The sequence below is a fragment of the Protomyctophum parallelum genome, assembly GCF_964188405.1.
Source record: "Protomyctophum parallelum genome assembly, chromosome: 10".
NCBI classification, from domain to species: Eukaryota; Metazoa; Chordata; class Actinopteri; order Myctophiformes; family Myctophidae; genus Protomyctophum; species Protomyctophum parallelum.
The window spans coordinates 28296145-28584502 of NC_139704.1; the positions used below are offsets into that span (position 1 = coordinate 28296145).

At 40.6% G+C, this 288358-nt stretch overlaps 7 protein-coding genes, 1 long non-coding RNA gene and 1 pseudogene across 13 annotated transcripts in view; 4 read left to right on the plus strand and 5 right to left on the minus strand.

The window, feature by feature from the left end:
• Positions 1-53181: 53181 nt before the first annotated feature.
• Positions 53182-55740, minus strand: LOC310865771 (transportin-2-like; the record flags this gene model as incomplete). The annotated part of the gene is made up of 1 exon (XM_083774979.1): positions 53182-55740. The coding sequence occupies one exon, from the start codon at positions 55738-55740 to the stop codon at positions 53182-53184; it is 2559 nt and encodes an 852-aa protein (XP_083631105.1).
• A 22596-nt stretch (positions 55741-78336) lies between these two features.
• Positions 78337-125806, minus strand: LOC310866043. Its single transcript, XR_014569870.1, has 3 exons — positions 125595-125806; positions 113798-113849; positions 78337-79479 (listed from the first exon to the last, which is right to left on the minus strand). It is a non-coding gene; the product is annotated as an uncharacterized lncRNA (long non-coding RNA).
• An 8289-nt stretch (positions 125807-134095) lies between these two features.
• anapc1 (anaphase promoting complex subunit 1) lies at positions 134096-185596 on the minus strand. 4 transcript variants are annotated; one of them, XM_083774176.1, is made up of 52 exons: positions 185432-185596; positions 183447-183686; positions 182085-182249; positions 181396-181438; positions 180999-181099; positions 180260-180342; positions 179934-180007; positions 179633-179778; positions 179366-179496; positions 178506-178652; positions 178175-178390; positions 177754-177849; positions 177189-177279; positions 175406-175471; positions 174127-174267; positions 173772-173927; positions 171287-171347; positions 168456-168511; positions 167478-167609; positions 167025-167099; positions 166414-166694; positions 165510-165601; positions 164142-164290; positions 162241-162319; positions 161250-161286; positions 161018-161091; positions 160571-160677; positions 160100-160186; positions 159876-160015; positions 159604-159722; positions 159346-159476; positions 159025-159165; positions 156898-157050; positions 155501-155582; positions 155091-155182; positions 153739-153873; positions 153462-153544; positions 152826-152904; positions 152487-152561; positions 152145-152206; positions 151153-151297; positions 150471-150664; positions 147534-147620; positions 147083-147200; positions 144117-144194; positions 142927-142994; positions 142432-142570; positions 140735-140821; positions 137883-137978; positions 137292-137499; positions 134997-135128; positions 134096-134275 (listed from the first exon to the last, which is right to left on the minus strand). In XM_083774176.1, the coding sequence occupies exons 2-52, from the start codon at positions 183660-183662 to the stop codon at positions 134133-134135; spliced, it is 5889 nt and encodes a 1962-aa protein (XP_083630302.1). In that variant the 5' UTR covers positions 183663-183686; positions 185432-185596; the 3' UTR covers positions 134096-134132. The 4 variants fall into 4 exon arrangements, with proteins under 4 accessions (XP_083630302.1, XP_083630301.1, XP_083630299.1 ...); XM_083774175.1 differs by having other exon boundaries at positions 160499-160677; XM_083774173.1 differs by having other exon boundaries at positions 160493-160677.
• A 7960-nt stretch (positions 185597-193556) lies between these two features.
• On the plus strand, positions 193557-198163 carry vip (vasoactive intestinal peptide; the record flags this gene model as incomplete). The annotated part of the gene is made up of 5 exons (XM_083774154.1): positions 193557-193651; positions 195957-196061; positions 196616-196741; positions 197696-197807; positions 197961-198163. The coding sequence occupies 5 exons, from the start codon at positions 193557-193559 to the stop codon at positions 197967-197969; spliced, it is 447 nt and encodes a 148-aa protein (XP_083630280.1). The 3' UTR covers positions 197970-198163.
• Positions 198164-205989: 7826 nt separating this feature from the next.
• fbxo5 (F-box protein 5) lies at positions 205990-210000 on the minus strand. Its single transcript, XM_083775848.1, has 5 exons — positions 209444-210000; positions 209153-209323; positions 208702-208792; positions 207000-207197; positions 205990-206620 (listed from the first exon to the last, which is right to left on the minus strand). The coding sequence occupies exons 1-5, from the start codon at positions 209953-209955 to the stop codon at positions 206360-206362; spliced, it is 1233 nt and encodes a 410-aa protein (XP_083631974.1). The 5' UTR covers positions 209956-210000; the 3' UTR covers positions 205990-206359.
• Positions 210001-211687: 1687 nt separating this feature from the next.
• Positions 211688-215388, minus strand: LOC310866041 (F-box only protein 5-like). The gene is made up of 6 exons (XM_083775333.1): positions 214753-215388; positions 214474-214644; positions 213806-213896; positions 212815-213012; positions 212249-212522; positions 211688-212091 (listed from the first exon to the last, which is right to left on the minus strand). Exons 1-5 carry the CDS (start codon positions 215379-215381, stop codon positions 212262-212264), a joined length of 1350 nt encoding a protein of 449 aa, XP_083631459.1. The 5' UTR covers positions 215382-215388; the 3' UTR covers positions 211688-212091; positions 212249-212261.
• Positions 215389-218725: 3337 nt separating this feature from the next.
• Positions 218726-229080, plus strand: mtrf1l (mitochondrial translational release factor 1-like). 2 transcript variants are annotated; one of them, XM_083774668.1, is made up of 8 exons: positions 218726-219127; positions 219331-219410; positions 221217-221321; positions 221642-221720; positions 223137-223300; positions 225376-225493; positions 227441-227577; positions 228526-229080. In XM_083774668.1, exons 1-8 carry the CDS (start codon positions 218728-218730, stop codon positions 228727-228729), a joined length of 1287 nt encoding a protein of 428 aa, XP_083630794.1. In that variant the 5' UTR covers positions 218726-218727; the 3' UTR covers positions 228730-229080. The 2 variants fall into 2 exon arrangements, with proteins under 2 accessions (XP_083630794.1, XP_083630795.1); XM_083774669.1 differs by lacking the exon at positions 221217-221321.
• Positions 229081-230555: 1475 nt separating this feature from the next.
• LOC310865146 (deubiquitinase DESI2-like) lies at positions 230556-261686 on the plus strand. The gene is made up of 5 exons (XM_083774157.1): positions 230556-231185; positions 247542-247614; positions 247702-247795; positions 250585-250726; positions 257762-261686. The coding sequence occupies exons 1-5, from the start codon at positions 231147-231149 to the stop codon at positions 258074-258076; spliced, it is 663 nt and encodes a 220-aa protein (XP_083630283.1). The 5' UTR covers positions 230556-231146; the 3' UTR covers positions 258077-261686.
• A 17153-nt stretch (positions 261687-278839) lies between these two features.
• The window catches only part of LOC310865772 (high affinity choline transporter 1-like), a 21252-nt pseudogene continuing 11733 nt past the window's right edge, over positions 278840-288358 (plus strand). Inside the window, exons 1-3 of the transcript XR_014571063.1 lie at positions 278840-279681; positions 281181-281294; positions 283547-283702. The product of XR_014571063.1 is annotated as a high affinity choline transporter 1-like (transcript). The remainder of the gene's footprint in view (positions 279682-281180; positions 281295-283546; positions 283703-288358) is intronic.

Consider the following 288358-nt stretch of genomic DNA (forward strand, 5'->3'; position numbering starts at 1 on the left):
CTAAAAATAGACGTGTTTTAGACGTCTATTTTTAGATGTTTTTTATCCCATTTTTAGACGCACGTCTAATAGCCGGCTATTGCTCAGTGAGATGGTCAAACATTATGAAAAACGAGGATAAAAAAATAATCTAAAGTTTCTTTTTTTTAATGATGAAAAACGGCGTGCTATAGTATGCCGTACGGTATGGGCTATAGCCCATGGTCAAAAATGATGAAAAACAAGGTTATTTTTTTTTTCAAAATTTCAAAAAACGATGGGCTATAACCCATGTTTTTTTTTTCTTTTTTTTTCTTTTTTCAAATCCTCAAAAATGATGAAAAACGGCGTGCTACAGTATGCCGTACGATATGGGCTATTAGACGAGCGGCTAAAAATGGGATAAAAATTGGCTAAAAATAGACGTCTAAAACACGTCTAAAAATAGACGTGTTTTAGACGTCTATTTTTAGACGTTTTTTATCCCATTTTTAGACGCACGTCTAATTGCCGGCTATTGCTCAGTGGGATGGTCAAAAATTATGAAAAACGAGGATAAAAAAAAATCTAAAATTCAAAAAACGATGGGCTATAACCCATGTTTTTTTCATTTTTTTCATTTTTTTCAAATCCTCAAAAATGATGAAAAACGGCGTGCTATAGTATGCCGTACGGTGTGGGCTATAGCCCATGGTCAAAAATGATGAAAAACGAGGTTAATTCTTTTTTCAAATTTTCAAAAAACGATGGGATATAACCCATGTTTTTTTTTTTTTTTTTTTTTTTTTAATGATGAAAAACGGCGTGCTATAGTATGCCGTACGGTATGGGCTATAGCCCATGGTCAAAAATGATGAAAAACAAGGTTATTTTTTTTTTCAAAATTTCAAAAAACGATGGGCTATAACCCATGTTTTTTTTTCTTTTTTTTTCTTTTTTCAAATCCTCAAAAATGATGAAAAACGGCGTGCTACAGTATGCCGTACGATATGGGCTATTAGACGAGCGGCTAAAAATGGGATAAAAATTGGCTAAAAATAGACGTCTAAAACACGTCTAAAAATAGACGTGTTTTAGACGTCTATTTTTAGACGTTTTTTATCCCATTTTTAGACGCACGTCTAATTGCCGGCTATTGCTCAGTGGGATGGTCAAAAATTATGAAAAACGAGGATAAAAAAAAAATCTAAAATTCAAAAAACGATGGGCTATAACCCATGTTTTTTTCATTTTTTTCATTTTTTTCAAATCCTCAAAAATGATGAAAAACGGCGTGCTATAGTATGCCGTACGGTGTGGGCTATAGCCCATGGTCAAAAATGATGAAAAACAAGGTAAATTTTTTTTTCAAAATTTCAAAAAACGATGGGCTATAACCCATGTTTATTTATTTTTTTGTTTGTTTTTTAAATCCTCAAAAATGATGAAAAACGGCGTGCTACAGTATGCCGTACGATATGGGCTATTAGACGAGCGGCTAAAAATGGGATAAAAATCGTCTAAGAATAGACGTCTAAAACACGTCTAAAAATAGACGTGTTTTAGACGTCTATTTTTAGATGTTTTTTATCCCATTTTTAGACGCACGTCTAATAGCCGGCTATTGCTCAGTGAGATGGTCAAACATTATGAAAAACGAGGATAAAAAAATAATCTAAAGTTCAAAAAACGATGGGCTATAACCCATGTTTTTTTATTTTATTTTTTATTTTTTATTTTTTTCAAATCCTCAAAAATGATGAAAAACGGCGTGCTATAGTATGCCGTACGGTATGGGCTATAGCCCATGGTCAAAAATGATGAAAAACGAGGTTAATTCTTTTTTCAAATTTTCAAAAAACGATGGGATATAACCCATGTTTTTTTTTTTTTTTTTTTTTTTTTTAATCCTCAAAAATGATGAAAAACGGCGTGCTATAGTATGCCGTACGGTATGGGCTATAGCCCATGGTCAAAAATGATGAAAAACAAGGTTATTTTTTTTTCCAAAATTTCAAAAAACGATGGGCTATAACCCATGTTTTTTTTTCTTTTTTTTTCTTTTTTCAAATCCTCAAAAATGATGAAAAACGGCGTGCTACAGTATGCCGTACGATATGGGCTATTAGACGAGCGGCTAAAAATGGGATAAAAATTGGCTAAAAATAGACGTCTAAAACACGTCTAAAAATAGACGTGTTTTAGACGTCTATTTTTAGACGTTTTTTATCCCATTTTTAGACGCACGTCTAATTGCCGGCTATTGCTCAGTGGGATGGTCAAAAATTATGAAAAACGAGGATAAAAAAAAAATCTAAAATTAAAAAAACGATGGGCTATAACCCATGTTTTTTTCATTTTTTTATAATCCTCAAAAATGATGAAAAACGGCGTGCTATAGTATGCCGTACGGTATGGGCTATAGCCCATGGTCAAAAATGATGAAAAACAAGGTTATTTTTTTTTCAAAATTTCAAAAAACGATGGGCTATAACCCATGTTTTTTTTTTTTTTTTTTTTTTTTTTAAATCCTCAAAAATGATGAAAAACGGCGTGCTACAGTATGCCGTACGATATGGGCTATTAGACGAGCGGCTAAAAATGGGATAAAAATCGTCTAAGAATAGACGTCTAAAACACGTCTAAAAATAGACGTGTTTTAGACGTCTATTTTTAGACGTTTTTTATCCCATTTTTAGACGCACGTCTAATTGCCGGCTATTGCTCAGTGGGATGGTCAAAAATTATGAAAAACGAGGATAAAAAAAAAATCTAAAATTCAAAAAACGATGGGCTATAACCCATGTTTTTTTCATTTTTTTCATTTTTTTCAAATCCTCAAAAATGATGAAAAACGGCGTGCTATAGTATGCCGTACGGTGTGGGCTATAGCCCATGGTCAAAAATGATGAAAAACAAGGTAAATTTTTTTTTCAAAATTTCAAAAAACGATGGGCTATAACCCATGTTTATTTATTTTTTTGTTTGTTTTTTAAATCCTCAAAAATGATGAAAAACGGCGTGCTACAGTATGCCGTACGATATGGGCTATTAGACGAGCGGCTAAAAATGGGATAAAAATCGTCTAAGAATAGACGTCTAAAACACGTCTAAAAATAGACGTGTTTTAGACGTCTATTTTTAGATGTTTTTTATCCCATTTTTAGACGCACGTCTAATAGCCGGCTATTGCTCAGTGAGATGGTCAAACATTATGAAAAACGAGGATAAAAAAATAATCTAAAGTTCAAAAAACGATGGGCTATAACCCATGTTTTTTTATTTTATTTTTTATTTTTTATTTTTTTCAAATCCTCAAAAATGATGAAAAACGGCGTGCTATAGTATGCCGTACGGTATGGGCTATAGCCCATGGTCAAAAATGATGAAAAACGAGGTTAATTCTTTTTTCAAATTTTCAAAAAACGATGGGATATAACCCATGTTTTTTTTTTTTTTTTTTTTTTTTTTAATCCTCAAAAATGATGAAAAACGGCGTGCTATAGTATGCCGTACGGTATGGGCTATAGCCCATGGTCAAAAATGATGAAAAACAAGGTTATTTTTTTTTCCAAAATTTCAAAAAACGATGGGCTATAACCCATGTTTTTTTTTCTTTTTTTTTCTTTTTTCAAATCCTCAAAAATGATGAAAAACGGCGTGCTACAGTATGCCGTACGATATGGGCTATTAGACGAGCGGCTAAAAATGGGATAAAAATTGGCTAAAAATAGACGTCTAAAACACGTCTAAAAATAGACGTGTTTTAGACGTCTATTTTTAGACGTTTTTTATCCCATTTTTAGACGCACGTCTAATTGCCGGCTATTGCTCAGTGGGATGGTCAAAAATTATGAAAAACGAGGATAAAAAAAAAATCTAAAATTAAAAAAACGATGGGCTATAACCCATGTTTTTTTCATTTTTTTATAATCCTCAAAAATGATGAAAAACGGCGTGCTATAGTATGCCGTACGGTATGGGCTATAGCCCATGGTCAAAAATGATGAAAAACAAGGTTATTTTTTTTTCAAAATTTCAAAAAACGATGGGCTATAACCCATGTTTTTTTTTTTTTTTTTTTTTTTTTTAAATCCTCAAAAATGATGAAAAACGGCGTGCTACAGTATGCCGTACGATATGGGCTATTAGACGAGCGGCTAAAAATGGGATAAAAATCGTCTAAGAATAGACGTCTAAAACACGTCTAAAAATAGACGTGTTTTAGACGTCTATTTTTAGACGTTTTTTATCCCATTTTTAGACGCACGTCTAATTGCCGGCTATTGCTCAGTGGGATGGTCAAAAATTATGAAAAACGAGGATAAAAAAAAAATCTAAAATTCAAAAAACGATGGGCTATAACCCATGTTTTTTTCATTTTTTTCATTTTTTTCATTTTTTTCAAATCCTCAAAAATGATGAAAAACGGCGTGCTATAGTGTGCCGTACGGTGTGGGCTATAGCCCATGGTCAAAAATGATGAAAAACAAGGTTAATTTTTTTTTCAAAATTTCAAAAAACGATGGGCTATAACCCATGTTTGTTTTTTTTTTTTTTTTTTTTTTTAATCCTCAAAAATGATGAAAAACTGCGTGCTACAGTATGCCGTACGATATGGGCTATTAGACGAGCGGCTAAAAATGGGATAAAAATTGGCTAAAAATAGACGTCTAAAACACGTCTAAAAATAGACGTGTTTTAGACGTCTATTTTTAGACGTTTTTTATCCCATTTTTAGACGCACGTCTAATTGCTGGCTATTGCTCAGTGGGATGGTCAAAAATTATGAAAAACGAGGATAAAAAAAAAATCTAAAATTCAAAAAACGATGGGCTATAACCCATGTTTTTTTCATTTTTTTCATTTTTTTCAAATCCTCAAAAATGATGAAAAACGGCGTGCTATAGTATGCCGTACGGTGTGGGCTATAGCCCATGGTCAAAAATGATGAAAAACAAGGTAATTTTTTTTTTCAAAATTTCAAAAAACGATGGGCTATAACCCATGTTTATTTATTTTTTTGTTTGTTTTTTAAATCCTCAAAAATGATGAAAAACGGCGTGCTACAGTATGCCGTACGATATGGGCTATTAGACGAGCGGCTAAAAATGGGATAAAAATCGTCTAAGAATAGACGTCTAAAACACGTCTAAAAATAGACGTGTTTTAGACGTCTATTTTTAGATGTTTTTTATCCCATTTTTAGACGCACGTCTAATAGCCGGCTATTGCTCAGTGAGATGGTCAAACATTATGAAAAACGAGGATAAAAAAATAATCTAAAGTTTCTTTTTTTTAATGATGAAAAACGGCGTGCTATAGTATGCCGTACGGTATGGGCTATAGCCCATGGTCAAAAATGATGAAAAACAAGGTTATTTTTTTTTTCAAAATTTCAAAAAACGATGGGCTATAACCCATGTTTTTTTTTTTTTTTTTTTCTTTTTTCAAATCCTCAAAAATGATGAAAAACGGCGTGCTACAGTATGCCGTACGATATGGGCTATTAGACGAGCAGCTAAAAATGGGATAAAAATTGGCTAAAAATAGACGTCTAAAACACGTCTAAAAATAGACGTGTTTTAGACGTCTATTTTTAGACGTTTTTTATCCCATTTTTAGACGCACGTCTAATTGCCGGCTATTGCTCAGTGGGATGGTCAAAAATTATGAAAAACGAGGATAAAAAAAAAATCTAAAATTCAAAAAACGATGGGCTATAACCCATGTTTTTTTCATTTTTTTCATTTTTTTCAAATCCTCAAAAATGATGAAAAACGGCGTGCTATAGTATGCCGTACGGTGTGGGCTATAGCCCATGGTCAAAAATGATGAAAAACAAGGTAAATTTTTTTTTCAAAATTTCAAAAAACGATGGGCTATAACCCATGTTTATTTATTTTTTTGTTTGTTTTTTAAATCCTCAAAAATGATGAAAAACGGCGTGCTACAGTATGCCGTACGATATGGGCTATTAGACGAGCGGCTAAAAATGGGATAAAAATCGTCTAAGAATAGACGTCTAAAACACGTCTAAAAATAGACGTGTTTTAGACGTCTATTTTTAGATGTTTTTTATCCCATTTTTAGACGCACGTCTAATAGCCGGCTATTGCTCAGTGAGATGGTCAAACATTATGAAAAACGAGGATAAAAAAATAATCTAAAGTTCAAAAAACGATGGGCTATAACCCATGTTTTTTTATTTTATTTTTTATTTTTTATTTTTTTCAAATCCTCAAAAATGATGAAAAACGGCGTGCTATAGTATGCCGTACGGTATGGGCTATAGCCCATGGTCAAAAATGATGAAAAACGAGGTTAATTCTTTTTTCAAATTTTCAAAAAACGATGGGATATAACCCATGTTTTTTTTTTTTTTTTTTTTTTTTTTAATCCTCAAAAATGATGAAAAACGGCGTGCTATAGTATGCCGTACGGTATGGGCTATAGCCCATGGTCAAAAATGATGAAAAACAAGGTTATTTTTTTTTCCAAAATTTCAAAAAACGATGGGCTATAACCCATGTTTTTTTTTCTTTTTTTTTCTTTTTTCAAATCCTCAAAAATGATGAAAAACGGCGTGCTACAGTATGCCGTACGATATGGGCTATTAGACGAGCGGCTAAAAATGGGATAAAAATTGGCTAAAAATAGACGTCTAAAACACGTCTAAAAATAGACGTGTTTTAGACGTCTATTTTTAGACGTTTTTTATCCCATTTTTAGACGCACGTCTAATTGCCGGCTATTGCTCAGTGGGATGGTCAAAAATTATGAAAAACGAGGATAAAAAAAAAATCTAAAATTAAAAAAACGATGGGCTATAACCCATGTTTTTTTCATTTTTTTCATTTTTTTATAATCCTCAAAAATGATGAAAAACGGCGTGCTATAGTATGCCGTACGGTATGGGCTATAGCCCATGGTCAAAAATGATGAAAAACAAGGTTATTTTTTTTTCAAAATTTCAAAAAACGATGGGCTATAACCCATGTTTTTTTTTTTTTTTTTTTTTTTTTTAAATCCTCAAAAATGATGAAAAACGGCGTGCTACAGTATGCCGTACGATATGGGCTATTAGACGAGCGGCTAAAAATGGGATAAAAATCGTCTAAGAATAGACGTCTAAAACACGTCTAAAAATAGACGTGTTTTAGACGTCTATTTTTAGACGTTTTTTATCCCATTTTTAGACGCACGTCTAATTGCCGGCTATTGCTCAGTGGGATGGTCAAAAATTATGAAAAACGAGGATAAAAAAAAAATCTAAAATTCAAAAAACGATGGGCTATAACCCATGTTTTTTTCATTTTTTTCATTTTTTTCATTTTTTTCAAATCCTCAAAAATGATGAAAAACGGCGTGCTATAGTGTGCCGTACGGTGTGGGCTATAGCCCATGGTCAAAAATGATGAAAAACAAGGTTAATTTTTTTTTCAAAATTTCAAAAAACGATGGGCTATAACCCATGTTTGTTTTTTGTTTTTTTTGTTTTTTTAATCCTCAAAAATGATGAAAAACGGCGTGCTACAGTATGCCGTACGATATGGGCTATTAGACGAGCGGCTAAAGATGGGATAAAAATCGTCTAAGAATAGACGTCTAAAACACGTCTAAAAATAGACGTGTTTTAGACGTCTATTTTTAGATGTTTTTTATCCCATTTTTAGACGCACGTCTAATAGCCGGCTATTGCTCAGTGAGATGGTCAAACATTATGAAAAACGAGGATAAAAAAATAATCTAAAGTTCAAAAAACGATGGGCTATAACCCATGTTTTTCTTTTTTTTTTTCATTTTTTTCAAATCCTCAAAAATGATGAAAAACGGCGTGCTATAGTATGCCGTACGGTATGGGCTATAGCCCATGGTCAAAAATGATGAAAAACGAGGTTAATTCTTTTTTCAAATTTTCAAAAAACGATGGGATATAACCCATGTTTTTTTTTTTTTTTTTTTTTTTTTTTAATCCTCAAAAATGATGAAAAACGGCGTGCTATAGTATGCCGTACGGTATGGGCTATAGCCCATGGTCAAAAATGATGAAAAACAAGGTTATTTTTTTTTTCACATTTTCAAAAAACGATGGGCTATAACCCATGTTTTTTTTTCTTTTTTCAAATCCTCAAAAATGATGAAAAACGGCGTGCTACAGTATGCCGTACGATATGGGCTATTAGACGAGCGGCTAAAAATGGGATAAAAATTGGCTAAAAATAGACGTCTAAAACACGTCTAAAAATAGACGTGTTTTAGACGTCTATTTTTAGACGTTTTTTATCCCATTTTTAGACGCACGTCTAATTGCCGGCTATTGCTCAGTGGGATGGTCAAAAATTATTAAAAACGAGGATAAAAAAGAAATCTAAAATTCAAAAAACGATGGGCTATAACCCATGTTTTTTTCATTTTTTTCAAATCCTCAAAAATGATGAAAAACGGCGTGCTATAGTATGCCGTACGGTGTGGGCTATAGCCCATGGTCAAAAATGATGAAAAACAAGGTTAATTTTTTTTTCAAAATTTCAAAAAACGATGGGCTATAACCCATGTTTTTTTTTTTTTTTTTAATCCTCAAAAATGATGAAAAACGGCGTGCTACAGTATGCCGTACGATATGGGCTATTAGACGAGCGGCTAAAAATGGGATAAAAATCGTCTAAAAATAGACGTCTAAAACACGTCTAAAAATAGACGTGTTTTAGACGTCTATTTTTAGATGTTTTTTATCCCATTTTTAGACGCACGTCTAATAGCCGGCTATTGCTCAGTGAGATGGTCAAACATTATGAAAAACGAGGATAAAAAAATAATCTAAAGTTCAAAAAACGATGGGCTAGCCTATAACCCATGTTTTTTTTTTTTTTTCAAATCCTCAAAAATGATGAAAAACGGCGTGCTATAGTATGCCGTACGGTATGGGCTATAGCCCATGGTCAAAAATGATGAAAAACGAGGTTATTTTTTTTCAAAATTTCAAAAAACGATGGGCTATAACCCATGTTTTTTTTGTTTTTTTACAAATCCTCAAAAATGATGAAAAACGGCGTGCTACAGTATGCCGTACGATATGGGCTATTAGACGAGCGGCTAAAAATGGGATAAAAATTGTCTAAAAATAGACGTCTAAAACACGTCTAAAAATAGACGTGTTTTAGACGTCTATTTTTAGATGTTTTTTATCCCATTTTTAGACGCACGTCTAATAGCCGGCTATTGCTCAGTGAGATGGTCAAACATTATGAAAAACGAGGATAAAAAAATAATCTAAAGTTCAAAAAACGATGGGCTATAACCCATGTTTTTCATTTTTTTTTCCATTTTTTTCAAATCCTCAAAAATGATGAAAAACGGCGTGCTATAGTATGCCGTACGGTATGGGCTATAGCCCATGGTCAAAAATGATGAAAAACAAGGTTAATTTTTTTTTCAAAATTTCAAAAAACGATGGGCTATAACCCATGTTTTTTTGTTTTTTTTTTAATCCTCAAAAATGATGAAAAACGGCGTGCTACAGTATGCAGTACGATACGGGCTATTAGACGAGCGGCTAAAAATGGGATAAAAATCGTCTAAAAATAGACGTCTAAAAATAGACGTGTTTTAGACGTCTATTTTTAGACGTTTTTTATCCCATTTTTAGACGCACGTCTAATAGCCGGCTATTGCTCAGTGAGATGGTCAAAAATTATGAAAAACGAGGATAAAAAAAAAATCTAAAGTTCAAAAAAGGATGGGCTATAACCCATGTTTTTTCATTTTTTTTAAATCCTCAAAAATGATGAAAAACGGCGTGCTATAGTATGCCATACGGTATGGGCTATAGCCCATGGTCAAAAATGATGAAAAACGAGGTAATTTTTTTTTTCAAAATTTCAAAAAACGATGGGCTATAACCCATGTTTTATTTTATTTTTATTTTTTTTTTCAAATCCTCAAAAATGATGAAAAACGGCGTGCTACAGTATGCCGTACGATATGGGCTATTAGACGAGTGGCTAAAAATTGGATAAAAATCGTCTAAAAATAGACGTCTAAAAACGGCGTGCTACAGCATGCCGTACTGTTATGGACCTTCGTCTAGGGTGAAGGGACATGACACAATTCGAGAGGAGACAGGGTGAAAAGAACTTCAATTTATTTGTAGCTTGTTCTTTTCTTTCAATAGCAGAGAGTTTACATTCTTTTAGTTTACAAACTTCTCACATTTTGGCTTCAAGGTGCTGGTGCTATCTAACAAAACGAATCTAACTGGAAATCAAAAGTTTACCCCTACCTAAAGGCCCTAACAGAATGTTAAACAAAATTACAATTCTAAATCCCTAACTACCCTAACTAACCAAAATTACAATACATTAACAAAAGAAAAGACCTGGCACCCCTACATGGTGGAAGTAGGAACCGGGCTCCTTATTTAACAAGGATAAATAATAAGTTACAGACTTACAAGAACAACAATGAAATAAACGAGACATATCTAAGGCAACTTACGGCAGAATGAACAGGACAACTAACAAAAGAACAAACTAAACAATAAGGCAGGCAAACGGGTGGAGGACTAGAGGGATCGAGTCTCTGCTGCAAACATGCTGTCGTCCCCTGGTGAAGTCAAGTTCAACTGAGCTTTTATAGAGCAACAGGAAGAGTGCCCAGCCAACAGGAAACTGGTGTTGTCGGGGAGAACCAATAAGGAACAGAGGGGGCAGGTCCAATCAGAGACCTGTCACTCACAGCCATGTCTGTATGCATTCCCTTGAGTACTGTAGCCAACAGTCTCATGTTCTCAGCACCTCATTCACAAACAGAAGAAACACAACTTGTCACATGCCATAAAACACAATACATTTCCCAAACTTATAATTATTATCCTAATTTAATAGTCACCATAAATAATAATTATACTTAAACAAATAACAAATAATCAAAAGGACCGTGGTCCGTAACACGTACGATATGGGCTATTAGACGAGCGGCAAAAAATGGGATAAAAATCGTCTAAAAATAGACGTCTAAAACACGTCTAAAAATAGACGTGTTTTAGACGTCTATTTTTAGACGTTTTTTATCCCATTTTTAGACGCACGTCTAATAGCCGGCTATTGCTCAGTGAGATGGTCAAAAATTATGAAAAACGAGGATAAAAAAAAATCTAAAGTTCAAAAAACGATGGGCTATAACCCATGTTTTTTGTTTTTTTTTCATTTTTTTCAAATCCTCAAAAATGATGAAAAACGGCGTGCTATAGTATGCCGTACGGTATGGGCTATAGCCCATGGTCAAAAATGATGAAAAACGAGGATAATCTTTTTTTCAAAATTTCAAAAAACGATGGGCTATAACCCATGTTTTTATTTTCTTTATCTTTCTTTTTTTTTTCAAATCCTCAAAAATGATGAAAAACGGCGTGCTATAGTATGCCGTACGGTATGGGCTATAGCCCATGGTCAAAAATGATGAAAAACAAGGTTAATCTTTTTTTCCAAAATTTCAAAAAACGATGGGCTATAACCCATGTTTTTTTTTTTTCTTTTTTTTTTATCCTCAAAAATGATGAAAAACGGCGTGTTATAGTATGCTGTACGGTATGGGCTATAGCCCATGGTCAAAAATGATGAAAAACGAGGATAATCTTTTTTTCAAAATTTCAAAAAACGATGGGCTATAACCCATGTTTTTTTTGTTTTGTTTTTTTCAAATCCTCAAAAACGATGAAAAACGGCGTGCTATAGTATGCCGTATGGCAGGGGTAGGCAACCTTAGGCACCAGTGCCAACATTGGCACAAAGGAGGGTGATCACTGGCACACTGGCAAGTGTGTGAGAGAGTATTTTTGGTTTTAAATAAACTTTTAAAAAAAATGCAGTAAAAAAGTCCATCACATTAGTCTGTAAATTACATCCTGCATTCTACATTCATTAAAACTGAACTCTGCCCTGAGTCTAATGATCATTATAACAACGTGAAAGAAAATATTTAAAAAGAAGGAAAAACTTTGTTGACAATCAAAATAAGTTGGAATTTTTCCTGTGGTGTCATTAAAATTAATTAATGTTGATATGGCACACTGACGATCTAGAAAATAAAAACATGGCACTTCATTTAAAAAAGGTTGCAGACCCCTGCCGTATGGTATGGGCTATAGCCCATGGTCAAAAATGATGAAAAACGAGGATAATCTTTTTTTCAAAATTTCAAAAAACGATGGGCTATAACCCATGTTTTTGTTTTTTTCCATTTTTTTCCAATCCTCAAAAATTATGAAAAACAGCGTGCTATAGTATGCCGTACGGTATGGGCTATAGCCCATGGTCAAAAATGATGAAAAAGGAGGTTAATATTTTTTTCCAAAATTTCAAAAAACGATGGGCTATAACCCATGTTTTTTTTTTTTTAATTTTTTCAAATCCTCAAAAATGATGAAAAACGGCGTGCTATAGTATGCCGTACGGTATGGGCTATAGCCCATGGTCAAAAATGATGAAAAACGAGGATAACTTTTTTCCCAAAATTTCAAAAAACGATGGGCTATAACCCATGTTTTTGTTTTTTTCCATTTTTTTCAAATCCTCAAAAATTATGAAAAACAGCGTGCTATAGTATGCCGTACGGTATGGGCTATAGCCCATGGTCAAAAATGATGAAAAACGAGGTTAATCTTTTTTTCCAAAATTTCAAAAAACGATGGGCTATAACCCATGTTTTTTTGTTTTTTTTTCAAATCCTCAAAAATGATGAAAAACGGCGTGCTATAGTATGCCGTACGGTATGGGCTATAGCCCATGGTCAAAAATGATGAAAAAGGAGGATAATCTTTTTTTCAAAATTTCAAAAAACGATGGGCTATAACCCATGTTTTTATTTTCTTTCATTTTTTTTCAAATCCTCAAAAATGATGAAAAACGGCGTGCTATAGTATGCCGTACGGTATGGGCTATAGCCCATGGTCAAAAATGATGAAAAACGAGGTTAATCTTTTTTTACAAAATTTCAAAAAACTATGGGCTATAACCCATGTTTTTTTTTCTTTCATTTTTTAAAAATCCTCAAAAATGATGAAAAACGGCGTGCTATAGTATGCCGTACGGTATGGGCTATAGCCCATGGTCAAAAATGATGAAAAACGAGGATAATCTTTTTTTCAAAATTTCAAAAAACGATGGGCTATAACCCATGTTTTTGTTTTTTTCCATTTCTTTCAAATCCTCAAAAATTATGAAAAACAGCGTGCTATAGTATGCCGTACGGTATGGGCTATAGCCCATGGTCAAAAATGATGAAAATGAGGTTAATTTGTTTTTCTCCAAAATTTCAAAAAACGATGGGCTATAACCCATGTTTTTTTGTTTGTTTTTTCAAATCCTCAAAAATGATGAAAAACGGCGTGCTAGAGTATGCCGTACGGTATGGGCTATAGCCCATGGTCAAAAATGATGAAAAACGAGGTTATTTTTTTTTCCAAACTTTTCAAAAAACGATGGGCTATAACCCATGTTTTTTTTTTTTTTTTTTTTTTTTTTTTAATCCTCAAAAATGATGAAAAACGGCGTGCTATAGTATGCTGTACGGTATGGGCTATAGCCCATGGTCAAATATGATGAAAAACGAGGATAATCTTTTTTTCAAAATTTCAAAAAACGATGGGCTATAACCCATGTTTTTGTTTTTTTCCATTTTTTTTCGAATCCTCAAAAATGATGAAAAACGGCGTGCTATAGTATGCCGTACGGTATGGGCTATAGCCCATGGTCAAAAATGATGAAAAACAAGGTTATTCTTTTTTTTCAAACTTTAAAAAAAACGATGGGCTATAACCCATGTTTTTTTTTGTTTTTTTTCAAATCCTCAAAAATGATGAAAAACGGCGTGCTATAGTATGCCGTACGGTATGGGCTATAGCCCATGGTCAAAAATGATAAAAAACGAGGTTAATTTTTTTTCTCCAAAATTTCAAAAAACTATGGGCTATAACCCATGTTTTTTTTGTTTTTTTTCCATTTTTTTTTCAATCCTCAAAAATTATGAAAAACGGCGTGCTATAGTATGCCGTACGGTATGGGCTATAGCCCATGGTCAAAAATGATGAAAAACGAGGATAATCTTTTTCCCAAAATTTCAAAAAACGATGGGCTATAACCCATGTTTTTTTTTTTTTTTTCATTTTTTTCAAATCCTCAAAAATGATGAAAAACGGCGTGCTATAGTATGCCGTACGGTATGGGCTATATATAGCCCATGGTCAAAAATGATGAAAAACGAGGTTAATTTTTTTTCTCCAAAATTTCAAAAAACGATGGGCTATAACCCATGTTTTGTTTTGTTTTTATCCTCAAAAATGATGAAAAACGGCGTGCTATAGTATGCCGTACGGTATGGGCTATAGCCCATGGTCAAATATGATGAAAAACGAGGATAATCTTTTTTTCAAAATTTCAAAAAACGATGGGCTATAACCCATGTTTTTGTTTTTTTCCATTTTTTTTCAAATCCTCAAAAATGATGAAAAACGGCGTGCTAGAGTATGCCGTACGGTATGGGCTATAGCCCATGGTCAAAAATGATGAAAAACGAGGTTATTTTCTTTTTCAAACTTTCAAAAAACGATGGGCTATAACCCATGTTTTTTTTTTTTTTTTTTCAAATCCTCAAAAATGATGAAAAACGGCGTGCTATAGTATGCTGTACGGTATGGGCTATAGCCCATGGTCAAATATGATGAAAAACGAGGCTAATCTTTTTTTCAAAATTAAAAAAAACGATGGGCTATAACCCATGTTTTTGTTTTTTTCCATTTTTTTTATCCTCAAAAATGATGAAAAACGGCGTGCTATAGTATGCCGTACGGTATGGGCTATAGCCCATGGTCAAAAATGATGAAAAACGAGGATAATCTTTTTTTCAAAATTTCAAAAAACGATGGGCTATAACCCATGTTTTTATTTTCTTTATCTTTCATTTTTTTTTCAAATCCTCAAAAATGATGAAAAACGGCGTGCTATAGTATGCCGTACGGTATGGGCTATAGCCCATGGTCAAAAATGATGAAAAACAAGGTTAATCTTTTTTTCCAAAATTTCAAAAAACGATGGGCTATAACCCATGTTTTTTTTTTTGTTTTTTTTTTATCCTCAAAAATGATGAAAAACGGCGTGTTATAGTATGCTGTACGGTATGGGCTATAGCCCATGGTCAAAAATGATGAAAAACGAGGATAATCTTTTTTTCAAATTTTCAAAAAACGATGGGCTATAACCCATGTTTTTTTTGTTTTGTTTTTTTCAAATCCTCAAAAACGATGAAAAACGGCGTGCTATAGTATGCCGTATGGCAGGGGTAGGCAACCTTAGGCACCAGTGCCAACATTGGCACAAAGGAGGGTGATCACTGGCACACTGGCAAGTGTGTGAGAGAGTATTTTTGGTTTTAAATAAACTTTAAAAAAAAATGCAGTAAAAAAGTCCATCACATTAGTCTGTAAATTACATCCTGCATTCTACATTCATTAAAACTGAACTCTGCCCTGAGTCTAATGATCATTATAACAACGTGAAAGAAAATATTTAAAAAGAAGGAAAAACTTTATATTTGTTGACAATCAAAATAAGTTGGAATTTTTCCTGTGGTGTCATTAAAATTAATTAATGTTGATATGGCACACTGACGATCTAGAAAATAAAAACATGGCACTTCATTTAAAAAAGGTTGCAGACCCCTGCCGTATGGTATGGGCTATAGCCCATGGTCAAAAATGATGAAAAACGAGGATAATCTTTTTTTCAAAATTTCAAAAAACGATGGGCTATAACCCATGTTTTTGTTTTTTTTCATTTTTTTCAAATCCTCAAAAATTATGAAAAACAGCGTGCTATAGTATGCCGTACGGTATGGGCTATAGCCCATGGTCAAAAATGATGAAAAAGGAGGTTAATATTTTTTTCCAAAATTTCAAAAAACGATGGGCTATAACCCATGTTTTTTTTTTTTTAATTTTTTCAAATCCTCAAAAATGATGAAAAACGGCGTGCTATAGTATGCCGTACGGTATGGGCTATAGCCCATGGTCAAAAATGATGAAAAACGAGGATAACATTTTTTCCCAAAATTTCAAAAAACGATGGGCTATAACCCATGTTTTTGTTTTTTTCCATTTTTTTCAAATCCTCAAAAATTATGAAAAACAGCGTGCTATAGTATGCCGTACGGTATGGGCTATAGCCCATGGTCAAAAATGATGAAAAACGAGGTTAATCTTTTTTTCCAAAATTTCAAAAAACGATGGGCTATAACCCATGTTTTTCTTTTTTTTTTTTTCAAATCCTCAAAAATGATGAAAAACGGCGTGCTATAGTATGCCGTACGGTATGGGCTATAGCCCATGGTCAAAAATGATGAAAAAGGAGGATAATCTTTTTTTCAAAATTTCAAAAAACGATGGGCTATAACCCATGTTTTTATTTTCTTTCATTTTTTTTCAAATCCTCAAAAATGATGAAAAACGGCGTGCTATAGTATGCCGTACGGTATGGGCTATAGCCCATGGTCAAAAATGATGAAAAACGAGGTTAATCTTTTTTTACAAAATTTCAAAAAACTATGGGCTATAACCCATGTTTTTTTTTCTTTCATTTTTTAAAAATCCTCAAAAATGATGAAAAACGGCGTGCTATAGTATGCCGTACGGTATGGGCTATAGCCCATGGTCAAAAATGATGAAAAACGAGGATAATCTTTTTTTCAAAATTTCAAAAAACGATGGGCTATAACCCATGTTTTTGTTTTTTTCCATTTCTTTCAAATCCTCAAAAATTATGAAAAACAGCGTGCTATAGTATGCCGTACGGTATGGGCTATAGCCCATGGTCAAAAATGATGAAAATGAGGTTAATTTGTTTTTCTCCAAAATTTCAAAAAACGATGGGCTATAACCCATGTTTTTTTGTTTGTTTTTTCAAATCCTCAAAAATGATGAAAAACGGCGTGCTAGAGTATGCCGTACGGTATGGGCTATAGCCCATGGTCAAAAATGATGAAAAACGAGGTTATTTTTTTTTTCAAACTTTTCAAAAAACGATGGGCTATAACCCATGTTTTTTTTTTGTTTTTTTTTTTTTTTCAAATCCTCAAAAATGATGAAAAACGGCGTGCTATAGTATGCTGTACGGTATGGGCTATAGCCCATGGTCAAATATGATGAAAAACGAGGATAATCTTTTTTTCAAAATTTCAAAAAACGATGGGCTATAACCCATGTTTTTGTTTTTTTCCTTTTTTTTTTCGAATCCTCAAAAATGATGAAAAACGGCGTGCTATAGTATGCCGTACGGTATGGGCTATAGCCCATGGTCAAAAATGATGAAAAACAAGGTTATTCTTTTTTTTCAAACTTAAAAAAAAACGATGGGCTATAACCCATGTTTTTTTTTGTTTTTTTTCAAATCCTCAAAAATGATGAAAAACGGCGTGCTATAGTATGCCGTACGGTATGGGCTATAGCCCATGGTCAAAAATGATAAAAAACGAGGTTAATTTTTTTTCTCCAAAATTTCAAAAAACTATGGGCTATAACCCATGTTTTTTTGTTTTTTTTCAAAAAAATTTTCAATCCTCAAAAATTATGAAAAACGGCGTGCTATAGTATGCCGTACGGTATGGGCTATAGCCCATGGTCAAAAATGATGAAAAACGAGGATAATCTTTTTCCCAAAATTTAAAAAAACGATGGGCTATAACCCATGTTTTTTTTTTTTTTTTTCATTTTTTTCAAATCCTCAAAAATGATGAAAAACGGCGTGCTATAGTATGCCGTACGGTATGGGCTATATATAGCCCATGGTCAAAAATGATGAAAAACGAGGTTAATTGTTTTTCTCCAAAATTTCAAAAAACGATGGGCTATAACCCATGTTTTGTTTTGTTTTTATCCTCAAAAATGATGAAAAACGGCGTGCTATAGTATGCCGTACGGTATGGGCTATAGCCCATGGTCAAATATGATGAAAAACGAGGATAATCTTTTTTTCAAAATTTCAAAAAACGATGGGCTATAACCCATGTTTTTGTTTTTTTCCATTTTTTTTCAAATCCTCAAAAATGATGAAAAACGGCGTGCTAGAGTATGCCGTACGGTATGGGCTATAGCCCATGGTCAAAAATGATGAAAAACGAGGTTATTTTCTTTTTCAAACTTTTCAAAAAACGATGGGCTATAACCCATGTTTTTTTTTTTTTTTTTTTTTTTTTCAAATCCTCAAAAATGATGAAAAACGGCGTGCTATAGTATGCTGTACGGTATGGGCTATAGCCCATGGTCAAATATGATGAAAAACGAGGCTAATCTTTTTTTCAAAATTAAAAAAAATGATGGGCTATAACCCATGTTTTTTTTTTTTTTTTTTCAAATCCTCAAAAATGATGAAAAACGGCGTGCTATAGTATGCCGTACGGTATGGGCTATAGCCCATGGTCAAAAATGATGAAAAACGAGGTAAATTTTTTTTCTCCAAAATTTCAAAAAACTATGGGCTATAACCCATGTTTTTTTCATTTTTTTCAAATCCTCAAAAATGATGAAAAACGGCGTGCTATAGTATGCCGTACGGCATGGTCAAAAATGATGAAAATGAGGTTAATTTGTTTTTCTCCAAAATTTCAAAAAACGATGGGCTATAACCCATGTTTTTGTTTTTTTCCATTTTTTTCAAATCCTCAAAAATGATGAAAAACTGCGTGCTATAGTATGCCGTACGGTATGGGCTATAGCCCATGGTCAAAAATGATGAAAATGAGGTTAATTTGTTTTTCTCCAAAATTTAAAAAAACGATGGGCTATAACCCATGTTTTGTTTTTTTTTTATCCTCAAAAATGATGAAAAACGGCGTGCTATAGTATGCCGTACGGTATGGGCTATAGCCCATGGTCAAAAATGATGAAAAACGAGGATAATCTTTTTTTCAAATTTTCAAAAAACGATGGGCTATAACCCATGTTTTTGTTTTTTTCCATTTTTTTTCGAATCCTCAAAAATGATGAAAAACGGCGTACTATAGTATGCCGTACGGTATGGGCTATAGCCCATGGTCAAAAATGATGAAAAACGAGGATAATCTTTTTCCCAAAATTTCAAAAAACGATGGGCTATAACCCATGTTTTTTTTTTTTTTTTTCATTTTTTTCAAATCCTCAAAAATGATGAAAAACGGCGTGCTATAGTATGCCGTACGGTATGGGCTATATATAGCCCATGGTCAAAAATGATGAAAAACGAGGTTAATCTTTTTTCTCCAAAATTTCAAAAAACGATGGGCTATAACCCATGTTTTGTTTTTGTTTTATCCTAAAAAATGATGAAAAACGGCGTGCTATAGTATGCTGTACGGTATGGGCTATAGCCCATGGTCAAAAATGATGAAAAACGAGGATAATCTTTTTTTCAAAATTTAAAAAAACGATGGGCTATAACCCATGTTTTTGTTTTTTTCCATTTTTTTTCGAATCCTCAAAAATGATGAAAAACGGCGTGCTATAGTATGCCGTACGGTATGGGCTATAGCCCATGGTCAAAAATGATGAAAAACAAGGTTATTTTTTTTTTCAAACTTTTCAAAAAACGATGGGCTATAACCCATGTTTTGTTTTTTTGTTTTTTTTTCTCCAAATCCTCAAAAATGATGAAAAACGGCGTGCTATAGTATGCCGTACGGTATGGGCTATAGCCCATGGTCAAAAATGATGAAAAACGAGGTTACTGTTTTTTCTCCAAAATTTCAAAAAACTATGGGCTATAACCCATGTTTTTTTGTTTTTTTTCAAAAAAAATTCAAATCCTCAAAAATTATGAAAAACAGCGTGCTATAGTATGCCGTACGGTATGGGCTATAGCCCATGGTCAAAAATGATGAAAAACGAGGATAACTTTTTTCCCAAAATTTCAAAAAACGATGGGCTATAACCCATGTTTGTTTTTTTTTTATCCTCAAAAATGATGAAAAACGGCGTGCTATAGTATGCTGTACGGTATGGGCTATAGCCCATGGTCAAAAATGATGAAAAACGAGGATAATCTTTTTTTCAAATTTTCAAAAAACGATGGGCTATAACCCATGTTTTTGTTTTTTTCCATTTTTTTTCGAATCCTCAAAAATGATGAAAAACGGCGTACTATAGTATGCCGTACGGTATGGGCTATAGCCCATGGTCAAAAATGATGAAAAACGAGGATAATCTTTTTCCCAAAATTTCAAAAAACGATGGGCTATAACCCATGTTTTTTTTTTTTTTTTTCATTTTTTTCAAATCCTCAAAAATGATGAAAAACGGCGTGCTATAGTATGCCGTACGGTATGGGCTATATATAGCCCATGGTCAAAAATGATGAAAAACGAGGTTAATCTTTTTTCTCCAAAATTTCAAAAAACGATGGGCTATAACCCATGTTTTGTTTTTGTTTTATCCTAAAAAATGATGAAAAACGGCGTGCTATAGTATGCTGTACGGTATGGGCTATAGCCCATGGTCAAAAATGATGAAAAACGAGGATAATCTTTTTTTCAAAATTTAAAAAAACGATGGGCTATAACCCATGTTTTTGTTTTTTTCCATTTTTTTTCGAATCCTCAAAAATGATGAAAAACGGCGTGCTATAGTATGCCGTACGGTATGGGCTATAGCCCATGGTCAAAAATGATGAAAAACAAGGTTATTTTTTTTTTCAAACTTTTCAAAAAACGATGGGCTATAACCCATGTTTTGTTTTTTTGTTTTTTTTTCTCCAAATCCTCAAAAATGATGAAAAACGGCGTGCTATAGTATGCCGTACGGTATGGGCTATAGCCCATGGTCAAAAATGATGAAAAACGAGGTTACTGTTTTTTCTCCAAAATTTCAAAAAACTATGGGCTATAACCCATGTTTTTTTGTTTTTTTTCAAAAAAAATTCAAATCCTCAAAAATTATGAAAAACAGCGTGCTATAGTATGCCGTACGGTATGGGCTATAGCCCATGGTCAAAAATGATGAAAAACGAGGATAACTTTTTTCCCAAAATTTCAAAAAACGATGGGCTATAACCCATGTTTGTTTTTTTTTTATCCTCAAAAATGATGAAAAACGGCGTGCTATAGTATGCTGTACGGTATGGGCTATAGCCCATGGTCAAAAATGATGAAAAACGAGGATAATCTTTTTTTCAAAATTTCAAAAAACGATGGGCTATAACCCATGTTTTTGTTTTTTTCCATTTTTTTTCGAATCCTCAAAAATGATGAAAAACGGCGTACTATAGTATGCCGTACGGTATGGGCTATAGCCCATGGTCAAAAATGATGAAAAACGAGGATAATCTTTTTCCCAAAATTTCAAAAAACGATGGGCTATAACCCATGTTTTTTTTTTTTTTTTTTCATTTTTTTCAAATCCTCAAAAATGATGAAAAACGGCGTGCTATAGTATGCCGTACGGTATGGGCTATATATAGCCCATGGTCAAAAATGATGAAAAACGAGGTTAATCTTTTTTCTCCAAAATTTCAAAAAACGATGGGCTATAACCCATGTTTTGTTTTTGTTTTATCCTAAAAAATGATGAAAAACGGCGTGCTATAGTATGCTGTACGGTATGGGCTATAGCCCATGGTCAAAAATGATGAAAAACGAGGATAATCTTTTTTTCAAAATTTAAAAAAACGATGGGCTATAACCCATGTTTTTGTTTTTTTCCATTTTTTTTCGAATCCTCAAAAATGATGAAAAACGGCGTGCTATAGTATGCCGTACGGTATGGGCTATAGCCCATGGTCAAAAATGATGAAAAACAAGGTTATTTTTTTTTTCAAACTTTTCAAAAAACGATGGGCTATAACCCATGTTTTTTTTTTTTGTTTTTTTTTTCCAAATCCTCAAAAATGATGAAAAACGGCGTGCTATAGTATGCCGTACGGTATGGGCTATAGCCCATGGTCAAAAATGATGAAAAACGAGGTTAATGTTTTTTCTCCAAAATTTCAAAAAACTATGGGCTATAACCCATGTTTTTTTGTTTTTTTTCAAAAAAAATTCAAATCCTCAAAAATTATGAAAAACAGCGTGCTATAGTATGCCGTACGGTATGGGCTATAGCCCATGGTCAAAAATGATGAAAAACGAGGATAACTTTTTTCCCAAAATTTCAAAAAACGATGGGCTATAACCCATGTTTGTTTGTTTTTTATCCTCAAAAATGATGAAAAACGGCGTGCTATAGTATGCTGTACGGTATGGGCTATATCCCATGGTCAAAAATGATGAAAAACGAGGATAATCTTTTTTTCAAAATTTCAAAAAACGATGGGCTATAACCCATGTTTTTGTTTTTTTCCATTTTTTTTCGAATCCTCAAAAATGATGAAAAACGGCGTGCTATAGTATGCTGTACGGTATGGGCTATAGCCCATGGTCAAATATGATGAAAAACGAGGCTAATCTTTTTTTCAAAATTTAAAAAAACGATGGGCTATAACCCATGTTTTTTTTTTCTTTTTTCAAATCCTCAAAAATGATGAAAAACGGCGTGCTATAGTATGCCGTACGGTATGGGCTATAGCCCATGGTCAAAAATGATGAAAAACGAGGTAAATTTTTTTTCTCCAAAATTTCAAAAAACTATGGGCTATAACCCATGTTTTTTTCATTTTTTTCAAATCCTCAAAAATGATGAAAAACGGCGTGCTATAGTATGCCGTACGGCATGGTCAAAAATGATGAAAATGAGGTTAATTTGTTTTTCTCCAAAATTTCAAAAAACGATGGGCTATAACCCATGTTTTTGTTTTTTTCCATTTTTTTCAAATCCTCAAAAATGATGAAAAACTGCGTGCTATAGTATGCCGTACGGTATGGGCTATAGCCCATGGTCAAAAATGATGAAAATGAGGTTAATTTGTTTTTCTCCAAAATTTAAAAAAACGATGGGCTATAACCCCTGTTTTGTTTTTTTTTTATCCTCAAAAATGATGAAAAACGGCGTGCTATAGTATGCCGTACGGTATGGGCTATAGCCCATGGTCAAAAATGATGAAAAACGAGGATAATCTTTTTTTCAAATTTTCAAAAAACGATGGGCTATAACCCATGTTTTTGTTTTTTTCCATTTTTTTTCGAATCCTCAAAAATGATGAAAAACGGCGTACTATAGTATGCCGTACGGTATGGGCTATAGCCCATGGTCAAAAATGATGAAAAACGAGGATAATCTTTTTCCCAAAATTTCAAAAAACGATGGGCTATAACCCATGTTTTTTTTTTTTTTTTTCATTTTTTTCAAATCCTCAAAAATGATGAAAAACGGCGTGCTATAGTATGCCGTACGGTATGGGCTATATATAGCCCATGGTCAAAAATGATGAAAAACGAGGTTAATCTTTTTTCTCCAAAATTTCAAAAAACGATGGGCTATAACCCATGTTTTGTTTTTGTTTTATCCTAAAAAATGATGAAAAACGGCGTGCTATAGTATGCTGTACGGTATGGGCTATAGCCCATGGTCAAAAATGATGAAAAACGAGGATAATCTTTTTTTCAAAATTTAAAAAAACGATGGGCTATAACCCATGTTTTTGTTTTTTTCCATTTTTTTTCGAATCCTCAAAAATGATGAAAAACGGCGTGCTATAGTATGCCGTACGGTATGGGCTATAGCCCATGGTCAAAAATGATGAAAAACAAGGTTATTTTTTTTTTCAAACTTTTCAAAAAACGATGGGCTATAACCCATGTTTTGTTTTTTTGTTTTTTTTTTCCAAATCCTCAAAAATGATGAAAAACGGCGTGCTATAGTATGCCGTACGGTATGGGCTATAGCCCATGGTCAAAAATGATGAAAAACGAGGTTAATGTTTTTTCTCCAAAATTTCAAAAAACTATGGGCTATAACCCATGTTTTTTTGTTTTTTTTCAAAAAAAATTCAAATCCTCAAAAATTATGAAAAACAGCGTGCTATAGTATGCCGTACGGTATGGGCTATAGCCCATGGTCAAAAATGATGAAAAACGAGGATAACTTTTTTCCCAAAATTTCAAAAAACGATGGGCTATAACCCATGTTTGTTTTTTTTTTATCCTCAAAAATGATGAAAAACGGCGTGCTATAGTATGCTGTACGGTATGGGCTATAGCCCATGGTCAAAAATGATGAAAAACGAGGATAATCTTTTTTTCAAAATTTCAAAAAACGATGGGCTATAACCCATGTTTTTGTTTTTTTCCATTTTTTTTCGAATCCTCAAAAATGATGAAAAACGGCGTACTATAGTATGCCGTACGGTATGGGCTATAGCCCATGGTCAAAAATGATGAAAAACGAGGATAATCTTTTTCCCAAAATTTCAAAAAACGATGGGCTATAACCCATGTTTTTTTGTTTTTTTTTCATTTTTTTCAAATCCTCAAAAATGATGAAAAACGGCGTGCTATAGTATGCCGTACGGTATGGGCTATATATAGCCCATGGTCAAAAATGATGAAAAACGAGGTTAATCTTTTTTCTCCAAAATTTCAAAAAACGATGGGCTATAACCCATGTTTTGTTTTTGTTTTATCCTAAAAAATGATGAAAAACGGCGTGCTATAGTATGCTGTACGGTATGGGCTATAGCCCATGGTCAAAAATGATGAAAAACGAGGATAATCTTTTTTTCAAAATTTAAAAAAACGATGGGCTATAACCCATGTTTTTGTTTTTTTCCATTTTTTTTCGAATCCTCAAAAATGATGAAAAACGGCGTGCTATAGTATGCCGTACGGTATGGGCTATAGCCCATGGTCAAAAATGATGAAAAACAAGGTTATTTTTTTTTTCAAACTTTTCAAAAAACGATGGGCTATAACCCATGTTTTGTTTTTTTGTTTTTTTTTTCCAAATCCTCAAAAATGATGAAAAACGGCGTGCTATAGTATGCCGTACGGTATGGGCTATAGCCCATGGTCAAAAATGATGAAAAACGAGGTTAATGTTTTTTCTCCAAAATTTCAAAAAACTATGGGCTATAACCCATGTTTTTTTGTTTTTTTTCAAAAAAAATTCAAATCCTCAAAAATTATGAAAAACAGCGTGCTATAGTATGCCGTACGGTATGGGCTATAGCCCATGGTCAAAAATGATGAAAAACGAGGATAACTTTTTTCCCAAAATTTCAAAAAACGATGGGCTATAACCCATGTTTGTTTTTTTTTTATCCTCAAAAATGATGAAAAACGGCGTGCTATAGTATGCTGTACGGTATGGGCTATAGCCCATGGTCAAAAATGATGAAAAACGAGGATAATCTTTTTTTCAAAATTTCAAAAAACGATGGGCTATAACCCATGTTTTTGTTTTTTTCCATTTTTTTTCGAATCCTCAAAAATGATGAAAAACGGCGTACTATAGTATGCCGTACGGTATGGGCTATAGCCCATGGTCAAAAATGATGAAAAACGAGGATAATCTTTTTCCCAAAATTTCAAAAAACGATGGGCTATAACCCATGTTTTTTTGTTTTTTTTTTCATTTTTTTCAAATCCTCAAAAATGATGAAAAACGGCGTGCTATAGTATGCCGTACGGTATGGGCTATATATAGCCCATGGTCAAAAATGATGAAAAACGAGGTTAATCTTTTTTCTCCAAAATTTCAAAAAACGATGGGCTATAACCCATGTTTTGTTTTTGTTTTATCCTAAAAAATGATGAAAAACGGCGTGCTATAGTATGCTGTACGGTATGGGCTATAGCCCATGGTCAAAAATGATGAAAAACGAGGATAATCTTTTTTTCAAAATTTAAAAAAACGATGGGCTATAACCCATGTTTTTGTTTTTTTCCATTTTTTTTCGAATCCTCAAAAATGATGAAAAACGGCGTGCTATAGTATGCCGTACGGTATGGGCTATAGCCCACGGTCAAAAATGATGAAAAACAAGGTTATTTTTTTTTTCAAACTTTTCAAAAAACGATGGGCTATAACCCATGTTTTGTTTTTTTGTTTTTTTTTTCCAAATCCTCAAAAATGATGAAAAACGGCGTGCTATAGTATGCCGTACGGTATGGGCTATAGCCCATGGTCAAAAATGATGAAAAACGAGGTTAATGTTTTTTCTCCAAAATTTCAAAAAACTATGGGCTATAACCCATGTTTTTTTGTTTTTTTTCAAAAAAAATTCAAATCCTCAAAAATTATGAAAAACAGCGTGCTATAGTATGCCGTACGGTATGGGCTATAGCCCATGGTCAAAAATGATGAAAAACGAGGATAACTTTTTTCCCAAAATTTCAAAAAACGATGGGCTATAACCCATGTTTGTTTTTTTTTTATCCTCAAAAATGATGAAAAACGGCGTGCTATAGTATGCTGTACGGTATGGGCTATAGCCCATGGTCAAAAATGATGAAAAACGAGGATAATCTTTTTTTCAAAATTTCAAAAAACGATGGGCTATAACCCATGTTTTTGTTTTTTTCCATTTTTTTTCGAATCCTCAAAAATGATGAAAAACGGCGTACTATAGTATGCCGTACGGTATGGGCTATAGCCCATGGTCAAAAATGATGAAAAACGAGGATAATCTTTTTCCCAAAATTTCAAAAAACGATGGGCTATAACCCATGTTTTTTTTTTTTTTTTTCATTTTTTTTAAATCCTCAAAAATGATGAAAAACGGCGTGCTATAGTATGCCGTACGGTATGGGCTATATATAGCCCATGGTCAAAAATGATGAAAAACGAGGTTAATTTTTTTTCTCCAAAATTTCAAAAAACGATGGGCTATAACCCATGTTTTGTTTTTGTTTTATCCTAAAAAATGATGAAAAACGGCGTGCTATAGTATGCTGTACGGTATGGGCTATAGCCCATGGTCAAAAATGATGAAAAACGAGGATAATCTTTTTTTCAAAATTTAAAAAAACGATGGGCTATAACCCATGTTTTTGTTTTTTTCCATTTTTTTTCGAATCCTCAAAAATGATGAAAAACGGCGTGCTATAGTATGGGCTATAACCCATGTTTTTGTTTTTTTCCATTTTTTTCAAATCCTCAAAAATGATGAAAAACTGCGTGCTATAGTATGCCGTACGGTATGGGCTATAGCCCATGGTCAAAAATGATGAAAATGAGGTTAATTTGTTTTTCTCCAAAATTTAAAAAAACGATGGGCTATAACCCATGTTTTTTTTTTTTTTTATCCTCAAAAATGATGAAAAACGGCGTGCTATAGTATGATGTACGGTATGGGCTATAGCCCATGGTCAAAAATGATGAAAAACGAGGATAATCTTTTTTTCAAAATTTCAAAAAACGATGGGCTATAACCCATGTTTTTGTTTTTTTTCATTTTTTTTCAAATCCTCAAAAATGATGAAAAACGGCGTGCTAGAGTATGCCGTACGGTATGGGCTATAGCCCATGGTCAAAAATGATGAAAAACGAGGTTATTTTCTTTTTCAAACTTTTCAAAAAACGATGGGCTATAACCCATGTTTTTTTTTTTTTTTTTTTTTTTTTTCAAATCCTCAAAAATGATGAAAAACGGCGTGCTATAGTATGCTGTACGGTATGGGCTATAGCCCATGGTCAAATATGATGAAAAACGAGGCTAATCTTTTTTTCAAAATTTAAAAAAACGATGGGCTATAACCCATGTTTTTGTTTTTTTCCATTTTTTTTATCCTCAAAAATGATGAAAAACGGCGTGCTATAGTATGCCGTACGGTATGGGCTATAGCCCATGGTCAAAAATGATGAAAAACAAGGTTTTTTTTTTTTTTCAAACTTTTCAAAAAACGATGGGCTATAACCCATGTTTTTTTTTTCTTTTTTCAAATCCTCAAAAATGATGAAAAACGGCGTGCTATAGTATGCCGTACGGTATGGGCTATAGCCCATGGTCAAAAATGATGAAAAACGAGGTAAATTTTTTTTCTCCAAAATTTCAAAAAACTATGGGCTATAACCCATGTTTTTTTCATTTTTTTCAAATCCTCAAAAATGATGAAAAACGGCGTGCTATAGTATGCCGTACGGCATGGTCAAAAATGATGAAAATGAGGTTAATTTGTTTTTCTCCAAAATTTCAAAAAACGATGGGCTATAACCCATGTTTTTGTTTTTTTCCATTTTTTTCAAATCCTCAAAAATGATGAAAAACTGCGTGCTATAGTATGCCGTACGGTATGGGCTATAGCCCATGGTCAAAAATGATGAAAATGAGGTTAATTTGTTTTTCTCCAAAATTTAAAAAAACGATGGGCTATAACCCATGTTTTGTTTTTTTTTTATCCTCAAAAATGATGAAAAACGGCGTGCTATAGTATGCCGTACGGTATGGGCTATAGCCCATGGTCAAAAATGATGAAAAACGAGGATAATCTTTTTTTCAAAATTTCAAAAAACGATGGGCTATAACCCATGTTTTTGTTTTTTTCCATATTTTTTCGAATCCTCAAAAATGATGAAAAACGGCGTACTATAGTATGCCGTACGGTATGGGCTATAGCCCATGGTCAAAAATGATGAAAAACGAGGATAATCTTTTTCCCAAAATTTCAAAAAGCGATGGGCTATAACCCATGTTTTTTTGTTTTTTTTTCATTTTTTTCAAATCCTCAAAAATGATGAAAAACGGCGTGCTATAGTATGCCGTACGGTATGGGCTATATATAGCCCATGGTCAAAAATGATGAAAAACGAGGTTAATTTTTTTTCTCCAAAATTTCAAAAAACGATGGGCTATAACCCATGTTTTGTTTTTGTTTTATCCTAAAAAATGATGAAAAACGGCGTACTATAGTATGCTGTACGGTATGGGCTATAGCCCATGGTCAAAAATGATGAAAAACGAGGATAATCTTTTTTTCAAAATTTAAAAAAACGATGGGCTATAACCCATGTTTTTGTTTTTTTCCATTTTTTTTCGAATCCTCAAAAATGATGAAAAACGGCGTGCTATAGTATGGGCTATAACCCATGTTTTTGTTTTTTTCCATTTTTTTCAAATCCTCAAAAATGATGAAAAACGGCGTGCTATAGTATGCCGTACGGTATGGGCTATAGCCCATGGTCAAAAATGATGAAAAACGAGGTTAATGTTTTTTCTCCAAAATTTCAAAAAACTATGTGCTATAACCCATGTTTTTTTGTTTTTTTTCAAAAAAAATTCAAATCCTCAAAAATTATGAAAAACAGCGTGCTATAGTATGCCGTACGGTATGGGCTATAGCCCATGGTCAAAAATGATGAAAAACGAGGATAACTTTTTTCCCAAAATTTCAAAAAACGATGGGCTATAACCCATGTTTGTTTTTTTTTTATCCTCAAAAATGATGAAAAACGGCGTGCTATAGTATGCTGTACGGTATGGGCTATAGCCCATGGTCAAAAATGATGAAAACGAGGATAATCTTTTTTTCAAAATTAAAAAAAACGATGGGCTATAACCCATGTTTTTGTTTTTTTCCATTTTTTTTCGAATCCTCAAAAATGATGAAAAACGGCGTGCTATAGTATGGGCTATAACCCATGTTTTTGTTTTTTTCCATTTTTTTCAAATCCTCAAAAATGATGAAAAACTGCGTGCTATAGTATGCCGTACGGTATGGGCTATAGCCCATGGTCAAAAATGATGAAAATGAGGTTAATTTGTTTTTCTCCAAAATTTAAAAAAACGATGGGCTATAACCCATGTTTTGTTTTTTTTTTATCCTCAAAAATGATGAAAAACGGCGTGCTATAGTATGCCGTACGGTATGGGCTATAGCCCATGGTCAAAAATGATGAAAAACGAGGATAATCTTTTTTTCAAAATTTCAAAAAACGATGGGCTATAACCCATGTTTTTGTTTTTTTCCATTTTTTTTCGAATCCTCAAAAATGATGAAAAACGGCGTACTATAGTATGCCGTACGGTATGGGCTATAGCCCATGGTCAAAAATGATGAAAAACGAGGATAATCTTTTTCCCAAAATTTCAAAAAACGATGGGCTATAACCCATGTTTTTTTTTTTTTTTTTCATTTTTTTCAAATCCTCAAAAATGATGAAAAACGGCGTGCTATAGTATGCCGTACGGTATGGGCTATATATAGCCCATGGTCAAAAATGATGAAAAACGAGGTAAATTTTTTTTCTCCAAAATTTCAAAAAACGATGGGCTATAACCCATGTTTTGTTTTTGTTTTATCCTAAAAAATGATGAAAAACGGCGTGCTATAGTATGCTGTACGGTATGGGCTATAGCCCATGGTCAAAAATGATGAAAAACGAGGATAATCTTTTTTTCAAAATTTAAAAAAACGATGGGCTATAACCCATGTTTTTGTTTTTTTCCATTTTTTTTCGAATCCTCAAAAATGATGAAAAACGGCGTGCTATAGTATGCCGTACGGTATGGGCTATAGCCCATGGTCAAAAATGATGAAAAACAAGGTTATTTTTTTTTTCAAACTTTTCAAAAAACGATGGGCTATAACCCATGTTTTTTTTTTTCTTTTTTTTTTTTTCAAATCCTCAAAAATGATGAAAAACGGCGTGCTATAGTATGCCGTACGGTATGGGCTATAGCCCATGGTCAAAAATGATGAAAAACGAGGTTAATGTTTTTTCCCAAAATTTCAAAAAACGATGGGCTATAACCCATGTTTGTTTTTTTTTTATCCTCAAAAATGATGAAAAACGGCGTGCTATAGTATGCTGTACGGTATGGGCTATAGCCCATGGTCAAAAATGATGAAAACGAGGATAATCTTTTTTTCAAAATTTAAAAAAACGATGGGCTATAACCCATGTTTTTGTTTTTTTCCATTTTTTTTCGAATCCTCAAAAATGATGAAAAACGGCGTGCTATAGTATGGGCTATAACCCATGTTTTTGTTTTTTTCCATTTTTTTCAAATCCTCAAAAATGATGAAAAACTGCGTGCTATAGTATGCCGTACGGTATGGGCTATAGCCCATGGTCAAAAATGATGAAAATGAGGTTAATTTGTTTTTCTCCAAAATTTAAAAAAACGATGGGCTATAACCCATGTTTTGTTTTTTTTTTATCCTCAAAAATGATGAAAAACGGCGTGCTATAGTATGCCGTACGGTATGGGCTATAGCCCATGGTCAAAAATGATGAAAAACGAGGATAATCTTTTTTTCAAAATTTCAAAAAACGATGGGCTATAACCCATGTTTTTGTTTTTTTCCATTTTTTTTCGAATCCTCAAAAATGATGAAAAACGGCGTACTATAGTATGCCGTACGGTATGGGCTATAGCCCATGGTCAAAAATGATGAAAAACGAGGATAATCTTTTTCCCAAAATTTCAAAAAACGATGGGCTATAACCCATGTTTTTTTTTTTTTTTTTCATTTTTTTCAAATCCTCAAAAATGATGAAAAACGGCGTGCTATAGTATGCCGTACGGTATGGGCTATATATAGCCCATGGTCAAAAATGATGAAAAACGAGGTTAATTTTTTTTCTCCAAAATTTCAAAAAACGATGGGCTATAACCCATGTTTTGTTTTTGTTTTATCCTAAAAAATGATGAAAAACGGCGTGCTATAGTATGCTGTACGGTATGGGCTATAGCCCATGGTCAAAAATGATGAAAAACGAGGATAATCTTTTTTTCAAAATTTAAAAAAACGATGGGCTATAACCCATGTTTTTGTTTTTTTCCATTTTTTTTCGAATCCTCAAAAATGATGAAAAACGGCGTGCTATAGTATGCCGTACGGTATGGGCTATAGCCCATGGTCAAAAATGATGAAAAACAAGGTTATTTTTTTTTTCAAACTTTTCAAAAAACGATGGGCTATAACCCATGTTTTTTTTTTTCTTTTCTTTTTTTTCAAATCCTCAAAAATGATGAAAAACGGCGTGCTATAGTATGCCGTACGGTATGGGCTATAGCCCATGGTCAAAAATGATGAAAAACGAGGTTAATGTTTTTTCTCCAAAATTTCAAAAAACTATGTGCTATAACCCATGTTTTTTTGTTTTTTTTCAAAAAAAATTCAAATCCTCAAAAATTATGAAAAACAGCGTGCTATAGTATGCCGTACGGTATGGGCTATAGCCCATGGTCAAAAATGATGAAAAACGAGGATAACTTTTTTCCCAAAATTTCAAAAAACGATGGGCTATAACCCATGTTTGTTTTTTTTTTATCCTCAAAAATGATGAAAAACGGCGTGCTATAGTATGCTGTACGGTATGGGCTATAGCCCATGGTCAAAAATGATGAAAACGAGGATAATCTTTTTTTCAAAATTTAAAAAAACGATGGGCTATAACCCATGTTTTTGTTTTTTTCCATTTTTTTTCGAATCCTCAAAAATGATGAAAAACGGCGTGCTATAGTATGGGCTATAACCCATGTTTTTGTTTTTTTCCATTTTTTTCAAATCCTCAAAAATGATGAAAAACTGCGTGCTATAGTATGCCGTACGGTATGGGCTATAGCCCATGGTCAAAAATGATGAAAATGAGGTTAATTTGTTTTTCTCCAAAATTTAAAAAAACGATGGGCTATAACCCATGTTTTGTTTTTTTTTTATCCTCAAAAATGATGAAAAACGGCGTGCTATAGTATGCCGTACGGTATGGGCTATAGCCCATGGTCAAAAATGATGAAAAACGAGGATAATCTTTTTTTCAAAATTTCAAAAAACGATGGGCTATAACCCATGTTTTTGTTTTTTTCCATTTTTTTTCGAATCCTCAAAAATGATGAAAAACGGCGTACTATAGTATGCCGTACGGTATGGGCTATAGCCCATGGTCAAAAATGATGAAAAACGAGGATAATCTTTTTCCCAAAATTTCAAAAAACGATGGGCTATAACCCATGTTTTTTTTTTTTTTTTTCATTTTTTTCAAATCCTCAAAAATGATGAAAAACGGCGTGCTATAGTATGCCGTACGGTATGGGCTATATATAGCCCATGGTCAAAAATGATGAAAAACGAGGTTAATTTTTTTTCTCCAAAATTTCAAAAAACGATGGGCTATAACCCATGTTTTGTTTTTGTTTTATCCTAAAAAATGATGAAAAACGGCGTGCTATAGTATGCTGTACGGTATGGGCTATAGCCCATGGTCAAAAATGATGAAAAACGAGGATAATCTTTTTTTCAAAATTTAAAAAAACGATGGGCTATAACCCATGTTTTTGTTTTTTTCCATTTTTTTTCGAATCCTCAAAAATGATGAAAAACGGCGTGCTATAGTATGCCGTACGGTATGGGCTATAGCCCATGGTCAAAAATGATGAAAAACAAGGTTATTTTTTTTTCAAACTTTTCAAAAAACGATGGGCTATAACCCATGTTTTTTTTTTTCTTTTTTTTTTTTTCAAATCCTCAAAAATGATGAAAAACGGCGTGCTATAGTATGCCGTACGGTATGGGCTATAGCCCATGGTCAAAAATGATGAAAAACGAGGTTAATGTTTTTTCTCCAAAATTTCAAAAAACTATGTGCTATAACCCATGTTTTTTTGTTTTTTTTCAAAAAAAATTCAAATCCTCAAAAATTATGAAAAACAGCGTGCTATAGTATGCCGTACGGTATGGGCTATAGCCCATGGTCAAAAATGATGAAAAACGAGGATAACTTTTTTCCCAAAATTTCAAAAAACGATGGGCTATAACCCATGTTTGTTTTTTTTTTATCCTCAAAAATGATGAAAAACGGCGTGCTATAGTATGCTGTACGGTATGGGCTATAGCCCATGGTCAAAAATGATGAAAACGAGGATAATCTTTTTTTCAAATTTTCAAAAAACGATGGGCTATAACCCATGTTTTTATTTTATTTCATTTTTTTCAAATCCTCAAAAATGATGAAAAACGGCGTGCTATAGTATGCCGTACGGTATGGGCTATAGCCCATGGTCAAAAATGATGAAAAATGAGGTAATTCTTTTTTTTTCAAAATTTCAAAAAACGATGGGCTATAACCCATGTTTTTTGTTTTTTTTTAATCCTCAAAAATGATGAAAAACGACGTGCTATAGTATAGTATACGTGTTTTAGACGTCTATTTTTAGACGGTTTTTAGACATATATTTTTATACGTTTTTTATCCCATTTTTAGACGCACGTCTAAAAGCCGGCTATTGCTCAGTGGGATGGTCAAAAATTATGAAAAACGAGGATAAAAAATAATAATCTAAAATTCAAAAAACGATGGGCTATAACCCATGTTTTTTCCTTTTTTCATTGTTTTCAAATCCTCAAAAATGATGAAAAACGGCGTGCTACAGTATGCCGTACGATATGGGCTATTAGACGAGCGGCTAAATATGTGATAAAAATCATCTAAAAATAAACGCCTAAAACACGTCTAAAAATAGACGTGTTTTAGACGTCTATTTTTAGACGTTTTTTATCCCATTTTTAGACGCACGTCTAATAGCCGGCTATTGCTCAGTGGGAGGGTCAAAAATTATGAAAAACGAGGACAAAAAAAATAATCTAAAATTCCAAAAACGATGGGCTATAACCCATGTTTTTTTTATTTTTTACATTTTTTTAAAATCCTCAAAAATGATGAAAAACGGCGTGCTATAGTATGCCGTACGGTATGGGCTATAGCCCATGGTCAAAAATGATGAAAATGAGGTTAATTTGTTTTTCTCCAAAATTTCAAAAAACGATGGGCTATAACCCATGTTTTTTTTTTTTTTTATCCTCAAAAATGATGAAAAATGGCATGCTATAGTATGCTGTACGGTATGGGCTATAGCCCATGGTCAAAAATGATGAAAAACGAGGATAATCTTTTTTTCAAAATTTCAAAAAACGATGGGCTATAACCCATGTTTTTATTTTCTTAAAATTTTTTCATGTTTTTGTTTTTTTCCATTTTTTTCAAATCCTCAAAAATGATGAAAAACGGCGTGCTACAGTATGCCGTACGATATGGGCTATTAGACGAGCGGCTAAATATGGGATAAAAATCGTCTAAAAATAGACGTCTAAAACACGTCTAAAAATAGACGTGTTTTAGACGTCTATTTTTAGACGTTTTTTATCCCATTTTTAGACGCACGTCTAATAGCCGGCTATTGCTCAGTGGGAGGGTCAAAAATTATGAAAAACTAGGACAAAAAAATAAATCTAAAATTCAAAAAACGATGGGCTATAACCCATGTTTTTGTTTTTTTCAATTTTTTCAAATCCTCAAAAATTATGAAAAACGGCGCGCTATAGTATGCCGTACGGTATGGGCTATAGCCCATGGTCAAAAATGATGAAAAACGAGGATAACTTTTTTCCCAAAATTTCAAAAAACGATGGGCTATAACCCATGTTTTTTTTTTTTTTTATCCTCAAAAATGATGAAAAACGGCGTGCTATAGTATGATGTACGGTATGGGCTATAGCCCATGGTCAAAAATGATGAAAAACGAGGATAATCTTTTTTTCAAAATTTCAAAAAACGATGGGCTATAACCCATGTTTTTATTTTCTTTCATTTTTTTTCAAATCCTCAAAAATGATGAAAAACGGCGTGCTATAGTATGCCGTACGGTATGGGCTATAGTCCATGGTCAAAAATGATGAAAAACTAGGTTAATTTTTATTCTCCAAAATTTCAAAAAACGATGGGCTATAACCCATGTTTTTATTTTCTTAAATTTTTTTCAAATCCTCAAAAATGATGAAAAACGGCGTGCTATAGTATGCCGTACGGTATGGGCTATAGCCCATGGTCAAAAATGATGAAAAACAAGGATAACTTTTTTCCCAAATTTTCAAAAAACGATGGGCTATAACCCATGTTTTTGTTTTTTTCCATTTTTTTCAAATCCTCAAAAATGATGAAAAACAGCGTGCTACAGTATGCCGTACGATATGGGCTATTAGACGAGCGGCTAAATATGGGATAAAAATCGTCTAAAAATAGACGTCTAAAACACGTCTAAAAATAGACGTGTTTTAGACGTCTATTTTTAGACGTTTTTTATCCCATTTTTAGACGCACGTCTAATAGCCGGCTATTGCTCAGTGGGAGGGTCAAAAATTATGAAAAACTAGGACAAAAAAATAAATCTAAAATTCAAAAAACGATGGGCTATAACCCATGTTTTTGTTTTTTTCAATTTTTTCAAATCCTCAAAAATTATGAAAAACGGCGCGCTATAGTATGCCGTACGGTATGGGCTATAGCCCATGGTCAAAAATGATGAAAAACGAGGATAACTTTTTTCCCAAAATTTCAAAAAACGATGGGCTATAACCCATGTTTTTTTTTTTTTTTATCCTCAAAAATGATGAAAAACGGCGTGCTATAGTATGATGTACGGTATGGGCTATAGCCCATGGTCAAAAATGATGAAAAACGAGGATAATCTTTTTTTCAAAATTTCAAAAAACGATGGGCTATAACCCATGTTTTTATTTTCTTTCATTTTTTTCAAATCCTCAAAAATGATGAAAAACGGCGTGCTATAGTATGCCGTACGGTATGGGCTATAGCCCATGGTCAAAAATGATGAAAAACGAGGTTAATCTTTTTTTCCAAAATTTCAAAAAACGATGGGCTATAACCCATGTTTTTTTTTTCTTAATTTTTTAAAAATCCTCAAAAATGATGAAAAACGGCGTGCTATAGTATGCCGTACGGTATGGGCTATAGCCCATGGTCAAAAATGATGAAAAACGAGAATAATCTTTTTTTCAAATTTTCAAAAAACGATGGGCTATAACCCATGTTTTTGTTTTTTTCCATTTTTTTCAAATCCTCAAAAATTATGAAAAACAGCGTGCTATAGTATGCCGTACGGTATGGGCTATAGCCCATGGTCAAAAATGATGAAAAACGAAGATAACTTTTTTCCCAAAATTTCAAAAAACGATGGGCTATAACCCATTTTTTTAATTTTCTTTCATTTTTTTCAAATCCTCAAAAATGATGAAAAACGGCGTGCTATAGTATGCCGTACGGTATGGGCTATAGCCCATGGTCAAAAATGATGAAAAATGAGGTAATTTTTTTTTTTGTTACTTGTTAAACAAAAAAACTCATATAGTTTTTCACCCAGTAGGAGTTTCTGTACCTCATTTAAACTGCCGAAAGCCAGGATTGAACCAGGGACCTTTAGATATTCAGTCTAATGCTCTACGCTATTTTGGCTTGTAAGTGTCACATCCAGAATATATTTTTCAATTGATTGTTAGTTCTTAAACAAATAAACGCATACAGTTTTCCCCCAGTGAGATCAGCCTGGGAGTCATACGGTTTTCTGTACCTCATTTGACCTGCTGAAAACCGGTTCCATTTGTACACTGTCAAAGTCACTAACTTAATACTATCAACATCTAGTATAGACCCTCTACAACAGTGGTTCCCAAACCTTTTCTTGTCAAGGACCCCCGAATTTACACTTTATTAGCCCGTGGAACCTAACCCTAACCCTAACCCGGCTATAATCCATGGTCAAAAACGATGAAAAACGAGGATTTGAAAAAAAGACAAAATCACTTCCAGACCATGGGCTATAGTCCATGGTGTCAGATTGATTTTCGTCATCAAAAATGATGAAAAACGGCATGCTACAACACCCTAACCCTAACCCTTGATCGTAGGAGATAGTAATGTAGGACTCTGCAGATCAAGTGCTATCCAGTCATAAAGTTTGAACACTTGAAGAAACTACTAAAGAAAACTGGAAACACCGCCAATGTGGCGCACTGCATCTTATCCGTAGGAATGAACAATCGGAAACAGGACGGAAGACAATGAGGGCGGACACAAGTGTGGCCTACATGGGTCACATATAATTCGCCCAGCTGGTACCCACTTAAGACCCAATCAGATCCCAGTTCAAACCCATATAGGCAAACACAGGTTCACACATGGTTCTGAAATAAAATGGCCCATTTGGATACCACCTAAGACCCAGTTAGAAACCCACGTAAACCCATATGGGCTAACACGGGTGGGCCCTTTGTGAAAACTGGGTGCACGGCCCACTTGGAACCCATGCCCATAGCCCATGTCAAAACCCAATTGGGCCCAGATGGACATGTTAGCTGGGTATGTATATCTAATGAGAAAGGAGGGTTGATGGGGGGTTGTTATTGTATACCGGTATACTGTACTGTATTGTCACTGTATATCTAATGAGAAAGGAGGGTTGTTACTGTATATTGTATAGGGCAATACATGACAAAAAGGGAGTCCACACACAAGGCAAACCTTTTATATTATATATTTATTATTCTAAATTAAAATAAGTTAAGCAATCAACTGGTATGAGATGTGACAATGTCAGTAATCAATCATGTATGCAGTGTATGGATGTATGGAGTGCGCTGTGTGTGAGTGTTGTAAAATGTGTGCAACTGCTTGAAAGGAAGGTAAGATAGCTGGCTTGAGAGCATGGAAGGAGAGGCCCTTATATACTCTCCCAAACCACACCCCACTCAGGTGTACACAGTTGGCCTGACAGCCTGCTCCACTCTGCCCTAATCACCGAGGCTGCCAGATAGCCTACTGTGCAGAGGCAGAGGGGGCAGGGCCGTCACAATATACTGTACTGTATTGTCACTGTATCTAATGAGAAAGGAGGGTTAATTGTATATCTACAGTAATGAGAAAGGAGGGTTGATGGGGGGTTGTTCCTTGTTACTCTTCAATACAAGTTTCCTGGGAGCAGATATACAGTGTGAGGACAACCCTCCTTTCTCATCAAAGAAGTTTGTACCATCAACTACCGAATACACTGTACTTGCATTTCCCTCTTCGGGACTGCCCAGTGGCCACAACTACAAGACTGTGGTTGTGCTGCATGGGCAGCTGTCAGGTGTGTAGTTGTTGCTGTAAAAAGAGCATGGAGGAAAGTTATAATGAAATATACAGTAAGCATGTGTATGAGTCATCGACAGAAAGTGAACTTGCTTCCCACAGAAAGAGAAAGAAAGATCCTTGTCAAAGCAGAGAACAAAGAGAGGAACAGGTATACAGTACTGTACCTTTCAATTACTGTACATTCCTTCTCTGATTCTCAAACTCTCTTTCACATGCACATGCACGTACGCACACACCCACACATTTGTCTTACTAGCTTTCTGGGGACATTTTTTTGTGATCTTTACATAATAACCTGCTGGTGATCTGCCATAACCTCTACTCCTCACCCTAATGCTAAACATTACCCCTAAAGGTCCTTTTTCTGGTTTTACTATATCCTTGTCGCACATTTGAAATCCTTTTATGCTCTTTAATTATGTTTCTCAGACAATGTTGTTTTTATATGCTGTTGCTGATGTGTAAAGTACAAAAACCGATATAGGCCTATGTCTTAATCGCTGTCTTAATAACACATAATTAATGTGTGGCATGTATTTTGTAAGTTTTTATGAGGTGTCCTACTCACCTACTGTATGCTAGACTGTCTAACAAAACATTTAGGGTTCATTTAGAGATGACCTTTAACCCAGAGCCTGGTAGTCGATAGTCACTGAGAGGGCGCTTGTTTTACAGGCAACCGGATAAAGGTTGGTGAGGGGTCCATTAAAACGACCGGATTAAGGTTGGTGAGGGGTCCATTAAAACGACCGGATTAAGGTTGGTGAGGGGTCCGTTAAAACGACCGGATTAAGGTTGGTGAGGGAGGGATGCGCTCCTCCGTCCGTGCTTGCAGTTATGGTTAGGTTAGGGTTTCAGGTAGGTTGTCGTGCAACACGCGTCTCATCAGCGTCCATCGAAACCGAGGCTCTGTGTAAAAGGTAGTGAAGAACATTTTCTCTGTCCTTCTAAATTCAAGGTGGGTAAAGTAAGACGATCTTGACTGTATTACCCATGCCAGCGTGTCTCAGGAGATCTAACTGGGGTTTATAAACATAACATTTAGGGTTCAAGTCTCCTGAAGAACATTTTCACTGTCCATCTTAAATTCGGAAAGGTGGGTGTTATGTATTATGTGCATGCCTGTGTGCCTCAAGAGTAAAGTCCATGGTTTGTACACCAAAAGTTGAGAGTTCTAACCTGTACTGAACATTTTCACTGTCCATCTAAATTCTGAACGGTGGGTTATGTAAGACGTTCTCAACTTTATTACCCATGCCAGTGTAGCTCATGCGATAAACCAGGGGTTTATATACAGAACATTCAGGGTTCAAGTCTCCTGAAGAACATTTTCAGTCCATCTAAATTCTGGAGGTGGGTTAAATATAACATTCCCAGTTGTACTTTACATGCCAATGCCAATGCATTCTCTATGGCAATAGCACAAACTTTGGCATGCTACTAGTCCTACATACAAAATGATGAAAAACGAGGATAAAACAAATAATAAAAATTCAAAAAACGATGGGCTATAACCCATCGTTTTTTTCATTTTTTCCAAATCCTCAAAAATGATGAAAAACGGCGTGCTACAGTATGCCGTACGATGGGCTATAGCCCATGGTCAAAATGATGAAAAACGAGGATATTTCTTTTTTCAAAAATTCAAAAAACGATGGGCTATAACCCATGTTTTGGGTTTTTTCCATTTTGTTCAAATCCTCAAAAATGATGAAAAACGGCGTGCTATAGTATGCCGTACGGTATGGGCTATAGCCCATGGTCAAAAATGATGAAAAACGAGGATAATTTTTTTTATCAAAAATTCAAAAAACGATGGGCTATAACCCATCGTTTTTTTATTTTTTTTTTATTTTTCAAATCCTCAAAAATGATGAAAAACGGCGTGCTACAGTATGCCGTACGATGGGCTATAGCCCATGGTCAAAAATGATGAAAAACGAGGATATTTCTTTTTTCAAAAATTCAAAAAACGATGGGCAATAACCCATGTTTACTTTTTTCTTTTCTTTTTTTTCAAATCCTCAAAAATGATGAAAAACGGCGTGCTATAGTATGCCGTACGGTATGGGCTATAGCCCATGGTCAAAAATGATGAAAAACGAGGATAAAAAAAAATCAAAAATTCAAAAAACGATGGGCTATAACCCATGTTTTGTTTTTTTTCCAATTTTTTTTTAAATCCTTAAAAATTATGAAAAATGGCGTGCTATAGTATGCCGTACGGTATGGGCCATAGCCCATGGTCAAAAATGATGAAAAAATAAAAAAAATCAAAAAACGATGGGCTATAACCCATGTTTGTTTTTTTTCCTTTTTTTTCAAATCCTTAAAAATGATGAAAAACGGCGTGCTATAGCATGCCGTACGGTATGGGCTATGGCTATAGCCCATGGTCAAAAATGATGAAAAACTAGGATAATTTTTTTTTCAAAAATTCAAAAAACGATGGGCTATAACCCATGTTTTTTTTTTCTTCATTTTTTTCAAATCCTCAAAAATTATGAAAAACGGCGTGCTATAGTATGCCGTACGGTATGGGCCATAGCCCATGGTCAAAAATGATGAAAAACAAGGATTTTTTTTTTCAAAAATTCTAAAAACGATGGGCTATAACCCATCGTTTTTTTCATTTTTTTCAAATCCTCAAAGCTAAGTGGCCCAGTGGATAAATCACAAGATATCTGTAGAGTTCCTTGTAGAATTGTGCTGGTTCAAACCCAACACACTCAGTAGGAAGGTGCTGGTTTTTGACCTGCCAGTCATTCTGATTGACAGATTCCTTGGCCAATCAGATCGGTCCGCCTTCAGCCAATCCTAGGGCTCCTTACATTGTCTCCTCCAATCAAACCCGGACCACTTCCTTGTTTACAACTGGATGAAATACTCTGACCTGTTTTAGATTTATAGTGATTCTTCAACTTATTTTCTTCATTTTCTCAGTTTTGGACGTTTTATTAATATAATTGATCATTCTAGATCACTGCTAGATCCGTAACAATCTTCTCTTATGGGGTTCGGGTTAGGGTTTAGGGTTAGGGTTAGGGTTAGGGTTAGGTTCAGGTTCCACAGGTTAATAAAGTGTAAATGTGGGGGTCCTTGACAAGAAAAGGTTTGGGAACCACTGTTGTAGAGGGACTATAGAATAGATAGATGTTGATAGTATTAAGTTAGTTACTTTGACAGTGTACAAATGGAACCGGTTTTCAGCAGGTCAAATGAGGTACAGACAAATGTATGACTCTCAAGCTGATCTCACTGGGGGATGAACTGTATGAGTTTATGTTTAACCCATTCAGGCCTAAGGCCGATTCTAAAAACGCCTCTAAATCCTGACCTAAGGTTTCTGAAAAACTTCAAATATTGATATAGCAGAATCAAAATTTTTACATTTTTGAATACTGTACATACTGTACAGAACCCAAATATGGGTTCCCGGCCTGAGGGGGTAAGGTACAAATAGGGAACCCCGCCCAGAATGGGTTAAGAACTAACAATACATTGAAAAATACATTCTGGATGTGTCACTTACAAGCAAACAAACAAAAAAGCAGTGAGAATTGAATGGAGCCAGTGGCTCAGTGTGTTAGAACACTGTCCACATGTTTGGGAGATGGTGAGTTCAAACCCCATTCAAGTCTTTATTTTCACGACCAATTTCAGAAGAAGAAAACAAACAAAAAAGCAGTTTGAATTGTCTGTACCCAGTGGCTCAGTGTGTTAGAACGCTGCCACATGATCGGGAGATGGTGAGTTCAAAACCCACTCATATCTTTACTTTCAAGACCGATTTCAGAAGAAGAAAACAAACAAAAAAGAAGTGTGAATTATCTGGACCCAGTGGCTCAGTGTGTTAGAAGGCTGCCACATGATCGGGAGATGGTGAGTTCAAACCCCACTCTTGTCTTTACTTTCAAGACTGATTTCAGAAGAACAAAACAAACAAAAAAGCAGTGTGAATTGTCTGGACCCAGTGGCTCAGTGGGTTAGAACGCTGCCACATGATCGGGAGATGGTGGGTTCAAACCCCGCTCAAGTTCAAACAAAAACAATAAACGTCCAGGGTACATCCAGGGTACATTGCAATGCATTGTGAGCTTGTAGATCGAGTATTCTTTTGGGCTAATGTTCCACCAGAATATGAATATATTACAAAACACAAATCTGAACAAAACACAAATGTGAGTTCACTCATATGAGTTACAAATCTGAACTTGTAAGCTACAAACCAGTAACCTTTGGATGATAAACCTCAGATTTATCTTTTGAGTAAAGTTGTAAAGTACAACCGGGAATGTTATTTTTGAACCACCTCCAGAATTTAGATGGACAGTGAAAATGTACCTCAGGCGACTTGAACTATGAATGTTCTGTTTATAAACCCCTGGTTTATCCCCTGAACCACACCGGCTTGGCTAATGAAATTGAGAACGTCTTACTTAGCCCACCATTCAGAATTTAGATGGACAGTGAAAATGTTCAGTACAGGTTAGAACTCTCAACTTTTGGTGTACAAACCCTGGATTTTACTCTTGAGCCACACAGGCAAGAGTAATGCAGTTGAGAACATATTACATAACCCACCTTTCCGAATTTAAGATGGACAGTGAAAATGTTCTTCAGGAGACTTGAACCCTAAATGTTATGTTTATAAACCCCAGGTTTATCTCCTGAGCCACACTGGCATGTTTAAAAAAGTCGAGAACGTCTTACCTAACCCACCTTTCAGAATTTAGAAGGACAGTGAAAATGTTTTTTAGGAGGTTCAAACACTGCATCCTTTCAGAATTTTGAAGGACAGTGAAAATGTTCTTCAGGAGACTTGAACCTTAAATGTTATGTTTATAAGCGCCATGTTTATCTCCTGAGCCACACTGGCATGGGTAATACAGTCGAGAACGTCTTACTTAAGTTAAGTAAGACTTTCTCAACTATACCCATGCCCATGTGGCTCAGGAGATAAACCTGGGGTTTATGTCTCACAGCTCGAGGTCAAGTTAGACACAGGAGTGGCCTCTGCCTGGGTGACCCTTGTTGGCACTAAGTTGTATGTGCCACTTGTTCTACTGCACATGTTTGAGAGTGGGCGACATCCATAGGATTGGCCCTGTAGCCATGCTAAACCGCAAGGCTGTCAGGGCTATGATTTACAATTATTGCCATGAATGCCCGTCTGTATCTCCAAGGAAGAATCGAGTTGGGGAGTCTGTTTAATTTGACTAATGAATATGGAAATTCAGACTCTTACTCATAAGTGCCCAGGAACGAAACCCTATTGGTCTGTGAACCTGAGTGGGCCGGTATAATGCCTACAGTATATTATAGTGTAAGTGAACGTTCAAATAAATTACCAAAACACAATTCATCTCTGTGATACTTTATTGCTACTTATTTTTAACATGACATAATTGCTAATTGCAGTTTAATTCGTTTTTGTCAATAATATCCTTAAAAATGCCTATTGATTGGTCAGAGTGGTCATTGTTTAATATTCATCCAGCTGAGGTTAGCTACACTTGCACACAGTCAAATCAGTATTAACTTAATGTAACTCTGAGAGGTTAAAGATTTAGCCATAAGGGCTTCCAATTTGTACAGTGCATAAACATAATTTACCCAAGAGAATTGTATCAGGATCCTGAGGAAGCAGGGGGGGGGGGGGATAATTTCTGATCTTGGTCATATAGGCACACCTTAAATGAGTATATGCTCCCAAACACACACACTCACACTCTCACACATTATATATATATATATATAATTTATTCACAAAGAACATTAAAATATACCTACTTTTCTAGCCTCTCCGAGTCATTTTGACCCAGAGAGAGGCATTCAGTTTGTATGTGTGTGTGTGTGTGTGTGTGTGTGTGTGTGTGTGTGTGTGTGTGTGTGTGTGTGTGTGTGTGTGTGTGTGTGTGTGTGCGTGCGTGCGTGCGTGCGTGCGTGACGTGGCCCGTTAAGCCACAAGAAACAGACTCATTAAAATTGTAGCCGAACAACGCCACCCTTGGATTAAAAGAGTAAAGGGAACCCCCGATTCGCAACTGTCTCCCGTCTAACACACCTCACTCTCTGCTGTCGTCTCGTCTCTTTTCTCTCTCTGTCTCTCTTCTCCTCTCGACCGCCCCCACAGGCTGGGCCGGGCCGGGTACACAGCAGCCGGGGGTCGTAGTCGTGGCACTTACAGAGCTTGTTGAAGGCCTGGCTCTCTCGGTGGTTACAGCCCATCGAATGTCAACCTTCTCACGGCTACCACTGGCCCCCAGCTGGAGTGTCCCGACCCCCCGTCTGGCCCCAGCCCATGGGCGCTATATGGTCTGCCCAGCTCAAACACACTCCAACTTCTATCTCCTCCAAACACTCTCCTCTGTCTTATAGGGCTGCTGATTGGTGGGCCACACCCAACCCAGGTGTAGGTCCTTGAAGTTGCAGGTCATTGATTAGCCAGGGTAGGTTGTGCCAGTCAGTGGAAAATTAAAGGCTATATAAAACATCATGCAACTCACACAAAATGAGCAAAACAATAAAGCAAAATAATAATAATATCACTCTATAACTCATAGCAAAAGAAAGAAAAACATTACAAACAAACATGCAAAAGTATAACACAGCAAAAGCACAAAAATTATAATAAAACAAACACATACATTTCCACCGGCTTACACGTGCATGTGTGAGTGTATGCACACTACACTGCATACACTTGAGTGTCTTCATGTGCAGCACATACATTACTGAGTTAGTACCCTCTATTGTCTTTATATCAAAGCATCTACAGCTGAGTAGTTCCAACTGTGTGCATCAGCAGCAGGCAGTCTCTCCGTTGCAGATATTGCCTCACTCTTACATCAGCCAGAATGAACTAGCCATAGAAGCAGTATTGGACTGCTCAAATTAATCTCAAAGTACTTCCGTATTTAGCTAATCAGTGCATTACAATTCACAGTAAAATATATTTTAAAAAGTGTTGCTCGAAAAGGCAGAATTGAAAGATGCAGGCCAGACGTTTTCCTTGGCCTGTAGGGAGTGTGCATACAAAGTTTTACGCAGATCGGTGCAGTTATACGTAAAGACGGGATTCGGCCTGTTATAGCGCCACCATGAGGCCGATTTGAAAAATGTCAAGTGGCATTTCCTTCCTCAGCTTAGTGGGAATATGTGTGCACAGTTTCACCGCAATCGGTCGCTGTGTTGATGATTTGCAGCATTTTGTACAAAACGGCACACTCCTGAAAACCTTGGAAGCCAATCTTAGCCAATCAGGATGGAATAGAAATCAAACAGGCCTGTCTTGATCACATGACTATAGAGATACAGAATATTTATATCCAGTACGATCGCTCCCCCGATCGCTGATAAACACGCAGGTTTTCTGTGTGCTTTAGGATTTTCTTTTGTCAAAGCGACCATCCTTTTCAATAGGGTCTGTTGAAAATAAGGCTGGCTGATGCGGAAGAGGAAAGACACATCAAGGCATTTTTAAAAGTGCATTATCTAGGGAGCGGATGGCAGCTGTTTTTAAATAAAAGATGGAATGCCGTGATCCCCTCCCCCTGAAACATGATCATCAGGTATTACGATAATACTAGGAGAAAGATTTATTTTTCTCCAAAAAGTGTACATGAAGTGTTTTATGTGGCCGCCGCCACACCCACCAGGTTTTCAGGTGGTGCACCCACAGCTGTTGTTGTATGGTAAAGGGGGAGGGGTTAGGAGAGGGGATGATATTGTGATTTCGATTGGGCCTTTTGACTCAAAGGCTTTCAGGAAGAAACCAAAAATACACAGAGAAAACATATTTCAATATTCTAACCATATTCTAATTGATTCCTGATGAAGACCCGAAGGGGTTGAAACGTATCCTCTTCTCCTTTCAAGAATATTCTAACCACAGCTAAGGGTCTATTAGAGAGCAATGCTAACTCCATAGACACATACAAAACAGAACACGTATGGCGAAGAGTGCCATCTAGCGCCGTAAACATTAATTAGTCAGGTGTATTTGGTGGTGTGGGCTTTGGATAAAAAAAATGTCAAAAGACGTCTTTGGCATTGAATGAGTTGAGATTGGGAGATAGAGAGACTTAAAGAGTACTCAGTAGCTTATTACTCACCAAGAAGAAGTCCCAGATCAGAAATGTAAAGATGATCAGGCATGATCAGTGAAGAAATTATTTGTCCAAGGATTATCATGATGACTTAATTGTGTTTTTTTTATGACACACCCAGCCTTTATTTGCGCTGTAGTGAGGGTGCTAAAAGGACAGAGAGGATGATAAGAGACATACGGTGCTGATAGCTGTTGTCATCACAAGCTAAAGTACTGAACTGAACTGCGCCTGAACTGTCACCACAAGTGACCTCGCTGCAGAAGGATGACAAACATGGACAAATCTCAGCTGTCAAAAGCGTGGTTGATGCGGATGGTGAGGTAGAATTCACAGATCAGGGCACACTTTATCCATGAGACACAAAATAACCAATACACAGATCAAAAGTTGCCAGTTGTCACGGTCCGCTCCTCCTCGGTCCGTGGTCCTTATTTTGGACCTTTAAAGATATGGTTCTGCCATTTCAGTATGTTCTGTATTTGTCATGTGTTCCTGTTCTGTTACTCTGTTGTTACCTTGGTTTTGTGTATTTTATTTTGTAGTATTGTTCCTATAGTGTTTCCTGTCTGCCTAGTTACTTTTCACCTGCCTTGTCTAACCTTGTGAGTTGTCAATGTTTCCACCTGTGTCCTATGACGTAAGAAATATGGTCATTTGTGGTCATTTGGTCCCAGCAAACCAGGCACAGATTTGCTGTTTTCTTGCATAAACATCAAATGGCGGAACAGCTGTCACGGTTTTTGGCGCAAAGTAACCACAGTATACCGCTAATCAACTTACAACTACACACTTTATACAGTATAGAGTATAGAGTATATGTATACGTATATAGTATATGCCTATATACTATATATATACTATATATATTTCTTACGTCATCATTTAGAGCTAGTCATACGTATACTATATACATAATCACTCAGTAAAAATAAAATAGCAAATTGTGCCTGATCTGCTGGGACCGGGGTGCGTGGTGTGTATATGTATGACTAGCTCTTAATGATGACGTAAGAAATATGGTCATTTGTGGTCATTTGGTCCCAGCAAACCAGGCACAGATTTGCTGTTTTCTTGCATAAACATCAAATGGCGGGACAGCTGTCACGGTTTTTGGCGCAAAGTAACCACAGTATACCGCTAATCAACTTACAACTACACACTTTATACAGTATAGAGTATAGAGTATATATGTATACGTATATAGTATATGCCTAGTATATACTATATATATACTATATATATTTCTTACGTCATCATTTAGAGCTAGTCATACGTATACTATATACATAATCAGTAAAAATAAAATAGCAAATTGTGCCTGATCTGCTGGGACCAGAGTACGTGGTGTGTATATGTATGACTAGCTCTTAATGATGACGTAAGAAATATGGTCATTTGTGGTCATTTGGTCCCAGCAAACCAGGCACAGATTTGCTGTTTTCTTGCATAAACATCAAATGGCGGAACAGCTGGGGGATATCAACACATATCAATGATTTATTTGTCTCTGAAAAACTAAAAAGGGATCCAGAATATATCTACAACGATAAAACAGTATTTCTTATATAGATAGAAACTTGAACCATACTTAATAATACTAGGTGTTTATATGCATAAAGTAGGTAGGTAGCAAATAGTTACATCTAAACATTAATCATTTCAAACGTTCCTTCACAGAGATACTGAGATTTGACAGTTTACAGCGGTCGAAAGGACTTGCGCGCTCTGCTTGCGCACTAGTTGGCCATTTATGGCCTACTAGTGTGCAACAAGCAAGTATGCACTCGACAGAGTGCAGTTCTAGTTCTGCCTATGTTTTGTCCATTAATGGAAGAACCTCTGTTTTTTGTGGCTTTCGCCTTTATTTTACATTTTTTATAGAGGGATAGACAGTAGGCTGGCAGGAAATGGGGAAAGAGATGAGGTCATGCACCCATCCACCAGTGACATCATCGTTAGGCAGATTCTTTTTACCAAAATGTTTAGATTTTTATTATCATGAGAACGATGGCTTCCATTTTCGCATTGCAACTTTTCAGTGCTAGAAAGCCTGCAGTTTCTATTAGCTTGGATTCCCCGTGATGATGTCACTGGTGGACGGGTTTCTGAACTACCCACAGCCCTCCCATGAGACACAGACCGAGTAGAAAATTTTTTTTGGTATTTTATCATGATTATTAGTGAGGACCTACAGTATTATATGAAGATAGGTTGAAAAGTGGTGAAGTGGTCCTTTAACACGAGTATGATTTTTTTAAGCATAGGCCTAAGTAATTTGGGGACAAATGTCGTCTATTTCAGCCTAAACATGCCTTAGGCCCTGCCTATATTCTCCAAATGTGTATCTTCATAAAAGAAAAACACCCACAACACAAAAATAGAAATTTTTCATTTTGATGTCACTCAAGCATGCAGTTGAGTTTTTTAAAGGCAATTAACAGTTTAAAATTTGACCTGAAGAGTACAGTATTGTGCACCCCGTAGTACAGAGCTCAGTTGGTTAATGATAGGTTTGCCCTGAACATCATAATCCTTGGGCAGTCGGCACTCCAAGCACGTGATTCAGTGACTCACTAGTCTACATGCTGTCTCATTATACTTCCCTCTTCAAAGGCATGTGCTCTTAATTGACCTGTTTTATACTTAAAAGATTCATGTTTGCTCTGGCTTAATTGTTTGATGTTGTTAGAATGGCCAGTACAGAGTAGACTACCTCACACCATTTGTGGTGTTTGCATTTCTGCTACTGGTTGTAGCCTCACAAGCCAGCCTCTCCTTCACTGTATAGTGGAGGCCCTTGATTTTTGGATTAGGGCTAGCTGGATTATTGGTTTCCAACTAAAAGATGGCTGTGTTGAAATCGTAGAAAGAAGGAAAGAGACGCTTTTGGCCATAATTTGCTATCACCACGAATATTCCTCATCATCACGCCACATTTCGTCAGCCATTTGACTTACAAATGGTAAAACAAGAGGGAGGACATTACAGAGGTAATCCAAGCGAAGCTGATGAAAGACCTTCTGAAAGCTTCCCAGATTAAAACCTCTGGACTTGTTACAGTAACTTCACCACAGGTTTCAGAATCATGTCTTCAAAACAAAATGTATGAGCAGCTGGTCCATCACCTTGGGCAACTAAAATGTTTTTTTTTTAAAAGATTTGTAAAGGGGAAATAATGTGAGACAGGCTTGTCTAAAAGTGAAAACTTGAGTGTGTGGATTGTCAAAATTAACACATTATTGTATGTATTTTGTATGTGTAATATATTTTTGTATTGTGCTTTGTTGTGGTGAGTTGATTGTGTTTGTGTTGTACTGTATGTTACTTGACTGTTACATTGCAATGTGCTGCATTGTGTTGTGTTATGCATAGCATACTTGCTCTAAACATTGTGCAAATCCTGCTGCCAATTGAGAAATTAATAAAGTAACAGAAAGGGGAACATAATTGATGATGCATCTGTGCTGGTTGACGTCAAAACTCAAAGCTTTGTTTTCCTGGATCATGAATAGGGATACGAAACAAAAGGTGAACTGATGTGGTGTTCTGCAGCTCAGCAAGCAAACGTGCAGAACATAGACACAGATCTAACAGTGATTTCACAGAAAGAGGCACAATTCTTCAAACTGGGAAGTTGTGTTTGTCATGTGTATATTCTGGGCAATGTTGCAATGTGGGCCTTTGATCCCTGAGTCATGCAGAAGAATGTCAACCAACATATATTGGTTTGTATTAGACCTACAATAGGCTATGTGAAAACAATTGATTTAATTAATTTAGAACTTTGACGCAGAGGTTGGTTGGTAATACAGAAATATAGAATCATGAACCTGGTTCACGATGATAAAAGTGTGATGAAGAACAGTAATAATATGCTATAAGTGATTATAGAGCCTTGAACAACACTAGCATAAATACTAGCATAAATAGTGCATAATGCTCATGTCTAGAAAGAGTTGCTCAGCTGATTGGCTGCAGCACGGAATGTGATGTATGATGATGTATTGTGTCCGAGCGAAGTGTGTGTGTGTGTGTGTGTGTGTGTGTGTGTGTGTGTGTGTGTGTGTGTGTGTGTGTGTGTGTGTGTGTGTGTGTGTGTGTGTGTGTGTGTGTGTGTGTGTGTGTGATTAGTGTGTTTCCTCAGATGCTACAATGATGTATTACGATAAGAGCGCCGCTTACGTCACACGAGTGTGATTTTCACATACAGTAGCAGCTGTTTCCATGAGGAGGCCAGTTAGTTAGAAACAGAAAGTAGAAGGATTAATCTCTTGTCTCAGGCCAACTTCATTTTGTGCAGTATGAAAAGAATGTGTGTGTGTGTGTGTGTGTGTGTGTGTGTGTGTGTGTGTGTGTGTGTGTGTGTGTGTGTGTGTGTGTGTGTGTGTGTGTGTGTGTGTGTGTGTGTGTGTGTGTGTGTGTGTGTGTGTGTGTGTGTGTGTGTGTGTGTGTCAGCATGTGACAGAGTCATCATGATTATTTTGTGGGAATCTATATAGGTGGTTGCTCACAGAAGTCACAGCTAAATTATTAAAAGCAAAAAGTGAAAAACGATAAATGAGGATTTAACTAGATTTTCAGGCCAATATGTGTCTTTCAAATGTAGTTCTTGCGCTGATCAGAGCAGCTAGCTAGTGGTCACCAAATTATGTTTGTGACGTCCTCTTACCGTCCACGGTGCACCCACAAGGCAATGGTAATATAATAACGAATAGGTCGGTGAGGGACGTCCTCTCTGTATATTGTACATATTCAAAAAGGAAAAAAAATGAGAAAAATGTCAAAGTTAGGCCTTGTTTTTGGCCTAGGGGCCACATCGTTAGCCATGTCTAAAATTGTGGGCAATTTGTGGGAGGGTCTATAATTGTAAAGTGAGACAACTTGTTGTGATTTGACACTTAAAAAAACACAAGACATGGTTAAGATATGTTGGTTAGTAAAAAAAAGAAGAAAAAATAGAAAAGAAAATAATACTGGAGGAAAAAATGACTATTAAGGAGGTTAATGTTTTTCTGGCATGTTACTTGCATGAGTTGATCCTATATATAAATCAACACACCTTATGTCCATACAGTATGACAACTTTGACCATTCATTTTTATTGTCTCTCCTGCATCACAAAAGGAGAAAGGAGTATGGTATCATCTCAAGGGAAAACAACTTTCCCCCTCAACATTTACCCAGCCTTTCCTTGCTCCCTGGAGTGCTCAGTGGAGAGCTGTAAGGGATTGGATTTAAGTGTCTTGCTGATGCTCAGGCACACTGACACATAGACTGGCTGCTGGGCCAGGGGGGACTTTCTGATTCCCAGAGCTATGGTCACGTATATCTTACAAAAACGGGCCTCCAAAAGCACTTTCTCTGCTGCCATATGGGGGTACCATACCATGATAAACGATAAATGGAGGCATTTTATCATTGGGTGGGCAGTCCTCTGAGCATGCATCTTTGCCTGGTTGAGTTGTCACGGCCCACGGGTAATAGGATTTTGTGATACCGTTCAATTTTTGTCATTTAATGCAAAAAACTTGAACCGTATATCATAGAAATCATATTACTAATATTATCCTAATCCTATTGCTTTTAATTTTGCTGTGCTATATTGCAAATTCCAGCAATGTTTCAGAATGTGGAATCACTCTAGTCCCTATAGTTAAGATACTATATATTCCTGACGAACCGATGCCAGGTGGTGAGAATGGGTTGTTGCCCATTCTCACCTCTCACCTCATTCTCACTCTCATTCTCATTTTTTATTTTGCAGAACAAAACCTTGCCTAATTCCATCCATGAATAAAAATAATGGGAACTTTCTTGGTCTGATTAAGGTGCTTTACCAAATTCGACCGGGTGATGATTGAGGGTCTTCTCAACTGTTACATTAAAATGCAAACATTTTAGAATCCTTCCTGGATAGTGAAGTAACACGCTTATTGTTCTACGCTGCTGACAAGTGGGTCTCTATTCTAAAGAGTTCACAATCACTAATCACTATTTCATGCAACCCATATAGTTAATTTTAATGAATGTATTTGAAAGGATGCAGAGGAGGGGCAGGTTATTGTGCTGGTACCTCCCAAAGATATACAAGTGATTGGGTGTCTTATATTTGCTTATTACTTAGTTGACTGGTTCAGGTGCGCTTTTATTTAGAAAAATAAAAGCGCAACTGAACCAGTCCCAGGTAATAAGCAAATGTAAAAGACACCCAATCACGTGTAGATCTACTGGCACATAAAGTCATGCACATTCGCATCACACCCACGCTGGATTGATGTGAGCCTCCTCCCTTCATCTCTGTCCGTCATTTGCTCCGGAATAATTCCATAAGTGCTGCCAGCTCTCCTCGCCCATGCGGTCCATGTAATCCTGCACCACTCCTCCAGGGTTGACCCCGATCATCATGGAGATGCCTCGGACTGCCAACTCCTTCTGCTCGTTGTCTGGGATATTCCTCAACGACGTGCACCATGGTCTGACAAACTGCTGCAGCTGCGGCGCCACCTCCTGTGGACAGACATAACCCAGCTTGCCGAGCGTGATGGCCGTGTTCACCAACAGGGACTTGGGGGTATTGGGCCGGTTGATGATCTCGACCAGGTGTGGCAGAACCATGCCCACATAGGGCTGCATCTCCGCGCCCATCTGCATGGAGATCTCACCGATGGCCCAGGTGGCGTTAGTACACACAGGAATAAACTCTGGGTTCAGGTTGCGTCCCAGGATGGGCATGAACTCGGTGATGCAGGACTTTACATGAGGGAAGCAGGCCTTGGTTAGATCTCCCAGCAATGCAAAGGAGCTCTGTCTCACCTCGGGCATGCTGTCCTGCATGCTCTGGAAGAGCAGGGTCATAATATTGGAGCGAGCCACCAGCTGCTGCACGTGGCCCCCGAGGCCCTCGGCCAAGCTGCTCAGCAGGTCCAAGGCTACAATCATATGGTCCTTCTCAAGGGCCTCATACTGGTCTGGGTGCTGGTTGTACATATGATTCTGGGTGAGTGCCTTATGGACTATGGTGATGCAGTGCTGGTACACAGGCTCACAGTAAGGTTGGAAGCCACTCTGCAGGGCTACGGCTACTGACGACAGACATTCCAGCAGAGGGATGATAGCCTTGTCTCCATCCTTCAGCTTGTTCCAGTTGGCGATGAGGGGTGGCATCAACTTCTGTATGTACTCTGGCTGGTTGAGATGATGTCCCACAGAGTCGGCCAGGGTATCTATGGTGTTATAGAGCATGAGCAGGTTCTTGTGCTGGTACTTCCCAAAGGCAAAGACCAGTGTGTCAAGGATGAAGCTCAGGTAGGGGACGAGCTCTGTGCGTGCCTTCTCCGCCACGGTGGAAAACGCACTACAGGCAGCCTCCTGCACCCTCTTGTTGCCGTCCAGGATGCATTTGAGCAGCTTGTTCATGAGGGGCTTGAGGTGGGAGTCTGGGGGCTGGGACACCGCCCAGTGTGCGTAGCGACCCAGGGTCCAGCAGGTGATGGAACGCACCAGGGCCTTCTTCTCACACAGACACTGGATGAGATGGGGCATAAGCTCAGGCAGGTAGGGAACCATGCCCTGCATGCAACCTTCAGCAATGGCTCCCAGCACCAGGACCCCAGACTCCTTGATGACCCAGTCGGTGTGGAAGAGTAGACCTTTGAGCAGGGGCAAGAGGTGGGGCAGTAGCTCGCCACGGAACACGATAGCCAGGGCATCCAGGGATGCAGCCGAACACTTTCGGAGGTTCCAGTCGGACACTGTGCTGTCATCTTCATCTATGTCATCAGCTTCCTCATCCTTCACATCCTCGTATTGGAGAGTGACTGTGCGCGAAGTATGGAACAGTGGCTTGATGTCCTGATCACTGTCCGGCACTGCCTCATCCTCTTCCATGTTGTCACCGTTTAGTATGATGTCAATCTCTGAATACTTCATCCCGTTGACCAGGACAGGAACCAGTTGCATCAGGTGTTCGGATAGCACCTCCTTACATATAGGTTGCTCTGCCAGGCTCAGCCAGAACTCACAGGCCTCCAGCGACACATTCTCATCAGGGTCCTGAGTCCGTTGCAGCATGTACTTTATGATGCTATGCATGTTGGGGATGAGGCGGTCGATGTGGACCTCCAGCAACATGACCAGGGCTTTGCACACATTCCTCCTCACCTCCGAGTCCTCATCTGCGGACAGCGCAAACAGACTCTCTATGAATAGCTCAATGTTGTTCATCAGCGCCTGGGCTCTGCCGGTGATGAAATGGTTCACACAGGATATGGCATGTGACCTGATCTTGGGGCTGCTGTTCTTGAAGAACTGAATGAACTGGGGGATCATGAAGTTGAGCGGTCTGTTCAGAGCGTCACTGTCCAGCAGCTCCGACGAGTCCTCACAGATCTTGTGCAGTGCACTGAACGAGCCCTCACAGGTGTTGTAGTACTCCGAGTTGAGCAGGTTGCAGAGTCGAGGCAGCAGTTCCGGCCACGCCTGCAGCCCCCCCTTGGAGGCTATTGTCGTGATCAGGATCCCGATGGTGGCGCGGATGAGGGGAGAGGGGTCGCCGATGTTGTTGAGACATTCCTGCTTGATGAAGTTAGCCACGGGCGGTGGGAAATTCTGGTAGTGGGCCTTCACGTTGTTCTTCAGGATCAGACCACTCAGAGAGCGGGTGGGGTCATCTTCTGTTTTCAGATGCGTGAGGACAAATATTAGATAGTTGTTAAAGTCAGGGAACTGGTGGAGCTGTTCAAGCTTTTCTTGGACGGCTCTCTGTACTGCTGTGTTAGGCGACTGAGCGGTCTTGAGAAGTTGAAGTACCTGCTGGAGTCCCTGCTCATCTGGTTGCCACTCCATCAACATATTCTTTGATTGGATCATATTCTTCTTCGACAGGGCCACGTTCTCTTATTGTGCTCTCAGTCATCTATGACATCAGTGTTATGATGACGGTGCTGTGATGTCAGGAATCTCCATATTTGTTTCCATGTAAAAAAATTACTTAGCTGGGAAGCCCAGACGATCAGGGATCTTTGCCTACCAATAGCTTTGGTGACATCCATGAACTGGGTTAAAACAATTATGAAATAAATATGCCGATGCTGTTGGGAATGACCCTCCTTGTGCCCACATACATTTTACAATATTGCATTTGCTATATTGTGTTTAATAAAATTGTCCAGGGAACAAAGACGGACAACTTACTGCATCATCAACTTATTTATTAGCACAATAAATAAGTTGATGATGCAGTAAGTTGTCCGTCTTGTTCCCTGGAGTGTGCAGTCCCTTCCTTGGAAGGTTTATCTCTCTTTTTGAAGTAGCCTGCTGACTAGACTTATATATATATATACACACACACACACACACACACACACTAAACATATCTTGTTTAGTTCATCTTTTTCTTGTGGTATATGCCAACCACATTTGAGTGTGCTGGGGACAGTCATGGGAAGCATGCGTCACTGAGCCAAACAACAGCACACAGTGTGGAGGGCTGAGATGTGAGCCCATCGTCTCTATCTCTCTAATTGTATACAGTCTCTCTGGCATTTCCCGCCAGTTTGCCATATGCACAGTTTGCCATATGCACGCACGAACGCACGCACGCACGCACACACACAAACACACACGTCGTGATGTGGCTCCCTTATTACACACACACACACACACACACACACACACACACACACACACACACACACACACACACACACACACACAGAGAGAGAGATTTCACCCTGTGCTGACCCAGCTGAAATCCTCAGGTACTTTCCATGGGGAGCAGTCATCATTAAGCAAGCATCATGCCATAACTTCAGCCCCACCCCCTTTGTCAAAAACACCAATCAGAGCACACTCTTTGTGTCCTGTGACTGTCCCTCATAGGCTGATAAGTATGTGCTGTCTGTGCTGGGGGGTGATGGTGTTCCTACATCTCACAGAAAATTACGGGAAGTGATGGTAAGGATGGTTAGAGGGTGTGTGCTGAAGTATTGTGTGTGTGTGTGTGTGTGTGTGTGTGTGTGTGTGTGTGTGTGTGTGTGTGTGTGTGTGTGTGTGTGTGTGTGTGTGTGTGTGTGTGTGTGTGTGTGTGTGCGTGTGTGCGTGTGCGTGTGCGTGTGTGCGTGTGTGTTCACCGATCCAATGGCCAGCAGCTCAAGAAGTTTTACTGTAGGCTACTGTATTAATTTATTCTTATTTATGTTGGTTTGGTTCGTGACTCTGTTTTTGCTATAGCATCTACATGTCCCCCTGTGAACAATAACGTTTTAATATATCTTATCTTAGCGTGTGTAACAATAAATAATGGTGGCCTTACTCGCCTTATTGTGAGGTGCAGCAAATCTCCCTTGGACCAGCACTACAGTATACTTTGACCAGAGGCATCTATACTTGGTCCCTCTACACCAAAGGTCAAGCTCTCAACTTTACTTTATTACAGTATAGCTAGCTCACCCACGTGTCATGCTGTGAGGCGTTGTGATCCTTTACATCTGATATTTGCACTACATGTTCTCCTTTTATGACATTCACAGAATAAGGATGCTAAGGTTCATGTGGTGGAGGATTGGCGTCCGTCCACAGCAACCTGAAGTGACACTGCTGCCAACAGACATGTATGTAACCACAGCCCGGGTTTCAATAAACACAACGAAGGCAATGTCTGCTTTGTTCTGTCACTGGTCCTGTATACTGTACACAGTTTTCGTACAAGAAATGTACTTGCTGGTACATGGTCTGCATGTGACCCTGACCCAGCATCAAACAATGAAGCAGTACAACAAAGTAGATGGATGACTCACACACCGACAGTGCACGTGGACATTACACAATAAAAGTGTTCCATTAACTGAGAGTGTACAAATGTAACCAACTGGACCTTATGGGTCATCATTTATATATGCAGTAAGTACACAGTGAATGTAATAGAAGTCAATTTGGTAATTAAAAAAAATATATAGGCTTGGTATACTTATTAACCACTTAAACCCTATACTCACAATGACCGCGGTCCCCCAGGGCACTTTATATTAGGTGCGCTAGCATTTCCTCGTACACCAAATCTCTTTGCCAAAAATAGCCAATCTTCACAACATGTTACAGTAGGCTACGGTTATCTGGTGCATTCATTGTGAGCTTGTAGGTCGGCTATTTACGCTGAATGTTAGCCCCAAACTGTGGTTAATGAAATTCAGTCTGTTCACAGCCCTTCACATCTTGCATCAGATCAGATTTCCCAATTTCCTTAAAATATAAATTAAGGCTTAAGTGCTAGGACCCACCAGTGTTTTTGCTCTCAAAGTGGATGCCAGGGTTCCATTAGTTTAGGGGGGTCTGCAACTGTGAGAGTGTATAAATGGAACCAAATTGACCCTTTACTACAGGTCTGCTCTTGAGAGTGTACAAATTGAACCAAATGAACCCCTTCCATTTGTACACTGTCAAAAGTTAAGAAGTTTGAAAGCCATTGGTAAAATGACTCTATGAGCCATTGGAATAATTCCACATTTCAGTGTCATTAATTCACAGACCAGTTCCCCAAACTCAATTATTTTAGAGTGAAAAGTTCAAGGTTAATGTTTAGTTACCTTGCTAGTGCAGTGTAGAGCTGAGTTTCAGAACTGAACCAAACCAAACACACTAATGTTGGTGGCTAGGAAGAAGACATCAGAATGCTGCTTCCAGCCAGCTTTATATACAGTGTTGAGCCCATAACTAGGAGCCACAGTGTTGAGCCCATAACTAGGAGCCAATCACCATAGTCAGGCTGGAAATTTCTGTTTCTAATACATTATTGTTCAGTTGGTGATAAAAGCATGACATTTGGCCCAGCTAGATGACCAACAGCAAAGAACACAAGTCATCTTTTACAATGCTCTTGTGAACCAGATTGGGAAACCCATGGAGCCAGATTGCTCATAATTATGCTGAGTTGCTTGTGCCTGCAATCAATCCCACCTTGTGGTTCAGAGACAAGAGCTCTTCTTACTGATCGATCGAGCTACCCAAACACAAGAAACAATGTAGATTAACATTCCATGAACGTGACATATTTACACTACAGATTATCACATCACCAAATTTGCACGGTCTGCTCTCCGATTTAATCCAAAGATCTAAACTGTGTGATGTATACAATTTGAGTTAAGACCATTAATATGAACCAATGTCCCTCTGCACTCTAGCAATTAGTACAGCTAGCATTTGACAGCTTTAGTTACTTGTTACTTTGAAGATTTTATTTTAAATACACAAATTAATACAAAGCCGATCTACAATGTGACGTGTTATGTGCTTTCTAGTATATTTTGATGCTAAAACATTGTTTCTGTAGGAACAATATTTTGTAGTGTGGAATATATTTCTGCTACAATTTGATTATTATGTTTTGGAAATGATCTGTAATTAATTTGTGTTAAGGGTAGGCACAGTTAGTGCAGTTAAAGCTGGTGTAAGTAATATTTCTTGTTACATAATGCATGTTGTCTTTTTTGTGGGGTTCTATACATTCTGGTGACAGTGGGAATTGTAATGATTAGATCCCCACCCCTGGAATCATGTCAAAGTGTACTCCAATGAGAAGCATCATACATTGCATACATTGTAAAACACTTTAGAGAAAGATGCTATGCAGGCCAATAATTTAGACATGATTTAGCTGGATTACAATTACATTACTGCACTGAGATCCCACATCCCTCTCAGGTAACCACGTACTTAATCATGTGTTCTCTGATCTCTGCTCACTTATTGTACAGTAATTCTCTCTGGCTGAGAGTCTGAGATACAGTAAAATACTGTGAAAAGCCACAATGTAAACATAAAATAAACCTGAGGGGAAATAAGTCAGAGGTTAATTTGGACTCCCTCAGTGACATGCTCTTATACGACATACACAGTGACCCACTTGTTTGTCATGAGATTAAATGGTCTCATTTGAGACCGATGGCTGAATTGCTATTGTTTGGCAATTAAAACGATTCTGAGCACTTCAGAGCACTGTTCATCATAAAGGCCATTATAATCTGTTTATTTGCACACCCAGAGCCACCACAAATGGCCTGTAGGATTTTCCACCGAAACTGGCAAGAGCACATGATGTTATCTGTGCTGTGAAGCATTTCCTGTCTAACCACAGACAGAATGAATGAAGAGGGACTTTGTTGGTCTTTCACGTTGCTTTGCAATCTTTAGAAAAGACATTTACCTTAACAGACCTGAGTCCAAATGTTCTTTTCATGGGTACCCGTACATCACTTACTGTGTGCTGTGTTAAGTGTTAGAATGGAAACAAGACTGCAAGGTCTGTTTTCGGTGCTATCCTTTTGGACCAATGTGCTGTTGACATTTTCTATTGTCTAATAAAATAATCAGATGGGTGCAGCAACATAGGACTTAAACTATATATATATATACTTTGATGATGATTTATATTTCTTGCCGATTGGATCATATATTAGTATTACATAAGTGACTATATTAATCTACTGTACATGGTTTCATATCAGCTTATAGATCAGCTACTGTATTTCCCTCTGTCACACTTTGACTTATACTGTAGTGTGGGTAGTGTTTGACGAAATAAAAGGCACAGGTACGAAAAACAGCCAAAAACTGGAGAAACTGCCAGACAGAGTCCTTGGATGCAGAGAAGTGGGTTCTTTATTCACCTTATCACGACCATCAAAATTGAAGAACAAAGGTTTTACACAGTAAACTAGGCAGATTGGCCATGGGTTCTCACACCTCTGAAGTCCTGCCAAGACTGAGAGAGAGCGAGGCAGTGGGAAGTCTCCCTACTTATAGGCTAAGCCCCTCCCACAGACCATACCAACCCTGAATTGATTCCACAATTACCCCAGTTACTTCTCAATGTTCAGAGACATCACATTTCACGTACACATTTAAAGTGTTACAATATTTAACCAATTATCCCCATAATAAACAATGTAAATCAGAGTACTCAACTAACAAACCCTCACACTGTTGGCATGTTCCGGCCCCACACCCTACAGCTGGTAGTTGCTCCATACAATGGAGTCAACAATCAATTATCAATCAACCATCAATCAGCAATCACACAATATATAAAGTCAAATAAATATAACTCTGCAACAAAGAATATTTCAAACTTTAACCCTGTTTGTGCAATTCAGTCTCAGTGTCAGGGTGATCGAACTGGCACATCGTCAAATGTTCAACACACACTGTAGGCCATGCCAGGTTTCAAGTGGTTAAAAAGCACCATAATTGTATGTAACCAGTTAAGAATAAAGAATACCGGTATATTTAATTAATCTCAGAACAAGAGTATATTGCCAACAAACAACAGTTACTGATAGGCTGATTAGAGTCACACTTCAAACTCCTATCCCTGTCTACTGGAACCCACAATATTATACTGCCTAAACATCCGTCAGATGGAGCTAAGGGAATTGCATGGTATTCATTAGCGTCACTCACCCACTCACATCTGGGCTCAGTGTCGCTAAAATACAACAGTAGGTCCAGTGTAATGTTTACTCAAGTAAAGCCCAAACCACAGGCGGTTAGTTAATGGAAACTACAGTTAAGAACACAAATCTCTGTTCTCTGCTGACAAGAAGCTGCAAAAATAATCACACATCCTTTTGGTGTTTGAGAAATGTACTGGCTCAGATTACTGAAAGTATATCATTGTTTGTCAGGTAGCCCACTGAAATGAACCAAAGTTTGAAAGGTTTGAACCCCCTTCCTCTCATGAAGGGTTTATTTCCTGGTAAATATTACATAACATCTCTGAAATTAAGTCACAATCTCTAGACCTACAGATGACTCAAATGGTTAAAACATTTAAACATTTAAATTATTTTATTTTATTTTCACTTACATTAACTACACAGTATAACCTTTTGAAAAGGTAATATTAGGCACTTTATTTCCACCAAAACATTTGTACGTAAGTGTTCTATCACTGGTCCTGTGCGGTCATATTGTCTAAATTAATGTAACACTTGACTCAACCATGCTTGAACTGAAGAACTGGTGAACAGAACAGAAGATCTTCCAGTCCATAGCCTGCCATTGGTCTGATGTCTCCTCCAATGAGAGGCTGTTGCCTGGTGACTTCGAACTCTTGCCGTGTTCCAATCAGCTTCAGCCATTATGATTCATTATACCTGGCAAAAGCTGACTGGCTGATTTTCGACACACCTGTTTGACTGGATTGAAGGCTATTAATGAAAAAATGCATATATATGGTATGAATTGTGCAGAAGCTTTGTGAGGGTATCTGGGGAGAGAAAGGACACAGACACAGACGGACTGTGAAAGTTAAAATGGAAGGTGAATTCTGTTATCTGTCACTTTGTTTAAAAAGGGGGGAGAAAGCTGTACACTCCCAGTGTACTTGACCCATACATGTGTTGATGCTCATAAATCAGAATTAAGTTGCTTACAAAAAATGGATATTGTGTATGCAAAATAAATAGTATCAATCAGCTTCCTGGATAACAGACATGCCTAAAGATTCAATCTCCAAAACTGTGACTGCATAAAGTAGCGCTATCAATAATGACTTGACTACATTTATCCATGTAGGGCAGGGGTTCTCAACGTTTTTTGATGGGGACCCCCGAAAATGCTTTGGCCATGTCTCGTGACCCCCGCCCCGCCCCACTCCCCACCACCAATACAAATTGACCGCGCCAATAACCTTAATAATAGAGAAAATGCATCATTAATAAATACAGAAACCACATATATCATTAAGGAAAGTTTATTCATGCACTATGTGTGCTATGTTTTTTCTTCTTTTATATATAATTTGGGGACCCCCCAAAATAATTTCAGGACCCCCCGAGGGGTCGCAACCCCCAGGTTGAGAACCCCTGATGTAGGGCATCCAAATCAGATTCAAAATAACTATATTCACCAGTAAATGCCAAGGAATATGACTTGAAGACAATGGCACAAATACCTGTACACAGTGTACAGTCACACATGTATCCTAATCTGATTATTGACTATTGCCAATTTAGGATAAGCACCAATGTGGGAAAAACTCCCACACACGCCTCTCCTATTCAGTGCTCCAATGTCACCCTGACATTGTGTTTCCATTTAAGCTTACACTTACTGTAGCACAAAACACCTAGCCTGTACATTAATCTTGGCAGCAGACTAACGAGACAGCTGGCCTTTCTAGCTCGAAATTACCTTCCCTCTTATGGCATTCAACTTTAAACAGTGACAACATATACTGTAGCTCTATATACACTGTGGCCATAGTGGCCAACTGTTCATTGTTGAGTTGTTTGTTTGTCTTACTCAAGGGAACCCAAATAACAACAAAATAATAGGCGTTAGACAATTTTGTTGATGACATACTGTAGTGGCACATTGTGGATATTATAGTTAAGCAACATTGCATGATTTTGTTTTCATGCCATGCTGTTGTATGTCATATTTTTGGTGTTAGACATGTTTTTTGATGACACATACCATAACCAATACCATAATAACCATATACAGTACAGTCGTTAAAATACTATTTTTTTTACTATTTTGCAAAACATCTTTGAATAGTTAGAATGGCCAGTCTACAAGCTCACAACGTGTCAATGTAGATTGGCTAGTCGAACTATTCAAAAATGTTTTTCATAATAGGCAAATAAGTTTAGGGATAAGGGGTTTAGCGGTGACGAAAATGGAGCCCTTAGTTTAGCACTGCCTCTGTCTTCAGTGTGCAGTCTGATCTGTGTCCAATTCGTATACATTTATGTATGTGAGCCTCTAAACCTGTAGATTTTATGTAGATATCTTTGGCGTTTTTTAAACTAAAGCCGAATATATTATATTGTGTAGTTGTGCATATATCTCTGTTGTCGGGAAGAAACCACCCAACTCCAAAATGTTAATTTTTCAGAAAATGAAAAATATAATTTTTTCAAGAAATGAAGAAAACCTTATATTTTGAAAACAAATAAATACTGCCTCATTAAATAATAATAATAATAAACTTTATTTGTATAGCACCTTTCATACATAAATGCAGCTCAAAGTGCTTCACAGGGCAGGACACAAAAATAGAATACAATAAAACACAAGTAGTTAAAATGATAGAACATAAAATAAAAACAAATAAAAACACCACATGCAGCAAATCAGTCAGGACAGGGTAGGAACGTGCATATTAAAACTCAACTAAAAGCAAGAGTGAAGAGGTGAGTCTTGAGTTGAGATTTAAAAATGTCTACAGAGGGTGCGTGTCTGAGCTCGAATGGAAGTTTATTCCAGGCTGTTGGGCCGTAGAAGCAAAAAGCTGCCTCACCATATGTTTTTGTGCACATTCTTTTAGGCACTTCAAGTAGGCCAGCATTGGAGGACCTGAGGGGGCGGTTAGGGATATATCTAGGTAGGCAGTCACGGAGGTACGGAGGTGCAAGACCATTTAGGGATTTAAAAACAAGTAAAATAATTTTAAAATCAATTCTAAAAACCACTGGGAGACAATGCAGTGATGATAGAACTGGGGTGATGTGTTCTCTCATTTTAGTTCTAGTTAATACTCTAGCAGCCGCATTTTGAATAAGTTGGAGTTTGTCCGTTGACTTCTTTGGCAGGCCTGAGAGGGCATTACAGTAGTCTAATCGAGAAAATACAAAAGCATGGACCAATGTTTTAGCATCATCTAAAGATAAATATGCTCTAATACGTGCAATGTTTCTAAGATGAAAGAAAGCTGTCTTGGTAGCTTGATTAATGTGCGCATTAAAATTCAGATCTGAATCGATAATAACCACTAGGTTCTTTACTTTCGACTTACTTCCTACATATAGGTTACCAAGTTTATTTTTTATCAATTATTTTTGCTCATTAGAGCCAATTATAAGAACTTCTGTCTTATCCTCGTTCAGTTGGAGAAAGTTCTTACTCATCCAGCATTTGATGTTGGACAGACAGGATAGCAGTGGGTCAAGGGCAGAGGGGTCATCAGGGGCTACGGAAAGATACAGCTGCGTATCGTCGGCATAGAAGTGGAGATTCACTCCGAGGGCGCTAATGAGTTCTCCCAACGGCAGTATATAGAGGGAGAACAATAGAGGACCAAGGATCGAGCCCTGTGGAATACCGGAATCAATATTGTGCGTGTCCGATACAAAGTCGGCTAGGCTGACAAAATAGCTTCTTCCTGACAGGTACGAGGAACACAAGAAACACATGTTTCTTGTAAAGTTGGTGTTGTGGCTTTATATACAGTATTGTCAATTACTTGCATGAGAGGGGGAGAGGTGGTGGAGTTGAGGGTCCAATGGAGTTAAGAGGTTTTGTCCGAAGCACTTTAATACTTTCCATTGGTTAGTTTTAACCAACACACAGACGTAAAGGCTATTCAATAGCACTGATTTATATAACAAATAAACCTAAAACCTCCAAAATGGAGTTAGGTGGTTTCCTCCCGACAGCAACAAAGTTAAACAGTATAGGCTACATATTATGCACATACAGTATGTACTGTTATGTATGTACTTTTGCAAATACACACACATATCCAGATATCTTTCTTATCTAAATAGGCTACTAATAACTGTGACTTCACACATAGCTGTGTGAGATGCTGATATCCCGATAAAGTTATGCATCATGTAATACATCTGAACTGTATTTTGTTCCAGTTGTCTCATTCTGAAAGATAATCTATATTTCTCCTATAAACTGTAGTTCTGGGGATATGTGTAGGATAAATCAATCCTCCAATGTTTGGTTAAATAAATATACCTTGGTCCATTTGGTCCTGCATGCTCCACTGTATCTGGTTCTGTTCTGTGTTTGTGAGCATGTGTAATGGGGTTCGTCAAAGAAATCACAACAGTACAATAATGAAACACTATTACACCTCACTTTAATTAGTAAACTTTATTTTACTTTAATACGATTTTAATAACCCCCATACAGTATAAAATGCTGTTATACAGTCACACATTTGAACAAAACGCAACATTTTACCAGTGGTATAATGGCTATTGTTAATACTGAGTATGACTTTGCAGTTTCACATTTCAACATGTCCGCCTGCCGTTCACTTTGTCTGAACAGGAAAGACAGCTTCCAATGAGTCACAGAAGTTATTACACTCTAGCTGTGTGTGTGCGTGTGTGTGTGCGTGCGTGTGTGCATGTATACCGATTTTATGACTTTGTGAAGTGTATGTGTACAGTATGTGTGTGTCATGGGTAACATTTTTATGACTTCGTGATGGTTATGTGTGTCTGTGTGGCAGAGTGTCTATGGGTCTGTGTGAGGGTGTTTGCGTGCGTGCATGCATGTGTTCCTCACATTGGCCACATTTGGGGACATATGTATGCGGATAAATAAATCAGCTGATTGTGAAACTGGGCACAAAATTGGTTTGTCCAATTTGTTTTTATTGCCCTTTCATAAGGTTTGGGTTAGAGTTGATGATAGGCACATATCTGATTGGATTATGGTTAGTCTGTCTGTCTGTCTGTCTGTCTGTCTGTCCGTCAACTAAACGTGCATGTGAATAGATATGCTAAAACACCATTATAACAGATCATTTAAAAGTGTCTTTTGAAAGTCAACGTCCCTGGTGTAAAGGTATACTGTACAATATAAAACTTTATATATACACCTTTCTTAACAATGTTACAAAGTGGTTCTACAGAAATACAATAAAATAAATTAAACAGAAAAGCAATGTAATAATTTACACTTAAAATGTAAGGTTATTAATCCCACATAGCAAAAGTAAAGTACCATCTTTTTGAAAAATATCTAATAATATAAAATCTTGTGACATATAAGTTCCTCGAGAGATTTTGTTGTGCGAATGGAAATGGCCCAATATTGGCGCTAGAGGAAAGGCTCACTAAAAGTGAGGGCCATCATCTGGGGAGCAGTAATTCCCTCCATGGCAATTAATCCAGCCAGCAGTTTTATTGTTTGGGACCAAAGTGGTTAACAGCCAGATCAACATTGTCATCCTCGGCCCAGGCCGTAGCGTAACGGTCTGGGCACCGGACTGGTGATCCAGTCGCGGTGTGCCGCGGGTTCGACTCCCGAACCCGACACGGCCTTTACCGCATGTCATCCCCCCATCTCTCTCCCGTTTCCTGTCAGCCTACTATCTGTCCCTTAAAAAATCAATAAAAAGGCGTAAGCCGCAAAAAAATATCTTAAAAAAAAAAAAACAAAAAAACATTGTCATCCTCACAATATCATGTGCGAAGAGATTATATTTTCTGTCTCGTGGCAGTGAATAATTATATTAATCGTAATACTTTTTAGCTGTGACTGTGCAATTTGTATGATCAGCCACTCAGTCGGTTGGTTGCCCTGTGTTTCCTACTGCAGTGCTACCATGACAACTGAATTTCACTCTTGGGATCAATAAAGGTCTATTACAGTAACACCCTGTTAAAGTGGAGCAGCCCATTGGCCAACGTACAGTACAATATACTGTAGCAGTGTTTACTGTAATGTACAGTATGTATGTAATGTACAGGCTGCTGAATTAATGTGTTCTTAGTCATCTGGTAAACTAAAGGCTACATTACCAACATCCAATCACTACGTTCATGCTTCATCCCTTATCTCCTCTCTCCTGTCCTCCCTCTCTCCCTCCACACCTCATGCCTTCCATCCCTCCTTCCCTCTCTCCTTCGTTACGTACCCTTCCCTCCCCGATTTCTGCCCTGCGGCTCTGAAGTTGAAATGGCACCTGCTCAACACTCACTTATCGTCTACAGTGGTTGGAAGGGTGTGGATCAGTGGTTTCACACACCTGGTCCCCAGGGCCCCCCCGGCAGTGCTGGTCTCCCCAACCCATGTGTATCTTAATGCCGGAAATCGGAAATGTACAATTTACATCTACAGCAAACAGTCAGATCTGTCAATCTTTACACAGCCAGGATGCTGTGCACTCACTGGGACCACGGCAACAGCAACAATGGAAATAAGTGAGTAATTTCATGTAGAAATGATTTTGATTTTACTGTTTTCAACCATATGAATACATGGTACAGTATTTGGAAATCTGTCGCATGAAATGTGTTGATTGTGATGATGAATGCCATGGCGTCTGTCTCAGCGGATGGTAGATAAACTTCTGAGTAAAGGGAATCACTGTCATTATACTGTCAGTATAAAGCTTATCTCAGAGAACTCCTTCACATATACCTGCATGGGAGGGTGGCGCTGAGTTCTCGGTTCACTTTGAATAGACACGCCTGTGTGTGCAGTGTGCTGCACACCTGCACGCACGCACGCACGCACGCACGCACGCACGCACGCACACACACACACACACACACACACACACACACACACACACACACACACACACACACACACACACACACACACACACACACACACACACACACACACACACACACACACACACACATTATGGCACAGATCACCACAATCAATGTTTGGTCCTAAGTTCAGAGATAAGCCCCACATCTGTGTGTATATTATAACACTATATCTCACAAGTACAATGTGTTGTTGCCAAGACAGAAACAATCAGGGTCTTATGTACACAAAAGCCTGCTACTGTAGCGGTTCCCAACCTCTCTCATGGTTTCATTTGACCTTGCTTTTCTTAACAATCGAGGAAAGGTTCTTGGCTCATCTGAGGATGGCACACTACTTACTTCATTGGTAACTATGGTAACAACAGAAGATGTTTTGAACTAGCCAGTAGTTCATGTGTTTTCTATCAGTTATGTATTGTAGGCATTACTGTTTTTGTTTTCCACCCTAAGCACGGATGATCTTTTTTGCAGCACCTTTCTGCATCAGATCCTTGCTTGTAAGCCTTTTATTGGCCTTCAAGCTAGGGACATAAAAACTGAAATCTGGTGTTTTTCGCAAATATTTTGCTATTTCTTAAATAGGACTTAAAGCTCCACTATGTAACTTTCCTCTTCTGACCTTCTACTATGGATTTTAATCTGGTTTCCTTTTTGTGGGAAATTCAGCTAATAGAGCCTGCCTGCTTGCTTCTACTATTCCACTCCATCTCAGATAAAGATATTGTACTTTTACCCAATTATGCAATTATGCAATTATTAGAAATTTAGATTATTATTACAAAACATACATTAACCACTTCAGCCCTATATGCATTTTGGCCATTTGAAAATAGCCAATCTACTGTACAAGCTCACAATGCATGTAGATCTGCTGTTTTATTAAGATTTTTTAAACATTTGAAAACTTGGGATATTCTGCATGATTGCTTTTGGTACTACATTTCGATGCATGGCAATACTTTTGTAGTAGCACATTTTGAATCCTAGAAGTAAGAAATGGGAGTACTTGTTCCACTACTGGACATGACTTTTGACATGAACTAAATAATAATAATAATAATAATATTATTATTATTAATAATAATAATGGATTTTATTTATAACGCACTTTACATTCGTTGGAATCTCAAAGTGCTACAGCAAATGAAATAAAAGCAGAAGAAACAACACACGATTAAAAAAAAATCTAATAAAACAGGAACATTTAAAACATAAGGGACATTTAAAACATAAGGGCAAGGCTATAAAAATGCTTTGGTAAAAAGGAAAGTTTTTAGTCCTCTCTTAGAAAGTGTCAACCGACTGTGGGGCTCTCAGATGGGCGGGGAGAGCGTTCCACAGTTCGGGGGGCGACCGAGCAGAAGGCCCGGTCACCCATGGTGACTCTCAAGAGCAGGGAGACAAAATGCAATTAACATATTCCACCATACAGATTATTTTTTACAAATTATATTTTATTCATAAAAAAGGTACATAGTGCCGCTTTAATAAGTGATTGACTCCCATTACCTTCAAGTGACATTTGAAGGTAATGGGAGGTAAGTAAAAACAAACAATTGCGACTGCTGTGTTTTCTTAAAATGATCACAATAATTGTTTTTGCAATCCAAAATCTTTTACTCCATATACGCCTATTAGCCTCATGTAGTCTAGCATGTTTGTATTGTGAAGTAAATCTCTTCTGCAACACAGACTCAGTAATATTATGACATAATTAATGTGAACATTGACTCGTGGATATTTTAGAAAGTCTATGTGTACACTTCAGTGCAATGTTTACACTTTCAGAGTTATACTAACACTCCAGATTTGACTGTGCACTTTTCCCGTGTCAAAGTTTGAGTAAGACTCTGAAACTCATCCTACTGTACCAAACTGCTCACTATAAGTCTGAATAAAATGCTCACTCATTTGACTGTCTGTGGATAAATGCTTTGGCTAAAATATGACTGGGATCTCTAGCTGATAGTGTTGGTACATACTGACATGATGTAAGAGAGAGGCAGAACACAACGCTCACCAGCACTGTCTTATCTGCCTGTTAAACAGCTGAACAGCTGGGTTTCACCACAGCACTGTGCGTGTGTGTGTGTGTGTGTGTGTGTGTGTGTGTGTGTGTGTGTGTGTGTGTGTGTGTGTGTGTGTGTGTGTGTGCGTGTGTGTGTGTGTACATACATACACATACGTTGTGCAGGCAGTGTACTGCTGCAGACCACAAAAGACTCAGTGACAAGGAATACGCCCAGGCATGTCAGAAAGCAGCCCTGTCTGTCTTTCTCTCGCGCTCTCTCTCACTCTCAGCCCTGTCTCTCTCAGCCCTGTCTCTCTCTCTCTCTCTCTCTCGGACGCACACACATGCACATGCACACGAACACGCACACGCACAAACACAGCTCCCTTGTTTAGGGAGATTGCTCACGGGGTAGTGCTGCGTTAAGGTCATCCCCAATGTAGCACCCCATGAGCAGGTCAGGGGTCAGAGTGCCTTCCCACTCTCCAGAGAGAGGTTAGAGGTCAGGGTGCCTTGCTCAAGGACCCGTGTTGGAAAGGTCAAACCTTGGACAGAGCAGTTCCTCTCTACACAGTAAGATCTTCAGCGTAAATGCAACTCTGAGTGTACAAATGTAACCAAGTGGACCCTTACAGGTCCATTTGGTTACGCATGTCCACTCTCAGAGTTAAAAATGGAAAGCTTAACACAGAAGATTTATCTGTGTATAGATGAGTCCACCAGGTAAACTGTATTAGTTGTTTATAGTAAGAGAAATCTATGAAAATCTGGGAACTAAATCGTTACCAAGAAATTTCTTCACCAATGTGTTTCTAAATGTGTCTAATAACATGTAAAAGTTTGAAATTCAACTCCTGTGGGAAATTTATTTATTAGCATAATATGTGACCATACCCATAACATCCTATATAAGGCCAAAAAGTCAAAATGTCATCATTCTTTAAGTAGCATGTGACATATGAAACTAGGGGTTTTTCATGATTCTGAATCCATTCCAAGCATTAGTTTTGCACAAAAAACACTCCTTGGGCTAAATTAGGCCATATCCACTTGACCAAATGTGCTGACCTCATCACGTTTGTGATAACGGCTATGGCCGTTTTCCTCCCAAGGAGTGTTTTTTTGTGCAAAACTAATGCTTGGAATGGATTCAGAATCATGAAAACCCCCTAGTTCCATATGTCACATGCTACTAAAAGAATGATGAAATTTGGACTTTTTTTCTTTATATAGGATGTTATGGGTATGGTCACATATTATGCTAATAACTCAATTTCCCCCGGGAGTTGAATTTCAAACTTTTAGTACATGTTATTAGACACCTTTAGAAACACATTGGTGAAGAAATGTCTTGGTAACGATTTAGTTCCCAGATTGGTCAAATACCTGATAAAATGCCCTTACTATTAGTTGGTCAGTACCTTAAATACAATAATTACTTGTATGTTTAACTTTAGAATGATAGGGGGCTGTACTGTACTTGGGTTCTGTTACACATATGTTCTGCACCGCATAGCTTAATGTTTGCTAATATCTGTGTACATTCTGGTTGATGTTATTAACCATGTACTCTAGTTGAACTCTTTAGAAAGTCAAATAGAAGCCAACCAGCTGAACTATATTGTGATAAGAGGGAGAGAGAAGTTTGTGTGCTGTGGCTAATGTGTGTCAAGGTCGACACTGTCAGAGAACGTGCGTATACAGTAAGTAGGCAGACACACAGACGCTACACAGACACAGGCACGCACGCTACACAGACACACACACACAAACATGCACGCACGCACACGCACGCACACACGCACACACAAGCACACGCACGCGCACACACACACTCACTCACACACACACACACACACACACACACACACACACACACAGAGAGAGAGATGTGGAAGAGCCAGAGTGTGCACGTGACCGAAGCACGTTTTGATGAATATCTGTTTACACCTGACTGACATCTGCGAGGCAGAGACTGTAGTGACTCACTGTTTTCAGAGTGACATTGAGATACAGTAGCTTCACCTGAGCAGACTGTCTGTCTGCTTGTCTGCCTGCCTGTCTGTCTTACTCTCACTGTTTTCTTGCCTGCCTGTCTGCGTGGGTGTCTATCTCCATCCATGTCTAACGTTGCCTACCATTTGGTTTATGTGTCTGTGTTCATGCCTATACCTCTCTTTGTCTCCTTGTTTGTTTTTGTTATCTATCTATCCTATCTGTCTGTCTTTCTGTCCAACAGCCTATGTCTATACTGTCTGTCACACAGCCCGGCTAACCATGTGTTAACCTAACCGCTACAGTGTTTATGTTTGCATGTCTGGGTCTGTCTCTCTCTCAGACCACCCGTCTGTCTCTCAGACCACCTGTCTGTCTCTCAGACCTCCCGTCTGTCTGACTTAATAACTGGCTGTGTTGCTTCAGATCCATCCGTGGTCTTCTGCGAAGAAGGTTTTTATATGTACTTAGTTTTTCACACACACACACACACACACACACACACACACACACACACACACACACACACACACACACACACACACACACACACACACACACACACACACACACACACACACACACACACACACACACACACACACAGTTTGACCTTGCTGGCTCTCTGTCCCTACAGACTGCCAAAGATAAACCATTTATAGACCACCTCCTGGAATATACCGATAACTCTATGATGACACTTGGGCAATACACGCGTGCGCGCGTGTGAGCATGTGTGCATGTGTGCGTGCCAATGTGGATAAAGAGTTTCATGTCCATGTGCGATGTGGTTTGCCTGTGACTATCTGTCTAGACGAATACAGCACTAACAGCCAACAAGCAAACACATAATGTTAAAAATGCGCCCCCCTTCACACACACACACACACACACACGTGCACACACACACACACACACACGGTCTGCTCGTGTGTGTGTGTCTGTGTGTGTGTGTGTGTGTGTGTGTGTGTGTGTGTGTGTGTGTGTGTGAAGGGGGGGGGGGCGCTTTTTTCACATTATGTGTCTGTCTGACCTCAACCTCATCAGAATGTCAAAAGTGTACTTTCCCTGTTGCCCCCTGCCTGACCTAATATTCTGACTAATGCTTATAGCTCACCATTTCAATTCAGACACATCAATAGAAGGTTGTGATGATATTAAAGGTTATGCAGGGGAAGTCGGGCAGTGTTTTCCCCTAGGCCGAGACATCACAAGGTGTCTTGGAACCGTAAATGAACGAACGAACATTGACCTTGATAGAACGAGGGCACTAATTTGTTATGAAACTCAGACAATTATTATAACTAAATAAAATCAATACTTTTACTGGGATTTCCTAAGCTGTGCTTTATTTTATTTCTTGGACTGGCTGTTTTATAATGTTGTTGGATTACGCTGCATTGTACTAGAGATACATTTTGTACCACTTTGAAAAATAAACATTTGAACAAACAAACAACTAAATAATAGGTGTTTTGCTAGAAATTCAGGGCAATACATGTTGTGCTGCACAGTGAAAATGCAATATGAATTGGGGCATGTGCAGTCTGTAAAAAACTAATCCCCCCAATCATTTCCAGTACTTCGCCTGATATGAATATAATGCTAAATGCAAATATTATGTTTTGAAAAGTCCAAACATTGTTAAACGCTTTACATATTGTACGTGGCACTGCTTTAATAGCCGAATTACTATATCTGTATATAAACCTACATGTTTTGTTGGTTCCAAACATTTCCACAAAGCCAACAAACCCACTGATGCACCCAGAGATTATGGATGTACGCAGTCGAAATAAATCAATGTCCACAGTTTGAATGTCGTTTTGGTTTGCGTTTACTTCCATTAAAGTGCAGTGACATTACATTACAAACAGCTCCTTCTGGCATTGTCTCTTCTGTGTCTGTCTGTCTGGTAAAAAAAAACGTTTGTCCACCAGGTGCATGCCGCTCCCCAATCACCCAGGCCTACTTATGCTCTCCATCAAGCAATCAGGCCTGGGGAGGCGTGCCCTTGGTGTCCAAACAACAATTCAATCAACTAATAACCCATTAAACAAATGCCCAAATAATGCTAATAATAACTACAACAATTGTGATAATATTAGACAAACAAAACAGTGATGATGGCTTCTACACTACTGTACATACACAAAGAAGAAAACATGCACGCACGCACACGCACATACACGCGAACACGCGCACACACACACACACACACACACACACACACACACACACACACACACACACACACACACACATAGAGATGTAGCTGTGGTTTCTTGACCCTTTGTGACAATAAACTCCCGCCCGTCAGGTGAAAATAAGCAGCTGGGACTCCTCATGCATAGAAGGAAGCATGAGGTCAGACCGCTGCCCTCCCAGGTTGGCAGAGGAAGTGTAGCGCCCAGGATTACATTAGATAATTGACACTGGGTGAAAAAATGGGTTGCAAAATCGTGGGATGAAAAAACTAAAAAAGTGAGCTAGCTGTTTGAAGGACCCATGCAGGGAAAATGTAGTAGACAACAGCACCCATCCTGTCCTTAGGAAACCCCTTCAGGGAAACCCCTTCGGGTGACCTCACTAATGTGTATGTATAGATAGCTATGTAAAGTATGCAGCCTATGGGTGTGTGTATGTGTGTGTATTTATGCGCTTATTTGTGTGTAAATTTGTGACCTCACTTAAACTTGTCAAGATGAGCCAGTGTGAGTCCTGACTTGCTCGATGATAACTCTTATCTCCAATGCAAAAGTCAAGGATCCAACTCCTTGCATATCACAATGTTTGTCATTGGTCTATGGGAAACCCCATACTGTATAGCAACTAATGTTTCCCCGAACAGTGGGTCAGGAGTCAGGACACAATGTTTTGGGTTGCGAGTAAATATATTTTCTTTTTCCTACAATTCTTTTAAAAAAAATTAACAATGCATTGTGAGTTTTTTCTTTTTTTTAGTTAAGGGTACCAGCTATGGAGACACCAAAGGTATCTTTAGTTAAGGGTACCAGCTATGGAGACACCAAAGGTATCTTTAGTTAAGGGTACCAGCTATGGAGACACCAAAGGTATCTTTAGTTAAGGGTACCAGCTAGGGAGACACCAAAGGTATCTTTAGTTAAGGGTACCAGCTATGGAGACACCAAAGGTATCTTTAGTTAAGGGTACCAGCTAGGGAGACACCAAAGGTATCTTTAGTTAAGGGTACCAGCTATGGAGACACCAAAGGTATCTTTAGTTAAGGGTACCAGCTATGGAGACACCAAAGGTATCTTTAGTTAAGGGTACCAGCTATGGAGACACCAAAGGTATCTTTAGTTAAGGGTACCAGCTATGGAGACACCAAAGGTATCTTTAGTTAAGGGTACCAGCTAGGGAGACACCAAAGGTATCTTTAGTTAAGGGTACCAGCTATGGAGACACCAAAGGTATCTTTAGTTAAGGGTACCAGCTAGGGAGACACCAAAGGTATCTTTAGTTAAGGGTACCAGCTATGGAGACACCAAAGGTATCTTTAGTTAAGGGTACCAGCTATGGAGACACCAAAGGTATCTTTAGTTAAGGGTACCAGCTAGGCAGACACCAAAGGTATCTTTAGTTAAGGGTACCAGCTATGGAGACACCAAAGGTATCTTTAGTTAAGGGTACCAGCTATGGAGACACCAAAGGTATCTTTAGTTAAGGGTACCAGCTAGGCAGACACCAAAGGTATCTTTAGTTAAGGGTACCAGCTATGGAGACACCAAAGGTATCTTTAGTTAAGGGTACCAGCTATGGAGACACCAAAGGTATCTTTAGTTAAGGGTACCAGCTAGGGAGACACCAAAGGTATCTTTAGTTAAGGGTACCAGCTATGGAGACACCAAAGGTATCTTTAGTTAAGGGTACCAGCTATGGAGACACCAAAGGTATCTTTAGTTAAGGGTACCAGCTAGGGAGACACCAAAGGTATCTTTAGTTAAGGGTACCAGCTATGGAGACACCAAAGGTATCTTTAGTTAAGGGTACCAGCTATGGAGACACCAAAGGTATCTTTAGTTAAGGGTACCAGCTATGGAGACACCAAAGGTATCTTTAGTTAAGGGTACCAGCTATGGAGACACCAAAGGTATCTTTAGTTAAGGGTACCAGCTATGGAGACACCAAAGGTATCTTTAGTTAAGGGTACCAGCTATGGAGACACCAAAGGTATCTTTTGAATCTCAAGCTAAAAGGTTTGGGAACCACTGCCTTACTATATAGCTTTATTCCCCTTTAAAACTCATCACTATAGTTTATGTGGTATGTACACTGTATCAGTTCATTTAACTCTGAGAGTATACATATGGAGTCCATTTAGTTACATTTCTACACTCCCAGAGTTACAAATAGATACATTAACAGTGAACATTTTACCGTGTACCAGGCTAATGAATATTTATCTCTACTTTTATTACGCTCAAGACATTTTGTCAACAACATGTGATTGATCCTGAGGTTTGCTGATAGTGTTACCTAATCATGAGTTTTACCTGGAACTTGGGGCTGATAAAGGTTTGTTTACATTTACATAACACATAAAATATGACCTATATTTGGAGCTACGAGAAAGTTCCACAAGCCTGATCTGTCATCTACAAAAAAAAAAGAAAGTCCTTGAGAGCAAAGGTGAGCACAAGTTGACACATTTACCGTGGTCAGATAAATAGCCGTTTGTATCTTTGAGAATTCAGGCCGTACTGCATCTAAACTGATTAACTGAACTCAACATTCTTCTTAATTCAACACAGATTGGCATGTTTAACTTCATTCATTCATTGATGTGAGAAACAAAATAACATTCCAGTGTGAAAAGTGAAACGTTTAACTGAACTCACTTAACCCTTGAGCTGCTAAAAATAAGTGAACTTTAAATGCACACTCTGGGGCCTCCAATAAATGTAAGAAAATATTTTTCTTTCTTAAAAAAAAGAAAATTATTAAATGATTATGAATGTTTTCGATTGATATGTTTTGTAAGCCCCCTTGTTTAACAGCTACAAACCCGGTTGACATTTTGAATTAGTAATTCAATTATTTCACTCCTTGTCACTTAATCGGTGACACAAATAACACAGATGTCCCATATATATGAGCAGGTGCTTCTTCTGCATTCATCCCCCAATACAACAATTCACTCTGGATAAGAGTTTTGCCTAAATCACTGTTTCTCAACCTGTGGGCTGGGGCACACTGGTGGGCTGTGAGGTTACTGCAAGTGGGCCCTCTCAAATATCGGCTTTCGGTTTTCATTGTGATACAGATAAATAGGAATTTAACGCATACTACGATAGTTCCATATATCCAAACTAGAACACAATAGATTGATTAACGGCTTATCCGTGTTGAAGATGGAGTGCTGTGATTTTTTTCCATGCTAAAACATGATCATCAGGTATTATTATTATTATATAAGGAGGAAGATTTTTTTTCCTGGTGGATGGTAATGGGTGGTGATTCACCTGAACTGAAGCCACACCCACAGCTGTTGTTGGAGGGTTGTATGATAAAGGGGGAGGGGTTAGGGGAGGGGAAGATATTGTGATGTCACTCACAGTTTTTTTTTCATTGGCACGTTTGACTGTCAAGGTTTCAGCCTCCAGGAAGAAACCTTATAGTCCGGCAGCTGGGGTTGTGGGGTGGGAAATTTGGTATATAGTTATATTTCTTTGGCAAAAATGTCAAAAATGTCAAAATTAATTTGCTTTAAGTAGCATGTGACATGTCAAAGGAGTGTTTTCTGTGCAAAACTAATGCTTGAAATGGATTCATAATCACGAAACCCCCCTAGTTTGACATGTCACATGCTACATAAAGCATAATGAAAATTTGAAACTCTTGTCTTACATAGGATGTTAATGGTATGGTCACATATAAACCCCTATTCAAAAAATTGCCCAATGCCGACAGCCAGTCAGCAAGTGGATTTATGAATGTATGTATATAGACAATATTTTAGGCCAATAAAAAAAGACTATATACCAAATTTCCCACTTTAAACAAAATAATTAAGCCTGTCGGCTGCCGGACTACTAAATAAAAGGGAAGACATCATTGCACATAATAACCACACCAAGGGGTCTAATGAAGTAGCCTACTGTCACCTCATAAACACATGAAAAACTGGAACAAAAACAAAACTCACAGCACTCCAACTTTAAGCTTTATAGATTTTCAAATGGGCCCTGATCTAGCCATGGCTGTTGTCACTTGCAACTAAGGCCAGAATTTCGCAGTCTCTCCTGTTATGGTGTGAAACGTCACAGCCAAGATTCACTTCTGCAGTGCTAACCTAGTCTGCACTCAACTACCAGGAATCTAAAAACGAGAAGCATACTCAGCTTTATAGGCTGCCACTTATAGTGTCCCTCCTCCTAATCTCTCTCTCTCTCACACAAGCATATGCATGCGCACACATACACACAAACACGCACGCATGCACGTACGCATACACACGCACGCACGCACGCACACACAGTCTCTGTCTGCCTTGTTCTGACACACTCTGACTCACCCACAGACTAGCTCTCTCTTATTCCCTCTCTATTACTCTCACAGTCTCCACAGTGTTGATTTCTCTACCCCATCTCTCTCTCTCTCTCTCTCTCTCTCTCTCTCTCTCTCTGGAGAAGTAATTAACCACAGGCTATAGTAGCGCCTGCAGGCAAGACCTTTAAAACTTGACAAAAAGGGGGGTTTGACTCGTCTACACAAAACAACTTCATCTCACAGATCCGTGTCTTCACGTTGACACTTAAAAGAGGCTTTGTTGAGAAAGAAAAGCAAATCCAGCCTTTAAAGAAATCCTCGCTACTTTAAGCCAGTAACTTTGAATGCGTGGGAATGAATAATGTACATTATGCCTGCCAGGCGTGGGTGATCAATCACAAAAAGAATAATACTAATAATAAAAACAATAAAGACAACAAAGTAACTAGTTCGCCTCAGGGCCAAACTTGTATAGACGCACTGTATATACTGTAACTGATTTAACTCCGTCTCTAAAGTTGTATAGTTTCACAGATAGTCATAATATTAATGAAACCATTAGATGCAAATGTAAGGTTCTATAGGAGGTCATTGCAATTATTATTATTATTATTACTATGTACTGACTCTGTGGTACTGCATTATCACACAGGCTGAAGAAAACTCCTCTCCATCATGTCCATGGAGACGTCTCACCTACTGTAGCTGTCCGTCACATTGAGACGTGTCACATCTGGCTCAGCATTGTTGCAGCTGAAACAAACAAGCAGAAACATAATATCTATTATTAGGATGCAGGACATGAGAAGCAGACAACCCGCAACACAGTTTAGAGAAAGAATCCTTCTAGGTGAATAATGATACATACATAATAGAAAGAAGAAAATGCCAGCACTCAATATGTTGTGAAAAGGACATATATTGACATGTATATTATCTTCTTTATCTTCTTATCTTCTTCCATACAGAAGTTCAGGTGTCATGTTATAACATATACATGTAATTAGGAACTATTCTTTCACATGTCATTATTTAATTGATTATTTAAGGTTATAATGTACAAGTCACGATATTTCACTGTTCTCCTGAGCTGCACATTCAAGTCTGGCGTTTTAATCTGGTCATCGAGTGTTAAAAAAAGGTTGAACACTTCGGTGGACACGCGTCCTAAGCGTAGTATTAAAACAAAACATATGGTTGTGGTTAGAGTGTCCTCCCTGACATTGGGAGGTCAGGGTTCAAATATCCCTGGCCAGGTCATACCAAGACTGGAACCAAATGCCTCTCTGCTTGGCACTCAGCATGAAGGGTTGGACTGGGGGCTCTGCGACACACTATAGTGTTGTGTTCAGCGGTTGTACGGTACTTGTACATTCATGTACAGCCATGGAGTGTACTGTATGTGTAGAAATGTAATCATGGGTCGAGTTTTTACATGCATACATTTGTTACATAAATGAACGAACACTGATGATATATAGCAATATTAAATTAAAAATTAAGAAATACATTTTTTGCTCATCTAAATACAAGAATATTCCACTATTTTGTTGAGCGATTTTATGGGACACTTAGGTAAACTTGAATATTTTATATCATTTACATAAAAAATAAGTAATCATTACATTTAAACGGTACTAAAAAGACTCACTTTACCGGAATCACGCTTATTTTGGAATCAACCAACCAGGCGAATACTACTGGTCAATTGTGCAATCAGAAATATGACCAGAATGCGTATTCACGGCATTACGGCATATAATAATAGAAAAATAAAGAGAAGGCTAACTTTTCAGATCATCATTGGGTAGGGAGGGACTCTTAAATTACTAACGGAGGCACAATAATACATAATTATGATTTATTGGAAATCTAAATAAATATGAAATTAATCGTTCTTGGTTTATTTTCCAGGCTTAGATACAGTAATGTTCAGATGCATTGTATTTACAGCTGCTCTCCCCATACAAAGATGGTGAATTCCCAGGACATTATTATAATTGTATAATTTTTACATTTGGTTTTATGCGATGCATAACAATGTGGTCAAATATGTCTCTAATTATAACCCAATAGGATGCATGTTAATGGCACGTGGTGACCTCTGTTAAGTCATGAGTTATTCTTGTTAGCGAGTATTAAAAACAGTGTCGTGGGGGTGGGGTGGGGGGCTCTAGTCTACAGACATCTACAGTACATGTTTGCCGCATGAAATAATGTGACTATCTGTCCTGAATCCTGCATGTATTTATGCGATGCACCACCAATACAAACAAAATCCCATAGGTTTACATATCGTGGTTTATTATGGAGTCCCTCAAGTCCAGGCAGATGTAAATGGTCGACCGCATGCATCCACAAACACGACAGAAAGACGCACACACACACACACACACACCCCCATATACACACACGCACGGCCTTACAGGACAAACACGCTGCTTTATAAAACCTCAGTCTGTTATTTGTGAGCCACAATGCCACTCTCTGACCCCACTCCTGTCAGTCACACAGAACAAGAAGTGGTACGAAAGCCACATGCTCACCGAGGTACTGTAAACACATGTAAATAAATAGACACAGCTGGCAAAACAGAACTCTGCTTAACTGCTTAACATGACCACTTTTTGATTAGCACAGCAGACTTTAATCCAACTTGCAAATAATTATATCAGTCTCTCCATGATTTGTAATCATGAACTCCCTCTTTGTCCGCTACGCAGTAGAATTGTAGTAACCGAAAGTGTAATAATAGTGTAATAATTGACCAGCAAGGGTTGACTTTTACTCTTTCCGAGCTAAATGAACACTCTGGGATTTTGCCTTGTATTCCTTTGTTTATTATTTGCTCACTGTAAATCCATACTGTAGCCCACTAATATTGTGTTGGCACACACAATTATTATTATTGTTGTAGAAGTTTATTGATAGAAATCACTTGAATAAAACATTCCTGGTGATATCTTTACCAGATGGGTGCAAATTGGCAACAAAGTTAACTTTCATGACCTAGATGTGGCTCAATGGTGCCCCTACTGGATGAAAGCTTTCCTCAGACCTTTGTCAGAGAAACAACCAGTATCCAAAATGCCATCATGTTGTTACATGTGTACACTCTCTGAGTTAAAGACGGTGTAAGTGATGTTTTTGATTTGAAAAATGTGTTAAAAAGTTAAAACTCCACATTCCAATAAGAGTAGATTTATATATAGAGTAAATATAGTCTTTGTTTAGTAAGGGGTCTCCCATCTCACATTTAGTAAACAGAAAATACAAGAACAAGCATGCAGATGGGGAACAGAATCCCTGTTTCAAATATCACAGGCAGCAGCACTACAACCAGAGTCAGGCCCTGTCTGATGTACAAGCTCATGGACACAATGACAATTAGTGTCAATCAATTCTAGTCAACCAACCAGGTGTTTCTGAGAGGTGGTATATTAGTATGATTATTATTGTAGTAACGTGTATGTTTGTGTGTCACACTCTAAAATAATCTAACCAACCTCCAAAAAACATCTTGTTGGGAAACTGGTTGCTGCCTACCCAGGCCTGTGAAGTTAGGAAGACAGTCAAAGCCAATTGGAATGGAATCCGACAAATCTGTAGTAGCAAAACATTTGTTTTGGGCGCTATATGGCCGGGCCTATATCGTGAGTTGATCCAAGGAATCCAAGGGAACAGAATTTTTATTGTACAACCTACAGTGCAAAAGGTATAGGTTTCACCAAAATGTGAAATGGGCTATTATAGCACAACCATTAAGCACATGTTTAGCTCTGCACCCAGTGAAATATATGTACAGGGTTCAGTTATCCATTTGTAACTTTGAGTGTGTATACATGTGTAATTATATTTAGACATGCTCAGACTGATGATTTCAGTATAGTACGTATAAGTACATTTACAGTACAGTACAGTACGTATGTCGTGCCACTCTCAGCCAGGCTCCACTGACATTGTGACACAGTGTTTCCTCGAGCAATTTCAACCCACTCATTGGATTAAACTGACACGCCGACCCACGGAGAAGAACACACTGCAATATGTCATCAAAGACAACAAAGGAAATTTAAGGCTATGATTTTTGACTAAAAATACACACTGATGCACATTCCAGCAGTGGATGTCCCCTTGGTTAACTTTTTGTTTTGTTTTGACATAAATGCTGTCAGACTTTGTTTTTGTTTGACATGCTGAGGGCTGGAGAGCAGCGGGAATAATCTCAGATAGCGTGTCACCCTACACTTAACAAGCATCTAAAGTTTAGATTCTAAACTATATTCCTCATTCAAATATGGACGACAATATGCAAATTATGAAAGACAAAGCTTTAATTAAATAAGATAAAATCTCCACACTCCTCATTATTTATTATTCGTTTTCATTAGTGGTAGTGGTAGGAGTATTTGCGACTGTAGGTCACAGTTTACTATGAAAACCTGCAAAACCTGTCAGTCAGACAGTCAGTCAGTCCCTCCGTCACGCCTCGTGACATGCTCCATATATGGTCAATACATAATTAATTCCGTATGTTGATCTGCCCTCATCTGACCTCATCAAACCCTCATGTACACTCAAAACACGCTCCATATATTATGGCCAGACCTCATCAAACCCTGTACACTCAAGACATTGCCCCCGCTGACACCCTTCAATCTCCATGTATGGGGCTGACCTGTTCTGACATGTTGATCTGACCTCATCAACCCATGTACACTCAAGACATGCTCCATATATGGCCAGTACAGAATTAATTCCATATGTTGATCTGACCCCCCATGGTAAAGCGCCAGCACTCGCTTAGCAGTCTGCCGTCACCCAGACGAATGCGTGCACACGACCTCGCCCTTTAGGCCGCTTCTAGCCCTAATAAAAGGCTTCTTACTGGTATTATAAGTAACACTTGAATCCAAAGCAGAATGTTGACTCGAACTAGGAAATCTCCTTTCAGATTAATAATGTACAGTAACAGTACAGAAGGCTTTAAAACCTTACACAATGTAGCTACTAGCTATGGCTTTGTATAATAAGTGGCTGGGTTAAACTAGCTTTTTGTTTAGACTAGCACATAAGTGTAATCAAAATTCTGAACTGCATAAAGCATAAATGAAGACTTCATGAACTTCTCCTGAACATGAAACCCTGCAGCGGTAACAAAGCCCTTCATATTTATGCCAATAAAAATATGAGCATTAGCCCAGGAGCTATTTTGGGTAAACATTGAGCTTATGTGGTTTCCAGCGACAGCGACACTTTTTTCACCCACTAAGTATAGAATATATCCATTACATCTGTTGACCTTTCTTTTCACAGGCATTTAAACTCAATTTTAGAAAAACAAATTGGCCAGTGCTGTATTTTGGCCAGTTGTGTCATAGCTTGGGCCCATAAACAGACGAAAAAGACAAGACAACAGATGTGGAATGGTGTGGCAGAGTGAATGCCCACTGTAGGGATGTGAGTTCTGGGCGTGAACCTGTCTTACCCCTCCTTCTGCCTCCACCTGTCTCACACACAGTAACATCCTCTGTGTTCATTTAACTCTGAGAGTGTAGAAATGGAATCCGTTTGTACACTCATTTATAATTTATGTGTACTGTCCTGTGGTGCAGTGCTAGGAAGTCAAAGAAGTTTTACCCAAAGCTCAAAATGCAGACCAGGTGGTGGTGGCACGGTACAAAAATGTCCTTAATCTGTTCAATAACGGAGGGACCATGTCTACTGCTTTCAAGAGGTTTGGCGTGGACCACAGAATTGGTCACAGTGGACACAGTCGTACAGGCCACAATCAAAGTACTTCTGGAAAGCTGCTGCCCATCTCAAGAAAGTGAGCATTGGCTTTTTCCTTTCTCCTACTCTTTCTCAGGGATGTACTTATTTCTTATTATTGCATTTATTTTTACCAGCTGCAAGCTGGTCTGTATCCTCTCGCCGAGACGATATAAACCACCGAGGCCTATGAGGACCTTTGCGCGACCTAGTCCCTTTGCGCGACCTAGTCCCTTTGCGCGACCTAGTCGTGATTGGCTGGCTCGTCTCTAGGCTACCAGACACTTCTTCAGGATTGGCTGCGCACCACAGTCAGAACACTACACTCCACAACACTCCGACACTAGGCATGTGGAAACAGCAAGCAACAACCCATTACATAGCAGCTGGTGATAATATGTAATAATTTCTTGTTTTCTCTTCAATAAAGAGGAAATTGGATTAGATACACTGTAGTCTTTCACAAAGATACACATACAGCCGTCATATCATTTAAATTAGACAATATTAAAATACCCTGATTGAAAAATAGCAACATTACTCTACAAGTCTACAACATAATACAGAACGAACATTGTCTTAATCAATGCCATGTTTCACACAAGCACAACTGTATCTTGCTTACAAACATATGCGCACGCGCGCACACGCACACGCACACACACACACACACACACACACACACACACACACACACACACACACACACAAGACAAATTCCCTGTCCATAACACACAGAGGTTGGCATAATGGAAAAAGTCTCCGCTAAATGGCAAAGATCCATTTACATCGCTGTCAGTCTCCTCACACCTCCACCATTACACCCACTGACAGTTTAAAATGCCTCCCGACTCCTCAGGGTGCTTCATCATTCTGCCACGACATAAACAGATGGATTACACAAGATTGGTTAAGATATTCTGATGTGGAATACCACTCAGAAATGTTGCTGTTGTAGAAAGAAAACCCACATTGAAAGACTGTGTGTAATGATAGCTACCTTAATATCTAGTGACATTTGCCTGTCATAATGGCCTTGACTGTAATTAAACTGGGTTTCCTGGAGCTACTGGGGGCAGAAAGATGCCTGGGGCTAACCAATGGCTTTGAGGATGAACTCGGGGAACAAAAGTACCGTCTGCATTAATGAAAACAAAAGCCATACTGAAGAATTGCCCTAACTAAGGGTGAAATGAAGGTCTTCACTCATTCCTGGTTTTCAGCAGGCTCGTATTGGCTCATACAGAGTCATTTTAGCCATTTCTATTTAACCCTGATAACCTGCATGTCAAATGTCAATCCAAGTAACTATGTATTCAAGTGTTAGTCCAACCGCAAAATTACAATGTGTGGTTTCTCTGTGAAAGTGCCACTACGGTTTTCCTCTGAACTTGACCCAGTAGCTTCTTCTAACTCCCTGATCTTAGCTCTCCCGTTGTTCTCCTAACAAGTTTGCATGTGTGGTGATTTGAAAGGCTCTGGAGTAGAGGTTTGACAACCACAAATTCACCCGCTAAGAGAAGCCCAAGGCAGGTGCAGGAACACTCGTCACACTGTTTAACACCACAAACACAGATCAAGTGTCTCCAGAGGCCTGTCGGCTGGAGAGTACTTACAAGTTGTTATGAGGACGTGCCAAAAGGTTTACAAAAGCACACACATCCAAACAATGAAATGTCTGGTGTTGGACAAGCAGAGAACACATGAACATATAAATATAGTCTGTATGCTGGATCATGCTCCGTACGGAGTTGTGTTAAATTACGATCAAAGTTGACGTTTCGAGCACCAAAATCCTCCTCGCCTGGTAAGAGCACATACCACGAATATAACTTAAGGTGATACTATAGTGACAGTATAGTCCTTCCTGCAGTTCCTACAAGAGGCTCTTTGTTGCATGTCATCCTGAATTTGCTGTCTCTCTCCAGTCTCCACTATCACTTTATTGGTACACAAGAACAAATCACACCAAGAGTTAGAGCATGCATGCCCAGATGCAAGTTATTTTATGTGCACGGCAGAGAGGGCCTTACAGTTGAATGTTGAAGGCATGGTGTATGTATTTGGACAACGGTGGAGGCATAGGTGTGTTATGCTTTCAATTATAATAGTAATTATAAATATATAATAATCAATGGTAATTGAAGAAATGTAAAATGTATGCTAATTAGGAGGCCATGAATGTCCTTCTAAACCATGACTGACTGGGATATATCAACATCTCCATGTGGATCTGACTGAAACTACTGTAAATGATGATGATGATATTACAAATGTGGTGGTGGTTGTTAATATGTTGTATAATTTATTAATTGTACAATGAAACATACAAACATTGACATATATTCATGAAATTATCGCCAAATAGACCCATGTCTTTAACCTGCCAGAGTTCAGACCATAACGGCATGAGAGACAGGCTATTGGGATAACAAATAGAGCTTTGTAATTCATCTGAGAAAGCACATCAACCAGTTTGACTAATGCCAAATCGCTTTGTCTTCGACGGGTGATAAAGTGTGCCTCGCCGTCAAACAGGTTTGGCTGTGTTTTTAACGCTGGCAGTATGTATTGGTTGTAGTTCAAGGGTTAAGACTGCACTTGACTCCAACTAGCCTTCGAGGCATACAAAAGACACAATGCTAAAGGAGAATGGACAGACAGACAATTTACAATTTAGGCATTTAGCAGACGCTCTTAATCCAGAGTGATTTAACAATGTAAACAGTAAGCAAGAACAATGTATGGTAATACATCAAGAATCATACATAAGCTAAGAACCTAACATCCGTATAACAATGGAATATCTATGAAAATATGTGTATACACTATATTATGTCTACATAATATGCTATCTAAATGACAGAAATTGAGTCTTTGCCTGTAAGGTTGTCGAGGTTAGGGCAAGTGCTACGGGCTAAGATGGAGTTCGAAGAGGTGGGTTTTCAGACTACGGCGGAAGACTGGGAGTGAGTCTGCAGTTATGATTGTAATGGGAAGTGGGTTCCATAGTTTTGGAGGAAAAGGGAGAAGAGTTTTGAACATGTGAAGCGTTGTCCGGACGGACGGACGGACGGACGGACGGACGGACGGACGGACAGACAGACAGACAGACAGACAGACAGACAGACAGACAGACAGACAGACAGACAGACAGACAGACAGACAGACAGACAGACAGACAGACAGACAGACAGACAGACAGACAGACAGACAGACAGACAGACAGACAGACAGACAGACAGACAGACAGACAGACAGACAGACAGACAGACAGACAGACAGACAGACAGACAGACAGACAGACAGACAGACAGACAGACAGACAGACAGACAGACAGACAGACAGACAGACAGACAGACAGACAGACAGACAGACAGACAGACAGACAGACAGACAGACAGACAGACAGACAGACAGACAGACGTCTGCCAAGAGGGTAAACAAATTAGAATATCAGAAGTGTTTATAACTAAGCTCAGACAACATTTTTATGTCAGTATTGTGAGACTCTCAATTAAAAGAATACTCTCAGATCTTGAAATAAAAATAAACCAGATAATAAATAACTGAGTAACTGAACAATTGATAAACTCCTTCCATTACTGGAGCTGCCTTTCAAAACCAAATTAGTCAAATATGAACTAATTAAAGTAAAGAAAAACAAAAAGGTAATGAAAAACTGCTCTCACGTCTTTTCTATTGTAACCAAACGTGAACGTTTCCCCCATGCAGGGCTTCATCAAGTTCACCACCATAAGAGTCCCTAACTTCATTACAACAGTGGAAATAAATAACCCTAATCCTGGTGCTGATGGCATTCTAAATACCATATATTTAATCACTACACTGGCAAATGTCAATTGGCAATTGTAAAATTACTTGACATATAACTCTTTGTATATGATATTTTTGCTTTGTGGAATTGTGGAATAAAGGACTGATTACCATACACATAGAAACACATTTGTATAATTTGTAAAATTACAGAGGTATCTGTGTAAGCAGCATTCTTGGCAACACAAATACCAAAAAATAATGTGTAAATAAATTTCCTTTCTGAACACAAAGTGCAGACACAATCACTGACCACACCACAACTGACTTAACCACGCTGATTGACAGGCATCAGGTGTGTACTCCAAAATAAGGTAGGCTACTATAGAAATGAACAGAAAGTGCTGTGGGTGGAAAAACATGGTGTACACAAATAAAAATTGGACAGAAAAGACCCATGGTTTAAAAGTGAAAAAGTGCATTCAGTGTCTTTCTTTGATGATTTCTCAATGTTCAGCCTTGGGACCATGACTGGCTGAAAGATTGGGAATTGCCTCTGTGCAAACTTCCAGTCAGCTGCCCCCCCCCCCCCCCCCCCCCACACACACACACACACACACACACTGCTTCCAGTAAATGAATACAAACATGTCGCTCCCACTCTCCTGACATGTACTCAACTGATTTGTCAGTCAATATGCCGACCCTCATTAAAATAGATCTTTTTTAAAGATGTTTGTAGCTAACATTTGGAATGCATGCATGCTGCACTCTTATTCCATCCTCAACAGGTAATATTTGGAAATGACTGCAGTGCTATAACTGCAGCAGTCATTAATCTGTGCTTTCACTGACTGCGGGTTGCAGCTGTGGTGTGTGACCGGGGGATATTGCCTCAGTTGCCAGAAAGTCTCTCTGCAGGGTAGTGTGATGACAAATGAGTAAAAATGGTACACGTCACGCACACACTCACAAGTACATCATGCACATGTACGATTAAACAGTACACACAGAAACACGCCTGCACATGTAAATGAACACGTGCATGGACATACTGTACATAAACACATATACTCTCACCTACACACACAGACACTCGTGCACATAGAAAGAGATACTGTATGAGGAGCTGGTGTTGACAGCAGTCTGACATATCATCTAGTGGGCAGCAAACCCCTGTGATGGATGCACTCCACTTTAGTTAATTAATGTGGCTGCACTTACTGTAAGTCACTCTGGTTGAGAACAATAGATAAATGACGCAAATTGTAAAGGAGAGGAGATTCTAGTGCTGCACGATTCTTGCTCAAATGTGAATCTAAAATTTGCCTCCACAAGAATATTTTCCATTAAAATAATCGTCTTTAGTCTGTAGTTGGAACATTCAACATCTTGGAACATTATATAGTACATTCAAAATGTGCCACATGGACTTAAACCTCTCTTAAAGTCTCTCTCGTAGCAAAAACATAAAATGTATTGGACAGCCAACTAGTCCTGCACGATTCTAACTCAAATTTAGAAATGAGATCACATAGGTGTATGAATCTAGTAGATCTCAATCTTTTTTTATGTGAAGCACTAGGAGATTACCATAAATCTGGAAATGAAAACTGATGTGCTTTGTTTATTCCCGAAACAGTACAATTTCTTGACCTTGCCATGTCTATTTACAAGAAATATGGAAGAAAAGAGGAAGTTGAGAGTGGAGTGGAGTAATGAAAGTCACTGTTTCAGCTTCTAATACTGTATGTTTCTTTTATTATTATTGATAATATTTGTATTTGCAAAGACCATCACATGTACTGTAGGGCGACATGGACACAACCAAAGCACCTTTCTGCCCACATGCACATGAATAGACATGCCTGCATGCACACTCACATGATTGCATGGTCAGACAGTCATGTAATGTATGCACAAAGTGCACAAACCGTCAGCTATGACTTACTGCCATATCTGCCTTGGAGTGTCATAATGTCCTTCATAGTCAGCCAGGGATGATCCATTAGTAAAACACAAACAGACGGTGGGGGGATAAAATATATAGTTCTAATATACTTAATTTCTTAAGTATAAAAGTGAAAAAGGCAAAATTATCCGGTCTGTGAGCTCAACGAGTAAAACCTTTACTTGTTTATTTTTTTGTAAATGTGAGAAATATTCATAGTTATACATTGACAGATTTAGACAGATTTGGGAAAATGTCCCAAGGGAGCGATGCCAGAGTTATTGTGGCTAAAATACATTTTTCATTAAATTGTTAAATAAATAAATTGTATCAGACATAAATATCAAACATATCAGACTATAATATTTATATATTCCCCATAAGGAAATGCATGCTTTTGTACTTGTTTATTGTAATTGGAGTATTTTTAACTATAGAGGTAGATATTTATAAAAAATAATAGAAAGGCCTATCCAGGGACAGAGGTCACATATTAGCCTTGGCTAGAAACCATACATTACATATAATGCAACGTTTTTATAATTTGTTTAAATTTAGATTGGTTTATTTGACTTTTTTTTCTTCTTCTTCTTTTCAAACTGCAAGCAGCCTCAGAAAAAAAATGTTTCTCCTAAGACAGCATAGATTCTTACAAGAATAAAATAAAAGTGCAAAACAATACTCTGAATTAAATAAATCGTAAAAACTAGAGGAATCCATATCATAAAAATAAGCATTGCCAGATAAAACCAGAATACATTTTGAATATAGAGTTCATGTCATCTATTTTTAATGCTATCTACTAGGCCAACTAGGGAGACTGTTCTGCATCCTTTCCGTCCTGGCACTGATGCTTCTGTATAATTTCCCGATTTTGTTGTACTGTCCCTGTCCCTGTCAATTGAAGTAAAAATCACAATTTTCCAATTGTCAAACAGTTTCAGACAGCCTCTTAAATGATATATTCTGCTGCTGTGTGGAATCCCTCGCCCTACAAATCCAACTTTGCATTTTCCTCATTTGCATCTCTTTGTATTTCCATTTTCCACCCTCATCTTTTCAGGTCCTGGAAGTAGAAATTGTGTGGCCACGTGTATTCCAAATATAATCACAAACACAGCATTTAGCCTTGGAACGGGTATATAATCCTTAAAGGACCACTTCACCACTTTTCAACCTATCTTCATATACAGTAGGTCCTCACTAATAATCATGGAAAAAATGGTGCAATTCTTTTTCTACTCGATCTGTCTCATAGGAGGGCTGTGGGCAGTTCAGAAACCGTCTTCCAGTGACATCATCGATGGGGAATACAAGCTAATAGAAACTGCAGGCTTTCTAGTCCTGAAAAGTTGCAATGTGAAAATGGAAGCCACAATAATGAAAATCTAAACATTTTTGTAAAAAGATCTTGTTTAAAAAAATATCTGCCTAATGATGATGTCACTGAAAGACGGTTTCTAAACTGCCCACAGCCCTCCTATGATAAAGAATCGTGCCATTTTATCATGATTATTAGTGATCATGTGGTCCTTTAATGTGGCTGCTTCATGTAAAACAAAATGTGCTATCTTTTCTTGCAACTAAGTAGGTGTCGCATGCACACGCACACGCACACGCACACGCACACGCACACGCACACGCACACGCACACGCACACACACACACACACACACACAGCATATTATGAATGCATGCACAAGCAAACCCGTACACAATTACGTAAAGTAGTTAATGCAAAACTTCAATATAATGACATCACAGATGCAAATAATGGTCGAAACCACTTGCATGTGTCCATACAGTTGTGGTGGCAGTTATTATATTTCTGTAATAAAAGGCCCACAAACTAGTCTGTACTGAAGTACTTTGCTGAAAAAATTGCCAATCTACAAACTCATAACGTGTCACATCCATGATGTGTTGTGAGCTTATAGATCATCTCTTTTACGCACACGATACCGCCGTGCGACGGAGCATGAATTAGGCATTGACCACACAAAACCGAGGGCAAACACTGGGCTAAAATAACAAATCTACAAGCTCACAACGTACCATATTTTGGTCAAAGATATTTGGTGTATAGGAAAAAAAGGAAGGTCCCTAGCAAGTATATTTTGGTTTAAGTGGTTAATGAGAAACTTTATATGCATTACATTATGGTTATAAGAGCATAGTGTGATGATTATGATATGAATAGTGCAGTGTCCAGGACACTAAAGCTTTGAAGTGTTGGACAGAAGGTTGAGCCAGGGTCAAGTTCAACAGAACATAGAACAAAGACAAAGATCAAAGCCAAGGATCAAGGTGTTGAAGCGGTAGGCTACTTTCCACCATGATACTCATGGAGTTGTAGTCGTGGTGACTTCAGGGAGAAATGCATGTTCTATGAATTCATCATTATTTCAGAATGGACTGAGGCCGATTCTAAAAATGCCTTCTAAATCATGACCTAAGTTTTCTGAAAAATGTCAGATATTTATATAGCAGCATCACATTTTTGTAAATTTTGAATACTGTACATACGGGTTAACTGGGACTGACACACACACACACACACACACACAACACACAAAACCATGTGCAAGGAGGACAGGAAGCCATATGTCCAGGCGCGAATACTTCTTATAACTGACCTCCCCCCCCCCCTCCCCCAACCGCAGGGGGAAATAAACACTGGTTACTTCATTGCAGATGGGTTGTTGGTGGTGTAATTACACCACCAACAACCTATTCACTTTTTCAGGTTTCATGCGTTTCTTTTTTCCTCCTTTTAATTTAATTTATGTAAAACATTGCATGTTTGTGTGTAAGACAGATGACCTCTTCGTTATTATATTACCATTGCCTTGTGGGTGCACCGTGGACTGTGGGAGGACTTCACAAACATATATGGACATCATTTGGTGACCACTGCTCTGATCAGCGCAAGAACTACATTTGAAAGACACATATTGGCCTGAAAATGTATCGTTGTTCACTTTTTGCTTTTAATAATTTAGCTGTGAGCAACCACCTAGATAGATTCCCACAAAATAATCATGAGGACTCTGTCACATGCTGACACACACATGCATGCATACACACATTATACATAATGCACAAAATCAAGTTGGCCTGAGACAAGAAATTCATCCTTCTACTTTCTGTTTCTCTTTGGAAGTTCTTCATTTGAAGTCACTAACTGGCCGCCTCATGGTAACAGCTGCTACTGTATGTGCACGTGCGCACACACACACACACACACACACACACACACACACACACACACACACACACACACACACACACACACACACACACACACACACACACACACACACACACACACACCCATCACCCATGTGCAAGGAGGACAGGAAGCCATAATGTCCAGGCTCACCCCCCCCCCCCCCCCCCTTCTCTCCAAACTCAACTCCTACATTTAGAATTGCTATAATATTAATTTGTTTTGGTCAGTATTGGGCAACAGGATATATTGTTGCTTTTGTACTGTTCAGAGTAAAGAGGCATATTAAATATGCAAAAAAGATCAAGTTGTATGACCCTAATGATATACTGCATAGCCTTGGAATGTGTTGTACAAAGTCCTTGTCAGGGTGGGGGGGGGGGGGGGGCAAGGTTCAAATATGATTTTGGGGGTCACGGCCTGAAAGGGTCGAGAACCAACGCTCTACAGTAACAGTAGTGTGAGGAGTATGCATCCCCCGGTTCGCTCCTCCCGACAAGGACCGAAAAGGAAGCGACAATAATAACAGCCATACATGCCACTGTATGCCTATGTTTGCAAGGCACAACACAGCCTGTACATTGCCACTCAGAAGTGTGAATTTGTGAAGTGCCGTTTCATCTTGGAGAGTCTCCCTGGCTAGAGATGGGTAGAACACAGCACTATTGCAAAGGTTCTGTTGTTAACGACACACTCACTATTGATACGACATATACTAGAGCTTCCTTAACATGACACCACATGCACACACAAAAACACACAGAGAAGTGTGTGTTGTCCCAAACTGATGTGAAAATGGCACATCCTTTCTCACAGTGTACATAACCAGGCCGTCAGTGAACAAACTGACTGCAGTAAAGAGAACGTAGTGGGTGGTAAACGATATTATGTCTGCTAAAAAGGAATTGAGAGGTTCAATATCATGCTGAAGACATGAGGCAGAGCTTGTGCATGGGAAAATCCAGTCTCACTGTGTTTCCGCTGTACTGATCCACATTCAGACCTTTATCTTCTCCATGACCACAACAGCAGAAAAAGCGCACATTTACAGAATCACCTCTGTTATGATCAGCTACTGTAACAGTCAAGCATAGCCGTAGTATGGTTTAAGTATAGTAATCCACACACCCATAGAAGCGTTTATCCTATCCAGGAAGACTTGCAATAACTGTGACAAGTGCAGCAGTAAAATAAGCTTAACATTCAAGCATTACAAACAGTGAGGAGAGAAGGAGTCAAAACAGACAAACAAGTGGTTCCACATCCGACTCTAAGTATCCAAGCTAAAGAAATTAAACCCAGCCCAAGTTAGACCATAGAGAACTGATCTATATATTATACAGTATATAGTCTGATTATAGTCTGTTTAGGTGAATCACAATGTGATTTTTCATTTCAATCAAATACTGTGAACCATGCAGATTGTCTCGTAAAATCTAAAATATGTTTATATATCTTGCTTTTGCTGTTGTTGTGGAGCACTAAGAAAAATTGTACAGAAGAAAGTCATAAGATATCCATTTTAGGAAAGAGGGCCTTTGCAAGAGTTTTTACAAAATGGTGGATTTTTGTTCTAGCATAGTAACCCATGACCAGGACGTGTAGTGGTGTCTAATTCAGAATATGGATAGCAAAACAATATATATCATAATAACTCTGTTTTCCAACACAGAAACCTTACAGTTATAAAATAGTCATTCATGTATTTACACAAATAGCCGAGAACAGCACATGAAGCTCATATCCTGCACTCACACCTCAGAGAAGGCCAGCATAGTCAAATTAATCCCAATATCACACATGTTGTAATGGTAACTGTGTTGTAATAGTCATCTGCATGTTGATGATGAGTAAAATGAAGAATATCACTTAGGTATGTTTTACGCAACTCTTGATATGACAGGCATGACGCACGTGCACACACAGTCACACAGTCACACAGTCACTCACTCACACACACACACACACACACACACACACACACACACACACACACACACACACACACACACACACACACACACACACACACACACACACACACACACACACACACTATTTTCTAAAGATTTTTATACATCTGAAAACTTGAAATGGGACATTCTGCATAATGAGTACTTTTACTTTTCGTACTTTAAGTACATTATTTCAATACTGTTGTACTTTTACTTAAGTACATTTTGAATTCCGGACTTTTACTTGTAACGGAGTACTTCTATATTGCACTATTGATACTTTTACTTAAGTAAAAAAATGGAGTACTTTTTCCATGCACCTCTGAATGTTTATTATATTAGATTATATGAGGATGTACATTACATTACAATACTATATACTATGTATGTGCAGAGCTCAATGTTAACATAAATAAGACTTTGTTTTCCAAGTGATGCACTGTATACAGTCAGTGTGTTAAATATTATTGTTACACCAATATGTACAACGTTAGTTTAGACTAGGCATGACGTGTTTGTGTTGCTATGTGACTTGCAGAATGATAAAGTCTCATTTGAATTTGAAAATGTCAGTTAGTTTAACTGATGAAGAATGAACAGGGACTGGCTTCGTGGACGCATTGTCAAAAGAGAACGGTGTGCTGTACAAAAAGTGCATGCAAATGTGCACACATGTGTGTTATGTGCACAGCACGCACGCACGCGCGCGCACACACACACACAAATACTGCATAAAACAACAGAATATGAAAATTCATGTATTGTGCATATTATGGTATACATAAACACACACACACAGCACAAATGGAATAATTTGCATGGCTGATTAGTCAGTAACCTCTAGATAGTAACACACATGCCACCCACATTCCTACCCACGGCAAACTAACAACCTAGCCAGTAGCCACATGACTACTGATCCTGGGACAGTCCTCACACAGCCAATTCCTCAGTAGTAAACAACAGTCTAAATACCATGCACGCACGCACACACCTACACCCACGCACACACACCTACACCCACAGCCGCGCACTCGCACACACACACACACACACACACACACACACACACACACACACACACACACACACACACACACACACACACACACACACACACACACACACACACAATATGTATAAATAAACAACAATAACTAAAGAGGAAAACTAAAGACAATGTAGCACTTCCACTGAAATGCTGCAATAATAAACCTACCACTACTACTACTTGTGTTTGGATGACAGAATGGTCCGAAATATTGTCATTCTCTCTCTGTAGACCATCTTCCACTTCATGAGTTGACTGCAGCAGCAAGGATGGTACAACAGCTTGAAAATAATTTAGCCATCATTTGAAGTCTTTTATATTTATTTCAAATAGGCATTTGTCATTGCCGAAAAGGTTACAGATTTTTCCTACCGAAACTGAGTGGGTTGTCAAAAAACTGAACATTTTCACAAGGCAAATGTCCCCCTTGTTGCTCGGGAAATATTAGAATCACGCTTGAGCATCAGAGTTTCAATATGAGTTTGGGATTTATTTATAAGAACAAAACATGTCTGACACCAATTAGTGTCACTATGTTTACAGGTTTAAATGTCATTGGTGAAGTGACATTTAGAGTTTCAGCATTACACAATTAAACAATTTGTGTATTTAAAACAAGAGATGTTTTGCACAAATGAAGATCGCTTAAAGATGAAATGACTACTAGAATAAATAATAACTAGGTTAATTCATATTACCCAAGTTCAAATGCTGAAGGTCCTAACATTAGGCTAACTGATCAAACAGTTGGACATTATGATTCATATTTTCAGTATGGGTTTATGGATTGCCTATTCATATTTACACATCTTTTTTTAAGTATAATTGAGTGCTGATAGTTTTAAAACTTCCAACAAACTTCATGGCCTCTGACACACAAATAAAATACCTCAAACTGCCACAAGCAATTCACGACTGAGTAGGACAATTTTTCCCCAGTTGGTGGACATTGGATGTGTCTTTGTGTGATGTGAAGAACCCTGCAGGCTGCGAGCCGGTCAACTGACCTATTTTAAGAAGACACAAAGAAGCGATGACATAACAGTCTGTGACTGCGCTCGCAAAGATAAGAGGAGACAAACTAACTTTACTCTGCATGTTTTACTATCTAAATTAGTCCGAAAGCTAAAAAGGTGAATAGTCGAGGGTGATCTTTGATGCGTTTGTCAGAAAATGAAAAGGAAGCTGGGCAGGAGAGCTGAACTCCTTGTTTCTGCGCTAGAGACATTTTTTATCAAGGAGGAAGAGAGACAAAGACAAACAATGATGTCTTTCTTTTAAGAAAACAGGTACAACGGGAAACAAAATAAATCTAAAAGTGAAGGATTTTTCTCTTTTATAAAACATGTAGGCCTCATGCAAATTACAACTCAGATGACCGAGTGGAACAAAGTGTGTCTCTTTTGAGACCAGAAAGGAGAGAGAGAGACAAATAAAAATGAGAAGGAGAGCGTAAGACAAACAGAGAGAGAGAGTCAGGGAGAGAGAGAACAGAAGTCTGTAGGAGATCTGTCGCCTACAAACACTCTCCGTGTTGCAGTGTGGGATAAACATGACTCTACCATCTGCTGAGTGTGTGTTAAATGTTAGGAAACAAAACCTTCTAAAGTAAGTCTCTGACTCTCTGTACACACTACCCACTCTAAAAAACTGATTTGATTCGAAGCCAACTAATCTCTCATGACATTTATTTCCATACAATTTTTAGCTTTTTGTCTTGGGTGGCGCAATGGCCCTGTGTGAGGTTGACACATGCTGCAATTTATTGTTTTTCAAGCAATAAAAACAAACTTGCAGAGATGTTGGAGTGTGTTTTGGATTACGACTGAATTGCATGATATTCACTGGATAGCAATTGAATGATTGATTGATTGATTGTTTGTATTAACATTTTACAGCAATACAATGTTAAAAACACCAAACTGAAGGCTTGTTGCCATTATGGTCCATTAAACATTTGACACTCACAATGTATAAAATATCAAAATGTACAGTTTAAAACATCATTATTATTACATAAAAATGAGGTGGGGGGGGGGGGGGGGGGGGGCAGGGATATGCCACTTAATAACGAGTCCAACATAGGCAATAGTACTGATAGGAAGGGTGAAGTTTATGTGTCCCTCAACGGTGCAGTGATTGAGTCACACAGCAGTGTTCCTCCTGTGCATCTCTGCTGTCAACCTTATCAGGTTTCAAGAAGAAATCCAGAGTGTTTGTTAACTCTGAGTTTTACTGTGGATCAAATGTCCAAGTGTCAAAATTGTTATGTGTTATGTTTACTCAAATGTCCGTTTTCCAGCCAAAACAATAGTTATGTATAGTAACAGCATCATTGTTAAGGGATCTGTTGCATTGGTGCTTCACTGTTAGCCAGAGCTGTCTGTATACTGCTGCCAGTATGTGTTGTGATTTATTCACTGTAAATAGCCAATTTACAATCTCACAATGAGTTGCAGCGCTTTGTGAGATTATATAGCTACTATTTGTCTTCCCCCCATCTCTCTCCCCATTTTACTGTCAGCCTACCGTCTGTCCCTCCATAAAAAATATATAAAATAAAGGCGAAAGCCGCAAAAAAAACAACTAACACTCAGCATCAAATGAGACCAGAACCTGAACACTTCAGCTTCTATGTACTGTAGAGCAGCAGTTCTCACAGTTTTAACAATGGGGCAAATGTTGTGTTGACTATATGATTTCAGGTGAAATATTCCTCTATTCAAATTGTTGTCTGTCCACAACCCTGATAATGTAGTGTAAACATTACACTGACCTTGACATGAATTCAGGCCATTGCAATGCCAAGCATTTGTGACAGAGAACGAAGTGTGTTATCAGACGCTACAGACTGTGTGTGTGTGTGTGTGTGTGTGTGTGTGTGTGTGTGTGTGTGTGTGTGTGTGTGTGTGTGTGTGTGTGCGTGCGTGCGTGCGTGCGTGGGTGCGTGCGTGCGTGCTAAATGTCTGCAAACCTCCCACAGTCTGGGAGAAACGCACAGATCGATGCACCCTACACACACACGCACGTGCAGCATGTGATCAAATGGAGGGCCTTTGTCGACCATATTCTACTGAACACTGCTGGTGTCTAATTTTAAACAACTACATATACTCAGATCATATTCGCTATCGTTTTCGAAAATGTAGCTCCCTTATGATGCTGACAGAAATAGGCATGACTAATGTGCGGGTCAAATCTCTAACCTTAAAGAGTAGTTCATCCAAAAAATAACTTTCTATCAATTACACACCCCATGAAGCCTTGAATTCATGGAGAGTTTTTGGTTTTTTTTTTCATTCCTAAGCCAATACTTTGACGACTCAACTGACCTGCATTTGAGTCTCCACCGATCATCAAATTATTGTCTTTAGGAATGCGACAAAAACAAAAACATTTCCATGAATTCAAGGCTTCAAGGCCAGTGTCAGCGGTGTGTGTAAATACTTTTTTTGGGTGAACTATTCTATTCCTTTAAAAGCACTCCAGTCTCCAGTGATCTTTCCTGTCACTAAGAACAGATTTCCTTGCATCTTAAATGTTATTTATTGTAAACATCAGCATTCTGGTGGTTTAGTATTCAATACAATGCTTATTTGACAAGAGTTCAACTATGACATCATCTCAAATATCAGATGAGAGGGAGGCAGTGAGTGGGAGGCAGAACTCTCACCGTAAACTCACTGAACTGTATCTTTGCTGCATTGGGTGACTAATATTGTATTTATCTTTGTTCTCTGTTTCTTTTCACGTGCTGGGAGCCTGGGACGTACAGTACAATAATACAGTGCAACGCTGAGGTTTTTTTTTTAACCTCGTCCAAACAAATTAAGCATTTTATTCCTTACCTTTTTTAGATTCACACTTGTATTTATAATGTGGACTATATGATCTACCATTGTGTCACTACACTAAACTGCAACTAAATCAAGATAAGCCTGACGGACAGAGACATGCTGATAAATCAGATGCGTCTACTGAAGAAGTAAGATATTAGGTGTGAAGTTCCAAGAATGTTTGAGTCTTGCAGACCGTCTTATGAACATCAATAATTATCAAATTCAACTTAAAACAACAGCCTTTTTTGTCTGAAAAACAAAACTGAAAAAGGGTTTGTGGGTTTCACGACAGGCCATGCCTTTTAGGGAGTGAGATTTATGTAGGGGAAGGTGGTATCACTGCCTGGTGAATTTGATCGCTGTGTGTGTGTGTGTGTGTGTGTGTGTGTGTGTGTGTGTGTGTGTGTGTGTGTGTGTGTGTGTGTGTGTGTGTGTGTGTGTGTGTGTGTGTGTGTGTGTGTCTGCCTGCCTGCCTGCGTCATGTGAGGAATCAAAACAAGAGCACTCACTCATATCACCTCAAGTAAACTATTGAAATGTAATGCCTGTGGCCTGTATTCTGTCTCTCTCACTTACACACGCATAGACTCTAAATTCAAAATATAGACTTATGTTGATATTTAAGTACACATCATGGTGTCATCACTCAGCCATATAAGTCACTGTTGTAGTGGAATAAAAAACTTCTTAATTCAACTCCATTTTAATACTATGACATATTTATTTAGTCATTTGTTAAAGTTTCAGCCCCAAGCAACAACTTCATACACTGCAAATAGTTTTATATGAAACATTGCCTGCTCTTATACTATATTAACTAATTACATTTTAAAACCGTGCACGCAGATATCAAACTACCGGTATACCTAAATATAGCCTAGGTGAATATGTTGGGACAATAAACATATTTGTATATCAGATAAATGTACATTTTTAGAATGTCTACATTTCCAGTCCACTCATTCCATGACATGTCCGTTCGTTCAAAACAGCAGACTAAGCATCTGTGTATAAATTTCAACATTGTTTTGTTGCCTTAATACTAAGGTCAAAGGTCACCATTTTAACCTCTAATGCCATATACAACATCCACTATACTGTACAAGGAAGTACATTAAAACACAGATAGGAAAATGTATATTTCTTAGATCATAAGATTTTTAGCCTGGCCTAATTACTGTACTAATCTATCTAATTATAATCTATTCTACATGAACTGTATATTGTATTTGAACAATATATATTTGATAGGTAGCTGCTAAATATTGACACAAGCTCACACTACCAAACCACAATAACACTATTCCAAGTGCGTCTGTAAGTGAAAGCAAGGAAAGGTTTGTAATTCATACCAACTGACTCATTTAAGCTGTTATACTGTAGATGTGTTGAGGTTTGACACCATGTGAATGTGAACATGATCATCCATTGGCATGTTCTGAAAACCAGGAAGCTCAAACAAGTCAAAAATGTAACCTTTATAAAAGTTCACCGCACTTAACTCCGACCTTGCACTATGTTGCACTGGATAAGAGTAAGAGTGTGTGTCTGTTACAGTGAAAACCTACACAGTAGCCGCAAGGTAAATTAACACGCAAGATTTTACTGTACAAATGCTGGAGGGCAGAGAGCAGGAAGACACAACACAGATCTCCAGCTGAAATCGAACCGGAGACGTTGCAATTATGTGGTTAATACACTATCCGGTCATCAACCGTCGAACGCCCACATTCAGGATCTGGTTGTTAAATTGCTGACACAAAACATTTTAACATCCTGGGTTCAAACTCAGCTCAAGGTCTGTGTGTTGCAAATCATCCCTTGTGTCGTTCCGGCCCGCTGTCTTCACTGTCCTGTCTCAATCAAGTCAAAATGCCTCATCTTTGTTATTCCTTGTGAGGAAACGGAGTTGTCGCCACAGCAAAAAATAGGACACAAATATGTTATAGACAAGAGATCAAAACGCAGAACAAAAGAGAGGAAGTGATTAAACGGACCATCACACAACAGTAAGGCTTTAAATTCCCACTCAATCCCCACTCCTCTTCACTAGTAGTAATAGTAAGCTACTTTAGGCATTTGCTAATTAAATGTCAAATATATTAACGTGTTTTCTGGAGGGATGCTTGCACAGCGACTGACACACATGAGTGTCACACACTCTGGTGGCTTAGAGTGACTGTCCCCTAGCGGAGAGGTGGCCAGTAACAGGTTCAACACCTTATAGTGACTGTCCCCTAGCAGAGAGGTGGCCGGTAACAGGTTCAATACCTTAGAGTGACTGTCCCCTAGCGGAGAGGTGGCCAGTAACAGGTTCAACACCTTATAGTGACTGTCCCCTAGCAGAGAGGTGGCCGGTAACAGGTTCAATACCTTATAGTGACTGTCCCCTAGCGGATAGGTGGCCAGTAACAGGTTCAATACCTTAGACGTGACTGTCCCCTAGCGGAGAGGTGGCCAGTAACAGGTTCAACACCTTATAGTGACTGTCCCCTAGCGGAGAGGTGGCCGGTAACAGGTTCAACACCTTATAGTGACTGTCCCCTAGCGGAGAGGTGGCCGGTAACAGGTTCAACACCTTATAGTGACTGTCCCCTAGCAGAGAGGTGGCCAGTAACAGGTTCAACACCTTATAGTGACTGTCCCCTAGCGGAGAGGTGGCCAGTAACAGGTTCAATACCTTAGAGTGACTGTCCCCTAGCGGAGAGGTGGCCGGTAACAGGTTCAATACCTTATAGTGACTGTCCCCTAGCGGAGAGGTGGCCAGTAACAGGTTCAATACCTTAGAGTGACTGTCCCCTAGCGGAGAGGTGGCCAGTAACAGGTTCAATACCTTATAGTGACTGTCCCCTAGCAGAGAGGTGGCCAGTAACAGGTTCAATACCTTATAGTGACTGTCCCCTAGCGGAGAGGTGGCCAGTAACAGGTTCAACACCTTATAGTGACTGTCCCCTAGCGGAGAGGTGGCCGGTAACAGGTTCAACACCTTATAGTGACTGTCCCCTAGCGGAGAGGTGGCCGGTAACAGGTTCAATACCTTATAGTGACTGTCCCCTAGCGGAGAGGTGGCCGGTAACAGGTTCAATACCTTAGAGTGACTGTCCCCTAGCAGAGAGGTGGCCGGTAACAGGTTCAATACCTTAGAGTGACTGTCCCCTAGCGGAGAGGTGGCCGGTAACAGGTTCAATACCTTAGAGTGACTGTCCCCTAGCAGAGAGGTGGCCGGTAACAGGTTCAATACCTTAGAGTGACTGTCCCCTAGCGGAGAGGTGGCCAGTAACAGGTTCAACACCTTATAGTGACTGTCCCCTAGCGGAGAGGTGGCCGGTAACAGGTTCAACACCTTATAGTGACTGTCCCCTAGCGGAGAGGTGGCCGGTAACAGGTTCAACACCTTATAGTGACTGTCCCCTAGCGGAGAGGTGGCCAGTAACAGGTTCAATACCGGCAGGAAGCAAGGTGTCTTTTTGAGCTAAGCCCGTAACTCCTTCCTGCTCACTCATTGTAAATTGCTCCAAGATTAAGATTAAATGAACAAAATGGACAGGTAAAATGAATGGGAGATTTGCGTAAAGGGATTACTGTGTGTGCAGAAACAAGTGGGGCAGTGCTCTGATCATCACAAAGCTAGAAAATTGCTCATGCCTAAATGTGAAAATGAGAAACATGTCCAGTTTCAGCGCACATGCATGCTGCTACCACTTAAAAGTTTCAGTTGCTCTGTAAATCATCCATCATGAGAATAATCCACAAGTATCATGGGCATGGCCTTTTATAAAGATATCATATTTGTTTGGCAAATAATATCAGCAGCTGAAAGGGCTAAAATGGTTTGTGAACATGAGTGTCTGTGTGGGAGATTATTGTGTGTGTGTGTGTGTGTGTGTGTGTGTGTGTGTGTGTGTGTGTGTGTGTGTGTGTGTGTGTGTGTGTGTGTGTGTGTGTGTGTGTGTGTGTGTGCGCGCGTGCGTGTGCATTTGCAGAAACATTGACTGATGGTGCCAACTGCTGTTTGATGTAAACACATGACTGACTGACTGACTGACTGACTGACTGACTGACTGACTGACTGACTGACTGACGCAGACTGACTGACGCAGACAGACAGACAGACAGACAGACAGACAGACAGACAGACAGACAGACAGACAGACAGCTTCCTTATCAGCTTCCTTATCCAGCCTCATCACAATAACATATACCATCAGAACTCATAAAGAGGTTATTTCCAATGTGAGAATTCTCACCACCATATATGAGAAGAAATAATACATGAAAAGCACATCATTTCAGCCCATGGTTGGATGACACAATGTGACTGCAAAAATAATACATGATCTGCCTGTATTTTAAAGAAGTTCACCCAAAAAATGACTTATTTTCTGTCAATTACACAACCCATGAAGCCTTGAATTCATGGAGATTGTTTTTGTCGCATTCCTAGGCCAATAATCTGATGAATGGGTCAGTAGCAACCTCTTTGAGTCTCATACAAAAAATTAATTCAAGGCTTCATGGGTGTGTAATTGATACAAAATATGTATAATGTTTTGGGTGAACTACTAAATTATACATTTCAGGCTGTGACATGATTTTTCCACAAACATTTAAACAGGCCTATAGGCTATCGAAAACTTGCAACCCAACATCAATCGATAATCATGTTAAGATAATAGACAATATAGACTGATAGACAATCAATCAATCAATCAATCAATCGTTTTAGTTTCCTGTCATAATGTAACCTATAGTAGGGCCTACTGTTTGAATGTGAATCTTATCTATACTCAGTAGGCCTATATGACAAATACCAAATGTAATAAGACCAATTATAATAGGCACAGCCGAATTCAGTAAATAAGCAATTCCTGCAAGGACTATAGCCTACATGGTAGCCTAATCTTAAGGCCTGGGCAAACATGGCACATTCATTTTTAAATTTCAATCACTTTGATCATGTTGTATTGTGGAACTGTCATGTGCGTGTTTTCACATAGCCTACCCCGTGAATCACTGAATGTGTTTGCACGTAGGCCTACTGCAGATTGCAAAATGAATTTCCCCATTGGGACAACAAGGAACTTGCTGATTCGACCCTAATAAAACGCAATAATTAAAAGTAAAACTGTTACTATTATACACAATGAGAAAATAGCGGACTATTGGGCATTTGTTTGGCTATTTGTGCAAGCAGCAAGCAGAGCGCTATAGCTACTCCGGACTTAATTGTGCAATGTGCAACCAGACAATTGTTTGACTCGTTATTTGGACAACGGTGTTACCGTGTTTAGCTCCATATTTCCTAAAGGGAATAGGTTCAGGTTGTAGCCTATATCCGAACCAAAAAACGATGATTAACGGCACCATACATATTAAGGCAATTAATTGCGTCAGTAGCTACCTATCCGTTTCTGCTAGTGGAATTTACGCGCAGGTGGTGCTTATAGTGTCGGTGTTGTTGAACTCGAAGGAGTGAAAATTCCACTCTGTTCTTTTCAGATAAAGAAAAATATGATTTGCAGGTGGCCTATGTTATAGAATTTGAGAGAAACTCGCCCATAATTTTACATGTAGCATATAGGCCTATATATGCTAGGCCTACTTGATAATTTATGAATGCCACAATACAGAAATTATTCAAATATATTTCTGAATTCTGACCTAGGCCTAGGCTACTGAGTTGCTAATAGTCATGGAGTGTACTATATACAGTATAACTTAACATCTTAATAGTATACATTTACAACGCAAAATAACGTATTAGCCTACAAACTTCTATAAAGACATTTAACAACATTGTGTTGAAGTTGCATTTTGTCTGGAGATGTGGTAGGCCTATATATGTTAAGTAATAGTAGTATACAACCGAAACTTTGTTTCAATAAAGTTTCTAGCATTGTGACTAAGAGGTGTGCGCTGTGCGGCCTCTTTTTCTCAAGTCAAAAATATACACAAATTAAAATAAATTGCTAAAATCAACTAAACAACTCGCCCCATTACCAACTCGCCCCGGGCATAGCCTACAGCCTGCGGAACTGCGCGGCATGGTATTCCTAAAGCAACCTATGTAAATTATGCTTTAACGGTTAAACCTAACCTTATTCCTAACCTTAACCCTGCAGTAAACCTATGCCTGAACCTAACCTTATAACTATAAACTTATTGCTAACCTTATTCTCAGTAAAACAAAATAAATAATATGAACTGCGCGGCACCGAGCGGTCGGCGTGAGGTCGGCGGAAAAGAATCGAGGGCGAGATGGATTATGGGCAACCGTTAACGCACCGTTACCTTACCGTAGTCCTATACCTATAGTAGGCTACCTAATATACCCTTAAGAAAATACTCTTTTATACGCCACAGAAAATGTGGCGAATAAAAGTACTATTTGGAGTCGATAAAATAGAGCATATTTATATGTAGGCGAAATCAATATTCTTGCTCATGGAATTTGGAATGATGGAAGTAGACTAATGCCTTCTCCTCGTATAACTCATAATTCCATGATCCACCATTGACCACTTATATAGTTCTCAAAGGAGCTCGGCACGAAAAATCAAACGTTTACACGCTCTAAGCTCACACGACCTGACTTTAATGTAAAAGAAAAATGATTCACATGACCGAAGTTCCTATAGCCTATACCATACCAAGGGAATAATAACAGCACCATGCAGAGCACCTCTTCATCTATCATTTAATTTAATTTTATGCTGTGGCCTATATAGCCGTATATAGTGTGCATTTAACCGTGGTCCGTGGCAGTGTGAGAACTAAGAGAAAAGATATGACAAATCGTCGGCGACTGCCGTCGCCCACACACACACGCGCGCACACACACACACACACACACACACACACACACACACACACACACACACACACACACACACACACACACACACACACACACACACACACACACACACACACACACACACACACACACACACACACACACACACACACACACACACACACACACAAATAGCTAGTGAGTCACAAACGGACATCAGATCACGTTACAAATTAGATTAAAGACGTGAAGCCTAAGATCTCCCATGAAGTTCAAGGCAAACGAAAATCAATTTAGGCTATTTTTAAACGTTTCCCATCAAAGGGATTTGTGTTTGTTGTTTTATGGCACCACTGGGCCATTAGCTGTTATATACAATATTCACATTTGCCTTTCATCATAGCCTATAATACTTTGGTTATTATCCAAAGCCCATACCTAATTTACAGATTTGCGAATAAACACATGGCCGTTTGAATTAATCTGATATTAATCTATCTGACTACAACCATAGCAGACAGTTTGAATTAATCTGATATTAATCTATCTGACTACAACCATAGCAGACTAAACCAGTTGCATTGTTATTTTCAACCATGAAGAAGCTGTTTCATTTGAGCATTATGGCCTATATACAGTTTTTAAATCTTGCTATAATAAAAGTAAATCAATCAATCAATAGGCTATAAATTGCCTATATCTATTTACATATTTTTACTATAGCCTGTGCTCATTACACTATTTTCTTTAATACGTTTGTATATTGGCCTATGCAATTTACCGTAATTCCTGTTTAGTGAATCAAATAAAAATAATTCTTGTTTCTGGCTTTGTGCATACATGTTCTGTACTTTAGCTACATAGAAATGTCTATTTGTATATCTCTAAATGTCTGTATGTCTTTAAATGTTTTGATGAATTGAACAATGTGGACCCTGTTGTAAACAAGTGTAATGCTTAATTGGGTCATCCACTCACAGTTGACAGTCTTTGTATTGAGTTTGTGCTTAAAATGTACTGTAAATTCTACAAACTGTTAATAAATATTTCAATCAATCAATCAATGTGAGTTTGATCAGGCGGGCGCGGGCGGTCGGACATGCCAATACAACTCTTGCGTGTCAACTGTCAACCACAAATGTCTATCTATTTTCACATCAGCCAGGAAGGGAACGGGGCTTTCTTTGACATTTTGGTTATCGATTGTTTGTTTAGAAAGCAACCAGCCAGCTGCCAGCCTATACAGCAGGATGTTTGTTCATATTTAACCTCATGTGTGTTGGTGGCTCGTGGTGCTCACCGCTGCTATACACCTGAATCGTTCTCCCACATTTTATTTCAAAACCTGTGTGTGGCAATATAGGCCTGACAAATTCATCAAGTCAAAACCCCAATATTTCAATAGTAGGCTACATTTTCTGATGGACAGAGACAGAGTTATTTCGGCCGGATACATGATAATAGCGCAGTGGTCTGTATATTGTTTTTTTTGTAGACTGCAAATATATAGCTATCCCGCAGTCTATAGAGACTAGAAAATTACACCATCAGCAATAATCATAGTTATTCATTTATTTTGTATTCACTATTATTTAGCCTTTATACTGTCAAATTATAACATCGATCGACATTCATAACAGAAGGCAAGTTATTGCATTCGTATAGTCAACTTTCTCTATAGGCGACACGCGTGTCACACGATGATACACCACAATCAACTATCAATTCCAAATGGGGGTGATAAATAATAGCCTATAGCTCACGTCTTTTACTTCAGATTATTTCCAGTGATTATAGGCGTCTGTTACTGTCAGACAAAGCCATCATTTCAACATATAATCATATCCAGCAAAAACAGGCCCACTCGTCAGTCGTCACATATGCAGCAGCAGTATAGTATAGGCCTAATAAAAGCCAAAGGCCGATTGAAGATAGCCTATAATATGTTGAAATAACGTGTAGGTCTATTTCGGAAGGCCAGATATGCCGAGAAAGAGGACGGTTCAACTTATGATATTATATAGGCTACCTTAAACTGTTCTTATAGCCTATAATATCCACAAGCATATATGCTATAGATTATTCAATGCTAAAACAATTTAATCGTCTTTAAAATTAAACATCGCGCCCTCGGCCGATGTTCACTTCGTCAAGTTCATGTCCGAGTAACCTGATGTGCAGATTTAAATAAAAAAGAACAACACGTGTAGCCTATAGTTTCCCCATGACCAGTTGACATGTAGCTTAAATAGACACAGGATGGAACTTTAAAATATATTTTCATTGGTTATAATTAGATTAAATTAGTTATAATATCTAGCTAAACGGGAAACGAGCAAAAGTAGCCAAAATGCAAAACACAGAGTCGAGATGGCTCTTTGTGCAGTAGACATTTTCTGTGTAACCATGTCGCCATCTACTGGCGAGAATTGGGAAGTGCTTTAAAAAAATGACAAGTAGATCTACTCTACTTTATGTATCCGTATATTGTCGAAGGTTATCCTGCCTCCTCTTTCTTTGGTGTTATTGACTCAAATCTACCTTTACAGTGTGCACTGTGCAGTCAACCAAGACCCCACACAGTCAGTCATTTCACAACGTAGGCCGTTCAACAGCAACTGTGAGCAACACCAACACCCCTGCGTAATTAATGCTGAGAAAGACACTTCCTCATGTGAAGTTTTGTGAACAAACTTAACCAATGTACAGATTCTGCTTTTCAGAGATGGAAGAAAACGAATGTTTTCGTTAAAAAGAAGAAGAAAAAGGAATAGGCTATATAAAGTGATTGTTGATTGTTCAATAACTGGGGTCTCTCGCATCTCTGCAGCCCTGTAGAAAATAGAACATACATTTTCAAGCGCATGGATGCCAATTTCATCCCGCTATATATATTTTTTTTCAAGCGCTATATAAATCGTATATATTATTATTATTATTATTATTATTATCCCAGCTACACAGAGTCGATGGGGAGAAAGGAAAGAGAGATAAATAGATGGGTATAGTGTCAGACTGGTGACAGCAATGACTGATGAGCGCGGTAGGGTGGCCAAGGAATTATGGTAACCTAGAAAGTCTCAGGAAAGTCTCATAAACATGAATGTGCATCTTACAAAAGACACACACGACACACATGCATGCTCGTGCATGTGCCAATGACAATGCCTGCCCAAATATTAATAATAATGTTCTGATACTGGTCAGTGTAGACTGAGACAGAGGAAGCCCAGGGCAGAGAGACAGTAGACAGAGAAGGTTTGAATACTTGAAGCCGGGTCCTTGTGCTCACAAGGATCATTATGGTCTATGCACTGTCTGAGCCATGTTCTTGGTTCTTCTTTAATAACAGCCGGAAGCCCGGTATAATGTTGTCGTAATATGTATGTTCTCTTAGCTCAAGCCGTAATTCACAAGGTGTTTCAGGACAGGACATATACTGTACACACATACACAGGTATGACACCATGAGGCCAAAATGTTGTGTTTTACCCCGCCTTGGTAAATAACGTTTTGAAAACGGTGTGCAGACTTATTCTTCCTTTTTCAGTCTGTTTCTAGTTTCAAGCACCCGTTGAATTGTGCGTGCACCTCCTGACCAATGAAACTAGAAACACACACACACACACACACACACACACGCACACACACACGCACACACACACACACACACACACACACACACACACACACACACACACACAGTTACAGAGCGTTACATGGCTTTAGGGACATTTCAGGCTTTAAAAAAAATGTGATAATGGAAGCCATCGTTCTCACGATAATACAAATCTTAAATTATCTGCCTAACGATGATGTCACTGGTGGACAGGTTTCTGAACTGCCCACAACCCTTCTATAAGACAAAGACTGAGTAGAAAATAATTGTGGTATTAATACCGTACTGCATCATGAACATTAGTGAGGACCAATTATATACGTTGAAAACTGAAAAGTGGTCCTTTAATAACCACCACATCACCACACAGTGAGAAGGTATTTTGATGCACTTACAGTGTCATGGTTTCACATCCAGATAGATTCAAAACAGTACTACTACCATTACACAGATACCATCCTTGACTTTCAGGTTTCAAGATAAGCCCAGGTAAATTGCGCCTCGAATTTAGTCCTTAGTTGTGTTGGCATCTTCAGCTGAAATCACACATGCCTAAGGGCCGATTCATACTCCTATTTTACCGCTGTTTCGGCGCTGTAGTGCCGAAATGATTTCGGCTCGTCAGATTTCGACTTTAGGACGGTACCCGCCCCTCCGAACCTCAAATGACGTCAAATTGTAGGCTCTACAGCGCCGAACCGACTTTTATTCGCCTCTAAAATAGGAGTATGAATCGGCCCTAACCCTGGGAGCCATAAGATATAGAAGACTACAAATGCAAACTGCTATCCCTGACTTAAACAGTAGAATCCTCAGTATTGACCAAACCACTTGTACAAGCTTTTATCGTTATCGTTATAGTGCTTTGAAAATAGTGAAAATAGGCGATCTACATGCAAAGAAATTGAAATATGGAGAATTGGAGATACAAGGTTTCTGCATGACAGCCCCAAAATGCATCTTTTGGGCCCTGTAACAACCTCAGGCTTCTGCAGGGGCCTTCAGCCGAGAGAAACAAACAAAAGAGATACTGTACAATTAACAATACATCAAATCCAGTGAATTGATAAAGAGACCGGGGGCGGGAGCCCACATGACCGTTGATCTCCCCGGCAACAGAACGCTGAGTCATCTCAGTCGTAACCCTCCCCCGCCTGCCTGCCTACACACACTGCACTTGGTGCAGCGTCTCTCCCTTGGTGGTGGGGATGTACAGGATAGTGCAGTGCCATACCAAAACTAAATACATCACTTCATTGATGCCCACAGAAAATAGATAAACAACAACACACCTTTACTGGACATGGAGGGCTGCTTTAACAGAACAGACAGGCCTGCAGTGTGTGTGTGTGTGTGTGTGTGTGTGTACACACACACACACACACACACACACACACACAAATGATCTGATTGCTCCACCGAATGGTCCTCTCAGGGGAGAGAGGGTCTGGTGGTTTGTTATGTTCCTTTAGTTCTGTCCATGTGTAATATGAAATCATCCCAGCCTGTAGCCAGGTCACTTCAACTTCTCTGGCAGATCTCAATTGTTCTGGGACGTTCGGTGCTGTGGGATATGACTTATGTGTTTTGCGGGAAGAATTTGGAAAAGGCCACAGAACTTTCGTGTGGACCGAGGACTGACTCTGGTGCTATCCACATGCTATAAAAGCTGGGGTAGAACCATGATGCGTGGCTAAAATGCCAGACTAAAAACCGAGGAATAAGTGCAACTCTCGGCTGCTTGCACAGCTATCCTTTTTCGACTCTTTCGTACTCTCGTACTTTTCTTTTTGGATTCATCGGTGTACTTTACTTTGAACTTATTATCTTGTATTAATCTCTTTTACTTTTGGACTTATCCTTTTTTTGTATTATCTTCAAATAAACCTTTTCGATTAGACCTAATTGTTTTTGCCTCATTATCTATACTGGAATATTGACAATCATCAATAATACTTTTTAATCAAGTGTTCATATCAACTCCGTTGATAGCAGTATAATTTGGTTCATTGTGAACATCAGTTCATTTGATGTTTATTTACCTACTGTATAATTACCAACTAAACAATTTCAGTCCAATCCTCAAAGACTGACTCATTAGTTCTCTACAGGGACATGCCAGAAAGGGTCCTGCAACCTCTCTGTGGACCTCACCCCTACAGTACTTTAGACATCATCTCCATTATTTCATACTATTCATAGGAAACTATGCTGTGCTATAATTCAAAGCCAACCAACCAATCAACGTAACCAAGCAAATGAACCAAAACAATGTCTGTTATTTACAGCAACAGTATAGGCCGGGGTTAGGTTGGGAGATGCTGTTCTTGGGAGAAATTCAATACTACCAAACACTGCACTTCACACCTGTTTCACTGGAGCAGGAGGATGTTTAATGCCCTGCCCTAGCTCTACCCAAGCGTGGGCCCATGTGACTGTAGTTGTCAAGGGAGGGGATTTGCACTGTAATATTATTACAGTGTAAACCTTTTTAGTTTATCTTTATGAACACAGAAATTTTACTAAATGAGCCTACACTACAGTACATACCTTTTCAACTAAAGCCATAACATCAACAAGTACATGACACCATTCGTAGGTGCGGCCAGTACACATCATGCCATGACTAACCTCTGGGCAGCTGTGCAAAGTGCCGAATATAGATGGTATGTTTTGCTACAACATGGACAAATCCGTCCAACAATCAATCACAAGCATCTATGACCAAAAGACAACTGCTCATCGTATGTTTGTTCTGAATGTTGGCTGAAAGCAATTCAACAAATCAAATCAGTGTGTGTGTGTGTGTGTGTGTGTGTGTGTGTGTGTGTGTGTGTGTGTGTGTGTGTGTGTGTGTGTGTGTGTGTGTGCTCGCGTGTGTGCGCGCGTGTGTGTGTTTTCAAACTGTCACAATGCTTTCGGAAGGTTGAAAACTAACTCAATGTAAAAGAGGACCTGAAACATTGTGCATAGTTTACACACCTATTGTACACAGTTTACACACCCAAATTCCAGAGCCCTGCCAAACCTGAGACGACACGACACCCCCACCTCCCCATTAAGTGAGTTGTCTTCACTCACCTGCTGGTCAAGGCTTGTCCTCCTCTTCATTTCATCATGTCTTTACTGAATACTAAGAGAGAAAGAAAGAGAGGCAGAGAGTTAGGCAAAGACAGAGAGAGAGAGAGAGAGAGAGAGAGAGAGAGAGAGAGAGAGATGGAAAAATAAGAGAAGAGAAACAGAATGTTTTAATCAGGTTGAAGGAAGCCAGTTATCTTCCCACACACATAGCTGAGTGTTCTAGTCACTCACTCACTCACTCACTCACTCACTCACTCACTCACTCACTCACTCACTCACTCACACGCACACGCACGAAGAACAGAAAAGGGAGGGAGACAAAAAAAAGAGATGAGAGAGAGCAGGAGAGAGAGTAGATAGATCAAAGAGAGACCAAAGAATGCTCGGAGAGAGAGGGAGAGAGAGAACATAGGGGAAAACACATCTGCTCTACCAGTCATGCCTTGGCTGAGTCATCTGTAGACACCACTTCCTGCTAGTTTGTACTGATGACTGGTCATCACACACACACACACACACACACACACACACACACACACACACACACACACACACACAGAGCTATGGGAAAGCTTGCCTGAGAAGTTGACCAATAGATCCTGATTGCTGACCCCTCTCTCTCTGTGTCATGAGAAAATAGCAGCAGTCTGAAAATAGCCTTCACTTTTTACTTCCAATTCCCCAGGGACATTTGTTGAATTTGGGAGTTAAGTTATTTTCTCGACTGGCACCTCAGCAGTACAAATACTAATGTTCAGTTTCTCCCAGTTAGATTGTCTCCCTTTGGGATTTGAACCATATTGAGGTAGTGAAATTGGGCATGGTGATGACACCACTAAGAGAGATACATTGTATTGAGTTTAGTGTAGGCCTATACTCACATCTTATCAACATGCCACATGCACTCCAAAACATTCTACTGTGGAAAACTGTTTTGGTTTTCACACACGCAATTGTTCATGATTATTAGTAGTAAATTAATAGTCTTATTATTATATTGTAACTAGGCCTACCGTAGATTATTCTGTAGTTGTAAATATACTGTATTTTTATTATATATAAATATATTTCCTGTAGTGAATATACTATTATGATACTATAACTATTTCTTATTATGGTTATCATATCATATTTTTGTACTGAATCACAGTAGCTCTGGAAGCACTATAGCAGTAATACTGCTAAACTCAGTACTATGGCAATGTATTGCAGTATTGCTGTTATTGTACTGCTATATTAACTGTAGTAGTGAATCTACTTGTAGCCTACTGCAGTAGTGGAGTGCTGCTGTTCCGTCCTGTCCAGTGAAAGGAAACCATGTGAACCCAGATGATTCCATAAATATACACTTCCTCTGCCGCCGTTCCCACGCTGGTCAAGTCGCAAGCACACGCACGCACGTACACATGCACACTCACACACACACACACACAAACATCCATCATCCATTAACCTTGTCATTCCTGTTTGCCGCGCACGCACGCATACACACAGTACTTCAGCTCGCTTGATTTAATTAGAATCAATCACTGTACTGTACTGTACAATGATGTATGACAAGATGTAATACCCTGCCCCAGTTCTACTGCTGCACTCAAGAGTAAGACCACATACAACACTGGAGCACAGAACATTCAGTATTCAGGAGTAGGACATGAACATGTAGCACGTGTAGAAATTGTATCTCACACTCATGCTCTTTCTTCCTCTTTCTCTGAAGAGGGCACGCACAAGTTTGCACAAATACAGCTGCATATTTCTGCATGAACGTGTTGCTCCTACTGCCATTCGGGGTGTGTGAGTGAACGAGAGTGAAAGCAGAGAGAAAAGATAGAGAAAGCGCAAAGATGAAAAGAAGTGAGAACAATGCAGAATGACAAAAAGAGAAACCAAGAAATCTATGCTGAGAAATGCTGGCTCTGCGTTGGTATCGGAGGATGCTGAGGGGAGGGCTCCAGGTAGCATTAATGCGCTCAGTATGTTTCATGGCAATCCGCCCATTCCATTTTGACATACTTGTGTGAAAGTGTGAATTTTGACCAAAGGGTTTTGCTGTTTTTGCACTGCAAAGGGACACTTGATTCAAAATACATCTGGGTTCCATCACTTTTGGAAAGAAATACCCTTTAAAGTGGCATTTTGATTTAGCAAAACCACTAATAGGTACCCATGGTGATGAAATCATTTCCACTTTTTAAATCCTTTGAAACCAAACCACATAATTTGATGATGGAGACTTTGATTCCACCCATGCTGCGGGTATTGGGTACACATGTATGCCCCCCATATTTTCTTTGAGCAAAGTGCCTTTGCTCAAAACAGCTAGAAGATCTACAAGCTCACGTGTTGCATTGCAAACTTGTAGATCTGATATTTCCACCAAACGTTTGCTTATTATGAGTTATAACATGCCCAGAAAAGGGACACTTTGAAGCGGTGCTAGCCCCTCCTATATTCAGCTATTAGTGTAGATTTTCATCTTACACAAATCAATTCACATTGACAATGAATGGAGAATGTACGTCGTACGTCATATGTCGACGAGCAAATCGACATGTCATGTCATGATGACGTACCAATTGATAAGAGCGCCCCTCACTTCACATACATAGCTTTTGTCCCCAAACGTCTCAAGGTTTGCCATTGACCACGGTAAGAGAATTCCGGTCAAATGAGCGCTAAATTTTGTCCCCGCCCGTCTCAGGTTTTGCCATTGCCGATGAACGGAGAAATGGCGTCAGAATTCCGCTAAATATTATGTAAATTAAACATCAAAACATTAAACGCCATTGACATTGAAGGGAAAATTTAAGTCAATCAGCTAACCAATCACAGGCAACAGGCATTCTGATTGGCCAATAGCCAATATGAGATGATGCATGATAATGTATGATGATAAGAGATGATAATTCCTCTAAATATGACGTAAATTAAAACATTAAACATACATAGGGACGCAGGGGCACAGCCAGGGACGGACAAAGCTGGGCATTGGAGTGGCTGCGCCCTATGGTTGCACCACTCAAAAAGACAAAACCCAGTGCATTGTACATGGGATGGGTGCAAAACATACGGTTGCACATTGTGAGCTTGTAGGTCTGCTACATGTTCACCCCACTGCTCTCATCACCATCCTCTCCCTCTCTATCACTCTCAACACTTCTTCTCTCACCTTCTTCTATCATCACCCCAGCACTCTCTCAATCACTGGCCGTTACCTCGCCCCTCAATCCTTCCCTCTCCACACCCCCTATGTCAGCGATTCCTAACCATGTGGACCAGGGGCCAAGAGGTGGGATGTGAGGATAATGCAAGTGGGCCACCAAATAATTGGCAAAACATTCAGATTTGAATTATAATATAACAATGGCCTAGCTGTTAAGCTCTAATGCACCCTGACAGTGAGTCGCCGTACTCCATCACCCACTCTCTCTTCCATCCCTTCCTCCCTCCATGACTCCCATGCCTCCAACTGTCTCAGACTCCTACCCATCTGGAGTTTTGGCCACTGTCCGTCTCTCTTCTATGGGGGTGGGGGGGGTCTGGTGTAAGCAGTGAGTCACGGTGACCAGAGGAACTGACTCAGACCTCTGTTAGCCAAAACACCATTAGTTGCAGGTCGCAGACAAGGCCCGCTATTGTGTTTCTGATTGCCATGCTGGGGTAGACGCACATGCTGGGGGGCAAGACGAGGCAAGCACTTTTTTCCCACAGAGAACGGTAGACAGAGATAAATGATTGTGTGTGTGTGTGTGTGTGTGTGTGTGTGTGTGTGTGTGTGTGTGTGTGTGTGTGTGTGTTTTCCATATTTTTTGTAAAGATACTTTTGGGGCATTTTTGCTAATTAAGTGCTGAAAAAGGAGCCTTGTGCACAAACTGGCTGAAGCCAGATTTTTACTTTGTTGTAAGACGTGTTGCATACCGAAAAGACCTGATATACAATCTCACAATGAATCAACGTCCACACGACGCATTGAGCTTGTAGATCTGCTACTTTCCACATGCAACACCATTGTACAAGGGAGCATACATTAAAGTAAGAGATACCAGGCCCTCTGAGTCATGTATGACCACCAGAGTTGATGCTTTGCAGGTGGGCCTCTGTGTCAGTCAGTCAGACTTGAATCCAAGACCTCACACAGTGCTTTCCCATCATTCATTTTAACCACAAAGTTAAGAGCTCATTTATTTAGGTAGCAACAGGGGGCTTTAAGTCAGGTCAATCAATATTTATGCATTCTGGGAACCCATTGGCAAATTCAAAGGAAAAACAAGTCTCGTGAGACTAATATCCATGTGACAGGTGCTGGATTTCTATCAATGTACAGTCAGACCTCTCATACAAACTCAGTCAGATAAAGAGGCAAAAGTAGCCTAGGCTACATAGATATACAGTATTTTTAGATATATTTTTTTTTGCGGCTTACGCCTTTTATTGATTTTTGAAGGGACAGACAGTAGGCTGACAGGAAACGGGAGAGAGATGGGGGGATGACATGCAGTAAAGGCCGTGTCGGGTCCGGGAGTCGAACCCGCGGCACACTGTGACTGGATTACCAGTCCGGTGCCCAGACCGTTACGCTACGGCCTGGGCCGATATACAGTATTTTACAGACAGACAGACGTCTAACTAGCCAAATTCAATTTACAGCTGTGTCCATGTCTTCAGAGTTAATAGTCTACTGTGTGAACTAAATTCTCCCTCTTTCCCACTGCAATCTTCCTCTGTCTCTCACATACACCAATCAATATGGCCAACTGACACCCAGCAACCAATCAATACCTCAACCCTCCCCAGGAGGTGTGGTTTCAGAGAAAGTGACAGCAGATTATTGGATAAGTCTTGCTGTTAAGTACTTGCTTGAGGGTAGAAACACAAGGAATATAAATAGGCTATACCAACGGATACTGTGTATACTCAAAATTCGACATTGTCTTTTCAACATCCTGTGTTTTGTTTCTTATTATAGTTACCGGTATGTTATATTTTAAAGATTAAAATATATACATATATTAATTTCATGTAGCTGAAATGATCCAATATAGTCCGGCAGCCGAGGTGGACGGGTGGGAAATTTGGTATATAGTCTTTTTTTCTAAAATATTGTCTACATACATTCATGAATCCACTTGCTGACCGGCTGTCAGTATTGAGCAATTATTACTTGCGCAAGCAGAGCGCGCAAGTAATAATTTCGCCCGGTCCGTATGCACCGTCCAAGCCAACCCGCCACTTTTGATGCATATGCAAATAAAACAGCAAATTTGTGCCTGATTTGCTGGGACCGGATTACATAAATGACCATATTTCTTACGTCATCATTGAGAGCTAGTCATACATATAATATATATATATAATCTGTAAAATAAAATAGCAAATTGTGCCTGATTAGCTGGGACCAGAGTACATGGTGTGTATGACTAGCTCTCAATGATGACGTAAGAAATATGGTCATTTATGTAATCTGGTCCCAGCAAATCAGGCACAAATTTTCTGTTTTATTTGCATACGCATCAAAAGTGGCGGGTTGGCTGGGACGGTTTTTGGCACAAAGTAACCACAGTATACCGCTAGTCAACTTACAAATTATATATATAGTATATGTATGACTAGCTCTCAATGATGACGTAAGAAATATGGTCATTTATGTAATCTGGTCCCAGCAAATCAAGCACAAATTTGCTGTTTTATTTGCATACGCATCAAAAGTGTATCCTTCACAGAGATACTGAGATTCCACAGTTTACAGCGGTCGAAAGTACTTGCGCGCTCTGCTTGCGCACTAGTTGGCCATTTATGGCCTACTAGTGTGCAACAAGCAAGTATGCACTCGACAGAGTGCAGTTCTAGTTTTAATAGGGGTTTCTTGTGACCCTCCCATTAACATCCTGTATGAGGCCAAAATGTCAAACTTTCTTTATGCTTTAAGTAGCATGTGACATGTCAAACTAGAGTCCATTCCAAGCATTAGTTTTGCACAAAAAACACTCCTTGGGCTAAAAACAGCCATAGCCACTTGCCAAAAATGTGCTGACCACATCACATTTGTGCTGACCTCATCACATTTGTCATGACAGCTATGGCCGTTTTTAGCCCAAGGAGTGTTTTTTGTCCAAACCTACCTTTGTCCAAAAGCTCTGAAGGGATTCAGAGCTAAACCCTCAGTTCTTTGACCAAACTTTTCTTCTTTGAGATCTCATTATGGCCTTAAAAGAGTCTCTCTTTAACAAACCACCAAACACGCTTTACCATCTAAAAAGGAATCCCTGGCCGTCTCACTTCAACCAAATTGTAACCAATATATTCCCTTTATCACCCAGTATGGTATGTTTCGTTTTCTTTCAATACTCATGCAAGGGCAGGAAATAAATTTCTTCACACATTTATGTGGCAGTGTCACAGGGTTGTTAGGTTGAATCCCTGTACTGGACTGGTGGGGAAATGAAATGACTTACAATGAAACTAATTACATGAATATGCCTTTATGTATTGTGCAACTATTTGCTGGGAAATGTGCAAGGTCGAAATAAGTGCAATGAATGAACCCTGGTTCAAGGAATTTCAGTGCTACAAAGAAAACAAATATGCTTCAGAGAAACTAGGATGACTGTCAGAAATCCATTCAGCAGAGCTCTTTCCAAGCTAAATATAGTTTATTTGAAACCACAAATAACACTGTACGTCTAACAAGAAATAATTAAGTAGACCTGCCTTTGGCTGCCTAGTAGGCCTACAGTGATTGAAAAACCTGATACTCCTGCTATAGCAATACAGGGGATGGCTAGTCATGCTTATACATCTCCACTAGGTGGCAGTATAAACTCGTACATTGCAGTGGTAACAAAATATGCTGCTGTGGCGGTGACAATCAATAGTGGCATTGATTGTATTTGTACCATTGTACCCCCTCCAACAGTACACTTTCCCCATTTTCAATTGTTTTTATTATATTTTGACACTTGCTTTGGCAATGTAAACGTATGTTTTCTCATGCCAATAAACTAAAGCTATATTGAATCGAATTGAAATTGTATTGCTGTGATGAAGGGAGTCAGTCTGTGTTAAACAGACTCACCAAAGTTAATGCATAATTGTGTAACTACTAGGCTACTCAAGTCAAGTAGGCTACCCTGGCTACGCAATATCAAACCTTGAAAAATGTTGCACCCAGCCAGCTGCAGTTTCTCAGAAAGGTGCTCCTCAAAAACGTTTCCACTTGGTGGCAGTGTAACCTCGTATATTGCAGCGGTGACGGCTATACAGTCTCCCTTGAACCCTTCACAATAATGATAAAGCTAAACATGACGCTTCACTCGTTAATGTTAGTAGCCTAATTGTTTTATTATCATCATTATTATTATTCTATTCCATTTGATTCATAATGCTCCTTCTAGTGCAAGGACTGTTTTAATCTGGTCTCAAAAATCTAAACATAATTTTACCATTATCTGAACCCCCCCCCCCCCCCCCCCCTTCCCCTCACTGTATAATGTATATGTATCTTTTCCCTTTTTGCTTCCTATATGATGAATTCCTGTTCTGTTCTTTAACTACATAGAAATGTCTATTTGTATGTCTCTAAATGTTTTGATGAATTGAACAATGTGGACCCTGTTGTAAACAAGTGTAATGCTTAATTGGGTCGTCCACTCACAGTTAACAGTCTTTGTATTGAGTTTGTGCTTGAAATGTACTGTAATTCTACAAACTGTTAATAAATATTTCAATCAATCAAAAAAGAAAATTGTAAAATGTTATGAAAGAGATTTGATGTGTGTGTGTGTGTGTGTGTGTGTGTGTGTGTGTGTGTGTGTGTGTGTGTGTGTGTGTGTGTGTGTGTGTGTGTGTGGTGCTTCCCTGAACGTGAGTTTCAGAGCCATCACCACCACATCCTCTGTTGTGATGGCAATGGTGGTAGTTTGGAAACAAGTATCTCAGACTAAGAACGAGGCAGTTCTACTGTAATCTCTCATAGAGACGAGTCGTTGCCCGTAGTTAATTGTTAGTTACCCAATTTGCTGCACAGTGAAACATTCTATACCAGGCTGTTCAAGCAACCCAGCTGCCATTCTGATAATCTTCCTCACATCCTCCATTGAGCCACTTGCTGCTACACAGTAAAAGCATCAAGGTACTATCCATTTGTAGCCAACTCTGAGACTGTACAAATGTGATATTATTATTACCTCTGCCATAGAATTAAACCTGCCTAGAAAACAGTGGTTTGGACATATCAAGTTTGTCTGACTAGAAAGTGTCTTGAATGGGAACACAGTTGGCAGGGTAGGCTACTATTACTGTGAGACAGAGAGAGAGTTAAGGGTGGTTAACTGGTGCCTAACTACAGAATACTTCTATCACAGCCACAGGCTTCAGAGAGAAAGCTTTGCAACATAAGTAAAGGCCTGGTTCTTGTCTATTCTTGGTGAAATGCCCACATTCCTTGCCTACATACTGTAAATTAGGTCCCCTTGGGTCATGTAAAAAATATTAATTTACTAAAATTACCTTTTTTAGCTGCAGCAACTTTTTGTGGCTTCATGCAACTTTAGGTGTGAAAGTGCCCTGAGTTTACTTTCTCACCAGTGCGCTAGCACAGTAGCGTTGACATAGAAAAATGCAGAATAAAATGAGCCAGCACACACACACACACACACACACACACACACACACACACACACACACACACACACACACACACACACACACACACACACACACACACACACACACAATGGATTTCTTTCTTTCCTCACAGTATTGTGTCACCATGTACTTCTCCAATGTCAAAAGGTTACAGCATACAAATTAATAGTAGTGTTTGTGAATCAGATGAGCTCCAGTCCAGCTCCAGTTCATCTGAATGAATACCTATGGCCTGTCCCTTTCTCTCTCTATTTATAGAATAGACTCTACTACACTACCCTCAGGCTGATTCGAGTAACACCTAACACCTAACACCTATAGAGTAACACCTAATGGTAGCGGTTTCTATAGACCAACGACTGAATAGACAAATGGTAAATAACCCTGAGGACATTGTCAAATCCGGATGGACCCACAATGCTCCATACTTTTCTGCGTACTTGCATAGAAACATCTACATATCTTAGAGTATACTCTAAGCTACATATGTATACCTCACTCCATTTGAGAGCCTGACCTCAGCTACTTCCTGGTTTGGTATCTGAGCTCATATCCTTTCTAAATTTACATTACAGCCACGTGACAAGTAGTCAAATTAAAATTGCCATCTACTTTGCACATCTAGGCCTACTGTATATGTATTCAAGCCATGCTGACCCTACCCTTTTGCCATCAGTTGGTGCCACACATAGTCAAAGCTTCCATGCAGAGGTGGTAGAGACTTTACTACCATTTTGGTGCTTTAGCTATTGCAAAATAGCAGATCTACAAGCTCATAGCGCGCCACCGAGTGGCCACCTAAGAGCTTCTAGGTCTGCTATTTTTGAAAAATCGAAGAACGACTGACATAGAAACATAGCTTTTTCAGAAAACTGTTGTAAAGGCAGTCTGTGGGACACATGCTCAAAAGACAATTCATAATAATGATAATGAGGCAACACAAGAATTCAGAGTTATGGAGTATAAGGATTTTACTCGAGTATTAAGGAGACAAGACTTACATGACCTGTCATGTATGGAATCCCAGTCTGACTCCCAGAGTGACAAAAAGGCGACAGCTTTTATAGCTCACTCCCACACAAACAACCCCAACATATAGCCTCAAGACATTCACCAAATGGGACAGTGACATCATAAAACAAACAGCACCGAACAGCACCAAACTGTAACTTCCACGACACTGTCAGGATGTAGACATTTTTAGAATCTGATCTCAGGTCAGAATGGGTTACATATACCGGTAGCTGCACTATATGTAACTTTCCTCTTCTGCTATATTTAGTTATGTGGTTCCAAACTATGGGTCGGGCCCCTCCAAAGTGACCAGGTACATTTCCATATTAGATGGAAAATTTGTATTCGCTGTGGTTAACAACTCAGACATCTAAAATGTGACCCCTACCAATGACTACCATTTTAAAAGCACTGCTATATTGTTCAATCATCATCTGAAAAGTGAATAGTAAAGCTCTCAAATGTAATAGTATAGGAAGTACAATAGCTCCCCGTTAAATGTAGTAGTGGCAGTAAAAAAAAAAGTAACACAAAATGGAAATAGCACAATCAAGTAGTAAAAAGTAAGGCTATTTACTTTTTATTTTTAAGTAGGCTAAAATGTAGTTGTATACTTTCCATATGATTTGGTTGAATTATGGTGAAGCAACATGGCAGGGTCCAACTCAGGGGTGGTTTGAGTGCTTTCTTTATGCATGTCAGTCTTGCACAAAGGTACAAGTCACAGAGTTCATACATAGTTCTCACTTCCTCTTAAAAGCGTTTGAAGTGTGGAAGCATTCACATACACATACTGTAGTTGTAGTTATGATAACAGATCTCAGTGGATATAACATCTGCAACTATAAGGATTAATAGATAAAAACACACATATTGCTGTATACTTAATTCCTTTCTCTCCCACTTCAAATGTTCTCTTTCTCTCTTTCACTTCAACACACATTCTCAATACAAGCCTATTCATCTCATATTTGTGTTAGTTGCTGTACAGTTCTCTCCCCACTGTCCTCAGCCACATGAATGGAGGAAATAGGGGCAGGGAAGTCCCAGGCCGCCCACTCAAATATGCATAAACCACACACACACACACACACACACACACACACAATGAAGTTCAGGCAGAATGTAGAGTAGGCATAGCCTACACAGTACACGTAGGTAGGCTACATCATTGGTCGAAAGAGCAAAGACATAGTGCTGAAGCAGATCATTTTGTAAAATCTCAGTTGCTCCAGTTAGCCTTTGGCTCTAAAATGACTTATTTTGTTATTTTCATCAGTAAACCTATGAATGAAATAAACCATAAACGCGCTAAAACAAGCCTAGGCTAGGGTTCCGAATTCAGTTTTTAATAAACTATGGTCATTTTTTTATACAGCCAAGGAGGCAAGGCTGTCTCCAGGATCAGGATGCAGTGAGTGAGTTATGATTGACATGACAGAACACGCCCATTGGCTATACAGAGATTCGGTTATTGCACTGCGGCTCCGCCCACACAGCGTTGCGTTAATGACTAATTTGAGGACAACTTCACTTCACATTCACTAAATGACCCGTACACAGTGCAGGAACGACACGGGTGGTTAATGTCAATAAATATATGAATAACGACTTGTCAAACTGTGTGCTTCTGCGCAAACGCGCTTTGCGTGCCGGGGTAGTAGGCTAAGTAAAGTAACGTCGGCCAGGTGCCTTGGAGTGTTGTGGTTCAAAGAACGCTGCTTTAACCATAGTCATTCAATAACACCAACAGAAAGGAAAAAAACTTTCAAATACAAAAAGGAAGAGGAAGACGAGGCTACTATCTCGCTGACTCCGCACACTTCCTTTTATCACTGAGCAAAGCGACCATTGCGCACGAATGCGCTCTAGTAGCATCTGTCTCCAAACTTCCAACGTCTCTTCGCAAAAAAAAACGCGCAAATGATGCTCTTTATCACGATTATTCCACCCGCACTGTGAAAGAAATGCAAAAGAATGTGTGACTCATGTTGCACATAATCTGCATAACCATCACATTTCTCAATGTCAAACACTGCGCTTCCTTATTTGGGCAAAGAGAGCACCTCTGTGAATCTGACTTGACTGACATAGTGTTTTATGTTCATTCACAAAATAAAACAAATGAACACTTACCACAAAAGTGAGACGGCGAGGCACAAACTTCAAGTTTTGTTTTTAAACTCACCCAGCCAGTTTGCATTGCAATACACAGTGCAGATGTCACCTAAAACATTACCCTAACAGGCTAACACTGTAAGTTTGCATTTCGACGAAAAAGTTATTTTAAAAGTTTTCTACCCATGACTTTCTGCAGATAGTTTGTCGCTGTGCAGTCTGCAGCTCCACCATTCATTACTGTGAGTGAATGTCGCTATGCAGAGTTGCAGAGTAATACATTTCATGTTCTTGGTCACACCCACCCAGCCAGCTGTCACTTTTTCCCTCCCTATAATGTGCAGGGAGTTGAATGAATGGGCCTTGGGGTCCTCCATAATATGCCCAGAATGAACCAGATCAAGGCCAAAGCCAAATGACATGCAGTGTGTGTCTCTCTCACACACAGTGAATAAATAATCATTGTGTGTGAGACAGGGATTTTCATATGTGAATATATTGCAGGCCTACACCGCAACATGAATCCATATGAACAATGGTTCAATTTGCATTAATAACTCTGAAAGTCTGACGCATTTCAATAGGCCTATCATGACAAATACTACCAAACATATATTACAAATTTGTATCTTGTAATATATATTTTATTCTACTTAACCAGAGTTGTGGTAGAAATATGGGACAGGAAAGTATTGTAACATTTGGCAATTGGTATTCATTTCTGGGATTTCCAACTAATCTGAAACTCTGGGTGGTCCTGGTGAAACAAACGTACCCACCACTCCAGGTACTACAGGTGTCGTGTAATCCGAGTTCCCAAAAGTTCTAAAATGCTGAACTGGTGTCCTTGCTCACTTAAGCAGAGCACTCACATTTCACACAAGATTTCACATAACAGTTTCCTGAATGCTGGTAAGTGTTTCAGTAATGTTGAGGAAACAAATGGCCTGAACTGACCCAAGTCAGTCAAGTAGAAATGTATCAGTTCCTGTCATAGTGTATACATTTACATTATATCTTTGTGCACATGCAGACTATAGCATGTTTTCAAATTTAGGTTATATCCCTGAGACAGGGAGGGGTCTCAGGGTGAGCAGGAATGCCAATGTGAGTGTCAAGTGTACATACGTAGGATGAAGGATGGAGAAGCAAGTTTATGACCAGACTGTCATACGTTTGGATCTGTATACCAACTTGGAAAATTCGGAACTAGGTAATGTACTACTGTGTGTCCTCACTCAAGGAAGTGGAATTTCCCCTTGAGTAACATAGCGTTTCTATCCAAGACTGCTCCAGTGCAGGTGCCTAGCCACAAACCATAGCCTCAGGAGGTAGAGCAGGTCATCCAATCACATAAAAATGCAATCCATTATTATATAAGATGATGGTTGTCTAAATGTATGTATGAGTACCTCTGCAATTCCCCAGCAATTACTCCCTAAACAAGAGATGCTCTTGTAGCCAACCGGTTTACGAAAAGCTTCTAGAAAACATGGGGTGCATTGTAATGTTCAGTGCGTCAGACCTGAGCCAGGATGTGAGAAAGCCTCAGCATTACAAAGGTGTGTTCAGACTGACATACTTAGAATGTCTCTTTTTATTGTGGAAACAAACAGTAAGGCTTCTCCCCAGAGGCCTCTGATCTTCTTCCCACAGGCTGAATGTATGCACACACGCCCGTGAATAATGTGAATAATGAAAATAAATGTAGGTCGGAAATAACAGCCACATAAAGTCTGAGATCCACATGAAGCCATTAGACCCTATTAGACCCTGTTTGTTTGTGTTCTATTAGTGTTTAACAAATTATGTGTATGTTAACTTGAGACCGAACGATGAAGACAGAAAATTTATAGATTCTTGGAGATGTCACTTCTCTACCCACAGTCATGTAAACGGCACATCGTGACTAGACACGATACTGTACCACCCCATCAAGACGGCAATGATCATTCAGATCATACAGTACAATTGTACGTAAAAGCCATGGTACAACACAGGGTTGAGTCTTGTGAAGATGGTATGGGCACCTTTATCACAGCCAACAACTCTGGGCTGTGCCTCATATTTATTGCATCAACGTAATTACAGTAACGGAAGCATGATTGCCATAATAATTGTTAGTGTTGGTTCCAACCTGCTGGTAGCACCAGATAGGTAGGATTTACTGCATTAGGATAATTGACACTGCACTGCAAAATCCTGAATGTTAAATCAACTCTTATGGGTCCATTTTTACACCCTCCAAGTTCAATGGACACTCAGGATTCTGCATGCGTAATGTTCCTGCTAAGGTAAGTAGGCCTATGAAGAAAACCCCAGCGATGTTGTAACACACACATTAATCCATATCCAATAATCCATTGGGTGGATGAAATTATTTGCTCTAATGGATGTGGCCCATTTCCCACTGCTCCACCCCCAAGCCCAGCAGGGCTTTCTTTACAAGACCAGCGTCTGAATACAGAACATTTCTTCACTGAGACCAATTTGACCCCTTAAGAGTCATGATACCGATGTTTACGTAGATATAGAGATAAGCGTATCCTGTAGTATAACTACCTTTAAAAAAAAAGGGAGGGGGGGGAGTTACCATGTGGGGGTCCCTCTACTGTACTGTACTGTCACTGTACTGTGACACCCGAAATCATCATATATACAGTACAGTTAATATGTGCGTGTGTTTGTGTGTGTTAGGTTGCGCACAGGTGGTAAAAAACAACCATGCTGTTTTCGTGCTCAGACGCACCCAGCCAGCCAGCCAGCCAGCTAGCTACACACATAGCTCCGTAAGGGAGTGGTTGCACCACTAAAAGAAAACTATATACCTTCTCTACCTCTTTAATACACAGGTTAAATTAAACTCCCGTTATGATCTCCAGCCGTTTTGATTGCACAGGCACAGTGGCTACCCAAAGGGCCAGATTAATGTTACTTAATATGTTAGAATGAAAGCACAATTTAGTTTATTTGAGAAAATGTCCCATCTGATAAGCAATAATGAGCTAGGAATAATCTTCAGACAAGTTTAGCTCTGGGGTTGAAGTGATTCTAAATTCTGCTAACATCAATACCGTAACATTATAACCTGGTCTGGTTATACTGTCATATTCTATTAAAATTGGCTTAAAGGAGGGCCGGTCGGCAGGCGGCCCTCTGACATTATGCTCATGTCACCATGACTCGGCCATAAGAAGTTCATGGGCATAAAAGGGACAAGGACTGACAGGTAGATATCTTCATATATTATGGTCAGACAAGTCGGATTGGCGGTGTGACATAGGTGGGGGCCGCATAGCGGCTCGAACCTCTAATACAGTATAATGCCATTCTGACATCTAGAGTCTAGACCAGACCCGTTGAGTATGACATTCTACTTTTCAGCAGCCTCTACTTGTCTACTGATAAACAAGGTGTTAGGTGAAAGAATGTGTTATTCCTATTTTTGAGAAAAGCCATATTCTTTGGCTCATGGAGACATTTTCTGACATGCTTTTCTTGAACCCTAACAGGAGACGCACAATTATTTTCTCTTTCTGTGTGGAAGTTGCTGCGTTCAAAGGACAGGCCATTAATCCCACTGGACTTTGAAGCCCCCAAACACAGACACTCCCAGTTCCTGTTGGCCCACGATGACTTGTGTGTTGGTCGATGTCCCGTGACATTTGCTCTGGAATGTGTGGGGTGTGCCACATCGGCCTGCGTGGGTAGCCAGGATATTGGACACACTCTGTCTAAGTTACATAACAGGAACCAGGTATACTGTTGCGCTTCACCTTGCTAAATTTACAGGATTTAATCCAGGGTGATTTACACCCATTAAGACCTGAAGTCAGTCAGCCTTCTAAATCAGTAGTTCTCAGGCTTTTTCGTAATTAAAAAAAAAGAAGAAAAGAAAAGCAGATGTACAAGCTCGCAGTACTAAAACGACACAGATGCTATTTTGAATGGGTTAAAATGAGCAGCTATAGGGTTTCAGTGCCTTGCTCAAGGACACATGGCTGATGATTGACCCACCAGATTGGCTACCAGATCCACCAGACCCACCAGATTGGCAGGGATCAAACTCAGGGGGCTTTTATTCTAGGCTGTACAAACCATCCACTGCCGCCAACACACAGAATGCCTTAGATTGTACCAAACTGGAGGGAACGATATGTGCTACCAAACTAAATGTCATATGACCCACATGCATACATGGTGGACCTGGATGCATTAAAAGCAATGATGCAGAATCAGAATGCATTATGCCTTGCTAAATAAACAGTGCGAGAGAGGACGTGTTACCCATCAGAATAAATATAAGCTATAAGAATTGTAATGTATTTTATGTGTGGACCCCAGGAAGAGTAGCTGCTACTAAGGTAGTACGGTAGCTAATGGGGATCCAAATAAACAAAAAAAATACAAATAACCCATATCTGGGGATGTTCACCCAAAGTGAACGCTTACTGTTCATCCTTAGCATGTGTTCCCGATGGGAATATGACCCCCAACCCTTTGGTCAGTGCAGTGTTCTATCCATTTTATATAGGGGATAAAACCCCTCAAACCAGCCATGTTATAGTCACGCTCTACCCATTGAATTACAGGAAGTACTGTACATAATACTATTACTGTCAGTGATATTTACTATCCATTCAGATAAATGGGATTAGACAGTTACTAGGCTACTAAATGTGCGCACGCACACACACACACACACACACACACACACACACACACACACACACACACACACACACACACACACACACACACACACACACACACACACACACTAAGTCAGCTGTTCATACTGAGGCATTGAAGGTGGAAATGAGACAACTCATAGTTTCTTAATCAGTGCAACATGGCATTCTCATGCTAAGGTTTTCAATATAAATATACACAGTATATACTGTATATATATTTTTTTTTTAAGTTTATTTTATTAAAGCACTCCGAATTAAACTCATCCACACCATATACCATAAGCTTGTGCTTTTAATTTTCCATATAAACATAAAACAGACTTCTCAAAGTGAATGGGAAAAGAGTGGGTGTGCTCAGAATCTTTCGCAACTTCAAAGTGCAGTTGATTCTTTACAGATCATACAATATCTGGGCCAGAAACTCCTGCAGCTAGGAAGGTTGTTTTGGGAGGAAAGCAACTCCAGTTATTAATACATTCAACAAACCTTTTAGTGTGTCCACCCTAACCAGGGGAATTGGGGCGGGAATTAGGAAGAGCATGGCAGCTATTAACCATGCTGGCAACAACAGACTACTTGAAAATGGGAGTTTGGGCATTAGTGGAAAGCCTTTCTATGTCTTCCAAGTTCCATTTCTAGGAAAAGGGTGTGGTGTTAGACAGAGCATGCAGCATTTGTTAGCATGTTTTTCATTTGCTCTGGAATTTTCATAGAGTTGCTAGTTAGCAACGTTCTAAGAACTCCACTAAAGCCCCAAGCGTTCCACTGGCTAACAATTAGCAGCCCCCAGACTGTACATCCTTCCACACATGTAGTGCACACACACTGTCCCTTCTCTCACACTCACAAAGCTCCATGAATGGATATATGGACTTTAGTTTGCAAATACACAAACAGCCTTGTTTAGTGTGCCTTGTGTATTCTAGGAAATGCAATCTTGCAGATAACTGGGGAGGGATTTGGATAGACAAGACAAAACGGTGGAAAAGTATTCAAATATGTAGTCTACACACACACACACACACACACGCATAGAACATTACTTACATTCTCTCTCTCTCTCACACACACACACACACACACACACACACGAGGACCAGTCGCCATCCTGTGCTAAAAGTCCTGAAAATTGAAAATTGTTCACAGGCTTCGCCAGTGTGCTGTTATGGTACAAAGTCAGATAGACAGGCAACACAGACACACACCACAGACCATAACCAAACAAATTTTTTACGACATGGCATTGAAGGCAGGGTTTTCTGCAATGTTATTGGCATGGCGCCGTGGGGGGGGGAGCTAGTGAATCATGGTGTGTGCGCGATATGAAATGTGCAGTGCCTCCCCAGTGCCACCCCAGTGCCTGCCCAGCGCCTCCCCAGTGTCTGCCCAGTGCCTCCCCAGTGTCTGCCCAGTGCCTCCCCAGTGTCTGCCCAGTGCCTCCCCAGTGTCTGCCAAGTGCCTCCCCAGTGTCTCCCCATGCAGTGCCTCCCCAGTGTCTCCCCAGCAATACAAGAGCAATAATACAAATTAATCCTAATTTATGAATCAAATTAATTAATGAATAAAAAATAAGGCCCCCCCCCCGTGCCCAGCACCACGCCAAAGCTTTTTCCAGGAAACACTGGAAGATCTAGACAAGGGTGTGCTTATATTTGTATGTCCCGACAAAAGTAGACCAATCACAGCGCAGGTTACACTGCCACACGGAAAGAACACCTTTCAACTGACACTTCTACGCCAATCTACAGCTCAGCAACTTAATCACTCAGCGACTGTAGGCTAGACAATTACAGCTTAGCAATATAGTACTAAGATGGTGGTGCAACACCAAACGTAGCTCAGCAACATTAGCACACAAAGCTCTCACTAGCGTTTGTGTAGTGAAAGTATTGTTGTATCACTGTAGCGAAATGTAAAAGGAAGAAGGAAAGCAATTCTCCCACTAAAAGTATGAGTGAAGAATTTACATTTTAAGATGTAGAATATAATATGTAGGGGAATTCAAGCCAGCTAGCCAGATAACTGACAGTTAATTTGCTAGCTGTCTGAAAGGCCTTGCAATTGCATTGCGAAGCCACAGCATTATTAGACTCTGTTTTATGATGGCCATTAGCTGCTGCGATGTTTGTTATTAAAACATTACTGTATGTTATATTGTGTTTCTCTTCCGCCATATGGACCATACTGTACATACTGTTGGTAAGACATTTAAGTACCGTAAATGGTCTAAACACAGTTGTAAAGTTCCAAAAAATGTAATATGATTGATAACACAATCATTTGAAATGACCTGAAACTCCAATTTCATTTATTTGAGAACACATTTTGAGTACAAAGTTAAGTACAACCATTTTACATATACAGTACAGTCTATTTGAACAATGGTTCTGCAATGATAGCAGACACCAGACACCATATTAACTTACATGGAGCTAAACTATGTCGTGACATCATAGAAGTCTGCAATTTTATGATTCCGACTGATTCTTGGTCTTGTGTTTTCAGCTCATAAACAAAAAGGAAACATTCTGGTGCTGAGGAACAGTTCTTATGCTATAACCCTGTCTTTGCTATGTGGTGACAGAACTGTTGGCCAGTCTACTGAGCAGCAGCGACTAAATAGTATTTTATTTAGTTTTTAATAACTTGGTTTGACGAGGGTCTGAATGCAACATGCCTCTGAAGATATTACTGTAGGTCTATCTGAGGATATGATCAGTAGGGGCAGGGCAGGAAGTGACTTTATTTTAGTCTTCCTCCTACGTCTCATGGGGTGCAAACGTCTGTTACTTTACTACAGCACTGATCTAAATAGGCTTTATGGTACCAAACAACTTCCATTCGTCAACCTTTTCCTGTCATTTAAAGTTCATTTCACTGGTGTCTGGTGGTACAATAACATACGACATGAATTACTTCACAATGGTTCTCAACCCTGGTCATCAGGGACCTCTGGTACAGCTGGTTTTCAATCCTACCAGGGAGGATATAACTGCATTTAGAATGATATTAATGTTTTAACATATCTTAATCTTATCTGTAATTTGACCACACGCGTCACTCACCCGATGGCAGGCTCCAATGATGACAGCATCCTGTCCTTTTTCCTGAGGCCTAAAACCCCCTGTGACAGTCCAGCATGTCTCTAGGTTTAGCTCCAAACATTGCTTGTCTGTGTCACAGTCAGTGCCTCTACTGACTGTGACAAGATCCTTAAGAGCTTACTCTTCCATAGAACATCAGTTGAATCGCTCTGTGTTTTGATATGGTCTCTCTCACAGCTGGCTTAGTCATGGCGGCACAAACCAAGCCGAGCGTTACCAGACCACAGCTAAACCCTGGGGTGAACAGCCCTCACAGAGTCAGGGCATTTAGGCCACAGGAGTTGATCACAGGACCAGAGTGGTCATGTCTTGTGTCAAATGCTGATATTATAAGAATCAGGGAAATGCAGATGTCGGTTTTCCGCAGGAAGAGAATCAGGTAAAGTTGTCTTGTTTAATGCAGTTTTACGAAGTTGTTTTTATCTTGTGGCAACCAAAGCAAAATCAGTTTAAGAATTCCTGGTCAGGACCACATGGATGCAACATTTTACCACCGGCATGTGACCACAGTTAGGCCAACATGGTGTGAGGTCTGCCTCAAAATGACTGCTGAGCAATTCCATGGCCCTTTTCTGATCGTAGTTTATATCAGCTGACCAAACACGGCCAGGTATACCATATATTCTATAAACGCCGTCTTTGAAGTATTAGTGAATAGGATTGATCCCATGTGTCCACGAGACACCGCTCTTTGGACCATTTTACATTTGAAAAGAAGAACGAAGAAATGAAGTCAGTGCAGTACAGGGAGGTTGGCTTTAGTATGCATACTGAGGGAAACATACGCCCGCCTGTGATCCAGATGTGGTGCCCAGCATCACTGGACCCAGTCTCAGGAGACCTCGGAGGGGAATGCCCAGCTGGCTGCAACTCAACAGCAGGTCGCCCAGGGAATGGCCACCTGGAGATAAAGGGTGGGGTGGTTGGTTGGAAAGAGGGAGAAAGCGAGGGGGGGGGGGGGGCAGGTAGGAGGGCAGAATGGAAAGAAAAGGAGAAGGAAGTGAAGGATAGAGGGAGAGAAATTGGCGAAGCAAGGTCAGGAGAATGGCACATAACCGCCGAGCGGCGCCGACACAGCAAAAATAGAAGGGAATACGGAACCTACGTGAATAATAATGCATTTGAGTAAAATCTGTAAGTCAATTAAAATCACACCTGTGTGAACTGAGTGGTGCAACTCCCCTCTCTCTCTCCCCCCGATCTCTCTCTCTCTCTCTCTCTCTCTCATTAGCAGGCAACAGTGCAGCACTATCTCTCTCTGTTTCTGGCACAACAGCGCCCCTACTGGTACTCATAGTCATATACTGGTGCTCATGGCCACATAGGTGAACACGGACATTGCTGTTCCTTGGAGTGGTTGCACCACTCAAAAATGTGTGTGTATTTGTGTGAACACACCATGCATTGACTGATTATACTTTTGTTGTGAACTGTACACATACAAGTTGTTTGTATACGGTACATAAATGCATGTTTGTATGCATGTATGTATGTGAAGGTACGTGGTATGTGTATTTTACAACTGACTATACTGTATATGTCCTGTTATCCAGCTGTGGTTGTGTATGCATGTGCGTGCACGTGTGTGTTTGTATGTTTCCATGCATGCATTATTGTCTCACCCGCCAGCTGAGTGTGTGTGTTCCTGAGGTAGGGGACAGAGTGGTAGACTAGGAAGCAGGCCAGCATGGTGGACTGGGTGTCTTCAGTGAAGTCCTCACCCTTCATGTAAGTCGTAAGCACGGAGCTGTTATCTAGGGGGCACACACACACAACACACCAAATACTGTTAAAAACTAAACAAAAGGACAAACACAGGGCTCATGTGGAAGAGAGACGGAGGGATTCCAGAAAAAGATGTTGGACACACTTGGCCTGTCTACCTCTAGTCTAGGAAGACACTGCCACTTCACACACACACACATACACACACATACACAGTTTCACAGGGTCACAGTGGTCCTTGATACTGATACCCTTAGCCAAGCTGAAGGCCGCAAGATAAGCACAAGATATGCATACAGCTGGAGGACGTGATTGAACAACTAGAAAGGTGTGCTCCTTGGGGTGCACGAGGAAGCTGAGGGGGTCAATATAATTTGTACGATAGACGGATGCAACGGTTTATTTTCGTGGCGCCACCTTTGGAGATAAGCGGAATAGGCCCCACCCAAAATATTGTGACGGCAATTACAGGCAAATAGTATGGAGTATCAAAACCGGTTATTTTCACATGACTCACATTTGGGCCTAGCCTGGCCCAGCCTGTGTGGTTTCTGGTCTAGAGGGGTGGGTGACGGTCCAAAATTGGTTCACCGATCTGAGGACTCGCCCCCGCTCCCATCCTCAGTAGAAAACAGCGGAGAACGATGCGCCTCTGCACTGTTATTGGTAAGCTTAATACAAGGAAGTGGGCTTCCTATGCCACATTTTCCAATTGGTTTTCCCAGGCTTTTCTTTTTGAGCCGAGTGTGAATGAAAATAAAAGCCTGGGTTACCACGGCTAATTTGGTAGAGAGAGAAAAGATCTGAAACAGTGATATTTGTAGCATCTGTATGCATCCCCCTATGGGTGGAATTTAAATTGCTTTGGCTCAGCAACGTTTAGAGGCCCCTCAATGTGCGATTCAAATTGTGTGCAGATTGGATGCTGATCTTTGGTATGTTTTGCAAAACGGGCCCCTACCCGGGCCAACTAGAATGAAAATATGAAAAATGTGACTGTTAGGACTTATAATCACATGACTCCACTCCAGAGAGTTGTGTACCGATTTGTGTGCGTTTTGGACAGTATCTGTGTAAGAGTGCTTTGGGGAAAACGTAAAATGGTGGAAAATCTTGTCAGGTGGAAATGGGTGTGGCTTATGGGGAGTTGCATCAATATCCAAGGAATACAGGGGAGTTTTTTGTACTACAGTTACAGTTACAGTTCAAGAGTTCTAGGGCAAAATGTCAAGCGACCTGTAGTTTCGGCATGGTGGAGATGATAAACAAAATAAAAATAAAAATAATTATACAAAGAAATGAAAGAAAAATCACTTATATAACAGAATACAAAATAATATAGAATTACTAACAGACCAGACTACTGCTGCAGTTTGGTTCAACTCTGAGTTCTGGTCTGTTTCCAAGAAGACATGTGAATATGAAAGTAATGGAATGTTATCACGTTTTGTTACTTCGCCCAAATTACTGCACCTGTTTCCCACGCTTCAGAGTGTGGGAGGAGTGTATGTGTGCAGACATGCGCGTGAATGGAAGACAAAATGATAAGAGGAAGGGAGGGATGAGAGAAAGAGACAGATCAAACGGAGAGATATTTGCAGAGGGAGTGAGCCAACAGTGAGTGAACAGGTACATTACGTCAGTGTAAGAAGACACACACAGGGACAAGTATTGACACATCTTAGCGGTGAAACAACACGCTAAGTCACTTCTTGGCAGTCTTTCAGGATACAGCCTTTGCTCATATGTTGGTTGCATTGTATAACCAGTGATTCTCAAACATTGACAAACATTTCTCAAACATTTAATATTTAAAAGTAGTATTTGACGACGGACTGCGGACTTGATAACACTATAACACTCAATGCACATTGTAGATATTTTGCTATTTTTGAATTGCAAATAAATAAATAAATTGGGCATGTTTAAACACTTCCTCATTTTGCTGGGGACACCCTGGGAACCCCCTTTGAGAACCAGATCTATAGATGGAAGCAATCAGTGTGCAAAAAAACAATTACAGGGCCATCCTTTCTACTATGGATATACACAATCACTTTTACATGATGTACCTTACAGTACATAATTATGCCACTTTTCACAAAGGGGTCTACCTGCCCACTAGCACTCCATCCACCACCTCCTCCTAAAATACATCGCTTTTCACCTCCCGCCATTTGCCTCTTCCTCACCAGCGATCCAGGTGTCCAGGGTGACGTCAGCCGTGTTCTTCATGACCGGTAGGAACTCGGAGCAGAGCAGGGCACCTCGGCCTCGGCCCCCGTGTCCGTTCTGCTGCGGGGTCCTCAGCACCCTGCTCTCACACAGCTCCAGCACCAGCCGCATCTGCCACAGGGGGAATGTCTCCGACAGGTCACCCTCACGCAGAGAATGGACCACCTGGTAGAGACAAAGAGAGCCATATAGTTACGCTGGACAATCACGGTAACACCAAACGCTATGTTACACAACTAGGGAGGAAATTATTAATCCGTTACATGCAATACTAGGTCATCCGAATCATCGGTTTGGTGATGTGTCAAGGTCAAGTTTACGGTTACATCTATTTACAAAAACTTTGCAAAGGAAACAAGTTTGTACTTTCCATAGCCAGAAAACACAGTAGAACACTTTGCAAACATAGAAAGAAAGTAATGTGTTCATAAGAGGGTAAAAAAAACAAGAACGTTGGGATTTTAAATCTTGAAATGTAAATGCTTGACTTTGTTCCACATTATTTTCCTTCATCATTGGCAGTGAATGAGTAATGATTACTAGCCTACCTGGTCAATGGCAATGTATGTAGGCAACATGTCAGGGTTTTCCTGAGTCACACACTCATACAGCATGGCTGAGAAAAGGGCCAGTCTTTCTTCACTCTGTGTACACACACACACACACACACACACACACACACACACACACACACACACATTATGAGAGAGAGAGAGAGAGAGAGAGAGAGAGAGAGAGAAATACAAAGTGACAGCAATAGGAAGTCAGAATGACTTGGTTGGCTGGCTGGCCATGCTGGAGCCTCCACTTGAGAAACAACAGTCATTACATCACAAGACCACCATGTTAAATGTAAACATTGTTCTTCATTCATGTAACGATGGGACAAAGACAGCAGGGCCCGGGTGTGTTAACGGACATTGAACGAGACAGCCTGGTGGAGAGAGACAATACGACGGAGATATTCTTAATGAATACATAATAGTATGATGATGTTGCGTGCCGAAAATAGCTGATACAAGTTCACAAAGTGCCGCATTGCAACACATTGTGAGATTCTGGATCAGCTATTTTTGGCACATGACATAAACCAGGCTTCGGAGAAGAGAGATAGACACAGTAGCAAAGTGTTGGACAGTCTTTCACGCACATTTTAAATCCAGACACAGACAGGACTCGTGCTTGACCACCAACAAATACTACATTATCCTGTTTATAATTATAGCACAGAGATAAAGAGATAAGACACAGAGAGAGAAATGTGAAATAGAGCCAGAGAGATCAATCTTGAGATAAAAAAATAAAAATAGACCGCAACAGGAATTCTCCTGTTTTTCGCCTGTGAATTCAATTACATGACGTTATGGTAGAACATGATGAATTCTCTTCTATTTAACGGTGCGGGCTGTAACGAATGGCACTGCATGATCCACATAATCAAGAGAACCTCAAGTACCTGCAGCTGTCAGTGGGTAGTATGATGTCAGTCCTGTGATTCACGTCATTTTGCATCATTCTTGGACGGCTCCCGATTTTCACGGCAGACACAGATCATTCTAAGATTAACTAACGATTAACCGATTAATTAACCGATTAATCGTAATCAAATAGATTATTCAATTAGTTGCCAACTAAAATCGGCAACTAATCGCTGGATGTATTCGCAATTAATTGTAGGTGTTCCGGTGTTAAATGTAACTAAGCTATAGAGCAGTGAGCCATCTCTCTTCCCTTACACTCTGCTGATGGTTGCACATGCACAGTAGCGACTGCAAAGCTAAATATGGTGGTGCCCTATGCAGAATCACATGGTATCCAAAACATCTAAAGTCTGAGGCCATTTTACCCTCAACATCAGTATTTGTAAGATGGAGTTTCTATTATACATTAACATGCTGCCCAGTGTTGTTTTTGGCAGGCATTTTTTGTCTTTTGGACGAAATGCTTATTAGATTTAGTCACTCTTAGTCATTTGGACAAAATGCTTAATTAGTCTTAGTCACATTTTGTCATTTCTATCCTTGATAGTTTTAGTCGACGGAAACTCTTAAGGGTTTTAGTCAGTTTTAGTCATTTTAGTCGACGAAAACGTAAAAGGTTTAGTCCAGTTTTAGTCAAAAATAAAATATGTATTTAATTTTTGACCGTCCGTATTACGATCATCTTAAATTATATATTTTATGATGGCGGTATTTTATGCCAGTGGTTCCCAAAGTGGGGTCCGGGGACAGAGTTAAATTAAATTAACTTGATTTTACAATATACATTGGGGTCTCAGAGATAAAATGCCATTAAATTAAATAGCCTAATTCATGTCAAACTGGGGGTCCTTGAAATTCAAAGGGTTGGGAATCACTGCTAGAACCGAAAATATCTTCCCTGTCATATCTTTTCAAATGGGAGTCCACGGGCTGATGAGTGTCAATTTGGGGGTCTGACATGAAAAGGTTTGGGAACCACTGCAGTAGGCTATTATCATAAAGTATATCTCTAGTTTGAAGATTCAAATTATGGATAATAACAATACAACTAGCCTATGCATCATTCATTAGCAATAAAAAAGAAAAATGCCTTATTATACTCAAGGGAAAAAAATGCACCCTATGGCATGCACTCACACATATCACACTTGCAGGGAAGAGAGGGGAGGGGCCAGGGCTTAGAATGTGTCACACAGGGGGGAAAAAAGGAAAAATAAGTTTAGTTTACAATACAACATTTAATCTCTGCATAAGGATTTAATTAGAGTTCCTATCTACAGTCATGGAGAATTTGTTTAGGACCTGTCACTTTTCTGAGGAAATTACTTTTAAAAGCTACGAGTGGAGAGCACACTACAAGTACAACGTCAGGTAGGCAATGCGAACGGGACATGCAAAGCCGATTGCAGTACGTGTGTGTGTGTGTGTGTGTGAGAGAGACGCGCGCGGCGCGAACCAGCTCAGTGGCCTTGTGGTTAGAGTGTCCGCCCTGAGACTGGGAGGTTGGGGTTCAATCCCCGGCCGGGTCATACCAAAGACTGACCTTGACACTTAGCATCAAGGGTTGGATTGGGGGTAAGTCCCTGTGACATACTAGCGTCATGTCCAGGGGATGTACTTGTACATCAAGCTACAGAAACAGGAGATAGGCTCCTGCCCTATGGGCCTCATGGCTCGGCAAGGCTACTTACTTATGGAGCCGGGCTACAGTTCCTGAGATATGCATTCACATACTGTAAATTCCACAAATCTGTGTAATTTACACTGTCAATCGATATATACTTAACCAGTCAGGAAGGGCATCTACCATTTGCATTAAAACAGAAGGCCTGGATAGCCTGCAAATAAGTGAAGTTGTATTTGGGATTCAGCACTACAAATGTCAGGGCTGTACTGTAAGAGTTGTGTGGAAAACTCACATGTTTCATTGCCTCAGAGGCTTTACAGAAGAACTCCGCGAATGACACCAGGGCCGGCTCAGAGGTGAATGTAGAGATAGCCTCAGGCTGTAGATGATGCACACGCACACGCACACGCACACGCACACGCACGCACACACACACACACACACACACACACACACACACACACACACACACACACACACACACACACACACAGGAATTAGTGATGGAGAGGTACACAATATGCACACGGTGGCAGAACACAGACTCCACGATCAAAGACACAGCTGAGTGTGACGCCTACAGCCACAACCTGCCAAGACTAGACAATACAGTTCCAACCAACCAGGGAGCAATTCAATTTAATTCCTGTTTGCATATTGGTGCCCCCTGGTGCAAGGCAATTAACGTCCCCCCAGTGCCCCAGATCGGCTAATCTAGTACTCGTTTATTACCAATCTCTTCGCAATTGGACCTGCAATGTATAATTCAGGGTTGTCTCATTCTCAAGCTATTGGGAGGTACAGTAGAAGGAAATGACTGGTAATTAATCAGCTGAGACATAGCCTCGGTACCCAGGCTTTTATCTTCGTTCGCGTTCGGCTCAAAAAATGAAAGCCTGGGGGAATGTGACACATTTCCTGGTCTAGGAGCGTAGGAGTGGGAATGAACTACAGTGCAGAGCGGCGTCGCTTTCCACCGCTGATTTCTACCAGGGAGGGGAGGGGCGGAGGTGAACCAATATTATCCAGCGGTAGCACCAGGCTCGCCAGCCCCTCCAGACCAGAAAGCACCCTGGCTAGGCCAGGCTAGCTGAGACACAACACTGACATTTTGTGTCACAATTAATTTGCAACTAAGGCATTTGGGTTAATCAAGTGTTATTTACAGTAAGGGATGATGAAGGATAGTTGCAGCATTGAGTCCACTAACACACACACACACACAGTAAAATCTGAGTGTCTAAGGGTCGATTCATAATCCTTTTTAGTGCTTACAAAAAGTCGGTTCGGGATGGGTCCCTGACTAGACTTTAGTTTGGCTCAATAATGTTTGTGGCTGGGAATCAAGCTGTGCACAGCGGATACATATCTGACTGGCCATCGCTGGTGCGATCTCCTACTCCAGCCAGCTGGGTGTTGTGTCACATAAACAGGCTCTTGTGTGTGTGTGTGTGTGTGTGTGTGTGTGTGTGTGTGTGTGTGTGTGTGTGTGTGTGTGTGTGTGTGTGTGTGTGTGTGTGTGTGTGTGTGTGTGTGTGTGTGTGTGTGTGTGTGTGTGTGTGTGTGTGCGTGTGTGCGCGCGCGTACGTGCGTGATTTCAAACGCGTCTCATTAAGAACGTGATGCGTTGTGGGGAACGGAGGTATCTTATGTTTTTATTTCTTATGTGAAAGTGTTGTTTATTTGTGTAGCCTAGTATATGTTTGTAATTATTTTTGTATTTTATTTATTGTTGAGAAGTTGAGAACTAGTGTGAGAGCTGCAGCCAGATCGCCAGTCGGGAGGCAGTTACTGCGTCCGCTCTGCGGAGATCACCTCCCGTCCACAAGCATTTGGAAATTGGCTTGTGTCTCTTCCAAACTCCTGGTTTCCTTGGCTTCAACGCCGACAATTTGAACTTGAGAGCCTGATTGAACTCAGTTTGACAGCCTGTCCAACTGGACATGTTTACATAGAAGCCAAATGCAGGCCACTTGCTCTGCGGCGTACCTTGAAGGCCCTGACTTCAGAGTTGTGGCTGTTGACGTTGCAGGCCAATAGGCTCTTCCAGCCATGAGGGTCGTCTTTATAAGGCAGCTGACCCGCTCTCAGCTTCACATACAACACACCATCTCTGGTCAGAATGGACCTGCGAGGGAGGGGAGAGGGATGTGAAGATGATAGAGGGAGACAGGACAAAGTGGGGTGATGGAGACAGGGAAGGAAAAAGAATGGAGAGACACAGAGGAAAGAGAATGAGGAAATGGGATGTACAAGTAGAAGGTGGAAAAGGAGATTAAAGTGGTAGATGAAAAGAGAGCAAAGCAGACAGAAATATGTTAGAGAAACAACACTAAGTTTTTTCCTGGACTCGATGACATCAGAAACTACAACATTATCAACACCAGTGTAAATTAAAAACAAAAAGACAAATACACTGCATGCATTCATATTTACTAATTGTAATTTGGGTGTCAAAAATTGCCTTTAAAGCAAAGGTCTTACTCCAGATGTTGGGTTCCTTTGCTAAGGTCGATGGACAATTCCCAGTAACGTGGCCCCTTCACCTTGATCTGCAACAATAAACAACAAAACATATATTTTAATGCTACACTGTTCTGTTTAAATACAAAGAAGCATTGTATTATAGAAAATCCCAGGGATCATCAAGGATTTATTTGAACTAATCTTCTCTTAATACTTAGAATTAATGTTGTATTATAATGTACAAAATTACTGTCGGAATATAGTTGACATTGCTCTGTGTACTAGAGCCTAAATGGGAGCAGACATGGAACCAAAACTCTAATTACACCCAAGCACTACAACAGCATACAATCACATACTGTGAAACCAGATTCATTGGCCAGGAAAACATCACTGCAATGTGCTTTTCCCATCAGAATCTCAAACTGTGACCTGGACATAAACGTGACCTGGACATAAAAAGGCAACTAACTAAAACATAACTATCACATTCTAAAAATGGGAAAAGGTACAGTCACAAGACAAGCTACACATTTGACCAACCACTGTTTTCTCCAAGACTTGAGCAAACAGAGGAAACAAGTTTAAGTTAAATAAAGACATGCCCTGACCTTTCAGAACTTACAGTAATTGGGGAAATTGCTGTTTTGCTTAACCAACACTCTCAACTGCTACACCAACACACTCACATGCAAACTGTTGCACGCCAAAGCTCTGTATAACTTTGGCTCAAAATGAGAAATAATAATTGTTTGTCTCTCTCATTAAAACACTTAAAACGAGATTAAGGCTGTGCACCCATTTTAGATGCAGTTACATTTTTACACAATAGGCCACACTATGAAATCCATCTGCAAAATTGTCAACTCACGACTCACAGAAGAAGGCGTAATTGTGAAATGGGTTTGTCTTTTCATTTTGATTCAATTCAGAAATCAAACTAAATGTTTTTGTTAAGTATCTCACACTTTCCTTAGTGGCTGCGTGCAGTACATTTGCTTTGCGTAAGATGCATCTACAAATACAGGGATCCCATATTTTCTAATGAAAAGTTAGGCATGTAATGACGAGTATTAGATACTGTATAAATCATACATTTTGGGCATTACTTGTTTAAGGTTGGGCAGTGCTCATTAGCCATTGATACATTTAACGCACTACAATACAATATATTAACGTTATCCTATTAAACTACAATTCCCAATTACCCGTTTGAGAAGCTGTAGTTCAGGCAACATGGTGGGAGCCATCAATTCCACCGTTGTCTCCTCGTACCACTGGGTCTCCTGAAACAAGAAAATAAATATGTTCATGTATCGCAGCGTGCAGGCTTTGCCCTCTGTAACACACATGCGAGCAGATTTGCTCAAAGGCATTTGGCACAGTTGAGTGTACCCTCAGGTTGCACACAGCTAAACTATATCCTCTAATTGAGGCCGGTAATCAAATCAGCAATCCTCCCATGTATAAGATTGCAACAATCAACGTGAATAAGTTAACATGGTAAAGATATAAGACTTTGGCCTTTAGTTTGAGTGCAGTAAACTGGCTGATATCCAGAGAAATAATTCCTCCAAGTCCACAGGCACTACACAGATGTCCCAGCAACACCGAGATTCCAAAGTATGTCTGAAATAATCATTGCGGATTTGTCATTCCTGATGTGGGTGTGTGTGTGGAAGATTTATGGTAAAATGACACCTTAGTTTGTTCAACTTTGGCCTTGTTATGTTGTGGCTATTTGAATATCAGAGGCAAGGTGCCATGGCAAAGGGCTCTCTTATCTTTGTAATATAGCTTTGATTTGATCCCTGCTTTACTCAGAGAGGAATACTCTACCACCATCCTGAATGTACTTCTGCCTTAAGCTCATGTATTAAACTTCTATCCCTGTAATGCATAGTGTCTCTGACATAGAGGCCTATGTGTTTATGTGTGTGAGCGCCACACAAACGAAGTGATTGATGTCCACAGTGCCAGGCTCAGTGTTCTGCTGTGAACAGTAATTGAAATGATAGCTGGAACTGAGGTGGTCCCAAGAACATAAAGAAGCCTTCAGTTCGCCTTCAACCTTCAGCTGTCCTTCAACTGTAGGGAGTCAGGGACTGTGTGTGTGTGTGTGTGTGTGTGTGTGTGTGTGTGTGTGTGTGTGTGTGTGTGTGTGTGTGTGTGTGTGTGTGTGTGTGTGTGTGTGTGTGTGTGTGTGTGTGTGTGTGTGTGTGTATGTGTATGGGCGTGCGCGTGCGTGCGTGCGAGCGTGTATTGTATAACATGGGAACATTTGGTATGCAGCACTGAACAACAGTACACTCCCCATTAAGCAACTCATACCAGACATATCTGATGAATGATGTCCAAGGTAAGCATGGGGAATGTGTGCACACACACATTCCAAAAACCTTTCTACATACAGTAAGTGAAGGAACAAGGAAGTACTGGAAGTCGGATTAGTCAAGTCTGTAAAACCTCTAGGCGAGTGCTTTTGTAGACAAAGGAAAGCTATCACAATTACAGCAAGTGAATGTAAAACATAAAATGGTTTAAACCATGTTTTCATCACAACACAATTTGTATTGAATCTAAAGTCCCACTTGGCACAGCTCACCCCTCTAGGTACCGGGGAAATTCATGCCACACCCAATTATGCAATACGGTACCCAGTGTAGTTGTTGTTAAGAGTACTCATTGTAATTTGTAACCGTCAGAGTACCCAGTGCTGTACTCCGAGTCATTACCACAGAACGTAGAAGCTAGTTTTTGATGACAGTCATAAACGGGTAAATGTTTGAGTTAAATGTAGCACACAGAGCAGGTACACAGAAAGGGTGTCATCTTATACGCACATTAGTGATGTCACTGACAAGCATACAGCGATAAGGTTGAAGCATGCCTTCCTTTTAATAATATATAAAACCAAGGCCTGACTGGTGCAAAATCAACCAAAAAAAGGATCGACACCAGAACATGCTGAACACAATGGGGAGAAAAAAAGAAAAAAGAAAGAACTGAAACTGTGTGTGTGTGTGTGTGTGTGTGTGTGTGTGTGTGTGTGTGTGTGTGTGTGTGTGTGTGTGTGTGTGTGTGTGTGTGTGTGTGTGTGTGTGTGTGTGTGTGTGTGTGTCCGTGTCCGTACATATATATACTGTGCACTGTACACCATACTATATGTACTGTATGTGTGTGCAGTGTGCTTATAGGCGATAAGACTGTACATCCTGATTTATATCTATTGAATGTAAATGTTATGTACATACACACATGCATCCATTTCAGTGTACGTATGTGTGCAATGCATACATGTACTGTATGTATGTGTATCTGAAAGAGCTTATCATGAGGAAGTGACAACTAGGGGTTAGGGTTGAGAGGAACATCTGTGACAAAGAGAGAGAGAAGGCTATAGAAAGAGGATCCAGAGAGGAGACATTAGGAGACACACGCACACAGAGTGAGAGAGAGAAGTGATGGCGGAGACAGAAATATCATGGCTGAAAGATTCCTCATTTACATCAGAGTAGACAGGAAGGTCAACAAATGGTATAACCAAATGTGTCAGGGAAGCATCTAAAGGAAGCGACCAGTGCTTTGTCACACACGCGTATGGTTTTCATCAGCGTAATCCGTCATTGTCCAAACATGGACAGAAGCCAGACACTGCACTGAATTTACATAGACATAATATTAATTCCATGATGACAGACTAGTACTACTTCACTTATTCACTATTGTGAAACCAGCGGAATCCAATCAATTATTGGAATTAAAGCCACTTTCCACCTGGCATCCTTATTTTGAATGTGAACTAGCAGACCTACAAACTTGGCTATTTACGCACCACACTGTAATATGAGTACATACGTGTAAAGGCCCAGGCAGAGCATGAAAAGCCAACATCTTAACCACTAAGCCAAAGGGATATCCCTATGACTCTGGGGAGATATTAGACCTTGGCTTTAGGCTGAGCTTGTGAGCCACTGTGCTACATACGCCCCTTGACCACTCTGCTTTCATCACCCCACATCTCCAATGTCTTTTTAAGGACAACTAACTACTGCACCTACACTACAGTAACAGACATCTAATATCAAATAAGATCAAATCTGGTCTGCACTAAAAACCATTGGTTTTAAACTGTATTCCACCCGTAATGCATTCTACGTGGATTATACATTACCTTATAGGTGACATCTAAGAGGGCGTAGCAGGGTTTGAGGCTATCCACATCCACCGGCACCAGCAGACGAGGCTCAGCAGCCAACACTACCAGGTGACGCAGGGCCTGGAGGTGATAGCTGTGGGAACAACAGTGCACTGACATTCACAGTTTGACCTAGACCAAAAAATACTATTAAATACTACTACATCATTAGCAGTGATAGTAAAAGGAAGGGCACTGCAGCAGAGAGCAGAGGCATGTGTGGGGAAATTCAAGTTGAGGAATTTCCAGGTAAGCAAATGTACATGAGTAGTAGTAGTATATAATTGTCCAAGAATTATATTTATATTTTGTGTCTGGATGGGTGTGTGTGTGTGTGTGTGTGTGTGTGTGTGTGTGTGTGTGTGTGTGTGTGTGTGTGTGTGTGTGTGTGTGTGTGTGTGCGCGCGCACGTGCCTGCCTGCCTTACCGGTTGTCAGTGCTATGAACAGGAAAGTGGGGGTAGAGGGCACACAGCAGGGCAGCAATGGATGAGTTGGAGGTGCTCAAAGTGTACCTGCCACAAAAAATAGGGAAAAAAAAAGGAAAACAAAGATAGTCAATACAGGGATTTTCCACCGCCCGAAAATAGTTTATGGGCACCATAGGAATATAAGAGCAACCTCCACCTAACCACAAAATCACGACACTTATTAGTGCCACATGCACTAATAACATCAAAGAGCACTCGAAAACAGAAACAAATGCATACAATGAGTGTCCAAAAAATGGACAGTAAAATTAAAATAACAAAACAGAGCAATCTATACACAAACACTCATACACACAAAGAAGCATTGCTGTTTAACCCATTAAAGACCTGGGGCCGGTTCTACAGTACAAATGTCTTAATAAATAATCCTAACCGTTTTCTGGAAAACCTATGTTACTATATCCAGGGGTGGCCTTAAGGACCGGGAGGCCCCTTTCATGACGTCATCATTTTAATAATTAATAATACAAAATAAAAATAAATGAAAAGCATGAACAGCATACACAGCCATGTAGAACAATACACAAAAGCAGCTTGATTAAACCATTTTTTACTTTAAGGTATAACTGGAAGGCAGTATAGGCTATACAATGATGCAATCGCAACTCTCAGCGCTGCTAGTGCAGTGGGAAGTGGGAACAATTACAACCAAACAACACAGGTCAACGTGACATGACAGATCGAGTACCTGCAGTGATTATTAGCTGCTGCCAACTAGGTAAGTGGACGTACAGGATGAGGCTGAATAATTGACAAAGCTGATTGGAAGGCTGTGATGCAATGCAATATTACTTAAGTTCTACTACTACCTTACTACTACTACTATTTTTATTTTTACAAAAAAAAAAATGAAACGATTGAAACATATATAAGGCCTATATCAGTGGTGCTCAAACCTTTTCATGACAAGGAGACAAGGACCCCCAAAATTCTATGTATTTGGTCACAGACCGCCATCTCAAAATATGTTCTTCCAGAGACAAATGCAAAGGTTTGAGTTAAACATGTTTGCTATATAATAACTGTATACGCTGAACACTAACAAAAATAAATAAATAAAATCAAAATGAATCAATTTCCTGTTTTATAAACAACTGCAAAATAGCAGATCAACAAGTTCACACGTCACAATGCACTTGAAAATCAATTCTTTGTAGGCCTATGTATGTGTAAAATAATATATTTTTAGCTAAAATCTAAAATGACACTTCCCCGGTTTTAATGGGTTAAACAATAGCTTACTCAGTTTTAAAAGCACACAGTAAAATCCTGAGTGTTGTTCATTTAACTCTTGAGGGTGTGCATCGACCGCTTAGGGTCCATTTGGTTGCATTTTCCATAATAATTACAGTGCAGGTGTACAAGCCAGCTCACAAAAGACCCACTTAAACATAACAGTTGGCTCTAAAGTGTCTACTTCAACTAACAGAGCCATTATGGTTGCTGGGTCATAATGTATGACTCATAAATTAAAGGTTTTTATGGAGAGGGAAGGGTCACTTCACTTGTGGGGTCAACTGTGTTCTCTTAAAATTAATTCTCTAGAAATTATGAACAATGGAGATTATAACCAGGTTTTTATGGTTAGGATATTATTACCGTACGTTATTTTGTTGTTTTTTATATTCAGTATTTTTATCTCATTTTATATTTATGTTAGCACAGTCTTCAGAGCATGCCACTCCAACATTCCCTGCTTGTACTTGAATGAGTACAGTGAGTGAGGCATCCAGATACACAAATGGAATTTACTGTTAAATTACGTACGTATGAAGAAACCGACAACTCATGCCACAGCCTTCTTTCAAAGTATTATCATTTTGTTTATAATTCCATGCTGTCCAAATTCAAATGAATTACTAGTACACAAATCAAATTACATATTTCACATTAAGTTAGTCTATACTCTATACATTGATACATCCTTCTTTATTTCTGTACTTCTGTGTTCAGACATCTGCTAAAAAAGCACCTTGAATCGGAACAGAAACTCCCCAACCAAGTGGAAAGAGAATGATACAGCGATGACAGGGTTCAGGGTTCAAAACCAGAGCATGTGACTGATAAAACGGAAATGAAAGAAGTAAAGAACCAAAGAAAGAGGAGCCTGCTCTGTAACCACAACAGAACAAACCCCTCTCTAAATAACCTCACAATACAGCCAAATTGCCTGCCTTTACATTTGACATAACAAATGAGTCCTGACCAGAGAAAAATGGGTTGAGGTGGGGAAAGTTTAGGAACACACAATGAGTGATTATGTGCATCATAATGTAAATTGCACCTCCCTCCTGCCGGGGTTAATTGCTCAAGTCAGTATGTGAGTGGGTATGACCTCAATCATACCCATCTATGTTTGAGGTCCTGTGCATCACATTCATTTACTGTGTCATCAGCTCATTTTAATGTTAACCCCTCGGCCCCTCCTAGGAAAGAGTATGACCTATATTTAAGTAGGCGTACGTACGTAGGTACTTCATATACACAGTGCACACAACCCATGCCTAAAAACCACTCATTATCTCATCTCCTCCCTTTCAACGACATCCTCCCATGACTAAAGTGGCTTAATAGGTGAACTCAATTAAGGGGTCCATGCTTTCGAATGGAGTGTGTGTGCATGCGTCACATGCGTGTGCTTGCTTTATGTCCTGTTTTGTATATTATGCTTGTAGACTACACCTGTGTGTATCACTGTGGTTGTTTCTCACTTCACTCATATGCATTGTAGAACCAAAGCCTATGGAGACCATTATACTGTGTGTGTGTGTGTGTGTGTGTGTGTGTGTGTGTGTGTGTGTGTGTGTGTGTGTGTGTGTGTGTGTGTGTGTGTGTGTGTGTGTGTGTGTGCGTGCGTGTCGTTGCTTGTCTCACCTCCCTCCCCCCAGGAACAGGAGGCCCAGGGCCATGTGATGAGCCATGTGGAAGCCATAGTTCATCTCCCCGCTGGTCCGTTTGTGAAGGAAGCGACAGAGCTGCAGAACCTTGAGGTTCCCTGAACCCGACATCACCATGGACAGGGACAACAGCACCATGGACAGACACGTCTGCAGGTTGTAATGACCAGTCTGAGAGAGAGAGACACGTTTAACAAATTAAATCAAACTTTATTCATACAGTAGAGAACATTTCATGCATTAAAATGCAATACAATGCACACTTACATATGAAGTGAGAAGGCCATCATAAAATAATGAAGCAACTAGACAAAATCAACAAAAATGAAAAATAAGGAGAATGCAGTAAATACAACCAGACAGAAAGGTCCGGACTGAAGGAGTACGACTGGCAAACAGTTTGCATACTTTATGCCTTTATTCATCCTGGGACAGAGAGGGTGCAAGGACCCGCAGGAACCTTGTGATAAAGCAGCCGACCAATCAGTACAAGCTAAAGTACCACGTGTGCTGAACTGTCACCATTACGGTGACAGTTAGTTCCTTCCAAAGCCTAGCATTTGTCTCCTCTGGAAGGAACTCACTACATGTCAAAACATGGACAAAAAATAAACGGCTGCTAAACAAACATACAGATGCAGGTCATAAAGGCTACTGACCACAGTGGCAGGGGCAGAGGTCAGACACTTCATAAAGCTTCTGGCGAACTTGTAGAGGCATTCGAAGGCATCAGAGTTGGCAGAACCAGCAAAGCGGAAGCCCACAGCCATACAGGCACCGGCGATGATGTAGTCATGGGCTTGGCTGATGACAGGAACAGGATTAAGTGTCAGTCAGATAGCATTTGTCTCCATTTGCGGAGACTTCTTTTAGTTGTTTAAACATGTGGAAAATAGAACATACACCAAGCGTTGAAAACATGGTAAAGCTTAGTACCAAGTACCAACATGGGAAAGGAGAGCCACACAGCTGTACAGCTAACTGATTAAACATTAAACCCTTACTGTGATATTTCAATGACATTCAAATTGAAATGAACATATAAAAAGCAGTGACTAGCAACTATCAAGGCATCTGAAGCACTTGTTAAAAATCCTTTATTGAAGCAGAGAGACACCAACATGTTTCTTGATCGCTTTAAAACACTTGTGAAGAATACTCTGAGATCTGGCTGCACTTGCACTCTTTGAAATTCTGAAATGTTTATTATCTTGTAACGTAGAGAGCTGGCTCTCAATTGACCTTCCTGATGAATAAATAAAGGTGAAAGACAGGTATGAACCCTTACCCTGGGTTGGACAGTTTGCCAAACAAAGCTTTATATTAGTCTATATTTAATCAACCTCAAAGAGCACTTGATTTATTGATTGATTGATCTAGTCAAGAGTACATAAAACTATTATTTTACCTAGTGCAGAACTTTCCTTAACTTTTAAATGGCTGTTTTATTTACAGCTTTGATTAAGCCGTAAATAAAAAGTAAAACATATACACTTTTTGGGGAAAATTTTATATATTTCCTTGCTCTCCAAAACTGAACCAATTTACAGTATTATCAGAACAGTATTATCAGAGTATTTGATACTATGGTTGTTCTCCGATATGTAAATTATGGATTAAATCAATTCCAGCCTTTGTTTTCAGTACTCACGCTAGTGTCTCCATGTTGAGATCCTCTGAAACCACGGTGTTGCCAATGTTCTCTAAGATGATCTAGACAGAAAAGAGGTCAACAAAACGGAATGATTATTAAAACTTCAGTGGACGGACACATGATTTATAAGGAGGATACAGTGGCTGTCCTGTGGAATGAAGTAAATACTGTATGTATATGTGAATATTTTATACATATTTAAACACAGATATTGTGTTTGTTTGTGTGTGTGTGTGTGTGTGTGTGTGTGTGTGTGTGTGTGTGTGTGTGTGTGTGTGTGTGTGTGTGTGTGTGTGTGCGTGTGTGAGTGAGTGCGTGCGTGCGTGCGTGCATTATTACCAGCGGAACATTACTGCTGACCCACTCGGCATTTGGCAGGATCTCATCCCACATAATGATACACCTAGCTAGAGTCTAAAGAGAGAGAGAGAGAGAGAGAGAGAGAGAACAGAGAGAATGAGATAACACAAAAAGCAGGCAAGAGAAATATGGATGAAAAAGAGTGAAGTGAATGTGAGAGAGAAGGAAGAAAGAGAAAAATGCAGTTAGATGATTAGAAAAAGGTAGAGGAGTAGACATGAGAAAATAAATTGACATTTGTTTCACACACACACACACACACACACACACACACACACACACACACACACACACACACACACACACACACACACACACCCTCAGTAGCAGAAACTCAGGTTTGATGAAGTCCAGCAGGAACATGGTGTCTGGCGCTTTTAGCCAATCAGCAATCGACCTGGAAGACAGAAACCAGGAAGCGACAAGGAGGTGTTAATAAAACCGATAATGGGTTGCCCAATAGGAAGACAGACTCTGATGGATATGGAGGGATGACTCAAGTCTCTTGACCAATGGCACATCAGAGCAAAGCTCTGTGATTTGGTGCTTGGAGGTGCTTGGTGCTTGAACATACGCAACATAGCGAGGTTACAGTGTGCTGTGCTCTGTTCGGATGCTCGGTAAGATGGATCTTTGTCTTGCTCTGTGCATTACAGCGCAGGTTAATGTCACCTGTGCATAACACGGTCACACACACACAAAAGGTCTGTGTAGTGATGTATTATACTGATGTATGTCATCGCAGCACATGAACAGTAACAACACGATATCATCATCTCTCGGGGTTGAATTAACTAGCGTTATTGCACTTAGTAGTCATTTTATACATCTTGTTCCATTGAGATTCTGTATTTCAATTTAGTGTCTTTTTGAGTCATCATTTTTTGTCTTCACAATCCCATATCTCCATATTTTGACAAATGTCATCAATATGCAGTCTTGTTGTGTCCTCACCTATTGTTGGTCTTCAGGTAGATCATAGCGAAGGCCAATGTGGCTCCAGGACAAGTGACGTCAACATTGATGGTGTCACCTTCCTGGACGAGGTAGAATAACACAATATCACAGAAAAAAATAATTATTGATTGATTGTTGGTGGTATATTGTGTGAGTGGGGACTTCCTTCTGGTTGGCCATAAGATGGGTTACCAGTGAGAATAGTGTTTGTACAGTATTCTGTTCATTCTATAGTGGTAATTGGATTTTCCTTTTATACGCTCTATCTGTGTACCTTGATCTGGTAGCTTGGGGACTTGTGTTTCTCACGGTTGGCCCCGGCTTGTGTCCTGCGGTGGCCCCCAACCATGTACTGATAAAGCTGCTCAGGAACATTCAGGTCCGTCATACCTATCAGGTTACTGCCATGCTGCAGCGAGGGAAGGAGGAATGGAGAGCAGAGAGAAAGCATGAAGAGAAGGGAGTAGGGTGACAAGCATAGGATGCATGATAAATGGTAGAGGAGGAGTAGAGAAATGTGGGAGAGGAACACAGAACAATCAGTTCAGCGGAGGGAGGGAAGGGGGGTGGGGTGTAGATGCAGTGTGAGAATAATATCTCCTCTTCCTCTCTCTCAGTGGGCCAATACAGAAAGGACCTTTACTTGTATTATGACAGCTCAACGTCATTCCTTTCTTCTGGAAACAAAGAGGAACTCATTCCCTACTGATTCGTGTCACTGGGCCTTTCTTCCATGTGTACATTTAAGCCATTTATATGCCTTCGAGGAATTAAATGTGTCATCGTGCTGATACTACTGTACTAACTGACCTCGGTCTAGAGAGAGAAGCACTAGGGACTCATGAGACTTTTTGGTCGTGGGTCAATAAAAAGGATTGTATTTTGCTGAGCTGTCTTAGTTGGAAGAAAGCTCCTTTTACAACAGCGTTCATTTGTTTGTCAAATTTAAGGGCAGAGTCTAGGAGCACACCCAATGTGGTTTGCATGTCAGTGGGCCAAGGGAGGTGGTGATATTATTTGTTGTGTGTGGGGAGCCAAAGAGTAAGATTTATGTTATATTGTTGTTGAGTAGGAGAACATTTGTCTGTCATCCAGGTTTTTATGGCGGTGACAGTGAGGCAATCTAAAAGGGGATCCAGTGAGTGCGTATCATCCGGTTTTAGTAAAACATTCCTTAAAGGTATATTCAGTGATTTCACTTAATTCAAATATCACTTATTTTTTTGTTTTGTTGTGATAATCCTCCCTACTATAGAGTGTGCTGGCCATATAAGGAGTTCCTCCCTGTCCCCAGTTAACCCCTGGGGGTCAAAAAACCTTGGGTTTCGTTTTTGACTCTCTATCCTGATTGGACGAAAGGCTGGGTCCCACAGCCAAAAACGAAACCTAAGGTTTTTTGAGTGAAATCACTGAATATACCTTTAAGATATTGGACCCGAGTTTGAATCCCGGGCGTTACATTTAGGACTTTATGTACGGATTGTATTTTTAATGGTTTTGCTTTTGTTATGTGGAGTCTCTGATTAATTCCATTCATCGTGTGTGTGTGTGTGTGTGTGTGTGTGTGTGTGTGTGTGTGTGTGTGTGTGTGTGTGTGTGTGTGTGTGTGTGTGTTGTGAGACTCACCCCCAGACAAACCATGCCCAGGGCCAATCCAGCAGCCAACGAGTAGGACTCTCTATCTGTAGAGAACTCCATCTCTGGACCTGGGAGCCGGCCTAGAAAACACACAATACCAACTTCACTGAGTACATTTACCCACACACTAGGTTACTGTCAATAAATAGGTTTACGGTGTGTAAAATGACATGACAAAAATAAAAAAACATGAATCTGGTTTCTTCTAATAACTGGAATCATGAAGATATGGATAGTTAGGTTACAAAAAGATGATACTCTCTGAGACGGATTTTAGATTTGTTGGACATATATCCGTCACTCCTAAAATGTAGGCTTTCCAACTGTTTTTTGCTTGAAAAGCAGCCTGGACTACATTCGACATCACTTGTAAAGACGTGACCTTAGTGGACATGTACCGATTTCAGCAAGCAGGACCTCAGCATTGTGTCTGTGTCCTGTTCCCTGGTACACCAATCCAATGCCTACCACCGCTGCTACCTGTACAGAAGGAGAGAGGAGAATCAGACACATGAACACCCCAACACACACCTTACTGTATGTCAGAGGTTCTTAAAGTCGTGTCCACTCGGGGGACCCCCAGGGGTACTTGAGGGGGGTTTACGTTACACAGGGTCCCCAGCAAAATCAGTTAATATAGCATTGACATTTGTTTGCCCACTTTAACCCAACTGTATATACTGGGAGATATACAATGGCTATTTGAAAATAGCAACAACACAACATGTTGGCGATGGAATATCATTGAAATATACAACCCAAATATTGCATGGTGGTTCTGGGCACAAAATATTTTCAGATGGGGGTCTGTGGCCAAATGCATATTAATTCGTCTTTGACATGAACAAGTTTGAGAACCACTATATCGTTGCTGTCGGGAGGAAACCTCATAACTCCATTTTAGATTTTTATTTTATTTTTTGCATAAATCAGTGCTAATGAACACCCTTTACATCTGTGTGTAAAGGGTGCGAAAATATTGAACCAATGGAAAGTAGTAAAAAGTGTTTGACAAAACCTCTTAACTCCATTGGAACCTCACAATGTCTGCTAAATCAACTAACTCCACCACCTCTCATGGAAGTAATTGACAATATATAAAGTTACATGACTGTAAGGTTTTCTTTTTCCTGAAATATGTATATTTTACAATTCCTTACAATTCCCAAAAACATTTTGGAGTTATGAGGTTTCCTCCCGACAGCAGCGATATGTTATATTAAATGACAGATCGTACCCACATCTGTAATGTACGTTATGATTATGACATATCAAACACACACCTGTCCTGTACTCTGTTATGACAGATCAAACACACATACGTTCTATAACAGCTATAACACACACCTGTCCTGTACTCTGTTATGACAGATCAAACATACATACGTTCTATAACAGCTATAACACACACCTGTCCTGTACTCTGTTATGACAGATCAAACATACATACGTTCTATAACAGCTATAACACACACCTGTCCTGTACTCTGTTATGACAGATCAAACATACATACGTTCTATAACAGCTATAACACACACCTGTCCTGTACTCTGTTATGACAGATCAAACATACATACGTTCTATAACAGCTATAACACACACCTGTCCTGTACTCTGTTATGACAGATCAAACATACATACGTTCTATAACAGCTATAACACACACCTGTCCTGTACTCTGTTATGACAGATCAAACATACATACGTTCTATAACAGCTATAACACACACCTGTCCTGTACTCTGTTATGACAGATCAAACATACATACGTTCTATAACAGCTATAACACACACCTGTACATTGTGTGGAACGTCCAGCTCAGTGGAAGTGGGCGGGAGCAGAGCGGGGATGTGGATGCTGAGCAGACGGGTGATTGACATGTCCATAGTTCCCAGTTTGGCTGAAGACACGCCCAGTAACAGACCAATACTGGTCATCTCATGACCCTGACAAAGAGAGTGAGGGAGAGACACAGTTAACCAAATCTGACCTCAGATCAGATTCACACCCAGTAACAGACCAATACTGGTCATCTCATGACCCTGACAGAGAGTGTGGGGGAGACACAGTTAACACAGTTCTGACCTGAGATCAGATTCTAAAAATGTCTTCTACATCCTGACAGTTTTCTGAAAAAGCTATGTTTCTATGTCAGTCGTTTTCTATGTCAGTTCGTTTCAAAAGTAGCAGACCTACAAGCTCGTATGAGCTTGTAGATCTGCTATTTAAAGCATAACATAATGCTAACACCAAAAGGGGTTCCCTAAAAACAGATATAGAGAGGGCCTGACAGATGAAGATGGCAGAATTTAGACATCATCTCACACAGATGATGAATCTAAACGTTATTAGGCCAGTTCACTTGTTTCAGGAAGATTCTTATTATACATACAGCAGGTGTTAAAGCAATGTTGGACTTTGGTAGAGCCTTGAGTTGTACTGAGCTGTGCATGATGGAAGTCCAAATTACGGATGGGAGAAGGTACAAGGTTAATCATGTACATAAAAAAAGATCACCATACATTTTGTGACATTTTCACTGGTGTTCATCCTGGACTCGGTCTACTAGATTATGAGATATTTCGTGTGCAACTCATGCTCAAATAGTTAAGGTTCATGTTTATGAGCCAAAATGGAATCACTAGCCTACTTCTGGTTCTTTGATAACCATGCACAGAAACAACAGAAAGAATACAATATTTCGATTTATACCTTTCACAGGAAGCAATTTTTTTAGATAGAATAGTTAATAATTATTATTATTTATGACAGACAGTGTACCGTTTCACGGTACACTGTAATAAATCAACCACGTTTAATAAACCAACGTTTCGGCAAGCTAGTTGCCTTCTTCATACCCTGAAGAAGGCAACTTGCTTGCCGAAACGTTGGTTTATTAAAACGTTTCTAGCATCGTGACTACGAGCTGTGCGGCCTCTTTCCTTATGTCAGAATACTAGGAGGTTGACACTGTTGTGGTACACACTTCTGATTCGGGGATGCTGGCATGACATGAAAAAGCAGACACAGGGGCAGCTTTGATTGGTTCTGTGTAAAAAAATTAACTACCGGTATACACAAAGCCGGCATTAATCATGGCTCTTCTTTATGTCTCTACTACACGTACCAAAAGTGTCCACAGAGACACACTGACTTGAATGCTAGTGTCCACAGGGGTCTAATGAGAGATGAGGCCACTGGTGTTCTCCCACAGAAAACACATTGCCACACCAATTGGTGAGAGAATGTCATGTTTACATTATAATATAAATTATTACCACAGTTATGCGATGCATACCACAGGGTCGATCTCATTGCCATGATTTAAAATGTTCATTATTACATTATTTATTATTGTTATTATTTTGCTGGTGAAAATTGTGTTTCTTCCCATCAAAGTAATATGCTGAAAATCCAGTATACCCACTGTAATCACACAGATACTCTAATCTACAATCGGATCAAAGGATTTCCATCAACCCCGTCTTAAATCATGGGTTTATATTCAAACTACAATTTTGGTTTGGTCGAGATGGCAAAAGCAGCAACTTGCCGATAGAGGTTAGTGAGATTTATAGTTAAAATGCAGTACTGATATGATCATTTGTTATTCCAGTGGTCTATCGATCCATTGGAAATAAATGTTTTATACACTTTACAGTGCACTTTTGAGACTGCAGAGGAAGACCAACAGAAACATTCCTCCTTATACTGCAGGGGGAGAGGTGTGCATGAGCACACTGCTCTGAAAAGGTGGGTTGCAGGCAGCTGACTCTTCAATTGAGACCGCGGACTGAGTCCAGTAAAAAAGAAAACAGGAGAGGTCGGCCTTATTATACCCCATGCATCCTGTATAGGCTGAGGCTCTAGCATGCCCACTGAACTGGGTCAATGACAAAGTGAACAGCTGTGTCGTCTACCTTGGTGAGATAGTCATGTATATTGAGCGTGGCCAGCTTGGTGAGGTGTCCATTGAGGCCCAGAGCCATAAGGAAGCCTGCATACTCATTGGCCAACTCAGGACTCTTTGGCTTGTTGTAGGCTATCCATGCTGAGTCCACCTTAAATACAAACAAAAGGGATACTATTTAGTCCCAAGGCCGGCGACTTTTTAATTGAATATGGATACACCGCTTTGGAATAAAATAAAATAAATATAAACATTAAATTAATATAAACATCTTCAAATTACTTTAGATAACACACAAACAATCAAAATACATACAAACAGACACACATACCTGTGAGGCAGGGGCTATCTTTAGTCCAGCTGCCACTCCATTATGGAAGCTGGACCAGCTGGTCATATTGGGAGGAACGTCAATGTTCCCACTGTTCAGGTCCACCATGGTGTTCCTGGGTTGAGCACGACCTGGACAGGATCAAAACAGACTATTATACAGACCAATTCCATCCATCTATCAATCAACCAACCAATCTATCTGTCAAGAGTTTCCACAAAATAAATCATGTTTCCATGATAAGGAAGGAATATTTACCTGTGAGATTGAGTTTGGGTACTGGCAGGGGCTCTGTTGGTACAGGGTGATAGGAGAAGAGAGTGAACAGACCTCGACCCACTGGGAGCGACATGGTCCTCTGACACAACTGGAGGAGTCTGAGGGCGAGGGGTGGAGGAGGAAGAATGGCGTTTGAAAAAGAGAAGGAGAGCCAGAGTGAGGGAAATTGAGGGACACAAAGGTGAAAGAAAGAACAAAATTAATGAAAGACGAAACATTTGAAAATGCATGTACCACACCACTTAACTCACTTGTTCTCTTTCTCCTCTATGAACTCATGGTCTGACACCTCTGGTAGCTGGACCACACTAACCCTCACGGGCCTGGAGCTTTGGAGTAGCCTTCGAACCTCATGGACCCTCAGGTCCTGACTCCAGATCAGACCGGTCACCTAGGTGAGGATGGATGGTTAAAGCAGGATGTCTTTCTTTAGACAGGGGCTTATCCAGATTGAGCTGGACCTTTGAGCTCTCACCTCCTGGATGATGTCAGACATCCCGTCCTCCTCCTCATCGGCCTCTGTGGTAGTGGGAGGTTCCAGAGTCAGGCCCGAACCTACAGACTGGACACACACGCAGACACAGTGAAGAGACGCACTTGGAAAGCTAGGTCCATATTGTCGCTGTCGGGGATGTTACGTCCAGACGTGTTTTCAATGAGTGTTTAACATGGTTAATATGGAATTTGTGCAGTAGTTGTACAGAATGGGCTTCGGCAGGAGGGGCGCGTGTCTGATCAAATATTTCAATATTGAATCAAGCAAATAAACTGTAATGGGGTGCACAGTCTACACACAAAAGCCTGAGTAACATTAAAAAGACCCCAGAAATGTGTTAAATTCCACTTTAACCCTTCTTAGAGCATATACCCTTACTGCCTTCTTCTTGGACACGGCCATCTTGTGAGCTTGCTTGGTCAGGTCCTGTCGCCCAATCAACAGACAGACCTCCTCTGACCAATCTGAACACGGCTGCTCCCGACAATGGTAGATGGCCTCTCTGATTGGCAGCGCCACACCAAATGGGACAGACTCCAAATCTTTCAGGGTGAAGCCTGGATCAATGAGAGGAAGAGGAAAAAGGAGACAATGAAGCTGTCCTGCAAAGCTCTTGTCTTTTTTACTGATACTACTGCTAGTTTTATATTATATGGATGCATAGATAGCATTTACCAGCTGTCCCAACAAGGTTAAGCAGTCCCTGATTAGATGGGTAGAAGAAAACCAATCTCAGGCCAGCAGTATGGACCAAATAGGGGCACTGCAGGCCTGAGATTGGAGGTCAGCAGGAAGCCATGACCCATGCTGGTCTGTGATGGAAACCCCACCAGAGTCCATCTCACTCAGTTAATATGGCCTGCTACTTTTTATTTCATAAACATTTGCTTGTCTTACCTGCTGAGGTAAGCCAGACAACAAGTTTCTCAGCCAGACTCTCGTTGGACGGCTCAGACTTCACACTGCTTTGCCTGGAAATAAACACAGAACATTAGTAAATGCAGCTGAATAGGAAAAAAATGGTGCATCAATGGAAACTTACAAGGACTTTCACTTTAGCCTTAGCTTTCTGGAGTGCACTTTACCATTAGATAGAATTCTGTTATACTGAATATAAGACCTGATTTACCTTCTAAATGTTGATTCAAAGACACACGACTTTTGACCTGAGAGAGGAGGTGGAAGAAGGGAAGAAGATTTATGGAAAGCAGCATGTTTTAAGGAGAGAAGACAGAAACAGAGTGTAGAATGACTGAGAGACAAGTAGAGAGATTAAAATGCTGATGAAGGCATGAGTAGTCGAAACACGTCCGTTTGTCAAGACTTCTGCTGCGGTAAATGAAATAATTCGAAGAACATTCAACCTGTGAGTGAGGACTGTTTCTATACTGTTCACTTTGAGTCCTTCTCTTAATCTATTGACAGTAGAGCACGCTGGGCTCGTCCTTCTGTCCCCTAGTTAGTATTTGGATATATTTGAACTTTATTTGGAGGATAAGCCTATTGAGATGCATCATCTCGTTTTCGAGGGGGTCCTCGAATCGATATGTCCTGAATATGGCGTTTGAAGTACTTGCTTGTCTTCTGTCCAAAAGCTACAGTACACTGGTCGTTTTTAGATGCAGGATGAAGGATCAAAAGGAGAGGTAAAACGACAGGGCAGAGTGTCACACGTTCAATTTGTATTTTGCTTTGCTTGTTTGAGAGCTGATGGAAGTAGAGCATGACTGTGTTAATCGGGCACAAGATATCATCTCGCTTGTAGCCCCTGAATTTAAATTGTTTGTAGAATCTATATGGTATTGTACCGATTTACACCCCTAATATAAAACATGCATATGGATGGACACACACACACTGAATAACCCATTCTGACCTGAGATCAGATTCTAAAATTGTCTTCTAAATCCTGACAGTTTTCTGAAAAAGCTATGTTTCTATGTAAGTCAAAAAAAAATAGCAGACCTACAAGCTCGTAGCGCGCCACTCGGTGGCGCGCTATGAGCTTGTAGATCTGCTATTTTTCAATAGCTAAAGCATAACATGATGCTAACACCAAAAGGGGTTCCCGCCCAAAATGGGATAAAGTCAAATGATGTATACCAACATAATACACTCACCTGCAGTAAGCTTGGATAGGTACTTTGAGATGTCAGATGAGATGGCATTCTCATCGCCAACAATATAGAGAGCATAACTCTGATGGAAAAGATCAAGAAGAAAACAAGGGAAAGAGAAGAGTGTGAGAGTCAGACAGACAGACAGACAACAGAGGGAAATGGCACAGGGAGAAATATGAGGGAGAGAGAGCAGAGGAGAACAGGAGAACAGACCAACAAAAAAGTCAGCATCGTCTGCACATTTAGACCAGAACAAAACTGTACATTATCAAGACATACGTCTCATATTATGAGTCAAAGCTAAACACTGAGGGCTAGGGAACTTATCTAACCCTCACATAATGATTCACTTTTTAATTCCAGGATGCTTTGCTGTTAAAGGACAACTTTAGTTTTTTTCAACCAAGGTTCATGTTTTAGGTTGTCATTAGAGAAAGTAAAAGATGAGTATTTTTTTCTTCTTCTTTCATTTGCTGCTTTCTTTCGTTTTAGCAATTTTAGCTATTTTTTACAGGGGGGCGGGGGCATTCGAACATGGGACTAAATCTAAATTCAGGATCTACTGTATGTGCTTCTTTTCACCTGACAGAATTTCCATTAAAAAACAAAACAAAAACAACAACACAGCACGGAAAACACACGTCAGTGGGCAATGTCTGTGTGTCTCACTCGGATCGCACTGCGTCACAAACATGTGGCGTTAGACGAGCTTCTAGTCATTTACACAGAGAGGGACATAGACATATTTTGCACACTGCATGACCATCTGTTTTTGTGTTCGTCTGTATACAGTATATGCATGCATTTATAGTTTTACTTCATTAAGGTCTTGTATTTTGGCAAATCAATATTCCACAAATCCAAACCTTGGCTAGCATATAAAGTTTTGAATTATATTATGTTTTTTTCTCCGCTGGCCTGACTTCTGTCTGTCTGTCTCTCCACCAGCCTGTCTGTCTCTATGTGTCTGTCTATCCGTCTGTCTGTCTGTGTGCTACTCTGGTTGTGATGGATAATCATTGCGAATAAATGTTTGGACTCAATTTGGTGTTCCCTGTGCGGTTAAATGAAGGTTGGATGAAGATGTACGAGGACATTCAGCACTACACTACACACTCCCACGTGTGCAAATAGAGCACATACTCCCTGGAGAGCAGATCTACGCCAGGCTGGGATGTTTACCTACTACCTAGGGCTATGGCAGTCACCTCACTCTCATTTACGTAATTACAGAAAATTGCCTTTTATGTTCACCAACAGAAAACAAAGGGAAACCTACTAAGTAAATTAATTACTGTCCACTAAATACTGTCCATAATTTGTCCATTTGTACATGTGTCTGTGTAGGTGTGCGTAGAGTCACGTAGCCACATTGCACCATACAGGTACAGATCTAATGTATTACATCGAATGGCCCTTTGTGATTTGACGATAATACACTGTATCGAGTCTTGGCAGAGTGAGTGACGTACATGTATGTACAGACAAGACAGCCTCATCACAATACCGGTACTTTCACTGCTGACGTATGGTCTGCAATCACATTAGAACGCTTTCACCTTCATTGTTCCTCTTTCTCACTCATACACAGGAAAATCCTCATCAACTCAAAATAACTCTGACTGAGAGTGTACGAATGTAACCAAACGGACCCATATTTGTACACCCGTGGGAGTTAAAAGTATCACTGTGGCTACTGGACTGTGCTGGTCAGCCCTGAATGTAAATGTGACCTGTTGTGCCATTTTCACTTTTGTATTAGGCTTCTTGTCAAGGGCTTTGAACATTTCATGTTGTGCAACTGTTGCAGTTGCGGATATAGTAATACTTTGAGATGATATATCAGTGAAGAACAGTTCAGAAGATTGCATGTTTGGGTCTGTTTAGAATGTTTCCCATACCAGAACCAAAAGCCTGGTCCTCTGGCAGATGGTTGGCAGGAAGGGGAAGGGCGGGACTTCCTCCCCTCTCAGACAGCTGCTGAGCCAACTGAAGATGCTGGGAGGCTCTGCCCTCAGGAATAACGGACGCTGCATCTGGCCAATCTGAGCTGAAAAGGAGTGTATGTGTATAAACAGTATGTGAGGATTTACCCTCAAAAACATTGATCCACATCACTTCACTCAGATCAGCTGTCTGAACCCTTCCGATAACACCCTGGACGATGCTCCACGCATCCTAGACTCTTCCCCTTCCTGGCTCCCTAACTGTGGAATACACTCCCCATTGTGGAATACACTCCCCATTGCAACCTCACAATGTTCTGCCGCAATCTGACGACTCATCTAAATCTTCACTCTCCCTCTACTTGATTACAAGGCTACCAACATGTAGACAAAAGCTTTAGTCCAGTCATTATAGGCCAGAATTAGGCTAAACCTAGAACAAATTGCAACAGTAGCAAACTCAACTGATTTTGTATCTTACATATGTCCTGAATAACATACAAAAAGTCCCCTGAAATTGTCTGAGGGGAAAGTGTTGAAAATGACCTGTACAGTATGGCCACCATAGACATCCAATATAAGGCAAATAATTTCAAAATGTCCTTTTGCTTTAAGTAGCATGTGACATGTCAAACTAGGGTGTTTTCACGATGCTGAGTCCATTCCAAGCATTAGTTTTGCATAAAAACACTCCTTGGGCTAATAACAGTCATAGCCGTCATCACAAATGTGATGAGGTCAGCACATTTGGGCAAGTGGCTATGGCCGGTATTAGCCCAAGGACTGTTTTTATGCAAAACGAATGCTTGGAATGGACTCAGCATCGTGAAAACACCCTAGTTTGACATGTCACATATACTTAAAGCAAAAGGAAATCTTGAAATTATTTGCCTTATATTGGATGTCTATGGTGGCCATACTGTACAGGTCATTTTCAACCCTTTCCCCTCAGACAATTTCAGGGGACTTTTTGTATGTTATTCAGGACATATGTAAGATACAAAATCAGCTGAGTTTGTTTTTTTTGCAATTAGTTTGAGGTCAAATTACATTATTACTGGACTACTTTCTTCAGGGTATCAACTATCAACACCATTAATACCCTGAAGAAGATGTTTTACCATGTTCCCCGTCGCTTGAAGTGCCTGCAATTTACTGGCATGTTTAACATTTGCATGCTGTGGGAACGTGTGCCAATTTCAAATGCCGGTGTGCTATTTCTGTATTTTTGAACATTTCAAATTGATGCTTTTTAAAAATAATTTATCTGATTGATCATTTTAATTATCTGTTGCACCACTAATGATATGTAATATGTCTTACCTTGGTCTATAAGGCATGTTTCAGTGAAGCTGCTGATGAATGAAGGGTAGTCTCTCCAGTACTGATCAACATAGTGCTGCAACTGCAGGTCCCTGGATATACAGCATAGAAGTGATGGATTGAAGGACAAAAACAAAACAAAAACAAAATCGTTTTTTGCAAAACAATATCAATATTTCTTATCAAATAATAAGGTCAAGAGTACTACTGTTATTCTAATCTAATCTAATTAGTTATCACCCAGTGGTAAATCAAATGTGAAAATGCCACTCGTCAGTGGCATCCCATTTCTATTCCCCTTTCTACTCATTAAGAAACAGACAATTCATTATTAAAAACAGACTTAAAACTAATTAACATCTATTCATTAGGAATGACTTGAGAGTAATTACCGAATAAACAGACTTGAGTGTAATTAGTTACCATCTACTGTATTGGTTGTTACTTTATCATTCTGGGATTCACAGTATCAACTCAAGTGAACAAGGAGAAGGAAGAAACATCCGCACACTTGTTTAGAGCTCCGTTGACAGCTCCATTGTAAGGTCTTCATCAAATATTTCAGACAAAATATGTTGCCTGATGAAGACCTTACAATGTATTACAAATTAAAATAAAATGTTTTAAATGTAATACAATAACATAACTAATAAAGAACAATTTCTTATTTTTTTATGATCCTGTCCACTAATTATCATGGCTTTAAATGCTCCTGTCACAATTTTAATATAAGAACAAGGGCTGATAAATCGAATTTGCAGTGAATGTTGGTGTGGAGTGAAAATCAGCCCTCTGGTCAAATGTTATGAACAACCAAACACACAGTCACACTGCTATCTGCATACTCACAGTCTCACACACAACGATAAACACACGACACTTCCTGCAAACCCAGCTACTGTACCTGGCCAGCTGTTGCAGCACACAGACCAGAGATTTGGCTCCAGCTCGCTGCAACTCATCCAGCAGCAGTTCTTGGTATAGCAGATGGAGAACATAGAACAACGCAGGGATGTGGGAGAACAGAGGAGCTGAACTGTCCAACCTTAGGCACGGACTGGAATGGTCCGTAGCCAAGGGAGCGGTGGCACTGCCAGCAGGGGCAGGGTAGGACACCATTGGTCCACACACAGGCTGGCTGGCCATCTGACGGTGGTAGTGGGAGCCCATAAGGTGCTCCCAGTCCTTCACAGGGAAGTCATGAAGAGGTCCATTAAGGAATGCTTCACCCAAAAAAATTAATTGGGCAAGTAATTCATAGGAAAAACAATTTGGGGTGAAGGAAATGAAAATGTTTTTTCTGTGCATGTTGAATTCACTCAGCACAGCATGCTAAACAGAAACTTATGAAAACAAGAAAAGAAAACTATCCATAATATGATATGGGCTGATGTCTTTGTCATGTCAGGCTAATAATAGGGAGCAGTAATGTTTTTTAAACCTGCACCCCTGACAATGAAATGTGTAAGATGTAAAAAGAATAGAACATAAATCAAAGGGACTCAAACCACCAACCTCATCAGAGCCTCCATCCGAGGGACGAGCCTTCTTGGCTGCAATGACTGGAGAGAGAGGCACTTCAAAGTGGAGCTGGAGACACACAAACAGGTGCAAGCAGCTCAATAAACAGCTAGCTGGAGCAGTCATAACACACACAACATACATATGCCATGGTATACAATAGAAGAACAACCGTTTTCAACTCCAGTCCTCAAGGGACCACAAGTACTGCTGTGCTGGCTACCACATTGTTAATCACCATCACCTGGTATTCCAGATCGAACCAAACCCTGATTAGAGCGCTGTAATAACAAGGGCAACAGCTGCCTATGTATGATCATAATATCTCACAGCGCAGAAATAAACAGAGAGACAACTACCATTTCACATACTGTGTACAGTGTAAAATGCAACATCACACTTAAATCAATGTTGGAGGCTATATGCCAGAATAGTGAGAATACTCACACTGCGTGCCCAGCTCAGGTGTTCAGTGTTGTAGCCCATGAGTGACATTAAACAGGTGACAAACAGGTTCCATTCAGTATGAATGCCGGGACCGCCAGGTGCATTGTAGATGTTGTACCACTTCACTAAAACCTAGACATAAAAGTTCAACATAAATAAGACAATACATTACAATCGTAACATCATAGTTACACAGGTAATATATATTATTCCAATGCCCTTCCTAAGTAGCATATTAGCATTTATTTGATCATGTCTGCGGAGATGAATGGGTAGTTAACATTTAAGCTTAAAAGTGCAGGCCCCTACCCATGTGCTAATTTACAGTTGGACCTTTGCGTAATTCTGCAGCAATTAGCCCTTCACTAAGTCCCTCCCCAACCCATCCTTGTCCAATAGGCATGTCAGCGGCGAAGAAAGCAACCGTTGCTAAACTATTTGGATTGGCATTGGACAATCGCTTTTTGGGGTGGGATTTAGTGAAGGGCAAATTGTGGGCGAGGGAGGCCATTTTTGTCATTTCAGGAAGGCATTATATTTGTCGAGATGTTTGTATTCAAATACATTTTATTTTTATTGCATCGTGGTGCGTCATTAGTGGGTGACTCCCAGTGCCAATTTCCATGTATTCACCATTATTGCCTTATCAACTGAATACAATGTAATAAGGCTATTAGAAATGCTTGCACACATGATAAGCTGTCTACTGTATGTCCTGCTTGTTTCAGAATTTACTAATGTGGTATTGGCAGATGTTTTTTTATTTTTTTATTTTGTTTTTTTTATATATACATTTTATTTAAAAAAATATTGTATTGCTTTGGCCCCATCTTGGTCAGGTCTCACTCGCAAAAGAGGTTCCATATCTTAATGTGATTCTTCTGGAATTTGAATAAATCTCATTAACTGATGGTCAAGAACATTGACAAAGCTTTGTATTAACTGTATAAGCTGTTATATTTCTTAATTCTTACCCACCTTCATAGCAGCTTCCTTTGGCAGGATGAAGCGGATAGCCTGGAGGCACTTCCTCACTGGTGTGGGAGCAGAGAAAGGTGAGTAAGAGTGAAACAGATCTCACCTCTGGTCGCTAACCATGCTTTTTTACCGTCCCTTTCTGACGCATTGTTTAAAGTGTGGCATAGAAATGGTATTCACTCCTTCAAAGATCTTTATATTGATGGGTTATTTCCGACCTTTGAACAAATACGACGCAAATTCAATTTACCCCAATCACATTTCTTTAGATTTCTACAGATACGACATTTTTTAACACAACACACTGCTTCATTTCCAAACATACCTCCCAACTCATCAATGGAATCTATATTTCTACCTGACCCATTGCTCAAAGGAGGTGTTTCTATTATTTATAATTCTCTCTCATGTTTAGATAATAATGCCTCATTGGAGTATTTAAAAACTGCTTGGGAAAACGACTTAGGAATATCTATCACTGACGAGCAATGGTCTACATCTCAAAAGTTTGTGCACTCTTCTTCAGTATGTGCCAGGCACGGTCTTATACAGTTTAAAATATTACACAGGTTACATTTGTCAAAGGAAAAACTCAACAGAATGTTTCCAAATGTGAATCCAGCCTGCGACAGATGTGGCCAGTCGCCGGCCACCCTAGCTCATATGTTCTGGCACTGCACTAAACTAACATCATTTTGGCAAAGTATATTTAAATCACTGTCAGACATTGTTGGAAGACCTTTTGACCCGGATCCACTGACAGCAGTTCTGGGGGTCGGGGGGCCCGGGGTCAAACTATCTACTTTCCAATATAACATGGTAAAATATGTGACTCTACTGGCTCGCAGACTGATACTGTTGAATTGGAAACAAGCACAGGTTCCCACTCACACTACACTTATGAAAGATGTTATGCACTACTTGCAATTGGAAAAGATAAAGTTTGAATTGAGAGGGAGTGAAGATAGATTTTACCAGACATGGCAACCCTTCATTGACCATTTCAATAGGTGCACGCTAACCCCTCCTACACAATAGATAACATATTAGAAAATTGGAAAAAAGAAAAGTAAAGAAAAAAAAGGAACTGAGGATTTTATTTTATTTTATTTATTCTCATTTAAAAAGAAATGTCAGTAATTCTGTTAATTTACAACAACGTGTTGGGAAAGTTTTGAGAGCAAGAGTGTCTGTCCTGTGGTCTTTGTTTTGTTTGTCTGTTCACATTTGTCGTTGTTTAACTGTTTTTTAGTTTTTTCGTTTTTATCACATTTATATATCTTTTTTATTATGTATTGTATGTGGAATTTACATTACCTGTCTTTATCTTTCATTTTATAACTGAATAACTCATTATTATTGTCAAAGATTGTCATATAAGTTGTCATATACAAAAAATGCCTAATAAAAACAGTATTAAAAAAAAAAAAAGAGTGAAACAGATCTGTGCAGGTGGGGAAGCTCTCCAAATATAACAATTCCTAATACTGCTAAATAATATTTAATTATTGTGATTGTGATTATTTAGTTGTTGTCCATAACAAAGGCATTTCCCTGATATGGAAATGATGTGTCAACATTGAATGGACTTTTCTACTGTCATCTTGCTCAACAGGAAACTGTCTCTGGTGTTTGTAGAACATTACTACATAAGAAAACATCAGGTAAGACCATTTATTTAACTTAATTATAAGTTTGCTTCAAATTCTCTACACAATAAAGAATGAATAAAAGTAACACCTCCATTGCTACAGTGATTAGTGATATTTCTCTAATTCAACCAATCAGATTCCTAATCACACTTCCTCCTGTGATCTAAATTGGACGGCAGGGCTGACAAAGGTCAAGGAAGAGGTAGATAAATGCCATTTCATTAGAGGAAGAATACCTCATTGGTGGAATCAATTATTAAATAATGGACGGAACAGCCCAGAGCAACATAGTATAAACACACATAGAACAATTCGGACACACGCGCAATTAGGCATTTAAGATTCCTATGGCTAGATGTAACAAAGACTGGGAGATTAGATGTGGGAAGGTTAACATTCAGAGAGGAACCTGATGTCTGAACAGACACTGGCACCAATTAGTGGTTGCTTAAACGAAAGTGGAGATACATTAGTTCACCTCAGCTTTAACCGGATAGATGATAATTGTACACAATGTGTACAAATTGGTCTACAGCTAGCTGGAACTGGCGGGGCACACCATAACCATCTAATCTGACACAAGCCTTCTTACTCTGTTCATTTTTCATTGACTGGTCGAGCATCATTAGTAAACTGGTAAAACAGCGACAAAATACTAAATTAGTCCCACCAATCACCAACTAATTGTATTTGTTAATTGCGTTGGGTATGCAACATGGCCTGGCGGACATCTGTGCTCTGAGGAGCACACATTTCTAGTTTATTTGTATCTATACTTAAAACACAAACCTTGAAGAAAAGAATAAAACTGAATAATCTCTTCACAAATGTAGGTGACTTAATCATGATCAGTCAATATTATTGGTGTGTTTACGCGTGTAAAATAGTATCCTCCATCCATCAACATTTTACGTCATCGTTACCAGCATGCGGCAGCACTCAAACCTAATTTCCACATCCTAACTGCAGTATGACTCAGAGCCAGCCGTGTGCGTTTGTGCGTGTGCGTGCGCGTGTGTAAAACGTGACTGTAAGTCCACATGCGCAAAACAAAATGTATAATACAATCATAAGTGGTAAAATCTCTTTCCAGATACAGTTGTGTGTTTGTGTATGTTTAATATTGTGAGTGTGTGTCCATGCACATGCTGCGTGTACTCCAGCCAGTGTGAATCTCACCCAGCTCTGAAGTAGCAACCTCAGGGATAGAAATCCTCAGCATTGTCCCGTTACCCAACTCCTACGTACCAAGAAGAGAGAAGGGAAAGAGGAAGGGACAGAGGAACAAACACTCACTTGGCAGCCTTGTTGCAATTTAACAACAATAAAAACAATAAAAATAACAATATTGGGGTCCAATACAATGATATATTCAAAGTATATTCAATCTCTCTCTCTCTCTCTCTCTCTCTCTCTCTCTCTCTCTCTCTCTCATATATATATATAGTTTGTTTGTTTGTTTGTTAAAATGCACGTCATATTATATATGACGTGCCAAGGTCTACATGTGTATGTCACAGAGTAATACAGGGCTCTTCAATCAGTGGCGATCCTGCAGAACTCCAGCTTGCTGCATTAGCTTCCAGAATTAGACAAAAGGTTAAGTGATTGCTTGTAGCATGTGTCATGACAGCAGCTGACACATGCTGTATGTCAATATGTGCGTGCGTGCATGCATGCGTGCACTTTTTTTCCCCCACACTGGATAAGAACATCTGTTAGTACTAAATGCTTCAAATGTAAATCATAATTGTATATGTAAGCAAGAATGTATATACAGTATGTGTTTACGTGTACACAAGCATGTAGGTGTATGCAGTACATGATTGACTGACTGTGTTTCTGTTTGAGAGCATTTTTCGAGTGTATGCGGGTCCCTATGCTGTCAAAATTGTCTATACTCATATTCTGACAGCACACCTCCCGAGAGGCAGACACACGCATGCGTGCACAGCACACACACATAACCATAATGTTTCACCGCTCCATTCATTGTAATACATTTAAAAAAAATAACCTGGGGGGGGGGGGTGCATACGGAGTTTACAGACGTTTCTACTCTGCCACAATGTTACGCTTCACACACACGGGCAGATGCAAAAGATAAAGATACAGACAGTGTATTTGTAGCAGGGTAGTCGTTAAGCAGCTCAAACCCATTAACGTTTGTTAGCAGCGCTCAACCACTGAAACCAAAACAAACGTCCAACATGGATAAAAGTAATTACTCACCTCACCTACTGCTGCAGGTTCCATAAATAATCCCAGTGTTGTTCAAGATGCATGGTTTTTATATTGTAAATAATTATCGTCACGTGGTTTAGCGACGACTACCACGATGAGAGGAGCACAACTTTGGGACTTTTGGGAGTGTCATAGTAGCTTGTTTACAACTGAAACGGACTTCATGCACACTAACTTCCTCTTCAAAATAAGATCCACGTGTAATGATTAATCAACACTAGTTTTATTTCTAAGTCTACTTACAGGACGTTAACATCTCATTTGAGTTCCTTTTGAATGCCTGTCAGATTTCTCTACATAACTATCTCAGCTGTTGGTGTGCAAATGAGCCTTGCATCTACCACGCAGAAAACATTTTGATGACGTATGCGCACTGGCGCACCGGTTGTGTACCCCCCTGATTAATAACATCTAAACATAACATGGACATAGTACTCTTATTATGCATATCGCACTATCGCCGAGATATATATAGTTGAAAAAAGGAGAGAAAAAAAACGAATGGTTCAAGCCCATTAATTAAGATTCGAGTGCCAACCCTAACGAACGAACATTCGAACCCCGAAAAACACACACACACACACACACACACACACACACACACACACACACACACACACACACACACACACACACACACACACACACACACACACACACACACACACACACACACACACAGAGAGAGAGAGAGAGAGAGAGAGAGAGAGAGAGAGCGCAATGACAGGAAAAGCCTTCCAAGTGTTGTTGCATGTCACATTTTAAACCCAGACAGAACACACACTTTGAAATAACCCTCCTCCGGCATCTCTTGTTAATGTTGCGTGTTTCACTTCCAAACTACAACACCTTGAAATGACTCACGTTTGCCTAATGGCTTCCAACATAATTACGGGATGGTAAGGACTTGACAACACCCCTGAGCATACTATGCTCAGTTTATGGCTTTGGAGGCGTACTGTACATGGGTTGCAAAGTAAGGAATATGCGAGGCTGACCAGGTCCTTGTGACGAGACCCCCATCAGTTGTTTGTGATATTATGTGGCTGGTAAGCATGTGCCAGAGTAGTGGTTCCCTACATTCTTAGCTCGAGACCCAGAAGAGACATTTGACTACCAAAACTAGTTTTAAAATGAAGATTTCAACACTTGTATGTATTATCATATCATACTATAATTCTGAATGTCTGAGTGTCTGTCTGTCAGAAACACCGCCGTATCTCCTCACCGCCTACAAATTAATAATGAATTTATTAGTGAATTAAAAATATGAAAACGCACCCAGGGCGCAGTACCCCCTGCGGCCACAAGGGGGGGGGGACAATATCTCACAACGGGTAAGGTCTAGTATTATTAATTTATTAAACTACTGGTAGTGATTTGGATATTTTTTTATATCAGGTCAGGTCAGGTCACTCACCAGTGAGAGGCGGTTGCAGACAGGGTCTCGGAGGGCGTGGATGTACGGCATGGGCTGCTGGAGTGGAGTGGTGTGGAGTGGTGTATCCAACCAGGAAGTGTCGTAATGTTTGTTCTCCGAATGCCTCAACCCCGACACTGGAGAGGGCAAGGCGGCCTGGGATGCAGGGAAGAAGAGTGAAGATGGAGGGAGAGCAGGTACAGAATCAAGGGAATAGGAAGGATAGAAGGAGAGGCGAAAGAAGGATGGAAGTTACGGATGTGAGAACAAAAAGGTGAGATCTCACCTTCCTAAACGTTTTATGTATTTTTGTGACTAAGAACTTGCTCTGATGGTGACCAATAAAAACACATACTTCGTCCAGCCTGTGGATGTGTCTGCCGGTTGCATTGGCTGGTGTACTGATGTTGTCCAGTGGAGTACTGCCACGGTATGGGAGGTGGTTGGACAGGTTGAAGGTAGGGGACAGGAGGCCTGGGACAAACACCTTACTCACCTGGGAGAACAAAAGTACAAATTAATTTATTTATGGTAGTTATTTATTTATTTAGTTAGTTTGTTGTGGTAGTAGTTATAATATAAGTCATAATTGAATTAGTGAAGATGGTTCATTTCTTCATAAAGTTACATAGAACTACTAGGGAATGATTCCACTATGTAATAATAATAATAATATAATGTTGGATCCAAAGAAGCAGGAAAGTGAGGAGAACCATCATCTTAACATAAAATCGTGATAAAACCTGAAAACAGCAGCACATATACATACAAGGTGACATGGATTGAATGCTCAATCTATTCAAACCACAAAGGAAAGTTTTTGTTGAAGTTCAACAGTGGCGCGGATTGGCACCAGCTCCCTTCTCATCACTAACATGTTGGCTAACAACTGTGTGGCCGCGCACAGCTCAGATTCCATTATACGGTTTTAACACCACCACCACAGACCTAATTACAGATAATGATAAGGCAGCCTACAGAGAGGAAGTGACAGTGTGGTGTCAGGATAACAACCTCCATCTTAACTCATTGACTGCCAGATTTATTTAACCCATTTAGGCCTGACGTCGAAATTTAAAAAATGTCTTCAAAATCAAATGTCTGAAAAACCTTATGTTTTTCTATCAGTGGTGCTCAGTATTTCATGTCAAGGACCCCAAAAACCATATGTAATTGGCCTCTGCCCCCATCTGAAAATATGCTGTTCCAGGGACCTCCCCAGAAGCAAAGTTTTAAAATTTGAGTTAAAAAGTTCACTCTGTAATAAATATATATTCAAAGATTTGAGGCACATTTTCACGATTTTTCAAAAATAGCAGAAAAAAAAATAGCAGAAAAGTTGTGCCGCACTATGAGCTTGTAGATCTGCTATTTTTCAATAGCTAAAGTATAACATAATGCTTTAAAACACCAAAAGGGGTTCCCGCCCAAAATGAGAAGACTTTTCTTTACTGACCAGGATGTCCGCAGGAAATAATATTTTCTGGCTTTTGCTATAAAAGAAAAATGTCCAAAACCGGCAATGACCAGCCTAACGTGACGTGATCTCTAGTGCCTGTGTGTGTGTTCTTCTTGCGTTTTAAAAAGGAAATAAAAGTCTTAAACATGGATGTAAAATTAAGTTTGTTCTTTACCCTGTTGACTCCTGTGTAAAGAACCAGACTTCCATTGGCCTCCAGAACCAACATGGCATCTATGTCCTGCAGAGCAGAAACATTGTTTTAATATCACACATACATGAATCAAGATACTAGCAAGCAGTGAAGTGTAACATTACATTTCATATTGTAAGGAATATAACAATAGGTGATATTGCCCCTCCAAATGATCCAGAATTAGTACAAAACACTGATGCTGGCCAACAAAACAAACAATGGCATGGCCCACGCATACAGTACCTTCAAAGCCTGATACAACAACAACAATCCCACTCACTCAGATCAGCTAACACAGGGAAGCTCTCTGAACATTGCCTAAAACATCTGGGACAGTGCTCCACACATCCCAGCGACCGAGACTCTACTCCCTCTTGGCTTCCAAACTGTGGAACAAACTCCCCATTGCAGTTAGAACTGCATATTTACCCCTAATTTTCCACCATAATCTGTAGCCGTGGTTTTGACCAGATGGAAATACTAAGCTCTTCATTTCTGACTTCAACAAGCAAAAATATTTCTCCCGTTTTTTGTCCGGAACGGAAGGTGGGGGCTAACGCCAGGGCTCCACTGGGCGCGTTGCGTCACGCGTGCGTCACGCGTGCGTGCGTCAAAAAACGAACCGGTTCAATTTTATGGTGACGGAGACGCGACGCAACGCGGGCAGTGGAGCCACCCTCCATTGATTAAAAGGGCACATTCCCGACACTGACGGAGACGCGACGCAGACGCGCCGCAGACGCGCCCAGTGGAGCCCTGGCGTTACAGAGTAAAAGCGGCCATATCTGTGCGGCACCCCGAGCTGTTATTTTGAAAGAAATCTGATTGTGTTAACCTGGTTTCTAAATTTCATGTACAGATTCTTATTTTTGATATTACGGTATATTTTTCCTGGGGTACTGAGCACTACAATGTCTGCATTTGATATATGTGCCTGTGCTTACCCTGCTTATAGTAACTCGCTCCGGATAAAGAGCGTCTACTAAATAAGTACATTGTAATTGTAAATTATAGAATTCTACACTGCTGGATGAAAGTGGATTATAGCACTATTTGGTACGTATGTAACATGCATCCCAGTGACAACAGCACAACCCTGCTCTCGTGTCCGTGCAAGTAAATATTCTACCTTTGTGGCTTTCTTTTTTCTCTGTTACATTTCTGTAATATACTTTGTAAACTCTGCTAATAGCAGTATTATTTAAATAACTGTCATATTACTCTTATTATAATAACATTATTTTCTTCTTTCACTGTGATACAGCTGAAATAGAAATATCGTACTTTTGACTCTAATACATTACCAAGGACTCCTAGAAATACAGCAGCAATGCGTTGATATTAAAAGAAAATTCAAAATGTACTTTGTACTTTAGAACAGAGGTGGGCAACTTTGACAATGGAGGGCCACTATTTCCACACTCACTCCAGAGGGCCACATTGCATATTATTGTCGTAGCAAAAATAGCTGATCTACAAGATCAGCTATTTTTGCTATATTTGAATTGAAATCTTGAATATTGTTTTGATATTTTTGAATTGGAATCTTGAAAAGTAACCTTTTATTTAATTTCAAATGCATTTAGTTATAGATATGTTGACTTTATGAAATAAATACAAATACATTGAAAATAAAAGAGACAATAACATTTTAATACTAGTAATTAGATGAAATCAATAATATATGAGTATTCTGATATTAACCGAAGGTGGGGGCCCCGGGCCGGCAGTTGCCCATGTATGCTTTAGAATACTTGAGTACCTGCAGAGGTGCTGCGTCCTTGGCAGGGATGGACGTCACATAAACGAATATGAGCTGTGACGTGTCGTTGCTCTCAATAAACTTCACACATCTGAGGAAAGATCCAAAACCATAAGTCAACATGTTATTAAAACATTCACTGCCAGGTATTAATTAATTCTTCCAAAACCGTGTTTCTCAGTGAAAGCCAAAAAAACCTAAACCAAAACAACCCAACAAACATTTTGTAACCCGGATCATTTGTTCCGTAGTTATGGGCCGTTGAATGAAGCTTGTTTTGACCGAAAACGCAATCTGGGAAAAGAATCAGAGATAAATGTATATTTCTAAATTTTCACTTCTGGTTCATTTCCGGTTATATCAGTTGAATAAAAAATAAAAAGGCCACATGAAGGAGATTTCCGTCATGATCTCTCAGTGACCTGAAACCCCCTCATCTCTCTGTGAGTGTGTGTGTGTGTGTGTGTGTGTGTGTGTGTGTGTGTGTGTGTGTGTGTGTGTGTGTGTGTGTGTGTGTGTGTGTGTGTGTGTGTGTGTGTGTGTGTGTGTGTGTGTGTGTTTTGACCTGAGTTGTTGGTGTGACTCCACCAGGAAGCAGAGGTAGTGGTTCTCACAGAGGTCAGAGGTCAGGAAAACCTTAGATGCCTGGCTGCTCATCTCCCTTATTAAACATACAAAGCACAGATACATACTGTCAAATAACTGTTGAAACGCTGTTTAAAATGTCTATACCAAAAATCACACTCGTGGGAAGTGAAGCATGCCCACTGTGGGTGCCACTTGACTAATTACTTGACAACAAGGCAGACATGCAGACAGACTGCAGCCTTTAGAGCGAGCCACTAGGACAGTGAGCTATGACTGTGCATGTCGATGAGCGGTCATAGGCTCATCGAACTCCCTCAAGGACCCCTGGGGGTATATTACCACTGCTCTAGTTTACCTGCTTGAACCAGCGGTCTCGCTACACAGCTGCTCTAGTTTACCTGATTGAAGCAGCAGCCGCGGTCTCGCTCCACAGCTGCTCCATGCAGAGGTCTGGCATGATGGGCTCCATCTCTGGCATCTCAGACTCATTGGTGGTGCTGTTGGGAGAGGGCAACAGGCTGTGCTGCCCCCTTGAGGACGGGCTGTGGAACGACGTGTTGAAACGAGCCGCACCAGAGAAGGATGGAGTCGCCATGCCTGGGGAGTGAGAGCGGCTAAAAAGGGATGCAAGGGAAGGGAAAAGAGTGAGAGAACCGATTACCGGGAACTATATAGTTGCTGAAAATGTTTCCTCGTTTGATAGTATGAATGTATCAAACTAAAACTCACCTGAGGGCAGCCATGTTGGATATACTCGGAGAGTGCACCCGTGAGTGGTATCCCGGCGACGACGGCACAATCCTGCTCTGGTGTCCGTGCAGAGTGCTGAAGTGGAGAGGAGAACTGGTAGCCATGCCAGAAGGCAAGGAAGGTCCACTAAGGTCAGAGAACAGGGAAGGTACGTTAAAATGGAACAGACGTAATGCTGTAGTAAATCAGGCAGTAATGCTACTGCCCATGTGACCTTGAGCAAGGTACTACAATATATCCTATTTCCACCAACATTAGCATGTCTATGTAGGGTTTTCAAATCTGCAAAATCAGGCAAATCAGTCTTTTGACATCGACGAAGTAGATGAGTATACTGTTTTGTTCAATAACACAAATGTACCGGTGACTGAGTACTGTAGCACACTGTCTGTCTGTCTCTCACTCACTCACAGACACACACACACACACACACACACACACACACACACGCACGCACACGCACGCACACACACGCACACACACACACACACTCTTTCTCTTTCTTTCTCTATCTTCGTCTTAGGCGAGCCAGAGGCAATACCCAATTACTACCAAACTATCCAAACCGATGATAGTAATTGTTTTGGGATTGATTGGCATGGGCAGGGCCATATTAAGACGTTGGAGTGCCCTCGGCTACAACCAAGCATCTGTATGCAGTCACGACATAGGCACACAAGGCACAGGATTGAAAAAGAAAAGAAAAACAACCGTGTTGTTGATTTGCACTGATGGGAGGGATTGTGACCCAGGATGAAGCCCAATGAGCCTGTAATAATCCCAGCCCTGCATAGGCCCGGCATGGGGCTGGAAGAGTATGGCTGCACAATCCTATTCACCTTGCAGCGGGACCCCCGGGGGAGTCCAATCGGGAGACGTTGCGGAGGTGGGAGGTCAGGAAACCCGGGGCCATCAGACCCATCGGGGTGCCGAGTTGCTCCACTGGACGCCTCAGCACTGCAGACTGCTCCTGGTGGAGGAGAGAAAGGAGGCAAGGGGACAGTTAGACCACTGCGATACACTGCGAGTAGTGAATTGAGATACTACTTGATTACTTATGTGTGTGTGTGTGTGTGTGTGTGAATGCATGTGTATATAGAGCTTACATCAGCCGTGACTTTTCGGAGCGCCCAGACAGAGTGGGTTCCCTGTATGGTGTCGTAGGACACAACTAAGGAGGGTTGACAGCAGCTGAATATAATCTTCATGGTGCTGTCTGACACGTACTGAACACGACTGCCTTCATTAACAACTGAAACACAGAAATGTACCGCCATCAACACCTCACAGGCAGACACATAAACAGTATTAAACACATAATGTGTGCCCAGTGCCCACACATACAGCCTAAAAGATGTACAAACAAAGCCACTGACACATAGATTATAATACATTGGGGTGTCTCACCTGCTGGCTTACACACCACTGGTTTGATTTCATCCAGAGGATGCAACATACTGAACACTGTAGGTAGAGGTTCCCTACAGACAGAAAGATACAGTTTAGTTTTAGATTATTCTATTTCCATTTTTTCTTCTGGTATGATTGCAAAGCCATAGAAGAATTGTCACCATAATAATACTTTATGTTAGAAGTGAAGTATTTATTTTTGTAATGTAAAAACACTAGTATTTGTGTCTGTCTATTTGGTCACTTTTTACAGTGCTTCACTATGTGAGTTTAGCATGTGTGTTTGAGTATATGTGTGTAAGAGAAAGAGTGTGTGTATCAACCCCGGAAGGCTAGGTGGTGCATCAGTCGCAGTAATTTTGCGTTCGAGCAGCAGTCCATATTTGGTCGACCACAGATTGGAGACCTGAGAGACAGAGAGATAACAGAAGATGGTGTTTGTTTCATTAATTTAGTTCATCTTAATTTATTTTACAAAATATATATAGTAAGTCAAAAACAGTAGGACATATATCGATTGCCAAGATAGTATAAATATTAGATACAGACTTTGTGGCCATCTGAAAATGTGGACGCAGATGTGAAGACAGTTATGCACAGTTGACAGAACCCACCAAAAACAAATAACCCAAACACATGCTTTATTTCACACTCAGGTTTGTGTGCGACTATTTATTCCACCAGTCAGTGATCCAACGTCTCCATCATGATTGGTTATCCTGACAACATGGGGAATACCGTCAGTATGGCTGACTCACACTGCACAGTCATGTAAAATAATAATTGATCATTTTATTTATTCTAATCTAAGGTGTCTAAGGTGCAGCAGTTATCAAGCACAAATTGCTGAGGCTCTGATCCTGTGACCATCATCAAAATGTTCACCGATGCAGCAACGTTCCAACAGTTCACTTAAACTATGAATGACAACTATGGGATGGAATTTGGGCTTAAGGGTTGTTGAAAAATGTCAAGTGGTCCACTTGGTTCTATTTGTGCACTCTCTGAATTAAATTAACAATATGGATTTTATGGTGTAGCAGGTTATTTACTGTGTCTCACCTGGAAAGGCAGCGGTGAGGTGAAATCTTTCCCGGTGACACTGTGAACGTTGACACAGTTGCTTTGAACAATACACACCGTCTGCTCGATGTCCTCATCCACTGCAACACATCACAAATCAGTCGGAGACTGGAAACAACCAACTACACATACAACTCTGGAATCAATGCTTTTCAGACAGTTTACAGATATTTGTTTTAATGTAACAAACTCTAGTACAAGAAATGTATGCATTACACATTTTTGAAAATAGAAATAGTAGAACTAATACATCTTTTACTTTTAGTAACTTTATTTTTGTTTGTCGTTTTGAGCATTGGAACAGTGCTTGCTTATAATGAAATCTCTCATCCACAATGTACTCATTCATTTCACACTCCTGTAAGAAACCACTTACCATCTTTCTTCGACTGTGGAACTGCAAAGTTACACCAAAGAGCCTGCAGAGAGAAGTGGAGAGATAATGTTGGAGCCATTCTCTTTAACTTTATAAGATGTTTACCCATCCCTATACTTTAAAATAATAACATATTTCACATTTTTATTTTAGGCAGCAGGTGCAGAGATGCCAGCATCAGTTTTTTCCAAAAGGGCCACCATCATCTCTGAGAAGTCCATCTTCCCAGACGTCCATTTTACTGAGTCAATGGTCCATTTTACTCAGTACAACTATCACATTGCTCTAATAATAGTATTAAACTCCCCTACAGCTACAAACCACTGCACAATGCAGCAGCAGCCAACCTGTTACACCAGCCATCCTAAATACAATCAAATATCTCACTACTGCAGACATGACGGTATTCCATGATTGTCAATTATAAAATGGGGATACATGATGATATACAGCACTTGTTCCCAAACCTCTTAGCTCGAGAAAGAGAAATTTGCTGTCTTCCCGGCACCAAAACTAGTGAAAATTGCACAAGCTCTCAACACGTCACTCTTGTAGATCTGCTATTTTCACTAATTGTTACGTTTTTACATTCACAGAATTTAATAAATGTATTATCTTTAAAAGTTGGGTCCCGTCCCACTGTTTGGGAACCGTCACATACAGAGTAATTGCACAGCCCTGCTACCTACCTGTTGCACTGGGCTGTCCACAGTGAATGCCTTATAGACACTGGATGCCTGGGAGCGGCTGCCTTGGCTCCAGATCACCATGTTTCCTGCTGTGTAAAGCTCCTCCTCAAACCCAGCATTCTCCTGTCCAGATCCCACACAGCCCTTCCTCAGCTGCCAGCTTTCCTGCAAATGGACAGAGAACGGTGCCGTATAACAGCGTTCATGTTTGGAAATTGACACAGACGCCGAGTGGCTCTTTGGTTTCAGCAAAACGCGATTGGGGCCAGACCGCTCTGCAGAAGACCGGGATGGTTTACCATCTATGCACTAGACATAAAGTGTGATAGAAAATGATGAGGCATACAGTGCTGGAATTGTGTCAGAACTACATTTGAAAAGGGATCAAATACCATTGATCCTGTAATCAAATAATGACATTGTAATTATTTGATTTAAGTAAGGTTAAATATGTTTATATGGTAGCTACCGGTAATTGCCTGCTTTTGGCTTAAAGTGTTCCAGGAAGAGAGAGAGAGAGAAATGGAAGTTTTTTGCGCATGTCTAGTGCACACACAATACCAGCCTGGTAAACCATTACATCCCAGTCTTCTGCAGACCGGTCTGGTTCCAACCACTGCGTTTAGCAGAAAGAAACAAACCAAAAAGTGTTGGAGCCAATCAGCATCTATCAATCACAGGGCCCTGAGCGCTGACTGGATCTTTCACTTTTTCTTTCTGCAAAATTCCCACCAAGCACTTGGTTTACCAGAATAACACAATACCGCCAGAGCCAGTAGTAACACTACAGACAGTATACATATACTCACTTTCCTATGAACTCACTCACTCACTATACAGCTCCAATTTTACCATCAACTTAAACTGAGTTCTAAAGGTCCCTCCACACAGAGCGCATTTTTCGGACTTTTAGCGGCGTTTCTCCAGTCCAGTGTGCAACCACCTTAACTGTCTGTAGCACGGCTACAACCTGATTCTATTAACCTTGTTTCTAGGAAGTAAGAGCTTTAACAGTGTTTAATCAGTGTTTAATCGGCCCTCTGTCAGCAGCAAACAGCTTTTTCTGACCACCTTTAACATAATACAAGATAATACTTAACCCATTTTGGGCGGGAACCCCTTTTGGTGTTTGAAACATTATGTTATAATTTAGGTATTGAAAAATAGGAGATCTACAAGCTCATAGCGCACCACCGAGTGGCGCGCTACAAGCTTGTAGGTCTGCTAAAAAAAAGATTATCGTGAAAATATTTATTTCAGAAAACTGGAGGATTTAGAAGTCAGGCCTAAATGGGTTAAGAGGTGAAATTATCTTTGCCACAGCTGCCAGCAGCAGACAACATACCCCCTACCCCCTCTTACCCTCTCTATCTCCTGCAAGGTAACTTCCTGGAGGGACCCCACTAGGCCAGCGGCTCCGTCCGAGGCCCAGAGCTCAGAGGCGGGTTGCAGCTGGCGGAGCTGCAAGTTGATGGCGTTGGGATGGTTCCTGCAGTGCTCACGTCCAAACGGGACAAACGACTGCAATTCCCCTGCGGCGATCATCGTGGCTCTCTCTTCACACAGGACGTCCGACATGAGTTCCAGATATCAGCATTATTTCTGGAGGGGGGGCAGGGAGAGAGAGAGAAATCAATAAATAGGCTAATGTATAAAAGGATGCAAAATATGTGGGCATTAGGGACAACTGTACACCTCAATGTAACTTTTGCTATTTTGTCCAAGAAATTTAATTATGCATTATATTTGGTAGTCTTAAGTAATGTCAAGTATACATGGTGTTAGCCCCTTTCGGGACCCTCCATAAAGCTTTTCTGAAATTTGGATGAGTTTTATGTAGGGTCCCTGCTCATAACTATATTTTCGTATGGGAATTCTGGAACGCGGACATGAATATTCTCTCTAAGATCGTATCTGCGGCGTTTGACGGCCTTTTTTAGTTTAAGTTATTCTGAATTTGTGAACTATAAGTACCTATACAATCCGCTGCGAATATCTCCTGTGGTGCGGAAGCCGTTTTGGTCGCTTTATTTCTTCTTGTTTGTTTACCGTTTATTGTACCGCCTCCCGGTGTGCGGTTGGCTTGTGCGGCTACGTCCCTGCCTCTGATCTGCTCTGTCATAGCTATAGCGCCACTAGCTAGCCAGATAGGCGGTACAATGAGGTGTCAATAAACAAGGAAGGAAGAGAAGAATCAAAGCGACCAAATCGGTCAAACAAAGAATACTTAACGGCTTCCGCGCCACAGGATATATTCGCAGCGGCATGTATGGGTACTTATACTTCACATATTCAGAAGCCCTCACACGAAAGAATGTCGTCAAAGAGCGCAGACAGGCGTTATCCACGTTGTTTATGTTTTATGTATGTCCGCGTACCAGGTGGCAGGATACTGCTGGAACAGGACCCAATGGTCTGTGTCGTCAAAAAGTCAGAAACTTCAGTACCATTGGGTTCTGCTTGGAGGGCTAACATGGTGTGAACATGCAAGGTATATCATTATCAGACTTAATTGTATCGTTCAACTTGTTTATGCCCCAAAATGATTGGATATGCAGGTTTTGTAGAATGTTGTATTATACCTTAATTGTCAAATGTTTAAGCAAGTTTTAATCACGTATACTTTGCTTTAAAACATTTTCTAAATGTGGGGTTTTGCCCACTCTTCCTTCCGCCCACATATCCTGTTACCATATAGAAGTTAACAATTATCTAAAAATAAATTAGAGGTGCATCTTTAAGAGTAAACCGATTATTCCATGGGGATTTATAAAGTGAGGGATTGGGTAGAGAACAAGATTACTGTCCACTGTCAAAGAGGACAGCTCATTCCAAAATCTCCCTGATATGAAATCATATCTGACTGTCCTGTGAACCATATGGCTATAGAAACTAATATAGAAACACATGACAAAGAACACAATGATAATAAACAACCGTTGAACATAAAAGCAAATTTCGGTGTACAATTTAGTTTGTTATATTAATTTACATGTGTGCACATTTTGCGATCACTTTTGACTGAATGTTGCACAATCCACATGATATGCAGACTGCAGTAGACACCTTTTGCTCAGTAAGATACCAAGCGTCTATTTACATTTTAGGGGGTGTCGGTATTGCTAGTATTACCGGTAGTTAACTAGTCCTGAAACATGACTGTCATGATCATGACAGCGTCATGTGAACCATGGCTAGTACTAGTTAACTTAACTAACCTGTCATGCAGTTATGTTAGCGCGTTAGCTAACAGCTGCCTTATATGGCATGCTAGCTGTCTAGTGTTAGCATATCAGCTAATGCTAGCCGAGTGTTGCATTTTATGCAGGGCCTGGGAGACACCTAACCTGATCATAAGGAATAGTCAGGCTCTTGTCGCGGACTAGTTGTCTCTTTGTGTCAATCTTGCTTGAGCGCCGCGTAGTCAACAACAACAGCATAAAAACAACTCGTATCAAGTGAAGTTCAGAATTGTGAAATGTAGTAGCATCAGGATTTCAAATGTGCGCGGACATCTTTGCTCTGGCCCGAGAGTCTCTTCCTCTTCGTGTCAACCAATCACAAGGCACGACGAAGGGCTAGAACGGTGGCTCTCAACCAGTGGTCCGGGGACCACCAGTGGTCCTTGAGGCGAGGGTAACTTCCAGGTGGTCCCCATGACTGAATGATGGAGAGTTGGTACTATTAACCAAACAAAATGGACATGTATAGATCTTTAACTCTTGAGGGTGTAAAATGATATGTTACGCTCTCAAGAGTTGGATTATTGTTAGCCCTGAAACATGACTGTCATAAATACGAGCGTCATGTGAACCATGGCTGGATTATTGTTAAACATTTGCATTACTTAATTTACAAGAAGTCTTAGAGAATGTAGAAGAATTGTTATTTTGATCAACGTTTGACTGTTATCTCTACTATTGTATACCAACATCAATACAGCATGGAATTTTGGAGGAGTAATATAAAAAAAAATGTTTTTCAAAAGTCGGTCTCCTGGCGCTATAACAGGCAGTTCTGGAAAATTTGGGGCAGAGGTTCACAGATGGACCGACACAAGCACATAGACACGGACGGAGTGCAAAACATTCTCTCCCCATGCCTTCGGCCTGGTGGAGACAATAATGGGCCTTAAAAGTGTTGAAAACCACTGAGCTAGAAGAAGCTAGGCTACCAGGTATATTATAGTCTTGTTCACAGCCTTTACTCCAGCTTCACTCACATAACTCTATGCTTCTACGTCGGTGGTTCAGGTTCTCAAGGGTCAAGGATCCCCAAATTAATATGTATTTGGCTCTGAAAGAGGACTTGTCTTAAAATGTTTGCTTTTTTGCGTTTGTTTGCTTTTTCCCAAGATTTTTTGAAAACAGCAGATCTACATACACAGCATGTTGCTCACAACACTGTTGTGTGGGCTTGTAGATTGGCTATTTTCAAATAGCTGATGTATAAAATAGATTTAAAGTGGTTAAACTGATTTTGATGCTATATCCAATTTGGCTGGGGACTCGGAAGTGGAAGCCTCTCTCACCCCCTCAAGGATCCAAGAAGAGAACCTCAGTGATTCAACAGTATAGAGTTCACCAGACATAGGCGGATCTCTTTTCTTTTTTTTTAAGAATTTTTTTTGCGGCTTACGCCTTTTATTGGTTTTTTGAAGGCACAGACAGTAGGCTGACAGGAAACGGGAGAGAGATGGGGGAGGACATGCAGTAAAGGAGAAAAGGGAAAAGTGGCAGCAGTGAATGAACCCATGGCTTACCGCAAGCCACCTATAGTCCAATAGAGAGGTGGGCTGATGTCTATGATGGATGAGTTACAGAAATATGGTGTGATTTGAGTGACCCCTATACAGCAAACAATATCATGTGTGTTCTCCAGGGGGACCGGTGTGTATGTGTGTGAGTGAGTGTGAAGTGCAAAGAGATGTCACACTGGCATTTCTTCACATCTGCTATTAAACTTGATTATTTTTCATATCAACACCACATTCCCCATGACTCAGACTCATTCCTTTGCTCTGCCATCTGCCAGGCCTTTCGGCATCAAATTGAGTTTGTATGATGTACCTTCAAGGTTCATAACTGGAGAAAAGCAGTACATGATTATTATTATTATTATTATTACATTGAAAAAAGTCTTATCTGACAATAAAGTCACCATTCCCTGCTGACAGGTGCCACCCCAGCCCGTATATGCAGTGACAACAATCGCCCTTCTGCCTGGCTTCCCTCCTCCGAATATGGCCAATTGCGTTAGCATAGACTACTAGTATATAGACACTTGGCAAGATGTATTCACGTGGAGGATTTATGTATAAATGTACTTGGCACACACTTATTGCACATAGCACTCTCTAATCCCACTCCTTGCCAAATTGTTCATGGTGCTTATACTCTGACATAGCACTTTTAAAAGTCACTCTAGAGTTGACCGAAGTTGACCCTGGGATAGGCTAAATGCCTTAATTATAATTGGAGATCATTGAAGTGATCTGAAACACAGATTGTAGAGCACATTATATATAGGCTATATTAAGAATACACCAAAAACACTGACCAAAAACAGACAGGATTGTGACGTAAAAATAATTCTGGCTCAAACAAGTGCTCTGATTTTCCTGCTGTTTGTGATGTCACAGCCTGCAAATCCCATATATGTCAATGGGATTTGCCAGCAGATGTCACTGTTTTCACTGTTTTGCCTGTTTTCATTGCAGCTCAAAAGGCTTTCAAACCCCAGAGAAAACTCAAGACCACAGAAAATCCATTGAATGTTCACAGTTCAGGTTTTTTGGGTGTATTTGAGGTCATAAAACCTCAAAGAAAAACACCAGGCGGACGGACAGAGATAGATATCCTAGATAGCCTAGATAGATAACAGACTTGTGATGTATACTGTTAATGCCATTAGTGCTGAAATCTGTCAGCTATGACTCCTGAAAGCAGACATCACCGGAGAGGAAAAATGCCGTAGGCTAATTTGATTGGTCATGATGACAGTAGGACCCAAGTGCACCGTGGTATAGAGCATCGTTGGTTAACAAGCACTAATGATGGAATTGCGTACAGACTTTGTGTGTGTGTGTGTGTGTGTGTGTGTGTGTGTGTGTGTGTGTGTGTGTGTGTGTGTGTGTGTGTGTGTGTGCGTGCGTGCGTGCGTGCGTGCGTGCGTGCGTGCGTGCGTGCGTGCGTGCGTGCGTGCGTGCGTGCGTGCGTTTTATGTGCACATGTGTGTGCCCATGTCCACTTGTGTGCCACTAATGAAACTTATGAGATGACATTACTGTACGTAATGTCTGCTAGGAGAATACAGACCAAATGTATTTATGCGTTTAGTTAATTTAGGATGCAATGAAGAGCTCTGGTCGGTTGTCTAATTGAGGTGGGGGCATCAGGTCTAAACATGGGTCTCCATTAGAAAAACCCTTGGGACACTGTGTGTGTGTGTGTGTGTGTGTGTGTGTGTGTGTGTGTGTGTGTGTGTGTGTGTGTGTGACTGTGTGTAACATGTGTGTCTGTGTGTCTGTGTGAGAGACAAAGACAGTGAACATGACTAATCAAGTGACACGGTTGCATGTGTGTATTGAAAAACACATAGATATTTTTTTCAGTGACACTTGCCAAAAGTCTCACTTGAGAAAATATCAAGCTTTGGGTGAAAGAAAAGTGTAGTAGTGTTACAGCTATATTTTGTGTCAAAAACGGTGCCATGTGTAAGCACAAACATAGGAGGTGGAATTCAATGTGGGACTTCCATACAGATTTTATATTTTACCCCAGCTTCTATAAAGACATTTTGGACGTGCGTAATACCTGGATTTTGTCAAGGGAAGGATCTCTTTATAATTATATCATCCTGCCCAACACACACACGCACGCGCACGCACACACACACACACACACACACACACACACACACACACACACACACACACACACACACACACACACAGACACACACAGACACACACACATACCATTAGTGCAAAAGAAAACCTCTCACCGATTTGAAGCGACATCAACATAGGCATAGGACTGACTCATCACAGGGGCGTAGCCGCAGGTATTTGCCTCTGTCTCTGTCTCTGTCTCTGTCTCTCTCTCTCTCCCTCTCTCTCTCTCCCGCTGTCACTCTCTCCTCTCTAGTCTCTTATTTTGCTCCCCTCGTGCCTCTCTCTCACCCTGTTTCCCTCTCTACCCTCTCCTATGTCACCCATTTCTCTTTTTGTCTATCTTTCTCTCTTACTGTCACTATATCACCAAAGTAGAAACACACACACACACACACACACACACACACACACACACACACACACACACACACACACACACACACACACACACACACACACACACACACACACACACACACATGACAGAGACCACCTGACTGTAACATAATGTCCCCAGGACAGGCTGCATGCCAGCAGTAATCTTCCATCAAAGCCGGCTGTGTGGGTCAATGATTGGATAATGTGGTCCAGAGTAGCACTTAACAAGCTGAGGGAATCCCCCTGCATCATGCCAGCCACCATCAGGTAAATGGATTGAATGCCACTTAAGTAATCTTGGCGTCCCAAATAAAGGGACAAAGGCAGCAGACAGACGACAGATACTGAGACAGGTACAAGGGGCACTCTGACAATGGACATTGCATAATCTGGTGGGGTCATGCATTCATGTGTGTGTGTGTGTGTGTGTGTGTGTGTGTGTGTGTGTGTGTGTGTGTGTGTGTGTGTGAGAGTGTGGTTGTTTGTGTGTGTGTGTGTGTGTGTGTGTGTGTGTGTGTGTGTGTGTGTGTGTGTGTGTGTGTGTGTGTGTGCGTGCGTGCGTGCGTGCGTGCGTGCGTGCGTGCGTGCGTGCGTGCGTGCATCAGCGTGCATCAGCGTGCATGTATGTATGTGTGCATACTGCATATAGGTCTATATTTACTGAAGTGTGTGACTCATAATAACATGTTCTAAACTCCACACTTTTTCCATGTTTCCACCATAATTGACTCAAACAGTTTCCACTATTACAGACACGAAAGAAACTTCCAGTGAAAGAACTTCTAATTTCATGACGAAGCTGTTTGCTTTCGTCAATGTATACGTCAATAGGTTCAAAACTGAGCCATTTCTCATATGGGAACTCACTGTTCTCTATATACATTCAGGTCAACATAATACTAATAGCGCACTGCTGTTGTTGCCTCCTGTGAGTTTTCCTTCCGGAATCTGTTTCTAATCACCAATGTCAATTAGACAAGCTTGTTTGGCCATTTTGTTGCTCCCTAATCAACTTTCTCTCTGCGTTGATTGCATTACAACTAAGACTGGGTGACTGCAGGGGCATGTTCACTGAGAGAAGTGATACCAGCAAAAGATTTCATGAATTAAACCATAGCCTGCATGATATATTGAAGAAAACAAAATACTATTAAAATATATAGCCTACAATACCAGTAAGACACCTGAGGGCGAGAAGCGACCCCGCCCTTCACACATCCGCCTGGGTGACAGCAGACTGCTGGGCAAGCACTGGCGCTTTGGCATGGGGGGATCAGATCAACATATGGAATGTCAGAACAGGTCAACTCCATATATGGAGATCTAAGGGTGGCATCGGTATTAATTTAACTCTCTGTATTAATTTAACTCTGAGAGTGTACCAAAAGTAACTTTTTGTTCTCCAAAAACAAATGAACCCGGGTGTGTAATAGTGAAAAAAGAGGGGGAAATTAATATTTTTAAAATTAACAACAATAAAATCTATATAGGCATTATATGTTTGAGGGCCCCTTAACAGACCATGCACCGACCGGGATTTGAACCTGAGTCTCCCACTTGGAAAGCCACTAAAGTAATTCCACTTTCCTGCACATGACTGTAATTTTGTTGTTTTTGTATCCACCAGTGGATACCGGTGTTGTATGTTCAGTGGTCGGTTGTGTGATTTGTGTGTGGTTTGATGCTTTATGGGGGAATGACAGTGACATCATCCAGCGCCTTACTCCATCCTTCCATTTGTCAACCATGTACTTAACCCATATTATGAGAAAAGATATAGGCTAATTGGTCCTAACATGACTGGGGAGGGAGGGAGAGAGAGAGAGAGAGAGAGAGAGAGAGAGAGAGAGAGAGAGAGAGAGAGAGAGAGAGAGAGAGAGAGAGAGAAGGAGCATAACCAGAGGAATTGACAGTGAAGAGAGTGACATGGATTTGGATGATGAGATAAAGTCAGAGGGCCTAATAATTACAGATGGAGACCCAATATTTTGTGAAGTATATGCAATTCAGAAACCACACCCAGTATGAAGGTTGCCATATATATATTTACACACACACACACACACACACACACACACACACACACACACACACACACACACACACACACACACACACACACACACACACAATAATTGTGAGAAACGAATCTGAATTCTATTATGTTTTGTTTTACAATACATTCATTTTAGAGTAGTCATCATGTCACATTCTTTTTATTTTCGTAATGACTTAGAAGTGAGTCAGTCAGTCAGAGAGGGTGGAGGTGGCTTCTGCACCTCGGTTTTGAAAGGAAAACCTCCCATAGAGCGAAATATTTCGCTCACTTACTTAAAGAACCATGGTTACTTAATACTCTATGGGAGGTGGAGGCAGCCGTCCCGCTTGCCCCCCGCACCCCCAGCAGAGCAGTCACAGCACCCGGCAGAACAAGAACAACCACCGTGTCCGGGCAGTTTGGACACAACAAACCCCCTTCCCCTCCTCCTTCTATTACAAGAAGCATGCGTGGATCCATATTCGGTTTTAAAGGATGCAGTCTTTTGTTTCGGCTGCGCGAGTGTTGCACAGTATTTTGTATATGTTTGGTACAGTAACGTGGTCTAGTGGAGCAGCTTGCTGTGGTCTTTTTATTCTAGTATTCCCTTCTTTATTTTTTGTCACTTTGTCAATGATTAAGAGAAAGACGCGCAGCAGTTGGACTGTGTGCTGACGTCAGTTAAATATGAAACCCCGTATAGTGCTGTGTGTGTGTGTGTGTGTGTGTGTGTGTGTGTGTGTGTGTGTGTGTGTGTGTGTGTGTGTGTGTGTTGTGTGTGTGTGTGTGTGTGTGTGTGTGTGTGTGTGTGTGTGTGTGTGTGTGTGTGTGTGTGCACAGCACTACGGGGTTTCATTAGTACAGCAGGTAGTTCATAAGTACAGCAGGTAGTACAGCAGCACACTGAGCTGCTGTACTACCTAAATAACAATTATTTAGGGGTTAGGGCATTGTAAAAACGCCATGCATCGCACCCCCTGGAGTCAAGTTCAAGCTACGCCCATGGCACATTTGCAACAAAAATGATTTGAAAAAAAATCTATGGCTTATAAAAACACTAACCACTAATATCACAATTTTTAACAAGGCATTGTGTGCTTTTAAAACATTTTAGCTGTGTATAGGTGACCACTGATCGGAATGCATAATTGTGTTTATTCTTATAACTTAGTCTTTTTAAATATTGGTGTAGCACCATGTTTGTTTTTTTTCAAATGTAAAGTGCGTTACAATTGTATTATTATTATACGCATGATGTTTGCTTCTGAGAATCGGAGTGTGCGTCCAACTGAGCAAGGCTAATGACGGGGGCAGTCCCAAAGGCATGCAGCCTGCCTGCCTGTCCCAATGGGATAGAATGACGTCTCACGTCTCGCACGTCTCTCGCGCCGAAAATAATTCAGATGTATAAAACCACCAGCAGCGATAGAAGTTATAGGAAGAGACCTTAACCCGCTGAAGACGCGCATCCTTCAGAGTTTTCAGTGCTTGGAGATATCAGGACCTTGGAGAGCGCAAAGTAGAGCGAGGGAGAGCTAGAACGGATCACTTTTTGTAAGGCTTTTACTATGGCCATGATATTATTATTTTCTCGTTTTCGACTCATTGGGGGTGTGTGTGAGTGTGTGTGGGAAAGAGAGCGTGTGTGTGTTGGGGGGATCCTTTGTTTTTGCTCGCAACCGATAAATCTTGAAACTTGGACGTGGGGTTAAATTACGGCAAAATGATTTGGACGATACGTTTAATAACAGCAAACAAAAGCATTATTAGAAGGATAAAAAGAAGGAAAAACATGTCGATTTTTGGCACCATATATAGCCTACATCTTTACAAGAAACGTCACGTTTTTCTTGTATATCTGTGCGCAATTACGCATGTAATTGCGATATTGTCCTGTTTCTCTTGTTTAATTCCCACACCCTAACAAACTGTCATACGTCAATACACGTAGCCTAATTAGTTACCTCTGCAAGAACTTTTTCTTTTTGCTTTTAATTGCTACTATAATTGAGTGATTTAGACATATAGTCGGATCCTGTGCGTAATTTGTATAAGTGTCCAATGGGCTTCTGATAAATAAATTGCCCTCTATTTCTTATCCGTAAATGTATTCGAAAATGTCCAGAATAACAATCTTGTACATACTTTCAGATTTAAAGCGATGTTACAGAGGAACGGCACCCAACTTCTTCTTCTAATAGCCCTGTGCAGTGTTTTATATTCCCGGACCGTCGGTCTGCCATATACATCCATGAGGTAGGTAGACGTCACAACATCACTCTTATGGACCGCTATGTCCTCTTCAATTCATACAGGCCACTTTATGCCAGTTTGGAGCCATAGGGGTCGATTTAGGACTTCTATGTTACTTACTTCTATATTACTAATCTAATTACAGTATTATGATCTGGGGGCGTGTAGTATGTCATATTGCAATTTTGGGCATGTTAAGAAGCGCTTTTGACACCCCGCGGAGTGCGCAAAACGGCCTTGAATTAGTCATGGGTGTGTTTAAGGCGTGTTTGAGACGTACCCAATCAACATGTCCGTACTATTCTCTTTACCAGTCAGCTGATGTCACATACGGAATGCGCACTTTGGGGGTCGTGGTATGACATTTCTTCAGGCTGGCACCATAGAAGACATGACATGCCTTTGTCACATTTGGGTTAATTATTCCTATTGCACTGCATGCTGTCACCTTTATGCCTCAAAAGAACAGACCCACCTTTCAGATCGGAATGGAATTGCGAGTAGATAGCAGCATATTGGCAAATTGCCAATCCATGCGTAATTAATTAATTCGATAACGATAGAACCATGTACCATACAGCGAATGAAAGCAAGATTCCTAAGGAATATGGAGATTTTTACATTTAATAAAACGGTTGAGAAATGAGAGAACCATGAGTGTTTATAGGCTAATATCAACGTTTTTTTATGAAAGACCAAACGGGCTGTGAACTTGAAGAGCTCAATCACCATCCCGACACGGAAGAAATATAGCCTAGTGCATGCATGTATATGCACTGTTGCATTTCACACAGTAGCCTACACACGCTCTTTATTTGTTTCTATTGAAAAACACCAGTAAAATAACGTTTATTATATTTTATTTCATTCAAGTCACGACGAAGGAATGAGTTGAATGCGTGCTGCGTAATGCTGTGGCCCCGATGGTATGGTCTTCGCTGAGTTCGCTCGTAGCATTTTATTGAAGAAGACTTGAATCGGGTGTGATACAGCATATGAAAGCACATTTCCCACGGATTATGGAGATGTTTTTATTTATTTTTAAGGTTGAGAAATGAAAGAATTATGGCCGTTTCTAATCTCAACATTTTTTTTAAAAAGACGCAAAACCGCCATGTCTCATAGAAACAAGTAAATAGGTCTATAAAAATAAGCGCATATAACAGGGGTCTGTAACCTATTTTAAATGAAGTGCCATGTTTTTATTTTCTAAATAGTGAGTCTGCCATATCCAGATTAATTTGAATGACACCACATTAAAATAAAAAAACATATTTTGATTGTCCACAAATATAAAGTTCTTCCTTCTTTTTAAATATGTTCTTGCACATTGTTATAATGATCATTATATATCCCCCTGCAGTCAGAGTTCATAGTTTTAATGAATGAATGTGATGCATTGTGAGCTGGTATAGATCTGCTATTTTCAAAAGTAATCTTTTTATTTAATTTTTGGATTAGCTGTCCTTAGTTGGGCAAATGCATTCATCTGGGGATCCTTGACATGGGAATGTGCTGTGTGACGATCACTGGTTTAAACAACATTAGGAGAAAAGCCCAAATAACCACTTTAGAAACAAGAAAAGCAACCACACAAAGCAACTTTACAGAAAAATAAGCCGCTTATAATAAACAGACATGGCAACACTCTACCAGCCTTCCAGAGCCGCTCAAGTGTCAAATCAAACAGTGCTTTTTGCGTTTATGAGGTGGTCAGACCCACGTCTAATCGTTATGCGCTGAGTGTCTTTAGGTCAAGGGGCTTAATAGCAAATTGCGCAAAGCGAGAATAATTAACATATGGACACTCCCACAATGCTAAAATATTCAGGGACGCGGTATGCCAAATGTGTGTGCGTTCAACACGGGCCGAGTGCGTTCAACACGGGCCGATATGCCTTTCATAATACGAATGTGCGCAGAGCGAGGCCAATTTATGTATCACGACCTGGTAAACTGCACCTTCAAAATCGACCTGTATATGTTAAGAGGAAAATCAGCACGCATTTATATTGATTGGCGTAAATTAGTGCATTTAAACATTTTTGGCCAATCGAACCCTATTGTGCACCAAATGGTCGATGATCACTTTATGGTGCAGGGGTTCGATTATCCAAAATGTTTTAACGTTGTAATTGGTGTTGTAATTATGTAATGATGTTTTATCATGACTCAATTATGACTCAACAAAGAAATGTTTAATATTTAAGCTGGGTTGGCCTAATTATATATACATTGTGGTATAGGTTTTGTTAGTGCATGCAAATAGTATGTTGTTTATTGAAAAAGTGTTCTTACTCTCTGGCAGACCAACAAGACACGCAGATGGACTCTTTACTAGCGGATACAGTAAACTTCTAGGGCAGATGTCAGCGCGAAGGTATCTGGAATCCTTGATCGGAAAGCGAGTCAGGTGGGCATTATTTTACAGTGGGCTTCGAATAAATTGCAATAGATTAGGACTTAGGTAGCCTATATTCAACATTGGCAGTCCTTGCACAAATCTGTGCATTCCCTGAATCTCACCTGCATGAGATCATATTCTGTTCACAGTCCTGAATAGAGCTTTTTTATTTAATTTAATTTTAACTTTTTAGCAATTATTTATAGAATTATTATTATTATTATTATTATTATTAAATTGGAGTTCACATATTCTATCTTTCCAGAAAGAAAGAAAGAAAGAAAGAAAGAAAGAAAGAAAGAAAGAAATTGACCTATTGACAGGGGAAAGGCGTGCAGATTAAAATGCATGATTATTGTAAATAGTATGTTCTGTTTATTCATTTTTTGTTTTTTACAAATATAGAAGTAAATTGAGAAATAAAAACAGAGTGACAAATACAAAACTAAATTAAAACACACACAATAACAAAACACAAACTCCAAATCAAGACAACCAAAGAACAAGTTCATGGCATATTTAACATGAAACAGTTAACAACCCTTTTTTTCATCCTGTTGCAGTGATGACCTGAGTGGGGAGCCGGTGAAGCGCCACTCAGATGCAATCTTCACAGACAACTACAGCCGCTTTCGCAAGCAGATGGCAGTCAAGAAGTATCTCAACTCAGTTCTAACAGGAAAAAGAAGGTAGGTCTATGAGGATGGGGTGTTGAGAGAAGAGCCTTCTTCCCCTTCGGTTGGCTTGTTGCCTGTAGTTCTATGTCCATCGCTATTATCTGTACAGTTTTGCCTGTATATGCTTGCTTATATATACCTGCGTACTGCAGTTAGCTGCTGAACAGACGTGCATTTCTCTCCCTATCTCTGTCTTTCTCTCACTATCTCTCATGCACACTTTGTCTCACTTGTCAATCTTTCTTTAATCTTAATGTTAATGTTTAATCTTCATGTTTGTGCATTGCTCCAATCTGAGTAAAGGAGTTGTGCTTTGTTGCATGTAATTCTGTGTTGAAGTTTGGGCAGGTGTGCGATGCATAACGTGGGCCTACGTGATTTCCCATTGGTCTGTCTGTATCTCTATATGAATAAATATTTTGTGCAGTAGGCCTACAGACCATGAACACATTGCTGTACATGGGTGTACGTGTGAATGCACGCACACTAGGCCTACCTAACTGAACCCCATCATCATACTCATATACACCTACAAGCTCGCTCGGCTATTTGTACAGAGGAGGACCAGTTGAAACTCAGATTACTTGTTACACAGTTACTTGTTGTTTGATTTGTTTTGTTTTATTTTATTGCACTGTGGATGAGATGGAAACAAAATTTCACCCCATATGTATGACATATATTGATGTGACAAATAAAGAAACCTTGAACCTTGAAACAGATCAGTTTTACAAAGGATAGTGGGTTTAAGTGGTTAATTTGTTTACCCCACGTCCCACCCTGCAGCATATAGGGCTAAACAAAGGGTATTTGTGTGATCTATACAATTCAGTGCTTGTGTAATAACTCTGTTCTGCTCGACTGTTTCTTCACCCAATACTCACATCTCTCCAACCTTTTCACCTATATTATTCCCTCCCTACCCACTATTCCCATACCGACCCACCACACCCCTACCCACCCCAGCCTAGAAGAGCCTGGTGCCAGTGACCCAGAGGAGTACAGGAGTGAGCCCATTGCCTTTCAGGAGAGTTATGATGACATCAATGTAGACCATCTCATAAACAACCTAAAACTGGTAGGCTATAGCATACACGCACGTGCGCACACACGCATATATGTGTTTATGTCACTCTCTCTATACCACTTATTGTATCCTTCCTGCCTTCTAACATTTTCACTCTCTCTCTCTCCTTGCTTCCCTTGTTCTCTGGTTCCGGTTCTTCCACAGCCTCTCTGAGGAAGGCCAGTGTGTGAATACCTCAAGTATAATCTTCATAACATTCCAGAAGAAACCAGTATTACTCCAAAGGACATCCAGAAAATACAGTGCACTATATGTCCACATGTGGTTACTATCTGTCAATCAATGATTCAAACATTCAATCATTGAGCAAAACGACCTGTTTACATTGTATATAAGATACGTAACACTAAATATTCTGGTACAGAGATTATTCAGACTACACTGTTTAAGCGTGTCGATATCATGTGTTGTGCTGGGATTTCTCCCAGCAGTACGGTCATCTTTGTGCCACTAATTCTTAACATAGCAGTTTTCCCATTGACTTTACATGGAACAATTGTACCGGTAACTTTGAATGGAACACTTTTCAATTTCCTCATTTCCCCCTTAACATTTAATATAGCATATTTGTCCCATTGACTTTGAATGGAACAACTGCCCCATTAACGGCCAAAGGAACAAGAATGATCAGAATGCTTGGGTTGGGCTTTTGGAAACCACAACCTGATGGGACATCAATGAATATGAAGAGGATGGACACATTTTGCATTATAATCAGTTTATACTATTCACATAGAGATTAAAGAGGCTAAAAATTATTCATGAACCTGTCTAGAACGTATACTGATGTATTGTACACTACTCAACAAATAAAAGATGTTGGTTTATTTTTCAAATCTGAGTTGTTAGTGTTAAGTCAAGTGATTGATTGACTTGTACACTCTCTGCACACACACAAGTGTGTCTAAAAGCTCCACTAGCATCCCTGACCCCTATAGAGGCCAAAGGGTCTAAGGGTGCATGGCGCTAGAGGAAGGGTCATCCCTGACCCCTATAGAGGCCAAAGGGTCTAAGGGTGCATGGCGCTAGAGGAAGGGTCATCCCTGACCCCTATAGAGGCCAAAGGGTCTAAGGGTGCATGGCGCTAGAGGAAGGGTCATCCCTGACCCTTATAGAGGCCAAAGGGTCCAAGGGTGCATGGCGCTAGAGGAAGGGTCAAGGTCACTAAAATCTGCAGGGTTCCTCCTCCAGTGGGCTTCAATCCAGCAGGGGCTGCCCATAACTCCGACCTCCCGTTAGTCTGACCTACACGTGGCCGGTTAAAGACTGAGGTTAGGGTTGGCGACCTAAATGGCCAGTTAAGACTGAGGCGTGGCCGTTTAAGGTTAGGGTTAGCGACCTACGTGGCCAGACAGCCACATGTATCTATCAACTAATAACCTACCATTATTGCCTTGACGAGGCAGTGTGGTTTTGAAAGAGTGACTCAAATCTGCTCTCAAGACTCATATTTGTGCTATATATATAGGCAACAGATCATTTCATTTTCATGTATTGCTAATTTATACAATATAGATTTTCAGCTTGGTGGTGAATTTCATCAACATTGAATTCATACAATGTGAAGAGCTCAGATTCTTTCGTAGTCAAATAGTTCTATTTAGGTGCTAGTAAATCTGGAGTAAACCAAATTACCAACAACGTCTCTCTCCCACTCTCTCTCTCTCTCTCTCTGTATCTCTCTCATGCACGCACGCACGCACGCGTAGTCAAATGTAGCCAAATATCAGGTTCCATTTTGTTAGAATAAAATAACGTTTGTAAAATAACGTTTGCAGTCACTGTACTTCCTCGCCTCCACATTCTTCCCTCATTAACTAACCGTATCCCTAACCCTAAACTCACACTAATAATGGGATGTCAGAATTATGAGTTAATTATGACTCCGAACAAGACTCCAAATCCATTACTGCTCCTGACAAGCAGCTTGGTTGCCTCCACCATTGAGTGTGTCTGTCTGTCCATCCATCCATCCATCCATCCAATCCAATCTTCAACCAGCTTATCCGTGGTCGGGTCGCGGGGGCAACAGCTCCAGACTTCCCTCTCCAGAGCAACATTAGTAACTTCCTCCTGGGGGATCCCGAGGCATTCCAAGGCCAGTGAGTCGATGTGATTCCTTCAACTGCGCCTTGGTTTGCCCCGGGGTCTCCTCCCAGTGGGACGTGCCTCAAGGAGGCATCTCCTAGGGAGAAGCCCGAGAAGCAATATACCCATGGACCTGTCAAAATACTTCCTAAAGTCCACGATCACAACACCAGAGGGAGTTCAACAACCCACGTTCAACCCAGATTCGGCTCAAACAAGGGGTTAAATTGATTTTGCTCCTATGCCACTAAAATGTGGCATATATAGGAGCATGCGTGGGTGTGTGTGTTCGGACGTTAAGTTTTTTTCATATTACCAGCCTTGACAATCAAGTCTATTCCATCTGCAAAGTAGAGTGTGGCTGCTGTTCCAACGACAGTGCCCTTGACGACCGTAGTGGCCGTACCCATGGCCCAGAACACATAATTGCTATGGGGTCATCATACAAGCCGCTCTTTACATTGCCTCTGAATGGACTGTGCTGCATGCAGCAGTAAAATACATCCAGCTAACATATTCAGAACAACATTAATGTGTGAACAGGTTCACTTGATACAGAATGGTATATCTCTAGTATATTTGCCCAGCCTGGTGATGACTACTGTAGCCTACTGTTGCCTCTGCCCTCAAGGGGAACCGTTACTGCCCAGCCCATAGGGGAGATTGTGGCACCAGTTCCAGAGAAATGCACTAAAAACCAAATAAGAAGAAGAGCCTACTGACCAACCTGCAGGAAGTGTATCCCTCCACAGCAAACCCCCAGAAAGGCTAGCCAACATTGAAGCCACGAGACGTAGTGGTCAGAGTTTGAGGAACGGCAGACCTGCTCATGGATCCTTGCTATCTGTAAGATGGCTTCTTCTCCGAGGGCTAAAGGCTGGAATGTATAGCAACACATTATTTCATCATGGTCAAAGTACAGTTGGCTATCTGTGAAAGCCATACTGCCCCAAATGCTCCCCAGGACTCCAGCCCAGATCAAAAGGTGGTCCTGCAAATCAATTCATTGCCTGCCCTACTCAACTAAACTCTAAAAAAGCTTTGTAGCATGACTATTCATGGACTCCTTAACCACCATACCACACCATCACTGCATTCTGGCCAGGTCAACGTTCCTATAGCATGATGGACTCCTTAACCACCCTAGCACTACCCTGGCTTCTTGGCCAGACTCATTTCACGCAAAGGCAATTTCTTTTGCCACCAGCAGATTCGCTTCTGGCTACAGTGAGGCTACCCTAGCACACCATCACTGCATTCTGGCCAGGTCCTTGACTCCTTAACCACACCATCACTCACTGCATTCTGGCAACTGACACAGGGTGATGCATAATAATTTGACTCATAAATGTCATGAGCAATGAGCTGCAGGGTGGAGTTCAAATGTGGGCCATATTATTATTAGAATCCAGGGTGTCCCCTGATGGAGCCTGAGGTCTCCCAAGGTTTCCCCTCTGTGCCTTTAAACATATGTGGGCGGTTGAATTGTACCACCATGTTGGAAAATTGACAGTGATGTTCTTGACAATGTGAATCAGTTTCCCCTGAGCACACAGCACGATTTCCTCCAAAGGAAAAACAAAGGTCTCCATCATTTCTTCTATGATCTGGGGGCCCATTTCAAGGGCTTACAGTATGTGGTGGTTGTGTGGCTTTAATACTAAAATTTAAGGAAGTACTAAAACTTTAACCACCAAATCAGTCTGACATAATCTGAAAAAGAACATGTGTTTGTGTTTGTGTGTGTGTGTGTGTGTGTGACTGTGTGTGTGTGTGTGTGTGTGTGTGCGTGTGTGCGTGTGTGTGTGTGTGTGTGTGTGTGTGTGTGTGTGTGTGTGTGTGTGTGTGTGTGTGTGTGTGTGTGTGTGTGTGTGTGTGTGTGTGTGTGTGTCCATTCTCCCTGGTAGTGGGTGATATGTGATTACTGCTTGGTCGATGGAGACTGGAGAGGCTTCACTCATTAAGCCTCATCACCGCTAAACTTAATGGACATACAGAGTAAAAATAGACAGGGCCACATCCTTTTAACACTGACCATCCCTGTATGTGTGTGCATTTGATTACCACTTACTAAAAGGAAGCTGCATGTGCCTGCAACGTACAGAAGAGAATTTGTCAGTAATTTTGTGTGTGTGTGTGTGTGTGTGTGTGTGTGAGAGAGAGAGAGAGAGAGAGAGAGAGAGAGAGACAGAGCGAGAGACAGAGAGAGAGTGATTACTGTAATTTAGTAAAAGTAAGGTAGAGAAATATTGGCAGGCATTGTGCGTGTTTGGGTGTGTGTATTTGTGTGTAAGTGCGTAAGTCAGAGCTGTTTTGATGTCTTTCGGTTCAAGTGCAGTCACAAAAGGCATGTATTAATTGGGCCTGTATTAGACCTAATGCAAACTAAGGCTGTTACTTTGTCATATAATCGGTTCATTGTTGCTTTTCTATGTGTACTGTGTAATTTTATAGAGGTATCTAAAGAGCACAAACGTGCCAAATATCGCGAGACTGTCCATCGCTTCTTGTCTGGCAGCCAAATCTCACGATACCTCAGAGACAGAAACTATACCTGCCTCTGTTTAGATGCCTCAATAAAATGATTTACTTTGCACATCGAAAAGCAAGTGATTAGAAAACAAACTGTGATATGTCTTCTTTTATATTTCTGAACTGATTATAAGACAAAGGTCACAATCGATCATAAATAGTGATATGTATTTCTATTAAGTCCTCACTAATAATCATGATAAAATGGCACAATTGTTTTCTACTCAGTCTGTGTCTCACAAGAGGGCTGTGGGCAGTTCAGCAACCTGTCCACCAGTCATCATCATTAGGCAACTGCCCACATCCTTCCTATGAGTAGAGGGCTGTAGAAAAAGATTGTGCCATTTTATCATGATTATTAGTGAGGAGTCGGACCTATTGAAGATAGGTTGAAAAGTGGTGAAGTGGTCCTTTATGTTAATGGTAGGGTGGCAACTAGCCACAGCCCATATACATCCAAACAGAAAAGTCCTATATCTGATTGTATACAACTCACCAACATTGCAGCTGTACGAAAAGCTTTAATTATCCTCTTTCTATCTGCAAAGTGTTTGTTTCATAAAAGTCCATGCACTGTAGACATGTTATGCTACAGTACTTTCTGTCAAATTCCTTGCAGATGATTATTTTTCGTTGGAGTATGGAAGTGCTCGTTGGATATCACTCAATAGATCTGCTTAGGCTACCACTTGTTTTTAATGCAGGAGGCAGCAGGACGTTGCTTTACTGAAAGCGATCTGCATAAGGTTTATTGGTGTGCAGGGAAGATTAATCTTGTTGACAGAAGTGTGTGATTCTCCACATGATGAACTTCAGTTGTCCCAAGAAAATAGTGTAAATGGGAGTGGATTGCGTAGCCTATAGTCTTTTGAAATGATAGGAAGTTGAATTAAGTCACAGGTGTTACTATTTGCACCGCAGTCTCAGTGTGAGGAGTTGATTTAATTCCTGTTTCCTGTCTGTTATACCAGCGGTTGAGGGTTTGAACATAGGGCGGGTGAAGGTGGGATCATGTCATCAAGAGTACATATGCATGCACGCACACAAACACACACACACACACACACACACACACACACACACACACACACACACACACACACACACACACACACACACACACACACACACACACACACACACACACACACACACGCAGCTATCGTGAGAAGCCCTAATGACATTTACAATTAGCAGCGGTTGCTGATTATGTTTTTGAAGTGTCTGGGCATCGCCTGGGATCGATAAATCAGACAGATAAATGACCCTGGGAAACAGAAAGACCTAAAGGCCACAGCAGATTAATCTTGTACACAGCAGGGACTTGAACACTGCCAGTAGGTGACATTTCACAAAATAACTCAATCTTGCTGCTTTTTCTCCCCTATCACTTTAAGTATCTAGGTGCCCATGCACAGCTTTTCATATTTCTCCTAAATGCATTATTGTCTCCATCAGGCCGAAGGCATGGGGAGAGCGTAGCCTATATGTTTTGCACTCCCTCCGTGTGTCTGTGTGTCCGTCCGTGTGTGTGTATGTGTATCCGTCTGTGTACAGCTAATCTCCGGCACCGTTAACCCGGTCGATGCCAAATTTTGCACACACTCCCTGGATGCCAATGATGATTTTTTTATATTACTTCTCCAGATTCTGTCCAAAAATCCCGCAAATTGTTACACACTATCTCTATAGTCGTGTGTTCAAGACGGATCTGTCCGATATTTCAAATTGAATTCCATCCTATTTAGCTAACATTGGCTTTCAAAGTTTGCAGGATTGGCCCGTTTTTAACAAAAAGCCTCAAATCATGAACGCAGCGTGCAATTTACGTGAAATCGTAAAAAAAAAAAAAGCCTTTCCTACTAGGCTGAGGAATACAGGTATATCCCACCCTTTTCTCATTGGCCTGTTATAGTGCCACCAACAGGTGGATTTTTGCTAAACCCATTTTTGGAACAAAATGCCTCAAATCATCCAATTGCCATCCAAGGCATAAGAAGAAATGGCACCCTTTTCACATTGGCCTATTGGCGCCACGAGGAGGCCACAACCTGATCTGCCCTGGTGGAGACCTGTGCCCTGAGGGGCACTTTATCTAGTTGCATGTTTTACATTATTTGTACATCTCAAAAAATCTAATACACCCTAAGGGCATAATCTATAAAATAATTTATTTGAACAATGACACAGTGTGTGTACTCACTGTGTGTACTGTTAAGAGTCTTAACAGCTCTAAGCATCTGGTCTTAAAAACTCACAAATAACAATATGCATTATATAATGCTCCATTCTTCCACTGTTTTTACAAACGACTTGATTTGTACATGATTAGGCTGGTTATCTAAATTCATTCAGTCTTTGTTAACACGAATTTCTGGGAAATAATAAATTGTGAGCTTTTCAGACAAACACACACATATTCACAAAAATATTCTCATTAATGTGTAGTTGTGTACAGTTGACATCAAAATAGGACACAATGACAAAACGGAGTGAATGAAAGATGGACAGGAGAAAGTGGCTTCTTACACCTGAAAAAGTAAAATAAACATTGTCCATGTTTTTTTTCCTTCACTTTTTTCTTAAGTAACAGACCTCATTGTTAAATATTCCAGGGGTGCTCTAACTCTATAGGGGAGGCCTCCTTTATTGGCAAAGCTAAGAGAAACTATATCATGAACATTTGTATTTTGCTAATGTAAATCACAAATCTTGATATCACAATTAAAATCGTTTTAGTATGAAATGTGGCCAAGTTGTTCTGTGATTTAAATTGGTTTTTCAGGTGGGGTAGAGGAGCACTACTGAATGAATACAGTGCACTGTCATGGAACTTGGAAGTGTAACATTGGGTCAGAAACACTGAATGTGAAAGGGGGATATAGTGTATACAAGCTCTACAGCCATTTCCAATTCCACAGCATATAAACATATCCCTATTCGAATGAGTGACAGGGACACATGGGTGGCCCAAGTGAAGACAAGCGATTCAACGACTGTCACAATGCTGCCATCTAGTGGAGAAGACATGACTGTAGTACACATGTGCTTGATACCAAAGTTAATGCCAAACAATCAACCTACTTGCCAAGCAGCACACTTCCAAAAGTAAGTTGTCCATGTCAGTTGTATCTAGCATTACCAAAGGATATGTCAGATCATTGTCTGACTGATCTTAGTAAATGCAGGTAAAATGAGTTCACCACACCGTGCAGCAGAATACTGTCTATGTAGCCTAGACAGTAGGCCTTTGTCATCGTTTAGCAAAACAATTCTCAGCAAGTTTAATCGGTTTTAAAGATGTCATTAGAGCAGGAATGGGGAAGCAGCAAGGATGAGTGTTTGACAGGCATCATGTACTGGGCTTGCCTTGAACCCATGACAATGTAATTTGGTTGTCTTGAGGCCACACTTATTTCAGTTCCCAAACAGTAATATCTGAATTCTTAATCCATACTTGAGAGTTGGGGATGTGTTGTGCATAATTATATACAAAGTAGGTTATACCAATGAATATACACGTTGAGTTTATGAATGTAATGCATTTACAGGCATGTACAAAATGACCCATAATGAAAACATCATATTTGACACATTTATTGAAACGTGTGAAAACGAACGTATAAATATTTACAACATTGACATAAAAACATTAAAATTACATACAACTGTACATAAAACATTTAAAATGCAATGACGCACCATTCATTGAAAACTTCACTGAATAAAACTCCAATAAAATTCTACATTCCAAATATTGGCAGTGGCTGGAGCCGAGTGCATTTGATTGTTGGTCATTGAGTAGACCTGGATGGATATTCCTTCCACATAATAGGCAACTGGCCAATTATACTCAGTGGTACAGTCTACTATCTCCCTCGACAAACGGACGCCTTTGTACACAGAGCACCACATTCTGTCCGTCACAGGCGTCTTACACTTCTCTTGCTGCGAGCACTGCCTGGGAGAATAGCTGGCATCTTGGAAGAGTGTCGAGCAATGCGGGGTGTCACCGTTCGGCAGGGGGTAGAGCCGTGGAACGTTTCCTGGCAGCAGGTGCAGAATTCAAAGCCGCAGCTGGCACGTGTGCATGTCGCCCTCTGAACCTCCTCCAGGTGCTTAGCAGGAGAGCCACAGCGTATACAAGAACGTAGAGACTCATGCTGCTTAAGACCGCCGGCTGCCTGTTAGGGGAAAATAGACGCAACTGTTAAGAGAGAGAAATGCTCAATGAATGAAACAAACATTTCTTTGCCTGACCAGGCAGAGGTTTTCCACTGTGCCACAAGTCTACCAAACCAGGTTAAGGTTTGAGAGTGGTTTCTATTCACCCCAATGCCCAATTCATAATTCTTGTGTCAAAAATGGCAGACATGAAAACGCATTGCATCCGCAAAAAATCTTTACCAAAAATAGGCAAGCATGTAGATCAGCTAATTTTGCCGAATGTTCTCCATATGACATGCCCAGTTTTCAAAACTATGCATACAATTGCCTTCATCAGTTAGGACCAGATAGAAAATAAATACAGACGATATAAACAAAAACTCAAGCCAAACTCACTTCTACGAATTCACTGAAACGAGAAACTTTGGACTTCTGTGAGGAAGGGGTTCGTCTGCCAGCCCTGTAGTTCGGGGTGGTTGATGTGGAAGGGGTGGAGGCTGCACGAGACTGCATGCCGGATAACACCACCCTGGAGAGGCCAGCATCTCTGGTCAAAATGCACCAATTCTCCTGTCCTGAAGATTTTCTGGACTCCTACATAAAGACACATAATTAATATGGGGAATGAATTAACATCATGGAGGGATGGATGTTGATTGCATGTTGGTAGTACAGTAAAGAAATCCATACTTTTTCTGCCCTTGGTTAAATATAAAATGAAGTATCAAACCAGAAAGAACCAGAGCTAGCTATGTTGACATAAGTTGAGGAGTCAAAGCAGTTACAGATGGATTTGACAACGTGTCTTACAAGATGATGCATCACTTTGTGGAGATTAAAGGGAAATAAGATAGAAGTCTAGAAGTCAACCTGACAGTTGCCAGTCAACTAGATGCACGCACACACACCCCAATGACCCCATTACTCTGGCAAACCGTTTCATTACACAAAAGTTACACGGTACTATCAAATCAAATCAAATTTTATTTATAGAGCACATTTTCAAAGACCAGGAGGCCAACCAAAGTGCTGTACAGGAAACATGACACAAATAACATAGTAAAACAAAATCAAAGCAACACAAAAAGTACACAGGTTAATTAGGTCAAACATTGAAAGCCAGGGAGAAGAAATGGGTTTTGAGTAAAGTCTTAAAGGCCTCTAAGGAGGGAGCAGACTTAATATGAAGGGGTAGACAGTTCCAGAGTTTGGGGCCGGCCACCGAAAAGGCACGGTCACCTCTGGACCTGTAATTGGAATTGGGCACAGTCAGGAGCCGCTGGTCAGCTGACCTAAGGGCCCTGGATGGGGTGTAAGGGACCATGAGTGCCGATAAATACAGGGGGGCCAAACCGTTCAGGGATTTAAAAACAAATAATAGAATCTTAAAATCAATTCTAAATTTAACGGGAAGCCAGTGGAGGGAGGCAAGAACGGGAGTGATATGATCACGCCTCCTCGTACCAGTACTAGCCAAAGCCTACATTCTACCTCTTTCTTAGCTCCGTTTGGAACCTCTATATGCAGCTCTGAGATGAGGTTCCGTGTCAGGATATCCCTGCACAGGTCGAGCCCGTCCACAAACAGTACTATCAACCCACTACCCTTTTCAAAAAAGTAAAGGTATCAGAACAGTTGGTAAACTTAAGTCTAGCACTTAAAAAATGTCACTGCTTACAAAGTGGTTGTTTGTCAGCCAGTACCATGTTTACCCAATGCAATCTTACGGAAGCAGTACTGCACATGCGAACGGGGGTTGACTGGACTACATTTTTATTTAAAGCCTGATTTAAGCAGTTGTTTGACGCCGGACTAAAAATGTTAAGTGTATCTCGGATCTGACACCTTTAGTTTTTGAAAAGAGTACCGTTTGATACCGTTTCACCACTGTTTGTGGGCGGGCTCGACCCAGCTAGACCCCGTTTCGACCTGTAGGGAAAGGGATATCCTGGGACGGGAGCTCATCTCGGAGCTAAAGTGTAGCAGCATAGATATAGAGGTTCCAAATGGAGCTACCTCTTTCCATGTGCATTTAAACGTATAAGAGTTGCTCATAACCAGAGAAGATGAAAAGATGGGAGTGAGTTTTTGTCCTTACCGTCAGCATCACCAGGGTCTGTTGACACCGGTTGAGAGCAGCTGTATCTTCATTAATTATTTTCCTCCAGGACCGGCTCACCTTTCTACAGCTGGGAAAACGTACAGACAAACAAAAACATTACATTGCCGTACAAGATGTGAATAGACCAGGTGTCGGAGGGGACGTTTTATGCAGTGCTCACTGCTCACGTTTCCCCTAGTCCGGTTGCAACAGTTGTACAAATCTTTCTGACCTCAATACAACTTAAACAATTAAACGAGTAATGCATTAAAATACAGATAATATATTCCAATAATGACGAATACATATGTACTTTAGTTTATTGCCGTATTCTCTTCCTTTTCCACACATTAGCTGATAAACTTTTTATGGATCCTGAATTTGAGCTGTCGGCTAGCCATATTTTCCACTAAAGCAACTATTCATAGACTTCCAGTTTCCCCCTTACCTGATGAGGTCCATGTCTCCCAGCAAAGACAGTATGTTGGTCAGCATCGCCCTCATGTTCCTGGACAGCAGAGAGGAAAATACATCCACATACTCCCTCCCCATATGCCTTCCAATCACCCGGTCCAATAAGTGGTGCTCTGCTACTTTATCCACCACACTCCAGTCATACCTGCAACATCACAAATAGAGACCAGCAGGGTGTTAGGCTCAAATGACATAAAAAGTTGTGAATTTGTTTAACTGTGATGATGACATGCAAGATATATTGCATCTGCTGCTGTGACTGTACCTCTTGTTTTTCTGGAAGCCCTTTCCAAGCTCTTCACACACAGCCTGCTGGAACTTCACTATGGGCAGCAGGTTGTAGTTACTCTGGGACAAAGTAGTGGAGGCTGAGTTTTGTGACGGCTTCTTCCAGGGACACATTTTAGGCGTAGATGTCAATACATTTCCAAAACGGGCTACGGCTGCCTTAGATTTGGATGGAGAACATTTAGATGGAGAACGAGTCGGTGCCCTCGACTCTTGGCGGCATTTAGTCGGGGTGGAGTGCTCTTCCTCGCTTCCATGTTCAGCATCATTTCTGCTGTGGTACTGGGACAGGTAGCCACTGTCCTGCAACACCTCCCCATTGTGACTATTGTCATTTTCTTTGTTATTGATTGGCCCACTGTTGTTAGAAAACGATTCAGTAGTCACATCCACGGGTGTGAACTGGGGTTTAGCTGAGATGTGTTCTTTCAATGGGGAGGTTTTGGTCAGCATTTGCTTAGCTGCTGTAGCAGTCAAGTCTTTCTCCATGTTGCTGCATGGAGCCCTGACCTCCTCACAACTAGATGGGCATTTCATTGTTATAACTATTAGTTAAATTGGAGACGCACAAATGAAGATCACCCCTATAGGAAAAGCAAACAGAAATGGTACATTAGGCTAAGAGATGTATATAAAACACCGGTAGAATTACGGGATTTATTACACCATGATCCAGCTGGTCGACACAGTTCATGTAGGCTACGCTAAGCTAGTCTCGGAGACTGTACTCCCTACTAGGACTAAAGCATGTTTTAGACTAGTTTTAGACACATATCTCAATACGGAGACACCCAGCTCTTCACAATGCCTGAAACATACATGTGAATTGCGAATATAAAAGAGGACATTTCCTCTACTAGTCGTTTTTCTTCTGCACGAGAAATGTGCAACATTCTACAAATAGTTTTGGCGCGGTAAGCATTTGGCGCAAAGATAACGCAAATAAGCTAGATTGGTATTAAAGTAGACTAAAACATACATCAACTTTAACTCTTAAATACACCAACTATGAGATATTAGTTAGTTCCCAACTTTAATAACTATTGCATTACTTTAGTGACAAATTGGGTCGCCCTCCGTTTACGCGCGCAACTAAAGCTAGTTAACATAAAATACAATGACATAGCATTCTTTTGCCTTTTCTAACAGTGGCTGAACATATTTCTCAAATGACTTCAACACTTTTGAACGTAGTATAAAGTAAGAAGGTTAGCTGCATTAGCTTGCTAGTGACTTAGCTTAGCTGTGGACACGTCAACCAGATGTTCTACCAAATACAATATAAAGCAGCATCATGTTGTATATGCAGTACGTTCTTACCTCGTGTTTAGAGTGTCCTTTTATCCTTTATATTAAAACAATCGTCTCCTAGTCCTAACAACAGGCTCTCTTTGGTCCATCAGACTACACTACTACCACCACTTCCTATATCCATACTAGTATACTAGAATGAAAATTGCTGAGCGCCAGATTCCTCGTTTAAAATCGGTGCTAAAATTCGTGCATCCAATGAAAGCGCAGCACGCCCAGCTGCATGGCGATAGCTTTAAATCTATATCCAATGGCAAGCGCGCGAGACACAGAGCCACTCTGGCCAGTGGCCAATAAATAGCACTGGCGAGACAGTCACGCCGGCGTGATGAAGTCTAGTTCTTTTCTCTTCGCACCGTTCGCAGAAATGTACTGTAATTCTGCAAACTGTTAATAAATCAATCAAAAGCAAGCAATCCATGAGCAAATAATATAATACTTGTTTAAATTCCACGAGAAACAAGATCGACGGCTTTGAATTGAAGACCACTAAAGCTTTCTTGGCCAGAAATTCGACTGTGACAATACTACCATCTAGTGTAGAAGACAGGATTGTGCATCGTGCGTGATACAAAAGTTAATGCCAAGTAACCAATCTGAATCGCTACTTCCACGTTCCACTGGCAGAAACATAAAAAGCTTACAGAAGGAATACTGGTCTCCAACAGTTGTCCTTTTTAAGCTACAATTGTAGGTCACACTAAATTCAGTTTCCAAACAGTAAGATCTGAATTCTTAAGCCATAATTTGTACTAGTGGGGATGTTGTGTTGTGCATAATTTTTTTTTTTTTAAGTACATTTATACCAAGAAACAGTAGAGTTTGAATGTAATATATTTACATAATACAATTTACATGCATAATAAAAAATTACAATACATTCAATGCATTTATTGAAACTGGCGAAAACGTATACATATTCACATATTTTCATTGCCATAAAATATAACTTTCATAACTGTACAGATAAAAACATTTAAAATGCAATGAAGCACCTTTGGTTAAAAACACTGAAAAAAATTGACTTTCAATGAAACACCCCATGAAGCCTGGGGACTGGGCACATTAGTCCAACATCCCGCTAGTCTGACATACATGGCTGGTTAAGACTGGTTTGGGTATTCCTGAGCCAATAATTTGATGACTGGCGGAGTAGGAGGGAGACGCCGGTCATCAAATTATTGGCATAGTAAGGACAAAAATAAATAAATCATTCAAGGCTTCTTGGGGTATGCAATTGATAGATAATTTTTTTTGTGGACTTTTTAGTCCAAATAAATATTGGCGACAAACACCCTTTCCACTCAAGTGCCACTCAAGTGCACAAGGGCTGGAGCCGTGTGCATTTGATTGTTGGTCAATGAGTAGACATGGATGGTTATTCCTTCCACATAATAGGCAACTGGCCCATTATCCTCAGTGGTAGTCTACTATGTCCCTTGACAAACGGACACCTTTGTACACAGAGCACCACATTCTGTCCGTCACAGGCGCTTTACATTTCTCTTGCTGCGAGCACTGCCTGGGAGAATAGCCGACATCCCGGAAGAGTGTCGAGCAATGCGGGGCTTCACCGTTCGGCAGGGGGTAGAGCCGTGGAACGTTTCCTGGCAGCAGGTGCAGAATTCAAAGCCGCAGCTGGCACGTGTGCATGTTGCCTTCTGAACCTCCTCCAGGTGCTTAGCAGGAGAGCCACAGCGTATACAAGAACGCAGAGACTCATGCTGCTTAAGACCGCCGGCTGCCTGTTGGGGGAAAATAAACGCAAAATGTTGAGCAAAATGCTAAATTAATTAAACTAATTTCTTTGTGTGAACAGGCAGATTTGTTTCCCACTGTGACACAAGTCTATCAAACCAGGTTTGTGATTAATTTCTGGTCATCCCAATGCATACATACCTTTGTCAAAAATAGCCAAACACTTTTTGCCATAGCCAAGCTTTTAGAGCGCCCATTATCAGTTGGGGCCAGAGCCAGATATCACACAAATGGGGCTTTAAAAAAACAATACTGGCCCGATATGAACAGAAAACTAACCTGTATGTATTCATTGATGCGAGAATCATTGGACTTCTGAGAGGAAGGGGTTCGTCTGCGAGCCCTGTTGTTCGGGGTGGTTGATGTGGAAGGGGTGGAGGATGCAAGAGACTGCATGCCGGATAACACCACCCTGGAGAGGCCAGCATCTCTGGTCAGAATGCACCAATTCTCCTGTCCTGAAGAGTTTCTTGACTCCTACATAAGATACAGAATTAATATGGGGTCATTGGGGGATGATGAACACAGCAATCAGGAATAAATAGGCACCAGTTCCAAATAAAACATGGAGGGATGTTGATGTGAATGTTGATAGTACAACAACTTACAGCTTGCTACCAATATTGTACTACCAACATTCACAAGTGGAGGACAGGAATCAAATCAAAAAATTATTCATTATACAAGACCACTGTGTAAAGTAAACAAACAAAAAAAGCCAGCACAGTCTAAGCTATGGGTCCTACATGCAAATGGAAATAAAGTCTATAAGTCATTAAACTGACAGTTGTCAGAGTCGAGTCGACTAGATGTACGGACTTACACTGTTACTCTGGCAAAGTATAGACTTCTCAACGGGCCTGAATATTAAGGCCCTGCCCAACTAATAGCATAGATTTTAGGCCTGAGTCGCCGAACGGGCCCTAAAACGTCAGGTCAGGTCTGGGCAGAATTTGAGAACTCTACAGACTGCGAGTAAATGTGAAATGAGTCAGCACCATCTTCAGAATAGATAAATACACAAACAGACGGAAGAGAACTATCATTTTTATTATTAAAAAAAATGCAATGTATATATTCTTTCAACGATGCACTGATTACCATACATTTTAGGTCCAGCCCGAAAACCTCAGGTCGGCTTGGTCGGGTTCGGGCAGAGTTTTGAGAACTGAAAGCCTATATTCTACCTCGCACTTTCCATGTGTAATTAAACATATGCATGAGCTAGTCATGACCATCTATTAAGATTGTAGTGAATTTGTGTCCTTACCGTCAGCATTGCCCGAGCCCGTTTACACCGATTGCGAGCAGTTGAATCTTCATTGATTATTTTCCTCCAGGACCTGCTCACCTTTCTACACCTAGGAAAACATTTAAAAAAAAATGCATTAAATTGCAGTACAGGATGTGGGTGGATGGACCAGGTATACAAATTTGTACCATTAGCCAAACAGGATCATTCTCGCCAAAACATCATGAGTCAAACAAAGGGCCTACTCTAAATGGTAAATGGTGCATTTATATAGCGCTTTTATCCAAGGCGCTTTACATAGATTGTGCATTTCATTCACCCACACATACACCGATTGCGGCGGAAGCCATGCAAGGTACCAACCAGCACATCGGGAGCAATTTGGGGTTCAGTGTCTTGGCCAAGGACACTTCGACATGTAGACAGGAGGAGCCGGGATTCGAACCGCCGACCCATGGATCATTGGACGACCTGCTCTACCTCTTGAGCCACAGTCGCCCCGCCTCTAGCAGCAATACATTAAATACCAATCTCCCACCATTTTTTGTTGACCTAAAGTTTTGGCTGTGCTCACCCTGCCTGATGCCTATGCTACCTAAATTATTGAATAAAAATCCATTCGTTTTTACTGGTTCAGTTATAATTTCCACTAGCAAACAAGCATAGATTTCCAGTTTCCCCCTTACCTGATGAGGTCCATGTCTCCCAGCAAAGAGAGTATGTTGGTCAGCATCGCCCTCATGTTCCTGGACAGCAGAGAGGATAGTACATCCATATACTCCCTCCCCATATGCCTTCCAATCACCCTGTCCAATAAGTGGTGCTCTGCTACCTTATCCACCACACTCCAGTCATACCTGCAACATCACAAATAGAGACCAGCGGGGTGTTAAAGTTAAATACGGTGAATCAAACTTTTTAAATGTCTTTTATGCCAGATATATTGTTGCTGCCATTGACTGTACCTCTTGCTTTTCTGAAAGCTCTTTCCGAGCTCTTCACACACAGCCTGCTGGAACTTCACTATGGGCAGCAGGTTGTAGTTACTCTGGGACAAAGCAGTGGTGGATGAGTTTTGTGACAGCTTCTTCCAGTGACACATTTTAGGCGTAGAAGTCAATACAGTTCCAGAACAGGCTACGGCTGCCTTAGATTTGGATGGAGAACATTTAGATGGAGAACGAGTCTGTGCTCTTGACTTTTCTTGACACAGTTTAGTCGGGGTGGAGTGCTCTTCCTCACTTCCATGTTCAGCATCATTTCTACTGTTGTACTGGGACAGGTAGCCACTGTCCTGCAGCACCTCATCCAGGATAAACAGCTCCCTTTTGTGTGTATTTTTGTTTTCTTTGTCATTGACTGGCCCACTGTTGAGAAAAAACGATTCAGTAGTCACATCCACGGGTGTGAACTGGGGTTTAGCTGAGATGTGTTCTTTCAATGGGGAGGTTTTGGTGTTCCGCATTTGCTTAGCTGCTGTAGCTGCAGCAGTCAAGTCATTCTCCATGTTGCTGCATGGAGCCCTGACCTCCTCACAACTAGATGGGCATTTCATTGTTATCACGATTAGTTCAAGTGGAGATGCACAAATCATGAAGATCACCCCTATAGGAAAAGCAAACAGAGATTGTATATTAGGCTAAGATAGTAGACATAACATCCAACTGAACGACACAGTTCATGTAGACAAGTAGTTAGTAGTTACAGTACTCTTAAACATATTTTAGGCTATTTAGACTAAATGTGGGAGACACACTGGATGTCCGAAACCATGCATGTGTATTTCGGAATACACGGCCATTTCCTCTAGTATTGTTATGTTCTACACAGTTTTTGGCGGGGTATGCATTTTGGCGCAAGGTAACGCAAACATAGGCTACTAGATAGTCGACTAAACAAACATTACGTTTTAACAATTAAATACTGACAACTATAAGATTGTCTAGTTAGTTCCCAACTTGAATGTGAAACTATTGAATTGCTGCAGTGACAATTGGGGCGCACTCAATTTACGCGCGCAACTAAAGCTAAATAGCCATTTTTTTATCAAATACAATGACGACATTGCGTTCTTTTGCGTGCAGTTATAGGCCTCTTAACTTATTTCTAAAATTACTTTTTAACACCTTTGAAAGTAGTATACTAAAGTAAGAAGGTTAGCTAAATTAGCTTGCTAGTAAATAGCTTAAGTTGTGGACACGTCAACCAGCTGCATGTAGGCTAGGCTATACTTATCCAAAATACAACATAAAGCAAGATCATGGCGTATATGCACTAAGTACGTTCTTATTCTTACCTCGTGTTAAAACTTAACCTGACGCTCCTAGTTTTCCATGGGACAGGCTCTAGTCTCCAAACTGAGAATCCGCTATTTAGTACTACTTCTACAGTACTTACAGTGAGCCGCCAGATTCCTTCCTCGTTTAAAAGCGGTGCTAAAATGCATGCATCCAATGAATGAGAGCGCACTCAGCACGCCCATGCCCAGCTGCCAAGTGTTAGCTTTAAATCTGTATCCAATGGGAAGCGCCCATGGGGCAAGCGCCAGACCAGACAGTCACAGGCGTGATGATGTCAGAGAGTAACCCGACCTGACCCCGACCCACCCAGGAGTTGTAGGCCTATAGTTTACTTTTTAGTTGTATAGTTATAACTTTTACTAAAGGAGGACCCCGCTGCTTTTTGACACCAACCCTTTACCCCCCCACCTTTACCAGTATAGTGTTTTATTTGTGATGATATTGAATTTTGGTGTTACTTTTTTTTGTTTTTTATGTTATGTTGATTCATTGAATATGGAAACAATGACCCCAAAATGAAATAAACCTGATTAGAAATGAAGCCAGTGGTTGACCCCCATAACTCTGAGTGTGCAGCCCTGCAAATAAGAGTCCATTTGGAACCCCTTCGATGAACCCGGAGGGTCCCTGAAGGCTGGACCACACTTTGCCAGGCCTCTGTTGTGTAGTTACTGTAGTAAGCCCCTATATGTATATCACATTTCAACAAAATAGCCAATTAATTTCATTTCACTCTTTATTTCAGACTCAAGGGAGATCCATTCCATACAAAAACACAATATGCCTATAATATTGGCATATTGAAAATAACAGAACAGACCTCTGCATATGTTCAGTTTTGAACACTGCAGACAAGTGTGTCAATGGTTCCACAGCCTAGCGGTGAACCTGAGAGAAATACGCTACGCATGTATGACCAATGATGTCATTTATTGGCCTTGCATGTTTTATTGAAATAAAGGACAACAAAGTAAAGACCTATACTAAATTAAATGACATGTGTGCATGAGTGCAAGACCTAGGAGGGGGCCAATACCAGGGTCCCATGGTGAGACTACTATCTTGAGTGGAACTCTAGGCCTGGGCTATATGCATAGTTTCACACCCCTGCGGGTGCATGGAATGTGTCAGTGGGCTGTTTCAGTGAAACCACACAGGGTTGGGGGATGTTTCTTTTTCTTAAAGTTGACTTTAGTTTCTTAAAAAGAAAGAAAAATACACAGGGAAATAATCGAATAGGTTTAACTTTAAATACAAAATAGGTCTACAATATCAAGGTTCAGGGATTCTATTGTCACATATAGGCCTACAGCTGTGGAGACAATGGATGAAAAACGAGACTGTTGTATAACATGTATTTAACACTTTGACTTTCCTATAGGCCTACTGAAATAATTGTGGTAGTATAGGTCAAAATTTACATAGCCTACAGCAGTGGTTCTTAAACTGAGGGTCGTGACCCCCAGAGGGGTCCCCAAATTATTGTGGGAGGTCCCCAGATGATTATCTTAATGTGCAACATTGTTTTCTCACTCAACAATGAACCAACCAACATACTATTTGTTTACAGGGTATAGGGTACATTTCTAAAGTGTCAATCTAAGGAAGTTTTGATACCTCTACAATTAAAAATTGTCATTACTGTGTTAAAAGCAATCAACAAACAAAAAAACTATGTTGAATTGTCAAATATGACCTAGAAAGATTGTGAAAATTGTGAAAATAGCAAAAGCACAAAGCTATAGCAAGGTGTTTTTTCCCCACACTATTTATCTGTGGAACAGAGTCAAACTAAAGGTATATGCCTCAACTCAGGATGGGCCCGGTGGGGGTCCCCAGTTAATTTTGTGGGGGTTGTGGCCTGAAAAGCCACCAACCGGCTGAATGATCCAACAGTCACAATGGGTGGCTTAAATAGTTGCTAATGTCTGTCAAAGGCATTTCAAAGTCAAAGAGATCCTGGTTCTCAAAGTGAGGACCGGTTTATACTACCCTGTCCCGACTCCCGACCGCATCAGCTATTTGAAAATAGTATATCTACAAGCTCGCAGCTTGTCCCGATGCGAATGAGTGTGAGATATAGTAGACTATATGTTTTAATGATGAAATGTGCAAATGTTTGAATATTCTTGAATCACTGTATGGGCATTGTGATTGTTGTCACGGAAACGGTTAGTGGCGTGACGTCAGGCCAAGACGTCACGTCACCCTATAAAGTATGGCGCAGAAGACAGATCATTGCAGTTTTCCAGACATTCAAGATTCAGTGACCAGAAGAGATTACCTCCAGTGTTCCAGAATACTCAGAAGCGCAAGACCACTAAGTGCCAAGCCTCAGCGGCACTAGTCAGAAGATATACATAACAATACATACAGTAAGGGACCCCCCCTCCCCCCTCCCAGAAGGTTCTAAGGTTATCCTGTGGAGGGCAGCAGAGATCTGTCTAGCCTGCCGTGATTTTGTGTGAGGAAGAAGACATGCGCATCTCGCTGCGCATGCATGTGAAAACTACATTCAATATGTCTGCGCCCTTGGACGCCGATAGGAAATAAGCATCTACATTGCTGTCGCACACATTTAATTCATAGAAAGTACATTATGAATGAACATTTACAGAAAACAGTACCATACTAGCCATAATGTTCCACAGACGGGTTTTTCACAGGGGGAAGACTATCGTTTTGGGTCTGTTGGTGCCTTATCTTCAAAAATTGCCTGTCACTTTTCAAAGATTTGGATTTCATTGGTCCTTCACTTACAACACCACCAGAACTCTGCATACTGGTATGCCATTGATGGCTAAATTACTAACTCTCGATGAGATCTTTGCTCGAAGATCTCTGCAGGACTATTTAAGGAAGCTGGAGACTGATTATGGTGAATGTTTGAAACCTGTCATCAATATGACAGACCAGGAGGGTGAAGAGGAACCGAGGGCAAAGAGGACTCAAATGTCACGAATGGCACCCCTCATCCAGTGCATCAAAGCGTTGGAGACGAAACAAAAGGAGATGGCAGAGACGGAGTCACTACTGAAAGGTGAGAATCCTAGACAGACAACATAACTGAACTATGGCCAAATCAGAAAAACATTGCCTGGCACAAAAACTATTGTATATTGGTTCATCAGGAGCAGACCTGTCTGCTGTCACATGTCAATTAAATACCGGTATGCTCATGTCATGACAAGGCTGGTGTGGAGTGGAAATCTTTAAAAAAAAATGCGTCTTGTCTCCTCATAGATGAAGATCCAGACTTGCGTGAGCTGGCACACCTGGAGAGAGAAGACTGTCTCAATGACATTCATGACATCAGACAAACGGTACAAATAATCCATGCAAAAGAAGACTTAATAATATTTTAAGTTAGAAAATACCAAAATGTAAACAAAGGGAATGAGATTCATGACATCAGACACTGTACAAATAATCCATGCAAAATAAATAATATTTTAAGTTAGAAATACCAAATACCAAAATCAAAATAAAAAAACAAAGGGACTTTCCACGTCTACCCCGGATTTGAACCTGGTTTCCTGTGCAAGTGCTTACAATTTTACAATGAGCTAATAGAGCCTGTCTGCTTGCTCAGGGGATCAATTAAATCTTGACCATCAGGCAAAAAAAGTGTTATTTAGTGTCCTGTATCTAGGTGAGATTGATTGATTGAAGAATGTATCAACAGTTTTGGAGAATTTCAGTACATTTCAAGCACAACTCAATACAAGACTGTTAACTGTGGATGACACCATAAAGCATTACACTTGTTTACAATAGGGCCCAGTCCACCATGTTCATTCATAACATTTAGAGACATACAAATATACACTACTATATAGAAAAAACAGGAAATCATCATAGTGAAGGTAAAATGGGGGGAAAAAAACATATACAGTGAGGGGAAAAGGGGGTGGGTGGGGATTCAGATTTTACGGGGGCCAGTTTCAAATTGCAGCCACCCGTAGGTACCCTTTGAGAGGGGTTTTGAAGAAGTCAAGGGATTCACATGTCTTAAAGGACCACTTTTCAACCTATCTTCATATAATAGGTCCTCACTAATAATCAGAAACCGTCCTCCAGTGACATCATCGATGGTGAATACAAGCTAATAGAAACTGCAGGCCTTCTAGTCCTGAAAAGTTGCAATGCGAAAATGTAAGCCATCGTTCTCACGATAAAGAAAATCTAAACATTTTTGTAAAATGTAAAATGATGATGTCACTGGAGGACGGTTTCTAAACTACCCATAGCCCTCCTATGAGACACAGACTGAGTAGAAAAAAATCGTGCCATTTTATCATGATTATTAGTGAGGACATATTATATGAAGATAGGTTGAAAAGTGGTAAAATGACTGTTGGTAGGGCGTTCCACATTTTGGTGGCAAGGAGCTAAATTAATTGAGTCCCTTGTTTGTGCCGAATCTGGGTTGCACATGGTTTGTTGAACTCCCTCTGGTGTTGTGGGTGTGGACTTCGTTGACATTAAGGAAGTATTTAGACAGGTACATGGGTATCTTGGTGGTGTATCGAATCTTGTGGACCAGACCCATTGCAAGATGCTGTACTCTGTTGTCAACACTAAGCCATTCCAGCCTGTCAAAGTGGGACACGATCTAAATATCTCAAAAGAAGAGCAGGGAGACAAAATACAATAACCCCAATCGTATAAGTTTAAAGTTATATTGTATTAACATACTCTACCATACAGATCGATTTTATTCATAAAAGTTACATAGTGCACTAGCATTACAAAACATAGGCTACTGAATAATTGTTCTCAGAGAACAGAGGCTGCTGAGATACAAAAAGGTGATGAAGACTCCAGTCCTCGATCCGTGTGGTAATGAGGTCACGTCGTCACAGTGATCGAAGTTAAAACTACATCATAGAGAGGCCTCTAGCCATGCCCTGAAGAAGACACGGTGTGTCAAAACCGGTCGGCGTTTGGTGGCTTTTTTTATCTGTTTTAATATGTGATAGCCCTGTCTAGTTAATAAAGGCTTTTTAATCTATCCTTGCTCAAGAGTGTGCTTGAACGAAGCCCTTCCCGATGGGACCCATCTTCACTGTATATTATGTTCTCACTTGAACCTGTTAATGTTTCAATTGACCTGTTCCATCAATTAGATCCTGGGCCTGTTGATCCCTGAGGAGGAAATCGACCAGAGCGACCTTGTCCTTGAAGTCACAGCTGGGGTTGGTGGCCAGGAGGCAATGTTATTCACAGCTGAGGTTAGCGTTTTAGTAGTAATAACAAAAAAATAGTATTGTCTAATAGCTAATAAAATGCAATTGATGTATAGCATGCAACGAAGGAAAGTGCACACTAAAAGCAGATTTATTTTCCAATTCACAATGGAGCTTTGTCTTGTCTATGTCATCACCCACATCACCCACAACACCCATGTGCAACCCAAGGGCCGGCTATGTAATGCCTAATGACCAAGTTGCTGCTTGCTTAAAATAACCGATTTTCAAGTTAACATTTAATAATGCTCTTATTTGTTCTCTGTGTGACAGTGAATATTTATTTGTTATTTTCTGACCTGCAGGTTTTTGATATGTACCAGGGCTTTGCTCAGCACCATGGCTGGGCCTTTGATGTCCTTGAGCACATGACCAATGAGATAGGTAAGTGATTTGCTCTGTAACAACCAGTGGTGTCATGCTCGTAGCACACAGTGCCACGCCGTGGTACCAATATTTTTCACGACACAGTACGGTGCACACACGTGCATGCTAGAACGTGTCCCCAATCCCAGTGTCTGTTGAGCAGCCCACTCAACAGAGCTCTTGCCCAGCTAGGCTGCTGAAAGACAGAGGTGAGAAAAAAAATCTGATCCTCCGATAACAATAGATAATTGGCTGCCTCATTCTCACCCTTTTTGCCAAGCTACAAAAGCTGCAGACACAACTCGTACATATCAATGGTCCATGTGTGACCTGTTAAGTACCTACTGTTGGCTAGGCTGTAGGCTGTGTGTGACTGTGTTGACACGTCTGAACTAGTAGATTATCAACACAGTATTATGGTGCTAGTAACAACAGTAGGCCACTCTAGACTAAGTTGTTACTGTTGTTTTATGGTCGTTATGGTTGTGAATTAATTAATTTGTCACGAGTTGACTCTCATACACTCGACTATGGGAGTTCTGTTCACATATAGGCGTGTGCGCATGCGCACGTGGTGTCGTTAAATTGCTGTGGTACCGGGAGACCACCATTATACCACTGGTAATAACACAAATATAATTACTGTAATTACTGCACCATAGTAGCCGTCTGTCTGTGTCGTCTCTCAGGTGCATTCGACAACTTTTTTTCACACCTTCCAACTGACTGATCTCCTGACTTCGTTGCAATTCCCTTTACTCCTGTCTCTCCAAAAATCCATCCACCAGTCCAGAATGCAGCAGCCCGCCTCCTGACAGGCTCAAGAAAGTTTGATCATATCACATCTATTCTGGCCACCACTGGCTGCCTATCTCTTTTAGAATCGATTTTAAAATACTGCTTTTTACATTAAAGGGTAGGTCAGGTCTTGCTCCGTCCTACATTTCAGACCTACTTGACCCTTATGAGCCACAGAGCCAGCCTGCGAGCTGAGATCTTCAGGCAAGGCTCTACTCACAATAAAAACAGGCTGCAAAAAAACTATAGGTGACCGGGCCTTTGCAATCCGAGCACCGTCACTGTGGAATGCCCTGCTCCTGGAGATCAGGTTTGCCGATTCGGTAGCTCGTTTTAAATCGCTCCTGAAGACCCACTTTTATAAAGCTGCTTTTACCGTTGTGATTTTGATGTATTTTCGGATGTATTTTTCTATTTCTTATTTTTTTATCCACAGTTTTTTTGTGTGTTTCAGGTGTTGTATTTTTTGCCTATTGCCTACTGTTAAGCCCTTTGTGACCATGTGCTATACAAATAAAGATTTATTATTATTATTATTATTATTATTATTATTAATTCGACAGCCACTCTGTTGTAGTCTGTTTGGTGGAGACTGAGCTACCTTTACATGTATCTGTGTGCATCTTGTGTTTTCAGGTGGGTTGCGGCATGCTTCGGCCAGCATCAGTGGCCCCCAGAGCTACAAGAGAATGAAGTTTGAAGCTGGGGTCCATCGCGTCCAGAGGGTCCCCAAAACAGAGAAACAGGGACGCATGCATACCAGTACCATGACTGTTGTTGTACTGCCACAACCAACTGAGGTGACACTTAAAAGAGTTAAAAGACTGATTCACCCATTTTCAACCTCATCTATTCGTATCTATTTCTACTAGTAATCAAAGGATAGAGACCGAACCGGAGCGTTGGTCCGAATACCAGAAGACTCGCCCCGGTGCTTGCCCGTTTTTCCTCCCTATATTATTTTACTTATATTGACCCTATAAACAATTTAGTATTATTTAGCATATGTAAGGTTTTGCACACTCAAATGGTACCTCGTCAGATAATCCCCACATAGCCTACAACAACTTCTGTGAACAGACTTCAATGTAGTAGCTTTTCATAAATTATATTTGTACTGTCTGCTGTCATGAAAGTTTATAGTTAGAGAAATTCAAAGTCCAGCCGTCTGCTGTCCAGCCTCTCCCACCCCTCACTGGGGAAAATTCTGGGAGGAAAACAGAAACGGGGCGAGTCTTCTTGTTACCGTTGGCCCCATTTGCTCAGTGGCGTTTTTAAGCACCCGGAAGACTGCAGAAAGTACAATTATCAATTATAACTCAATGGCTCGAGCGAGCGGAAGTTTAGCCTAGCCCGGACCTCAAATTTGACGTCCGTCCACCTCCATGAAAGTGCTGCAATTCCACATTTCACCAGTACGTAGTGGCAGTTTCAACGTTGGATAGCCTTACTGGGGTCTTGATTTCTACTCGGTTGGTGTGGCTTCATCGTTGGGCAGGTTTTGTTTTTACAAGATTTCTTAATATCTTTTCAGGAATAAATAGCCTGCAGTTTTAAGCAGCGACATAGTTGAAGGTTAGCCAGCCTGCCTGTGGAGCAGGAGTCCCCAATTACCCCAGGTTTGATTCCAGGCATGGCCAACAATGTTTTGAATATGATCAGTTAAACTGTCCATTTAACAGGGGAAAGCATACAGTTTCCCTTTTGTTTTATGTTTTTTTGTGTGGCTTTCGCCTTTATTTTTATATTTTTTATGGAGGGACAGACAGTATGCTGACAGCAAATGGGGAGAGAGTTGGGGGGGTGACATCAACGGGCCAGTGAGGCACTCCAATGTTGAAGCGCTGGGCCCTAGTGGTAAGAGGAAGGACTGCAGGCGGACCCGTGGATTCATGACGAGGAAACCCCGTGCAGCTGGGCTTTAACATTGAGCGCTCGGTTGCACTTCCGCATTGGACCACCAAAATGTGGTGGTCCAATGCGGAAATGCGCCCAAAATGGCGGAAATAGACGGTCCTTCGGGCTGCTTCAAAACACCACTGACATGAATAGCGGAGGGGGCAGAGCTTCGCGCCAGATCAGTCTCTATCCTTTTAATACTCTATGGGTGACATGCAGTAAAGGCCGTCGGGATTGGGAGTCGAACCCGCGGCACACTGCCAAACTGGATTACCAGCCAAGGTGCCTGGACCATTAAGCCATGGCCCAGGCCTTCTTTCTTTTTTTTATGATTTTGCTTTCGCCTTTGTTTATATTGCTTCTGCACATTCCAACTTGTAGAATAATCATGACACGCCCACTTAGGCTGGAAAAAATAATACCATCATATAAGGACCGATTGTACGAAGATAGGTTGAAAATTGTTGAAGTCGTCCATTAATAAATTTTCGCCCTATCAATTACTCTCCCTGTGAAGCCTTGAATTCATGGAGCATTTTTATTTGTGTCACATTTCTTCATGGTGCTATTTTTGAAAATGTGTATTTCTTTTGAATTATTTACAAAATGTTTAGAAAATGTTCACCTACAATGACATGCCTAAAATAGGGACAACAGATTCAAAGTTGTTAAATCACTAAGGCTGCAGCATACTCCAATCAAACAAACTTTGGTAGTGCCTTGTTCTATTCTTACACCTCCAAGATTTTCAAAACAGCTAAACAGAAGAGAGGTCACCTGAAGAGGTGAACCTCTGTGACTGAACTTTGTTGGGTTTGGCAAGCCCTTCCAAGCCCTTCCAGTTTGCCGTAGGAATGTGCTGCAGCCTTTATTTTTAGTCATGGTCTTGGTGAGTGTTGATATTGCTATGCGTGTCTGGCTGTCTGCAGTAAATGTGGGTGTACATTGTTGCTGATCGTTTGCTTTCCCTCCTCAGATCTCTTTCACTATAAACCCTAAAGACCTGAAAATAGAGACCAAAAGGGCCAGTGGAGCTGGAGGCCAACATGTCAACACCACAGACAGCGCAGTGAGAATAGTGCATCTACCTACTGGTGATTACTGTTCCAGTACTGTACTAAAAACAAGAATGACATAGTCATATTTGTCAGGTGAAACAACCTCTGTCTCCATTATGCATCTGTTTTTTGAGTGGTGCAACCACTCCTATAGACCGATTCCGTAGCGGGTCTCATGGTCGCAGCCTACGTATTTCCTGTAGGCGGACTCGACATAGCTGCGGGAGTAAAACCCTCACCAGGCGCACCTCTTCCACTACAGTGAACGGCAGAGTGACTGATGTTAGTTTGCCTCAAACTTTACTCCTTTACCTGCTTTTTTACTAACACTAACATTACAAAGATGCCCAGAACATCGAGATGAACCTGTGTAGTTTATGGCTGCTCCAACAGTAGTGGCAACATAAAAAAAAAAAAAAAAACGGAATGTCAAAATATCCACCGTGGTGGCTGAGACCAGAGCCATTGAGTAATGGTTGAGACAAAGCAGTGAAGGGTCCTGAAAGATACATAATTTCAGTCTTACCCAATACCTAATCTTTCTATTTTATGAACACAAGGCTGCTGTATTTTATACCTCATACTAAGCATTTAAAGTATGAGGTATAAAGTACAGCAGCCTTGTGTTAATAAAACAGAAAGATTTGGTATTGGGTAAGACTTGCGTTATGTATCTTTCACTGCTTTGTCTCAACCATTACTCAATGGCTCTGGTCTCCGCCACCGCGGTGGATATTAGACATTCCGTTTTTTGTTTTGTTTTTATGTTGCCACTACTGTTGGAGCAGCCATAAACTACACAGGTTCATCTCGATGTTCTGGGCATCTTTGTAATGTTAGTGTTAGTAAAAAAGCAGGTAAAGGAGTAAAGTTTGAGGCAAACTAACATCAGTCACTCTGCCGTTCACTGTAGTGGAAGAGGTGCGCCTGGTGAGGGTTTTACGTCGAGTCCGCCTACAGGAAATATGTAGGCTGCGACCATGAGACCCGCTACGGATTCGGTCTATAGACAGCTATGTGTGTCTCTGGCTGGCTGGCTGTAAAGTGTAACTGTTGCGCAGGCTAACACACACATATTAACACACAGCGTGTGGGAAACGGTTTTCTACGTGGTTCGAATCCCAACGGTCCGGTGCAGGACACGTAGATGTCCGTTTAGCAATATGTTTTTATTGATTACTTTCAATCGCCTTTGTACACACCCGGACAATAGCTCAAGCAGTCCTGATTAATCCCACAACCCTCCGGTCACGTGATCAAAAAAGAAAAAAATGCCTCTCCCCCTCCCTTCCTGAAAACAGGACCGGAGAGACGGCGCATTGTGTAGACTAGTCTCTATCACACAAATGGCTGCCCCCATGCGAGCGTACTCCAGTCAACAGAATCACATTGCATAACATACAATCGGCTCATATCCACCTCTGCCAATCTGCTCCTGTTTCTCCCTCCCCCCCCTCCCTCCTGCTTGTCTCAGGGGAGGGAGGGCTCCTGTTTGTTTCAGGGGAGGGGAGGCGTCTTGTGTCTCGTGTAGTGTCTGTCGGAACATGTAGCGACATGTTCCGGCATGTAGCGACATGTAGCGACATGTTCCGGCTCCATGATGGACACGGATCTAAAGTCGGGTCTCCTTTCCTTCTCCATACTCGAACAAACAAGAAATCTATCACGGATTGTATCGCCGAGTTCGTCGAGGGACGGTTATTTTTTGATGATGATGATCATCGCCGCGGTCAGATGGAACAATGCAAATATGTACTTAGTTTGCCTAACCAATAAAATCATCACTATGGGGTGATCAGCCAATCACAAGCCAATGTTTGTGTTTACACAAACCCGTAAAGCTGGGCATCAAAAACACAGCCAAATGTATCAAACATGGAAGGTGCTAATCTAATGAGCCTGGTACTAAATCATAACAACGTTGTTTGTATTGACATGAATGGGAAACTGTTTCTCAAGTTGTCTGTCTGTCTGTCTGTCTAGGTGTGGTGTCGGAGTGCCAAGCTGAGCGATCACAGATAAAGAACAAGGAAAAGGCCATGAAGGTGCTGAGAGCCAAACTCTATTCCATTAAACTGGAGGTGGAGACCAGCAAACGATACAATGCACGCAAAGTACAGGTGGGATAACAATAACATCCAAATATACCACAAAGTACAAGTGGGATAATATACAGGTATAATGCAAAGTACAGGTGGGATAACATACAAATATACCACAAAGTACAAGTGGGATAATAATATACAGGTATAATGCGAAGTACAGGTGGGATAACATACAAATACTGTATACCACAAAGTACAAGTGGGATAATATACAGGTAGGTGCGATGTGATGACGGCTATGGATGTTTTTAGCCCAAGGAGTGTTTTTTGTGCAAAACTAATGCTTGGAATGGATTCAGAATCATGAAACCCCTCTAGTTTGACACGTCACATTAAAGCATAAGGATGTTTTTACATTTTTGTCACATAACCCCCTATAAAATAAATTGCTCAATACTGACAGCCGGTCAGCAAGTGGATTCATGAATGTATGTATATAGACAATATTTTAGGCCAATAAAAAAAACTATATACCAACCCACTGCACACCCCCGGCTGCCGGACTAGTAAGTAGGGTACTGACTGTATCAAAACAGCTCACCAAGCAGAAAATAACTAGAATCACACCCGTGTGAAGTGAGGGGTGCTCTTATCATCGTACATCATCTCATTCCGGCCAATCACAAATTGGGACTAAAATAAATTATGATACGCTATGAAAATATGTTTTCTTCTAAAGAGTAAAAGAAAGGGTATTGGTGAAGGACTAGACACTTCTGTTTCTGGAAATCTTATGAGATCATGGCTATGTTGGACACGTAATTTAATGTAAAGGCACACACAATTATAATGTATTTCATCAAAGATTTTATCAATTGAAAGCAGACCATTCCTATTTGTGTGGTATACTACCAATTTAACCAATTTAACCATACTGTAACCTTTCCCAATAGATTATAGTGTTTTCGAAATTCTGAAATGCAATACAGTAACACAATTACTGCTTATTTCTCCCATCTCCAGATTGGTACCAAAGCCCGGTCAGAGAAGATCCGTACGTACAACTTCGCCCAGGATCGGATCACTGATCACCGTGTAGGGAAGTCTTTGCATAGCGTCGGGGACTTCCTGTTAGGGGAGGAGCTACTGGAGGAAATGAACTCCTCCCTCGAGGATTTCTCCAATCAGGAGATGCTTATGGACCTCCTTGGAGAAAATTACTATTGACTGACTGTCAGTTTAGAAAAGATAAGATAAATCTTTGGATTATAAACAATGAATTGTCGGCCTGGGCCGTGGCTCAGCCGTCCAGGCACCTTGGTTGGTAATCCAGTCTGGCAGTGTGCCGCGGGTTCGACTCCCGATCCCGACGGCCTTTACTGCATGGCACCCCCCCCATCTCTCTCCCACAGCCTACTGTCTGTCCCTCCATAAAAAATATAAAATAAAGGCGAAAGCCACAAAAAAAAAACGAATAGTCAAGGAACTTTGTAGTGTATCAGGGTGCTTCATCTGTACTAGCAATTTGCTGCTTCCCACTGGTCAAATTCAAACAATCAATACAAACTGGGGAAAATCCTTGACCTCTCTTGAAACAGAGTTCTTATTTCAAGAATTAAATTGTATGTAATAACTTGATGGAAATGAACATTATGGCAATGGAATGGAAGCTTCCTGTGAATCATGTCAAACCTATTACACATGTTATTTAACTATTGTGTTTACACTGACCAAGGAAATAACTTATTCTGATCTGGTAGCAGTGTCATACAATAAAATACAAACAACTATTGGAGTCATTTGAAAAAGCCCTTTGAGTCGGGCCAAGGTGATCTCTTTAAGGGGGCAATGACCCCTTTTGCCCCCCTGTGGCGTGGCGCCTGGTCTGTAGGTGACACTATGGCAGTTTGACAGGTTTCAAGCAACCTTAAGGCTAATAATGTGTTGCAGCATAATAACTTTAGAACTATTCTATGAATTTGAGCAGTCAATTAATGTGGCTGGTTTTCAAACTCATAACAGACTGTGACATATGACAAAGTAGGCCTATAAAATAGGGCATCAAACAAAGGGAATCCAGAGTCCAATCATCTCTCAAATTGATCTGGACAGTATATTTAAAAAATAACATTCCTAGGGTGGCTGGGGTCTTATGTATGACAATGAAAACTATTTCAAGGGAATATACACATTTCTATTCCATCGTAAAAGATCAATTGTAAATTAACTAGTACCGTAGTATATCAACACACTTGTTTATTTATTGCTCTGTTGGGAAAAGTATTCGGTTTGTAATCATTAAGATTGTATGATGACAAATTGGCAGACACGTTAATCCATTAACTGCTCAAATGTATAGAATAGTTCTATTCTAAAGTTAATATGCTGCACCCTATTTTTTTTTTTTTTACAGTCTATGGCTGCACCACGTATGTGTTAGATTGGTTTGGAGGTAGATAGTTAATTAGCTCAAGATAATCTGTGTGTGCACGGCACGGCGCGCGCCATACTTTGCAAGTTGAAGAGTAGTAAGAAATAAGAATAAGCCTTTATTTATTTTTAATTATTTTTCATGTTGTACATATTGTTTTATTCTCTATGATAATTAACCATTACCTAGCCTGACCTAAGCAGAGACATTTCTGGTCTAGAGGGGCGGGTCGCGCCTCAGAAATGCGCGCACCCTGATTGGATCTCATCGTTCTGTCCGTCACCCCCGGCCCCTCCTCTCCCCCCTAGTGCAGCGCTACGTCACATCATTTAGAGCGACGCCCACCCGGAAGGGTTGACTCCCACTTTTAGACTGGTTCAGCCCACGGCTTTTTCCAGGCTTTCATCTTTCGCGCAGACGAAATGAAAGCCTGGGTATCGAGGCTAACCATTACCCAACCCAACCCGGCCCAGGCCATCCTTCAACTACATATCCCAAGCAAGCGACACTACCAAGGTTTACTAATTGAATGTCGATTCATCGTGCAGCTTCCAGCTCCCCTCGCCCACTCTCCCCTCCACTCCAGTTTTCTCAAACAGTCACATCCATCCTTTCAATTCAGCCAAGCGCTAGTACCGCTAACCAGTACCACGGAGGATATATATCTATCACTAATCAAGTGGGGAATATTCACACGCAATGAGATATCGGATTGGAAGTCGCTCAGGAAGATGACATTTCAGCATTTTCGTGCTAATTCCTTGGCGAGAATACTCACTTTTCATCCTTTCACTTCGAGCTTTGCGGCTAAGCTAAGCTAGCGAGTCAGTTCATCAGCTGTTCATTGTTTTTATGTGGGGTTTGTTTTTGGACAAAGCCGTCGGATGCTGGACTTCGAATGCGGTAGTGGACTTAATTGTCAGTATAACGGGCGTCTTTCTACGCCCGGCCATGTTTGTGAACTGTCGAGCTGAGTGTCTGTAGTTCTTTCAAGAAACTAGTGAGAGGGGAAAGGTTCTGCATGAAAGAGGAAGGGGAGCGGTGGAAGACAAGACACCGATCTAAAGAACGTAGAGGAGGGGGCTGTAGAGGTCAAACCAGAAGAAGAGGAGGGGAGCTGTGGAAGATAGCTAAACAAGAGTTTTGGGACTGTAGAAGACTTGACACCTGAAAAAGAGGAGGCTCGTAGTGGGACAACATCCTGGTGCCAGTGATGGCAAACGAGCCGATCATTCTAAATGTTTATGACATGGTAAGTTGTCTTGCTGGGAAACATGTAAAAAAGATGTCACTTAGTAACTTATTACAAAATAAATGTAATAAAATATCCTCAGGGTTAACTCTGAAAGAAAGACATATGATGAATGACCCCCCCCCACCCACACACACACACACACACACACACACACACACTGTCACAATGTGTGAAATATTCTTGTAGTTTCATTGCCATATTAGGAGTGGAGCAAAATGACTAATTGGAAACGCTAAGCTTCTATGGCCAAAACAGTGAAGTCAGGTGAACAGAAGTCACGCTTCTGGCAAGAAAGTTGACCAGTTCCAGTTTCCCCTCAGCACTCATGCACATTGCATGCTGTACTGAAAATAGTCACAGTTGCTAGAGACAAACTTTATATAAACAAGTAGAGGTTCAATGTTTAGAATAGTGATTGACATGATTATGAACCAATAATGATGAAAGTTGCACCAAAATCAGCGATACAGGGTGGTGAGTGGTGACTGAAAGTCAAAACAAGATTAGGGCCCAGACTTGGCTGTTAAGGCCAAAGGTTGGATTTGACGCATTGTGTTGTTGTCATGTAGTAGTATAGCCCCTTTCGGGACCCTCCATAAAGCTTTTCTGAAATTTTGATGAGTTTTATGGGTCCCTGCTCATAACTATATTTTCGTATGGGAATTCTGGAACGCGGACATAAATATTCTCTCTAAGATTGTATGCAGCGTTTGACGGCCTTTTTTAGTTTAAGTTATTCTGAATTCGTGAACTATAATTACCTATACAAAGCGCTGCGAATATCTCCTGTGGCGCGGAAGCCGGTAAGTATTTTTGTCTTTGTTTGACCAATTTGGTCGCTTTATTTCTTCTTGTTTGTTTACCGTTTATTGTACCGCCTCCCGGTGTGCGGTTGGCTTGTGCCGGCTACGTCCCTGCCTCTGATCTGCTCTGTCATAGCTAGGGATGCACCGATCCGATACTCGTATCGGAGATCGGCGCCGATCCAGGCTAAAATTCTAGATCGGGTATTGGTGGCAAATGGGCCGATCCATTATCCGATCCGATAATTATGTGTAACTAGAAAAAGTGCCCTTCTGGGCACAGGTCTCCACCAGGATTCTTCCTCAGCCTAATGGGAATATGCGTGCACAGTTTCATCGCAATCGGAAGCTGCGTTGAGGAGTTGTGGCGATTTGTACAAAGCGGGCTACTCCTGAAAACTGTAGGAGCCAATCGTGGCCAATCAGGATGGAATATGAGAAATCAAACAAACCTGTCTTGATCACATGACTATGGAGATCATGTGTACCGATTTGCGTGAAATTTGGATAAAATCTGAAGGAGTAATAATAGAAAATGTGTTTTACATATGTCGGCCTCCTGGTGGCGCTATAAAGAGCAGATGTGAAAAATTCCAGACAAAGGTTTTTCCTTGGCCTCTAGGGAGTTGGCATACAAAGTTATCCACAGAGCCGTGCAGTTAGAGGTAAAAACACTTTTCGGCCAGTTATAGCGCCACCTTGAGGCTGAGTTGAAATTGTTCATGTGGCATTTCGTCCTCGGCCTAGTGGGAATGTGGGTGCACAATTTCACGGAAATCACGCGATGTGTTCATGATTTGCAGCATTTTGTTTGAAACTGAGCACTCCTGTGAACTTTGGAAGCCAATCTTAACCAATCAGGATGGAGTGTGAGAAATCTGAAAGACCGGTTTCGTTGAATGGCTCTAGAGAGACTGTGTACCAATTTGCGTGATGTTTGGACAAAATCTGTAGGTGTACTGTGCAAAAACTTGTTTTGCACAAAGCGGCCTCCTGGTGGCGCTATAACAGGCCGTTCTGGAAAGTTTTGGGCAGAGGTTCATCGTTGGCATCCATGGAGTGTGTGCAAAATTTGGCATCGACCGGGTTAACGGTGGCCGAGATTAGCTGCTCACGGACACACGGACGGACACACACACGGACGGACGGACACACACACGGACGGACGGAGTGCAAAACATACTCTCCCCCCATGCCTTCGGCCTGGTGGAGACAATTACAGTATGAAAACTCCTCTGTGACACAGCAGTGTAGTATTGACAGTATAACATGTGGAATGCAGCCAGGCTAGCCTGCTCTAGAGTTCTCATCGGGCCCGAAAATTAAGGCCCGGCCCTAACTGGGCCCTAACTGATCAGGCCCTAGGCCCGGCCCGGCCCGACTAATTAGCATAGATTTTAGGCCCGACCCGGCCCTAAAATGTCGGGTCGGGTCGGGCCTGGTCGGGTTTGTGCAGAATTTGAGGACTCTACACAGAGTAAAAGTGAACGCCAGTCAGCACCATCTTCATAATAGATAAATACACAAACAGACAGAACAGAACTATTACTTTTATTAATCTAAACAAATTCAATATATATATTTTTTTTTTCATGGAGCCCCAGGCCCGGCCCGGCCCTACTGATTAGCATACATTTTAGGCCCGGCCCGGCCCTAAAATGTCGGGTCGGGTCGGGCCTGGTCGGGTTCGGGCAGAGTTTGAGAACTCTAGCCTGCTCACACATTAACCTGGTCTAATTGTTGCACAGTTATTTCATAAATAATTCAGTGCATCTATATCTGTGTTTGTTACATTTTGTTTTACAAAGTTGGGAAAGTAATGTTTAAGTCAAGCCTTGATGTTGCCTTACACAAAATAATGATTCCAGACTCCACACAGTGAGGCATACAGCTTAATAGGTTATTACGTTTCTTTGTGGGGGGTATCGGATCGGTACTCTGTATCGGCAGATACTGGACCCCCATGTATCGAAATCGGTATCGAATGCCAAAAAGCCGGATCGGTGCATCCCTAGTCATAGCTATAGCGCCACTAGCTAGCCAGATAGGCGGTACAATGAGGTGTCAATAAACAAGGAAGGAAGAGAAGAATCAAAGCGACCAAATCGGTCAAACAAAGATTAAAAATACTTAACGGCTTCCGCGCCACAGGAGATATTTGCAGCGGCATGTAAGGGTACTTATACTTCACATATTCAGAAGCCCTCACACGACAGGCGTTATCCACGTTGTTTATGTTTTATGTATGTCCGCGTACCAGGTGGCAGGATACTGCTGGAACAGGACCCAATGGTCTGTGTCGTCAAAAAGTCAGAAACTTCAGTACCATTGGGTTCTGCTTGGAGGGCTAGTAGTAGTATTGAGTCGGTTTTTCCAGCAATAGTGATTTCTTTATGAATTATCGATTGGTAGTGATACTAGTGAATAGTGACGCCATTGCAAGCCTGTTTGAGTAATATTTGTTGTAATACACAACATTTCTATGTACTGTCTGTTACTGTACTTTACTACTTGCATAATAAGGTTGACTCATTGCAGGCATCATTTTTAACATTGACCTTTTTGCAGTGTAACTTCAAATTAATTCACCAATTGAATAAGTAAAAATTCCAAGCTTAAAATATTAAGAAAAAAAAAATTCTCCATCACATGAAATGACAAACAGCTGTATCTTGCACCTTTATCCCAGTGTTATGTTTTATTATAGTTGTCTGTGTTATGTCTCACTGTGTTAGTCTAATTGACACCTGCAGTGTGATACTTGACACCTGCAGTGTGATGTCATTAGATACAACCAACCGTGACTTTGACTCACTGCAATGTCATCATGTTGGTGTGACCTCATTCTGTTATAGGCACAGAGTGGAACAGGAATGAATACTTGTCTTGTACATTACATACATACAAGGAGACCCAGCAAGGCATTACAATTATTATAGTATGTCACATTGGATATGCTCATGACATTGACTATAGCTTATATGTTGAATGCAGCAGTTGATATGCTGTTGGATATTAGACTGTAAACTTAAAGTAAAGTCAGGCAATAACATGTGACGAGCTCTGTAAATAGCCATATTTGAACTAACGATTACAGTACACAGTGCAACCCACTGAGACACTAGGATGATTTGTCCTACACAAACATTAAATGCCTTTGACAATTAATGGACAATTTTGAGTGTTTGTGTAAACACATACATTATGTAACGCAAACATTGAAGAAGAAGTTGAGAACTAAAATTCTGATTTACTTCACTGTAACTTCTCTTTCAATCCACTCCATTTATTTACATTATGTTGTCTCTATTAGCAGATAACAGAGGAGGTGTGAGAATTAGAGTGCTGTTGAGGAAATGAGGAATGGAGAGAGAGACAGACAGACAGACAGACAGACAGACAGACAGACTGACTGACTTTGCTGCCATTAAATTTCAGCTTGAATGGGTAATCATGGAAGATGGGAAGGAGAGAAAATGAAGAAGAGAGGGGGATGGAATGGATATGTCCTAGGCGGCCTATGGCAAAATATAACGTACAATCTTTCTGAAGATCACTGGACAAATTGTGTGCGAAATGGAGAGATATACTGTGTACAGTGTGTAGTACAGACTACTGAGAGAAAGATAATCAGATACATGCAGACATTCTAGCCTGCAGAGACCAGTGGGTAAGGGGTGACAGAGCAAACCATTGTTCCTATCTAACCGCAAGTTAAGTGCCTAGAGAGAGTGTGTGTGTGTGTGTGTGTGTGTGTGTGTGTGTGTGTGTGTGTGTGTGTGTGTGTGTGTGTGTGTGTGTGTGTGTGTGTGTGTGTGTGTGTGTGTGTGTGTGTGTGTGTGTGTGTGTGTGTGTGTGTGTGTGTGTGTGTGTGTGTGTGTGTGTGTGTGTGTGTGTGTGAGTGAGATAGAAATAATAGGATGACTTATTAGTCGTATGTCCATGTCCTACTGCTTAAAAGGATATATGAAGACAGAAAGAGAAAGGCTCCTCTTTGCCGCCAGCTTGCAGAGAATAATGGGAGAGAGTGAAGTGAACAGAGAAACAAAGAAGAGAGTAGCCACACAGTAGTGGCATAAGAAAGATCCATGCAGACCTGGGTGCCCTGCAGGGCAAGTACCTCTCCAATCTGCTCTGTGTTTTAGATAGAATTTGTTTTGTGCACAGCAGTCATCAGGATATACATAAAACATATGCAAACAAACAGATCACACAGTACATAGACAATAAAGAAACGGTGCCAACAGAAGGCCACATAGTTCCAAGAGGCATCACATCACACTTTATGCACGGAACTGAGATGGGGCCTGCTTGTTCATAAGCCCTATACTTATGGGAACAAACGATCTTGAGGCCCTAGCCTGCAGGGAAGGTACCATGTGCCGTCGCCCTGATGGTAAAAGATGGTATTGGCTGTGTAACGGGTGTGTGTTGTCCCTAGTAATAGCTTTCCCCTTCCTGAGTACCCGGGTCTCATACATTGAGGTCATACTCTCAAATTGTACCCCAGCTATTTTGCTGGACACGCTGATGATTTTATGGAGTTTGTTCTTATTGACCAATGATAATGAGCCGTACTATGAAACAAAACAAAATGTCAATGCACTCACAAAGGATCGATGAAAAAGTGCCATAATATTTTTTTCGACGTTATACTGTCTCAGTCTGGCCTGGGTACCATTGGCCTGGGTACCATTGCCAGCAGTGCATTGCACAGTATACTTTTCAAATCTATCGTTTGTAAAAACACAAAAACATCTTGAAATAACGATTTTATTATCTATCTAATCTATATTACTTTGGGGAAGCTCTGTATGATTTGATTTAAATTAATTTCTGGGGACATAAGTGCGTAAGTGCGTTTTACACACACACACACACACGCACACACACACACACACACACACACACACACACACACACACACACACACAGGGTTATTTATGTTAACATCTACTCAGGCTTTTGTGAGCACCCCAGACAGTTGATTCGGTATTTAGATATTTGATATTAATTTGTATCAAACATGACCCCGTCTTATAAACCCAATTTGTGACTGCATAGACAGTAGGTTGACAGGAAACTGGGAGAGAGATGGTGGGAAGACACGCAGCAAAGGTCGTTGGGATTGGAACTCGAATTACCAGCCAAGTTGCCCAGACCGCTAGGCTGGCACGGGCCAGTCAGCAACTGATATGATAAATTAGAATTAAATAAAAACAACATTGCACTCAATTCGTACTTGCCCGACCAGGCAGGTCTAGACAGGTTTCATTGCCTGCAGTTCTTTTTTATTTTATTGTCCTGTCTGTTAATAGTGAATCCTATGCCACCCTCTGTGTGCTTTTACATGGCTTGTCTGCATTGCAGAATTAGATGTGTAACAGGGGTCAGACGCTCACAAGTGTGGGTACAAGTTATTACTTGCGCAAGCAGAGCGCGCAAGTAATAATTTCGCCCGGTCCGTATGCACCGTCCCAGCCAACCCGCCACTTGATGCGTATGCAAATAAAACAGCAAATTTGTGCCTGGTTTGCTGGGACCAGATTACATAAATGACCATATTTCTTACGTCATCATTTAGAGCTAGTCATACATATACTATATATATAATCAGTAAAATAAAATAGCAAATTGTGCCTGATTTGCTGGGACCAGAGTACATGGTGTGTATTAGGCATGTGAATCTCGTCTCATCTCACGATTCGATACGCATCTCGATGCACTGCCAGCGATACGATACTTTAGCGATACATGGAATCTCCTGGCGATACGATGCGATACGATTCAACCCTCTACCGATACGATGCGATTTGATGGCGATTCAATTCTGGACATTGCGATATGATACGATTCACCCCTCTACCGATACGATGCGATTTGATGGCGATTCAATTTGGATTTATATTAAAGCTCTATTAATTTCCCAAAACATGCATTACATTTAAATTCAAAGCAATTTATTGTTTTACTGTAGGTTAGTATTATAGCTCTGCATCTCAAACAACCCAACTTATAGAATTCTGTAAGTAAACAAAGGGTCTGCTCTCTGCTGGTTATTGTGGAATTGTTAGATTACTAATAATCATAGGCTATAGTATAATTATTATATCTCAAAGGTCAATTTGAGGTTTTGAGTATAGAGGGTTCAAGAGATTAAAATGTAATAGCCTATCGTTCATCAATTAATGTTACCAACATATAAATAGAAAAGAAACAAAACAAAAATTACAGGTCACACTTGTAGTGCTGTCAAACAAGTCTATGTCTAGTTTAATCTGCAACAGTTTTATAATATTGCCTATGTATAGTGGGGGTCCCTACTTGATCTCTCACTCTCAGCTAAGTGGTCCTTGGCTTGACCTGAAAAACGTTGAAGACCCTGGCCTGCATGTATTATTAACGTTATAAATACATAGCAGATGTACAAGCTCACAACGCGTCTCATCCACGCCCCGCTGTGAGCTTGTGGATCTGCAATTTTAGGCGTGCGACACCGTCTTGCTGCAGAATATAAATAAGGCTTCTATCTCAGAGAACAGCAGGGGAAAGCTGGACAGTGCCGTGGAAAGTTGTGAAACGGTTGAGGCGTTGTTGTTGTACACGTGTGTGCACTGCAGACTGCAGAAGCTTTCTTTAATTACAAATTGATGATCGCGACGCAGATTTGCGTCGGATAATCAGCAAGCACAGCTGTAGAGTGTGGATCATTACACGCAGCGCTACAGTGAAAAGTCAACTGATCGACGGACAAAGCTACTCGGACAGCTATTTTATAAAGCTAAAGAGTAAAGGTGGTGCTTCTTGTTTAATGCGTGGGGCTCACTTCTGTTAGTCGCGGGTGCTCTTTATAGTCTGAGTCTGTTTGTTGTCTCAGCGTGTCTACTCTGACTGCACCGTCGTACGGTAGCTTCTGTTCACTGACTGTGTGCGCTCACTGCGCTGCGAGAGACCTTTTTTTTTCTTCCTTTTCTGATGGTACGTTGAATGCGCCTCGGAAACACAGGATAGGGTGAAATTTACCATGAAAAAACGGTGCAACCACGGATTTTACCGATGCAAGCACTCCGCGAACGATGCATCGAGATTTCACCAGTCAATTTTACCGATACACAGTGAATGAACCGATTCACTCGCATCGCGCATGTCATAATCGATGTATCGATACGTATCGATTATTTTCCACATGCCTAGTGTGTATATGTATGACTAGCTCTCAATGATGACGTAAGAAATATGGTCATTTATGTAATCTGGTCCCAGCAAACCAGGCACAAATTTGCTGTTTTATTTACATACGCATCAAGTGGCGGGTTGGCTGGGACGGTTTTTGGTGCAAAGTAACCACAGTATACCGCTAATCAACTTACAACTACATATATATAGTATATGTATAACTGCTCTCAATGATGACGTAAGTAATACAACATTATGTTTCTGGAGTGTATAAAAGTAACGGTAGTGTCAAAAAGTTAATTATAAAGCTTTACGTTAATTTCATTCAACATTATCAAAAAGTAGTGTGCAAAAACTAAGTCAAAGTTTTATTCTAGAAAGAGAAGATATATACTTTCAGACGGGACCACTGACCTAAAGAACCACTGACAGGAACCACTGATCTAAAAGTCCTTTTGAGCAGGTCAGACCTGTAAGATCTTACCCAGGATTAGACTATCACCCAGTGCATACAGCGTCCGCGGGTAGATAAAATATCAAAGAGCGTGGAGTTATAGAACAAAGTTTTATTCTAGAAAGAGAAGATATATACTTTCAGACGGGACCACTGACCTAAAGAACTGACCTAAAGAACAGGTCAGACCTGTAAGATCTTATCCAGGATTAGACTATCACCCAGTGCATACAGCGTCCTAAAGATGCTTTTGAGGCGGAATATTTAGAATATTTCTAAATTGATAAAAGTGTATTTCTTATATAGATAGAAACTTGAACCATACTTAATAATACTAGGTGTTTACATGCATAAAGTAGGTAGGTAGCAAATAGTTACACCTAATAATTAGACATTTCAAACGTTCCTTCACAGAGATACTGAGATTCCACAGTTTACAGCGGTCGAAAGTACTTGCGTGCTCTGCTTGCGCACTAGTTGGCCATTTATGGCCTACAAGTGTGCAACAAGCAGTTCTAGTTATTATTATTATTCGCTGAATCGCTGGGGGGGAGTTGACGTCATCACGCATCCGCCTCGGTAACAGCAGACTGCTGGCACTTTGGCATGGGGGGTCAGAACAACATATGGAGTGTCAGAACAGGTCAGCTCCATATATGGAGATCTAAGGGTGGCAGCGGGGGCAGTGTTTTGAGTGTATAGGGTTTGATGAGGGCCCAGGTAGAGCCGATTCTCGGCCCTGTTGAGAACGCTTTGCCGGCTGCCGGGCGTGACTGCACTAATAACTTTGGGGCAGGCCCGTCTAGAGTTTGAATGGACAGGTATCAGTCAAAAGGGAGACATCGAAGAGGAAGGACAGGTTGGGAAGGATCAACATAATCAATGTCAGAACAGGTCAGCTCGATATATGGAGATCTAAGGGTTTGAGGTTTGATGTCAGATGTAGAGTTGCTGGCCGGCTCCATATATGCAGATCTAGGTAATGATCCAGTCTTCTCCATGTATGGCTATCCAGGGGTCAGTGACGTGATCTTCATATATGGAGACATATATGGTGGCATGACGTGTCACGAGGCGTGACCCAATGATTGTGTCCATCATTTAGGTTCATCCCACATATATAGACCCTTCTGATCCCCCCTCCGGCGCCTATGATGTGTAACACAACAGCGTCAGAATGTAGTGTTAAGACTTTACAGATAATGGCTTTTACACATTTATTTCACAAAATACAAACACAAAATGGACTAACATAATAGCAGATCACAGTCACAGAAGCTCCCATATTGAAGCAATGCTGTTCTCCTTTCCAGAGTTTCCGCCTTTATCAGCTATTGCTTAGAACATTTGGACAGCAGTAATTGTGTGGGGGAATGGCTTGCTGGTTAAAATCATGGACATAGACTCATTGGCTCTGGGGTGTGTGATCTCGAGAGGAGGCAAGACGCATAGCGGAAGCTTTGCAACAGCAAGCATGGAAATGGTGCTGGGTTTGCGTAAGGACACGCTGTGATTGGCCAGTGCACTTGTGCAAGGACGCGCTGTGATTGGCCAGTAGCCACTTTGAGTAGCAGTAGGGGCAAACGCTCTTGCCAGAACATGATTTAATATTCTGACCATATAGGGGTCGCAACTCGGAACGGGGCTGAGTTAGCTAAGCGCACTTCGCAACATTGGACACGGAAACTTCAGTGATGTCTCACGTGACTCAAGTTCGCTCGAGACGGCGCCCCTCCGTCACGGTCTAAAACTGTACTTTATCCCATACTACTAGTAGGAGGGGGCCATGACCATTGGCATTTTTGCGAACCCGGCACCATTTCCATGCTCGCTTGCCAACATAGCCAAGCTTCTGCGTGTGTCACACTCACAGGGGACGTTCGGTAGACCAATTAGATGTAAACGATTGTTTTCCCATGCCAATAAAGCTCATTTTGAGTGAATTAATAAGTCCCGGAAAAGATGCGCTGTGATTGGCCAGTAGTCACTCGAGCGGCAGCGTCGCAGCGTGCCTACTGCCTCACGCGCTTCCACTTGACTTCCTCCGGCAGCGGCCAATGAGGCATCTATTTTTTTATATCTATGGTTAAAATAGCCTCCGTGCATATTAACCGTAGTCCTGTGTTTTCATAAGGTGGCATAGCCGTTTCCTGTTCATTTGAAATGTCAACACGTGAAGCTGTTGTATGTGAAAATCATCATCTTTCTCTTCTCTGGCTCATTTTGTGTTCAAATAATCTGTGCAATACTCTATTTCTGTCTCATATCCTTGCTCTCCCTCTCAGACTCAGTTTTATACTCTTCTTGCATCATTGTCTGTATTTTTTTCTAATCTCAAATGTCTAAGCTGTGCATGCTCATTCATACATACTGTACACACACTGGCAGGTAGACTGGCAGGTGGTGTCATTAAGCAAGGTGACTTAAACACTCAGAGCTGTCCAGGGAATCCACTTAAACTGAGATAGGATTTAAAGAACTGAGAAACATTGGGAATTATGAGCATACATACACTTTAGTTACTGCTGCCGAGTGCCGACACGTCAGCACTCAGCATGTCTGCTGAATAGCCATGCACCTAATTATTTCCATCAACTAGTTGAGTTTTTGCAGGTTCCATTTAAAGATGGATTCCTTTCCCGTGATTCCTTTGTTCTCTTATTCTGAGGTATCATTTTTTCAACTCCAGGGTGTCTAATGAAGTACTGTCACCTCATAGACACATGAAAAACTGGAAAAATACAAAATACAAAAAAAGGAAATTGGATATGAATGCATATGTATTGATGAAAACGTTATATACTGTAGTCTCTGCCTGCCCCCTCTATACACGTGGTTCTTCACTTTCGGTTTACACACATATTTTCACTCAAAGGATCACAACACAATGCAAATAAGCTATCAAGATTCATCCATCCATCCATCCATCCATCCATCCATCCATCTTCAACCGCTTATCCGTAGTCGGGTCGCGACTCTCCACCAGAGAGCTCCAGACTTCCCTCTCCAGAGCAACATTAGTGACTTCCTCCTGGGGGATTCCGAGATGTTCCAAGGCCAGTGAGTCGATGTATTTCCTCCAACTGCGCCTTGGTCTGCCCCGGGGTCTCCTCCCAGTGGGACGTGCGTCGAGGACCTCCCTAGGGAGGCGCCTGAGAGGCATCCTAACCAGATGCCCGAACCACCTCCGCTGACTCCTTTCCAGGCGAAGAGCAGCGGTTCTACTCCGAGTCTCTGTCGTGTGACTGAACTTCTCACCCTATCTCTAAGGGAGATGCCAGCCACCCGTCGAAGAAAACTCATTTCGGCCACTTGTATTGTTTTCTTTCTTTCGGTCATGACCCACACTTCCATAGGTGAGAGTAGGAACGAAGATTGCTCAGTAGATAGAGAGCTTTGCCTTCTGGCTCAACTCTTTTCGTCACAACAGTGCGGTACAGCGACTGCAATAGCGCCCCTGCCGCTCCGATTCTCCGGCTGATCTCCTTCTCCGTTCTCCCCTCACTCGTGAACAAGACCCCGAGATACTTGAACTCCTTCTATCAAGATTATATATATTTTTTATCCTTTTGACCGGTAATATATTTATTGTTTATGTACAGTATGTGTATTTTTGTTGATAAAAACAAATAAATCGGGTATATTTTCCCAGTGTGGTAGATTCGTTTCCTCTCACGCAGGCACAGAACAGTGCCATCAGCTGATTGTCAGTAGTCTGTGCCATGCGTTTGGAGCATCTCTAAACATGAGATGTCACCTGATCTGATCGCCCCACATTGTCAGCAGATGTCAGATCCAGACAGCTTGCTCTCTCCAGGTCTTTCAGTCAGCCGGTTACACACCGGCACTCCCGTTATGTTCCACATTATTTTTGCTTCATCTTAATAGTGACAGTAAGTGGAAGTACAGGAAAGGCAGTAGAGAGGCTGACATGTAAACTTTGTCGGATTTGAAGCCAGGCCAGCTTTGGGAAGGACTTGCCTTATGCAGTCTTACCCGATGAGTCTCTGGGGCAGCGATGCTTTTATGCATCTTTTACCACACGGCCACACTGTGCAGTGAGTGGATCAATAGACTATTATACTGACAGCTGAACCTGCTGTTTGTCCTATCCTCTGTCCTACAGTCTCTTGCTCTGTGTCATTCATTCATGCACACTCTTTTACACACACACACACACACACACACACACACACACACACACACACACACACACACACACACACACACACACACACACATACTACCTTCCCTCCTCCATGCTGAGGAGAAGGCTGGGTTTAATGGGCTTTGAGGTCATTAGGGCCAGTTAAGATAAGACTCTTACTTTACAACCAAAGCAGAAGGAGGAGAAGGCGGGTGGGAAGAAACACGACCACTGCAGTTTCTTCTATTGTTGGCAGCAGCAGACCACCGGCCTCAGTCTGTATTGTCTTAATTGACCTATATGGACTATGGAGTGGTTCCTGTTCCAATCAATACGCTGATGACAGGATTACTTTTTTTCCCTGCTTCTTAGACAGAACAGACCTGACATTTTCTCTGACATGGAGCCACGGACACCTAGTGTGCACTGTGCACAGAGCTGTGACGTTTTCACATGCATTTCTACTGTGTTAACTGATACGCTAGGGCAGCACCACTGTGAGTGCAGAATGTGCAGAGGGTAACGTGTTAGAATGACTAGAAATTGATAAATGGTCTTTAATCCACATGTTGCCACCTAAAGCCATGTAAGAGTATAATTTTGGATTCAGTCTGGAAAAACATCGTCTTAACTGTGTGTGTGTGTGTGTGTGTGGGGGGGGGGGGGGGGGGGCTGTGCTTGCCGAATGCATTAGGTTCACTCTCCATCCAGGAGTGAGTACGTTTTAACGTTGTTTAATCCAATCAGATAGGACTTTTTTGTTTGGATGTATGGGTTGCCAAGGCCAGAAAGTAGTTTTTTGCCACTCAGAAGGTGTTCCCGCATAACCTCCGGGTATGATGATGATGTCACGCGCATACCCTCTATTGCTGTTTGACAGGGTAATTGGGAGATTATAAAGGGGGACTACCCCTTCCCCATCCAAAGCATGCATGCACAGATGTATATTGAAGCTAGTGTAATGATCAAAAGAATATCCATCCTGACTCAGTGAATCTAGGCTCTAACCTACTTTTGCAACACTTCAGTCAGTCAGAGGCGTCTGCCAGGGTCTCATACACTGATACACATCTGTTTCCTGTTACACAATTCACGTTTACAAGCAAGCCACATTCAGTCAGTTCATGACTGAACCCCTCACATCATAGGCTATTTTCACTCCTTTTGATTTATTTACATTTAAAAACCTATTCCATATTTACACCTATAATGACATGCCCATCAGTTAATTATTAAATTATCAATTATTTTGTAAGTAAGTAGTAAGTAAGTGGAACAATTTAAAACAATATTATTTGTGCCTCCTTGTCAAGAGGAGTATACAAACAATGACTACTATATTAAAACACCACAAAAGGAAAAGCATCTTCCTATGAAATCCCTTTTATGATTCATTACTTCCTCCTTCAGACATGAGCAGTCGCTAGCAGATAGGATTAGCAAAGAGGATGAGAGGTGACTGGTGTACTTAGCTGACCTTACCTCCCGCAGAACACTTATGTCAGACACATATTGCTGTACATTTTTCTTACCCAGAGCTGCCTGATCAAAATGTATTAATGAAAAACACTATATACTTTATATATTATATAGTGATGAATCAATAATAATACATCCCCAAATTGATCCTAAACTCTGTCACTTTTAACACGCATCCCAATTGCTTGTAACATGAGTGGTTTGATCTTAGAATCTGAAGCTTGTTCTCCAGTTCTACTTGACAGTTTATATCATATGTGCAAAACAAAACTGCCTTCCTCACCAGAACCCGATCCAGAGACCACATTACATCATCATTCTACAGATTATACCCTGGGCTATAGATAACAACAGATTGGAGGCAAATGTTTTTACAAGCATTTCAGCTTGTAAAAAGCTGTAGATTTTTGCTCTACTGTGTGGCTTGTAATGCGAAGTTATGCGTTTGGCTGCTTCCAGGAAATTGGGAATTTTTATAGCCTTTATCTATCTATGGTTTGCTGATCTAAGAATAGCTGAGCATGGAGTTTCAGTTTTTATGAAACATTCAACACTCATTCTCACCTGGGAGACACACAGTACAGACATACATTGTCAGGTACACTGAGAGGCTCCACTGGAGCTGCAAGCGAGGTGCACACCGCTCCGTTAAATAGCTATGTGTGTCTCTGTCTGTCTGTGAGTATGACCTATTGCCCGCTGCAGATAATTGGGGTCGTTGGGTCACACACTGTTCATTCACACTAAGCACAAGCAGTCATCTAATTGGACACACACACACACACACACACACACACACACACACACACACACACACACACACACACACACTCACTCACTACTGTAGCACACACACACTCACACACACACACACACACACACACACACACACACAGCACTGCTCAATTCACACGGCTGTGATTTTTCTCAAATTTATTGAGTACATGGGGTCCCCAATGTAAACAAGCCAAAAGGCTTTCTTGTATTCATCCTTTTAGCAGTATTGTACTGTACTTCCCTGTACTGTGCTTGTCCATGCAAACTGTTAAAAGTAATCAATCAATCAATCAATCAATCAATCAAACAGATTAGAATAGTCCAGGGGAAATAAACCCTCTGAATCCGTACAGTTAAAACACTGTTTGAGCTGAGTGCTGCTTTTCAAATGCTGAACAGTAATTCCTGGAATGTAATTTCATTACCGGTAGTTGTTATTTTCATGTGTTAAACCTACAACCCTATTTGACTATGCAGTGCGGTATTGAGACTCTAGTTACACACAGACCATGGCTTGTGTATTCTAAAACGTTTTTTTTACAGAAATGTATAATGTATAACTTTATTGTATTTTGTCCATAATTGCCAAGCCTTACGTACATACCCTATCTATTTCACATCAATGAATGAACTCTACCCAACATCAACCTGGCCAATAGCGTTGCCGCCTCCTGCATGACATGACATGCCTGATGATAAACGTGCTTCAGAGAAGATGGAACCTAATGACAGAGATCAGTGCAGCTGATCAATTATTGATTTTGTGTGTTGTGTCGGGGTGTGTGTGTGTGGGGGGGGGGGGGGGGGGGGGATTCAGTGAACATGTATAGGCTTATAGTTACATATCATGTTACAGGCAGTTCGGCTCACAGGGAGACAGAGATGAGAAAACATGCTTGTTATCCACCGAGTTGTGACGAGGTCATTTTCCTGTTAAATCTACAGAGTACACGTTTGTTTTAGATGAGATTAGATTTGGGTAGATTAGACCTTATTAAAACCTCGAGGGAGAATTTGTCTGCAATATAGTCACGTTATCGGGTAACAACGAACAACGGCTCAAAAGTGCACAATTGGGCTATATTAGTTCTATTTGTATTATTACTATTAATATTGTTGTTGTTGTATTGCTACTCTATACAATGTTGTAGAACCCAGGAATTTTACTCTTATATTATAATGGGATGTAATAATAAAAACCTCTTGCACCCAGAAAAGGAAATGAGTGACAAATCGAGTTATTTATAACCACAGACATGATCTATGATCTGTCATCATCTTCTTTATTTCTTTTTGCAGTGTTATTTTATTGAGGTGTGTGTGTCCAAGACTCCAAGTCCTATTGGTATACAACATGACATACATACGGTATAAAACATGGCTACAGATGGAAGTTATTTTGCACCATACTTAATCAATTCTCAATGTCCCCTCTATCCCTTCCCTGTCGTTTCTCCTCTCTCTCTGCCTCTTTCTCTACACCTCCATCTGCCCCATCTCACTCTCTCCCCTCACAGTATTGGGTCAATGAGTTTACCGCCTCTATGGGCATCGGAGTCTTTCACTCAGGAATCGAGATCTATGGCAGAGGTAAGGTTCTGTTTCTACACACACACACACATTGTTCAACAAATACAAATTGTTCCTTATGTCCATGTGTACGCTGTATGTGTTCAGAGTTTGCCTATGGAGGACACCCGTACCCATTCTCAGGGATCTTTGAGATCACACCAGGCGATGCCACAGAACTCGGGGACACCTTCAAATTTAAGTGAGTGTTCAAGTGGCTTACTGCAGATCACACACGTTTTAGTGCATTCTTACTGCATGTGGGCGAATGTGGACCGATCACACACTGAGTGCATGTGTGCGTATGTGGACAGCTGGCAGTGAGTCAGTGATGCCAGTGAGTCATTCCATTTGACAAATTCTGAGCCAGAAGACATCCCTTCTAGAATCTAGACAAAGGTTTAATGTAAATGTTTCGTAATTTATAACTTCCTGTTGATCACCCCACCGGGCGTCATCCAAAGGCTCTGGATGACGTATTGCCACTGGTGTATTTGCGTGTCTGAGTCATCTATCAAGCGCACTACATGGTGGTCAAGTGGATGGTGTACGACTGATGCGTAAGGCAGTGTGGTGGTGGTGGGAAACTTGAAAGACACAAAGTCGAGGCGTAAAGGAAAAAAAGAAGAGTTCAAAGCCTTGCTGAGTTTCATTTGATAGATTAATTACAAAAATCATCGATCCAACCGCGCTGACGGTCATGTGAAGAAGAGTATGTGGAATTTGCAGCGCGAGGCCCGTATTCAGGAGGAAGGTGATATTCATATTAGCAGCCAGCAACTATTGTATTCGCTGAGCTGCGGCATATAGTGGTTTCTCAAAAGAGGAACGACAACGGGACTGTCGGGAGTCGGGACATATTCCCTGTGATGTTGCCCTTTAGATCTGATCCCCGTCACTCACAGTTGCAATGTTGCATATGGGGAGAGCAGGTCATCCAAGTTGATCCAAAACTGATCTAGATGGCCCAGGCCGTAGCGTAACGGTCTGGGCACCGGACTGGTAATCCAGTCGCAGTGTGCCGCGGGTTCGACTCCCGGACCCGACACGGCCTTTACTGCATGTCATCCCCCCATCTCTCTCCCGTTTCCTGTCAGCCTACTGTCTGTCCCTTCAAAAATCAATAAAAGGCGTAAGCCGCAAAAAAAATATCTTAAAAAAAAAAAAAAAAAAAAAATGATCTAGATTATCAAGACATTATTTCAATTTGCTGCAAGGAAAGCTGCTGCTTGTGAGTAACATGTGAGTGCTTTATATAGTTGTCAATTCTCTCTTCTCTGAAGTGGGAACGGCAAGTTTTCTCTCTTTATTTTTGGGGCGCATGAATAAGACAAACATTAAAAGTCCATAGACTTGGCTGCCACATTATGAAAGCTGACTGAAAGCCAGACGTTGGAGGGGATAGTGCCCCTCAAAAATATAGAAAATGAAATTAAAGAACACCATCGTGAACACATTTAATCAACCCCAGATTAGAATGACGTGTTGAGGGGCCTCTGCACCACCAAAAGCACTTTTACTTCACCACAAAGTTGCACTGTATGTCATATAAAGGCTATTTCCCCCCCACAGCTTCCTCGCGTCCTGAATTTGAACACTGGGTCGGGACTCGGGAGCCAAGGTTGTGTCGCGGACCAATTTATATTTATTTTTTGTTTCCTACATTTTGTTTTTCATTTTTAATATTTCAAAACATTTTCAAAAAACATTCCCAAACGAGCACAAATTGTCATGAGTTAAAAACTCTTTTCAGTCATTTCATGAAGAAATCAACAACAAAAAAGACATTCCATAATTTAGAAAACCAATGAAAATAGCTGATCTACAAACTCACAAAGCTGCGCAAAGCAACGTGCTGTGAGTTTGGGTCCCAGGCAAACATCTAATTTCTCTTTTGGGTCACAGGCTAAAACGTTAGGGAACTACTGGGCAAGTACACCAGCCTAGCTCCGCGGAGCACCCATCTCTAGTTTGTATTGCTTTATGTGTTGATCTAAAACTTTTCATGTGGTTTTGATGCTGCTCTCTAGGCCAGGTCGCCCTTCATTATGACAGATAATCTGTATTTGTAAAGCTGTTGCAGTCAACAACAAAATAAAAATGGTGCATTTATATAGTGCCTTTATCCAAGGCGCTTTACATAGATTGTGAATTACATTGACCCATTCACACACACATTCATACACCGATGGCGGTGGAAACCATGCAAGGCAACAACCAGCACATCAGGAGCAATTTGGGGTTCATTGTCTTGCTCAAGAACACTTCGACCAGCCCCTGCCGCCCACCGCACTGAGTCACTCAGTTATTTAGTCAGTGAGTCATATATGCTGCTGTGTATTATTTCTGCTCTAGTTGATCCACCCCATAGCTCAGCAGAAACCGCATGGGGCGCACACACACAAACACACACACACACACACACACACACACACACACACACACACACACACACACACACACACGCTCATGCTCTTTCCAAGTAAGTCAGTGGAGCATAAATGTAGATGCTCCAAGACAAATAGCTGTATTGTCCACTCCCTCTGTCAAATGGATCAGCTCCAGCAGTCCTGTGATCAGCAGTCTGACATGCTTTATGGTATGAACGTATCAACACACATATCAGTGCACAGCAAGCGAAATATTATGACCATGAAATGGACTGCCCACGTGAATCCAGGACCGTTCACGTGGATGTGTAAACAACTAAATGTACTGCAACATTAGGAATCTTGTGATCGTAATGTTTTGACACTGCAGTAAATCAATTTAACTTGAAACATCCAATATTTCTGTTCCACCCTTCCCTCGTTGTCCCTATTTACACGACGGCTATTTTAGCTCTCACGTCAGACGCGCCAGGGGTGGAGTGGCGTCTAACATGAGATCAAAATTGCAACCGTAGGAATATGGTCAATCACCCCATCTCCATTCATCTCGTATCCCTCTAACCATGTACCTGCTTTTCTACCTCTCTCCCTCTCTCCACAGAGAAGCCATAGTGCTGGGCAGCACAGATTTCACAGAGGAGGACATAGAGAGGATCGTAGAGGAGATGGGGAAGGAATACAAAGGCAATGCCTACCACCTCATGCACAAAAACTGCAACCACTTCTCCTCAGCCCTGTCAGAGGTGGGGATGTGCATACACACTTGTGTTGCCTGCTTAATGCAACAGGCTGTTTGGGGGTTGATATTACTATGACTGCAAAAATAGTACAGTACAGTCTTCTACAGTACAGCACAGTATGGTACAGTACAGAAAAGTATTGTACAGTGCAGTACCGTATGGTACAATACAGTATGTTACAGTACAGTACAGTCTGCAACAGGACATTACGGTACAGTACAGTCTGCTACAGTACAGCACAGTATGGTACAGTACAGAAAAGTATTGTACAGTGCAGTACCGTATGGTACAATACAGTACATTACGGTACAGTACAGTCTGCTACAGTACAGTACAGTCTGCTACAGTACAGTACAGTGACAGTCTGCTACAGTACAGTAGTCTGCTACAGTACAGTACAGTGACAGTCTGCTACAGTACATTACAGTACAGTCTGCTACAGTACAGTACAGTATGGAACAATACAGTACACTACAGTACAGTATGGAACAATGCAGTACAGTACAGTATGGAACAGTACAGTACAGTATGGTACAGAACACTGGCCACCTGGATGGCGTGGCTCGGCACTAGAGTTGTTCTAGTTGTTTTAATTAACATGACCAGGTTAAAGCAGCAAAAACAGCTGTCCAAAACCGCACCATGCAGAGGAACATTTTGTTGGAATGTAAAAAAATACTATCATATTTGTAACTTAATGTCATGGTGCTTAAGATGACACTATTTCAATGCATGAGATTGTCTGTCATCACATACAACTCCAGCGGCATGTTTTTCCTTGAGCTCAATCTGGTGAAACGTCAAATTATTTGCTGCTACAATGAGAAGGGGGCTTTAGGGCTTTGAGTAATGAGCTTGGAGTCTTAGCTTCTGGCACAGACACCATGATTAAGATTACGATTTTTGACCAAATGGCTCTATCGATATTGTGACGATATTATGGGGATTGTGTTCTACGGTGCTACGGGCTAAGGTGGAGTCTGAGATGAGTTTTCAGACTACGGCGGAAGATTGGGAGTGAGTTTGCAGTTCTAATTGCAATGGGGAGATCATTCCATTAACATTGTGTGTGTGTGTGTGTGTGTGTGTGTGTGTGTGTGTGTGTGTGTGTGTGTGTGTGTGTGTGTGTGTGTGTGTGTGTGTGTGTGTGTGTGTGTGTGTGTGTGTGTGTGTGTGTGTGTGTGTACACGTTACACATCCACCCTCCCATTAGCCGATTTTAACATAGGATAATATAAAGCACCACCTTTAGCCTATTCCATACCCGGTTGTGTTGATTCAGATTGACATGTATGCAGATTCTATCACCACTTGCATCTTAGTCGAAATAGCGATGACATGGAACGGGCACGGTAAACTTAGTGTGATTTGCTGCAGTTGCCTGGGCAACACCAGACAGTTATGGCAACAAAATCAAGTTTGGAAGCTGTGTTGTGTGTGAATGCTGGTAGAATGTTGCACTAGGGACTAGGCACTATTCTCTGATCTCTCTGTAAGGGGAATTGTTTTATCACCCACAATCTAAGATCGTATCACATCACATCATATCATATCATATCACCCACTCCTACTTGAACGGCTAATACATACACAACACATACTGTATAGACACAAAGTCAGGGGAAGAAAAGCAAGCCTACATAAACGTACACACTAAAATAGGCCTACATAAACACATTCAGAATGAAACGGTCTCATTTGTTCTCTTTCTCTCTCACGCACACACACACACCCACGCACGCACGCACGGAGGCGCACACACTCACACACAGCACACGCATGCACAAGCAGACAGGAAACCGTACAGCAAGGGCAGAATCCATTTGTTTTTCTTTTTTTTGGTACCGGCCGATGGGCCGGCCGGTGCGATAGGTCGGCCGGTCCGTGGATAGGTCGGCCTGTCCGTGTATAGGTCGACCGGTCCGTGGGTGGGTCGGCCGACCGAAAAAAATAAAAATAAAAAGGTAACTCTGTCATTTCTCTACCGTTTTGGACGGGGGTGGGCTCATTTGAATCGTGTCGCCCCCCTGGGGGCGTCTTTGGGGGTCTCAAGGTTCGGGGACCCCCAAATGGTAACTCTGTCATTCCTCTACCGTTTTGGACGGGGATGGGCTCATTTGAATCGCGTCGCCCCCCTGGGGGCGTCTTTGGGGGTCTCAAGGTTCGGGGACCCCCAGGGACCCCCAAATGGAAACTCTGTCATTCCTCTGCGTTTTGGACGGGGGTGGGCTCATTTGAATCGTGTCGCCCCCCTGGGGGCGTCTTTGGGTGTCTCAAGGTTCGGGGACCCCCAGGGACCCCCAAATGGTAACTCTGTCATTCCTCTGCGTTTTGGACGGGGTGGGCTCATTTGAATCGTGTCGCCCCCCTGGGGGCGTCTTTGGGGGTCTCAAGGTTCGGGGACCCCCAGGGACCCCAAATGGTAACTCTGTCATTCCTCTACCGCTTTGGACGGGGGTGGGCTCATTTTAATTGTGTGAATCGGGAAATAGCTTGGTTAAATGTCCATATCAAGTGATATCTGAAAAGTGTGTGTGAGAGAGAGCTATAGTAAGAAGAATATGCAGATCAATATAAATGGTTCTGTCTCCCTCCCATCAATAAAGATCTATCATGAAAATGTCATGAGTTACCATGTGGGGGTCCCCGAACCTCCTAAACCCCGATAATGCGCCCAGAGAGGCAACACGATTCCAACCAACCCCTGTCCAAAACGGTTGAGAATTGATAGTTACCATTTGGGGGTTCCTGGGGGTCCCTGGTGGTCCCCGAACCTTGAGACCCCAAAGACGCCCCCAGGGGGGAGACACGATTCAAATGAGCCCACCCCTGTCCAAAACGGTAGAGGAATGACAGAGTTACCATTTGGGGGTCCTTGAGGGTCCCCGAATCTTGAGACCCCCAAAGACGTCCCCAGGGGGGCGACACGATTCAAATGAGCCCACCCACGTCCAAAACGGTAGAGGAATGACAGAGTTACCATTTGGGGGTCCCTGGAGGTCCTTGAGGGTCCCCGAATCTTGAGACCCCCAAAGACGCCCCCAGGGGGGCGACACGATTCAAATGAGCCCACCCCCGTCCAAAACGGTAGAGAAATGACAGAGTTACCATTTCGGTAAAAAAATATATATTTATTTTTATTTTTATTTTTCCCGCCGGCCGACCCACCCACGGACCGGCCGACCTATCCACGGACCGGCCGACCTATCGCACCGGCCGGCCCATCGGCCGGTACAAAAAAAAATAAAAGGGCCGACGGGCCGGCCGGTACAAATGGATTCTGCCCTCCCTCAAAACGTAGGTGGTTTTGCCCTCAGGGCTGGAACATCATGTTTACTCATGTAACCTCTCAGACATGCAGCGTTTGAGCATGAGAGAGGGAGAGAGGGGTAGCTGGAGGACATAGTCCTAGTGAGTGGGATGCAGAGCGAGATAGAGGGGAAGAAGGATGGAGAATGAATAGGAAGAAAGCGAGAGAGATGGGAGGGGGTCTCATGTTTATTTAGCTCTGATAGATCAAGCATGGCGGTTAATTCCCCAGAGAGAGGGCTTTTGATGTGTGTGTGACGTATTTGGTGTGTGCTCTGATGATGCTCTTTATGGTCTGAAATTGTGCTAGACATGCACACTACTGTAGATATATTATTGATCTACATTTTGTCGGAATTGACAATGTGTGACTTTCAAAATGTTACTTGAGGTTCTTTCCTCTGTTCTTCGCTCCTCTACTTTATTCTACATCCCCCTCTACACTTTCCATTTCTTTCCATCCCTTTCCATGCCTCTGTATGTAATGTAAACGTAGCAGACTTCAGACATGGGGTGAAAAGATTCCCTAAGAGATTAGTCTGCAGGGACGTGCAGAGAGTGTTAGAGAGGCAGGGGCTGAAATCTTGTAAGAGGGCACAAAATTAGCAGACCTACAAGCTCACAGCGTGTCGCGCTGCAACGCGTTGAGAGCTTGTAGATCAGCTATTTCCCAGGCGCAACCCCAGCACTCTTATCTACTGGAGATGTGGTGTACGACATGGATTTAGAAACAAATGTGTTCCAACGCAAAATGGTGCGTTCCAAGTTCAGGAGACTTGGGGGGGAAAAAATATTCTCCTGAATGCTGCCTTCCGGTATGGCATGGAAAGGAGTGGCATTTGCATTTCTTCCACTATAGTAAATGCTGCATTTGTTGTCTTGAGAGGGCAATTGTTTTACGGGTAAAAGGGCAGGGGCTGAAGCCCCCTCTGTTGTCTGTGTGCACGTCCCCGTTAGTCTGACTTTAAGTGCATGGAATGCGAATAATTTGCTTATATCCTCTCCCTCCTTTTCATTTGAGTAAGCGGTTATGTAATACGTGATTAAAAAGTCTTTGTGGTTGTAAGTGAACATACTGGCGCCCGGGTATCTTAGTCTGTGCTCCAATATCTGAAAGAGGCAGTCTGCCAGTAAGATGATTCAGTTTAACCGTCTGTGGGATCAAAGACCGGGGTTCTTGGAAGTCCCTCGTACCGTAATGACTTAATAGCATTGTCTGGCTGTCTGGAGGTAAACACCACTGATGATTGGTTCCACTACTGGACCACTAGCCTTCCACAGAAGATGGCATCTGCTGCAAGCTGCATGCATGGAGAGGTGGAAGAAGGGAAGCGAGAGAGAGACTCGGACAGGCAGGCAGTGAGACAGAAAGATTGAGAAAATGACTACAGTGTCAGTATAGAGGGTATGCACGTGACATCCTCATCAAACCCGGAAGTTATGCAGGAATGCCTACTGAGTGGCAAAAAACTACTTTCTGGCCCTGACAGCCCATACATCCAATCAGAAAAGTCCTATTTGATTGCTTTAAACAACGTTAGACAATGTTAAACTCACTTTGCATGTTGCTTTGCCACTCGATTTGCCATTCACTTTAAGCATGCGCATACCCTCTATTGCTGTAAGACACAAATGAGAACCACATAGAGAAAGGCTGAACGATGGGAGATGCATAATGAGCTGTCAGATATCTGACACCAGTGAGATTAGAATGAAAGGTATTGAAAGGACTCACTTTCTGATGGAAGGAGTAGCTGAATGGATGAAAGGAGAGTGGGTGATTGAAAAGTTATTAGGAAGCATAGATGGAGAGATGGATAGATTTATGAATGAATGTCTTTATTGCGTGCTCAAGGTCCATAGAAAAACACAATTACATACATACAGTCCAAATGTACATGTTAGACAGGCATTTGTGACAGATAAATACAGGCTTTTAAGCCAATGTCTCCTAAGGCTAGAAGGAGTATCTAGTACTTCACTGGGTTACTTATACTGACATAAGTATGCCCTCATGCGGTTACATGAGGGCTTTTTCATTCAGAATGAAAACTTCAGAATTCATTAATTCAGAAGTAAGTTTTTTGCTGCGTGTTTACATGGGAAATGGTCATTCCGAATGAGTGTTTACATGGACAATACTTTTAAATCCCATTATTTCATTCCACATCAGGTTTGGGGCTGGGAAGGCTTCTGACTTTAGTACTGTACTAAAGTAAAAAAATTGAGTTATTTCTACTTTACTTGAGTATTTCCAATTTCCAATACTTTTACTTCTACTCCACTACATTTCAGGTAAAACAAAATAATTCCCCTCTGTCAGGTGAAAAGAAGCAGCTTGGACTCCTCATGCATAGAAGGAGGCATGAGGTCAGTCCGCTGCCCCCCCAGGTTGGCAGAGGAAGTGTAGCGCCCAGGATTACATTAGATAATTGGCACTGGGTGAAAAGAAAACTGGGTTACAAAATCGTGGGATAAAAAAATAAAAATAAATAATAATAAAAAAACACTTTTATGCCATATTACTTTATATTTGATGTATCCTGTAGCCTATGAGAGGTTGCTCTCAGAGATGTGAAATTAAACATGTCTAGTTTCTTATAATTAATCACAAAACAAGAGCATAATATAGCCATACCAATTACATGGAAACAAGCATGCACAGAAAGACCAGAATGAACTTAAATCCGAATGAGTGTTTACATGAGTCCACAATTGTTTCAATAGGATAAAAATTGAATAAACCGGTCAGTTACATCAGATCTAAGTTTAAATTAGATTGGCCATTTTCATTCCGATTTAAGTTTGTGTAGGTGTTTACATGACAACTTTTAATAGGATTTAACTTTTATTCTCCATGTAAACGTAGCCAGTGATGCTATTCACAGACTCATCCAAGTGACACATGAATCTGTGCATTAAATTCCAAAGAACATCCTGACTCTTGCAGCCACAAACATTGCACTTGCACTGCACCATTCAAGGGCAAGGCCTTGAGTATTGCATAGATCTGCAAACAGAATTCATGAATAAAATCATGGGTGTGACATTTACTTACATAAGCAAATGTCAATAGCAAATGGTCAATGGCATTCTTCTCATCTTAAAGATCCATTTCAATGAATATCATATTTTATAATATTGTGAGAAAATATCCTCCAATTAAATACATAGTTATTTGTTTTGCATATCAATGAATTAGCATCATGTCAGTGGTCACTGGTCAGTCAGTGAGGTCATTGTAGAAACTCAGAAAGTTGCCTTCAGTATTCATTTACTCTAATGGATATTTGTTGCCCAAAGATAAAATTACTTCCTCAGACTGAAGAAGCGATCAATTACATACTGTACTGTCAGTGAAAATGCCCCTCTGTGTAGTTTTTTTTAACAACTTCCTGAATCTGGGCATGAAAAATTGTCCCAACGTTTTATAATCAACTTTTATTTTAAATGCATTCTTTTGAGAATTCGGTTGTTTATGTGTTAACTGCTAGGCTTCAGCCAAATAAGGTTTGGGTCAGGAGGGGGCGCCAAAACCCTGTGCCTGAGGAAAAATACAGTATAGTTCACCATCAAACTGAAATAATCAAGTGAAAATCTTAAAATTTGATATTTATAGCATCCCCTTTTCCCCTCTTGATTGATGACTCACCCTCGACCCAGGTAACTCCACCCATCGGGGACTTTTAAGGCAGATCATAAATCATTTCTCTCTTCCTCTCTCACCAGATCCTGTGCGGCAGGGAGATCCCTCGCTGGGTGAACCGGCTGGCCTACTTCAGCTCCTGTGTCCCCTTCCTGCAAAGCTGCTTGCCCAAGGAGTGGCTCACACCGGCCGCGCTACAGACCAGTGTCAGCCAGGCAGTGGTGGCCAGTGGTGCCGGAGGAGGAGGAGAGCTGGAGGAAGGGGAGGACCCAGCGGCCGCCATGTCGCCCTGTTCCTCTCCACCTCCTTTTCCAACCTCTTCCTCTTCCCCCAGCCCTTCCTCCTCGGCGCTCCTGCCCCGCCACCAGCCTCCTCATCGCTACCAGCCCAGACGGTAGGGGGCGCCTGCGTGGGAGCGTGGGGCTGGGGGTGGGTTTAGGGACAGGACAATCCACATATCCCAATATCTTTGAGAGGACATTGAGCCTACTTACCTGGCGCCTGGCGGGGAAGCTTCTTTGGATGAGATGCAAGCTGAATTGGGGTGGGATTTGGGGGCGACTTGTGAGTCACTGGAGAGTGACTTTGTGGATTTAAACAGTGTTTCTTTTCATATATAATATATTTCCCTTGGAAAGGTGGCATGTTGGCTTTTTAGTTGGTAGGTCCTGTCAACAGAAAGCCACAGTTTTGAACCTTGGGATGCAGATTCTGTCAAAGTGTCTTAACTCTCTTTCACTGGTTCATTCATTGTGCATCTCTCTGGATAGCAGGGGCCGATTAATGCATACCATTTTTTACAATAAGAACATGGTTGTGTTGGTCTGTAGCACGGGTGTGCAATCCTAAACAGGACAAGAAGCTTACCTTTCACACCTGAAGCTGACAAATGAGGGGATGAGGAGGTCGTGATCAACAATTCTGACCAACAATTCTGTGGTCATAGTAAACAACCATATTTTCAGCAATTTATTTCTTGAGATGCTTGCGGTGAGCATGGATATTTCTGGCTCTTTATACGTGGAGGGAATATTGGAAAGCCTCCCAACTCACAGAGCCTTGATTCATATTTTGTCGCATGCTAGTGCTGTGTTGAAAATAGACGGACTACAAGGCTCACAACACGTTGTGAGCTAGTAGGTCTGCTATTGTTCACGCGCGACACCGTCGTGTGACGGACCATAGATTAGTCTTAAGACCCAGGGGACGCTCCCAACTGTTGCCATGACAACTCAGTGGGAGTCCTTAGTGAAACAGCTTGGTGCTAAACTGAAACCGCTTACCTGACACCCCAGCCCAAAGAACAAGATTCACAGAACATTTAATGCAATGTGAATGGGAAACACCACTCTGATAAGAGCAGAAGGCTGTTGTGTACTTTAAAGTACCCAACAGCGAACCACGTCCGGTATAGTGCCCCTTTGCCAACTGCTCAATACGCAACAGCGTCCGGTACTGACCCTTTGCCACAAGCATAATTGTCCATTATTTTGTGTCCATTATTTTGTTCCCATCTGACCCAAGAACAGAGGTCTGCCTGATTGCTGTGTAAACGGCTGTTTTTTATTTACCATTTATACAACACTATGGGCTGTTATGCCATTAAGAAATGTTGGGCCATGTTCACATAGGTTGTTCACTTGAACACAGCTGTGTATTTCTTCAGTTGTTTTCAGTGGTTTGCTTGCAGCAGGTGTGTGTCTCCAACGCGCTGCGGTGCATTTCGAGTGTCCTGTAGACCTGTACGTTTGTCACAGCTTTTGCATTAGCATGGCTAAAGAGGAGAGGAGACCTCAACATTGCACATACTGGGACTAAAGTGTATGGATGCTGTAGCAGCTTATTATCAATCCGAGCAATTGTAACAAGTTTTCCCATTTACATTGGCTCATAATGTAATGTGAATATCAGGACTTATAAGCTTCCTATTGCTGCATTCTTGGGGTCGAGGTCATTTTTTCCCCTTCAGCCTCTGAACTAGAATCAGTCTCCTTCCTACGATCCTACCCAAAACAAGGAGGAAAACATATCGGAGATCATTTTCTGAGGGGTGTTCAGTTCCTGTTTGTACTTGCTCTCCCATAGTACCTTCCTATTTTCACAGTTTTTCATCATCGCCATAAATCAATCTTCACTAATGCCATTGCCCGTCATAGCATGGAACCATTACGTGCTCTGTCTCACAGAGGCAGGCTGTGAATAGCTCGGAAATGTACCCAAATTGACATAATTGGCAGGGATGAATCGCTCTCTAGAGGCCCAGAATGGGGAAGTTAGAATCTCTACATTCACCATGTGGAATATAACAGCATGTGAAAATGATTGTGTACCTTTTGGGCTAGCAAGTCAAGAACTCGACTGATGTCATGTCACCCTGGTACATTTCTCAGACGTTTTCACTGATCACTCTTCTAGAGAGACAGAACACTTGAGAAAAATGTTTCACATGCTACATTATGTTATACTACAGATTGGTGAAGTGAACATTTTATGTCTGTCATGTGGAGCCTACTGTATTGGCTATCTTACAGGTTTCACATGCTTCTACACACGTGTACACACACACACACACACACACAGGTCCAAACAGGAGGGCGACAAACTTGCATACAAATTTAAGCAATGGCAATGTGAAGAACATGCATGCACAATCACATACAGTACTATACTTGGATGCCTTCAGACAAATGAAAGGGAATGGCAAGCTAATGTGCATTCTAAACACAAAGAATCACATTCACCTTAAAACAGCGAAAGTGCCCCCTAGAGCCTCCTACCAGCTCCATCATAGTCCAGCCTGCAAAACATCAATGTTGTGTTGGGACAGCACATTTCTGTTACTATGGAGCAAAGCGTATGCCATTAACGATACATAGCATTTTTATCCAGTGTGTTAAATATCCGTTAAAAAACAAAACATATGTTACCAAATTGTATTTTGTTTAAATCTAGAGGATTAAAGCTACAATCTGGTATTTCTGCTTGTTGTCTCTCCTTGAGCAGCAAGACATGATTATCTCCACCTGACTATAATGGCAGGGGTGGAGGTATGTTTTAAGTATTAAGCTAATCTTGCGAACTACTGCACCGATAAGCATAATTTATTTTGTACACATGGCAGTAGGCCAAGAAAGTGTTTTTTCTTTTTCTTTTTTTTTTGTGTATGTTTGAATTCATAATCTCTCACCCACCGTCCCTCCAGGCTATGGAGTGGGACTAGCCAGTCAGATAATAAAATATAATCATATTGTAAATGCTGCAAATAATTAGGATATTTTGTGACAATGCATCCTAGCGTAATGCGCCATGCACACACACCGGACACTGGGTCCCCCCTTTTCCACCCAAATAATTTTGGTACTAGAACTGGTTCCGTTCTAGATTTTTGGAACCTTGGTGCTTTCATGGAACTGCCAGTTCAACCTTGGTGGAAAAGGGGCCTGGTAGGGAGAGAAGATGCACTTTGACATTACTGCACCAGACAGTGTACCTCCTGGAACATTATATAACATTGCTACAAAATTATTTCTGACATACATGTTTTGTTTGGATGCAATGCCACATGTCATCACTACCAGTGTCACATTCTTCCACAGCCCTGAGTAGGCCACCAGGGCTGGTGGTGATACGCATGATGCAGTGTGCCCTTTTCTCATCAGAATTATGTTAGCTTCCACCTGTAAAATAGCATCAACTGCAGCGAGAGGTGCAACATTTCACAGTAGCAGAGCATAGTGTCTCCGACCATGGCAAATGTGAGTTATTAACTATTATCATACGCCACCTTAAAGAAGGATAAAATATAAATCAACTACAATAAATCCCGGATCTGAGCTTTACATTTTCCAAAGTTACTACAACTGGAGGAAAGTACTGTCCTATATTTTTTGTGTCATGTATAATGCAATCTTGTAAAATGGAACAAAACTCCTGAAAGTAATTTGTGAAAAAGAGCGTGAGCTGTCCCAACCTCAAAAGTGTGTGTGTGTGTGTGTGTGTGTGTGTGTGTGTGTGAGAATGGTACACACCCTTTTTAAGTTCTTTTTAAGATCTTTTTTTCTGGCTATGGTTATACATTTCTTTTTTTGTTCATTTGTTTTTTACTCGAAGACAGTGTTCAAATGGTGTCCTTTTTTATCCCTTGTCTGTTGATCTGGACTCTGGTTTCTGTTTTGTTTTGTATAGATCTCATAAACTCAGGACTCCAAAATGCGTTGTTATATGAATAGCTTTTATTGTCTTTTCCACACACACACACACACACACACTCGTTTTTCGTTTTTCTTTGTTGCTTTCTTTCCTAATGCAGTAGTACTAGTCACTCAATAGAGCTTTTTCCCCAGAATGCACATTGGCAGTGCATTTTTGTAATCCTGTCTTTGATAAAGAAAAAAAAGAGCTTTTGTTTACAACTTGACCGTGTATGTATGTTTATATGAGAGCATGTTTCTCTTTGTTTGAGATTTCTGTGTGTTTGCATGCGCGTGTGCGCATAGGCTTGTATTTTATGACAACCAAGAAGCTGCCATCTGGTCCAAACCCTCTCCCTACAACACACACACACACACACACACACACACACACACACACACACACACACACACACACACACACACAGTAACAGTCATACATACTGTACTGTACTCATACAGTCTTAAGAAATCCCATTCTTCCATCAAGCTTACTTATTACTTATGGATATTTACAATGCAGTTATCTTGGTTATACAGTGGTAGCCTTGAGGTTCTGATATCACGCTTGTGCCTAGAATGCAGCCAGTTTGAATCCCCTGTTGTGGTAGGGAAGGTCCAGGTGGGACACGCCTCAACTAACTGCCGCCATTTAGGACAAATGTCAGAATTACCTACTGCTAAATTCTGTAAGTTTTACACTGACTTAAAGTAAAACTTTGAACACTTCGCAGTGTCTTATTTTTTTGCTGTACACCCACGAGGTGTGAAATCTGAAATGACCATGAGCCATCTTCCAGATACTGAAAAACGTTTTTTTGACAGCCACTGGATATTTATTTTCTGTTCCAAAACAAATCCAGCTGTCTGTGAAAATAGTGAGTGACTGGTGGATTTCCTCTACCACACATGTACAGTACACATACAGTATACACACAGACGCACACACACACACACACACACACACACACACACACACACACACACACACACACACACACACACACACAGTACATACTCTTACTGCTGATGTCAACCCCTCACCATGTGGTGGCTGTGCCTGATGATTTTTACTGTACCCGCCCAGCTCACTGAGCTCTGCACTGTTTTCTTCTGCCGTTTGTCTGTCACCAAACACAGACAGACATGAGGGAGGAGGGCCAGGTTTACTAGAGTTCTCATTGCTTCTGGTTGTCTTTACTGTACATCCCAAACAGTTGATGGAATATAATTGTTTCTTTTTAAGATGTACAGTATATAGGCTAAGTATCGTTATATACTGTATATATAATACAAAGTAATTGCTTCTTTTTTTTTGCTAAAACAAAGATATTGCACAGATTTTGCTTTGTTTTACCTCTAGAAGACTCAAGTCATACAATAAGAACATCCTAAGCTATGATATTAGACTGGGAAACCTTGGCCTTACATCCCTTCTTAACCTTGGAAAACTGACTTCAGATGTTTTACACCTTTGTTAGAGCCTTCAGTGGAGCTGAAAAGATTTGTATCCTGACATTAAAGAACAATATATGGTTTACAACATTAGTTTGTGTCATGATTGTTTCATTTATCTGTGTTTTTGGACCTCGGGAAAATAAACTGGTAGACTGAATATGCACAAGAAGAAGAAAATGTATGATTTATAGCTTTATGCTTACATAATTACACCACCAGTGTTGGTGGTCCTAACATTTTTCTCCTGGTGATTTTAGAGCCTTGTCTCAACTATCTCAGACACCGTGTCCACAGTGGCCTCTGGCCCCTCTGCTACTCTCTTCTTACAACAAGGCAATGCTTCCAGTACCGCCCTGGGTCCTTGACTCATAAATAAATAGAGGAACGGGTCCACCAGAGGGCTGAAGTAGAGCAATAAGTGAGAAACTAGTCCCAGGTAGTGTACCTCATCTTGAAAATATAATGACTCCAGTAGCACACTCAGGATGAAGGGGAGGTAAAGAATGGTGTAGTTGCTGCATATGACCATCAGTCCCAATGCCATACGCTTCCTCTCCACTGTCTGGGGGGTGGACTGAGGGCAGCAGTGTAGTGCCCTCCAGGAGTCCAGGGCAAAAAACAGGAGGAACGGGAACGGGGCAAGCAGAGCCACGGCGAACCAGAAGAAGTAGTGGAGCATGGCGAGGGCTAGGATGGCAAACGGGGCGCCCCAGACAGCCATGGAAATGAGGGCATTTTTCTTGAGTATGGTGAAGCAGCCCTGGCACTGCGGGTAAGCTACCAGGAGATGGCGCTCCTGCGCTATGCATGTCATGAAGGTGACGTTGGACACAATGCCGAAGAAGAAGAGCAGTTGTGTCGTCATGTCACCAGAGTCTGCGGACGGCAGAACGCTCGTGCTGGTCCCCATCTCTGGCCTCCCAAAGAAACTCAGGACATCAGCTACCAGCAGGCTAATGATGTAAATGGGTACCTTGTTCTGACCTGTTGTGAAAAATACATTTTATTAGTAATTTACATTCAAACATCCATTTTATGCAAAGTTTGGAATCTGATTACAAAACAAAGGATATGATTTAGATTTGCTTTGTGCAAGCACATACTGTAGCCTACATGAGATCGAGTGTCGTCTTGGTGACGAATGGTGGACACAACACAAGGGGGTGTTAGGAATAGGGTGTTTGTGACTGATTTGGAATGCGTCATCAGAATTCTCTTTTGGTTCTTGGGATGTTTTGACCGTTGACACATTTGACACACCCTCCCCAAAGGCGCCAGCTATAGGGTGATCAGACCTGCAGAGCTTGCGTCCCTTTCCCAATTAATCATGGGAGTTGACTTGATGTTGAGTGGCAGACATCCCAAGAGACTATACATGGCAGATACCCAGCATGGCAGCAAGGGTATCCTTTTTCCCTGAGTCAAGCTTAACCTGACTGCATACCTCCTGGCCTGCTACTCCGGGGCCCAGGCGTCTTTCCTCTTCATAAATAGCCACAACAAACATACATTTAATGCTAATTAAATAATATAAATGAATTGCTTATTGTAATTTGGGCAGGGGTGGAAACTGGAAAGGGGTTTTGAAAAGTGCTATACAAATAATGTTCATTATTACTTTCACTTAAAACCTCTTAAACCCCAGGGGGGTGGGGGGGGGGAATAAAAAACATCAGAGTTGGAACCGGAGTCGGTACCAATTGGGTCTCCGTTTACCCGCTGAGAGCTGTTCATGAGGTGGACAGCCGCTGCCCTCCACCGGCAGGGGCAATGGGGCTCAAGAGGTTTTAAGTACCTTTTTTTAATTTAGTATTATACTAAACTTTTTTGAAAAGCAAGAATTATGGAGTTGTTCAGATGGGTGGGCTGTGAACGTTATTGAGATTTTGAAGTGGGCCCTGATCCAGAAAAGGTTGAGAACCACTAACTTAGAGCATTCCAAACAGCTACTTATTTCTTAATTTGCTTGAGTGTGTCTGAAATACCTTCTTCTAAGTGAGTAATATTTAAGTCATGTAATTGCACTTCTGTTTGGGTAGAATGTTCTTTGTCTGAGGTTCTTGTCATCTTTCCAGCCCTGTCGTCAAAGCTTTATAATTGTTCATTGTTTGATTCTGTTTAATTAACACTGACAGAAGCCACGCCATGCTTGTTATTGAGTTATGTGTAGGCTACTTTAGTCCTGCGTCATTCATTCAGGTAATCTAACCACTCAGCAGCACACGACTACACATACGAGCAATGTATGTGTGTGTACTGGGATCTAATCTTGCCTCTGAAGTGTTTGGCAGCCTGGCATACAAGTACACCCTCTGGAGAGCCTAACAATAGAACACACCTTATGACCCTAACAACAAGGCTACCGTGTCCTAAACATACAAAAACAAACTGATGTTAAGTGAAATTATCCTAATAAATTATACATATTCTTTTTTAATTTGCTGGGTAGGTTTGATGGCCCCAATAGTTGATTAAACTTATTTGAATTTTTCATTTCAAACACACAGTTCACACAGTTCACACTAGTTCATGTTAATATTATTTTTAAATTGCAGTTTTCATTGTACCTTTAACTAGGTTCTTCATGACGTAAATAGCCAATCCGATGGCAGGCAGCCCGATGCTGAAGGTCAGCCAACCAATCACCTTGGCAACATAGTCTGAAGGGGGAGTGGTTGCGTTGGTCGTGTTGTTGGTGAAGAAAGTGACAGCTGATATCACAGTGTTTATGTCAATGACTGCCATACAGGTGTCCCAGTGGTTGAGGTTATAGAGTTGAGATTAAGCAATTCTTCAGCCGAGGAAGGCTTAGGAAGATGTTATTAATATGAGTGTACAGAAAGAGCCATAGTACACGCAAAGGGAACACGTTTGAGATCTAGATTGAATTGTAGGCTACCTTAGGTATATGGCAGGTGTTCTTATCCAGAGCAACACAGTCAACAACAGTCTCCATGCAGATTTGGTCACGTTGAACGTTTTTGGAAATGATCAATCTACAATGTCTCAAGTCTTTTAGTTTGCACAAATATTTTGTGTATTTAAGGCATCATGGGTTCCAAATTCCAATTCCATTGCAAATTAAGAAAAAAAAAAGTCATTTCAAAACAGTAGGCTACTTTAAACAAAGTTGCTCTTCATTCAATCATTCAACTTTTCATTACTGAAAATCAAACAGGACTGGGCATCCATAACTAACAGGTCAAGTTTGCTTGTAAACCACCTAAACAATAGGACGTACGTACCCCACAGAAAATGCTTCTCATTCCACCACGCATGTTTTTAGATGCCCCGCCAGGCCATGTTCCCTTTGTTGTTTTGTTGGATGTTGTCATCCAGCATGCTCCTGGTTTGCCGCTTTAAATCAAGGGGCCACTGTTGCGATTGTGGAATCTTCATCATCAACTTCCAACATTCCTGGAATCAGTCTGACCACCTGGCTTGTGCTAATGTTTTTGTGTGTAGTCATCTGTCAAATGCGTCCATCGCTATTCCCTTCATCCGAGGTTTACAGATGCCTCCTACCATCGTGTTGCGAGATGAGTTTTGAGTGCTCTGTAAATATGCCAATACCATTATGCAAAGTGCCAACATAGTCTTATCTAAATGTCAATAAAGGTAATTAGTCACAGACAGTGTCAGCATAATCGACTCACATTTGCATCAGATGTGCTTCTGTGCAACTGTAGACTGAAAACCTTGTAACTCCACTGTGTTTTTGTTTTCCCCTCTTTAACAGGCAGTTCTCCGAGTTCCAGTTTTGGCATCACTGCACTGGCTTCCGGTTGTTTTTAGGATTGATTTTAAAATTATTTTACTTGTCTATAAAGCTCTCAATGGTCTCGCACCTTCCTACCTACATGACTGCCTGCCTAAATATGTCCCAAACCGCCCCCTAAGGTCTTCCACCGCCGGCTTGCTCGCTTTGCCCAAAAAAATGGCAACAAAAAAATACGGGGAAGCAGCTTTTTGCTTCTACGGGCCGTCGGCTTGGAACAAGCTCCCACTGTACCTTCGTCAGGCAGCCTCTGTAGACAATTTTAAAGCTCAGCTCAAGACCCACTTCTACAACATTGCCTTTAATTGATCTTTTATTTTTTATTTTTCATGTCCTCACTGTACTGCATTACTGCTTGTTTTTTAATGTCGTTGCCTTGATTTTCTTTTATTCTCCATTGTTCTGTAAAGCACTTTGAGCTGTATTTCATGTCATGAAAGGTGCTATACAAATAAAGTTTTATTATTATTATTATCATGACCCTGCTTGGTCCCATGAAACATGTTAAAAATGAGGAAATAAGCAATATTTTCTGATTTCCTGATGAATATACTTTTCAGACTGTCAGTATATGTGGGTGTTTATTTTAGGGAGTTGTTTATTGCAGCTGTATTAGAACTCAGACATGTATTTCCTTATCTGCACAGAACTGGCTGATAAGCAGGTTTGACTGGGGCCTTTGTTTCTGTGGTCTGCATGGATCAAACACTGTGTTGATTATGAAACATAAAGAGAGCATTTTGCATTGAAGTCCACAGTTCAGTTCATGTAGATTTACTGAATGTATAGGCTCTTCCTTGTAGTGTATAACGCACAAATGCATCCCACCCAATATTTTATATATGATTTATTCAAATATTATTTTATAATTATTTTATTTGTGTATGTTACACTGTATCCTTGTGAAAAGCACTATTAAGCAATATTTTCTTTATATATATTTTTTTTTATCCCACGATTTTGCAACCCAGTTTTTTCACCCAGTGCCAATTATCTAATGTAATCCTGGGCGCTACACTTCCTCTGTCAACCTGGGGGGGCAGCAGACTGACCTCATGCCTCCTTCTATGCATGAGGAGTCCAAGCTGCTTCTTTTCACCTGACAGGTTGGAATTTCCCTGGCCGGACATAGCGAGTTGAAGGAACACATTATTTCGACCAGTTCCTTTCCCCTCCTTCAGGCTGGCCAGGGGGAGGTCGTTTTAGAGACCAGGATTACTGCATGTTTTTGTGAGGGTACCTACCTACCCTAGTAGCTCAGTGGCCTTGTGGTTAGAGTGTCCGCCCTGAGACTGGGAGGTTGGGGTTCAATCCCCGGCCGGGTCATACCAAAGACTGTAAAAATGGGACCCAATGCCTCCCTGCTTGACACTCAGCATCAAGGGTTGGATTGGGGGTAAGTCCCTGCGACATACTAGCGTCATCTCCAGGGGGTGTACTTGTACATCAAGCTGCCTCACGCTACAGAAACAGGAGATAGGCTCCTGCCCTATGGGCCTCATGGCGCGGCAAGGCTACTTACTACCTACCCTAGTAGGCCGTGTTGAGACCCCAGAAAAAGTGAAAATGAATTTCGTTTCCGCGTCATGGGCACTACTCATTCAATGCATTTTTTCATAGATAATACCCTTCTGAACTTTGGGTTAAAAGTACTACTCATAATATCCTGCAGTATTTTGTCACAGGCCAGAAATGTATATGTAAAAGTATATAACCAAAAAACTAAAATTATATTGTTATATTGATTTTGGCAACACAAAATCTTTATATATCGATTCATAAATACATTATACCTAACATCTGAAACAAGTACTGGTGCCTTAGTTTACTCATATGTGAATCTAGATCATAAAATGTAGCAAATTTGTTAAAAGAAAACGCTTCAACTAACATTATTGGCACCCAGCACAATGAAACATACACATAGTAAATGTAGCCAAAAGGTTATGTTTCATACATCCAAAATTTCACTTGAACCTGAACCTGAACCTGAACCTGATGTACACCAGCACCTCTGAACAGAGAACCCTGCAGTCTCACATATTGCAGTCTGCCCGAGAGATTCTTAGATCTTAGATCCATGCCACCAAATCATGCCCCCCCCCATCAACACAAGCTTCTGCAAGCAGCTGTGACTGGATAGTTTTGAAGACATTGGAGAAGTTAAAGAAGCATGATTCTAACTGTATTGCCCAGGGTGTCAAGGTGTATGAATGCCTTGTTTAGCATGTAGAATAGATGACATCATCAAACATCAAACCCAATGTCCACCTGGTATGCAAACTGAAGGGGGCCAGTGTAGTCACTCACCATCGGTGAGTGACGATTTTATACATGTGGTGGGGAGCTCAGAGTGGAAAGTAGGCTTTCTAATAACACAAGCCGCCTTTGTATTGGTGAGTATAGGTAAAACGTATTTATATTTCCGCAACAGATGAGAGGCTGGTCTGCATTTCATGCGAGCGCAGGAAGACAACAGTCCCATAGCTCTAATGAAGGCATTAGACTAGATCTATACTATACTATTTACTATACTATACTATACTATAATATACTATACTATACTGTGTAATGAAGTGGTCCTCCGTTACTTATATTTGGCACATTTATGCTTATTTTGCACACATATTGTACCAGTGTTTGATTGAAGTATTTATATTTGCACAGCATATGTTCTTTAGTCAGTTCAGTGCACACAAAGGAAAAGTCATGAGTTGAACTGGTTTTTTGAAAGTATTATGAACATGGGAGTTGTTTCCAATCCGGCAGGATGGCCACTCAGCATTGGACAGTACCACCTGGGGAAACAGAGGGATGTTTGGTCATGATGGGCAAGTGCAATACAGTTAAGAATGCAATATGTGGCAGGGCAATAAGTACAATATGTAATATGAGACTGTGTTATGGGTAATTGAATACTTACTGCTTCTGTTCTGTCTGTTCCAGTGTGTTCGGGCAAAAGAGTCCCCAGGCTACCAGAGCACCATATTGGTCTGGACTGGATCACAGTGAAATAGCCAGGGGGTGTTTGAGTTATGCATTGGAGCTGCTAATGATAATGGGATATGTGGTTTATCTTGCAATAGTGGGCATAATTGATATTTACTTACCGGTGTAGTGATATAGATTTATAGGCTCATGTGATGTGGGTTATATGTGGGGTTCAGAAGTGTTGCATGTTTGACCGGTAATATGGTAGAGCCTGCACTGATTGTTTCAGCTGCCTATAAAAGGCTGCCAGGAAGCACACACCCACTCAGTGTTAGTTTCAGTGAGAGGGCATGGTGGAGCTGCACACCAACATGCCCTATTTGTTTGCTGTGTGTGTCATGCCATTTCCCATGCTGTAAACCTTCTTTTGGGAATAAACCACGGTGTGGCTGAATTTTACCTCCTGACTCTGTGCTCATTTCCAGCCGCTTATAGGGCCAACACTACATACTGTTACGCCAACACCTATGTATGGGTGATTGGGTGTACATACTGTAGGTGGTTCTGCCATTGAATGTGTAGTGCCCATGACGCGGGAACGAAACTGAACGAAAAGGGACCTCACAATATGGCCTATAGGGGACATGGGGAGAACATGCAAGCTCTGTTACAAGAAGACTACTTCACAATTCAGTTTATATGGCTGACTCCAAGGCAGACTCGCTTACAAACGAATACCAGAACGCTCGTCTCAAAACAGTCACCTCAGGCGGTCTCTACCTGGTATTCCTAAATATAACCTCAGTAAACTATGCCTAAGCGGTTAAACCTAACCTTAACCTCAGTAAAAACGGTCCCAAAACCCTAAACCTATTCCTAAACTTAACCTAAGTAAAACTATGCCTAATTCTAAACTTATTTCTAACCTTATCCTCAGTCAAAGAAACAAGAATACAAGAATGGCCCCACCGAGCGGTCGGCGGAAAACAAATGAGGGCGAGCGTGTTTTAAGGCGAGCCTTCTGGTTTACTTACAAACTGTACATGCCAGAGGGACTTTTATTTGAAAATAAATAGGTCAATAAAAAGACCTTTTCGTTTTGGCACCAGCTCAGTGGTTAGGATGTTCGCTGACACTCTCTGAGACTGTGAGGTTGGGGGTTAAATCCCTGGTCGAGTCATACGGTATCAAAGGCTATACAAATGGTACCCAGGCCACCAGTGTCCTGTGTCTCTGCAACATACTAGCATTATGTCCGGGGGGTGTGCGTGTACATCAAGCTGCCTCACACTATGGAAACAGGAGATGACCTATAGGCCACATGACATGGCTCCTCAAGGCTCCTTACTTTGTAGTTTTAGCAAGGCTTTTCTGCATGGAAATTTCCATAGAGTAGATCACATACTGTATGTGGAATAACTTGGAGGTACTTCCTCTTATTTGTAGCAATTCTTTGTTTTGTTTGTTTTCTTGATTACGTGTTCCGAATAAAGTCATTAATTCATCCATCCATTCATTCATTCATTCATTCATTCATTCATTCATTCATTCATTCATTCATAGTTTTTTTAACGTCAATTTAGACTAATAACCTCTGGAGCAGGGACTTATTTGGATAAGGATATCAATGGTCCAGAAACCAATCTAGGTTCCTGCAGTTGAAAGGCGGTTAATAAAGGCATATATACTGTAAATGGGAAAGATGAAAGTGTTATCTTGCTAATGGATTTATGTGTGTAATTCTAAGGTGTGTGTGTGGATGTACTATCATTTAACCATTAACCTATTATTCATCCAGTACCTTGTCCTTTCCTTGGCACTGCTGTTAATAGCCTACTTAAGATAGTCATTAAGGAAGGCCTTCTACAGTATTTACATTCTTCTTGTGCCCATAATGACCACAACAGCTTGCACAACACAGCTAGGGGTTGCTGCATTGTAGTGAACTTGACAATGTCTGCTGCTGTATATAAGCCGCCAGTTAGCGATTCAAAGGACACGGAAAAAACCTAGAAATGTAGGTTTAATACTATACCTCAGTGGTGTAGTGTTTAAACCTTGAAGCATGATTTATTTAATGATTGCCAGGGATAGAATTCTGATACCTCCTTTCCCTCGCCTACTTTGTCTCCATCTCAGCTTTCATTCTGTCTGTCGCAAAGAAAAAATAAAAAGAAATATGAAGGCAGGCGTGTCTGGCTGTCAGGTAGACTCACCTAGAAAAACAAACGCTAGTGCCTCTTTCGTTCAACAAGTTGAGGATAATTGTGCATTGTAAATTGTAAGATTGAGCACCCATCCTCCAATTTTGTGGCCGTATAAAACTCCCTATAACTTAAATGAACACACCATATTTTGTTTCATAAATGTCTGCTGTCATTCACAATTCAAGTAATTAATAGGCTTTGAGGGGACCTTGAAAACACTGAAGAACTCCATGGCACTTTATTTTCTATCTTGAGAGGTGTTGAGTTCAGAGCTTGTTACTGGCTTAGTTGGCCAGCCTGTAGCACTGTAGCAGGCACAATGACACATTATATGATCACAGTCAGAGTTTCCGTGAAGTGGCTGAGGGTTTTTCACTTTGCAGTGTGGAAATCTGGTTAGAAGTCGTATATGAATATGGATGGATGTTGATGATGACACATGGACTGGATGCTCTTGTGTGTTATCAGTACCACTGCTTCTTTCCACCAGCTCTCCCTGACTTCATGCTCATTTTCATGTTGACGACTTCAAATTGTGGAGGGTTGATTTACTACAACCAGACAGTGGCCTTGTGTTTAGAGTGTCTGCCCTGAAACTGGGAGGTCAGGGGTTCGATCCCCGGCCGGGTCATACCAAAGAATGTAAAGATTGGGACCCCATGCCTCCCTGCTTGGCACTCAGCATCAAAGGGTTGGATTGGGGGGTCAAATCTACTAATCAAATTATTCCTGAGCGCGGCACGGCTGCAGCTCACCGCTCCTTGGCTGCGGCTCACTGCTCCAAGAGATGGGTCAAATGCGGAGAACACATTTCACTGCGGTAACGTGTGACAAATTGTATGACTTTGACTTGACTTTGACCTTGACTTTGACTTACAACACAACTCACACTCGCTATAGACAAAACAGAGGAAGCAACACAGTAGTCATTGAATTAATAATGTCAAGTGCAGAGAATGGGCAGGAACATGAACTTGGGGTAGAGAGTCCCGTTGCAGTTGAGCAATTTTACGACAGTGACAAATTAGATCACCAGTGTGTGTGATTTAAGACAGTTTCAGGACAAGAGTTCCAAGTTCAATTCCTTGGTCGATGGGAAAATGGGAAAATAATCTAAGTGGTGAACTTAAAGAAGGTCCAAGGTCTTTTCAGTTCACACACGCAGGGCTTGACATTAAGTCTTGTCCGGTTGTCCAGGATACAGTAGTAATACATCTTTACATTAAGTCTTGTCCGGTTGTCCAGGATACAGTAGTAATACATCTTTCCGGACTGAAGTGCATTAAAATTTTACTTGTCCGTTGGACAAGTGACTCTTGGATTCACGATTTTCTGTGGCGCTCCTAGCAGCCAACAGTATTGTCTGGCATTATTGTCTGCCTTTCCTAATATCAGCTTTACAATATTGTTAATAGCCATAGAATGTCTGTGCTCTTACATACTGTACATTTCATGTATTCCAAATACACAACCATAGATCGGTCCTATCCATGCACGGTTAGCAGACTGACCACGTCAGCATTTAAACTTGTAAATACTGTGTGTGTACTCAACCAGTAATTAATTCCTAAGACTTGGAGTCAGATATTGTCCTCTAGTTTCATATACATTTGAAAGTTCTGACAGAAAACTTGTGTTAAGTAAAATATCACCACTTTTCCAGGAGGAAATGCTGGACTGAAAATATGAAAACGTCCTTTGGGAACAGTTGATGATTGGAAAACACAAACGTATGGGGCACACAATGGACAGGTGTGTTGCGCTTTGCAAGGGGTAAGCGATCACACAACCTATATTGTGTGTCCCAGTCATTTGTGCTTCCTAAAGGAAGTTTTGATATGTTCAGTCATATTCCGGGCCCTCACCGGAGAGAATATCGTCCGTGTACAGCTCATGGAAAACTGGAGATATTTGACTAAATACACGTTCTGCCAGAACTTTCAAATGAATATGAAACTAGTCCCCAAAACAACTCCAAAACTTAGGAACTCATATTGGGTGAGTGCAGACGCAGTGCTACAAGTTGCCGATGAGGTATAGATATTCTAGGGCTATTAACTTGTAAACTGAGAATATTCATCTAATATTCAAACATGTATTCACTAAAACCAACTTACAGTTAGGCTATAGTTGATTTTGTGCCCGGACAAGTGAATGGGAAATTGTCCGAAGCACAAGTGCCTCAAAAAGTTAATGTCAAGCCCTTGAAGTAGAAAATCTTTTATCCCATCAAAAGCAAGGATTAAAAACCGCTGTTGATCAATGCAGTCTAAGATATTCTGCTATTTCTCTGCTATTCCTCACTAATATAATAAGAAAATTATTCACTTCATTTTTTAATTGTTTACTTTTATTAACCAATGTTAAATAATATGTTGATTCATCACATGCTTATCTACAGCATGTTGCATCAGATTAGTTTGTTGACTAATGACTAATTGATGAATAATAGATTTGAACAAATGGAAATTTTAAACTGACAGGGCAAAGGTTGTGATATGATATTACACAAAAGAAACTTGGAAAATTAAACTATATAAAAGGAAGTGAAAACATCCCCCCCCCCCCCCCCCCACCACACACACACACACACACACACACACACACACACACACACACACACACACACACACACACACACACACACAACCGAAATAGAGGCTGGCTTCCCCAACTGACACGCTTGATTTGCTGTGAATTTGCTCCCCCAAAAAAACACGGTTGATTTCCTTCTGAGAATGTTTAGGCTATGGGGCCTACCATGATCCCCACACTTTTCTTAATTTGACATTGGTATTTTAATAGAATATAACTGATCCTGTCAATACCTTGATGCATTCCAATCTATTCTGTATAATTGTGGGGTTTTTTACAGAAAGAAGTAAGGGATGTTCTAATCTTCACTATTCACTTAAAGGACCACTTCACCACTTTTCAACCTATCTTCATATAATAGGTCCTCACTAATAATCATGATAAAATGGCACGATTTTTTCCTACTCAGTCTGTGTCTCATAGGAGGGCTGTGGGCAGTTTAGAAACTGTCTTCCAGTGACATCATCATTAGGCAGACTTAAAAATAAAAATAAAACTTTTTACAAAAATGTTTAGATTTTCTTTATCGTGAGAACGATGGCTTCCATTTTCGTATTGCAACTTTACAGGACTAGAAAGCCTGCAGTTTCTATTAGCTTGTATTCCCCATCGATATGATCCCCATCATATCGCGCCACCGAGTGGCGCGATATGAGCTTGTAGGTCTGCTATTTTTTGAAAAATCGAAGAACGACTGACATTTTTAGAATCTGATCTCAGGTCAGAATGGGTTAATCAGACCAGTGTGTGTCCAGTGGAAACCTCGTGTGAATCTGATCTCAGGTCAGAATGGGTTAAAGGTTAGTATGTCACCTACCTAACTCACCTTTATTTATACAGGTGAATCTCATTGAGACACAGGTGCAATTTTACAGGAGGGAGCCCTTTATAGGGAAGCAGCAGGTGCACTGTACAAGGTGTACACGGTGAATACTCAATTTTTGCCCCATGTCTCCCAGGCATCCGGAAAGCTGGGTGGGTGGGTCAGAGTTTATAGGCTTACTAAGCTTACTGTAAATCGCTCTGGATTAAGGGCGTCTGCTAAATGCCTGAATTGTAAATTGTACAGGTCACTGTCGTCTTGAAACAAAGAGTGGATCTATGACGTCCCTAGTAGATTACGGAAACCATGATAAGAACAGAATGAGCAGGTACACGCTTGCATCTCATATCAATATTGTACATACAGTCAGTCCATCTGATGCAGTAGTAGACAATCATCATGTCATGGTTATCAATATGCAGATATATGTGTAGTGAGGCAGCTGAGGCCGTACCATAACAAGTACCAACCCCCAATTGGCAGTGGTAAATGCTGCATTTATATGGTGCTTTTATCCAAAGCACTATACATAGATTGTGCATAACATTCACCCATTCACACACGGATGGCAGAGGAAACCATGCAACCATGCACCTGCACATCGGGAGAAATTAGGGGTTCAGAGTCTTGCTCAAGGACACTTCAACATTAACTCTGGGGGACCCCGGGATCGAACTGTTCCCATTCGGCCACTGTACCCCTGAGCAGAAAATGCTGTCATAGCCCACTCCTCAGCTTTTGGACTTGAATAGTATTATTTATCAAATTGGATGTATCATATTTCTCTTGTGTTCTTGGTCCCTGTTTCTGTGTTTAATTTTGGTTTCCTGGTCATTTAGTTCTGTAGCTCTTTGTTCAGGTAGGTTGTATTTCTGTTAGTCTCTTCTTTCCCATGGTGTTTCTTGCGTATCTTATTTTGTTGTAACATTCTTCTGCCCTTGCCCTTGTAGATTATTACCTGTGTTGTCTTTTCACACTCTATTTTGAGTTATTCAGAAAGTATTCTGTCAGTCTCGTTCAGTCCTGTATTGATTGAACTTTTGAGTTCACCTGTGCCTACTTAGGTCCCTTCGGTTTGTTCTTGTCTGCCTGTACATTTCTGTTAGATGATGCAAGTACCTGGGCCCCATTTAGACTGCAGTCACATCCAGTCAAATCTGATTAAAATCTGATTTATTTCTCAAATCTGATCTTTTGCCCTGACCACCGCCCTGAACACCAGAGGGAGTGCAACAAACCATGTACAACCCAGATTCGGCACAAACAAGGGACTAAAATTCTTTTCGCTCCTATGCCACCAAAATGTGGAACGCCCTACCAACAGTCATTAAGACATGTGAATCCCTTGACTCCTTCAAAACCGCTCTCAAAGGGCACCTACGGATGGCTGCAATTCGAAACTGGCCTCTGTAAAATCTGAATCCCCCCCACCCCATTTTCCCTCACTGTATATTGTATCTTTTCCCTTTTTTGCTTCCCATATGATGAATTCCTGTTCTGTTCTTTAGCTACATAGAAATGTCTATTTGTATGTCTCTAAATGTTTGTATGTCTTTAAATGTTTTGATGAATTGAACAATGTGGACCCTGTTGTAAACAAGTGTAATGCTTAATTGGGTCGTCCACTCACAGTTGACAGTCTTTGTATTGAGTTTGTGCTTAAAATGTACTGTAAATTCTACAATTAATAACAGATAACAATAATAAATATTTCAATCAATCAATCAAAACCATTCACACTGCATTTGCAAGTGACCAGATCGGATCTGTCACAGATCTGTGTTCAGACTGGCAGCGAAATCCAGCCTGAATTAGATCTGTGCCACATCCATATTGGAATCTGATTTGTTTAAATAAGTCTAAACACAAACAAGTCACATGGAATGTGATTTAGATCAGGTTGTTGCATTCAGACTGAGATGGATCTCCTCAAATCAGATTTGAAACCACTTCTGAATAGTGTGACTCGGGTCACATTTGTACAAATCTGATTCCATGTGCCCTGTCTGCATTTAGACTTATTTAAACTCATTTAGACTTATTTGCCAGTGTAAATGAGGCTTGAGAAGTTTGTCCTGTGTTTGGTCCTGTTCTACACCCACCCTGACAAGGCCAGGCCACTTGGGAATCTGATGTTCCCAGTTTGACCCCCCCCCCCCCCCCTACCGTCTGTCCGTCCGTTATTGTCAAAGTGTCCTTGAGCAAGACACTTCCCCCCTCCCCCCTGATGAGCAGGTTGGAGTCTTGCTTTGTGTCCTCTGACATTGGCATATATAAATGGGTGAATGTAATGTAAAGCGCTTCGGGTTAAAGCCACTATAAAACGCGCCATTTATCACCATGCCCCTGGAAGGATGCATGAATGGTGGTTGATTAGTATCAAACCCCCCGTGGAGGTTGGTCAACTCATTAGCAAACATTTCATGGTAGAAAGGAGGGGGTGGTGATCAGCAGTTCAGCACCAATCCTCCAAAGGAAGGAAGGTAAAAGCTGGTATTTCAAAACTGCATATAGCTATACTGAAGTAGCCATATGAGGTCCCTATAGTTTGTATTAATAATCTAAATCTGCAAAGTAAGTAACTATTTTCTTAAATCTGAGCCAGAGTAAGAGTTTGCTGTGATGTATTATTGGCAGGCAGCACTTAACATAGCTCACTCCTGACAGGAGAGATCGATCGATGTGGATTGACAAGAGAGGCAGCTATTTATTGTGTGACTGGACTGAGACCATGTAATTAAATAAATGGCCATAGAACCGACTCAGGGAAAAATAATCTTATTTGATAATGGAATAGCAGCAATTTCTCAATAAAATGGATATTGTTATCTCCTGTGGCCTCGTCTCGTTTCATCGGTCCTTTAGGCTACATGGTAATAATCCTCAGTGTTAACATTATGTGTAGCCTCGAGCGTGAACAAATGTAACCGAATGTTACCATTTTGTTCACGCTCAGCGTTCAGGTTAAAGCATATAGCACACCGGTTCCTCTTCCTCGTGATTAGTAGACCCAGAGGCGTCAGAGGCTTCCTGCAGCATCTCATTCATTATCCATCCTTAGGTGGCGTATCACCTGTTCCTGTGCTCTCCTACTCCTCCTCCCTGATCTCTCTCTCGGTCTCATCTCATGATTCTCATCCAGACCAGACCCTGCGTTATGGAATTCAATAGGCCACCACCATGCATCTTTCGGTGACCTAGATTAACAGCTGCACGGTCCAATGTTAATCTACGGAACATCCGGATTAAAAACAAGAATTCGCCCTTGAGCCAAGGACGGGGAGAAACCGAGCAATGGCGTGTCTAAAGTGAACGCTAAAAATACCCATCGCTGCGTCGGAAAATGCCTTTTATTCTTAGCGTATGTCAACGGCGGCGGCGACCTGCTTGCGAATGAAAGGTCTTGTGTTTCACAGGCGTCACGTTCAGCATTAATGGTATGGTATGCCCACTGCCCAGGCACCCGTTTACAAATCCTGGCAATGCGCCAAGCGAGGAGAGGCTATTGAATTGATTGGTGCGCAATTCATTCATCTGGTAGTCAAGGCTACTGTGCGCCCTGGAATCAGATTCTAGGATCCCTGCGGAGACGAATAACAGGGTGGTCATAACGGATTGAACCGAGGTGTGGTCTATTAATCTACTGCGGGCACAGCCGCAGTCTTTGCTTCGCCGAATCGAAGGTTATGTGACTCAGTCGACGGAATGCGACAACGTGGTGCGTAGTCAGACTGAGAGCATTGCCACAGACACACACAGTCAGCTGCCGCGGAGCTGCCGGGAAGGACGTTTCATTCAAGTCTAGTGAAAGGAAGGTGGACATATATAGGCTACATCATGGCTCTGAACGTCCCCGGAGTGGTGGTAATGTTGCTCTTCTACCTGCTGGTCCTCGCAACCGGCATCTGGGCATCGTTCAAGTCCAAGAGGGAAGCGAAGAAAACCAAGGGTGACGAGACGGAGATGGCTTTGCTGGGTAACCGGGGCATCAACCTGGTGGTGGGGATTTTTACCATGACCGGTAAGTGGATGGAACGAACAGAATCTCGTCTTTTAGGGACCCGTTTTGAGGTAGAAAATGCCATGCAGGAGCCCACCAAAAAGCCGGTTAAATCCAATTATGTTTGATCGCGGATAAAGGATCTCTGACATATTAAGATCCTATACGGTAACATAGGCAGTAACATTCCAGGACCCCTATTGTGTATTATCTCACGTTGGCGGCAATTAGTGAAGAGCGCTATAGCATGAATACACTGGTCGACTGTAAGGGCTTATTCATGCTATTCAACTGCATTTCCTAACAGTACCTTCTCTTTCCTGTATGTGTGTGTGTGTGTGTGTGTGTGTGTGTGTGCGCGCGCGTGTGCGTGTGAGAGAGAAGGGGAGGGAGCAAGATGTGTGAGAGTATGTCTGTCCGTGCACGTGCGTGCGTGCACAAAACCGTGTGTAACCCACTCCAAAAGCCCCATTAAGCAAATTGCAAATTAAAATACAGTGCCATGATCTGCCATCATATTCAAACACACATGCGCGCGCGCGCGCACACACACACACACACACACACACACACACACACACACACACACACACACACACACACACACACACACACACACACACACACACACACACTATTAACACTTAATTAAAGTGTCCTAATTTATTTGAAATATTGACTAAACACCTTTTTGTTAAAATGGGACAGCACACATGCAGGGCAGTGCTTCAAACACCTATAGAAAAAAATGTACTAAGCAAATGTGTCTATTAAAAGACTCCATGGAAAAAAATCATAATGCCGTTTTGTAAATAGTGTTTTTGGTTTAGCACCCTTATTATGAAAATGTGAAATTCAATATGTCACAGAGCACTTGACAGAGAACCAGTGATTGGCCTGACCTGACGTCCTTCAAGGTTTTGCCACACACTTCCTGATTATACAGACCAATCAAAACCATTGTTTTATGTTGGCAGTGTTGCAGCAACAATTCAAAGACATTTTCAGTGGCTGCTAATATTTAAAGAGCACAGTGCCTCAATGCAAACTTTTATATCCTATTTTACCTCGTGATCTGGTTAACCTGCATCAGCCCTACCTGTGAATGTGCATGAGCTTATTATTACTTGCTCATTTTATGTGATAGCATCACCCACTTGGTTTCAACTCTTTATAATAATTTTAAAATATTGAGATGTACAATGTACAATGCAAAGTCAACATTTGGAGAAAAAAAAGTATTTTGTTTTGTCGTAATACATTACAATATTCACGTTTTTATTATATCTGACCAAATATGAGTGCTACATAAGAGTGATCGATGGCTATCTCATGTCCAAGCAGGTGCCAACCATTTTTAATGGTTGGCCCCATACGGGGTTACGTAACTTGGCTCTATTAGTGTGTTTTGGTATGTGAATGTGACCCTGTTTGCCTCTTTGGTGTGTGTGTGTGTGTGTGTGTGTGTGTGTGTGTGTGTGTGTGTGTGTGTGTGTGTGTGTGTGTGTGTGTGTGTACAGCTACCTGGGTTGGAGGAGGCTTCATTGTAGGCACAACGGAGGCAGTGTACAACCCCTCTATGGGACTAGTCTGGGCAGTCATGCCACTCTCAGCAACCATGTGTTTTATTATTGGTATGTATCAACAAAAAAATGTATTGTCACTACCAACCTAACACACACAAACACACACGCACATATTAACTGATTTCAGGTGTGCCAGTATAGTACAGTGAGAGTACAGTACAGTACAGTAGAGGGTACAGTAGAGGGACCCCCACACGGTAACGCTGTCATTTCTCAGTGGTGCAACACGGAGTTGCACCACTTACTTCACATGGGTGTGATTCTTTTACTTAAAATACTGAAATAAAATAAGTAAAAGAAAAGAAAGAAGGAAAAGTAACTTGACATCTTATGATATCAATGATAGCCTTGTGGTCCTGTCTCTCTTAATGGGTAGAAAATAACAACATTTCTAAGGACAGAAACTGCACAGCAAGCGATGGATTAGACTTCTTCATAAACAAAAAGATCTGACGTTTTGATCCATGGTAGAGCTTCATCAGGTAAATTAAAAAGTACCTGTTCAGTCCGCCCATATACAGACTCGTCACCTGCTACATGATGTCACTCCAAGAGTGGATGCAGGTGCGCTCACAATGGTGCACAAAGGTGCAATCAGTAGTCATTACTGCATTAGGTATACTATATATAAATTGTACGTAGGTTTACGTGGCCAAAGGAGTGGTAACTTTTTCGGAAAAAGTAACAATAAATAACCCAGATATACTTCTTAGTTAGAGTAAACATTCACAAGAATTGTTTTATTTCATTTTCATGGTTAAAAACCTTTGGAGACATGGTTTGTATACAGTCATGTGTGTAAGTAATAACCTCTGCTGAGCAATATTATCATCAGTGTTGACTCCCCTTCTTGGTATCTTGGCAACCTAGTAACTAGTACTTATCTCAAAGATGATACACCGTGCAGTAATTCTGTAAAGTGCAAGGCAACTGGACTGCGTTGATCTTGCTTCCGTATGTTGGTATATGTTCACAGCATCCTAGAATAGAACATGATGGCACCAAGAATGCTAGGGTTAGGCTGTTAGCACTGTATACTATTCGCAGTGCATCTGTGTGTGCATATAGTAGCATTCGCCAGGGTTATCCAATATTATCCCACAGAATCCACCCCTGCCATACATGCAAATCCTGAGTAATTTGACTCTGAGAATGTACAAATGTAACAAAATGGATAAATGAACACTGATGATTTTATTGTGTACTGTACGCACAGAGGGGTAATTCTGGAAAGATGTTTACGAAATAGCATGACGGTAGGCTACTTAAAGGATAGATCTTACTTTTGGAATGCTGTAAAAACCACACTTGAGGGGTGCCCCCCCCCCCCCCCCCAAGGAAAAGCACAAGTAGATAAACAGGACCATCCACATACAGGAGGCCCTCAATATCAGACACACTGTGTAGCAGACTGTATACCAAATACTATGGACTGTTGTTAACAGCAAACCATTTTATCTACAGTGTTTCACCCAAACACAGTGTATGCTACAAATGGAACCAAACTGACTTTTACAGTTCCATTACAAGTGTGTTATTGAGAGGGGGGGATTGCGCTAAAATGGAAATAATTCTTAACACATTCTACAGTCTTTTCCTAATAAACCAATCAAATCAGACCCGTCTGAATTGAGTGGTACTGTACTGTACTGTACTGTACTGTACTGTACTGTACTGTACTGTACTGTACTGTACTGTACTGTACTGTACTGTACTGTACTGTACTGTACTGTACAAGCCATCCTCCCTGGCCTGTGTGTGTCTGTGTGTTAGGCTGAGCAACAGTGACACTTGGTGGTGAACAAACGCTATAACGCTATTTTCGTGCTTGGACAGACAGACCCAGGGACAGACCCAGGGACACACATAGCTGTCTATAGGAGTGGTTGCATCACTCAAAAAAAAGCAACATAATAAGAATGATAAAAAGATTAGAATTAGTATAATACAAATAACAAATATGTCCTACAAGCTACAACCAAAGATAATAACAGATATACAGTTTTTCATTAAATGCAATCTGTGGTAATGAGTATTTATATCATATTTCTAATAAAATCACACAAACCCTCAACTTTATTATTATTATTGTTGCTGATATGACTGTACTATAATAATTCCTAAATAGATCGAAGTAATAAACCAAGCTTTCATTCTCTGTTCTGGGTTTGTGGTGAGGTGAACTTTGAATGCCATGTGCAAAAAAACAAAACAAAAACGCCGGAATGACCAATAAACAGTCCAAATATAGCATATAATAAGCATGTCTCAAATCAGTCTATATCTGCTTTGTGTTTGAGGTGGACTTTTCTTCGCCAAGCCGATGAGAGACAGGAAATACGTCACCATGATGGACCCTTTCCAGATCAAGTATGGAAAAGTACCGACAGCCGCTCTGTCACTGGCCGCACTCGCATCAGAAATTATGTGGGTGGCAGGAACACTTATAGGCTTAGGTAAGGATGTGACTATCAGTAAGTGCAACACAGATTGTATGGGTTCGTGTGTGTGTGAGCATGAGCATACAATTGTATATGCAATATTATGCATACATCTGTTTTTGTTATATAAAAGTGTGTAGGCATGGGTATGTGCATGTGATGTATCGTATCATATGATATAATACTAGTGTTGAGCTTTGAGTGTAATATTACCTTTTGTCTAATCATATGATTAGATTGAAATGAAATTTCCTCTGGCTGTAACAAGAAGAACCACTGGATAGCATAGGCTTAAACCAGGGTTACACTTCTATGCACGGATGTGATAATCCTTGCTATCATGAAACACCCTGTGCGTGCGTGCGTGCGTGCGTGCGTGCGTGCGTGCGTGCGTGCGTGCGTGCGTGCGTGCGTGCGTGCGTGTGTGCGTGCGTGCGTGCGTGTGTGCGTGTGTGTGTGTGTGTGTGTGTCATCTGGTCTGCTGCAGTATTATACTCTTATGATATCAGCAGCATGGGCTTGAAGGCAGTTTATCTGTAGAGCTTTAAAGCACTTTAAAGCTTTACTTTAAAGGCAATTCTAGTGCATTACACAAAATACAATTACAAACAATTATGAAAGGCTTAAGAGGATAGAAAATACGAATAAGTTGAAATAAAGCCGAAACATAAAAGGCAACATTAAGGTTTTGATTGAAAAACAACTGGTAATAACAAATTGTAGCTGGCCGACAGTTTTCTGGGAGTTTGTTCCATATATGTGGTGCATAAAAACGGAACGCTGCTTGTTCACATTTAGACTCTGGGGACGTGCAGTAAAGCTGACCTGTCCCCGACATCCTGAGAGCTAAGGATGGTTCATGGTGTAGCACAAGACCAGAAATGTATTTTGGCCCTAAACCATTCAGTGCTTTATTAAGCTCTCCCCGAAGGCATGGGGAGAGAGAGTATGTTTTGCTCTCTGTCATTGTGTGTCCGTCCATACGTCCATCCATCTGTGTACAGCTAATCTCCGGCACCGTTGGCCTGGTCGATGCCAAACTGTGCAAAATGTTATAGCGCCACCGCGAGGCAGATTTTTGCAAAACACATTACTTGTAGAGATTTTATCCATACATTACACAAATCGATATATGCACTATCTCTACAGTCGTGATCAATACGGACCTGTCCACTTCACCATATTCCATCACAATTCACCCTTTGTCAGACTTCTGATTGGCCCCTGACTGACTAACCAGCAGGCTCTTTCTGACTTGTTCCGCCCTGGTTCCGCCTTGTTTATGTTGAATTTGCTATAACATCATTTTTGGAAAAGACTAAAAACAAACATGATATGCCCAGTCACCGTGCTGCGCCTGTGATGTTCCTTTTTACTGACAGCAAGTTTAAAATAAGAATTGAACACACAGAATATCAATACGAAGCAACTGAAAAACATGTTATTTCAATGGTAGTGGATGGAGAGAAAGGATTTTTGTCCGACCACGAAACAGCAACCAATGGCTGCGAAGAGGGGCACAACCACGGGCGGGACTTGACAAAGGGTGGCTAAGATTGCCTTCCAAAGTTTGCAGGATTGGTCCATATTGAAGAAAATGCCTCAAATCTTGAACACAGCGTGTGATTTCCGTGTGATTTACGCACCGATCTGTGTACAACTTTGTATGCGCTCTACTACACATTATGAATACACTGTTAGGTGTTAAATATTAAATTGTATTGCCCTGTTATACAACCACCAGACGACAGATTATTGTAAAAAAACAAAAACAAAAACATCACAACACCTGGTGGAGACCTGTGCCCCGAGGAGCACTTTTTCTAGTTTGCCAGTGTAAAGATCTGTTCTCGACTCAACTCGAGAATTCTGAATCAACTGCAGCTGCCTGATCGATTTTTGTTTTGGGTAGACCTGTAAAGACACTGTTATAGTAGTTGAGTCTACTGAAGATGAAAGCAAGTTTTTCCGAAACCAAACATACATAGTCTTTCAGTGGCAGTTGAAATTCAGGTCTGACTTCATGACTACTTATTATAAAGTATCTCTTTATATGTCTTTATATGTTCTAATTAACATGGATATTCTTTTTTCACCACCTGTATTCAGCCTCTCTCTCTCCTTTTTTTCCATTTTCCATGCAACTCTTTTTCTTTCCAGAGTGGTGGGTGAAATGTAGCTTCAGAAAAGTGTAGTCTAAAATCACCACCAGAATATATGTTTTCGTACCTTAAATTGCCAATGAAGCTTGTAAATTGAAAGCAATTTCAGGTCAAATGTTCCAAAATTCTTCCTGATAAGATGTTGCCAGGCAACAAGTAGGCCTACTGTTATGGAAAGTGGCCAGTTTCCATTTACAGGATTAGAAGAGTTGAACCCTGGTTTTGCTGCGTTTTTCTTTTCTTTTTAGGTAATAGGATTTGGGACCCAAGCTTCAAGAGTTTCAGTCAGTGAGGTTTACAACAAGACATCAGTTTGCAATGCGTTGTCAGCAAATTCAGGCTTTCTGTACCGAGCATTGGCCAGGTTATTGCGTGGGAGAAATAGGCTCTCTCTTTCTCCCTATTCCCCTCTCTCTCGCTGATTGAGCTCTGGTCTGACATCACACACAACCGAAACCGTTGCCTAACAACATTGACTTGCGTGGATATATATATATATATATATATATATATATATATATATATATAAAAAATTAAATATTTTTTGGTGTGAAACAAATGGTCACATAAGTAGAGTATAAGGAAACAATGTAGTGTTTAAAAACAACACAAACCTAGTATCTGTCTTAGCATTTATGGCCAAGCAACCAGTATGTCTAAATAACATATTTGAACAATAAATAATAGGCGATATAAAGAATGAGGAGTGCTAGGGGTGAGATGGAGTCTGAAGGTTAATTTTCAGACTGCGGCGGAACATTGGGGGGGAGTGAGTCTGCAGTTCTGACTGAGAGGGGAGGTCAAATCTATCATTAGAAAAAACTACTCTGACCTAAAAGCAGGTATAATTTAGATGCTTTTCAGGGCAGGATGGAGTACCCGCAGACAATAAAAGAAGTCATGTAACATTTCTAACAAGAACATTTTTGACATGTCCCATCCTAATATTTCGTTTCATTTACTGAGGTATTCAAAGCTGTATTAACAAATAAAAATATTATATTATTATTATTTTCCTCTGTGCTGCTGCACTAGTCGTGGTGGTCGAATATCAGGGTTGTTAAACCCTATATTACAGTATACTACATAGTACATAGACAGACTATCTATGTACAAGCTCTCAGATCGCGTTTGTTACACGTTGTGAGCTTGTAGATCTGCTATTTTCGCTGAATGTTTGCTCCCAGAATCAGATGAAAATAGAAATACAGACTAGAAAAAGCTCCTCTGAGCACAGGTCAGATAGGTTATTGTGGCCTCCTAGTGGCTCAATAAATTCAAAGTTTTTCAAGTTTTACATTTTCTATAATGGCTGCTACTGGCGGCGATCTTGAAAATGTAGGAATTCTGCATGGCACAAGGTTATCAATTTGGGTTATACGAAAGGTCATCTGTGCCACATTTCACACTTGTATCACCAACTAAACTATGACATGGCTGAGGGAAGTAGGGGTGCTGGAGCACCCCCTCCCCCCAGGCATAACCTCGGACATGAGGGGAATAATTATAATAATTTTAATCTAAACAGATTATTGTTACTAGGCCTAATAAATATGCTGTATCACAGTATCGGCATCTTATCCTGGTTAATTGCCTGTGTCAGTTTGCTCATGCGTGTGGAGATGTGAAAATGTGCAAAAATGGGGGCACGGTGGCACAGTTGGTAGTGCTGTCGCCTCACAGCTAGAAGGTCCTGGGTTCGATTCCCGCTCGGGACGCTGTGGGTGCTGGCGGCGTGTTTCCTCCTCCGCGTCATCAGTGCCCACACCCGAAGGCGGGGTTGGCGAAAGGGCCTTTCTGTGTGGAGTTTGCATGTTCTCCCCGTGTCCCCTAGGGTAGGTACCCTCACAAAAAACATGCAGTAATCCTGGTCACTAAACTGCCTCCCCCTGGCCAGCCGGGGCGCCTGATGGAGGGGAAAGGAACTGGTTGGAATAACGTGTTCCTTCCACGCGCTACGTCCAACCAGGGAAACTCCCCCCTGTCAGGTGTAAAGGAGCAACTTGGACACTCAGGCATGAAGGAAGCATGTGTTCAAGTCCGTTGCTCTCCCCTTGTCCCCCATATATGGGGACTAGGTTGGTGGAGGGTGTGTAGAGCCCAGGATCACATTAGATGATTGACACAGGGGTGAAAAATGGGTTACAAAATCGTGGGATCAAAAATATATATTAAAAAAATGTGCATGCGTGCACACCCCTTACTGAATGTTCAGCTCCTCCTACTGTAAATATCTTCCCATGGCCATGAACTATCATGTCAATTTCCTGCCTGACTAATAATGATGACTCAATCAGGCAAGCTGGTACACTTACCCTTCTTGAGACTCTAAAGGTCCCTGCACACATGCAATACCTTCCACCAGTGGTCCACGGACCACCTGTTGAAAACCCCTGCCCCGTAGATCATAGCTCATAGCTCTGTATAATTGAGCCCTAAGTCATGAGCTATGAGCCATCAGCCATCAGCCATGAGCCACAGCTAGGCTCACAGCGTATGAATTAGGATT

Excerpts from the sequence above, each read along its gene's own strand:
- anapc1 (XM_083774173.1), bottom strand. The coding sequence starts at position 183,662 with ATGTCGGACGTCCTGTGTGAAGAGAGAGCCACGATGATCGCCGCAGGG. Across the intron at positions 182,250-183,446 it reads CCTTGCAGGAGATAGAGAGG|GAAAGCTGGCAGCTGAGGAA; the intron begins GTAAGAGGGGGT and ends GTCCATTTGCAG. Across the intron at positions 168,512-171,286 it reads GGTTGCTACTTCAGAGCTGG|TGAGGAAGTGCCTCCAGGCT; the intron begins GTGAGATTCACA and ends CTCCCACACCAG.
- fbxo5 (XM_083775848.1), bottom strand. The coding sequence starts at position 209,955 with ATGGAGAAAGACTTGACTGCTACAGCAGCTAAGCAAATGCTGACCAAA. Across the intron at positions 208,793-209,152 it reads GGAGACATGGACCTCATCAG|CTGTAGAAAGGTGAGCCGGT; the intron begins GTAAGGGGGAAA and ends ACGTTTTCCCAG. Across the intron at positions 206,621-206,999 it reads GTTTCAGTGAATTCGTAGAA|GCAGCCGGCGGTCTTAAGCA; the intron begins GTGAGTTTGGCT and ends TTCCCCTAACAG.
- LOC310866041 (XM_083775333.1), bottom strand. The coding sequence starts at position 215,381 with ATGATTTGTGCATCTCCACTTGAACTAATCGTGATAACAATGAAATGC. Across the intron at positions 214,645-214,752 it reads AGCTTTCAGAAAAGCAAGAG|GTATGACTGGAGTGTGGTGG; the intron begins GTACAGTCAATG and ends GTGATGTTGCAG. Across the intron at positions 212,523-212,814 it reads GCATCAATGAATACATACAG|GCAGCCGGCGGTCTTAAGCA; the intron begins GTTAGTTTTCTG and ends TTCCCCCAACAG.
- mtrf1l (XM_083774668.1), top strand. The coding sequence starts at position 218,728 with ATGTTCCACAGACGGGTTTTTCACAGGGGGAAGACTATCGTTTTGGGT. Across the intron at positions 219,411-221,216 it reads TTCATGACATCAGACAAACG|ATCCTGGGCCTGTTGATCCC; the intron begins GTACAAATAATC and ends TCCATCAATTAG. Across the intron at positions 221,322-221,641 it reads CAATGTTATTCACAGCTGAG|GTTTTTGATATGTACCAGGG; the intron begins GTTAGCGTTTTA and ends TCTGACCTGCAG.
- LOC310865146 (XM_083774157.1), top strand. The coding sequence starts at position 231,147 with ATGGCAAACGAGCCGATCATTCTAAATGTTTATGACATG. Across the intron at positions 247,615-247,701 it reads AATCGAGATCTATGGCAGAG|AGTTTGCCTATGGAGGACAC; the intron begins GTAAGGTTCTGT and ends GTATGTGTTCAG. Across the intron at positions 250,727-257,761 it reads TCTCCTCAGCCCTGTCAGAG|ATCCTGTGCGGCAGGGAGAT; the intron begins GTGGGGATGTGC and ends CTCTCTCACCAG.